The following is a 288358-nucleotide window of genomic DNA, read 5'->3' on the forward strand; positions in this document are numbered from 1 at the left end:
AACCTCACACTTGCTAAATAGGCACTCTACCACTTGAGCTATCCTGCCCAGCCCAAAACGGAGTTCTTACAGGATTTGGAGAAAGGCAGAATGGAAGTTAAACAAAGCAGTATGTTGATAGACTTAAGCAAACAGGATTATGTGTAAGAGACTAACTTCTGAGGTCTGGGTTTAGAAGTGGATCCAGGATCCTGTTTTCTTAGAAACTACAAATTTAAAATGAATATTAGATACTGTTTCTGAAAATACCTTACCTAAATCTCCATACTCAAGCTGTTCTCTGTGTCAAAGACTGTCCCATCCTCACTAGTATGGTTCACAATCTTTATGAAGGATTGTTATGGTAAGAGCAGCCCTGATGGAAGAGTTTAAGAGAAAAAGATGTTTCTGAAGCCTGCAGACATTATGTTCTCCAGGACTTTCCAACTCCAACTGTGATCCTAGGGCCATATCTCTGCAATTCCTCACACTGTGGTTCCTTCAGTCTCTGGGTTACTCTGTTTTCCCTTGTGAAAGTTGATGATACCAAGAGGGAGTCTTTGTTGTCAGACCCAGATCAAATTAGAGCTGGAAGTTATGGTGTGGGGTGGGGTTCTCAGTCCATCTGTCCCAGCTAAGCACCTTCTCAAGGTCCTTCTAAAGGTGCGGGAGAGATGTTTTTCTTGTTCTATGGCATCACATACTTTGCACAATTCCCATCTTTTTGCATAGATTTCTGTAACAAAATTTACCTTTGACATTCTGTAAAGCTACAACAAATCAGACTAGATACTCTGCACAAAACACTTGCCCAGCAGTGACACCTCCACCAATGAGCTGAGTGGGTCTCCAAGACCAAAAACTGCATCCAAGCACTTAGTACCATTCAATCTCTGTTTTTTTGTTTTTGTTTTTCAGAACTGGGGATCAAACCCAGGGCTGCACACATGCTAGGCAAGCGCTTGACCCCTTGAGGTACACCTCCAGCTCTATTTTGGTCTTTTAAATCCCCTTGGGCTGGAGGCATGGCTCAAGCTGTAGAGCACCTGTCTCAAAAGCAGAAAGCCCTGAGTTCAAACCCCAATATAGCCAAGAAAATTAAATAGAGAATAAATACGCTCTTCCCCTTGCATCAGCTTCCTTGATGATTTCCCAAGGCACAGAGCCCCTTTGTAATGCTCTGCTACTTTCAAATAAATGTTTGGCCATGCAAAACCAGAGAATCTCTTTCTGATTGTTATTTAGGTTGACAGTGTTAGGAAAACACTGCACACCACACACAAAGGAGGCTCACAAGAGGTATCTCATGTCCAAAAGTTTAATAAGCAGGCTGGATGGCTGAGAAAAAATGGTGCAGCAGCTTCTCTCGGTGGGTCTGGCCTTAAGTAGCATTTGAGAGAAAGCAAGGGCTAGGGACAGGCAAAGGGAGGTGGCAGGAGATAAGGGACAGTGGGGCTTTGTTCTGCAAGGGATGAGACCAGCTGCTGAAGCAAGGGCTAGGGGTGGGCAAAGGGAGGTAGCAGGAGATAAGGGACAATGGGCTTTGTTCTCCAAGGGATGAGACCAGCTGCAGCTAGGCTGCAGCAAGGGGCAGTTCTTATCATTCCCCCATTTTTTGTTTCTTAAAGAGAGAAGGAGAAGAAAAGGGTTGATCCTCTGAAGCCAGTTTGATCCTCTGGCTTCTTCCGGCTGGTGGGGGCGGCGCATGTTCTCAGGTGGGGGTCACCATTTTTACAATAGTCTCTACTTTGGCCATATTGGAAGCAGACAAAGGGGTTGTAAGTGGAGGATATAGACTGCAGGTCAACAGAAATAGTGATTGTAGAGGAACATCCCTGGATAGGGCAATTAGCGGTTCCTGCAACGTGAGAGATTGAGGCCTGGTTGTGTGTGTGCATTTCTCAGACCTTGAATCTCCAGAGATAACAGAGACAGGAACTGGCTGGAAGGATAGTAAAGATCCAGGTCATAAGAATGAGGAGAATATAGGGAGTAAGGCTCATAGGGCAAGGTACCTGAGGCAGAGAGCTATGCGATGGGGCCATCTCCATTCAGGGGGAGAAGTTGCCCATAGGCTGACACTCAGGAGAATGAGGATGAGGACAAGAATTACCCACAGGAAGGGATGGAGTGAAAGCATAGGTAGAGTGATTTACAGTAAGATGAAGAGTATGTTGGAAAATAAGTAGATTTCCTCAAGAGTAAAGTCTGAGAGTGTACTCTGGAGATGGAGATCAGATATCCAATTTATAAAATAAGAGTAGAGAAGGTATGAGAAGGGAAGAAGACTAATCATATTAGGAGGTGGGAAATCTAAGGTCTCAGAGTAGAGGGTATACAGGAAGGAGTAAAAGCATGGGCAGGCACTGACAGGAAAGAATGGGAGAGGAGAAATATAGAGAATAAGTAGGAGGGATATTAGATCCTTGGCATAGGGTTTTATTTTATTTTCCGGGCACCTCAGTGGGTTTGTCTCCATCTTCTGAGACATTAGGGAAGCAGGAGATCTTCACTTTTCTTGGTCCTGTAGGGAGAGATTGGTAGATCTTTTGTGGGGCTGCCAACTTCAGATTTTGAATGTGTACCCAGGAAGGGAATCCTGCTAGCTTAGCAGCCATGGGTGTGGTGAGGATGACCTTAAATGGGCCTCTCCACTTTTCCTGTAGGTGGCCAGATGTGGTTGTAATTTTTAAATAAACCAGATCTCCCATTTGGAGGAAGGGAGTTATTTTGGTGGTGTCAGGGGCTGTGGCAATTGATCATGAGCATGAAACCAAACGAGAGAGCAAAGAAAGGTAAGGAAAGGATTGAGGAGAGTGGGGGAAATGTTGGGGGGATTTGGCTGAACTGTGATAGGGAGGAGCAGATGGCCATAGAGGAGCTCGAAGGGGCTGAGCATGAGTGGTCTTTTTGGAAGGGCCCAGAGGCTTTGGGAAATAGAGGAAACAAATTTAGGCCCATCATCTGATTGCAGGGAGGCCGGGAGGCCAAACTGTGGGATATCTGTGACCAGAATTGTTACTGTGGAGGTCCTTTTGCTAGTTGTAGGGAAGGCTTTCACCCATCCTGTGAAGGTGTCTACCAGTACCAAGAGGTATTTAATTTTCTTTACTGGGGGCATATGGGTAAAGTCCACCTGCCAGCCCATGGCAGGGAGGCATCCTCTGGCTTGGTGGGTAGGAAAGGAAGGGGGTCTAACATTGGAGCTAGGGCTTGTGTGCTGGCAGAACGAGCAGGATTGGGTAATCTGTTTGAAGTATTGTGTGTCTCCTGGAAATAGGGAAAGGGATTGGTGGAGAAAGGTGTAAAGAGCATGAAGGTTAGGATGAAAAAGCATATGTAAATAGGAGAGAAGAGTTTTAACTTCAGAAGGGGGGAGAGAGATTAGTGAAGGGGGGAGGAAGCTGGGGTAAGAGAGTACATGGCCAAATGGAGTGCAGTTTGGAGGACTGTTTGTTTGGCCTCTGTATCTGCTCAGTCGTTTCCTCTGGTAATTATGGAAGAGTCAGTTTGGTGGGCTTTGCAATGAGTAATGCCCACCTGGGAAAGAAGGCATGAAGCCTCTAAGACCTGGGCTATTAAGGCAGCATTGTTAATGGGAGTTCCTCTTGTAGTTAGGAATCCCCTTTCCTTCCAGATTGCAGAGTGTGACAATAAAGTATGAAATGTATATTTAGAGTCAGTGTAAATGTTGACAGTTTTGTCTTTTGTCAGGGTTAGAACTCTGGCCAGAGCAGTCAATTCTGCCCTTTGGGAAGTAGTACCCAAAGGGAAAGGGCATGTCTCAATGATGGCAGAATCAGACAGGATGGCGTATCCAGCTCTTAGCTGTCCATTGTGAATGAAGGAGCTGCCATCAATGAACCAAGTGTAGTCAGCCTGAGAAAAGGTGCCTTCCTGAATGTGGTCTGCACAGGGGAGGAGCTCCTCAAGAATCTTGGGGCAGGAGTGAACTAGGGGTGTTGAAGAGAGAGGAAGAAGAGTGGCTGGATTAAGTTGAGAGACATGAGCTGAAAGTTAGGACTGTATCCTTGACCAAAGCCACCTGGAGGGATAAGATACTGGAGGGAGGCATAGAGTAAAGACCCTTACATGTGAGGAGTTCCAAGAAGCTATGGGGGGAGAAAACAGTAAGGGGGGACCCAAAGTTAAGCTTTTTACTTTCTTGAATTAGGAAAGAGGCAGCCACTAGGGCCTTAAGGCATGGGGCCCACCCTCTGATTGTGGAGTCTAACTTTTAGAGAGGTATGTTACTGGAGCAAAGGAGGGCCCTATGTTGTGTCCTAAAACTCCTAGGGCAAACACTTTGATGGGGCCCTTGGATGCCTCATATAGAGGTTTGGCCATTAGACTGAATTTGGGTATCCAGGCTCTGAGGTAGCCTGCCAGGTCGAGAAAGGAGAGAATTTTAGCCTTGGTGGTGGGGACAGGGAGAGAGGCTAACGAGGCCTTATGATCTAGGGTGATAGCCTTATGAGTAGGGGAGATAGATAGGCCCAGGTAAGTCACCTGGGTGAGAGACAGTTGAGCCTTGTTAGAGGACACCTGGTATCCCTTTTTTCCCAGAAAATTAAGCAGGAGGGCAGTGTGTTGTTGGCTATCCTCAAGTGAGGGGCTGCAGAGCAGGAGATCATCTACATACTGGAGGAGTTTACTTGGGGAGAGATGGATGGTAAGGAGGTCCCTAGCCAGAGCTTGGCCAAAGAGGTGGGGACTGTCCCGGAACCCCTGAGGCAAAACAGTCCAGGTCAATTGTTGGGAAGTATGAGAATCTGGATCAGTCCAGGTGAAGGCAAAGAAGTTTTGGGACCGTGGGTGGACTGGGATAGTGAAGAAAGCATCCTTTAGGTCCAGGACTGTGAAATGGGTGGTGGTACTGGGGATGAGAGACAGGAGAGTGTAGGGGTTGGGCATCATCAAGTGTATATGAGTCACCACTGCATTGATCAAGCAGAGATCCTGTACCAACCGGTAAGACCCATTGGGCTTTTTTACAGGTGGAATAGGAGTGTTGTAGGGAGAGTGTGTCGGGCGAAACAGGCCCTTAGCGAGAAGCTCCGACATAATAGGCTTTAGACCCTGTAGGTGGATTGGAGAGATGTGATGTTGAGATTGATTTGGGAAAGTAGAAGGATCTTTGAGAGTAATGACAACTGGCTCATGATGAGAAGCAACAGAGGGGTTTTTGAGATCCCGTACAATGGGGTCCACCAATGTTGCTGGTAAGGGCAAGGAGTTGGGAGAAGCTTGTGGAAGCAAGGCACTTATGATGGTGAGGAGGGACTGTGAGGATGGAGAGGAGGGGTTGATGGGTCGTGGCTTTTGTGGGGATGGATGTAAGGTGAGGGTGGCCTGAAACTTTGTTAAAATGTCTCTACCTAAGAGTGGAGTGGGACAATTAGGTAGCACTAGGAAGGAATGGGTAAAGAGGGTGTCTCCCAGTATGCAAGTTAAGGGAAAGGTCATTAAGGGCTGGGTAGGAGTTCCCTCCACCCCAACTATGGAGGTTGAAGAAGGCTTGGTAAGTCCCCAGAACTCTGGCAAGGCAGAAAAAGCAGTGCCGGTGTCTATGAGGAAACAGATAGGCCTACCATCAATGATGGCCATTACCCTGGGTTCCTGTGAAGTTATGGTCATTAGGCCTGGGAGTCCTGGGTTCTGTCAGTCTTCTGCCATGGTTGCCAGTCCTAGAAAATCAGTTAGGGAAGAGTAACATTGAGGGAGTCTAGAGCCCCCACCTTGAGAGGTGGAGGGGCAGTCCCTTGCCCAGTGGCCCTCCTGTTTGCACTTAGGACATGGTCCTGGTGGGCAGCGTATCTTAGGACAGGCACAGGACCAGTGTCCTTCAAGGCCTGGAGGTGTTCAGGATTTTTCCCTGGCCTTGTGAGTTGGTTGCTGAGGGGTTTTGTCGAAGGGCTTGGGCCAACATCTGGAATTTGGTCTTATCTCTCCTCTCCTTATCAGCCCTTTGCTGTTTCTCACAGTAACTATAAACCTTAAAAGCAACATTTAGAATTTCAGCATGTGGAGTCTGAGGACCATTTTCTAGTCATTTTAACTTTTTTCTTATATCTGGGGCTGACTGCGAGATAAAATGAGTCATAAGAATAATTGTCCCATCTTGTGTTTCAGGATCAACTTTGGTATTGTGTCGTAGCACCTCTGTGAGTCGGGACAAGAAACTGGCTGGATTTTCTTTTTCCTCTTGTTGAATTTCCCTGAGTTTATCGAAATTAACACCTTTTGGGCAGCCCTCTTTAACCCTGCCACTAGGCAGTTGACCATCTGGTCTCTGGAAGTTGTGTCATTAGTTTGATAGTACCAATGGGGTTCTGTCTCTGGAACCGCCAATGTTCCCACGGGGTGTGCAGGGGTGGTGCAGTGAATCTCATCTGCATGTGTCTTAGCTACATCCCAGACCCTTCGTCTCTCCTCTGGGAGGAGGGTTGAGGAGAAGATAATATAAATGTCATGCCAGGTGAGGCTATAAGATTGGGCCAAATATTGAAATTCTTTAATATAAGAGTCAGGGTTAGTGGTGAAGGAACCAAGGCGTTTTTCAATTTGAGACAGGTGTGTGAGAGAAAAGGGAACATGAACTCCCATGATACCCTCGGCGTCAGTCACCTCTTGGAGGGGGTAGAGGGAAACTGGTTGGCTGGGGGGGGGGGTCCATGAGAGCGAGTGTGTGGGGGACTCAGGGGATCTGGTGGTTCTGACTTGGTAGGAGGGCGGGGGCAAGGGGAAGCAGAGGGAGGAGTGGAGGATGGGGTGGGGGAGGGTCAGGGGAAGCGGCAGAAGGAGTGGTGGAAGGAGGGGCAGGGGCCAATGGTTGAACAATGGCAGCCCATGTCTGATAGGGCAGAGGCTCATCAGCAGGATCAAAAGAAGGGAAAGCATTGGAGTCAGGGAGGGTAGTTGGGGTCTTTGTAGCCAGAAGGACCTGAGCAGGGGGGCAAGGGGTACAGAGAGAAGGTTTAGAGTGGAAGTAAGAGAAAGCCTGGACATAGGGAATCTCCTTTCCCTTTCCAGTGCATTCACAGAAGTTATAGAGATCCCTGAGAATGTTAGGGCCATTAAGTGGCCATTTTGAGTCATTGTCCAATTGGTATTGTGGCCAAGTCTGACTGGAAAGAAAAATTAGTTTTTGGGCTTTGAGATCAGGTGAGAGTCATAAGGGCTTGAGGTTGGCCAGTAGACAGCCCAGAGGAGTGTCTGAGGGAATTTTGGAAGGTCCAGTCCCCATGGTGAGACCCGGTCTGAGGAAGAATACAGTGGGTGTTCCCAAGATATTGCTTTCCTGGATGAAACAGAGGAGTGGAGGACCTCAAGGGAACATCTTCACTGAGAGGATCATCCATGCCCCAGGAACCTGGTTCCTGGGGGAGTGAATTGGGACCTAGTACTAGGATTTTGACCAACTGAGATATATATATATATATATATATATATATATATATATATATATAGAGAGAGAGAGAGAGAGAGAGAGAGAGAGAGAGAGAGAACAACAACTCATGGTGTGGCAGTGCGAGGGAACTCATCAAGGGAGGACCGAGGAAATCAACCAGTGGTGGGTGAGTAATGGGAGCGTACTGGCCTGGAGGAGGTTCCCTGTGAGTGAGAGTGGCAATGGCAGCACTAGTCTGGGGTCAGGGGTCCCGGCAAAGCAGCTCAGATCCCAGTAAGTTTATCCAGGCTTAAGAAAGGCACCTCCCACCTACGTGGCTTTGGCAGGCTGGTATAATCCCCCGTTCAGGCACCCCTATATAGGGGATGTCTGCCTTGTGGCCAAAGTAGGCTTGGGAGTGCAGTGTATATCGGGAGGGCCTGAATTTACTGATTGGGAGAGCAAGATCAATGCCAGAAGCTCACCTGGTCCCGGGTTTCAGCACAAAAATGTTAGGAAAACGCCACACACCACACACAAAGGAGGCTCACGAGAGGTAGCTCATATCCAAAAGTTTAACAAGCAGACTGGCTGGCTGAGAAAAAAATTGTGCAGCAGCTTCCCTCAGCGGGTCTGGCCGTAAGTAGCATTTGGGAGGAAGCAAGGGCTAGGAACAGGCAAAGGGAGGTGGCAGGAGATAAGGGACAGTGGGACTTTGTTCTGCAAGGGATGAGACCAGCTGTGGCTCAGGCTGCAGAATGGTGGCAAGGGACAGTTCTTATCAGACAGACTTCTAGGCTCTCAGTTGTAAGTGGTGTTCACAACAGACAGACAAGCCAGGATTACCTGTGGTGGTGGCAGTATTGGTGTGGTTTGGCTCAGTGTCCATACATCTGTGGCTCTTTTGTTTGTTTTTTGTGGTACTAGGGTTTTAACTTGGGGCATACACCTTGAATCACTCCACCAGCCCTTTTTTTGTGAAGGTTTTTTTTTTTTTTTTTTTGAGATAGGGTCTCACAAATTATTTGCCCCAGACTGGCTTTGAACCGAGATCCTCCTGATCTCTGCCTCCTCAGAGCTAGGATTACAGGTGTGAGCCACCATGCCCGGCCATGGGTCTTATCATGAACGAATTGACACTGCATTGCAAAGAGGTGCTACAGAGACTTCACAGCCATCTGTTTTGGTGGAAAACAATCCATTTCCTCCAGGCTTCCGACTGTGTTGCTATGGGACTCGGCAGCCTAGCAGACTATGTGTAATGTAAAAAGGAAATTTAACTGGAAGAGAAAGTTTTGACAGGGGAAAGGAAGCCTCAGCCTGTTTGGGGATGATTTCCCCAAAACTGGAGTCCCAGGCAGCCACTGTACCCTGCATGCCTGGTCAGTCTGTTGCTGTGGTTAGTCCCTACCACTGTTAGAAATGCTGCTCCCCAACAGTGATAAAAAAAACACTCAGGAGTCATGCAGCAAGGCAAAAAGAAAAGTTTTACTTCTACAGAAGGGTGCAGCCACAGACTATAGTCTAATAGGCAGAACACACTGAGTGAGGAGTCAGCTCAGTTTTTATCTCTGCTCCTCCCCTAATGGACGGGCCTGGGTTCACAGTCTTCCTGATTGGCTAGCTTTCCAAAGCAGTGACATTTTTATAGCTCATGAGAAAATGATTTCTCAAGGTCCCCTGAAGATAGAGGATGGGAGGCTGACATTTTACTCATCAAGCAGTTCACAATTAGGAACCTCGCGATAACAGGAACTTACTCATTTAAGAAAAACAGCTCTTTAGCCAGGGTCCACACCTGTAATCCTAGCTACTCAAGAGGTAGAGATTAGGGGGATCATGGTTCAAAACCAGCTCGGGCAAATAGTTTGCAAGACACGCTCAAAAAAATTCCATCACACAAAAGGCCTGGTGGAGTGGCTCAAGGTGTAGGCCCTGAGTTTAAGCCCCAGTACAGCAAAAAAAAAGAAAGAGAGAAAAACAGCTCTTTGACCACAAGAACCTCGCAAGGTCAAGCAATGTTTCACAAAGCATGTAGGCAGCAGTTCAGGGAGGTTAGTTGGCATCTGCACAATGATAGTTTTACATTAACTCCTTTGACAGAAAAGACCTAACTTAAGTTGATTCTCACACCACCAACAGGGATCTGATGGACTGAGCCGAACACTGGTCATGGTTATTATGTCAGTAACTCTATAGCTTCACGAGGGAGTGACCACATGGCCCTTTCCCTGGATTGTATTACCTGTATTATTGAATTATCTGTGCATATTATCTGTCCCTCCTGTTTTTCAAAGGACTCTGCAGCTCCCTGCCAAAATGACCAGAATTTTCTCTGCCATGTCTGGTAACCATAGTCACTAGCCACTTTTGCTATATTTTTTTCTTTCTTTTTGCATGTTATCCTTGCACAGGCACAATGCAATCTTCTCCATACTGTTCCAGTTTTAGCATAAGTGCCACAAAAATGAACACATGTTTTGCTCACTTGAGATTTAGCTAGTGTGACTAGCCTGAATGTTTAATTTTATTTAGCTTTAATTAGTTGAAATTAAAAAGGTGACCCTTGATTCGGTTCCTGGAAAACTTCTGAGTATGTTTGGGAGCAACCTGGTATGTGAATCTAGTCCCCTGCTCCCACTGAGACTCAGATTATATCAGGCTGTATGAACTTGACCTCAGCTGTGTTCATTTAACATGTTCAATCTTCCCTCTGGCTTTCTGAACATATGCAATATATTTATAGTAGTCACTTTCATATTCTCGCTTCATTTGGGGGTCTGTTTCTACTGACTCAGTTTTCTCTTCATGATTGGTATGTTTTCCTATTTAATTTGCATGCTTGGTTTTTTTTTATTAGATTCCAGATATTGAAAATTTTCCCTTGTTTAGTGCTCCACCCCTCAGAGCCCCTTTTCTGTATTGCTTAAGTGTTTGGAGGGTTTTGTTTTGGATCAGTTAGGTCACAGGAAGCAGTTTGATCCTTTCATGATTCTGTGCTTTGTGAGGAGTGACCAGAACACCCTTCTTATTCTAGGGCTACTTCGCCCCCTACTACCAAGTTCCTACTACCCTTACTGAGTACATTCTAGTGTATGATGGGGTTTCTACACCCTGACTCTTATCAAGCCCTACCTGAGCTCCAGGAACAGTTTTGCCTGATCTTTTCTGGCAGCCATTCCCCAGCCTCAGGTAGTTTACTCGAATGCCTACGTTGACCAGTAAGCTAAAGGCCAGGGGAATCAGTGCAGCAGCAGACTTCTAGAATGCTCTGCTGTGCAGCTCTCTATTCTGGTCACTTATCCTGTGAATTCTAGCCTCCCTACAGTCTGTTACCTCCCTATGGTCTCCACACATGGGAAGTATTAGTGTCTAGCTGCTGGAGTGGCCAGCCTTCCGGATTTATGCAGGACTGAGGGGGTCCCAGGGCCAGCACTGTCAGTGCTAAAACTGTGAAGTCCCAAGTGCCCCACTCTGGGCTCCTGTTCCTAATCTGGAGGCTGCAAACTCCTTCCAGGCACCGTGCCATGGAGCCACTGGCTTGTCTTGTTTCCTTTCTGTCAGGGATCACTGCTCTGCACTTCCTGTTTTCCAGTGTTTGAAATCCATTGTTTCTTATGTTTTATCAGTTTTTGGTTGTTGTTGCCTGTGGTGGGAGGAAAAAATCTATCCTGTTACTCTATCATGGATGGAAGTCATACTGAGTGGAATTATTAATGTTTGTAGTGAATCTGCTATTTTATTATTTGATTTTTGTTACTTCCCTCTGATTTTTCTTCTTTTCTCCCTTTCCTACATTATCTTGGATTATTTAAATATTCTTCAAATTCTATTTCAATTTATCCATTGATTTTTTTTTGCATCATTTTAGTGGCTGTACTAGGGATTATAATCTTTTCTTCTTATAGTTTAAATTTAATATTGTATCACTTCATATAAAATATGGAAAGCTTATAACCTAATAAGATCATTTATACCTCCTTCTTGGATTTTGCTTGATAGTTAGCATATGGATTAACTCTCTCTGTGTATATAATGAGCATTTCAAGACAATATTATATTTTTGCTTTAAATAGTCACATGTAATTTTAAATAAAGTAAGATAAATAGTCCCATCCATGTATGGGACAACTTCTAAATGACCAAATGCAAAGACTGGAAATAGCAGTAAAACAAAAACTACGCAAGGGCTGGCAGAGTGGCTCAAGTGGTAGAGCGCCTGCCTAACAATGGTGAGATCTTGAGTTCAAACCCCAGTACCAACAAAAAAAGTGTTAAAAAAAAAAAACTATGCAAGAACCAAATGGAAGTCCTGGAAATGAAATATAAGCATCCGCAGTAGGGCACTGGTGACTCACACCCGTAATCCTAGGAGACTTGAGGTTTGTGAGTAGTTTGTGCAAGTAGTCTGTGAGACCCTATCTAGAAAAAAATCCATCACAAAAAGGGGCCGGTGGAGTGGCTCAAGGTGTGGGCCCTGAGTTCAAAACCTAGTACCACAAAAACAGTTTTTTAAAATAAAATAAAGAAATCTAAGTGTCTGCAATTAAAAAGGTTTCCAATAGGTTTAGACACAGAATGGAAATGACATAGGGAAGAGTCAGTGAATAAGTATAGATCAATTGAAATTATCTAATCAGAAGAAAATAAAAAGCAGAGCCTCGAGACCTGTAAGACACCACCAAAGTTCTAACGTGTATCCAAGTACCAAAAAGGAGACATGAGAAGATATGAGTCTTTTCATTCATCTCAAGTATCTTTTCCTTTCCCTCACTGAGCACATCTGCCACAGCCACTTTGAAATACTCATATGCCAATTTCAACATCTTATACATTTTATGGTTACTTTTTTTTTTTTGGCAGTACTATGGTTTGAACTCAGGGCCTCACATTTGCTAGGCAGGCACTTTACCACTTTGAGCCACTCCACCAGCCCTTTTTTGTGATGAATATTTTCTAGATAGGGTCTCACGAACTATTTGCTAGCCTGGCTTTGAACCGTGATGTTCCCGATCTGTGCTTGTGGAGTAGCTAGGATTATAGGTGTGAGCCAATGGCACCCAGAGGGTTGGTTACTTTTGACTGTATTATCTTAGGTGAGATGATCCTGGACTATATTGAGGACATTATTAATACATTTTTATATACCTTTAAAGACAGTTATTTTTTAGAAGACAATTCACTTAATATTTAAATTTTTGACAGTGGCTTAAATCTCTGCTCATTTCTTTTTTGTTCTAGTTTGGTTTTTGTTCCTCACATGTGGTTTGGTAGTCAGCTAGATATTTGGAGTCATACATGTACTAGAGCTCCCCGTCTCTGACTCTCTCCTCACTTTTCAGTGGCTTTGATTGTCCAATACTCTCTTCTCTGCATTCAGTCCAGAAAGACTGTGGGTTTTCTATCAGTTTCCACCTCTCTTTCTAGATTCTACCAAGTGTGACCTGTCCTCAGCCTATAACACATAAAAGCCAGGTTACTGCCTTTGTGCAGGTTCCCCCTTCCAAGGATCTTCTATCCCTAACTCTACCTGCTTTGGTTTTCTCTCCAAGGCCTACCAGTATTTGCTTTTGTATTATTTCCAGAATCTACAGCTGTTGTATGAGAGAGGATTGGCCTACAATGATTTTTTGGCCATCTTGGAAACATAATTTCATGTGTTTTTTGCTACTGTTTTTTGTTTTGTTTTGTTTTGTTTGCTTTTCTTGTCTTTTTTTTTTTAACTCTTTTTCTTCATGGGTGTTTTAAATTCTATTAAATTAGAAGAAAAACATTTTTGAAATAACAGATAAATATACAAAATAACAACTTTAGGCCGTATTAGTCCCATGGATGATAGGAGACAAATCCCCCATCATGTCACTTATTTTTAAACACTGGACTGGTGGAGTAGCTCAAACGGTAGCGTGCTTGTCTAGCAAACATGAGGCCCTGAGTTCAAACCCCAGTACCATGAAAAAAACCCACAAAAACTGGCCAACTCCTACCCATCCCTCTACACTTAAGTAAGGTACAGAAAATGTTTTTAGGTTGTGTCCACCATGACTGTCTGGGCAGTGTTGGAGCTGGAGGTATCTTAGAGCATCTTGATATTACCTGGGTTTTCCCCAAATTACTGCAATTTCACATCACTATGATTACCTGATGCCAAGGTTAAATACGTGGTTTCATGTGTCTCCAGAGTTCATGTGTAGGAAACTTAACCTCCAATGCAGCAGTGTGGGGAGGCGGGGTCTTTAAGAGGTGATTAGGTCTTGAGTGGTCTGCCCTCATGTGTGGGTTAATATTGAGATCATGATAGTGGGTTAATAATCTTGGATCGAATTCCTGATAAAATGATGAGTTCAACATCCTTTCTTTCTCTCTTTCTTTCATGCTTTCTTATCTTCCACCTTCTGCCTTCCTCCATGAGATGACTCAACTAGAGGGCCTCACCAGATGCAAGATCCTTGACATTGGACTTCCCAGCATCCAGAAAAATAAGAAATAAATCTGTTCTTTATAAATTATGCAGTCTCAGGTTTTTCTACTACTGCAGTCCGAAGTGAGCTAACACACCACAACATTATTGCTAATCCCATTACATTGTGGATTTTTTTTTTTTTTTTTGTAGTACTGGGGTTTGAATTTAGGGCTTTGAGCTTGCAAAGCAGGTGCTCAAAGGCAGGCATTCTACTGCTTGAGCCACGCTGCTAGTCCATTTTGCTCTGGTTATTTTGGAGATGGGGGTCTCTCAAACTATTTCCCCAGGCTGGCTTCAAACCTCCATCCTAGCTCACCCTCCAAACTAGCTAGGATTACAGGTGTGAGCCACTGGCACCTGGCTTATTGTGGGATTTTTGAAGTAGGAAACTGTCTTAATCATCTCAATATCCAGCAAGTGCCAGATCCATAATTGCTAATGTTCCTTGAACCCTTAGTAAAGAGCAGACACTTGCTAGGAGCTTCATATGGATTATCTCATTTGTCCCTTGCCACAACCCTTTAAAAAGCGCTGAGCTACTATTACTCCAATTTTAACAGATAAGTAAAAGGACTAAGAAGTTAGACAGTCTGCCCAAGGTTACACAGATTGTACATGATGGAGCCAGAACTGCAATTTCTCCTGACTTGATTTTTGGGTAGATGAATAGATGCATAAATGGAACTTTTGGGCCCCACCTGTTATTTTGCAGAAGAATGTGAATGTGTGACCTTGAACAAGTTTTGTTTCTATGGGGTTTTAGTTTCTTTCTTTCCTTCTTTTTCTGCAGTACTGGGGTTTGAACTCAGGGCCTACACCTTGGGCTGGCTTTGAACCTCGATCCTGTAAATCTCTACCTCCTGAGTAGCTAGAATTACAGGCCTGAGCCACCACAGAATTTTAGGGATTTTTTTTTTTTTGGCTAGGAAAGCACTCTTACCACTTGAGCCATTCCACCAGCACTTTTTAGGGATTTTTTTAAGTATAAAATAATGTATGATTAATTCTTGTAAGAAAAAAACACATTATAGGTTAAGCTAAATTTACTTCTCCCTTCATAGAATACAGTATTATTTTCCCATAAATGTCAGCATATTATATATAATTTTCTAATTTGTTTTACTTACTTGTGACTATTCACATTAATACTTGTCTCTTAGTCCATTTTCTTTTGCTAATAATGCCATACTAGAGCTTGGGTAAGCTATAAAGAAAAAAGGTTTATTTTGTCTCATATTTCTAAGGCCAAGGAACTAGATCTAGTGAAGGCCTTCCTGCTGGTGTTGCAGGAGGGCTCAGCCAGAGACTGAGAGGGCGCCAAAGCTTTTGGTTATTTTATTTTTGGCAGGACTGGGGTTTGAACTCAGGGCCTCACTCTTGCTGGGCAGGTACTCTACTACTTGAGCCACTCCACCAGCCCGCGCCAAAGCTTTTGGAAAGCAAGTTTATTAAGCAAGCCAACAGCAACTCAGGGGACTCATGTCCAAAGAGTGAGCCCCGAGAACAAAGGGGGCTTTCCTTATATACGATTTAGAGCAGGTTACAGAAATGGGAGGTACAGCTTGTCCCATACATAATCACGTGTCATTTCATTGGCCGCTCTAACCTCTGGGGCGAGGTGACCCTCCTCTGGTCTTCAGGTAACATTCCCCAACTCTGGTTTTCCTTTGTCTTACTGCAGCACTCATTAATCTCTCTTCCCTCTCCCTGCCTTCCTGCCACACTGGCAGAATCCTGAGATGACTCAAGGTATCACATAGTGAGAGACATAGAATCTGCCTATCTGTTCTGGTCTCCCTCCCTCTTCTTATAAAGCCACTGGTTCAGTCATGGGGACTCCACACTGCTAACCTCATCTAACCTTAACCATTTTTCACAGGCTTCACCTCTAAACACTATAATCAGATTAAGTTTCCACCCTCTTAATATCTCACAAGGGAAATTAAACTCCAATATAGTTTTTCTGGGAATGAACCATAACTGTTTGTTCTACTTACTGTTCGATTCTTTTTTCTTTTGGCAGTACTAGGGTTTGAACTCAGGGCCTCATGCTTGCTAGGCAGGCATTCTACTACTTGAGCCACTCCACCAGTCCTCTACTTGATTCTTGAATGGCTAGTCCATGGATTATTCAACCATTCTCTAATTAATCATCATTTAGGTTGGTCCCATTTTTTTTTCCCATTAGAAAAAATGCTGCATTCCACAGCACTGTGCATATTTCTGCTAGAGTTTGCTTCTCAAGGGTATATTCTGTAGTTTTGATTTTTTTAATAAGTAAAGCTGTTCTGATTACAGAGCATTTTAAGTCAATATTTGTTAATTCAAATAGAGAACATAGACATTATTTTTTTATGTGTGTGGGACCGGGGTTTGAACTCAGGGCTTCACACTTGCAATGCAGGCGCTCTACCACTTGAGCTACATCTCTAGTACATTTTGCTCTGGTTATTTTGGAAATGGGGTCTTGCAAACTATTTGTCCATTGTCCATTTGTCTATTGCCTTGAGATCCTGATGAGAGCATAGACATTCTTCTGGTTTAGATGACCTATTGACTAAAAAAATGCTACTGACCAATATTAGAATATGAATGTTAAGTACACATACTTAAGCCAAATCGTATTTGTAAGCCATTAATATCAGGGCTATGTAGCTCAGGCTCACTACTCTCAATCCTCCTGCCTTGGCTTCCTTAGTGCTGGGATTTCATGTAGGTACAACCATGCCTGGCCTCACACACAATATTTATAGAGTAGAGTAATATAATTTTTATTTTGTGTGTTGCTGGGGATCAAACCCAGGGCCTTGCACATGCTAGGTGAGCATTCAACCATTGAACTACATTCACATATAATTTTTAATTCCTGGTTTATTGACTATGGTGTGAAAATCAACTTAGGTTGGGTCTTTTCTGTCAAAGGATTTAATCAGTAATCACTGCTGTTACAAATGGTAGTCACACTTACTCGCTTTCCATATGGCCATTTTATGGACTCTGTTTAATGTGATAAAAGTTGCTATTAAGAACAAAGGGTTGTAATCCTCATCTGGGCCAGAGCAAGAATTCTACTAGGTGCCCTTGTTCCAGAGCTGATAACCAAAACGTGTTATTGCTTCTCTGAACTTTTAAACTTCTTTGTTCCCAAAGCCCCCTCCTAATGTGGCCCCTTTCTATGCCAACTGCATAGACTGTGAGCCCAAAACCTGCCCAATCCAGGGGCAGGAGAGGGACAGCATGGCATCAGATAAAACCCCTTTGGACTTCCCACCCGGTATGCACCCTTCTGCAGAAGTAAATTTTGCTTTGCCTATTGAGTAGTGTCTCCCAATATCTTAAAGATATTTCTAACATATGATTTCACTTTTTTTTTTTTTTTTGGCAGTACTGGGGTTTGAACTGAGGGCCTACCCCTTGAGCCTCTCCTCCAGCCTTTTTTTGTGATGGGTTTTTTCAAGATAGAGTCTCACAAACTATTTGCATGGGCTGGCTTTGAACTGTGGTCCTCCTGATCTCTGCTTCCTGAGTAGCTAGATGTGAGCCACCAGCACTCAGCTAATTTCATTTTTAGTAACCTGATAGTCCTTTCTCAAACACACCTTGCCTTAACCATATTTTATTCTAGGAATGGTCTGATTAGATTTTCCTATACACATGTGTTTGGTGTTAATTACCTAGTTAATTAATTCAGCAGGTACTTTTGAATACTTGTTGCCATTACTGTTCTGGGCCCTGGACTAATAGATAAAATACATAAATATCATTTTTATCATGGATTTTCTTTCATGCTAATGACAGAAGAGATAGAAAAAAAATAAACAAGTAAACATACACTATTTCAGATAGTGATAAACTCTTTGGAGAAAAATAAAGCAGGGTAAGGAGGTGGAGAATTATGGAACAGAGGTTGTCATTTTCAATAGGCTAGCAGGGGGAGGCCTTTCTAAAAAGGGGTTTCTGATAAAGTCTGGGAGGACGGTAGGAGCATATGCTGTGGGATACAGTGGTGCTGTGGAAGCACTTTAGGCAGAGGGGATTGCAAACCCAAAGGCTCTGAGTGCTTGGCAGTTTAACCTCAGCACAAATGCTTTTCCCTAACTTTTAATTTTTTTTGGTGGTACTGTAAGAATCAGCTTAGGTCAGGTCTTTTCTGTCAAAGAATTTAATCAGCAATAACCACCTTACTAACTTGCTTCCTATATACTCGTCTCATGGATTCAGCTTAATACGATAAAAGTTTCTATTCAGAACAAAGGGTTTTTATCCTCAGCTGGGCTGGGGCAAGAATTTTGCTAGATGCCCTGGTTCTGGAGCTGATAACCAAAAGCAGTTATTGCTTTTCTGAACTTTTAAACTTCTTTGTTCTCAAAGCCCCATCCCAACCTGGCCCCTTTCTAATTAGCCAACCACATAGACCGTGAGCCCAAAACCTGCCCAATCCAGGGCAGGAGAGGGACAGCATGGCATCAGAATAAAATCCTGCAGATTTTCTGCCCAGCATTCTTGCTTCCCAGACTTTCTGGTGTGCATCCTTCTGCAGAAGTAAACTTTGCCTTGCTTATTGACTTCTGAGTAGTGTTATCTTTTTCGTGACACCCCAATATTTTAAAGATATTTCTAATCGCATTGGGGTTTGAACTTAGGGCCTCATGCTTGCTAGGCAGGGGCTCTACCACTTGAGCCACTCTGCCAGCCCAACAAATGCTTTTTTCCAGTTTTCAACTCGTTAAATTATGTAGCTTTATGAACCATGGGATCACAGTCTTTATTTTTCAACTGGTGACAGCTCTGAACAGCACGTGCTATTTTCTCTGAACTGTGAGGAATGCCGTACCGTAGGTAGCAGCAGGATGAGTACAGATGAAAGGCACCACACCTCATCCAAGAAGCTCCCCCAGATATTTTAGTTCTCCAAGACAGTGCCTGCACTGGCTTTAAAGCTCTTTTCACAATATGCCCTGGTCAGTCATTTACAGAGTCATCCTTCAGTATCTAATGGGGATTGGTTCTAGAACCTCCCTCAGATACCAAAATTCTCAGCCTCTAATATAAAATGGTATAGTATTTGCATATCACCTGGGCTGGTCTTGTACCTGTGGGCTTGAGTGACCCTTCTGCCTCAGCCTCCCAAAGTTGCTGCAAGTACAGGCGCAGAACACCACTGACTCTTCTGTATATTTTAAATCATCTCTATGCTACTTGTATTACATAGTACAATGGAAAGATTATGTAGATAGCTGTAACACTGTACTGTTTAGGCAATAATGACAAGGAAGATTCTGTACATTTTCAGTACAGACACAATTTTTTTTTTTGCAAATATTTTCTTTCCTGGGTTGGTTGAATGCATAGATGCAATACCTCAGACAGGAGGGCTGACTGCATTAATTAGGTCTATGCTGTCTAACATAGTAGACACTTGAAACGTTGCTTGCTAGTACAAATTAGATGTGTCCTAAGTGCCAAATACCAGATGTCAAAGACTTAACGCAAAACTTGTAAAATATTTCATGAAAAACGATTTTTTTTCTTTTCTGGGGGATGAGAATGAGGTTTGAATTCAGGGCTTCAAGCTTGCAAAGCAGGCGCTCTACTGCTTGAACCACACCTCCAGTCCATTTTGCTCTGGCTGTTTTGGCGCTGGGGGTCTCCTGCATGAACTATTTGCCTCAGCTGGCCTCCAACCATAATCCTCCCAACCTCAGCTTTCCAAGCAGCTAGGATTACAGAAATGAATTACCAGTGCCCGGCTTCACTAACGATTTTACAATATTACATGTTTAAATGATATTCTGACTTTATTGAATGATAAGCTAGCTTATTAAAATGAATCTTCCCTTTTTGTTGTTTTACAAAAATGTAACTACTAAAAACTTAGAATTCGATATGCAGTTCTCATCCTTTTTCAACTGGATAGACAGGGTTGGACGTCAGTGGCCTGCAGGATCCGGGGTGGGGGGATCCCCAGACTGCGACTTTGAAGTAGCGTGGAGCAGGTGGCTGCCGGTTCCAATCCACAGTTACCGCACTATGGTAACCCACACCGGCTACGAGCATGGCAGAGCCCTGCAGAAAGGCCCAAATGAGGGACTCGGGTTGTCAACATTAACCAATGAATCAGACAAGCGGGACCCAGGCAGGAAAGCGCAGGCTCAGGAACCGCTCCTCCCCAGCCGAGGGCCCCGCCTCTTTGCGGCAGAGCTCAGGCCGGTGCAAACCAGTTCAGTGCCCTGACGGACACCCCACTTTACCCAATCCCCACCACGCCCCCGCCTCCTCAATTCTCTGTTGGAGACCCGTAAGGTCTATTAACTAACGTCCCTGGAGGCGGCTCTGAACCAGATGGACTGTACTATCAGCCCATGAAAACGACCTCAAGTTCCGCAGGCTGGAAGGCAACCAATAGCATAGACGCAGAGGCGGGCCTTTGTGGGCTCCACTCCCGCGAGCCTACCAGCACACTAGGAGGGGGACCTAGGGGGCGGGGCCTAGCACGGCCAGAGTCTGCGCACTGCGCTGTCGGCCAGGGGTGACGTAATCTCCGTCCGCTGCCACAGGGCCCCGCCCAGCGTCGCCCTCTGCGAACCGAGAGAGCGCAGCGCGAGCGGTCGACGACGGCCGCAGCTCGGAGGCGGTGCCTGCTTTGCCACCGCCTCCCTTGGCATTTGTAGTGCTGTCTTTGTCCTCCCGCGCCGCGGCTGCCGCGCTTTGTTCTCGGCGCCCGTGCCAGGGCCGGCCGGGCGCGCCGTCCGCACAGCTCCCGCCGCGCTGGCGTCGTCTTCGCCCCCCTCGCCGCCGGCCCCCGCGCGCGGCCGCGCCTTGCCCTCCATGGTCTCCCGGCCGGAGCCGGAGGGCGAGGCCATGGACGCCGAGCTGGCAGTGGCACCATCGGGCTGCTCGCACCTGGGCAGCTTCAAGGTGGACAACTGGAAGCAGAACTTGCGGGCCATCTACCAGTGCTTCGTGTGGAGCGGCACAGCCGAGGCCCGCAAGCGCAAGGTGCGGCCCACGCCAGCTCTGCGATCTGGCTTGCCCCAGGATATCCTTCTTCCGCAGCGTCGAGCCGTCCCGGGGGTCGGGGGCTGAGGGGGGAGGGGAGGACTGCAGGGGGAGGGTCATTCTTTCCCTTCCCCCCGCCGTCTCCTCCCCCTTGGGCTTTGGGCGCGGGGCGGGGTTTGGGAGGGCGAGTGCAAATGTAGGAGGTGGGGTTGAGTTAGAAACCTAGAACGGTAGGGCAGGGAGGGAGAGTGTCTCCGGCGTACCAGCGCGAGGCTCCTTCAGGGCTGGGGAAATGGGGCAACCGAGAAAAAAAGTCCATTGGAGGAAGACACTTCAGGGCCGGCGGTGGTCTACTCTGCCACGGTCTTGAGGCCCCCATTGCACCGGAGTGACCATCCGTGAAGGCCGGGGCGCGGTTCCCTGCAGAGAACACAATGCCTCCGCCCGGGTCTGGGGTCGTTAACGTGCCCAAGTGTTGCTGGGCAGAGTGTCCCCAGGGCCTGCAGGGAAAGTCACGGCGATGGCTGCCGGTTCCCCGGTTCAGATTTGCAATGGATCGAGGTGGGGCGGGGCGTGCAGGTGGAAGCCAGCGAGTCCAGTAGCAGTGGAGAGGTTCACCAACCACCACTGCGTGCTTGTGTTGTAGCTACTGAGGAGGCTGTTTAAAAGGAGAGGTTAGGCCAGTGGGAAGGTGGGGTTTGTGCCTTCTGCAGTGAGACTTTAGAAGGTAATACATCCGAAGCCGCTGCAGAAGTAACTCCGTGTATATGGCTTTCAGTTATTGGTAACGTCCCAGCAATTAGGCTTGTTAGTGATTTGGAAATTTAAAAATATTATTTCCTTTCATCTGGATCAGCTTTGTTTTTTACGATTTAACACGACTTTGCAGGTGAAGTCCGAAAATGGGAGTTGGTTGTTAGCAGTTTTCCACCTTTGAGGAGTGTTTCTTAGTGGGAAAACTATCATCCGGTTGGGTAGTAGGCCATGTTGTGCTAATTTTCTTTCTTTTCTTTTTTTTTTTTTTTATCAGTAATAATGCTAGGGATTGTTGTCTTTTAGGATGAACTGTAATCAGAGGAAACAAATACCTATTACGTTCAGAGTGAGTCTTGGTAATGGAATTGTGTATCCTTAAAAATTGCCAGATTTCGCCAGGCGCTGGTAGCTTACGCCTGTAATCCTAGCTACTCAGGAGGCAGAGATCAGGAGGATCGAGGTTCGAAGCCAGCAGGGGCATAATAGTTCTCGAGACCCTAGCCCAATAAAACCCATCACAAAAAAAAGGGCTGGTGGAGTGGCTCAAGGTATGTAGCCTGAATTCAAACCCCAGTACTGAAAAAAAAAGAAAAAGCCACATATGATCTTTTCGCTGCTTTGTTGTTTATTTCTGGATTGAGATGTGATGTGTGTAAGATTCATTTCCTCATGGGATTATGTGGTGAATCCCTTCCTTTCCCCTTTCTCTAAACTCCTCTACCCTGATCTCTGCCTCCTGAATAGCTAGGATTACAGGTGTGATCCACCGGTGCTGTCCCCTTCCTGATGATTTTTTAACAAAACAGGTTTTGACCATTCTCAACTTTGCCTAATCTTCTAAAGGAATCTGCCCCCCTCCCATTGCTATTATATTACTCAGGTTAATCTTCTAATTTCTGATTTCAGATTCTTAGTTTGAAAGCTGTTTAGCCACATCTTTATTATTCTCTAGCAAAAATTCAAGCAAGTGGTTATGATAAATATTTCTCTCCAATCTGTGCTGTCAGCTATTGCACTGTCTTTTGGAATATACTAATGATGAACTCTGAATCTGGTTTCCTCTACTTTGGGGGAGTCATTTTAGTCTATATCTTCATGTCCTTTGTAACTGCATTTGTAGCACACTCTGGTGGCCCAGGTAAGGAAGAGTTGGTTTGAAAATAGCTTAACTTTGGTGATTAATAGTGAATGATAAGTGTTTGTCACATTACATAGGACTCAGATCTATACTTTCAGGACATACTTGATTTTGCAGTAGGAATTAACATACTAAAACTTGAAGTTTTGTGTTTTTTTGGCTTCAAACCTCAATCCTCCTGATCTCTATCTCCTCAGTAGCTAGGATCATAGTTGTGAGCCACAGGTGCCCACCTAAATTGAAGGGATTTTTTGTGTGTGTGAGGGGGGTGTTGGGGATTGAACCCAGGGCCTCCTGAATACTAGGCAGTTGTTCAACCACTGAGCCACACCCCCAGCCTAAATTGTAATCTTTGTAAACAAGCAAAGGTACTTTTAAAGTTGACATCTCAGCTGACCTGGTAGGTCATCCCTGTCCATCCCAAGCTACTTGGGAGACTGAAACCTGAAGGATCACAGTTCTAGACCAGCCCTGGCAAAAACAGCTCTTGAGATCCCCATCTCAGTGGAGAAAAAGCTGGGTATGGTGGTATGTTCCTTTTATCCAGCCTGGGTATAAAGGGAGACCCTATCTGCAAAATAACCAGAGCAAGAAGAGCGGGGAGCTTGGCTCAAATGGTAGAGTGTAAAGCCCTCTAGACGTCTCAGCTACAATTTCACTACAGAAATATATTCTTGTGTGATCAAGAGTGACAAATTTTCTGATCTCAGGAGAGGTGGATTATGGCTTCATATCCAAATTTTTTTAACTCCAGGGCATCACTGAGCCACTCCCCCAGCCCTTTTTTGTGTTGGGTATTTTTGGCTGTATCCAACCTTTGATCCTCCTTTTTGATAGAGAATGAGAAAAATGATCAGATTTGATTACTTTCTCCCTAAATTGGACCTGAATTACAGTTAGACTCTTGTACTGCTGGATGTAAAAATGTTCTCAGGCATTACTACCTAGTATTAACACTGCACTTCTGGTGTGTCTTAAATGTAACAAATTTCTATTAATGCTTTTCTATGTAAAGATTGACAATTTGGGAAACAATTTTTTATTTTTATTTTTTTTGGCAGTACTGGGGTTTGAACTTGGGGCCTATGCCTTGAGCTACTCCACCAGCCCTTTTTTGTGATAGGTTTTTTTTTTTTTTTTTGTGATAGGTTTTTTTGAGATAGGGTCTCCTGAACTATTATGCCCCCGTGGTGGCTTCAAACCTCGATCCTCCTGATCTCTGCCTCCTTAGTAGCTAGGATTACAGGTGTGAGCCACCGATGCCTGGCAGTAATGTTTTTTTACATAATAATTTCTTTCTTTTTTGACACTTGAAGTTTTATGGAAGCTTGTCTTTATGTCTTTTTTTTTTTTTTTTTGGAAACTTGTCTTTAAAATACGCATCTCTTTCTGCAGCTGTAGTACATTAAATACTTTCAGCAAATACACTTGACCACAAGGGAAGAAGTATTGTCAAACACACTATTGGCAATTCTGGACTGTTGTCAAGTCTAGTTTAATTTGGGTGGTAACCTGAAGGAAGGTTTCCAAAGACCTAAATTAACCCTCAGTATAAAAATTCTTAGGTAAAGTGTTTGGTTTGAGAAAAGGGCTAGAGGGAGAAGAACTACCTGTGCAACATAGCTGAGAGGCTGAAGGGAAAATGATGCAGAATTCTTACCTTACTTAAGGTATGAATTTTTTACTGTTTCTGTGTTTGTAGTCTTTTAATACCTGTACTAAAGAAATGAGAGCCCGGTGCTGGTGGTTCATGTCTATAATCCTAGTTATTGGGAGGCAGAGATCAGGAGGATCACTGTTCAAAGACAGCCCGGACACATTGTTCAAAAGACCGTATCTTGAAAAAACCCAGCACAGAAACAGGACTAGAATAGTGGCTCAAGTGGCAGAGCACCTGCCTAGCAAGCATAAGGTCCTGAGTTCAAGCCCTAGTATACAAAAAAAAAAAAGGCTGCACACTCTTTGGAGAAGGGGGACTAGTGTCTTCTCCTGGGGGGACCTCCTGCTCTCTCTCAGTCCATTGTTACTCTGAACTACTTGAAGGAATTTACAGATTTCCCCTGAGTTTCAGCCTTGAGGACTTGACATTGAAATTGGCCATATAAAACAGAACTTAAACTGAACTTGATGATCAGGTTAAAGAAAGAAAAATTTTCAGTAAGACATCAAATGAGGTATATCTGGAGAGCACAGCTTCATGGGTAGGAACTATCAGAAGCTAAGGCAGGTGGCAAAACTCAAATATAAAGCATTAGAGTTTAAGATAGTTTGCTTAGCTTCCATTTGTGTCTTTACAGGTATGATAGTAGCTTTCAGCCTGTGGACACTGCTTGAGACAGTGGCAGTCAGGTGGGTTTTTTTTTTAGAGGTGTAGGATAGCCCTACCATTGTAGTGGGGAAAGGGAAATCATTTCAAGTGAAAAATGGTCTTGGGTGCTGGGAGTGGTGGTATATATCTGTAATCTCAGTTACTTGGGAGTAGAGAAAGAAGGAGATCATGGTTAGAGGCCAGGCCAGGCAAAAAGGTAGTAAGATCCTATCAAAAACAAACAGGGCATGGTGGCTCATTCCTGTATTCCCAGTTACTTGGGAGAAAGATGTAAGAGGATCACCTTTCAAGACCAGTCTGAACAAAAGCACAAGACCCTATCTGAAAACTAAAACCAAGAAGGACTGGGGACATGCCTTAAGTTGGTAGAGCATTTGCCTAGTCAGTCAGAGGTCCTGAGTTGAGTTCCCAGTACTGCAAAAAGAAAAAAAAAAGTCTTGGGTTATTAATCTTAAGTCATTGGTACTTTGCCAGATGTTTTAGAAAAAAATTTACACTCCATCCTCCTAATCTGCAGGTTTCACATTCAACCAGCCACAAGTTGAAACTATAAGAAAAAAAGATTGTGTCTGTACTGAGCATATACAGATTTTTTTCCTTGCCATTCCCTAAACAGCACACTACAATTCCTACTTCCATAGCCTTGGCATTGTATTAGGTACAAGTCATCTAGAGGTGATGGATTTGCCTTTTTTTAAATAAGAGACTTGAGCATCCTAGGAGTTTGCTATCTGAGTGGGGTCCTGGAACCAGTTCTCTGAAGATACCTAGAGATCACTAATTTTAGGTTTCTGGACCACTCATTCTTTATGGCCAGTTCTGTTTCCATTCTGAAGTCTGCCATCCTTTATTCAAAGATGAACGAATCTCTTGTATTTGAACTGTTGGCCAGAAATCATTTTGGGGGACTTAACAGTTCTGCTGTTACTGGGTTACGCAGATGAAATACTGGAGTGACTTGTAGCACACAGGATCTGAGACGTGAAGTCCACCTATGTCAATATTCCACTGGTGACTCAGTCTTCCTTGGCTCAACCAGAGGTTTGGATGGTGATGAAAACACTGCTGAGAGTACTCCTGTCTTTCATTAATTATCATTTTATTCTAGCTCATTTTTCCATGCCCTCTTTTAAGTGGGCCTTTTTCATTTTCAAACTTTGAGAAATTAATGTTTTGCTTTATTTATTTTTCAAATCATTGCAGCAAAACATTGGATAGGGCATTCCAAATAAAAGATTGAAAAATGTAACAACCCCCCCTTCCCTTTTCCTTTCATTTTTTTTTGTGAGAAAAGAAAAGGTCTCACAGTTTTGGCCTATGGCTGGTTTGGAATTACTGGGCTCAAGCGTTCTGCTTCAGTCTCCCAAGAGTTGAGATTACAGGTATGTGCCACCATGCCCAGCTCACTTTTCTTTTTTAATCGTAAATTATGCTGGTGTGACAAACAAGTGATCCCATATGTGTACTTTCTGCCAACTTCTCCCAGTGGTAACATCTTGCAGGACTGTTAACAAAATCACTACCAGGATACTGCCATTGATCCACTCCATCCTTAATGCAGCCTGCCCATCTTACTTATGTGTCTCCGGTTTTACTTACACTCATTTGTGTGCATTTACTTCTATGCAAGTTAACAAACTTTTAAAGGATGGTTTTAGATTTAAAGAAAAGCCACAAAGATAGTACAGAGTTGTCACCTACGTCTTCCAGTTTTTCCAGTTAACATCTTTAATTACAGTACATTTGACACAACTAACAACTGACATTGGTACATTATTGTGAACTACACTCCATTCTTTATTCAGACGAGATCGGGCGCGTTCAGGGTGGTATGGCCGTAGACATCCATTCTTTATTCAAATCTTGTTGGTTTTCACCTGATGTCCTTATTCAGCCCCAAGGTTCAGTTATACATATCCATGTCTTCTCGGGTTTCTCTAGACAGGGACAGTTTCTCAAAATCTGTTTTTGATATCCTTGGCAGTTTCGAGGAATAATGGTCAGACATTTGGTAGGATGTCCCTCAGTTTGGGTTTGTCTAATTTTTCTTGTGGTTCTACTGGAGTTGTGGGGTTGTGGTGTTTGAGGGAAGACCACAGGAGTCTAGTGCTCTTCTTGTTGCCTTATGTCAAGGATGATACTGTCACCATGTCTTACCACTGTGGGTGGTGAGGTTGGCCATGTGGCTAATGTTGCCTCTGTCAGGTTTCTTTGCTGCAGAGTGACTCACTTTTCCTGCGTACTGTCTTTGGAAGGTCACTCTGCACAGGTCGTGCTATGTGGGGCAGTAGTTCTGTGCCTCCCCTTGGGCAGAATAGCCACATAAATTGAAGATTTGCCCATTCTTACCAATTCCTGTATTTAGTCAGTCATACTGACCTGTAGGTGTTTGTTTTTTACTTTGGGTTATGATCCAGTACTATTTTACTTATTTTGCTGCTATAATTGTTTTAGCTTTATCCACTGGGAGCATTTACTTAGCTTCTGTGTTGTGTCCCTTTGACATATCCACATGGGTTTTGTTTGGGTTTTTTAATCCTTTTTTGTTGTTGTTTTTGTTTTTGAGACTGGGTCTTAGGGTTGGTGGAGTGACTCAGGTGGTAAAGCGCCTGCCTATCAAGCGTGAGGCTCTGAGTTCAAACCCCAGTACCGCAAAAAAAAAAAAAAAAGAGAGAGAGAGATTGGGTTTTGCTATGTTGCCCAAGCTAACCTTGAACTCCTGGGCTCAAGAGATCCTCCTGCCTTAGCCTCCAGAGTAGCTCCATATAGTTTTTGTTTGTTGTTTCTGAGCACTTGCTTACTTTGTGGTACTGCAAGATGTACAGGCTACATGCTTGTCTTGTATATTTTCTGCTCCAACCTTAGACTCTGCTGTTTCCTCAAAGATCCCTGATTCTTTTTTTTTGGAGACTAGAACTGGAAACCAAGAACTGAGCATTGATGTGCTCATGACTACTGGGTATTGTAGCTTCGTGTCCCTCTTTCTAGATGGAGCTAGCTAGGCCTGTGCATTCTAATCATGTATACATACATCTATAATTATTTCAGTATATATCCTTTTGTGATCATATTAAGTGACAACATATTGATGTCTCCAACTCTAACTTAGTACAGTCACTCTGCCTTCCTTGCTAATTTGTTACTTGTGGTTTTGACCAAGCACTGTCAAAATCAAATGAAAATATCAAAAGTTTTAAATAATGCTCATATGTATTACATAGCTTAGTGGATGTGGAGAAGCTCAGTCAGTCCTACGTTATTATTGGTTTTGTTTTAAGTTGTGTGATCTGCTCTTAATTTTGTAAAGATACACCTTCCGAAAAGCACATGGTACCCACAAGGCACTTTTGTTAATGTGCTTAATTTAAGTGATAAAGTGAAAATTTTAGATATGTGGAAAGAAAGCATGTCTTTAGTGGAGTTGGGCAGTGTTTTGGAAAAAAATGAATCGCTTGATTCATCTACAGTACAGTGCTGAATTCTATACATCCTGAGCATTTGTGGTTTTCCTCAATGCAGGGTCTCTGTACTACACTGGTCATTATAGCCTTCCCCCCCCTTATTATCTGTAACTTCAGTCCAACAGAGGGAAACATGGATCCCATCATACATAGTCCATTTACTTACTGTTCTGCCTCAAGGGGACCCTACTGGGCCATCCAGAGTGCAGTGCTTGGGCCTGGTTCCTTTGCTTTTAGTGTTCTACCTTCTCATTTCCAAGTTACTTAGGTGCCTCTCTCCCACCTCTTTCAGTGAGGTTGTGGCCTCTTGTCTATATAATACCAGATTCTTCTGTCATAACCTACATTCCATCCTCTGATCACGTCATCATTTACTTAAAATTTTCAGGCATGAAGGTTTGTTCTTTGTGCTGTATAGTGGATTTTTTTTTTCCAGTCTGTGAATGAACCCAGGGCCTTGAGCATGTGAGGCAATTACTCTTCCAGTGAGCAACACCCCCACCCCATGTTCAGTGAATTTTGAGATGCATTCACCCCTACAGTCCTATATAGAGCACTTTCACTACCATGAAAAAAATCCTCTATGGTTCACCTACTCAACCCTCCGTAAGCCCTGGCAACCACTGATCTGTTGACTGGCTTTGGATCTTTGGTTTTTCCTTTTCCAGAATGTCCTATAATTGGGTTCCTACAGTTAATCAGCTTTCTCATGTTACAACAAAACACCTGAGAAAAACAATCTAAAAGGAAAAAAGATTTATTTGGTCTAATAGTCACTTGGTTCGTTGTTTCTCTGGCTGGGGTGAAGCAGGGCACATGGTGGAGCAAAGCGTCTTACCTCATGTCGGCTAGGAAGCAGAGTACAAACTAGGGGCCAAGGACAAATTATACCCTTTGAAGGTATGCCCCCACTGGCCTACTTCCTCTCACTTAGGCCCCACCTGTTAAGAGTTTCTGTCACTTCCTGATAGCACCATCAAGTGGGGACCAAGCTTTCAACACAGAGTCTTTGGAGACATTCCAGATGCATATTCACAAATTCTAACATACAGTTGGTGGAGTAGGTCAAGTGGTAGATAGAGTTCCTGCCTAGCAAGCACAAGGCTTTGAGTTCAAACCCAGTACCACCAAAAAAAATAATAAATTTTAAAAATTCTAATATACAGTGTGTATCCTTTAGGCTGGCTACTTTTACTTAGCCATATGCATTGTGGGGATTGATAGGTCATTACTTTTTATCATTAGGTAGCATTCTATCCCTTGGCTGTATTGATGTCTTTTTTGGGGAATTGGTGGTGGTGGTTTGAGACTAAGTCTCACTGAGTAGCCCAGATTTGCTTCAAATTCACAATCCTCCTGCCTCCACCTCCTGAGTGTGCTGCCATGACCAGCCTGATGTCTTTTAAATCTCTTACTCTACAGGTTCTCTTCATCCCTTTCTTTTTCTTAGTGTTTCTTACAGTTTATCTGTTAAAGAACTTGGCATTTTGACTTGTTGACTTTCCCATCATCTGGGTTTTGCAGATTGCACACTCATAGTATAAGTTCAAAATACTTCTGACCTCTGTATTTCCTGTGAATTGGTTGTGAATTCCTTTAGCAAGATCTTCAATAGTGCTGGATCATCCTTCTACCATACTCCTATCTTTAGCACACAGATCCTGCCAGCTTGATACCAAGTCGACAAAAGCTTAGATAGGAAGTAGGTGAACTTAGTTTTCAGGACTAAAATTACCTGCCTGATGGATAGTTGAGTCTTTTCCTTCCCTTTTTGTTTTATGTTGGCCAGCATCTATAGTGGAGCATTAAAAAACAGAAATTAGAGTAGAATTTTGGTGTCAGTTGGGCTGGTCGAGTGGCTCAAGTGGTAGAGCACCTGCCTGACAAGCTTGAGGCCCTGAGTACAAACCCCAGTACTGCCAAAATAAATAAATAAAAATAAGTAAGAGGTGTCAGAACTTGGTAGCAACTCTGGTCAGACTCTAGGAACATGGATTAAATGAGGCTCTAAAATTGGGTCATTCTCTTTACACATGTAGTTGAGACTTGGGAATCACCTTCCACATTCAAAGGAAGCATGGCCTAAGACATTGGTTCTGAGGCTTTTGTTCCAGCCCTGTGTCTGCTTAGATGTGTGATCCTGGCCAGCTCCGAGCATCTCCAGGAGTTCATGGCAGAGGAAGCTGCTCACCTCATGTTGGCCAGGAAGCAAAGAGAAAGAAGAAGGGACTGGGGTCTGAAAAGCCCCTTCCATGACACACCACCAATGACTTAGCTTTCTCCCACCAGACTCCACCTCCTAAAAGTCCCACCTTCTTAAAGCACCACTAGCTGGTGATCAAGCCTTTAGTAACACATGGGTTTAGGGAATACATTAAGATCCAAGTCATAGCAGTTTCTTTTAGTGAGGTAAAAGTCACATAACATAAAGTGAATTGTTTAACCTGTGCACTTGAGCAGCATTTAGTGTATTCACATGCTGTGTGGTCACTACTCACTTCCACCAAGTTATAGCACGTTTACCTGCTTCCTGCCCTCCTTGTCTCTGTCCCCTGGAAATCTTGGTTCTACAGTATGGATTAATCTATTCTGAATATTTCACATAAGCAGAATTACTACAATATGTGACCTTATGTGTCTGTCACCTTTCACCTATGATTGTATTTTTATCATGTTATATTAGTGCTTCTTTCCTTTTCTGGGAGAATAACATAGTGTATGTACCACAGTTTGTCCATTCAGCTTTTTTTACCCAGTGGTTTTAGTATTCATTGATTCTTGCTTGAGTCAGTTATTACTATGACGAATTATGATTTATTACTAAAATGAAGAGTTTTGTATTTTTATCTTTCCACTGTAGTCAATAGATGATTCTCTTACAGAGAAGACTTTTAAGAGAAGGCTAGTGTGTGCCTGTGTTTGGTGTTAAATTCATATGGACTTGGGATTGTTTTTGGTTGATTGTTTTTGGTTTTTAATTTGTTTGTTTGAGACAGGATTTCAGTAAGTAACCCAGATTGGTTTGGAACTCACCAGATACCCCAGGCGGCCTTAAATTCATGATCCTCCTGCCTCAGCTTCCCAAATGCTGGGATTACAGGTGTGCATCCTCACCGCTGGCTGGGATTCTTTTTTTTAATTCAGTATAAATAATTCACTCTTGTTATTCATGATTATCCTTATTGTGCCAAGATGCCGGCCCCTCTTCACACGGTGCTGTAAAACAGCATGTTCTTGGGTAGTGTGGATGTATAGAATTGTTTATCATTTGAATTTTCTGCAGTTGAATTGTTAGGGTTCTGTGGTCTATTTCTTGGTTCTTGTGTACTGCTTTGATTCAAATCCTTTTTTTTTTTTTTTTACGGTCTTTGTTTTTTTTTTGCTTCTAAAGTTGCTGAGTTCTTGAAACCTGTATTTTCAAGCCTCAAATTGATACCTGGGTAAAGGTGGCTAGGTATGTTGCTCACCTGGAGTGGGGACAGCACTCTCTTGGGGCACCCGTCGGGACTGGGGAGAATGCAGTAAATATTTCAGTAGTTCACTGAGTTTTAGTTGAGCTAGTTTTGAACTAAATTACTTTTGAGGAGTTAAAGGATACATAGGGTGATCTTTTAGAATAATAAGAACTTGAAGAAATTCCCAATTCTTTCTCTTATCACTGTTTTTCCCTTTGAGAACTCCTCTTGAATCACACACTGCTTATCGATTCTCTTTGAATTTCAGGCGAAGTCCTGCGTTTGCCATGTCTGTGGCGTCCACCTGAACCGGCTCCACTCTTGCCTCTACTGCGTCTTCTTTGGCTGTTTCACAAAGAAACACATCCATGAACATGCGAAGTCAAAGCGGCACAACCTGGGTAAGGCACCTCCTGAGTCAGGACAGTCACTGCCCTCAGCTTGCAGTTCACACCTCCAAAAGTCCACTTTTATCTGAAATGATTTGGGTCCTTCTTGGAAAACTTTATAGGGAAAAAAAAGATAAAAGTGAGCTCAGGTGGGTTGTACCCAGTTTCCTTTATGGCTTTTTTTATATTGGTGTTAATATTTTATGTAACCTTAAGTGATAGCGGGCAGTGGCTTTCTGTGTTCCACTTACTTGCTTTGAAGTGTAGATAGGAAATTTTTAGTGCTTTCTCTGTTAATGAATATTAGATTCTCATCTTTCCATTTTGAAACACAGGACCTAGATTAGACAAAAATTTGCAAAGAATGATCTTAAATGCAGCCCTTCCTATCTGTAGGTTCAACCAACCTCAGATACAAAATATTCAGGAAAAATACTTGTTTGTTACTGAACATGTACAACATTGTTTTGTCGTTATTCCCTAACTAATACAATAGCAACTGTTACATAGCATTTGCATTGTGTTAAATAATCTAGAGATGGTTTAAAGTATACAGGAAGATGTGTGCAGGCTATATTCAAATACCATTTGTTTATTTGTTTGTTTGTTTATGTAAGGGGCTTGAGCATCTGCAGATACTGTTACCTGAGAGAGGTAGTTTTGTAACCAACCCTGTGCAGATACTGAGGCATGGCCATATTAGATTATTGGCATCAATGTGGAGTTCTATGTAATATGTGATCTGTTATTACTTCCAGCAATGGATTTTCATTGTTTCCAGTAATGCAGGCTCATGAAAAACCTAATTCAATATCATGTGGCATCAAGATAAATTTGCCTTTCATGTACTTAAAAAATTCAAACTTATCCTGCATTCTGGAAGTAACATAAAGCTCAATTTTACTCTTTTATTTTCTGACAGATGTCAGTTTTTCTTTCTGTCCTGCAAAATAATGTCTTAGGTTAAATGCTTGTGCGATTTTGTTTGGTGGGAGTGGGGGGAGTGTGTTTGAACTCAGGGCTTTGTGCTTGCAAAGGCAGCACTCAACAGATGAAGTCACACCTGCAGCCCTGCTTGTGAGCTCTTTAGGATATGCTTCAGAAAGTCAATTTGAAAGGATCCAAGCCAGAGCACCTGTTTTGGAAAATACTTCATGCAGGCCTAGCAATTATGTTAGGAAATATTTGTAGGCCTTTCCCCCTAAAATTCTGTAATCTCCTGCTCTCTGGAAATCGTTAAACTAAGAAGTTGTAATTAATGTGATGTAGTTTGTGAGGTTGTTGCATGAGTCTGTGTCCCTTAAAGCTCTCTGTAAGCAGTAAAGGATGGGTCCAGTGGTTTTACCCAATACCCACATGTAGAACCTGTTCTTCTGATTGTTTCTTTTAAAGATTTAAGACAGAACAGATCTCTGATGTGATATATTATATGAGTCAGCTGTTATTATGGACATGTTGAGTCGGTCACCTAATTTGTTTTTTGCAACAGCTATGATGTATAAAGGAAACATTTCTAGATGACGTTCTGGTTCATAATAAAGTATGAAAATTCACAAAACAAATCCATTCGTCACTTCTTTGTGTTACAGTTTCCCTCAAGTTTTGTAAGGGTTTTTTTTTTTTTTAGTAGTAGAGGTGAAATTACAGTAACTCATTTATCTCCTGTGGACCTATCTCATTTTTAACTAAAATTAACAGCAACTGTTTGCCAAAAGGGTGCTTGAAATTGGGGGGGTTCAGGTTAACGATGAGCTATCTGGCCTGTTTGGAAGGAGAACTAATGGACACAGAGCCTGTCATCAGCTGTAGACCCAAGGAAAGAGACCAGGCAGTTAATAATGATTTATTTAATTTTTGCAGTGCTAAGGATTGAACCCAGGGTCTCATGCTAGCTAAGTAGGTACTATATCACTGAGCTACATCTGCAACCCTCATGATGACTTTTTACATTGACTAAGGGAAAAGATGCTGATGAAGGCAGTGTGGCTATAGAAGTCTACCATTCCCACTTAACGTAGATGTTTGCTTTTTTTTTTTTCCCCCCTCAGTACTGGAGTTTGAACTCAGGGTCTCATGCTTTCTAGGCAGGTGCTCTATCACTTGAGCCCCTCCACCAGCCCTTTAGATACTTGCTTTAATATAAACGAAGAGTGTTCCCACCATATCTCATTCTCACATCAGTTTAGACTGCGAATTATTACACCTGGCTCTGATTGAGCGTTGCTAAAAGGATTATAGGAAATTGGAAAGATACTTGTGCTTAAAGTTTTCTGGAGAACCTTATCCAGCATCATCTACAGAAATCACCTTTAAAAATTGGTGGTGATAATTCATTTTTAGCAAACTGATGATTAAACTCTGCCCTTACTTAAGCTAGAATGAACGTTCTTACAAAGTTTGCTTTAAAAAAGAAACAAAACCATGGTATATAGAATGATCCAACTCTGCTGTGTTAGGAGTCCATGACTTTATTAAAAGTTTCATGTGCCTGTATTAAAACTAGAAATTAGTTTCATGTTCCTTTAAGACATGTTTTCTAAATAGAATTCTTAACAATGTCACGTCTTTGATTCTGTGCCTGCTCTTAAGGGCTTGTCCACCTGCAGTGGTTTTTTTTAAAGACACATTTATTCATTGTGATGATCAGACTATTACATTTAGCAATAAACAGCATGGGTGCCAAAAAAAAGTCTGCATTAAAATCCTTTTTTAGGAATGCTTTACACTTTCTGCAGAACAGACACAATTAGTCACAAATAACAGTCCTTAATACACATGACTATTGTCTAAAACATGTTGTGTTTGTGCCACCACTGTGTTTGGCTGAGTTCACAAATCTGTTGTAACCTGTAGTTTCTCTGTCACTTCTCTGGCCCTGTCCTGCTAAGGTTGATTTCCTGGAACCGCGGTAGCCACCTTGGTTTCATGGTTTAACAAGGTATTGGCCTCCATTACCATAATGGCTAGAGCTTTGGCCTCCAAAGTTTCCTCCCTTCCTGGGTCCAAAATTTGAAGATTGATGGTTGTAATTGCCAGAATCTTTGTAGCTTCCATCACCTCCAGATCCATCATCACCAAGCTCATTGTAGCCGTCTGCACTGCCACCATATCCAAGCACTACCATAGCTAACACCAAAGCCACCTCAACCACTGAAGTTTCCTCCCTGATCAAAATTGTCATTGCCACCAAAACCACTTCCACAACCACCACCAAAGTTTCCAGAACCACTTTGAATTGTGCTTTGTAGTAGGTTTTGAAATCAGGAAATGTGAGTCCTCAAACTCCATTCAAGATTATCTGGCTGTTTGGGTTCCTTGAGATTTCTTACCAATTTTAGATGGATTTTTCTCATGTATGAAAGTGGAAAAATGAGACCTGTTGACACTATTCCAAGAATGGGGGAAGGGAGGGGAATAAAGGATAATGATGGTGGGGGTGAATTCAACTATAATACATTGTAAGAACTTTGGTAAATGTCATAATGTACCTCCAGTACAACAATAAAAAAAATTTTTAGATGGATTTTTCTTTCTGTTCTTCTTTGGTTGGTACTAGGGTTTGAACTCAAGGCCTCCAGCTTGCCTTGAGTGGTAGGTGCTCTACCACTTGAGCCACACCCCCAACCCTTTTGCTTTAGTTATTTTGGGAATAGGGTCTTGCACTTTCGGATGCGATCCTCCTATTTATGCTTGCTGTTTAACTGGGGTAACAGGTACGCACCACCATGCCCAGCTTTGTTGGTTGAAAGGGAGTCTCACTAACTTTTTTTTGTTGGGGCTGGACTCAAACTGTGATCCTCCCAATCTCTGCCTCCAGGGTAGCTGGAATTATTCTGTTTCTAGAAAAAAAGAAATGTGTTTGGGTTTATTCTAGCCATTACATTGAATCTGTATATCCTTGAGTAGTGTTGACCTTTTGTTTTTGTTTTTGTTTTTGTTTTGTGGTACTGGGGCTTAAACTCGGGGCCTCCACCTTGAACCACTCCACCAGCCCTTTTTTATGAAGGGTTTATTATTTTTTTGAGATAGGGTCTCACGAACTATTTGCCCGGCTATCTTCAAACCCCGATCCTCTGATGTCTGCCTCCTGAGTAGCTAGGATTACATACATGAGCCACTGCACCGAGCAGAATAGTATACAATATTGTCTTCTAATCCATGAGTATGAAATGTCTTTCCATTTATTTAAATCTTATTAAATTTCTTTCAGCATATTAGTAATATAAGTCTTATTTTACCTCATTGGTTGAATTTATACCTGAGTGTTCTTTTTGATGCTATTATAAAAGGAATTGTTTTCTTAATTTCTTTTTCAGATTGTTCATTGCAATTGTATAGAAACCCAGTTGATGTTTGTGTGTTGGTTTTTGCATTCTGTGGCTTTGCTGATTTCTTTTATTATTGGGCTAATAAAAGCTAGAACTGGGAGGAAGAGCAGACTTTTGGGCTTTCTGTGTATAATATCAGGTTAATTTGCAAACAGATATGTTTACATCTTCTTTTCTAAGTTGGGTGCCTTTTATTTCCATTTCTTGCATGGTTGCTTTGGCTAGACTGTGCAGTATTGAGTCGATTAGAAGTGGTGTCCTTGTCTTGTTCCTGGCCTTAGAGGAAAGGCTTTCAGTCTTTCACCATTGATTGTTATGTTAGCCATGGGTTTTTAACATATGCCCTTTATCAGATTGAAGAAGGACCCTTCCATTACTAGTTTATCCACTGTTTTTCTTCTTTTTTTTGAGATGCTGGGGTTTGAACTCAGGGCTTCATGCTTGCTAGGCTTACTAGGCAGGAATTCTACCACTTAAGTCATTCTACCAGCCCTTATCCACTGGGTTTTTCTTTTTTAATCATGAAAAGATACTGAATTTTGTTACATGCTTTTCCTAAATCAGTGGAAATAGTTGTGTGAGATTATTCCCTGCATTCTGTAATGTATTAGGTGGGTTGATTGATTTTCATATGGTCAACCATCCAAGCATTCTAGGAATAAATCCAGCACAGCCATGGTATATAATCCTTTTAATTTGTTGCTGGATTTACTTTCCTAATATGTTGAAAATTTCTACATCTGTATTCATAAAGGATATTAGTCCGTTTACTTCTAGTGTGTTTATCTGGCTTTGGTATCACTGGGTATCAGGCCCTCTTAGAAGTAGTTAGGAAGTGTTTCCCTTGAGGAAGGTTGAGTCTCTCTCAATCTTTCTCAGTCTAGTCCTTGACATTTATTTTTTGGGGGATTGATTACTGATTCGATCTCCTTAATAATTATAGGTCTATTTTTCTTCATGTTTTGGTTTTGGTAGATTATGTATTTCTTGGAATTTATCTCTTTAATTTGATGACATATAATTGTTCATGTTATTTTCTTATAATCTTTCTTACTTTAGTAAGGTCAGTAGAAATATTCCCATTTTCATTTCTAATTATAATTATTTGTGTCTTCTCTCTTTTGTCATTGTAATAAATGTTGATCTTTTTAAAGAAGTTTTCGGCTTCATTGGTTTGGTTTTTTTTTTTTTTTTAATTCTTCATTTCACTTACTTCCCCTCTAATTTTTTTTATTTCCTCCCATCTACAAGTTTGTCTCCCTAGTTCCTTGAGTATCTGTCTGTCTTTCTCTCTCTCCTGCTCCTCTTTTTTTTTTTAGACAGGGTCTTGATCTGTAGTCCAGACTGGCCTTAAACTCGAGTTCTTCCTGCTTCTGCCTCCTGGTGCTGGGATTATAGATGCGTACCATCATGCCAGGCTTGAGTTCTTTTTTAATGGAGGCATTTGCATTATCATATCCTTGTTAGCACTGAGTTTACTGCCTCCCATAAGTTTTGGTGTCATGTTTTTATTTTCATTTGTCTCAAGTTATTTTTTAATTTCCCTGAGATTTTTTCTTTGATTCTTTGAGTTTATTTGTTCAGTTTACATGCATTTATAAATTTCCAGGTTTTTTTCCTGTTAATTATTTCTAATTTCATTCTGTTGTCAGAAAAAAACTTTTTTTTTTTTTTTTTGGCAGCACTGGGGTTTGAACTCGGGGCTTCATGCTTGCTAGGCAGGCGCTCTACCGCTTGAGTCACTCTGCCAGCTCAGGAAAAGACTCTCAAGATTTCAGTGGTGTAGGTGTTATGTAAAAGAGTTTGGAGCTCCTAAAAAAGCTAAGCATAGGATTTACCATGATCCGGCTCTTCCACTTCTAGTGATACATCAAAACTGAAAGTAGGCACCTATGAATAAAGTAAAAATTAAAAAAAAAAACTGAAAGTAGTGTTTTGAGCAGATAGTTTTATGTCAGTTTTCATTATTCACAATAGCCAGTTGAATGGACAAAAATATATATACATGCAATGAAGTATTATTCAACCATAAGTGGAAATGAATTTTTATGTATGTTAGAACATCGAACCTTAAAAACATTATGTTAAATAAGCCAGATATAAAAGCTGAATACAATATTAGTCCACTTGAGTGAGAATTGGCAAATTTATAAAAAGTATATTTACTCAGCTAATCAGGAGGCAGAGATGGGGAAGATCACCGTTTGAGGTTAATCTGAGTAAAAAAAGTTATCAAGGCCCCATTCAACAAATAAACTGGGTAGTGTGGTATATGCTTATAATCCCAGTTCTGCAAGAGGCATAGATAGGAGGATCATGGTTCAAGGGTGGATCATGGTTCAAGAGTATGAGAACCTATCTAAAAAATAACTAAAGCGAAGGAGGGGGGAGGGCATGTCTCACATGGTAGAGTACCTGCTTAGCAAGCATGAGGCCCTGAGTTGAAACTCCAGTACCATCACCACTACCAACAGTAATAATACACACTTTTGAGAAAAAGAAGTTATTATTTTGATGTAGTCAAATTTTTTGGCAATACCAGATAAGTGTATAAGAACAGAGCAAAGTAACCTGGAGCTAGCTGCTTGATGTCATGTGGGTTTTGTTTTATGTTGAATCACAAGGGCATTTGAATTTTGTCTGTTGAACCATGCTAAAAAAATCATATTCTTAGCTTTGTGCATCTTTGAAGTTATCTCATTTGGCCAAAAAGGAGTGAGTATGGGATAGAGTGAGTTGATGGCATTGCTTTCCTCCATCTCTGGCCATCTTGGAACCTGCCTGTGCACAGTGCCCGGTGTCAGTTGTCCATATATCCATGTGAGTGGACATGTTAGAGCAACAACAAATATCCCTCTGCCAGGTAGTGCAAGGGGTGTAGCTCCGTGTTTGTGGGGTATTGTTTCACTTCCATTTTAGGTAGCTAGATTCTTACATGTCAGTCTTTTGCCTTGGAGCAGTCAAGGCTTTGTTTTAGACTATGGAGTAATTTTCCAAAGAAACTACCTTGAGTGTCAGTGTTGCTTTGGATTTCTAATGTTTAATTTTATATTGAAGTAAGATTGATACAACATAAATTTTAAAGTGTACAATTCGGTAGCATTTTGTAACCTTACAGTGTTACGAACCCACCACCTCAGAACACCCCATATCCATTAATTAATCATTCCCCATGCTTCCCACCCCCAGCCCCTGGCAGTCTCCTTTCGGCTCACTGTGTCTATGGATTTGCCTGTCTTGAATGTTTCCCATTAATGGGCTTTGCACTTACAAGGCAGGCACTCTATGGCTTGAGCCATGCCTCCAGCCCTAGCCTTTTTACTCTGGTTATTTTGGATCTTGCTTTTTGCTCAGGCTGGCCTAGGTGGCAGTCTTCCCCATCTCAGCCTTCCAAATAGGTAGGATTATAGGCGTGAGCCACTGACACCTGGCTGTGTCAGCATATTTTCTAAGTTCATCTGAGTTGTGGTATGCATTAATGTTTCATTTCTTTGCATGGCTAACTAGCACTCTGTTTTGTACATTCTCTTTACAATTCATCCATGATGGGCAGGTGAACTGTTTCCGCCTTTTGGCTCTGAATGATGCCACTATGAGCATTTGTGTATCATTCTAGACAGGTACATGTTTTCATTTCTATGCAGTGTCTACCTAGCAGTGCAGTAGCTGGATCATGTGGAGATTTATGTCAACTTTTTTTTTTTTTTGGCAGGACTGGGTTTGAACTCAGGGCCTCCATGTTTGCTAGACAGGCACTCTATCACTTGAACCACTCTGTCAGCCCTTTTTTTGTGTTGAGTATTTTCGAGATAAGAGTTTGTATACTATTTGCCCGGGCTGGCCTCAAACCATGATCCTTCTGATCTCTGCCTCCAAAGTAGCTTAAGATTACAGGCGTGAGCCACCAATGCCTTGGCAACTTTTGCTGAACCCCTTAAACTTTCTATGGTGGCTGCACTATTTTACATTTCTACCAGCACTGTATAAGGGTTCTAGTTTCTCCACATCTTCACACACAATACTTTTTTTCCTCTTTCAGAAGCAACCATTTTAATAAGAAATGGGATCTCATTGGGACTTTGATTTGCTTCTTTAATTTTTTCTCTTTTTGCCATGCTGGGGATGAACCCAGGGCCTTGTGTATGCTATGCAAGCTCTGCCACTTGAGCCACACCTCTAGCTCTTTTTGCTTTTAGTTTATTTTTCACATAAGGTCTGATGCTTTATGATCCTCATACCTCTACCTCCCTTGTAACTGAAATGTCAGGAGCTCGCCACTATGCCTGGCTTATTGGTTGAGATGGGGGTCTCACTAACTTTTTGCCTGGGCTGACTGGCCTCGAACTACAGTCCACCTTCACCTCCCTCATAATTGGGAGTATAGGTGTGAGCCACCACACCCAACCTGATTTGCATTTCTTAATGACCAGTGATGGAGAACATTTTTTTCCTTGTGCTATTTAGGCCATATGTTTAGAGAAATGCCAATTTGAGTCCATTTGCCCATTTTTAAATAGGGTTGTTTGTCTTTTTGTCCCTTACATTGTATGTGTATATGTGTATGTGATTTGCAGATATTTTCTCTGTTTTCTAGGTTGCCAGCTGTATGCTTGGCATGTTGTTCATTGATTCCTCTGCTTTCTGTTAAATTCCACCATCCTATTGCAAACTTGTCTCTGACAAGACTTGTTTTTGATATCTACATGCCAGGATTCATGTCGCTAAAGCACATAAAGTGCCAAATGACAACTGGTTGAGCTCTTGCTGACAGCTCTGATGAGGATGTTAAGGGAGTTTATTGGGATTTTTGTCACATTTTTTTGTGAGAACAATAGGTAGTCATGGGATTCTTGAATTGCTGTTTTTGAGTTGTAATAAATCTGCTTTAGAGAATTTAAAGATGTACCAGAATATTAATCCAAATCACAGTAACTTAAGACATGAAATACAGTCAGCCCTCCTTATCTGCAGGTTTATATCTGTGACTTCAACCAATAGCAGATCAAAAGAAGCTTGGAGAAAAAAGTTGTGACTGTTACCAATCATGTACAGACTCTTTCCTCTTGTCATTCCCTATACAATAAAGTACAACAGATACTTAGACAGCATTGTATCAGTGTTATAAGTCACCTAGAGATATTATGCATAGGCTATATGCAAACACTATCCCTTATTTTATTCTTTTTGCTGGTTTGATTTTTTCACATCATCATTTTATATAGGGACTTGAGCATCTATGTAATTTGGTATTGCAGAGGTTCTTGGAACCAGTCACCTGTGGATACTCCATAATGAGTGTATAATAAAACTGTGAGGTTTTGTGGCAGGGGTGGGGGTGGTTGGTTTTGTTTTGTTTTCCTTTTTTTAAACACTACCATTATCGAATGCACTGAAGTTACATGTATTAAGTTAATTATCACCCAGACCTGAAACATTAGTACTTTTATTATCACCACTTACCTACTAAAGAGAAAATTGAGCCTCAGAAGGAGAGTAACTTATCAAAAGTTCATAACTAGCACATAACAGAGCTAGGACTGATGCTTGGTAAATTTAAGCCCCCAACTTTTTTTTTTTTTAATTGAGAGAGTGCTTTACTTTCAGATGCTCAAAAGAGTTTGTCTTATCTTTAAAGTAATTAAGAGACCAGGTACTGGTTCTGTTTTGTAGATGGTGCAATTGAAAAGTGCACAAGTTCTACCCTGATGGGAAGAAGCAGGCAGCTCTGGGCATGAAGTCAGGGTTGTGAGAAAAAACCGTTTTACCTCTGTCCTAGAGAAAGAGTAGCAGATAGCACAGACAACAAAAGAAATAGCATATATGATTACATTCTTTCTTGTGATCTTGTCAGGAATTATAGATGTGGTTCAACAAAGTTTTCCTCTGTATTCCCTACCTCTCCCTACTGGGGACAGAACCCAGGGCCTAGCACATGCTGGGCAGGTGCTCTACCGCTTGAGACACCCCTCCAGCCCCTTTTTATTTTGTTTTTGAGATAGGGTCTCACTAACTTTGCCCTGGCTTGCCTTGAACTCAAGATCCTCCTACCTCTGCCTCCTGAGTTGCTGGGATTACAGGTGTGTACCATAAGTTTTACTCTTATTTTAAATGTAAGTCCTTTGTAAAGCATGGATGTGTGCCTCCATTCATCACTCAGCTTCCTCAACCTTGTGGGAGCTTATAGAGCCAGCACATACACCTCAGGGTAGGAGAAGCTTTGGGGGCTCAGGTGCCTGCCATGACATGAGAGTAGGCAGGAGCCACAGTTAGCAGGTGTCTAGAATGCTCAACTTCTGTGATCAACCCATGGTGAAGCATGACCTACCTATGCAATTGAATTTTGTGTCTCCTCCCTGCTTTCTCTCCACAGCCATTGACTTGACATATGGAGGCATATACTGCTTCTTGTGTCAGGACTACATCTATGACAAAGACATGGAGATAATTGCCAAAGAAGAGCAGCGGAAGGCTTGGAAGATGCAAGGTTGGGTTCTGCCTAAACTTACCTACTTGCTTTGTCTCTTAAACCTGCGGTTATTCAGGTAGTAGAGACAAAACACCCAGGGTGCAAGTGGGAGTCATAGGTAGCACCATGTTGGGGGGTGGAGGGTAGATGAGACGACTCTCCAGTGGTTCTCTCCTTCCCTAAGGTTCACAGCGGTATTAACCTGTGCAGAGAGGGAAGTGGGATTGCAGCCACACAGGTGCTCCCCTTGCCCAGGTCCCCCATGTGCTGCAACTGCTGTGAGGGACTTTGCTGAGGTGGAGAAGAAAGATTGCACACATTGGCACTGTTCAGTTAAGGGTGCTTTTGTATACCCATATTAGCCCTGTCTAGCACCAGCAGAGCCATACCCTGTCTCATTTGGCTCATTTCAGGGGATGAATGACCCAGCACCAAGAAATCCCTGACAAGTAGTTCCTCCTCAGCTCTGTGGTACTCAGGAAAGTGTTCTTTCTGTGCAGTAACACTAAAAATAAACATAACGGTTCCTTCCAGGACGGTGAGCCACTTCACTGATTATATTCTTGTAGAATCTCTTTTAAAACTCTGAACTGTTTGGTGTTAAATCTGTGTCAGCAGAGTGGCATTGCAGGTGGAAAGTGGAACAGATCACCACAGAGCCCTCCTAACCTGCTCTCCTGGAAGGTGCTTTATGGCTCTGCTGCTGCTTGGGTTCCTTGCTTCCCTGTCCTCATGTGCACATTCTCGCAGCCACATAGCCAGAAGAGCAGCAGCATTGTAAAGCCCTGTTTTAGTATTTCTTCTTGAGTTCCCTGATGTTACTTTTCATTTCACACAGAGGCTCACAATGGTGTGCAGTAACTGCTGGGTATGGTGTGTCCCAGTTGACCAGTGAGCACCTCATCTCTCAGGCTGCAGGACCAGTGCTGTGTGCAAGGGGAGCATGTAAACCTGGCCCATTTTACATCTTCTTGCCTTGACTGCTCTGTGTTGGAAGCATTCTCATTTTTTTTTTTTTAAAGCAAAAGAATAGAAAAAGGTGCTCTTAGCGCTCAGAATTGTTTATGGTCAACAGGTTATTTCTAGAGAGCAATTTCTGTGACTTCTATTTTCTGCTGTTCCCCCTCAAAACTTAATACCGTTACCACTACTTGTGGGTATGTTACTGAATCATGCAGAAGTTTTTGCAGTGTGGACCAAGTGCCTCTTGAGTTAATAGAGTATGCATTAGGATGAAGGGTGGTGCTCGTTAGCATTTGCACCATCTGTGTCTTAGGTTTCAGTTTTCTGTAGTGCTCAAAGTCTGAAGCAGATGGATCAAAATGCATTTTCTTTTTTTTTTTTGCTATGTTGGGGATGGAACCCAGGGCCTCATGAATGCTAGGCGAGCATTCTATCACTGATCTACACCTCCAGCCTCAAAAGTACATTTTCTCTGTCAGTGGGAAAATCGTTTACTTCAGCTGCCAGATAGCTCCCATTGGAGCTGATGCTATAGTCTCTGTACCCAGAGATTGGAGGCATTTGATACAATAGCCATCTTGTATCAGTGTTAGGTGGTTTTGATGGGTGGTGTTACTTTCCTTATCTCAGAGAACATGCTGTGTTCATGGACATACATTGAGAGAAACTAGCCACGGGATGGTGTTAGAAAGCCCCAATGTTTGGGTGCCCCTCTAAAATACAGCTTGATAAATAGTGTATCACTACAGCTTTTATTTATAAACACAAACCATGAGAATTTAGCAAGCAGCACTTGAAGTGTCCTTCATCTGCTTAGGTGCTGGAGAGAAGTTTTCGACTTGGGAACCAACTAAACGGGAGCTGGAGCTGCTGAAACACAACCCGAAGAGAAGGAAGATCACCTCCAACTGTACCATAGGTGGGTAGAGGACGTGCATTGAGTGTTATCCATCTTTACTTGTTAGGCTCCCAGTGTAAAACTGGGTTTCATAACATCACGTGGTTCTGTTTGAGCCCTGTCTAACTACATACCCATCCAGGTTTTGAGCACCTGCTTTCTGCAGGGACTGTCTGCACATGTGTGGAAGGATAAATGGAGACTGTTCCTCCCATGTCTGCACATGTAAAGGGACTCAGGATACTCTGCCCAGGCTGATCCTTAGAAAGACACATGATGTGTCTGTGGATGTGAGGGTATTCACTAAGTGATTTAAGAATGGAGGAAATGCATTTTAGAACTTTTTTTTAAAAGCATTTTGGTTTGTTAGGTTCCATTCTGAACCAGCTGTTTTTATAGAAAATACATTTGGATGATTCTGACAAAACATGTAATAGACCAAGTGGGAAGGGGACAATGGTGGCATACATTCCTCAGTGTGATCCATATGAAAAATTAGAAAAATGTTACATTTCTTTTTGCTCTTCTCACTTCTTGAATGAATGAGTAAAAGAAAATCTGTTCATATAGTTGTGAAAGAAGCCACTGGGGACTGGCTTAGTGTGTCCATAGCCCAGTGCACAAGTAACTCTGCTCTCGGTGGCTGCCCTCCAGGCCTGCGTGGTTTGATCAACTTGGGCAACACGTGCTTCATGAACTGCATCGTGCAGGCTCTGACCCACACGCCACTCCTGCGGGACTTCTTCCTGTCCGACAGGCACCGCTGTGAGATGCAGAGCCCTAGCTCCTGCCTGGTCTGTGAGATGTCCTCACTCTTCCAAGAGGTAACTGCTGCCAATTTCTTGGTGAAATGGTTCTGTCACTTCTTGCTTTTCACCTTTAAAAAGAAAATAGGGCTGGGGTATGGCTCAAGTGTAGAGCTCCTGACTAGCAAGTGCAAGTTTCACCAAAAAAAAAAAAAAAAAAAAAGAATAGAGTTGACCATAATAAGGGAAGGCAAATTTCCAGAACCTCATATAGTGAGTAAATATTTAATATATGCTTATAATATTGTGGAAGACACAGTTTTTCCAGAGGGATTGCTGGAGAAGAAGCTATTGGCTTGGATTGTAGGTTGCTACCTAGGAGAAGAGCTTCCTTCCTAAGGGAACATGGCAGTCAACTGGTGAATGACATTTATCTCCTTAAACACTGGCAATTTCATACTTAAATCCTGTTGTCTGCCACACTACATCTGATAAAGGCCTGCAGAAATGCACTGACCCCTTTCCCCTTTTTTTTTTTTTTTTTTTTTTGCTGTACTGAGGTTTGAACTCAGAGCCTTGCTCTTGCTATGAAGGCACTCTACTGCCTGAGCCACTCCTTCAGCCTTCCCCTTTATTCTTAAGGAAAGTGGGTGCCCATCTGTCACCAGATCTTTCCAAATGTACTTCATTGTCTTTGTGAGCCTCCGCCCTGCACACTAGGCTTTCCTTGATCTGCTCATAGCTATGCTTCTGTCATATCTGCCCACTTCTAACCACACATCTGTCCCTAAAGGGTTGAGACCTACTTGGGCTGGGGCCTCAGGACCTGCTAACTCAGCAGCCTCAGACCAGATTCTCAGAGTTAAAATAGCTCAGTTACCCCAAATCCAAAGTGCTCTAAATTCCAAAAGTTTTGCACACTAGCATGACACCATAAGTAGAAAATTCCACCCCTCACCTATGATGGTTCGATGTACACAAACTTTCTTTCATATACAAAGTTATTTAAAATATATAAAATTACCTTCAGACTGTGTATAATTGAGTTTTGTGTTTAGACTTGGTTGCCATCCTCAGTATACCTCATTAGGTATATGCAGATACTCTAGAATCAGAGACATCTCTCGTCCTAAGCCTTCTGGATGCTTGGCCTTTATTGCTGGGTCTTGTGCTGGCTCATAGGCCAGGCTGTAAGACTGCTCTGTGGCATGGATCTGTGGCATGGATCTGTGGCGGCCTCTCAGTGCACATGCAGAGAGGTGTTCTTGCTGTGTTTGGGTAGAGATTTGGCTTTTTTGTTGGATTTCTAGGTATTTGTTTTATAGCTTGTAGGTGGGTATTGTTAGGTGTTTGTTTTATAATTTACATAATGAAAACTTTGAATATTTGCAACTTTCAAAAGTGAGTTCTGGTATGGCTAGGTGCTTGACTGTTGAAATACAGCATTCCTTGATCAGTGAGTTTAGAGTGCTTCAGTGCCTTCCTCATCCTGTCTGTTGACATTCACTCTTTTTTTTTCTTTTATTATTCGTATGTGCATACAAGGCTTGGTTCATTTCTCCCCCTTGCCCCCACCCCCTCCCTTACCACCCACTCCACCCCCTCCCTCTCCCCCCCACCCCCGCAATACCCAGCAGAAACTATTTTGCGACATTCACTCCTCCTTTTCTTTACCAGGTGACACACGACTTGAGTATCCCTCATCTGAAATGGTTGGGAGTCTCTTAACATGTCTGGAGTATTTTGGATTTTGGAATTTTTGTGTAGACTTCATTGGTTTACTAATCCAAAATACTCAAAATGTAACATGTGCTCAAAAAGTTTCATGTTATGGGGCATTTTTGGTTTTAGATTTTCAGACTAGGGATACTCAACTTCTGCTATGTCTCTTCCTTATAGCTGTTCGCTACCTCTCACCTTTTATTAACTTCCAAGTATAAATCCTAAGCTTGTTGAGGAAGAATTTGACATTTCTGCTTCCTTGCCCACCTCATGCTCTTGTTTGTAAATGTCTGCTGGTGGCTGTCAAGTGAACCAGTCTTAGTAGTAGAACCTGAAAGAAGAAAGCTAACTAACTTCATGACTAATGCTGTGGTCTCAAGCATGCTAGGCACACGCTCTATTGCTGAGCTGCACTCCAGCCTATGTGTTAATAGTATATTGGCTACTATGTCATTTTTTCCATGATTATTTTTAGGATTTGTAATTTAGAATTACAAGTCTGTTCTTAAGAAAGGCATGCTGTGTGTTTATTCTAAGGAAAGTTAATGCTGGCTCAGAAGGTAAAACCTGAACTGTTCAGTGTCATCTGGACTTCTGGGTTCCTGCTTTTGTGTCTGAACAAGCAAGAGTCCTCTGGGTTCTTACCTGGGTGGGAAGCTGTGGACTGGAGATGAAGTGCTAGGTCTGATGTCTCAGCATACAGGCTTGGTCTCCCTGAGTTGGCTGCGAACCTAGGCAGGAGACGAGTGGTATTGGAGTTCTGGAGTCCTAGAAGCACTCCTATAGCCAGTCCTAGTATGAATGTGCTACTGGACGTACCTGAGGTGGTTTGGCTGGGGCTTTATGCAGGCTAATGTTGGGTGGACTGAGTCACTTTGATTTGCTTTTGATTTTATGTTAGCAAATCATAATTCATTGCATAAGCTTATCTATAGAAAATAGGTTGTGGTGAGGAAGAAAATTCCACACAGACTCAGAAGGTCCAGTGAGTTCAAATAAAAACATGGCTTGCCAAAAAGAAAATAGTGAATAAGTTTTTGTCAAACTAGCCATTATCACCCTTAGGAGCTGTTTGTTGTTTTACTGTGTTTGCTGTATGCTCAAGTCTAACATATTCTCACAGTTTTCCCTTCTCTTTGAGCAGTTTTACTCTGGGCACCGATCACCTCACATTCCATACAAACTGCTGCACCTGGTATGGACCCATGCACGGCACCTGGCAGGTTATGAGCAGCAGGATGCACATGAATTCCTCATTGCAGCCCTGGATGTTCTCCATCGGCACTGCAAAGGTGAGTGGTGCTTGTGCCTGCCTGGGTTAGGGTGGGCGGTTTCCTTGAAGAGGGAGCAGGGTGACATTGTGTGCATACTCAGCAAATGGTGTCAGGACACATTTAATTTGTGTTGTATAGACCATATAATTATGTTCCAATAAGAGCAATACCGCATTTACCTCAATGAAGTTCTCTGTAGTTTATCTATTTATAATTGATTGATTGGTTGAGTCTGCTGTTTCAAGCTGGCCTTGAACTTAGAATCCTCCTGCCTCAGCCTCTCAGGTGCTGGAATTAAAGGTATGAGCCATCACATCCAACTCTCCATAGTTTATTTTTAGGGAAAAATAAATAGTTTCAGGTGTTGTCCTCACACCTTGCTGGGGGTGTAGCACGTGGTGGTGATGGTGTGTATGTGAGTGTGTGTGGGGTGGGGGTCCTTCATGATCATCATAGTGAACAGTGAAACCTTGCCAGGCCTTCCTGGAGGCCTCTGTCTGCTGCAAAGGCTCTGGGGTATCAGGTCCAAAGCTTCTGAATATTAATCATCCCCTCTTCCCTGGAAGTTTCCACTAGGACCAGTTGCTGCCCTAAAATAGCCAGAGAGCTGGAACAAACAGGAAGTGGACAGAGTCTTCCCTGACCCTAGTCAGGTTCTCTCTTGACTCTAACCAGAGCCTTTCATTTTGAAGTCTCCTGGGATCTTACTGGACCTTGCCTTCTACTGTAACATAGTCCAACAGTTTGGCCCCAGACAGAGGGTGGTACCCCTTCAGGGCTCGGGGTGGGGAGGAGCAGTTCTGGGTGCTAGAGGTGGAAGATTTGGACAAAATTACTTGAGCCCAGATGGTTCCCTCCTGCCCAGCTCACAGTAGAGTTCTCAATTCTGAGTATCTCAGATTTCAGCTAAGGGACAGTTCTCAAGTGTGGTTTTGAGTGGTTGGCTTGAGGGTTCTTTATAAACATTGTAGGTATTCAGTAGATCTGGGTGAAGATCAGAAGGTGCCATGCCTACTCAGGTTGCAGGTGATGGCTGAGGCCGCTGCTCAGATCTCACACCCCAGAACACCATGCCCTCGTAGTGAATTAATTGGCTCCTTCTGGGTCACCTGTGGCTGTGGGCTGCTACAGCTGGTTGTAAGTGGTGTCCTCCCAACTGGTCTTCTTTTTAATTGGTGCCTTTTAAAGAGCAAATCAGCTGGCTTTCTTGACACCTTTCCTGTGTCTTTCCAGCCATGCTGAGGGCTGTCAACCCATCTCACCAGTGCCCCCTGAAGCTGAAGCTTCAGCTCACAGATAGCCACACTTTGATGGCTTGTTTGTATCAGCTGTCATGCTTGGAGTTCTGTTTTGTTGATACTTTTTTTTTTTTCCCTGAAAACATACGTGATCCTTTTAATGCTTGCCCTAGGAATCAAATAAAAGTTTCTTAATAGCTTAAATAGGTTGAGTTTCCTGGTATGATGTTTAAAATAGAACAGAAAAGAGCTGCTGTGAAAGAGTAATTTTTCTTTATTTCTATTATTCCAGACACTTGATAAGAAAAGTTAAGTGCAGGATACTGGTGGCTCATGCCAGTAATTCTAGGTACTCAGGAGGCAGAGATCAGGAGAATTGAGATTCAAAGCCAGCCCCAGGCAAATAGTTCGAGAGACCCTGTGCAAAAAATCCATCACACAAAAAAATGGAGGGGTTGGTAGAGTGGCTCAAAGTGTAGGCCCTGAGTTCAAACCCTAGTACTGCAAAAAAAGAAAAGAAAAATTAAGAGCCTTTTGTAATCCATAGAAATCTGTTCTAAAAATCAGTTTTATAAAAATACATTGCTATAAAAATTTTCATATAACAAAAAAGATGAAACCATCATCATCTGCTTCTGATATAACTCTATTAAGTATCTGGAAAACACTGAGTTCTTCGATTTAGAAACTCAGTCATGGGCTGAGGGTGTACTTGGAGGTAGATGCCTGATTCAGGTGTGCAAGACTCTGGATTCCAACCCCAGCACACAAAAACAAAGAAGAGATATCAGAATTCTGCCCGAAGGTTGCTGGGCCCCACTGCAAGTGGTTGTGTGTAGTTTACAAGTTGTTACCTCTGGGGAATCTTCTTCCCATTCTCTCCTTGCATTTTCCTGTACCCAGTAATGATTTGTCCTGCATAATTGAGATCCTTCTGGGCAGTGTTTTCTCCCTAATCTTCAATATTCTGGGCAGCTGGTGTCAAGACTCAGTGGCCAGTCTTCATTCTTCTCTAGTTCTGTTTTTTTGATATGTGATCTTTATACATATGGCATGCTCAATATTCCCTTCTCTACTTGAATGAAATTTTTTTTTTCATTTTTTTATTATTCATATGTGCATACAAGGCTTGGTTCATTTCTCCCCCCTGCCCCCACCCACTCCCTTACTACCCACTCCGCCCCCTCCCTCTCCCCCTCCTCAATACCCAGCAGAAACTATTTTGCCCTTATTTCTAATTTTGTTGTAGAGAGAGTATAAGCAATAATAGGAAGGAACAAGGGTTTTTGCTGGTTGAGATAAGGATAGCTATACAGGGCATTGACTCACATTGATTTCCTGTGCGTGGGTGTTACCTTCTAGCTTAATTGTTTTTGATCTCACCTTTTCTCTAGTACCTGTTCCCCTTTTCTTATTGGCCTCAGTTGCTTTATGGTATCTGCTTTAGTTTCTCTGCGTTAAGGGCAACAAATGCTAGCTAGTTTTTTAGGTGTCTTACCTATCCTCACCCCTCCCTTGTGTGCTCTCGCTTTTATCATGTGCTCATAGTCCAATCCCCTTGTTGTGTTTGCCCTTGATCTAATGTCCACATATGAGGGAGAACATACGATTTTTGGTTTTTTGAGCCAGGCTAACCTCACTCAGAATGATGTTCTCCAATTCCATCCATTTACCAGCGAATGATAACATTTCATTCTTCTTCATGGCTGCAAAAAATTCCATTGTGTATAGATACCACATTTTCTTAATCCATTTGTCAGTGGTGGGGCATCTTGGCTGTTTCCATAACTTGGCTATTGTGAATAGTGCCGCAATAAACATGGATGTGCAGGTGCCTCTGGAGTAACAGTCTTTTGGGTATATCCCCAAGAGTGGTATTGCTGGATCAAATGGTAGATCGATGTCCAGCTTTTTAAGTAGCCTCCAAATTTTTTTCCAGAGTGGTTGTACTAGTCTACATTCCCACCAACAGTGTAAGAGGGTTCCGTTTTCCCCACATCCTCGCCAACACCTGTTGGTGGTGGTGTTGCTGATGATGGCTATTGTAACAGGGGTGAGGTGGAATCTTAGCGTGGTTTTCATTTGCATTTCCTTTATTGCTAGAGATGGTGAGCATTTTTTCATGTGTTTTCTGGCCATTTGAATTTCTTCTTTTGAGAAAGTTCTGTTTAGTTCACATGCCCATTTCTTTATTGGTTCATTAGTTTGGGGAGAATTTAGTTTTTTAAGTTCCCTGTATATTCTGGTTATCAGTCCTTTGATGTATAGTTGGCAAATATTTTCTCCCACTCTGTGGGTGTTCTCTTCAGTTTAGAGACCATTTCTTTTGATGAACAGAAGCTTTTTAGTTTTATGAGGTCCCATTTATCTATGCTATCTCTTAGTTGCTGTGCTGCTGGGGTTTCATTGAGAAAGTTCTTACCTATACCTACTAACTCCAGAGTATTTCCTACTCTTTCTTGTATCAACTTAAGAGTTTGGGGTCTGATATTAAGATCCTTGATCCATTTTGAGTTAATCTTGGTGTAGGGTGATATACTTGGATCTAGTTTTAGTTTTTTGCAGACTGCTAACCAGTTTTCCCAGCAGTTTTTGTTGAAGAGGCTACTATTTCTCCATCGTATATTTTTAGCTCCTTTGTCAAAGATAAGTTGCTTATAGTTGTGTGGCTTCATATCTGGATCCTCTATTCTGTTCCACTGGTCTTCATGTCTGTTTTTGTGCCAGTACCATGCTGTTTTTATTGTTATTGCTTTGTAATATAGTTTGAAGTCAGGTATTGTGATACCTCCTGCATTGTTCTTTTGACTGAGTATTGCCTTGGCTATTCGTGGCCTCTTGTGTTTCCATATAAATTTAACAGTAGATTTTTCAATCTCTTTAATGAATGTCATTGGAATTTTGATGGGAATTGCATTAAACATGTAGATTACTTTGGGGAGTATAGACATTTTTACTATGTTGATTCTACCAATTCATGAGCATGGGAGATCTCTCCACTTTCTATAGTCTTCCTCAATCTCTTTCTTCAGAAGTGTATAGTTTTCCTTGTAGAGGTCTTTCACATCTTTTGTTAGGTTTACACCTAGGTATTTGATTTTTTTTGAGGCTATTGTAAATGGAATTGTTTTCATACATTCTTTTTCCGTTTGCTCATTGTTAGTGTATAGAAATGCTAATGATTTTTCTATGTTGATTTTATATCCTGCTACCTTGCTATAGCTATTGATGATGTCTAGAAGCTTCTGAGTAGAGTTTTTTGGGTCTTTAAGGTATAGGATCATGTCGTCTGCAAATAGGGATATTTTGACAGTTTCTTTACCTATTTGTATTCCTTTTATTCCTTCTTCTTGCCTAATTGCTCTGGCTAGGAATTCCAGTACTATGTTGAACAGGAGTGGAGATAGTGGACATCCTTGTCTGGTTCCTGATTTTAGAGGGAATGGTTTTAATTTTTCTCCGTTAAGTATAATGCTGGCTGTAGGTTTGTCATATATAGCTTTTATAATGTTGAGGAACTTTCCTTCTATTCCTAGTTTTCTTAGAGCTTTTATCATGAAATGATGTTGGATCTTATCAAAGGCTTTTTGTGCATCTATTGAGATGATCAAGTGGTTTTTGTCTTTGCTTCTGTTAATGTTTTTTATTACATTTATTGATTTTCATATGTTAAACCACCCCTGCATCCCTGGGATGAAGCCTACTTGGTTGTGGTGAATAATCTTTTTGATGTGTTGCTAAATTCAGTTTGCCATTATTTTGTTGAGGATTTTTGCATCGATGTTCATTAAGGAGATTGGCCTGTAGTTCTCCTTTTTGGAGGTGTCTTTGCCTGGTTTGGGGATAAGTGTAATACTGGCTTCATAAAATGTGTTTGGCAGTTTTCCTTCCCTTTCTATTTCATGGAACAGTTTAAGGAGGATTGGTATCAGTTCTTCTTTAAAGGTCTGATAGAATTCAGCAGAGAATCCATCAGGTCCTGGACTTTTCTTTTTGGGGAGACTCTTGATTGCTGCTTCAATTTCATTTTGTGTTATAGGTCTATTCAGGTGATTAATTTCCTCTTGGTTCAGTTTTGGATGATCATATGTGTCTAGAAATCTGTCCATTTCTTTTAGATTTTCAAATTTATTTGAATATAGGTTCTCAAAGTAGTCTCTGATGATTTCCTGGACTTCCATGGTGTTTGTTGTTATCTCCCCTTTTGCATTCCTAATTCTACTAATTTGGGTTTTTTCTCTCCTCATTTTAGTCAGGTTTGCCAGGGATCTATCGATCTTGTTTATTTTTTCAAAGAACCAACTTTTTGTTTCATTAATTCTTTGTATGGTTTTTTTGGTTTCTATTTCGTTGATTTCAGCTCTTATTTTTATTATTTCTCTCCTTCTATTTGTTTTGGGATTTGCTTGTTCTTGTTTTTCTAGGAGTTTGAGATGTATCATTAGGTCATTAATTTGGGATCTTTCAATCTTTTTAATATATGCACTCATGGCTATAAACTTTCCTCTCAAGACTGCCTTAGCTGTGTCCCATAGTTTCCTGTAGGTTGTGTTTTCATTTTCATTGACTTCCAGGAACTTTTTAATTTCCTCTTTTATTGCATCGATGATCCATTCTTCATTAAGTAATGAGTTATTTAGTTTCCAGCTGTTTGCATGTTTTTTGTCTTTACTTTTGTTGTTGAGTTCTACTTTTACTGCATTGTGGTCAGGTAGTATGCACGGTATATTTCTATTTTCTTATATTTGCTGAGGCTTGCTTTGTGCCCTAGGATATGATCTATTTTGGAGAAGGTTCCATGGGCTACTGAGAAGAATGTATATTGTATAGAGGTTGGATGAAATGTTCTGTAGACATCTACTAGGTCCACTTGATCTATTGCATATTTTAGATCTTGGATTTCTTTATTGAGTTTTGTTTGGATGACCTATCTATTGATGATAATGGGGTGTTAAAGTCTCCCACAACCACTGTGTTGGCGTTTATATATGCTTTTAGGTCTTTCAGGGTATGTTTGATGAAATTGGGTGCATTGACATTGGGTGCGTACAGATTGTTGATTATTATTTCCTTTTGGTCTATTTCCCCTTTTATTAGTATGGAGTGTCCTTCTTTATCTCGTTTGATCAATGTAGGTTTGAAGTCTACTTTGTCAGAGATAAGTATTGCTACTCCTGCTTGTTTTCGGGGGCCATTGGCTTGGTAAATCTTCTTCCAGCCTTTCATCCTAAGCATATGCTTATTTCTGTCGGTGAGATGAGTCTCCTGTAAGCAACAAATTGTTGGATCTTCTTTTTTAATCCATTTTGTCAAATGGTGTCTTTTGATGGGTGAATTAAGTCCATTAACATTAAGCGTTAGTACTGATAGGTATGTGGTGATTCCTGCCATTTAGTTGTCTTAGTTGTTTGAAGGTTTGATTGTGTGTACCTAACTTGATGTTACTCTCTACTGTCTTGCTTTTTCTTATCCTGTGGTTTGGTGCTGCCTGCCTTTTCATGGTTAAGTTGGGTTTCACTTTCTGTGTGCAGGATCCCTTGCAGAATCTTTTGTAATGGTGGCTTTGTGGTCACATATTGTTTTAGTTTCTGCTTATCATGGAAGACTTTTATTGCTCCATCTATTTTGAATGATAGCTTTGCTGGGTAGAGTATCCTGGGGTTGAAGTTATTTTCATTCAGTGCCCAGAAGATCTCACCCCACGCTCTTCTTGCTTTTAATGTTACTGTTGAGAAGTCTGCTGTGATTTTGATGGGTTTACCTTTGTATGTTACTTGTTTTTCTCTCTTACAGCCTTCAATATTCTTTCCTTAGTTTCTGAACTTGTTGTTTTAATGATGATATGTCGTGGAGTAGTTCTATTTTGATCTGGTCTGTTTGGTGTCCTGGAGGCCTCTTGCATTTGTATGGGAATATCTTTCTCTAGATTTGGGAAATTTTCCGTTATTATTTTGTTGAATATATTACGCATTCCCTTCGCTTCCACCTCTTCTCCTTCTTCGATGCCCATGATTCTCAAGTTTGGTCTTTTGATGGAGTCAGTGAGTTCTTGCATTTTCTTTTCACAGGTCTTGAGTTGTTTAATTAATAGTTCTTTGGTTTTTCCTTTAATTACCATTTCATCTTCAAGTTCTAAGATTCTGTCTTCTGTTTGTTCTATTTTGCTGGATTGGCCTTCCGTTTTGTTTTGCAGTTCTGTTTCGTTCTTTTTTCTGAGGTTTTCCATATCCTGGCAGTTTTCTTCTTTATTGTTGTCTATTTTTGTCCTGAGTTCATTTATCCATTTATTCATTGTGTTCTCTCTTTCACTTTGGTGTTTATACAGTGCTTCTATGGTTTCCTTTATTTCTTCTTTTGCTTTTTCAAATTCTCTATTTTTATTGTCTTGGAATTTCTTGAGTGTCTCCTGTACATTTTGGTTGACCCTATCCAGTATCATCTCTATAAAATTCTCATTGAGTACTTGTAGTATGTCTTCTTTTAAATTATTCTTGTGGGCTTCATTGGGTCCTTTGGCATAGTTTATCTTCATTTTGTTGGAGTCTGGATCTGAGTTTCTGTTCTCTTCATTCCCCTCTGGTTCCTGTACTAATTTTTTGCTGTGGGGAAACTGGTTTCCCTGTTTTTTCTGTCTTCCCGTCATTGTCCTTGGTGTTGTTACTGTCCCTGTACTGTGTGTAATTAAGTATTTTCTAGCTTGTAATAATAACAATGGTAATATTTAAAATGGAAGAGTGAGCTGAGATGGAAAGCAAGAAGTTAAAGAAAAGGGGAAAACAAATACACAGACAAGAGGGAGAAAGCAGAACAAGGTATCAGACAAGAGAGTTTCAAAGGTATAAACAGGGAGTGTTAGTGTACTAATCAACAGTAAGCTGGTCAGCGTCTTCCCAAGCCGTATGGGCGCCGGCCACTGGCGGCCCCGGGGGCCCTCCTCGTTTCTCCGTTTAACGTGAAGTGGAGATTCTCTGCACCGGCTGGAGATGTGGAGGGGTCAAAGTTATGCCTTTTCTCGGTGATTATGCCTGCAAAGTGTGTCTCCAGCGTCTCTCCAAGCTTTCACTATAGGAGGGTCGCTTTCTGCTTCCTACCTCTAGCCGCCATCTTGGAATTCCCCCTTGAATGAAATTTTAGTAGCATATCTATGCCACATAATGAGTTACATTCTGCTACTTAAGTTTTGCATCTGCCTATCTACAAACACATGTGTAAGTAAAATGTCTATTGAATAGAGAGGGTAGGAGTGTAACATGTTGATGTAACTGACTGGCAGGTGCTGCTGGTTAGTTACCTGTGGTTCTAGAATGCCGGGGCCCATGAGGAAAGACCAGAGCAGAGGCGAGCTGCGTCGCATCCTGGAGGGAGGCCCCTATTGATCTAGTTGTGGGAAGAGGCTCTTCCTGGCATATGTGGCCCAGCACATATTGGGCTGTCTCACTGAAAAAATATTTGATTCTGTGTATGAAAAGGGAATCAATGACTACTCAGTTATTGGACATCAGATGCGCTTTGTTAAGTAGAAGCAAGGGAGATTTCTTAGGGAATGGAGCAAAAAGAGCATTGAAAATCCAGCTGCTCTGATCTCATGAACTGTCTGTTGAAATGACAAATGTCTTCATCTACCTTGTAGAGTGTCAGCACTCCTGGTTTCTTCCTGACTTTGCTGGTAGATGTGGAAACATACTGTTCACTGGCTTAGACACTAATCTATGCTCTGTCCCCAGGTGATGACAATGGAAAGAAAGCCAACAATCCCAACCACTGCAACTGCATCATCGATCAGATCTTCACAGGTGGGCTGCAATCTGATGTCACATGCCAAGTCTGCCAGTAAGTACCACCATCAGCTGGATGGACAGTCACTTGCACTGTCAGGACCTGTCTGGGCTACTCCCAGTTGACAGAAGTATGTGTTCTGGCAAGCATGTAAGATAGACTTGTGAGCCTAAAGCTTAGCACCTCTTTAGAGATTGATCTGTAGGTTGTGTGGTGCTACTTATGGTGGAGCGCCTATAAGATGAGCAGTTTTAGTTCAACAATCATGCTGTGAATGTTTGTTACATAAAATAGCTCTGATAGAGAAGTCACAAGAGAATTGAACAGATTGCCTGAGTGCTAAGGGCCATGGAGGCTTTTCCCCTTGGCAAAGGCCTGCAGGGCCAGGATCCCAGTGTTGAGATCCTCTTTGCTGTTGTCCACATTTAGCAGGGTGTTCCTGTGAAATTTCCCCCACATTTCTCTGCTTTCTTTATAGTCCTAGATGACAGGAAGCAAATAAAGTAGCCCTCTTCAGGAAGGGCTGGATCACAGAGGACAGACTTTTGGCTTCTGTGCTCCAAAGTGTGTTAGTTTTAGTTATGGTTTTCTCTTGGATTTGCCATAACATAGTGTCCTTAGTTCTTTCCAGGTGTAACCTCTGCTTAGCACTCAAGCTTAAGTGCCAGAGCGAGGATCTGTTGGTGTTGGGCTGGAGGAGCTCTTGTTTAGCCCCAGGGCACACTGCTGTTTTTATTACAGTTCAGTTTTTTAAGACCCTGGTTATGACCCACCACAGTCATTCAGAGCCCCTGATAGATTGCCACCTGCATTCCATGCAAGGTCTGGAACTGGGTTGCTGTCACTGACACGGATGCAGTTTTCTTTCAGTAACAAAACTTGGGGCTGGGTTCTGAGCAGTTTAGAACTCCTCACTAGTCCTTAACTACTGAATTCTACTAGCAGGAGATTGTCTCCGACTTACATTCTGTTTAAATATCTATAGTGAATTTCACATTCCGAGTTTTCTTTTTATTTATTTTATTTTTGAGTTTCCTTTTTTATAATATTATAAATTAAATCTCCAGGCAGGAATCAGCCTTGTTAAATGCAGCATTTCATGTTCCACCAGGCCTGCCGAGCTGGCCTGTGCGCACTGGGTGTGGTGTGGTGGGTGGGGGTGGAGTGGGGGTTCCATCATCACTCAGGAAGATATGCCCTGTTTCTGCGTAATCATGTTGCAGTTCCTACATGCAGTGAGATTCAGGGAATCAGAGCCTCAGGAATTTATACTTTGCTCACATTCCCTAAATGAAGGCAGTGGTGTCCCAGGTTGGAAACCATCATCTTGGGAACTTGGAATGTGTTGGTGTGAGAGTTCCTGCTATGTCTAGCCTCAGGTGCCCTTAGAACAAAAGAGCAGAGCAGGACAGAGGGTTGGCTCTGTAGGAACTGCCTCGGAGGCCACAGCAGACATCATTCCTCATATTTATCTTCTTTTCCTGCAGTGGAGTTTCTACCACCATAGACCCTTTCTGGGACATCAGTTTAGACTTGCCTGGCTCCTCCACCCCTTTCTGGCCACTGAGCCCAGGGAGCGAGGGCAGCGTGGTGAATGGGGAGAGCCACGTGTCAGGCACAACTACGCTCACAGACTGCCTGCGGAGGTGAGCACCCCAACACTGGTAGGGAAAGTAGCAGGTCAGCAGGACGCCCTGAATTCAGGGCATACACTGGAGTATTGTTTTTCATGTCCAACCAAACATTGAGAAGAGGTGCTGCAGTAGGTGCCCAGAGCTTGTACTAATCTGTCACTTTTTTTCTTTTTTACAAGATGATTAGAATTTCTGTCCATCAGCTTTGCATGGTAGCTTGTCTGTATCACAAGCCACTAATTCACCCCCAGCCACCCTTCACGTAGATGAGCCAGAGTGAAAACTACAATGGCCCCTCTCCTTGTGTATGTGGCCTTTCTGCGTGTGATTAAAACAATTGTGTTGTTCTGCACTTAGATCATTTTTAAAAATTTGTCCCTTTACTACTTTGTTGATATAGAAAACTAGGATTTAAGTTGCTTTTTCTTATACCAGTTAGAGTTGCTGCAGAAGAGTCCCTGCTAAGGGACACATTCTGTAGAAGAGACAGTGTTTTGGGGTGTACTTTGATGCATGGTCAGCAGGAATAGAGTTGCCTGCTTAGTCTTCTAAAATGCATTAACTTTGTTACACTAACAAGTCCAGATATTAAATGGGAGTCAAATTTTTAGCTTGAGAAACAAAGAAACATCCAAAAACATTTTCCAAGAGTCTTTACAATTAAATTTAGTCATAAATCTCAGTAAAATTAAACTTCGCACTTTATTAACAAAACTTTGCTGGCAGCTGTGGGCGGTTGGGAGAGTCAAGGGGCTGTAGTAGTCCTCCAGAAACTGAGGACAAGTGAATACATCCATCTACAACTTGTGTGAGAAGCAGCAGGTTGCCAAGTGTGGTGGTGCTTACTTATAATTCTAGCACTAGGGAGGCTGAGGCAGGACAAGGGAGAATTCCAGGTGCCCTTTGTCCAGTCCCCCCATAGTGACACCCACCAGCAGAAGTGCATGTCAGAGCAGAATGCTGAGACAGATACAAGTAGGAGTCAGCATCCCTGTCCCCATAACGTCCCTCCTGGCCCTCCCCCTGCCAACCCACCACCACCCTCCTCACCTTAGCATCCAATCTCTTGCTTCCTATAGATTTCACTTCTCAGGAATGTTTATGAACGGAGTCAAACAATGCTCACCTGTGAGAATGCTCTTTCCATTCCTCCTGACCCCAGTCCATCCCTACCCTGTGTCAGTAGGTCATTCCTTTTTATTGCTGACTGCCATCCTGTGAGATGGTGAAGCACAGTTTGATCTTCTGGGTTATTGCCATGTTGGGGCTTTTACACGTACAGCTGCTATCACCATTTGTAGCTTTTGTGTTTTTGTGTGACTGTATCTTCATTGTTCTGAGACAAATTCAATTACTGGTACATATGATAGTCAGAAAGTTAGCATCATTTCCCCAGATCTTTCATTTAAACAAAAAATATTTAGGATAAAATACTTTAAAAGAAGTAGAAAGGGAAGATGAAGAAAGAAAGTGTTGTTTTTTATTGTAAAATTATAAACCACCTTAAACTGTAGGCACATGGTTTTTTGCTTGTTTGTTTTTGTTTTTAATTTTTACAGTACTGAGGTTTGAACTCCAGGCTTTATGCTTGCCAGGCAGGTGTTCTACCACTTGAGCCACTCAACCATTCCTCGGCATGTGTTTTTAGTAGGGAAACTAACCTATCAAAAGTGGCAAAATACCCCGTTTCTCTTTTTTCCTCCTCTGTGTCTTACCTTTCCCCTCTTCTTTCCTAAAAAGCATGCTTTTTAAATACTTTGTAGATTTACCAGACCAGAGCACTTAGGAAGCAGTGCGAAGATCAAGTGCAGCGGTTGTCATAGCTACCAGGAGTCCACTAAGCAGCTCACCATGAAGAAGCTGCCCATTGTGGCCTGCTTTCATCTCAAAGTAAGTTTCCCTGTGATAACTAGCCACAGTGGCAAGCCCAGAGAATGGCCTACAGCATAGTCTAGAACCTGCTAGAATGGGCAGAGGACACTACACTGCCACTAATCAGAGTGTCAAAGAAGTGGGGAGGGAGAATTCCCATGCTTTCTTTTCCGCTGCTTTGTAGTGGCGCACATCTGTTACCCAAACCACTATGGGAAGCCTAAAATAGGAGTGACTTGGTCCAGACTAGCCTGGGCAAAAAGCGAGACCTTATCTCCAAAATAACCAGAGTAAAAAGGACTCTGAGGTATGGCTCAAGAGGTAGTACCACCAAAAATAAAAAATACAAATTTTTAAAAATTAGATAAAAGATGTGGTGGTGCACTTCTATAATCCCAGAACTCAGGAAGTTGAGGTGGGAGGATCATGAGTGTGAAGCCAGCCTGGCCCACATAGTGAGACCCTGTCTCAAAAATATAAATAAATTCTCAGAGAAGGACCCTGGAGGGAGTCTCTTCCAGTTTGCCAACTGACTGTCACTTAATCTTTTCTGTTTGTTCACTCCTTCCCTCCTTCCACAATTTCTGTAGCGATTTGAACACTCAGCCAAGCTGAGGCGGAAGATCACCACATATGTGTCCTTTCCCTTGGAATTGGACATGACGCCCTTCATGGCCTCCAGGTAGGAAAGAGTTAATTCCACTGATCTGGGGTGGGGCAGGTCATCCTGTGTGGATGGTCATCCAGCACCAGGCTTCTAGGTCAAGGTGATCATAGCAATTAATGTAAACCTTACCGTCCCAAAACTTAGTTATTTGTCCTGATCTGACCCAAGACACAGTTTAGTGAGTTATTTTTTTCCTCAGATAGGCAGTTTATGCTTTAGATTTTTCTTTAGCAATCTCTTGCCAACTTTTAAACTTAGAACTCATTCAGGTGAGCTCACAGTCAAGTATCAGTGTTTTAGTTGATGGGAACTGATTTTGAAATACAGATAAGCATGGTTGGCTTTGCAGTTATTATGGATTTCATTTTCCTTGTTTTTAAATCTATATCATAAAACCACTGTTAACTCTCCAAAAAGCCATGATGCTTGTGTTCTGTTACTTGCCATTCATAAATTTGGTGGATTAAAACAACAGAAATTTATTTTCTCTTAGTTCTAGAGGCCAGAAATGTGAAATCATGGTGTGGAGTAGGCCCACTTTGGAAGGGTCCAAGGGTTTCTTTCCTCACCTCTGGGTTCTTTCGTGACCACATCACTGCTCTGACTCCTGGTATCAGGGCCTCCCCTTGAGTATATCTCATCACCCTTGGCATCTCTCTCATAAAGACACTGAACATTAGGTTTAGGACCCAGATGATCCAGGAAGATCTCATGTAATTACATCTGTAAAGACCTTTTTTCAAATAAGGTTACATTCATGGTTCTGAGGGTCGATACATGAACATTACCTTTTCAGAGACCACAGTTGAACCCACTGCACCACTCAAGTAGGTTGCATATTGTTAGTTACCGGTGTCTTTCCTTGTGCTAGCCCTGCCCTAAGGGTCACAGGTGACAACCCCAAATAAAACGAGCCCATCAGAATTTCACCTCTGAAAATAAGACCGCTCAACTATGTGTTCACATATCCAGGGAGGTGGCAGCAGTGTTGCTGATGTGACAGTATCAAGGGTCTTAATGCTTTCTGCTAACCTCAGCACATTAAATGAGTTACTGCTCATTTCCAACACAGCCCTTCTTCCCATCATACCAGATGTGTTGGTGGTAGAATAAACAGTGGTGATCCTTGTGCTCTTTGAGGAGGCAATTGTCTGTGTTATAGAGTGGATTTAACTTACACTCTGTCTTAGGGAAGAGCAGTATGTTTGACATCTGTAACCTTAATGCAGGTTACAAACAAAAGTCTTTTCACAAAGCCTGCTTGGAAGCTCCTGAGGCAGAAAATGGCTGGGGTCCTGCTTAAGAGTAGACCCATCACAGAAGTACCAAGGAGGCTGTGAGGCCAGGGGGCTGTGGGCTGCTGTGCTCCAAGGCAGTTTGCCTCCCAGCTCAAGCCTCAGTGTCCTCACCACAGCACAGGGACAGTTGTGCTTACAGTGTAGTTACTGGAAGAACTAGAGAACCAGTTAACTCTACCCCTGCACAGCATTAGCACAGCAGGCCCTCAGATGATGCTGATAATATCATTAGAGCCTCATGCCTCTGGTGGTTTATTTTAAAAGGATACTGAGTTTTGCTGTTGTTGATTACAGCAAAGAGAGCAGGATGAACGGGCAGTACCAGCAGCCTACAGACAGTCTCAACAATGACAACAAGTATGTGGGGCTTTGGGGCACATGGGGATGAGTGGGCTTCCCAGACCACAGAGAGGGTCAGACTGCCTGCAGGAAGGAATGCACTTGGGAGCAGTGGGGGTAGAACTCCCGATTCTCATTGCCACTGACCTGCTTCTAGTGAGGCTCCTCCCAGCAGGAGACCTTTCCCTTCCTGGGGCCTCTGGTGTGTGGGAGGTTCTGCTGGAAGCTCAGCCTCTTCACCAGCATGACAAGCTTGTTTTCCTGTTACTGTTCCACCTGCCTCCAGTTCCTCTTGCCATTGGCATCAGAAAGATAGACCATTACTGCCACCACGTCTTCTAAGTGTGGTTGAAGGAATTAGCTGGACCGAGGCAAAAGCTGAGTGAGGCAGAGCTGATTCTCCCTTCTCTGCAGCTGTGTGCACGCTTTAGCTCTGAGGCCTTAGGGCAGGTCAGTGGGTTACCCACCCACCCTGAACTGTATGGTTTCCAACACGACATCATCTTCACTTGCTCTCTCCCCTTATTCACACCAGGTACTCCTTGTTTGCTGTTGTTAACCATCAAGGGACCTTGGAGAGTGGCCACTACACCAGCTTCATCCGGCAGCACAAAGACCAGTGGTTCAAATGTGATGATGCCATCATCACCAAGGCCAGCATCAAGGATGTGCTGGACAGTGAAGGGTGTGTTCAGCGTGTGGGGTTAGAGGGTCCCTGCAGTGACAATTCTGCCTCCCCTCATGTCCACCCAAAGCCACAGACTAGTCTGTGAATGTCATACTCAGGGTGTGCATCTTTAGTTGCTGAAGTGACCAGGGCTCCTCTGGGGTAGGATGCCACCTTGAGGTCATAAAAGAGGAAAGGATGTCCCTATCCGGAGGTGCAGTGAATGTTTCCTTCAGCTCAAGGAGTGTTGGAGTCTCCATTTGTCTTGGCCACAATGCACTGGGCATGTCTGTTCTTGATCCCCTTCTCCTCTTTACTGGTTTTGTCCCTTCATGGCACAGAAACCTGTGGGCCTGCAGGAACCAACAGGACCCCTTCACCATTCACCTTGAACTTACCTGGGTCCTTAGTCAGCAGAAAGATCAGCAAGATTTTCAACCCCAGGGACCAGGTGAAGCCAGCTGCTTTAAGGGTGTGCACATTTTACTCCGAGCACCAGGAGCCTCTAGCGAGGTTTCACAGAGGAGAATTTAGGTTAAGGGCAGCTTGCGGGGCAGTGAGATGGAAGGAAGCCCTTACCCGAGGGCAGTGAGATGGAAGGAAGCCCTTACCCGAGGGCAGTGATGATCATGGGCAGGATAAGTGATGGCAGAGAGGGCTGCAGGAGGTCCATGAAACCTTAGTGACTCACTGGCAAGAAGTAGGTAATCAGGCTGTCACCTTGGGGGCAGGGTAGGGCAAGACAGTATCCTTCAAGGGACTCTCTCCCAGGGGACTGAGAAACTAAACTACCCAACCAAGAAGTCAGACATGCAGAGGGCCCGTGCATGTGTTCTCACCTGGCACAGACTGCTTTGATTTTAATATTTAAGTCTGCTTCCCTTCTTCCTCCTCAGGTACCTGCTATTCTACCACAAACAGTTCCTGGAGTACGAGTAGCCCCCTCCACAGCTGGTCAGAAAAAAAGGAGAGCAAAAGTTGACATGCCTCCTGAGATGATCCCCTACTTCCCCAGTGACATGACCCTGCAACACCCTTCTGTGCAAATGTCCCACACGTATTGACCCTCTGCACCCAGGAGTTGTGGTGTTGGGGTGGACACAAGCTACAGGATCAGAATGGCCTTGTGCCCTGGGTGGGAAAGGAGCCATGGGCTCTGTTGTTAGTATCTTTTGTGTCGTCCAAACCCTGTGGGAGATTGGGGGTGGCCTCCTCATTGCACAGCAGCCTCTGCCTGGTGCTTCATTCAGTCATCCCGTGCGCACAGTTTAAAAAGGCACCCACTTAATTGAAAATTAATGGGTCCATTAAAGCTGTAAAGTAGACGGAGATGGTGTGCAAGGATAGGACTTGTGAGCACCTTTCTCTCAGTGGGGTATGGTATTTAATGCATGGAGTGTGGACTCTTAGCCTCCATTTTTTCTGCAGCTATAATGCAGCCCAGGAGCCCAAGGACCTGAGGCCGCTTACAAGCTCTAAGCACGTCCGTTCTGCAGATACCATAGCATTACCTGCATGTGGAAGCATCAGCCCAGATCTTCTCTTGGTTTTCTAGAAATAGGCATTTTCTTATCTGTCTCCCCTTTTCTCTTTTTTCACAATGGTGAATTTCATAAATGTAACAGTAGTAAAGTGAATGAGTATCGAGTTTATACTGAAATCTAGATCATTCCTCCTTCATTCTGAGAGTGTGTCTTGCTTTTTAATTGGTGCTGTTTTGTTGCTCCTTCCCCCTCCATACCTCCCTGTCCTTTGGTTAGCCACAGGCGGCAGAGGAGAACCGGGCTGTAGCTGGGAATGTCCCTGATAATCTTAATCTTTGGAGGAAATGGAATGTTCCCCAAACCTTGGTTCCATTGATCCCCTTCCCATTTTTCTTCCGAGTCTTTGGTCCCATGGCCTGTCTGGGGCTGCGTGGTGGCTGGTGCGCAAGATAAGAAGATGAGTGGACCCCAGTGGGGACTGCGTTGTGGCACCTTGCTCATGCCTCTGCTCTACATTTACTGTAATTTCAGTCTTAGCTGGAATAAAATGACTTTATGATAGAGTTTGTCAGCAGAACTGGTCAAGGATGTTTCTTATGAGATATCTTGCATGTTTCTATCTAGTCAAACCCAGATTTAAGATTATTTGCCCATTTCTGAGAAATTACAGCATGGTGACTTGGGGGCAGAAGCATTGTTTTGAACCACAGTGTCAGCTGTGTTGGCCATGAGAACCTTGCCCTGCCTGCAGCGGCCTATGGGGAAGTTGCTGTTGCCAGGTCAGCAAGCGTTTCTCCTAAGAGCCAGGTAGTGAGCATTTTAGGCTTTGTGCATTGTGCAGTATTTTGCCATAGATAACATGTGAACTGTGAGTGTGGCTATGTTCCGATGGTCTTTTACTTATGGTCCCTGAAGTTTAAATTATGTAGAATTTTCACAGTGTCAAGAAATTTTGCTTCTTTTAAAAAAACTGTTTGAAAATAAGATTTTTTCTTAGCTTACAGGCCACACAAGAGCAAGCAGGGTCCCTGACCTCACTCATTAGCTAGTTATGTTGGGGTGGAGGCAGTAATGGTAGGAGGCTGAGTAGCTTCTGCTCAGGATATAGGGAACAGCAGTCACACTGCAGAGCCATCAGGATGGCAAAAGCTTTACACAGTACACTTTTTAAAGCACTTGCCCTGTTCATTCTCAGTTGTATTTTTGCATTTAAAAACAAAGTTGAAGCATGCTTTAAAATAAGCATTACTGGAGCAATTTGGGTGGGCCCAGATTTTCAGGCATGGCTTCATGTAGCTTCTGTGTGTCTGTGTGATTCTGCAGTGAAGCTCTCCTCTAGGAAGAGACAGTCTTTTAATTGGGAATAAATCTATTGGAAAGGAGACTTGACCAAAGTCACCTCCAGAAGTCCAAGCCTGGAGCCCTCTGAAGGCCCATCCCCTCTGCACCCTGGCTTGATGGGTGTCCAGATGCAAGCAGGAAACAGGCAGGTGTACCAGCTGGGCCTGCTTCCTCCCTCCCCACACACCTAATCCCCTGTCCCCACTTGTGTTTAGGGGTGTCAGCCACTCCAAAAACATTACAACTAAGGAAAAGGACATTTGTCTTTGCAGGCATTCTATTAAACTTTTGTACCCAGATTAACACTTCTTCACTGGCTTTGGCATTCTGGGCACTTGGTTCTGCAGCTGCTAAGGGGAAGCCGGGGTTTGTGGGCACCGCATTCCTGCTCAATCTTGCCTTCTGCTGGGGTCCTCAGCATTACGTCCCGTGTTTGATATGCTTATGTGACTTTTCCTTGTGAGGAGCAACATTTTTACATGGTGGGTTTGGAAATCTCTTCCTTTAGCTCCTTACCTGACTGTTAAGTCAGGAAAATGGTTTCCTGGGAGTCATCCCAGGTAGGTGTTCAGAAGATTGCAAAGTACAGCTTGCCACTTAGGACTCACTATGTCACTCTGTCCCCCAAAACACATAAGAGTACTTTAAAAAAAAAACAAAACAAAACCTGTGTTTGGGGTTGCTAGCTCTCATGTCAGAGCTTCACAGTAGACAAGTAGACTTGTCCTCCGCTGATATCTAAAGTGGGTATCTTGAGCCCTTCTAAGTGCAGGAGGCATGGGGTGGCCTGAGGACAGAGCAGACAGCTTCCATCTGCCCAGAGGGCTCTGTGGCCTGCCATTGACCTGGAGCTGGGCCTGGGCTCTCTTGACAGGCTCTGGGATGGTCCCTGGACACCCCCTACCCCAAAGCTGTTCCCCTGCACCATGTATACCTGAGTGCTATTGTATCTTGGCTTGGTGTGTATGCTTCTCCTTGTGCAAACTAGCTGTTCTTTGGACAATTCAAGCAACTGTTTCGTTTATTATAACTTTGAAAACAAAAATTGTAAGAAAAAATTCCAATGATCGTGTTGTGGTTGAATATTTTATTACTAAGATGTTTACACCCACCTTTTTCCCTGTAATTTTGAGGGACTATTTGACTCTCTCCTCCTTGATGGCTTGTAGTTTTTCCTATGTCATAATAAAGCTACATTTTATTCTGAAACTGGCCTATTCTGTTACTAACACTAGTATCCAAAGGGAGGGTGGCAGAAAGCACCCTGGCTCCAGCAGGTCAGTAGCTTAGCTGCTCCTGGGACATGCTGGATCCAGACCTCTGGGCACAGTAAGGCCCCTTGCCTTACTGTCATCTGTGCCTTCAGGAGTCATCTGTGGACCTTGAAGTACAAGGTCTTGAAATACAAGGACCTTGAAGTACAAGCTCTGTGCCAGAGCATAATTGGGCCACCTGGCTGTGGCTCAGGAGCATGGGTTGTTAGCAAGCTCCTAAGGAATGAAAGAGCAGTGGGTGTAAGTGACAAAAGACGGTGCTTGTAGAGCCTATGGCTCTGTGACAGGCAGAGGACTGTGGTTAACGCTGACCCTCCCCTTACCCTCGCTCTCCAGGACTTCTCACCTGGTTGGCTTAGACCAATGAGGTCTGCAATGTTCTCTTCTTCTTTTGGATGCCTCTGTTGAAAACAGTTCTACTTCCCTTCTGTGGAAATGCCTAGAGGCACAGAGAACTCACCCAGGTTCCAGACTTGGTCTTTATCCCTACTGTGTGCAGACTGTCCAGATTGTGGAGACTGTGCGGACATGTCTCAGTCTCCATGAGATGTCTTCTGCAGAATTTCCTCCCCCTGCAGGGGGGGAGGGGGAGGATTAAGACCAAGGCAAAAAATACAAATATTCCAGGGCAAGAAAAGGAAAACCAGGTTGATAGGTATAATATTAGCCAGTTTTATATATCCCACCTCAGTGCTCAAATCCCTACGTGCCGGCCGCAGGGAGGTAGCACCATGTAATGGTTTCTAGTAAAACTTGAAATGCCCTGGCAAGACAACCTCATGGCTTCACCATAACAGGTCCCCATAAGCCCACCTGCAGCTGGGTGATGTGACAGGGACAGCAGCCTATTGCTGCCTATCTTCTGTTGGCACCGGGGGTCCTGATCAAAGTGCAGGGCTGGCAGGATGCTGAGATAGGGTGGAGCTGCTGATGGCCAGGGCAGGTGAACCCATGTCCGGGACATGGCTTTATTTCAGCGAAGGCAAGCCTCAGCCTCTATAGTGGAAGAGGCCAGCATAGTCAGGTGACAGACTGGTCCTCTGTGAAATTGCAGCACCCACCTGGGGATTAGCGGGCATCTGGTGGTAGATAGGGTATTGGAGTAGTGCCAGCCTGGGGGGGCCTTGGTAAGGGTAAGTGTTTGATGTTGAGTCTGTCAGCCTGGTTAACTGCCACTTTGTTCACAGGCCCACTGAGCAAGTGTAGGGCTTGGGGAAAGAATGGGCATGTCCTTGTATCTGCCTGAACATGGAAAGTGTCTTCTGTAGGGATTCTCTCTCCCTACCTCGGGAACAAAGAGAACAGATAATAGTCATCTTCATGTTGACAGGTCTTTCCCCACCCAGCTCTTGTTACCAACTATTCTATCCTTTTCCTCCAAGTCCTTGACCATCAACCCAGCTGTTTGGCAGCTCCCCATGCATGGATGTGGCTCAGTGCCAGGATCCCTATCATTCCAGCTGAGGTGGACTACTCCAAAATCCACTCTGTGGGAGGACATCCGTTCATCACCAAGTGGGTGTAGGGACCTCTACTGCTCTGCTTTCCATGTCCTGGCTGAAATTCATGGATGTCTTAACTGCTCTGACCAGCCAGCTGCAGGTTTTTCCCAGTGGGCTTGAGCCTAAGCTGGGGTCTCCAAGTCCTCTGATACCAAATCCATAGTGACACTAGAGAAAATGCCCTGGCCCTGAGCCAGATTCCTTAAAACCTCATGTAACCCCATACCCTGTCCCTGACTGCTGACATACCTAAGAACTGCTTAGGGACATACACTTCCCCTTGACATGCACCACAGCCCATTTAAGAAGTCTCCTGATTGATGCTTTGGATGACCATCCTGATGTGTAGTGTGCAGTCTTTGAAATCCCAACCACCTGGGGACAGTTTCAGGAACTCCCTTGTGGGAAGCCCCTTGCCTTCTTTGAGGCAGTTCCAGTCACAAGTTCAGCCAGATGAAACACTAGGGGATGCAAGAGTGCCCCAGTCCACTTCAGCTGGCACAAGGCAGCCCATTGTGGAGACACATCTGGAAAGCAGACATTGATACATGTTCTGGGTGAGGACTTAGAAAACCTGGTGGCTGAGAACTATGGCTTGGATGCTGATAAGGAATCACATCCTAGACTGTTAATGTCACAACTTGTGACATACCGCAGGGTCTTGCTGACCCACAGCCCCTGGAGCCCACATAAAAATAACAGACCCAGTTTGACCATTCAAGGCTAAAACCTGTCCCTGCCCACATGTGGAAGGAGTTAATGACCCAAAACTTAGTTTTCCAGGACTGACCAGGTCCACAGACTCCAATAAAAGCTTGAGGTCTTGGGACCTCCAGTGCAGCACTCCTGAGCCTTGCCCCTCAGGGCATTGTCCTGTCCAATGGTGTACAGGACATTTCTGCTTTGCTTTTGCCCTGCTTTGCATCTATAAAGCTTTTGCAGGGCAGGAGGCCCCTGTTCAGGAGCAAGTGACTTTTCTTCTCTGACTCTGGTAAGTCTACCTGATTCCTTATCCATTTGTGGGAGTCACCCTCTCAGTTTTACTCTCATTCTGGACTGTTACCTAACAAAACTTGTACAGCAGTGGAGATTTCCTCTCTCCTGTGTCTACAGAGGCCAAATAATCACTCTCAATTTGCCTTTTGTATCCTGAACTGTAACCACAGGGTAATTGTAAAGATTTTGGGCTCTCTATGTATTTTCTCTCCCTTCTGCCTTCTTGCTTGTACTAAGTTTTGCTATTCACAGTGTTAGGAAATTTTGTTAGCTAGTCCTGGCTGGAATTTAACATTCTGTTAACTCTTAGACTCATAAGACCAAAGGAAAAAATGTGTAAAGTCATCTTTTAGAGGCAACCAGGCACCAGTGGCTCACACCTGTAATCCTAGCTACTCAGGAGGCAGAGATCAGGAGGAATGAGGTTCAAGGCCAGCCTAGGCAAATAGTTTGCAAGACCCTATCTCAAAAAAACCCATCACAAAAAAGGGCTTGTGGAGTGGCTCAAGGTATAGGCCCTGAGTTCAGGCCCCTGTATCACAAAAAAAAAAAAAAAAGGCTGGCAGAGTGACTCAAGTGCTAGAGTGCCTGCCTAGCAAGCATGAGACCCTAAGTTCAAACACCAGTACTGCACCCCCCCTCTAAAAAAATGCTATCTTGAAAAACTTCTTAAAACCCGATAAAGCTGGGACACAAAAATGCATCATTGGTCTCCTCTCTGAGAGAACCCAAGCTACTCTATGAAAGCATATCCTTCTCTTAATAAACTTTGCTGTTAACTTTTCCTACATTTCACATCTTGCTTGAAATCTTCTCTGGATTTCAACTGATAGACAATCAGGAGACCATGCACCTGTGGAGAGGGAGCCCCTGCTCGGGCAATTCTGCCTTCCAGGCATACTGAGCCCCTCTCTAGTGCTGCTGATGATGCCAGCACTAAGTGCCCATTTCATTATGAGATGCTCAGACCGCACGGCCATCTGCCACCCATGACAAGGCATTCAGTCCCACTAATCCCAGGTAGCGAGCAGAAGCTGTTTCTAAAAAAGGAGAGTAAGTATCTGCAGAAGACGGCATTGCTTTGGAATCTGGAGGTCTGTTCTGTGATTGTCCTTGCTGGAGTCTCCAAAATGCATTCTTACTTGCTGCAAATCCTTTGAGAATCATGGGATCTTCTGAGTGATAAGCTTTAGGTGGGAGAACAGCAGAAATGACAGCCCAAACTTACTCAGGTTCCACTTGAAGCTGGCAGCCATGTAGATGTGTGCCTTTGTAGATGGGTTAGACACACTCAGTGCTGCCTCCAAACACAGCCAGGCCTTCATAGCAGGTGGGGCAAGGCCAAGCAACTTGTTTTCCGTTTTGAAACAAAGATCTTGATGGGCTCCACTGAGTCCTGGGAAACTTCATTGGTATATGGGTCCCTGAGTCTGGGGGAGTTGTTCTGTCACCTGTCACTTATATCTTATTAAAGTGCCTTTAGTATTTGCTACTTCCCATTCATCAATCCATCTGCACAATGTCATCAGTGTAAGAACCAGAGTATATTTTACGGACTGTCAAGTTGGTCAATATGTCTATAACACTCCTATGTTACAGTAGAAAGAAAGCACGAGAACTACCATAGCCCTAAGAATGCTAGCCAGTTGGGAAAGGCCAGTTGCTTTGGTGTGGAGAGAAAGGTGAGCACAGATGCATTCTTGGTGCCAGGGGCCATGTTGATTTAATTCAACAACAATTCCACATCTGTGACATTAACTGTATTTGGATAAGATTCACAGTGGTAAGGTCATCTTCCAAAGTCAGGCTTCCACACAGGTGCGTTACACAGGGACACCACAGCCCTCATCACTACAGTTGCTTTAAGTCTTTGATGGGGCCCTCTGGTCTTTGAAATCCCCCCAAGGAAGGCAGGATTGCTCCTGGCTTACCAGGAGGAAGTGTGGTAGCCCTCACCACCCAGTGGAGCCAAAGGTGGATGTGGGGATCCTGCCATTTGCCAAGATGCCAGTTACACATCCAGGAACTGAGGAAGGGGCCTCAATTTGAAAACTAAGAAATGTGTGTCTGGCTTCTGGGCAGGAGCTTGGAAGGCCAGGGCATGCTCCCTGGGCTGTCTTCCTCTCTACAACCACTGGCAGCATGGGTAGCCAGGCTCCACCAACCAGAACACCCAGGGCTACCATGGAGGAGACCCTCTCCCCAGGGACTTGATGGGCATTGTTATTGGTGAGTATGACATGCCACTTTCATTGTTTAAAAAAGAAAAAAAAACTTATCTTGGACTACATCCATAAAAGAGGGGCATCTAAACTAGGGAGGGGCTGGCTCTAGTCTTATCTTACCTCCACAGCACTTGACACTGCCTTACCCATAATACATTTTTTTTTAATACACAACTATCCTGCTTGATTCTGATAATCAAAAACGTCACACATGGCATACGCAGATGGCCTTCAACTTGCACTGAGGTTATGTCTTGATTAGCCCATTGTAAGTTGAAAATGTCTAAAAACGCATTGAACACACCTATTGAACATCACATCCTAGCACCAGCACACCGAGTATCCTGTGTTGACCCTCGTGGTCAATGGGACTGACTGGGAGCTGCCACTGTCCTGCATCACAGAGGACTGTCATCTCACTGGTCTGGGAAAAGACCAAAATTCAGAATTCCAAGTATGATTTCTTCCAAATGCACATCCCTTGCACCACTGTAAAGTAGAACAATTGTTAGCTGAACCATCTCTATTAGAAACCATCTGTAATGGTGCGCAAAAGGGAGATAGGCCCTCAAGAAATTTATAGATTAGGCAGGCACGGTGTGAGCACTTGTAATCCTAGCTAAATGGGAGGCAGGGATCAGGAAGATCAAGGTTTGAGGTCAACCTAGGAAAATGAGCTATGCATGGTGATTCAAGTCTGTAATCCCAGCTACCCGGGAGGCATGGGTAGAAGGATTGCAGTTTGAGGCCAATCCAGGCAAAAATATGAAACCTTTATCCAAAAAATAAAGCAAAAAAGGTCTGAGGCCTTTTTTGGCTCAAGTGGTAGAGCATCTGCCTAGCAGTTTAGAAGCCCTGAATTCAAATCCTAGTGCTACCAAAAACCAAAATATATTACAAATTATCAGGAAAGAGAGATAAATTGATACAGTATTCACAGTCTGTGAGAAATGTGGACTGGAAGGAAGTTTTCAGTGCTATGGTGACTTGATAGATCTAGGGAATCCAGTGAGGAGTGACACACAGCAGGTATGGAGCAGGGAAGGGCACCCAGGTAGAGAAGATAGCAAAAGCAAATGCCCTGAGGTAGCAGAGGTCCTGGTGAGTAAAGCCTTGCAGACTGTAACCTCAGTCACCTAGGAACAATGGAGGGACAGGAGCCTCAGACTCAAAAGGAGACCAGGTTATGAAGGATCAGTTTTCCCAAGAATAGAGTGAGGGTCTAGGCGCCTCTGAGAAGTAAAGGCTGTGGAAAGTTACAGAGGAGTAGAATCAATCTACAAAGAGATGTTCCCCTACTCTGTCCTTTCCAAGTTCAGGGGAAGGCAAAGGAACCAGGCAATGAGCTCTCAGGCTCCAATGAGATGAGTTGAATGTGGCCAGTTAGAAGACTGAGCTGTGAATGAGGGGGAAGGAGGTCTTCCAGGAGCCTCTCATGGTCAATATCACCGAGGGAGTGAGGGAAGGAGGGAAGGAAGGAGGGAGGGAAGGAGGGAGGGAGGGAGGCAAGTGGGGTTTGGCAGAGGGAAAGGTTGGGTGTAGCCCAATCAGAACAGAAGCTCCCCTGTATGGATGCCCTGCACTGTGTTGTGTGGGAGCATAGGGCTGGGACTGCCCTCACTTGGCTCAGTCCTGGATGCAGGTTTAGAAGGAGGCTTGGCCTGGGATGAGATGGCTTTGTTTATTAAAGGGTAATTCCTAGAGAAAGACTCAGCCGTGAGCCTCAATGGCAACCCTCCTCCAGCAGGAGTTCTGGAGGGAGAGCTGGTACCCCATGATGGCCACCATGCTAAATGACATCTCTCTGACTTCTGAGCTCTCAGATTCTTGCCTTTGCCCAGGCATGAAGTCGGATCCTGTAGCAGACAGATCTGGGGGTCCAATTCAGACCAGAGTTCACTTGAAACAGCAACCTGGATCAGTTCATGGGAGATACCACTCCCTTCCTGAGTTTGCACATGGTTCCCTGCCAACAGGGGAGAGAAAGAACTTTTCCAACAGGAAGAAATTCATCCAAATGAAATCTGATCCACTTTACTCCAGGGGATGAGCTCATTTAAGTTGGAGATAGTATTCTTCATATGACAAATTTGTGAAGACCAATACAGACGTGAGTCCCTCCCCAGTCTTGTCTCCCACAGAAAGCAGCTGATGTCATTGGGAAAGCATATCTCAAGAACTGGGAGTCCTGGCTGTGGCTTCATTGTCCCTGGCAGTGTGTCCTCTGTGCCTCCCCAGTCCCTCATCTCTAAAATGTGGAGAGCATGGTCCCGGCATCTGGTGCGGGGCCTTGGTACATGGTAAGACACAAGCAAGAGCTCATCTTGGTAACAGTAGCCACTGCTGTGATAACCCATTACCCATGAGTCCATGGACAGATCGACTATTCATGGAGGACAGAGCCCTGCTGGCCCAGTTCCCCCTCAGGCCATCCCCCTTACCCCTTCACATCAATGCATGGGGACCAACTTTCCAACACATAAACTTTGGGGGGATACATTCAAACCATAGGAAAGAGGAAGAGGGAATGTAAATAACTTGTATTTTTGTAGAATGTTAAAACTGAAAGTTCTAAAAGACTAGAAATGATCTGAATTTATTTACTCAATAGCCATCTGATGACAGGCATTGTTCCAGATACTGGAGAATGAAAAAGGATGGGAAACAGATGCCAGGTCATAAAAAATGCTGTGTAGAAAAATGAGACTGATGCAGCATCCATGGGCAGCTGTGACCAGAGAAGGCTTGCCAATATGGTGACCTTGGAGCGGAGTCCTAAAGTACACAAATGACATGGTGCTATCAGGGTAAAACAGTCTAGGTGAGAGACACCCTGCTTAAAGGTGGGGAATCGAAGACAGGCACTGGTGGGTCACACCTGTAATCCTAATTACTTGGAGGCTGACGTCAGGAGGATCTTGGGCAAACAGCTTGTGAGACACCATCACCAGAAAATAAACAGAGCAAAATGGACTGGAGGTGTGGCTCAAGCAGTACAGCACCTGCTTTCAAGGGTGAAGCCCTGAGTTCAAACCCCAGTCCCAACAAAAACAAAAGGCAGGGGGCAGGAATTGAGGCTAAAAGGGGCACCCTGGAAGTTCACCTTGGACTGTGGTTGAGTCATCTCTAGGCTGAGTGCTGACAGCTGCAGGTCACTTCCACCGCTGACCTGTCATGGACTGGGGCTCATTAGGAACCTATGGATGACTGCCTGGTCTCTCGCCAGAATTTGTCCTTCTTTCCATGCCAGTGAGGTTTCTCTGGCCCTATCTGGGCTTACCACTCATTGCATGTTCAAATGGAAATTTCTAGCCTCTCTATTAAAATTTTAACCTCTGTAGTGTGGTCCAAGTGACTAAGAGCCTAGAATATGGGGCTAGACGGCCTGAGCTCCAATCCTGGTGGCAGGTAGCTTTGGGCAAGCTGCTTAATTCTCCTAGTCTCAGTTTCATCTCTAAAATGGGGGAACTGTACAAATGGTAAGGCTGAGCATAGCTCAGCATGAGAATGGGGAGCTCCTGGGAGCTGCAGACAAGGCACACAAGTTCATTTTCTGTTGCTATTAACACAATACTACAGGGTGGTTGGGTTTTTTGAAAAAGAGCTTTATTAATCTCACAAGTCTGGAGGTTCCAGAGCTCGAATCTGGTGATGGTCTTCTTGCCGGCAGAGTCCCAAGGCAGCATCGGGCACCACGTGGCAAGAAACAGGAGCACATGTCTCTTCTGGTTTCTCCCCCTCTTACAAAGCCACCAGGATTCAGTCATGGGGCTCACCCCAATGACCTTATCCAACCCTATTCACCTCCTAAAGTTCCCATCTCTAAATACCGTAGTCGGATCAAGTTTTTGTCTCATCACAGGTTACTCCAGAGGCACCTGCACACCCATGTTTATTGCAGCACTATTCACATAGCCAAGTTATGGAAACAGCCAAGATGCCCCACTACTGATGAATGGATTAAGAAAATGTGGTATTTATACACAATGGAATTTTATGCAGCCATGAAGAAGAACGAAATGTTATCATTCGCTGGTAAATGGATGGAATTGGAGAACATCATTCTGAGTGAGGTTAGCCTGGCCCAAAAGACCAAAAATCATATGTTCTCCCACATATGTGGACATTAGATCAAGGGCAAACACAACAAGGGCATTGGACTTTGAGCACATGAAAAAAGCTTTAGCACACAAGGGAGGGGTGAGGATAGGTAAGACACCCCAAAAACTAGCTAGCACTTGTTGCCCTTAACGCAGAGAAACTAAAGCAGATACCTTAAAGCAACTGAGGCCAATAGGAAAAGGGGACCAGGAACTAGAGAAAAGGTTAGATCAAAAAGAATTAACCTAGAAGGTAACACACACGCACAGGAAATCAATGTGAGTCAACTCCCTGTATAGCTATCCTTATCTCAACCAGCAAAAACCCTTGTTCCTTCCTATTATGGCTTATACTCTTTCTACAAAAAATTAGAAATAAGGGCAAAATAGTTTCTGCTGGGTAGTGAGGGGGTGGGGGCAGAAGGAGGGGGGCGGAGTGGGTGGTAAGGGAGGGGGTGGGGGCAGGGGGGAGAAATGACCCAAGCCTTGTATGCACATATGAATAATAAAAAAAAAAGTTTTTGTCTCATAATACCTCCCAATAGAGACCAAATTTCAACATGTGAAGCCTTAAGGGACAAAAACCACATCCAAACCATAGCACCAGGGCGTACACACACCCACCTCAGGTTTTTCTCCACAGACCTTGACTGGTACACGCACACACATATACAAATATTGGGCACAGAGTGGGAGATCAGAGATACCTTCCTGCAGGGGCACAGGTGTGTGGGGGGGTGAAGGGAGGTGGCAGCCACTGTGGCAGGAAATGCACAAAGCTCACCCTGACTTCCCATCCCCCAAAGAAGGTAGAAGCTTCTAGAAAAAGGGCAGCAAACACTGTTGGTCTCAGGGTACAGGTAAAGACCTCTGAGGCGTGGAAGGAAAAGGAAGTACCTTCATTCCGTGGCTGTGGGGACAGGAGGTTGTCCCAGTGCCATGAGAGGGCTGCTCCTCCAGGAGAAGAGTGGATGGAAAAACCTCTGTCTCTGGGACCAAGAACACAGGGTCTGCCTCAGACTGAGACGGAGCAGGGTAATAGACCTCCAGGAGTTAACATTGAGGGGAGAAGGCCCTCTGCGGCAGAGGCTCATGGGAAAGGGGTAAAACAGGAACCTTGGACTCCAATTGTCACCCAAGAGCACAGTAGAACTAGAGGAATTTCAGGCCAGTGGTGCACTGAAGGTAAACAGGCAACAAACCCCAAATTTAACTCGATTCATAACTAAATGGACTGAACCCCTTGCACCAAAGGGCCAGCAGAGGGAAGATGTGCTCATTTTCAGATATAGAGTCTTTGCTGTTCCACACATGACTGGCATTCAATCAACAAAAAAAAGATACACCAAAAAACAAATAAAAACAACCCACTGTCAAGAGACAAATCAAAGAACCAGACTCTGGCAGACCACATGCATGGATAGATGAGGAATTTCAGCAGACATGGAAACTAGGAGAGTCGAATGGAAATGCTAGACACACAGCTGTGGTGAGAGAGAATATGTCTTTGGCGGACTCCTTAGTATACTCAACACAGCTCAAGAAGCAGTGGACTTGAATTGACAGGAATTTTCCAAACTGAATCACAAAGAGAAAATGGAGTCAAGACAAAACAACAGGGCTATGGGACAATGTCACACAGTTTGAAGATAGAATGGCCAGTTTGTTTAAATGAAAAATATCAAGCTTTGTAGATTTGAGAATTCTTGTAAATCTCAGAGAACCCCAAGAAGGACAAAAAACAAAACCAATCTAACTCTTAAACACATCACATTCAAACTGCTGAAAAGGTAGGATGAGTTTTAGAAAGGTACAAAGGTGCACATTACAGAGGGGCAAAGATAGGAATTGCAGCAGGGGTAGAGTTAAGTAATTGTTGAGCAGCTGCAGTGGACGAGCTGTGTGGTCAACAAAGCCTGAGATACTTACCACCTGGTCCTTTACAGAAAAAACCTTCTGAGCCCTGTGCTCGAGATGGAGGCAGAGAGGAGGAGACCGGGGTACAATGGCACAGTAATACAGGTGAGAAATGACAGAGAACACAAAGAGGCCATGACATGGCTAGAATCAGGATATATTCTGGGGGTAAAACCAATACAACATGAGTAAATTGGCAGTGTTTAAAGTTGCAGATTTTCTTTCTAGCAGAGGAAATTTTTTTTTTTTTTTTTTGGTGGTATGGTGTTTGAACTCAGGGCCTCACACGTGCTAGGCAGGGGCTCTACCACCTGAGCCATTCACCCAGTCCTTTTTTTTGTGCTGGGAATTTTTGAGATACAGTCTTGTGAACTATTTCCCCAGGTTTGTTTTGAACTGTGATCCTCCTGATCTCTGCCTCCCAAGTAGCTAGGATTAAAGGCATGATCCACAGGTGCCCAGCGAGCACCCGGTGTTTTTAGCACCTTAGTTCTAGTAGCATCCTACATCCAGAACCAAATTCAAAAACTACAGACCTAAAAGAATAGAACCACCCACATCTCCCAGATGAGCCTCAGCATCCAAGGATGCATCTCTAAGCACATGACTATGGTGTTCCTTGGCCAGCACCCAGCATGTCACCAGCAGGGACAGGGGTTTTCCTGCCAACCTTGTTCTGAGAAAGGAAGCTGCTCCCAGTAGGCGTGGTGGTGAGCAAACAGTGAGGCCGAGATGTAGGCTGGCTGGACACTCGGTGAGTGCCTCGGGCAGGTATTTTTTAGATGCCAACGTGTTGATAAGAGTCAGCCTCCTTTGTGCATTGGATTTGACTCCCAAAGCTTATTCTGAAGTCCTAACTCTCAGTGCTTCAGAATGTCGAAGGACAGAGTCATTATAGAGAAGTTACAATGATGTCATCAGGGTGAGTCCTAATCTAATATGATTGATGTTTTTATAAAAGGGACATTTGGACCCAGAGACACAGATAGAGGGAAGACAGGGTGAAGACATGAGGGAATGGTCACCAGCAAGCCAGGAGAGACCAAGGAAGTTTCCTGACTACACAACCTCAGAAAGAGCCAATTCTGCCAACACCTCGACCTCAGAGTTCTGCCTCAACACTGTGGATGGCAACTTTCTGTCACTGGAGCCACCCAGTTCCTGTGTGCAGCCTGTTGGCCCAGGGATGATGGGAAGAGGCACATTCAATGGAGCACCAAGCTCCTGTCTACACCTCCCAAAGTGTGCTGTGTGTCTTTTGGGATGGGTAATATTGCAAGGTGATCCCTGGTGGTACAGGATGAACAGTCTCAATGAATACAATTGTGGCTTACCTTGCTGTGCAAATCCTTCTAAGAACAACAGTTAAGTGCCTTAAGGTTTAAATGCTACTAAAAATGTAGTTTTAAATGCCAATAAAAATGGGTGCATTCAGACTGGGGCTGTGGCTCAAGTGGTAGAGCACCTGCCCAGCAAGCTCAAGGCCCTGAGTTCAAACCCCAGTACTGGAAAAAAAAAAAAAGGTGCAAATGAACATCATTCTTTCAGAAAGACTTCAGCTGGAGCTGCCCTCACCTTCCTGTTCACTCCACAACCACAACACACATACATATATATGTGTATACATGTGCCACATACACACGTGCTTCATGTCCTCCCCACCGTCCCACGGAAGGACATTTCTATTTGCCAGACAAGCAAAGACAACTCCACAAATACACACCCACCCTGGCCCACTTCTACCCTCTCTGCGACCATTCTTCCGTGTTTCTGTTTCTCCTTAAATGAAGAGGTTAGTGTGCACCCGGCTGTAGCTGACCCAGTCCAGGTTCACAAGCTCTCTGAGGAGAGGCCAGTGTGCAGGGCGACCCACATCTATGTTGAAGTCTGAGAAAAGGGAGGCCAGGTCCCCACCAGAGGGAAAACTCCAAGCCTGAAAAGGAACAAGTAGTTTATTCTGCAGGAGAAGGTGCTCTGGGCGCTGTGACCAGCAGGCACGGGCAACTTTACTGCATGTGTCTAAGTGCTCTACAGTTCGCACTGGGAATGAGATAGTGACCAGCTTCAGGCTGGGGCACCTCTCCTTGTCCCCTCTGTCCTCCCACTCTGCCTCACCTTCCTTCTCTCATCTCTCTTCCTCATCCCTCCTGTCTCTATCTCCCCGAGTCATCTCTCTCTTCTTTCTTACACTCTCTCCGCATCTCCCTCCTCTCATTTGGTGTCCCCATCCCTGGCTTTCACGCGCCAGGGCCAGCGTCCTGGGCGGGCGCGCACACGACTCTAAGGCCTTCGTCGGGGGCGCGCGCACATGGCTGTGGGCTTGTGCCGGTGAGGTCCGTGGTCTCGCCCGCACTCTCCTGGGTGGGTGGCCTGCGCTCCGGGAAGCAGAAGCTGCAAGTCTCCACTGGCTCGGGCAACGCGCCCGCAGCGCTGCCAGCTTCCATGGAGGAGTCTGCAGGGACAAGGGAGGGCGTTGGCACGTACCCTCCACCAGGCTGACCCCACCCACACTTCAGAAGTTTCTTGGATCCTGGTGACTTAGGATCACCCCGGACCACCCGCGCTGGAGCAGGCTTTCAAATCCGGGTTCTCGCATCTGCCCGCGCCCCCAAACCAGCCATCCCCCAACCCGCCCCAGGGTGACTGCCCCTCTCTGTCTTAGCCCCAAGAGCCCTGCGTTCTGGGAAGCTGAAGTCGGCCACCCTACACCCACCCTACCACACCTCTCCCGGGCAAAACGCTGTCCAGGTAGAAACAGGAGCGGTGGGGTTGGGAGTAGGAGTGGGGGGATGGCCCACGAATGTGTGACATGCAGTGAGGAGGATCCCGCACTCACCGTGGGAGGCTTTGGCTGGTGGTCTGCGCGGCCCTGTAGGGGGTTGACTGGAGAGCGGATCCCCCTTCCTCTTGAAGAAGCAGGCCACCGCCACCAGGAAGCAGCAGAGTATGGCACAGAGGCAGAGCCCCAGAGTGCTGTAGACCAGGACCAGCTGGTCAGCGCTCAACTTGGGTCCTAGAGGTGCTGCAAAACAGGTTAAGACCCCCGAATTCAGAAGGGGCACCCATTCTCCAGGTTTCTTCTCTCAAGTGTGTCCTCCTTTAGGCCAGCAGCCAGCCACCCCTACTCCCTCCATTCCAGGTACCCCCAGGTCCCCTCCCTGCCCTGATGGTCTTTCTTTTCCTGTCATTGGGGCCAGGCAATCCACAAGGAAGCTCAGTTTCCAGCCCCTGCCTGCTGCAGGCCTGCCTGGCTCCTGAGGAGGTGGCATACTTTCTGGATCGGGAGGAAACTGACCCATTTCTGCCCCATACTTGTAGCAATTTCTTTGAAACCTCAAAGCTGGATACCCCTGGAGCTGGCTCTCGGTGTGGTCTCCACTTGCTAGGGATGCAGACTGGGGCAATCACAGAGATGGATGGATGAGCATGTGGATAATAGCTCCATCTGTTCTAAACCCAGTGCCTCCGCCAAGGTGGGTGAGCTTATACTTTGAAAGCAGGGCCAGAGAGATGACTCAAGAGTCTGGGGGGCAGATGTGAACCAGGAGGACCCTGAGAAATGGGGCACAGGTCACTCTATAGCTCAAGACTTGATCTTTTGTTTGGATGCCAGGGGAAGACCCAGCCCAAGGCCAAAGACCTCCCCTTGACATTTCTCTTTATCCCACACTATTCCTGGTCCCTGGAAATGAGGTACCCCCTGGGGTAGAAGGACAGATAAGGCAGACTTATGTAAGATGCCTACAGTATGCTCACTGCTGATAGGGACCATTACCTGAGCCTGTTCTGGGTGCCAGGCATTTTCTGCAGAGCATCTTCCTTAATTCTCCAGCTACAATGGAGGATGCTTACGTCATTTATAAGTTGAGCCGTAACTGGTATATCGTCAAATCCCCCACACTAAAGTGCGGATTTTAGTGGCTCTTAGCCTATTCATGGGGCTACTGAACCATCTCCACTGTCTGATTTGAGACCATTTCTATCACCCACAAACAATCCCTCTGTCCCATTAGCAGTCACTGCCACCCCTCTTCCCTCAGCCTCTGATGACCACTCATCTGCTCTGTCTCTGTGGGTCAGCCTGCACTGGACATTTCATATAGTGGGATCTTGCACTATGGGACTGTCTAGGTCTGGCTTCTTTCACTCAGCATCATGTTTTTAAGGTTCAATCCAAACAGCGCCATGTACAGAACTTCGCTTCTTTGTATGGCTGACTAATATCCTGTTATGTTCTGTTTGTTTATATGCTGCTCAGTTGATGGGCCTTTGGGTTACCATCACCTTTTGGCCGTGTGAATAACACTGCTGGGAGCACACATTAAGCAAGTCTTTTTCAGCTCTCCTGGTTGTCTAAGAGAAGGGTTACTGGGACACAGGACAACTCTTCAGTATTTTAAGGATCTGCCTGACTACTTTCCACAGTGCCCCCACCATCTTACATTCCATGTAACAGATGACAAAACTAAGTTTCAAAGTCATACTGTTCCTAGTCTTACACCTGAAACTAGGAACAAGTCTGAGGGACTCCCAAAGGGTGCATGGGGCCAGCATGCCAGACAGATGGCACTGCCCTCATCCTTACATTCGCTCTTAGATTCAGGAGTTTACAAAATGATGGAGCTGGTGAGATTCTTAGTGGCCCTCCTGGTGTCACTCTGGCATTTAGAGAGGGGAGATGGGGTTTTGGGAGCTGATGTTGCACTGGGGCCTGTGATGTTATCCTTCACGTCCCATGCTCAAAGGTTAGAGAGTGAGGATGTGGAAGCAGAGCCCCCAGCGGGGCACACCCCCAAGTGTTAGCCTGGGGTTCTCAGGAGGTGGCGCTATGTGAACAGCCTGTCCCCCCCTCCATCCCCACTCCCACAGTCCTCTGGAATAAAACAAAGATGCCATTCTGGCTAGATCAATGGAGAAGTGGCCAGTAGCCTTTCCAGTGCAGATGGAATGCCAACTACAGACCATCACTGAGCAGGAATGGACTGCCAAGTTGATTCCAGGATGAAAACTAGACAGTCACAATTTCTGATGTTTTCAGCATGAGATTCAAACACCCACAACGACACTCTGACCACACTGTGATAAGAAGTTATCAGACGGTCCCCAAAAGATTGGCTACAGACACCATGTCCTGGTGGAATTCCTCTCCTTCAGTGCTGGGCTGGGACTCATTTGTCCAGGAAAACAACACAGTGGTTGTGTTAGGCTGGCTCTGACCCTATACCTGAAGGCCTGGCAACCTTGGCTTTTCCTGTTTTGGAATCCTGAGCAGCATGTGAAAAGTCCAGCTGGAAAGGCCACATGCACAGGGACAGCAGATGTAGGAGGGGTAAGGCACTGCCTCGCAGCATCAGAGTCAGGCCTCCGAAGGCTTCACACCAGCACCCCCTGCCTATGGCCTCTGAGACCCCAAGTGAGAACAACACAAAACCTGCCCAGTCCCCCTATACTGTGAGAGACAGTAAAACATCTGTGATTTTTAGAGCTTTAAGTTTTAGGTGGCTTGTGCATGCCACACTGGATGACCAACCCAGAGTCCCTCTGCTCTTGAGTGAAGGACTTCCCCTCACTTTTCTTCATTCTTCTCTGTCCAGACTTATGATTTGAGGTTTCCTGTGGGCAGTGGAGACCTACCAATAAGACATGCTTTCCAAAATCCCTGGACTAAGGAGAGAAATGCAAATTAAAGCTACAAAAAAACCAAAAAAAAAACCCATGTCATTTCTTCCTGCCACAAAAGGCTGTGGGAAAGCAGGCTCCTCACACATTGTTGGTGGGGTCACCCTTTGGAGGGCTACTTAGAACCACCCTCTGCTATTTAGAATGTGCCTTTCTGATTCCTGTTGACGTCATTGTCATGTCTATGTGTTCCCCACATATACACAGGTGTCATTGCAACACTCTCCACAATACCCAAAGTCTTGAGGCAACCTGGGCACATCAGTAGGCCTAAACTGTGTGGTATCCACAAGATGGAATAATACTACACAACCACTAAAGTGAATGAGGCGACCTATGTGTCCTGAGATGCAGCAATCACCAAGAGACGTGAAGTGACACAGTGAGGTGGACCCTCTGGGTGCCACTATGGGAGTAACCCAGGTGGGGAAATGTGAACATGCCTCATATAAGATTACATGTGGAAGGACCAAGAAGGAACTGGGAGGCCAAGAGCAGGTTGGAGATTCCCCCGCCCCCCAAAAAAAACCATTTAAAAATATTCTTGAAAAAAATGACATATATGTGTCATCTACTCAAAACAGAAGAATACCTATTGCTCTGGGTGTCCATACTTCTTTTTTTTTTTTTTTTTTTTTCTGTGCTGGGATGGAACCCAGAGCCTCATGAATGCTAGGCAGGTGGTGTACCACTGAGCCACAGTCCAGCCCCACACTTCTAAAAAGCCATGGTTAAGAGTGACAGGGAAGGATGGGGAGGCCACAGAGCAGGTGTTGCCAGCTGCTCTCAGGGCCACTAACAAAAAAGCTGCCTGTGTGGGCTCATTAGCTGTTCTGACAGCAGCAATGGCTGGGACTTTCCTTGGGGCAGGAGCAGTCTGCACTGACTCAGTGGGGATACACTTGTCACTTCTCTGCCCATTTATTCACAAAGGTCACTCTGTCCACAACCTGAAACCAAGCCTGGCCCCCACGCAATGGAAAATCTTTGCTCTGTGATTTGTACTTTGCTGATCCCCAGGGCAGAGGAGTTCAGTTACAAGCAAGCTGTCAGGAAAAAGGATGCAAGTTCTGTGTCTTTGTGTGAATAGCAAGTCCAGTGAAGATGGCCCCTGAGGGTGCAGTAGCCAGGTACAGCCACCAGGGGCATTGCACATAGCTTCTGAACTTGGGAACCAGCCAGGCACCAGGACAGAGTTTATTTCTAAGCCAATTATTTGTTTTTCTCTTTTTGTCTTTTCTGTTTTGTTTTTAAAAAACTGTTTTAAAGTTATCTCTCAGATAAAATTAGAATTCCCCCAACCCTGCCCAGCTCAGGGTCAGGCTGTACAGCTCAGCAACACTAAAATTTGCCATTTAGGGACTCTTTGTGGCCTCAGCAATCCTGGGCCAGTGAGATAATAGATGAAGATACACAGGAGGCTGTGAGGCCTGGGTGGAAACTTCCAGCAAGTCTCAAAATATCCCTGTGCCTCTAAGCTCACCTAGCAAGAGGAATTTGTTAATGAGAAGGGGTCTGGGAGAGAGAGGTGGCTGGAGGCTGCCAGGCAAAGCTGTGAGTGCCCAGCTTTGGGGCTTTGGGCTCCCCTCCCTCACAGAAGCCCACAGAAGCTATGATGGAGCTTCCCATCATGGGGTGCTCCACTCGGTATCCTTGTCTCTGTCCTGCCCTCAGCTCTTCTCTGCTTCCTCCATGTTCTACATGTATTGGGTGATGCTTGGCCGAATGTCTGCGATGACAAGGGTTACCATGTATGCTGACAGCCTCACTGTTAGGTCACAGGGCCTCCAAATGCACACCTCTGTGGGCCTGCCCCACAGAGAACCCCATGTCCTGTGTGTATGCGTGTGTTCAGGAACAGTGGGAGGTCTCACATGTGGTGTGTAGACTTTCCAGAATGGAACATCCCCTGTTCCCCCCACCTCCCTCACTGGGACCTGAAGTCCCCAAGTCTTTCTGGGGCACATTTCCTGAAAGTGAATCTTGGTCCTACTGGAGGGAAGGTAGTCACCATGTCAGGAGGGGACACATGGACTTCAGACAAGATGCCTGCCTGGTGAGCAGATAGGGTCCTTGGGGGCAGGTCTGTTCTGTTCCACATTTGTATCTGGTGGAATTAGGTTCACATAGACCAGAGGGACATTAGGGACTAGTCTGAGAGGGAAGGGCAGAGGAACGGTCCTGGCTTCTTGGCCTTGGGTATAATAAGAGAGAGCTTCCTGGCCTGCAAGGTGGGGAGCCCCCCTTACCCGGACCGGAGCTGCCAAGAACAACCTCATCCTGGGGCAAATGGCCTCCCTGTGGCCAGAGAGGGCATTTGTAGACATTTTATGGCCACCCTTTCTCTGTGGTGTTAACTCCCCCTTCTAGGACTTTTCACATCATCTGCCTTTGTGGACATACAGACCCTGCAGGGTCTCTGCTCCTTCAGTGCCTCAGTGGACCCTTCTTCCTATGCTGACTCCTTAAACGCAGTTCTCACACATGGCACTTCCTCCAGGGTCCCTGCGGTACCTTTGCCATTCCTGCGTCTTCCACTGCCACCTTCTAGGGGGACAGCAACCAGGGTCTCAGAGTGAGGTGGTCTCCAGCTCCAGACCCACACAGGGACCTGACCGTCCCCAAGACTGCCACACCCTCACTTGGGTCCTCCTTCAGAGCATATAGTGCCTCTGGGGTCTGTTCCCTAGGGTCAGTCCTAGGGAACCGAATGATGCCCCCACCCAAGATCTGTCACTCATAACCCACACATGTGACCTTGTTTGGAAGAAAGTCCTCGCAGATGTAACTAAGTTAAGGCCCTGGAGATGGGATGGTTCTGTAGTAGGGTGGGCCCAGATCCAATGACAAGCATCCTAATAGGAGAAGACAGAGAGGCTGCGCAAAGACTTAAGTGGAGACTGGAGTGGTGGGTCCACAAGCCACCAGATGCTAGAAGAGTTACAGCTTTTGCAGGGCGAATGGCCCCACAGGAACCTTGATGTCAGATGCCTACCCAGAGTGGGAGGAGATAAATGTGTATTATTGTAAGCCATTCAGCCTGTGGAACATTGTCACAGCAACCATAGGAAGCCACCACTGCCCACCATCACAAGCTGGGAGGACAGCTGACCCCTCCACATACAATACAAGGCACAGTCTACTCACTCAGTAAACCTGGAGTCATCTAGGGGAGCCCTGGGAGGTGGGTGCTGCTGTGATCAGTATGGGTGGGACAATTGAGCAGACATGAGCGGTCCTGAAACTCCCCCAGGTCACCCTGAGAGGCAGCGCTGGAATGCAGGTGCAGCACTGGCCTGGTTCCAAGGCCGCCTGCAGGGCTTATCTTGGGACCCTGGAGGCCAAGGGGAGAAGGTAAGGACTCTGTGACTGAATAAATAAAAAAGACAAATGTTTCTTTTCTCCAGTGGCTGGCTGAAATTTAGCCCCACTTCCACCTTATGTGGAGGCCCCACACATAGCCACATGGGCAGCACCTGTGAGCTTGTCCCCAACAGAACACAGGTAACACTTCCAAATCCCTTAGCATGGGTCAGAGAGCCAGGAAGCCACCTGTGCTTATAAATCCATGGCCGCCGTCCAGCCACCTGCAGGGCACCAACACAGGGGCTTCTGGGTTGGTTCTGACCTCGAAGTATCTCGATGTCAGCGGCTTCCTCGTCACCTCTCTATGCATTTTTATGAATTTAGGACTGTTATCCCAAAAGTGTTCGCTCCCCTCACTCCTGTGCCAAGGTGGCCAAGGCACCAAAAGGCTGAGTGGCTCCAAGCTGGCCAGACTCAAGGGCCTTTCCTCCCACACCCTAATTCACTCCTCTGTCCCCTTCCCAGGTCTTTGTCATCTGTGACCTCCAATATTGCCAGAAATTGCCAATCACAGGGCCCCTGCTGACTTTGTCACTATCCATATCCCCAGAGACAGCCAGGGAGCTCTCCCTACAGCCTATTCTGATCCCCTCAGCCCGAGGCTGTGCACTGCCTCCAGCAGCCTCCCGAGACTGGGGGACAGGGTCCCTGTCACTGGCATCTGACCCCTCCCAGCAGCATCTCTGGCCGCCCCACACTCTCACTGTTCCTGTCTCAGTCCCTCTGCAGCTTCTCAAGTTCTCCACCCACCCAGAGGGAGGTAGAGGCCCCTGCCCTGTGCCCCCACCCGCTGGTCAGGTGCTGCCTGCTGTGCATCTCCCTGGGGCTAAGGGTCTGACTCCATCTTCTGATGTTCAGAGTTTTCAAGGCTCCCAGTCGCCTCCCCCTCAGCCCCACATCCAGGCAGGCTGAGAAGAAAGCCCAGCCAGCCCTCCTTCCAAATAGACGGGGTATCCAGGCCCTCACGGGCACACTGACCACAAGGCACCTACAGCCTCCTCTCCTGCTGCCCCAGCCACTCTCAGACCATCGTGGAGGCCTGGCCCCCTGGCCCTGAGGGCCACAGCCTGTGAGCCACATGGCTTTCCACACCATACTGTAAAATGTGCAGAGCCATCAGTCTCAACATTTAAAATGAATTTGGGGTGAGGGGGGCCTGCTTCTGCCAAGTGGCCACTGTGCACCACCAGCCTGGGACCCGTGATGCAGGCATTTCATCTCCTCTCCTTAGATGGCTACCACAAGCACAGCTCTGCACAGCTCCTTGCAGCACCTGCTGCTCCCCCTGCCTGGAACACCCTGCTCCATCTCATCTCTGAAGCATGGGTCCTTTTAAATGACATCTACTACATGCCTTGAACTTCACTGACCTTACAAGCCTCACAACTCCATGGAGGTGTATGACCTTGATCTCACAGAACCAAGCTCAGAGAGGTTAAGTGACTTACCCAAGGCTGCACAGCTAATGAGGAATGGAACCAGGGGTATGTCTTCACCTTATCTGCCTTAAAGGCCCCTCTTTAGGGAGTTCCTTCCCAGTCTCACCACACCGAGATCAATTTCTCGTTCACATAAGTCTTGTCCACTGTCTGTCCCTCCATGAGCTTGTGAGTTCCCTGAGGTCAGGTACAGGGTCCACCCTGCTCTTACAGCCTCCCCCATTCCCAGCAAGCCCTCCATAGTCATGTGTCAGACTGGCAGCTGTGAAAACCTTAGAGTGGACTGAGGTGGGGCCTGGAAGGGTGGAGGGTAAGCAGGGGTGGCAAGGTTCAGGAAGCCCATGGAGGGACAGGGGACAGATCAGCCCTTCCACTATGTGCAATACCCTGTTCACATGGTGTCCTCTGCTCCTTGCCCTCAAACAGGTCCATACCTGAGTCCCTCTCCTATGCACATGGCCCAGACTTCCTATTTGTGGCCCCTTTGACCCCAGCTCTTGTCCCACTGGCACATACAGGTGTCAGAGGGGAGAGCCCAATGGATCAGAGCCTCACACCACTGGACAGACACATGGCAGGGGCCAGGCACAGCAAGAAAGACACCGAGCCACCTGGGAGCCTGTGGTGTCCCCTGAGCACAGTGTGGCCCGTGGGGTCAGCCAGTGCTGCACAGTGAGGCATAATGATGCTGACCCCAGAGCTCCCAACAGCTTAACTCGCACCCCCCAATTCTGGGGGTCCATCCTTAGAGCCAAGATGAGGCTCCAAGTTTCTTCCCCAGTACCCCAGGGAAGGTCTTAGCTGGTGCCCACAAACAGGAAGTGGTCAGCTCAGCTACAGGCAGCACATCACCCTGTAGATGCCACTCTGTGTCTGCAGGGTGGACAACTGTCAGGATGCACAGACTAGGATCAATCCCAACTCAGCCGCGCACTCTCCACATGGCTCTCAGAGGCACTCCAAATTCTAAGACTCAGTCTCTCCATCCGTTATGGGGGTACGATCGACCAGAAGGGGCATCTATGCATCGGAGGTGGGGAGGCCCCAGGTTGGTAGGAAGAACCAAGTGTATCACTCAATGTGGGGGAGGCGTGGTCACTAGACACTGGGCAGGTGGGGGGAGGCATGGCCACCCCCCTGAGGTTGGTGTGTCATTCCTATGTATCTACCCCTGCCACAGGAATCTGTAGGGCCTCTCCCAAGAGAGACTGTGCTAGATTAAAATTGGTCACAAAGGCCTGTGACTCACATCTGTAATCTTAGCAACTTGGGAGACTGTGATTGGAGGATCGAGTTTTGAGGCCAGACCAGGCAGTAGTTTGAGAGATCCCGTTTCCAAAATAACCAGAGCAAAATGGACTGCGGGAGTGGCTCAAATGGTAGATCTCTCCCCACCACAATAAAAAAAATTGGCCACAAACACCATGGCAATAAGTTGTTTGCTGCTCCTCCCACCAAGACGTGACATCTGTTTCTTTTTCCTTAAATCTGATGGTGCTGTGACTTTTTGAGTAGTAGAACACAGCAACGGTGACATAACCCAAGTTGCCAGCCTAGGCAGCAAAGGCGTGTGTTTCTGTCCCTTACACTCCTGCCATCACCATAGAAAGGACAGTCCTGTCCATCTGCTAGACTCAGGAAGATGAGAGACACACAGAGCAGCTGACATGGGCAATTCCACTCGTGAGGAACCCTGAGCCACTAAGCTGGGGACAGACAGCTTGTTTCACAGCAACGTGTTACCAACAGGACAGCAGGCAAGAGTTGAAGGTGACAGTCTGGCCAAGCAGAGTCTCCTTCATCAGGGCTCACAAGCCCCCACCCTTTGATAAGGAAATGAAGTCACCATGAGGAAAGTCACAGGAAAGAAAAGAAACCAATCAGCTCCCTGGGAACTTGGATGTGTCACTTCTCTGAGGATAGGCCAAGGGCAGCACAAGGTCATCTCGAGTGTTCATGGATCCCCATGCATCGCCCCCATCCCCTTCAACCTCAGCAAGCAGGTACGCCCAGGGATGTGGGCAGGAGGATAACCTGGATGGGCTCCACCCTGGCACTGAGTGGGTGCCCAGTTCAACAGGACCCTCTTCTCACGTCCAAAGTGCCATTGACCCTCTCAGTAATATCTTCCCTTGCTCTCAGGAATCCTCCGTTGCCTCTGACAGGAGCCTGGTTCTTGGTGGAGGCTTGGGGGAGGCTACCTGACATGTGACTCACATGCACCACCTGCTGTCTGGCTTCCAAAACTTGCTCAGGTGTAGAGGCTATCGGGAGATGGTGTGGGGAGAGGCTGGTCCCTGGGTACAAAGTCACAGTTAGACAGGGGCTGGAGGTGTGACTCAAGTAGTAGAGCATCTACATAGCAAGCTCAAAACCCTGAGTTCAAACTCTGGTCCCATCAAAAAAAAAAAGTCACAGTCAGACATAAGTGAGTTCTGGCGTTCTATAGCAAGTGGGGTGACTTTAGATGACAACGTGTTACACATTTCAAAATAGCTAGAAGAGGGCTGGGGGATGTGCCTCAGGGGTAGAACACTTGCCTAGCATCTTTGAAGCCTTGGGTCTCACCCCTCTAGTACTGTAAAAATAAAAAGAAATGAAAAAAAAAATACCTAAAAGAAAGGATTTTGAATATTTTTACGACAAAGAAATGATGTTTGAGATAGATCAGTTTATCCTAATTAGAACCTTATACAATGAATACATGTGTCAAAACATCACAGTACCCATATCTGTATGCAAATTTTTACATCAATTAAAATTAATAAAAATTTTAAAATTATAAGTAAGTAAAAGAAACTTGCTTGGTCTCAGCTGTCCCCTTTATAAGGCCTCCTCTCAGGGTCCTTTTCTTCTGCTTCCTTCTTCCCAGACTTCTGGAAATTTTGTCTAAATGGTTCTTCTATCTTGGGAGGAAGCCCACTGGCTTCTAGCTATTTGCCAGGACTTTGGGCTTCCTAACTTGTAGGCTCCTCTCAGCCAAGCCTGGTGCCTGGCCTCCCACCCAGTCTGGCCCTCAGACATCATGCAAACTGATGGGTAGCTTACCTGGACCTGCCTCCGAGCCTCTGTGCTCCAGTCCCTGGAACCTTCCCGAATTATCTGTCCTGGCTTCCACCTGACCCATCTGCTGTCTCCTGATCTCTGGGAGGAGATTCCCTCTGCTTCTGAGCTTGTTCTCACAGAAATATGCACATTGCTTAGGGTGCTGCCCACAGGTGGAGATGCAGCTGATGCAGTCTCTCAGGAGGTGGTCGTAGTACTTGCCTTGTTCCTTGCGGCAACTGAAGGACTCTGGGAGACAGAAAGGAGTGATGTTACTGGGTGACACAGGCCTACAGAGGCTCTGGGTCTGGCCTCAAAGTTCATCAAAGAAAAAAAAATTCACAGTCCAATTCTCAAAAGGCAATCCCAGGATGATCCAAATTCTTTTACAATTTGTAAGTTGGAGGCTATGCATTGTCCTCTAAGTACTATACTGGCTGCATTGCACACATTTTAGAAAGTAATATTTTCCCTGAATCTAGTTTGAAGTATTTTCACTTTTCACTATTATTTCTTCTTTGGCCTACAGAGTCTTTAAAAGTGCATTTCTTAGTTTCCAAGCATAAGAAGATTTTCTACTTATCTTTTAAAATTGATGTCTGGATTATTACATTGTCATATAAGATCTTTATTTGTAATTTTCGAACCTTATCAAGGAGAAACATTTCAAATTAACATAAGGAATGGAGAGGAAAAGGCAGAATCCTCTTTGGCAAGATGGGGAGGGGGCTGGTAGGAGATAGGAAAGCTCACAGTAACAGCACTTCTGTCACACAGCTCAAACAGGTGTCAGTGCCAAGGAGCAGAAGCTAAGTTCACTGCAGACCATGCTCACTTGCCATAGGGGAACACAGCACAGTCAACTATAGGTGCACAAAAGAAATGGATTTGAGGGTGGGGGTGTAGCGCAAGTGATAGAGCTTGCCTAGCATGTTTGGGACCCAGGGTTCATTCCCAAAACTTCAAAAAGAAAGATAGGAAGAAAGGAAGGAAAAAGGGAAGGAGGGAGGGGGGAGGGAGGGAGGAAGGAAGGAAGGAAGGAAGGAAGGAAGGAAGGAAGGAAGGAAGGAAGGAAGGAAGGAAGGAAGGAAGGAAGGAAGGGAATGACCATTTACTTTCTGGAAAGCCTCAGGGTGTTTTTACTTTCACAGGTTAAGTTTCCTTTGTCTTTAAAATGAGGTTCTATTTACATGAAAATGTAGGATCTAAGCGCACATTTCAGAGGCAGTGATTAACAACACAGCTACAAAGCCAAACAGATTTGGGGACATCCCTACACCACCACCCACAGGTCGTTGATCTTAATCGCTCCTTGCCTCAGTTTGCTCATTTCAAGAGAGGGATAGCAACCACTCTGACTTCTCAGAGTTGACTGGCAGAGCTGAAGCACCCAGCACAGTGCCTGACTCTCATAAGTGCTGTTAATGAAGGTCTGAATAGAATATTCATTTGAGCATCTTCATTGTGCAAACACACACACATTTATGTCCTTGATAGAGTGAAGGAAAGACCAGGGAGGTCATGGAATTGGGACCTCTGTGAAGATCAGGTGGCCCTGTGTGTGTATGCATGTACGTACATATGTGGAGTGAAACAATGAACGTTCTGATTCATTGATGAATAGTAATTCATAGCCATGGTTTTAGTGTCAGGTTTTGGGTTCAAATCCTGACATTTCCACTTTTAATCTGTGCAATCTTGGGCAAGTCACAGCCTCTCAGTAAGTATGGACAAAGTGCTCACTAGTGTTAGATTGTGCTAGGCTCAGGTCAGACTTGGTTCCTCCCCTCAGGGAGTTCAGTCTAGTGGCTGAGTCAGACTGAACTGTCTATCAAGGAAAACAACAAGCTATAATAAAAATGCAGTAAGCCACAGATAGTTGGGGTTTTTTTGTGTGCTTCTGGGATTTAAACTCAGGGCCTACACCTTGAGTCATTCAACCAGCCCTTTTTAGTGATGTGTTTTTTTGAGATAGGGTCCCATGAACTATTTGCCTGTGGCTGGCTTCGAACTGCTATCCTCCTGATCTCTGCCTCCCAAGTAGCTAGGATTACAGGTGTGAGCCACCAGTGCCCAGCTCAGCCACAGATAGTTTTGAAGACCAGTGAAGACAATTGACCATGAACTGAGTATTAGATTATCCAGGGAAATTACTGCAGCGTAATAAAATGTAAGCTCATGTCTTTGAGGCCCTTATGTGTCAGGTGACCTGACAGGAGCGCTCTGTTAGAGTTTGGTTATAAAATGTTTTCAGACTCATGTTGAAGGCTTGGTGCCCAGCTGCTGGTGCTATGGAGAGGCGATGGGATCATGGGGGCACAGAGATGAGTTCACACTAAATGGGCTGCTAGGAGGTGGGCCCAGCTGGAGAAAGTATGTCACTGGGGGCAAGATTTTGAAGGGTATATGTTGTTCTTGTCCCTGTCCCTCTCCCTGTCTCTCTCTCTTGCCCTCTCCTTCCTGGCGACCATGAGGTGAGTATGTCTACCCTGCCATAAACTCTCCACCATGATGTTCTAACTCACCATGGCCTAGAAACAAGGCAGCCAAGTGACCATGGACTGGAACCTCTAAATCTATGAGGCAAAATAAACCTTTCCTCCTTTGGGACTAATACAGTTTTAGGCCAGCCACAGTGGCTCAAGGTGGTAATCATAGCTACTCAGGAGATCTGAAGAATAGAAGTTTCGAGGCCAGCCCAGGCAAAAAGTTCACAAAATCCCATCTCGGCCAATAGAAGCTGGACCTGGCAGTGCACACCTGTCATTTCAGCTAGTTGGGAAGTATAAATAGGAGGATCAAGGTCCAGTCCAGTCCGGGCATAAAAGCAAGACCCTACATGAAAAATACCTAAAGCAAAAAGGGCTGGGGTGTGGCTCTCAAATGGTAGAGTGCCTGCCTAGCAAATGCAAAGTCCTAAGTTCAAACCCCAGTACCACAAAAAAGAAGACTGAGTTTTAAATTTGTTTTACAATACACAAGTTAAAAATGATTGGAAAATAAAAAGATAGAGCTTCAAGGATTTTTGAAACTGATAATGGGTACACAGAAATTTATTGTGCTATCTTCTCTATGTTTATGTATGTTTGATAATTTCTATAATAAAAATTTTTCAAAAGAAAGTAACAGAGAATGACAAAGAAGGGCTAACTTCTGCTGGGTAGTCAGAAGAGACCTCTGATACTTGGCTGGAGACCTGAAGGTTGGCTAGGAGGGAGATGAGAGAAAATGAATGTGGGAAATGCATTCCAGGCAGAGGAACAGCATGTGCAAAGGGCCTGAGGCAGGAAAGAAGGCAGCATGTTTAAGAAACTGAAAGGAGCCAATGCAGCCAGAGCAGAAAGCTTGAAGGCAAAGAGGCACTACACTGTACACCTCACTCCCCTTCTCGTACTTCTCCACTGCCTGACAGAGGAGGATCTGGGGAAAGTGTGGTGGGGGATGGTCCAGGCCCCTGGGCTCAGGCCCCATAACTCACTGCAGAAGGTTGTGCAGATGCGCTGGCTCCGAAGGCTGCAAGTCAACCTGCAGGAGACGCAGGTGGTCAGCAGGGGGTCCCAGTACTGCTCTTCAGGGCAGGATCCCATAGCCACCCCTGGCCACAGGCCCTGTGGAGCTGAGAGGTGGGAGAGTCAGGAAAGCTGGCAGTGGCCTGGAACCCATGTGGCTTCTCCATCCACATTCCTAGATGCATTCTCCGACTCAGCAGGCAGAGGCAGCCAGACAATACTGGCTTCCAACCCAGCTGCACTTACTGGGCAATCCGGGGTAGCCACCTCTCAGAGCCTCAGTTTCCCCATCTGTGAATCAGTTGTTCTGAGGCCCTTATCACATTAGCTGCAACCTGCTTGGGTCCCTTCTCTGCCCTCCCTGTGTGCCTGGCCTCTTCCTACCACAGGATCTTTGCACATGCTCTTCACTTCCTCCTCATCCTTGGGATCTCTGTTCAAACTGCATATCCTCAGGGAGACTTTCGGAGTGTCCCCCATACTGCTACTCTCTGACAATGCCCTTTGCTGCTCCCTGTGGTCACTTTCCTTCCATGCCTGTGCTTGTTTCACACTTTCTCCTACTCTAAAGCAAGCAGATGTGGCACAGCTGTTCCTCATTCTTTGTCCATTGCTGAGTCCTCAGGATCTGCAGTGCTTAGGATATAGTACGTGCTGGACATGGCGTTTTAGAAAGCAGACCCAGCCGTTGCCTAGCCTACAGCAGCCACTCGATAAATGTCAGCTTCCTTCCCTTTTTCTTGCTTCTTGAGGTGTGAGACACACATGACAGTGTAAAGGACTCAACGTCTTATGTATACAGTTTGGAAAATTTTTATCTCTATATATAACCATGTCACTACAACCCACATGGAGGCAGAGACCGTTTCTCGCACCCAAAGTGATTCCCAGATCAACTCTCATTCTACACTTACTCCAGGGGTAACTACTGTCCTGACTTTTTGTGCACTGTGGGCTGACTTTGTTGCTCTAGAACTTCTAAGCCCGGCTTGTTTGCTCTTGTGGTCTAAGCCCCGAGGAGTCTGTGGGCCTCTGTGTCACCTCTTCCTTCCATGGGGTCTGGCCTGATTTCAGACCCCTGCACCCCACTTCTCTTAAATGTTTTGCAAAGCCTTTGTTTATTCTAAGAAAGTAAGCTGAGAAAAGACCTGTGACTTCCTGTTCGCCCTGGCAGCCTAAACACATGCATTTGTTTTTCTTCCCTCCTGCAAACCCAGGAACCACAGCCAAGTCCAGTCGTCCCCAAGAGAAAGAGAACAGATGTGGCTACAGGAGGACAGATGGCAGTGACATTTTGGAAGATAAAAGGACTGGGGGGACTGATTCCATGTAAAGTGTCCCCACACTGATGCCCAGAGGGGGAAGGAGCTTTTTTAAGCCACAGGACTGCAGAGGTAGAGGTGCCAAATGCACCCAGCAGTAAATGGGTGGGAGGTGTGACGTAAGAAAGAGGTCAGTTTGGAAATTTAAATCAAAAGGGCTTGACCCCAACCACATCCCCATTCTTAGGCAGGTGACAACTTGTCAGTCACCGGAGCATAAGATTAGGGTTGTCCCCCAGGCACAGCTGGGGACAGCAGCAGTGTCCTTCCTGACAATAAAGTTCGTACAAAGTCCTTCTGTCTCACTCTTCAATCAACTGACATCTGCCTGAAGGAAAGACCTAGAGACACTGTTAGGGGGAGACTCAGAAAAATGGCCAACTTCCCTCTTGTCCCCAAGAGCAAAGCATTTACATCCCCAGCTCATTCAGCACCCAGCAGCCAGGGGTCACCTGATATTGGAGTTCTGTCCCCCTAGACACAAAAGAGAGAGCAAGCCAAGCAGGAGAAACGCTCAGAGCAACCACACCAGCAGCCAGTGACCTCAGGAATACAGAACGGTGCTGCAATCGGGAAGAACACTCGGGCACTATTTTTTAAAGAACATGCACAGAATGAATTCTTAGAAATTTTAAAAAACAGCCAGAATCAGGACATTAGTAGACGGGTCGCTGAAGAAATTTCTCCACTAGGAAGTGACGGACTGGTTCAGGAGGGCTGCAGGTTGGCTGGCGATTTGGAGGACCTTAGCTTCCAGACTGAGAGGCTCCACAGCTGTCCTGGGATGTGAGGGGGTGTTAGGGAAGACAGTGGCCCAGGAGGTGCCAGGAACCTGTCCCCTGGTTTGGACGTCTGGAGCTGCCCAGGAAAATGCAGTGATCAGGCTGTGGAGCTTCAGGAACCCAGGGGAGGCCATGGTGGGGACTGCCTACCCCTGCCCCGACCCCAGCCCCAGGAAGGCAGCACTGGGGGTGGCTGGCCCAGCCAGCAGGAGCCTGGATGGACAACATGGCCCTTGACCTTCAAATCTTGAGGCTGTGGACTCTGACTGCTGACCACTGCTTTGGATCAGTGAGGGTGCAACAGAGAGGCAGCCATGATTTCCACTCCCTAGGACTGATGTACCTTCTGGGGGATTTTAAAGAAAGAGTACCCTCCTCTTCTTTGGGGACATTTGAGGAAATCTTTGACAGGACACTGACTGACCGCAGAGATAGAAGACAGAATCATCAGTGACCACACACAAGGAACATGTACTATGAAAAAATTGTTTGAAAAAGACAAAAGCTTCAGCTCTTCACAAGCAGGATTCAGTCCCTGAGGAGTGGGGAAATCAGATTTAATAGAGTTACCACACATAATGCTCAAAACGTCCAGTTCTCAAAAAAATTACAAAACACACAAAGAAGCAGGAAAATAAGATGACATTAGCCATCCACAAGGAAGCCAGTACATTGGAACAAGTCAAGGATGATAAATCTGTGACCTTGAAGATGTTCAATGAGCCAAAGGAAGTCATGGACAAAAACTAAAGGAAAGCAGTGTGTGAGTAAAATGAGAATATGAATAAACTGCTAGTAATCATAAAAAGTCACCAAAACTTGGAAGAAACCATGTGGTACTTCAGTAAGCAAATATATAAAAGAAACTGTGATAGAAGAATTGTAGCTCAAGGTCAGCCCAAGCAAAAAGTTATTAGGACCCCCATCTCAAATAATCAGCCAGGGGTGGTGACACATATCTGTAATCTTGGATGTTCAAGAGGTGGAAGTAGGACAATCGCAATGGGAGGTCAACTCCAGGCACAGATAGGAGACCCTAACCGAAAAACAACTAAAAGTTTTTCTGGGCTAGGGTATGACTCAAGTGTTGGAAATTTGCCTAGCAAGCACAAGGCTCTTATACCATGTACCCCCATTTAATCCAGTACTGCCAAAAAAAAAAAAGAAAGAAAAGAAAATGTGATATAGCCAAATAGAATATTCTTCAGCATTAAAAATAACCTGTCAAGCCATGAAAAAACACAGAGTAACCTTAAATCCATATCACTAAGTGAGATAAACCACTTTCTAGATTGGAAAAGCCAGTTGTGCAGATGGGTGGTTGCCAGGGATTGGGGGAGAGAATGCAACTCTTCCTTATGACGCTATACAGGTGGATGTATGTTGGCATGTTTTTGTCCAAACCCACAGAATAGGCACCACCAAGAGTGAGCTCTTGTATAAACCATGGACTCTGGGTGACAGTAATTTGTCAGTGCTGGTTCATTGACTGCAACACACATACAACTTTGCCATAGTGTGCTGATAGCAGGGAGGCTGTATGTGTTGGCGGAGGCAGGAACTCTCTGTACCTTCTGCTCAGTTTTGCCATAAACACCTAAAACTGCCCTAAAAATAGCTGATTTTTTAAAAACAGGAACCAAACAGAAATTCTGGAACTGAAAAGTCCAGTAGCTGAAATGAAAAGCTCACTAGAAGGTTATCAGCAAATTTAAGCAGGATCAGTGAACTTGAAGATAAGTCAACAGGAACTGTTATCTGTAGAACAGAAATTTTGAAAGACTGTCCTTGGGGGGATGGCAAATCCTGACAGACCTGTGGGACTTCCCCTGCCCCCCGCCCCCCGCCAAACATATGCTTCTAGAAGTTGCAGAAGGAGAGACAAGAAGCAGAGAAAATATTTGCAAACATAGTGGCCCCAAAACACCAGGAAGCTGAATCCAACAGCACATCAACGTGATTATGCTCCATGTTCAAATGGGGTTCATTCCTGCCAGGTAAAGATGTATGCAATGTATGTAATGTGTCAGGCTAACAGAATGAAAGACAACAACCCTAGACACAGAAAAAGCAACTAATAAAATTTAATGTCCATTTATGACTTTGAAATCTCAATAAATTACGTATGGAAGGAAAGTACTTTGACACAATAAAGGTCATTCATGGCAAGCCTCACCAACATTATACTCAAAAAGGGAAAAGTTGAGAGATTTTCCTTTAAAATCTAGAACAAGGCAAAGATGTCCACTCTTGCCACTCTTGCTCACATAGCACTGGAAGTCCTAACCAGAATGACTAGGCAAAAGAAAGAAAGTCCATCTAAATTGGAAAGAAGGAAATGAAATAGTTCTTGTTTGCAGATGACAGGATCTTACATACAGGAAAACCTAAAGGCTCCACCAAAAATCCATTACAACTAATAGATGAAACGAACTTGTAGGATATAAAATAGTGCTGCTTTTATATGCCAATAGCAAAGTAGCTGAAGAAGAGATCAAGAAAGCAGGCTGGTGGAGTGGCTCAAGCAGTAAGAGCACCTGCCTAGCAAGCATGAGACCCTGAGTTCAAAGCTCAGTGCCACCCCCCAAAAAAAGAAAATAATCCTGTTTATAGTAGCTGCCAAAAAATAAATTAACTACCTAGGAATAACTCCAACCAAGGAGGTGAAGGACCTCCACTGTAAGACACTGATGGAAGAAATTCAAGGAGACACACACAGGTGGAAAGATAACCTGTGTCCAGTAAGTTCCCATGTACCCCATTTTAATCTTGTTAAAATTTCAATGCTACTCAAAGCAATGAACAAATTCAAAGCAATCTCCAACAAAGTACCAATAACACTCTTCATATAAATGGAAAAACATCCCAAAATTTGTATAGAACCACAAAAGACTCCAAAGAGTCAAAGTGATGTTGAACAAAAAGAACAAAGCTAGAGATATCACATTACCTGACTTCAAAATATACTACAAAGCAATAACTAAATAGCATGCAGCTGGCACAAAAACAGACACATAGACCAATGAACAGAACAGAGAATCCAGAAGGAAATCTGTGCATCTATAGCCAACTGACTTTCAATAAAGGTGCCAAGAGTACATGTTGGAGCAAGGAAGTCCTCTTCAATCAATTGTGCTAGGAAAACTGGATGTTTATATGCAGAAGAATTAACTAGACTCCTCTCTCTCACCAGTTATAAAAACCAAGTCAAAATGCATAAAAGACTAATATGTAAGACTCAAAGTATAAACCTACTAAATGTAAATGGGGGAAATGCTTCCGTACACTGGTCTGGGCAAGGATTTTTTCTATAGGAATTCAGAAGCATAGGCTACCAAAGCAAAAACAGGCAAGCAGATCACATGACACTGAAAAGCTTCTGCACAGCAAAGGGAAAAATCAACAGTGCTGAGGTAATCTACAGAACAGGGAACTCTGGCAAGGGTTAATATCCAGATTATAGTGACAACTCAAGCATCTCAATATTTAAAAAGCTCAAGTAATCCTATCAAATTTTTTTAGGTCTCTTTTTTATTGTTGTGCTGGGTGGACGGACATTGTGGCATTTACAAAAATTCTTACAATATATCAAATAATCTTATTAAAATATGCAAAAGATTGTGGTTTATCTAGAAATAATACAGAAAATGTTGCTATTATTTTTGGTGAAGAAAATAAATTTTGCTCATCTTATTTCAAAATAAATAAGATTAAAATTTTGTTTAAACATGCAAAGGACTTGAGTGACTATTTCTCAAAAGACATGCAAATAGCCAACATGTATATGAAAAGATGCTCAACACCAGTGACCATCAGGGAAATGCACAGAGAGTCATTGCCTCTCCCCCAGGAGAATGGCTGTTATCAGTGAGGGAAGTAACCAGTGCTGGCAACGCCGTGGAGCAGGAGGCTCTCATAATGTTAGTGGGAATGTGACTAGTGCATCTATTCTGGAAAACAGTATAGAGCTTCCTCAAAAAATCTAACAATAGACACCCATGACTCACGCCTGTAATCCTAGCTACTTGAGACACTGAGATTGGGAGGATCACAGTTTGAGGCCAGCCCAGGCAAACAGTTCCCCAGATCCCATCTCTAAAATAGCTACAGTAAAATGGACTATAGGTGTGGCTCAAGTGGTACAGCACCTGCTTTGCAAGTGCGAAGCCCTGAGTTCAAATTCCAGACCCACCAAAACAAACAAACAAATAATAGGATGAGCATATGGTGCAGCAATCTCACTACTGGGTATGTATCCAAAGGAAATGAAATTAGTATGTCAAAGAGATCTATATTTTCATGTAGCTCTATTCACAGTAGCCAAGACTTGGAAGTAACCTATATATACAACAGTGGATGAATGTACAAAAAAAAAAAATGTGGTATGAAATAGCCAGGCACTGTTAGTTTATGCCTGTAATCCTGGCTGCTTAGGAAGCTGAGATCAGGAGGATCACAGTTCAACACCAGCCTGGGCAAAGAGTTTGTGAAACTCCATCTCTACCAACGGTTTGGTTTGGTAGTTCATTCCTATATGCCTGTCATCCAAGCTACAGTGGGAAATGTAAAATTGGAGGGTTGCAGGTCAGGCCAGCCTGGGCAAAAAGTGAGACCCTATCTTTAAAATAACCAGAGCAAAAAGGACTGGGGACATGGTTCAAGTGGTAGAGCACCTGCCTAGCCAGAGCAGAGCCCTGAGTTTAAACCCTAGTACAGACAAAAAACAAAAACAAAAAAGAAACCATGGAGGCCAGAAAGTATAGCATGACATATTTAAAAACAGTAAAACTGTCAACAGCAAATCATATATTGGACAAAACTGTCTTTCAGTAATGAAGGAGAAATGAAGACATTTCCAGAAAAACACAGTCTGAAGGAGTACATTACCAATAGACAAGAAAGGCTAAGGAGAGTCCTTCATGCTGAAATGAAAGCCTACTAGCAGCACTTGGGACTGTACTAACAAATATGAAACACCAGCAAAGGTAGCTACATAGGTAAACGGAGAAGCCAGAAATATGGTGCTTCTGTTATGAGCCCTAACTCCTACAATATTTAACAGACAATGCATAGAGCGATGACTAATCTATATCGGTGGTCACGCAGTGTATAAAGAGGTAACATGTGACAATGACAATATGAAGCGGAAACAACAAAGACGTATGGAGCAGAGTTTTGTATATTGATGAAGTTAAGTTGATATTATTCAGATTAGGATATTATCAACTTAAGATGCTGTTGGTAATCTTCAAGGGAACCACTAAGAAAATAACTTAAAACATGCAGAAAAGGAAAGAAATGGCAATCAAAATGGTGACTACCAAAAAGAATCAACTAAACACAAAATGGAGGAATCGAGGCACAAAAACCATGCCAGATATACAGCAAACAAAAGGTAAATGGCAGAAGCAAATCTTTATCAATAGTCATTAAATGCAAATGAACTAAAAGTCTCTATCATGCAAAGGCAGAAACAAGCAAATTGATTTTTCAAACCCATAAGATTCATCTATACACTGTCTACAGAAGACTTACTTACTTACTTTAATTAATTAATTAATTTTGCACTGCAGGGGATCAAACCCAAGGCCTACTGCATGCTAGGCAAGCACTCTACCACTGAGTTACATTCCAGCCCAAAAGACTTACTCTGTTTCAAAGGACACAAGAAAATAATAGTAAAAATACGGATAAAGATATTTTGTACAAATAGTGATTGAGAATTGAGACAGCTATGTTATTGTCAGACAAAATATACTTTATAGTAAAGCCCAATAAATACAAGAAAAGAAATTTATAGACCAATACACTTTATAAACACAGATGCAAAATATCCTAACACAATGTTAGCAAATTAAATTCAACAGCTTAGTAAGAGGATTATTCACCATGACTAAGTGGGACTTATTCCTAGAATGAAATGATGATTCAATATACAAAAATCAATCAGTAGAATGCACATTAAAAGAATGAAGAAACTACATGATCATTTAAATTAATGCATTTGACAAAATCCAACACCTTTTCATGATTAGACAGTAAAAGCTCAGCTGGTGGAGTGGCTCAAGTGGTAGAGAGCCTGCCTAGCAAGCATGAAGCCCTGAGTTCAAACCCTGTACCACCATAAAAAAAAGTAAAAGTCCAATAAACCAGGGACAGAAAAAACTTTTTTGTGTGTGGGACTAGGGTTTGAATTCAGGCCTTCATGTTTGTGAAACAGGCATTCTACTGCTTGAGCCACACCTACAGTCCATTTTGCTCTGGTTATTTTGGAGATGCGGGCTTGCAAACTATTTGCCGGGGCTGACCTCGATTCATGATCCTCCAAATCTCAGCCTCCCAAATAGCTAGGATTACAGGCATGAGCCACCAGCACCTGGCAGAAAAAAGACTTTATTAACGTGAGAAAGCCCATGTATGAAAAACCCACATCTTATAACATACTTAATGATGAAAGACTGAAACCTTTTCTTGCTAAGATCAAGAATGAGCCAAAGAAAGAGAGCTGAGACTTTTGCCACTTCTACTGAACACAGCACTGGAAACACTAACCACAGCACTTAGCCAAGAAAAGGAAATAATTAGGCAGAAGTTAAATGACCTCTGCTCCCAGACAACATGATTTTATGTGTAGAAAGCCCTAAAATATCCATACACACTAAAAACAAATTAGAGCTAAACAATATTCTTCACCATATTAAAAAAATCAGATGAATTTTTGTAGACTTGTAATGAACAACCATAAAAAGGATAAGAAAATAATTCCACTTACAATGACAAAAAAAAAAAAGGAATTAAGTATCTAGGAGTAAACTTAACCCATGAGGTAAAAAAGTATACACTGAAAACTATGTAACATTGTGAAAGGAATCTAAAAAAACTAAATAAATCAGAAGGTGTCTTGTGTTCACGGATTGGAAGACTTAATATCAATGCTGTCAAAAACAATCTACAACAACAAAAAAATTACATAAATTGAATTATATTAAAAGCAAAAGCCTGTGTGCATCAAAGGATTCTATTCAGAGAGTGAAAAGACAATATTCACTGAATAGCAGCAAATATCTGAAAATTTTATATTTGACAATGGATTCCTATCCAGAATATGTAACAAACTCCTAAAACTCAACAACAAAACCCCAAACAACTCCTGGAAAAAGTGGGCAAAAGTCTTAAAAAGTCAACATTTTTCCAAATAAGATATACAAATGGTCAGTAAGCACAGAGAAAGGTACTTAAATCACTTCTCATCAGGAAAACACAAATCAAAGCCACACTGAAAAGCTAGTGCCAGCGGCTCACACCTGCAATCCTAGCTACTTGAGAGGCTGAAATCGAGAGGATCATGGTTTGAAGCCAGCCCAGAAAATAGTTTGTGAGACCCATCTCCAAAATAATCAGAGCAAAATGGACTGGAGGAGTGGTTCAAGTGGTAGAGCACCTGCTTTACAAGCGTGAAGTCCTGAGTTCAAATCCCAGTCCCACCCTCCCAAAAAAAACCTACAATGAAATAACATTCCATACCCATTGAGATGGCTATTGACAAAAAATAGAAAATGACTAGTGTTGGGGATGTGGATAAACTTGAAATCTTCACGCATGCTCATGAGTGTGCATTATGGCTCAGCTGCTATGGAAACACTTTGGCAATTCATCCAAAAGCTAAACGCAGAACTCCCATATGACCTGTGATTCACCCTGAGGGAGATCTACAACCAGGGACATAACAGATACCTGTGCACCAGCATTCAGAGAAATATTATTTGTAATAGCCAAGAGGTAGAAACAACCAATAGGCCACCAGAAGATGGATGGGTAAACAATGCCACTCGCGTACAGGGGAATATTATCCAGATCTCAAAATGTATGAAGCACTGGCTCATGCTCCAACATGGATGAATCTTAGGACATTATATTGCATGAAATAAGCTAGGTGAAAAGGGACAGACTATACAGTTCCACTTATGTGAGGGAACTAGAAAAGGCAAATTCCGAGAATTAGAAAGTGGAATAATACAGGAATGGTGGCGCATGCCTGTAATTCCAGCATTTAGGAAGCCGCGGCAGGAGGATCTTGGGTTTGAGGCCAACCTGGGCTACACAGAGTGGAGCATAACTGATTAATAGGCCCAGAACTTCAGCTGGGGGTGATGGAAATGTTTTGGATATAAGCAGTAGTGACTGCACACATGCTTAATGTCATCAAATACTTAAAATGATTAAAGTACATTTTGTTATATATATTTTACCATAAAAACCAAAATAGGAAGGAAGGAGAAAGTAGAACAACACCTTCCAATTCATAACAGAAAATTGTCTTCAGACTAGATCACTGGATGCTATCAATCATTTGTGGGTGAATACACCTGGTGTCAGATGTGCAAGGACTTGGCAATGCTGGAGGATAAGCTCTCTTATCCAGGGAGTTGGCAAAACTGTGACGGCTGGGGGAGAAAGACAGCAGCCCTCTCAGAAGAGAGGTGAAGAAGACAGGGAGGAAAGTCCCCCAATCAAACACTTAAAGGTGAGAAGATTTAAAATATAAAAGTTATAGGAAATAATTTGAGAATTTCTTTATAACCTTGGAGTATGAGAGGTCTTTCTAACTATGATCTGAAATCCAAAAATCCATAAAAGATTGATAGACTAGAGCACAAAACAAACAAGTAAATAACAAAAACTTGATGACAACAAACATCTTGCGGGAAGTGCAGACATAGGAGAGACAGGAACACTTGCACTGCATATATGAAGGGTGAACAGAAAGAGAAAGACCAGCCACCCACCAGAGAAATGGGGAAAGGCCCTAAGTAGACAGTTCGCAGACAGAAATATAGCATCAAGATGTGTGGGGTCACTCGTCAGGGACAGGCAAATTCAAACCACACTCACACCAACAGAGTGTTAAAAATCCAAATGTTTAAAACTTCCCCTATGTGCCAAGCCACGAGGAAAGTGGCCCTTTCTGTCGTTGTGGAAGGAGAGTAAATAGGGACACCTTTCATGGAGTGCATTTGGACATTTGTCAAAATTACAGATGACCCAGTGACTAAACTGTGAGATGTATCCTGCAGCACAAAATGAGAAACTCATTGCAGCAATGTTTGCAATAGGCAAAGACTGGAAGTCAATTCCTTTGGGAATTGACTGAGCAAATTACAGTGCACTTGTTCATAAGACTATTAAGACAAGTAATGAAGAAGCTCTTTATATATATTGTGATGGAGAGAATTTTAAGACATATTCATAACAACATGGTCCATAGGCTTTTATTTATATATATATATATATATATATATATATATATTTTTTTTTTTTGGCACTGGGGTTTGAACTCAGGGCCTCATGTTTGCTAGCCAGGTGCTCTTATCACTTGAACCACTCTGCCAGCCAGATTTTTCTTTCAAAAAGGGAGAAAGTTCTAATTTATTATTATAAGTGTTAGGATAAGCATAAAGAAAGTCTATTTAAAAAAATAATAAACCAAAAACAGTATTTTAAATAATACATTCTAAAAAAATTTTAAAAAGAAATTCAAGACTTGTACATAGAAAACTACGTGTTGTTGAAAGAAAACTTAAAGAAATAGAAAGACATCCAATGTTCATGAGTTGAAAGACTTAATACGTTAAGACACTTGCCAAAATGTTCTGTAGCTTTGATGGCATCCCAATAAAACTCCCAGCTGGCTTTTCTGCAGAATTTTTCAAGCTGATTCTAAAATTCATATAGAAATGTAAGAGAACCAGATGATGCAAAGAAATCTTGAAAAAGAAGAACAAAATTAAAGAACTCACACTTCCCCATTTCCAAACTTACTACAAAGCAACAGTAATTATGAGAATGTGGTTCTGGCTTAATGACAGACATAGCTCAATAGAGTAGAATTAGGCGTTCAAAAATAAAGCCTAGCAGTTATGGTTAATTAATTTCCAATAATGATACCAAGACAATTCAATGGCATAAAGAATGGTCTTGTACACAAATAGTGCTGGGACAACTGTACGTCCACACAGAAAAGAGTGGATTTACACCCCTACCTCACACCACTGACTCCAACTGGATCTCAGTGTAACAGCTAAAACTATACAGAAAAACTCTTAGAGCCAAGAACTAGTGGCTCACGCCTATAATCCCAGCTCCTCAGGAGGCAGTGATCAGGAGGATCACAGGTTGAAGCCAGCCCCAGTCAAATAGTTTGTTAGACCCTTTCTCAAAAATACTCAACACAGAAAAGGCTTGGTGGAGTGGCTCAAGTGGTAGAGTGCCTGCCTAACAAGCATGAGACCTTGAGTTCAAACCCCAGTACCGCCAAAAACTCAGAAGAAAGCACAGGGATAAATCTCCATGATTTGGCGTTTAACAATGACACCAAATGTACATGTGATAAAAGAGAATTGATTGACCAGTTGGACTTCATCAAAATTAAAACTTGTCTTCCAAAGAAACCACTAATAAGAAAACAATCCACAGACTGGGAAGAAATATTTGTGTATAATAAGGAACTTGTATCCAGAATATAAAAAGAACTCATAACTAAATAATAAAGCAACAGCCCAACTGTAAAATGGTATAGAGTTGAGTAGACATTTTCCAAAAAAATTATACGAACGACCAAAAAAGCACACGAAAGGCGCTCGGCACCATTATCATTAGGGGAAAAGCAAATCCAAACCACAGTGCGATCCCCTTCCCAGCCACTAGAATCGCTAGAATGAGAAAGATGCGCCCTGACAAGGGTTGGTGAGGACGTGGAGAAACCAGATCCCCTGTGCATTAAGTGGATGATAAAATGGCGCGGCCTCTTTGCCAAACAATCGGCAGTTCCTCAAAACATTAAACAGAATCTCCACATGACCCAGCAATTCCACTTCCGTCCAAGAGAAAGGGAAACATGTCCACCCCAAACTACTGCCCACCCTGTGCAGCAGCAGCTGAGAGGACAACAGGCACGGAGCAGAGCAACCTCCAAGAGGTTCCAAGACCCATTCATGGCTTGGGAGCCACCGAAGCTACTGGACCGGAAGGAGAAGAGGTGCCCAGTTGAGCACATGGTAGACACCCAACTGACCGGAAGGTGCTCTCCCTGCTCCTTCTTCCTCTACCACCACCTAGACCTATGTGAAACCCCAAAGCCACTCTCCAGCTCCAGAAAGGGGCAGGAAACTCCCAAAAGTGACACCAGCCAGGCAGAACTGCTTGAGAAAGCAGCTCTGCTGACAGAGAGGACGGGAAGAACTCCTCTTACAGCCAGGGCTTGGGACTGGGCTCACACCTCTGCATCAGAGGGTTCAGACCAGGACTGAGACTCCCCCGCACTCAGAAAGCAGTCAGGAGGGAAATTCTTAGAGGCCTGTGCCCTGGTCCTTCTGGCACGCATGGCTAGTTAACAGGTGTGGTACCAAGAAAGACCTCTGCGGCCTCGAGCTTCAAACACGCTGAGTTAAAGAAAGTCAAGGGCAAACAGAAAAGACCTGACATAGTTCAGGACCATGAGGTTGAGGAGCTGCTTGACGGAGTAACTTGCAATCATTCATTTACAGCAAGAACAATAGCAAATATCCAGCAAAAACACCTGTGTTCAAATCTAAAACTAAGTGTACTCCTGTGTAGCAAGTTTGACTATGTTCTGTTCTGATTACCTTGAAAGAGGAAGGAAAGACTTGAATCTCTCACTACCAGGTTATATAAGACTGTTTACATGACTAGCCTTCTCAATACTATTATTAAAGTAAAAACGAACAGTTTAAGGGACTGGAGAAGAGACTCGAGTAGTATAGGGCCTACCTGGCAAGAATGAAGCCCTGAGTTCAAACCCTAGTCCCATCAAAAAATAAAAAATAAAAAAAATTTAAAAAAAAAAACAGTTGAAGAACAGAATGAAATCTGAAGCCTCAGCTCTTTGTTAGTAAACCAAATACATGCAATTTATTTCTTTTATGCAAAACTTTTTCTATTTGAACAAACAGCACCATTAGCTACACTACATAAATTAAGGTGGTTAATTTGCATTTTATTTGTTTACATTTTTGTTTTTAATTTGTAAATGATTTAGCTTTTATTGTTATATGAGAACTGTAAGCAAAAAGATTATAACCCCATTTTGATGAAATGTTAAAATAATGTGTTAAGGTTTTTAGAAAAGTCAAGGCACTTTCTAAACTGCTCAGAGCCTTTGTGACTTCAAGAGATGTCTGACAGTTTTGAAACACTTTTCTCTTTCTTTCTTTTTTTTGCCGGTACTGGAGTTTGAACTCAGAGCCTTTTGCTAGGCAGGCACTCTACCACTTGAGTCACTCCAACAGTCCATATAAAACACTTTTGATTTAGGGGACCACTGAGGGGACAGCTGGTGGCAACTTTATAGGCAAGAAGAGGCTAGTCCAAGGTCAAGAGTGAGTCTATGAACAAGGGGAGCTAGAATGCCTTCTCCTGGCCAGGGCTGATTCCACAACACCGGCAGCCCTCCTGGGCACCAGGCCACAATTCTGGCTGCTTCCCGACTCCTGGTCCTGGGTCTCCCAGGAATCTTGTCCTGGGTCAAGGTGGCCTGTGGTCACTGCCTCTTCCAACACTCTAAGAAACCGTATGTACGTGAGCCCTTTGTATGCATCTGGGGACGTGGTCGCTGGACACAAATAAAAAGCAGAGCAAAGATGCACTGCGGTGTGGAGGCTGGAGGTAAGGGGAGCAGTTCAGACCCACCTGCAAAGTGAGGGACTGGTTTGAAACAAATGGCCGTGTTGGAGTCCTACTTTTTTTTTTTTTGGCAATGCTGAGGCTCAAACCCATGAATGTCAGGCAAGCGCTCTACCACTGAGCTACACCCCCAGCACCATGATGGAGTGCTGATGTGAACGTATCAACTGAGAAAGGCATGGACACTGCACCAGGTGGGTGAACCCCACCGACTGTGTGGTAACACTAGAGAGAAGTAGTAAGGCCTGATGGTTTGGGGGAGATTAGAGGTTTTAAGAGATGAATCCTGAGATATCTACAAATCCACCATGTAATGTTTGGGACCTGCTTTAAAATGATCCAGTGGAGGTGGAAGGGGAAAGATGGGATTGCCTCATCATAAAAGGAGCAATTCCTGCCCACTCCCAGCCTTGCATTACTCTCCTGGAAGTCGAGACCTGCACCCCCAAAGGGCCCAGTCTGGGGGCTCTCCATGTGCAGGACTGCCAGCCATCCTGGGGACTCCCCAAGCCTGTGCCTCTGTGTGGGCACCCATGGGACCCCACCAAACCCACAGGTGCTGGGGGCCTCGACCCTTCCCCAGTGCCCCCTGCCCGGCTACTCACACCACTCCTCGCGGCCCGCCTGGCTCCTGCCTCAGTGCCCACTCTGGCTCAGGCCTCTCATTACTCAGGGTGTTTATTATTAGCCTGAAATTTGATTAGTACCTGGGCCACACTTCCTGGGTTTTCCCCTCAAACTGGGGGATGTAAATCAGCTGCCCTTGCGCCTGCGCACTCAGCCCTAGGAACCAAGTGGGGCGGCTGGGGTGGGGCTGGAGAGTCTCATAGCGCTGTCCACTAGTGATACATAGGGGTAGGGGCCTGGCCTAGCCATGGGATGAGATGTCCATTCTGATATGGCTTGGGCGCTCCTAGACTTTCCCCAGCTCACCTGAAAGGTGCCTGTTCTCCCACCCCAGGGCACATACTGAGCCAAGCTCTCTGAACTAGTTCTCCGACTCCCAGCAGGCTCAGTTTTGGCTCCTCTGGGACAACCTTACCCTGTTTCCTTGCTTGACTCAGTTGAGATGTCACCTCCTCCAGAAAGTCATCCGTAACTGCCCCGACTTTCTATTTACTTAGGTATAACCTGTCAAAGTGATAAGCAGGCTGAACACTAGACCCAGGCCTGGGTCTAGTGTGAATCCTGACTCTGACACATACTGACTGGAGGCCTTGGTGGCAATTTCCGTACGTAATGTTTCTGTGCTTCCGTGTTCTCATCTGTAAATTAGGCCCAATAACATTACCTGTCTCATTTTTGAGAATGAGATGAGTTCACACAGTCACATGCTTAGAGCAAGTTCTTTGCACTCTGAGTTTCCAAAAATGACATGAAGGGTTACTACTTCAGCCCTTATTAGGAAGCCTGGCAGGCACACTCCCACGTCCACTGTAGCACTATTGGCAATAGCCCAGCTATGGAATCAACCTGTGTCCATTCATGGATGAATGGATAAAAAAAAAAATCTTAGTATATACACATAATGGAATACTATTCAGCCTTAAAGAAGAAGGAAATACTGTCATCAGTACCAACATGGATAGAACTGGAGGACATTATGTTAGGGAAAATAAGCCAGGCATGAGAAGACAAAAGCTGAATGTTCTCACTCATGTGGGTTCTAAAAAATTTAATCTCATAGAAGTTGAGCATAGAATGTGGTTACCAGAGACTGGGGAGAGAGGATGGAGAGAGGTCAGTCAGCAGGTACCAAATTATAGTTAGATAGGAGGAAGTTCTGGTGTCCTGTTGTGTGGTAGGATGACTATGGTTAACAATAGTATACTGCACAGCTAGAAGAGGGCAGGGATGTAGCTCAGTGGTAGAGCGCTTGCCTGGCATGCCCAAGGCCCTGGAAGCACTGCAAAAAAAAACTAGAGGAAAGGGGAGAGGACTTGGTAAAAGTTCAAGTTGACAGATATGCTAATTGCCCTGACTTGATCCTTACATCATGTATACATGAATGAAAGCATATCGTACCCACAAAAATATGTGATTATTATGTGTCGATAAAAAAGAAATAATAACTTAAAACTTTAAAACCAAAGGAAGCCCATGGCCATTAAGGAGAACAATTTTGAAGGAAGAGAAGGAGCCAGGCAGGTGGAGCAGGAGAGAGGCATTGGAGGCATTGGTGTATGTGTGAGAGGGGCTGGCGGGAAGGCAGGAAGCAGGCCAACCGGGATGATGGTGCTCAGAGCAGGGAAGGAAACACCGCGACTGGTAAACTTAAAATTGCTCAATCTCACCAGTCATCAGAAAAATACACTACAGAGAAACTGTAAGAAAAAGTACTCAGAAGGTGCAGGTAAGGTGGCTCGTGTCTGAAATCCTAGCTAATCATGAGGCAGAAATTGGGGGGATCAAGGTTTGAGGCCAGCCTGGGCAAAAAGTTAGCAAGGCCTCATCTCAACCAGTAAGCTGTGCATGGTGACGCACACCTGTCATCTCAGCTATGAGGGAGGTAAAAGTAGGAGGATTGTGTGTGTGAGGCCAGCCTTTTCTTCCAAAAAGGAAGAAAAGAAGGGAGGAAGGAAGGGAGGGAGTGAGGAAGAGAGGTAACTCAGTGGTAGAACACAAGGCCCTGGGTTCCCACTCCAGCACCACAAAAGAAAAACAAATTAAAAAATACAGTTTAAACAACAATGACAAATTAACTTTTATCCATTAAGTTGACAAAGTTTTAGTTTGACCCTATCTCTTGCTGGAAGTGATCTATGCAGATATGGACTTATATCCTCCTGGAAGGTCTGGGGGGGTGACAGCATTTGGGGGACAATCTGCCAGGGTCAATTAACATATAGAATATATACCTATCCCTGTTGGTGAACCTAGAAATTCCCCATCACTGAAGCCTTGTTAGTGACAGAAGGAGGCTGGAAACAAATTAGATGCCCATCCAATGGGGACAGTGGAACCCGATGAGCAATGTGGGTAGCATCTAAAGAGAGCGAGGCTGGTCAGGGCAGGCTCCCAAGGGGAGAAGCTAGTTTATAGCATGGTGGTTACCATACAATGCCTTTTCATAAAACACCAAAAGCCTCTCTCTCTCTCTGTCACACACACCACACACACACACACACACACACACACACACACACACGTGCATAGGAATGCCATGAGAAATCTGAAAGTGTGGATACGATGACAGTGCCTTCTCCAGGTGGGATACGAGTGGACCAGGACTTGGGTGATGTTCAAAGGGAACCTTAGTCCTCTGTGGGAGCTTTTCATTACTTGTGTCCATGAAAAGCAGCAAAAGCACAGCTGGGCCCTGAGGAGGTGACCCTGAGACCCTATTGCCGGGAACTTTCTGCCTGTCACAATGGGGCAAGCCCAGGGTCTCTACTAATGGCTGTATTTCATCTCCTCCTGCCTTCCATTTACACCCCCATCCCTGAGGGTAGCTCTGGCTGGCACAAAGCCCTTCCTGCTCTGTTGAGCAGACTGTGCCTTCCAGAAGCGGAGCTGGACCAGGCTAGACTGGGTCCTGCCAGTCTGATGCCACACGCATGTTGTCTTGGTCAACGAATAGCACTTTGGGGTTTCAAAGCCAGCAGGCGCTACGCATGAAATGAAAACCAAACAAATCCAGCCTGCCTTTAGGGGCAGCTGGGAATTGAAGGGAGGGTCCCTCTTGGTCACAGCTCATTAATGCTTTTGCAGAATAGTGATAGGGGTTTCCTTTGTTCTTTTTTCTTCTTCTTCTTCTTCTTTCTTGTTTTTGTGCTAGTGGTTTCTAAACCTCATTCTACACTTTCCAAACCTCATTCTGAAACTTGCTGTTTCTGAGCCATCACCCAGGAACATCACAGGGTTCTGATTGTAAGCTCCACAGTCAAGGTGACAGGAAGTTTTAGAAGCCTGAGTAAAGATACTTTGTGTACCTCAAGGTTTGAGAGCTGGTTCATTTACATATGTATAACCAAGTAGCTAAAACACACACATGGTAAAGGAAACTTCCAGAGTATAAAAAGGAATATAGTGAGAAGGCAATTCTCCCATCTGGATACCCTACACTCACCGTGCCAGCCTCTGGCAAAGCCCAGGCACTTGCTCACACACATCTATGTCACTGGGTGATCTGCTTCCCCTCCCCAACCTCTGTCTGCACAACACTGCCTTGTACAAATCAAGCACAGATTTCCATGTGACATTGTCATTTCATAAGTCCTGCCAATCAGGCCTGATTGTTTTTAAGCTCTCAAAGTGTTCTTTAGGAATAATCGCCTAGAGTTGATGCAGTGCTTACTCTGCTCCAGGTGCTGTTCTCAATGCTTTACATCTGTTCATTAATGCATATTTGATTTTCTTCATGTATCCTTGAAGGCTTGTGTTGCCTAAGTGGTTGCTTAAGTGGAATTGCTTAATTAAAGAGAACATTGTCACATTGATATGTTTCCCAGTGACATTGTCCCACACACATGGGCAACATCTTCCATGGTACCTTCACCCACAGACACACGGCCACACTGCCTGTCATGGACAACTTGTGCTGCCTCCTGTCTGCCACCCTCCTCTGGCCTTTTTGGTTGAGGCTATGCTATTAAATCTTCTCAGAGTCAGTTCTGGAGTTAAGTCAAACAAGCAAAAGTGTCCCCAAAAGGACATTTCTGAGAAATGCGGTGCAAGCCCTCATTTCATTATCACAATTTATTTAAATGACTCAGGTGCACTGAATTTCCTATGGGCTGGCAAAGTTGCTCAAGTGGTGGCGTGCTTGCCTAGCAAGCTCAAGGACCTGAGTTCAAGACCCAGTACCAAAAGTAAAACCAAAAAACAGCCTATGTGCTAATCAAAGCCAGCTGCTCCTTCCACCTGTACTAACTTCTCAGAAATGCGAGATATCATGATTTTGGCAAAACCCAATTTGAAGAAGTGAACGGTAGCTTCTTTATAACAGGACTCCCCAACCTCTTATGAGAAGACCTACTTGTTTCTTTTTATTTAAAAATTTTTCCCACATCGCTTTTTACTATGAAAAATCCAAAACTTAAAGCAAGGTGAAAAGGGAACATCATGAACACCCATGTATCTTCCTGTGAGTCCGTCAACTCTTCTCACTGGGGTCTATTGCCTGCCACTACATCACCACCTTCTTGCTAAGACATCTGAAGGCCATTTGCAGATGTAGTGACATTTCACTGGCAGATGCTACAGCTGATTGTCATTCCTGATGTCAACCACAGTTCCACGACATCGAGTCCTGCTTCTCTCTCTCTCTCTCTCTCTCTCTCTCTCTCTCTCTCTCTCTCTCTCTCTCAGCAGCACTGGGGTTTGAACTCAGGGCCTCATGCTTGCCAGGCAGGCACTCTTGCCACTTGAGCCACTCTGCAAGCAATGACTGCTTTTCTTGAATTAGGATCCTGACAGAGGTTACACATTGCTTTTTTTCTTTGGCTATTTTTTGTCTACAGTATTTCCCAACTCCCATTTGCTCTTTTTCTTTTATCTTCTTTTCCTTCTTTGGTTTCTGCTATATTTTGGAACTTGAATATCCTCCAAAGGCCCACATATTAAAGTTTGGTCCCCAATCTGTGGTGCTATTGGAAGGTGGTGGAACTTTTAGAAAGTGGTGCCTAGTGGGAAGAGGTTAGGTCACTGGAGCATGCTCTTGAAGGGACTATAAGATCCTAGCCCCTTCCTGACTCTTTTTGCTTCCTGGCCTTCATATTTTGCTCCACAACACACTCCCTGACGTGATGTTCTGCCTCACCACAGGCCCAAAAGCAATGGAGCCTTTGGGAACTGAAACCTCCAAAACCATGAGCCAAAATTAAGCTTTCCTTCTTTTAAGTAAATTAGCTCAGGTATTTTGTCACAGCAACAGAAAACTGACTGACACAGCTTGTTTGACCTCAGTTTGATAAAAAGGCTTGGCCATCATATTACAGAAGATTCTGTTTTGCTCTCTGAGTTTCCTCCTAATGTTGAACTTGTCCCTCTGATCCCTGAGAGTTCCGAGGTGCTCACTGTCGGCCTGTACCCCCTCCCCAGGGATGCTAAATCAGATCATTTATGCAGGTGGTAATACCAGGTGTTCCCATGGGAGGTAACTGTGCCTTTTGTGATTAGTGTCACCTGTGGGTGGTACTTTGGCACCTTGTGAACATCCTTGTCCCCAGTGAAAGGAAGAACTTTCTGTTGACAACTTTAGTGTCTGTTGATGGTCCTTGGCTAAAACAAATGTCACACTTCCAAGCTGGTGGCTTTCTAAACCTACCATCCCTTCCTTATTCTTGGCAGGTGTCATTCTGTGAAGGAGAGCTTTCTTTTTTGCTATGGTTTTTGATAAGTGCACCCCAAAGGCCCATGTGTTAAAAGCTTAGTTGCCAACCTGTAGAGTTATAGGGAGATAGGGCAATCTTTAGTAAGTGGAACCTTGTGGGAAGAAGTTAGGTTATTGGTAGTGGATCCTTGAAGAGGATATTGGGATCCCAGCACCCCCTCTCTTTCTGCTTCTCAGCTGCCATGAGGTGAATGGTCTTCTCCACCATATGCTTCTGCCATGATGTACTGAACCCCTAAAGTCCCAAAACAACAAGGCCAAGTGACCATGGATTGAAACCTCTGAAACCATGAACCAATATAAACCTTTCCTCTTTTTAAGTTGATTATCTCAGGTATTTTGTTCCAGTGATGGAAAGCTGACTAACACATTTTTATTCCTTTTGAAAAAAATGTACAGAAAATGACCTTAAATAACATTACAATCACTCATAATTTTAACACCCAGAATTATGCATTAAAATGTTGGCATGTTCACCTTTAACTTTTTGTTTTAAGAAAGATAAGAGGGCTGGTAGAGTGGCTCAAGTGATCAAGTGCCTGCCTAGCAAGCATAAGGCCTGGAGTTCAAACCCCAGTACAGCCAAAAAAAAAAAAAAAGATTACAGTCAAAACTCTGCACTGCCTCTAGCTTCCTACTCTATCTCTCCCCTCGTCAGGAGGAACCACCATCATAAATGTGGTTCTGGCTTCCAGGCCTGTTTTTATACTTTTAGAAGCATGTGTTCATCTCTGAAGGATATCACAGAGCATTATTTTGTATGAATTATTTTTTTTTAAAAATTTGTGATGCTAGGGATCAAGCCCAGGGCCTTGCATATGCTGGATAAGTGCTTTACCACTGAACTACACCCCAATTTTTATATAAATAATACTCCTCATAGACCACTATGCATCTTCCTTTTCTTACCCAACACTGTTGAGACCAGCTTATTTGGGGCCACACGTAGCCAGCTTGCTCCTTCAGCTGCTGTGGGATGCCACACGTTTTTAGATTGCTTATAGCCAGCGTGGGTAGGGAATGGAGCTACAGCACCAAAGACTCCAGAAACTTTTGGATCTTAAGTTAGGAGAAAAGGAATCTGTTTGTGTGTGCCTATCTCTCTTTGTCTCTCTCTATTCTCTTGCTCTTTCTAGTTAAAAGTCCCTATTGCACAGGTGATGTTTTCAGCCTTCTCCAGTGTCATCAGGACTCTGGAAGAGAAGTATCTTAGAGGTGGATGAACGTTGAGGACTTCAGTTCCCACCACCCATTTTACAGATGGGAAAGCTGAAGCCCTGACACCTGTGGAATACACTGAAGAATTTGCCTTGTACTCAGAACCCAGCAATGTGTTCAGCACACAACAAATTTCACCAATAGTTGCCGAATGAGTAAATGAATAGAAAGAAGGTTGGAAATTAAAAGCAAGTGAGTAAGTGGAAATTAAAACCAAGCTCTGATTCCTGTGGCTTCTACTGGTGGAGTTGACCGATTCGAGAAAGGAAAATCAATGAACTGGGTCTTTCGTGAGAAGAAGGGGCCAGGCCCCAAGGGAGGCTGTCGGGTGACTCAGCGAGCACTCACCGTGCACAGGCCATTGACTACAAATGTTCTGGGGGGGAAAAGCACAAAAGCCTAGAACAGCATGGGACTCTCCCTAACACCTGGCCCCAGCCCTTGCTCTCCTCTTGCATTCCCTGTGTCTGCTCCACTGTAGTCATCCCCAAGATGGTCCAGGGGACATCCTTGGGACACTCCCAACCCACTGCCTGTGCCCTGCTCTTCCCCCTCTGATAATACTTGGCCACCGGCTCTTTGCACGACTGAGTCTCAGTTCCAACATCACCTCCTCCTAGAGGTCTTCCTCACCACCCTGCCCAGAGTCGCCAACTTAGCCACTTCCTGCTGCTTCAAACTGGAGTAGTTCCTCCTGCATGTTAACTCCTGTTTAGATGGAGCTGTGTGGTCACATGATCACTGGTGGGCTTATAACAGTTTCCCAAAAACTGCCCTTGCTAAAGGCCCTGACTCCTTACCTGGGCCTACCGTGAACTGGAAGCAGCATAGAAAGCTCAGCCTCCCTGCCTCCATTATACATCTGTCTTTACCCTGAGCAGTCACTCACAGCTACCTTGAAATCCAGGAAGGCCAGGACTGATCGACAGCGTCTTGTGATAGGAGGCCAAGCTTCCCCCTCACCCCAGGCAGCAATGACTTTCTTATTGTAGCAAAGTCCTGCCTGACTAATTCTGAGACAATGAACAACTGGACTACATCTCTGACCACAGGACCACACCTGTGAGCATGACCGGACTGTTTAGTAATGGTGCACCCTCTCACCCCACCCCAACTCTTCCTCTGTTTAAGACTAAAGCTCACATCTGTACCCCGAAAATGGGTTGAGGTTCTTTCTTTGCCTCTCCCCATGGTGTGCCTGTGCTACACAAGAAACCTCTTTTCTCTGCCCTTCACTACTACTCATCTCTTTATTGGGGGTATTGGGCGAGTGTCCGGACCTGACATGTGGAACCCCTGAGGTTGGGCCTCTGCCTAGAACACCAGTGCTAGGCTATCTGCCACCCCAACTAAAATCGAAGATCTGGGAGGTCAGGGCCTTCCTCTTCACATTGCCTGGCCCCTGGCACCCAACAGACGATTGGCGCACAAGTGAGAGAAAGAAGAGGAGAAGGCTGTACAGAGGCCTCTGGCACCCCTGCAGTGGAGTGGGGGGGCAGCTGTAAAAGGGGACAGGGACCTCAGTGTGGGTGAGGCTGATGACCAGTGTTGAACGTATGTGAGAAGTAGGCTCAAGTTATGAGTGACCACAGTTAGCTGAACAGCTACTATGTGGTGGATATGAACTTAATTTTAAATCATGCCACCCTCAGAAGAAAGACAATGGTCCCACGGCCCCCTTTTACAGGTAAGAAAGTCAAGGTGAGAGAGCCTGGCCAAATGGCACACAGCCGAGGAGGTGGGGAGGCTCAGATTAGCTCTACAAATCTCTGACCCCACATCTTAGTAGGTGCTAGGACTCTGGGGCTGTCACCAATTGTCATCATGCTTCAAATAGGAGTACAAATTCCTGCTGACTGGGCTCTGCCCAGGGACCCCAGACCTCAGAGAGAACAGACGGGCTAAGAAGCAGTGCCATCACCCACAAAGCCCCCAAACAATTGAGTAACTACAGTATGCAGGGAGCCAGGGAGGCAGCAGGCCTCAGTCAGAGCTCCAGGCTGGTGGAACCCACAGTCAAAAAGGAAGAAAAGAGAGAAAGAAGAAGGGAGGGGAGGGAGGGAGGTGGGATGGAGGAGAGAGACAGCAAAGAAGGAGCAGATAGAGAGGGGTGACAGGACCAGCTGGGGTGTAGAGAGCCATCTTCAAAGGTGCAGACAAAGGTCCTCAGGCAGTCATGCGCTCAGGAGAGAGTGGATTTAGCTAGCATCTTAGTGGAACAGGAACAGAGTTCCATAGGGAGGGTATGGGCAGCAAAGAGCCTGAGTGAGTGAACGATTGAAATCTCCTGTGCCTGGCACAGAGCAGCCTCCCAGCAACTCTGAATTGGATCAAGTTGGATCAAGCCAAAGCCTGCTGGGAAAAACCACACCAGTCTTGGTGTAGCCCAGCCGACTCACAAAAGGATCTCCTCCAGGAGGACAGTGGCCTTGGTTTCCTGGTGGTTGACAAACTGAAACAACAGATGTAGACAGAGTGAAGTAGATCAGCCATTCTCAGGTTGCAGAAGTGGAATTTTAAAGTTTTAGGTAAAAGAGGAAAACACACTTAAGACCTTTTGTGTTGCAGGATTTGAGCTTAAGCACTGGCTCCTATTAAAGGGTAATCTCCACACACACCCCTTTCCAGAAAAAAGGGCTCTGGTACACAAGGCTAACCAAGCAAGCTCTGGGCCCCTAAGACCTGGCCTAGTTGTCTCAGCTCTGGATCCAAAGTGGCAATGGATGCAGGGTCCCTGGGAAGGATGGGTGAGATCCTACTCCTGCTGCCTGTCAAACCATGAACTTGACATTTCTTACTTCAGTATTGTGTTAGCTTTCCATTACTATAACAAAATGCCTGAGGTAATCAATGTAAGAAGATGAAAGGTTTATTTTGGCTCACAGTTTTGGAAGTTTCTGTTCATGATTGCTTGGCTCCATTGCTTTGGGTCTGTGGCAGGGCAATACAGTCATGCCAGGAGTGTGTGGCAAAGGAAGTTTGTTCATCTCATGGCAGCTGGGAAGTCAAGAGAAAGTGGAAGGTCCTGGGTCCCAATATCCCTGTCAAGGCCACACCTTCAAAGATGGGCACCACTTCACACCAGCACCACAGGCTGTGGACTAAGCCTTAAACACATGGGCCTTTTGGGAACATTCAAGATCCAAACCATAGCAGATGTCTATAACAGTAATGGTGACTGCAGTCCATTGAACTATTCTATAGACAGGCCTGGGGGATTCTATGCCTTGCTGAGCAAAAACAACCAAACATGGGTGAGGGATGTCCCAAGCAGCAGAGAGGCAACACCCAGCATTGGTCAGCTTCTCAGGATTTTATAAGATGTGCTCAGAGAGGTGCAAGACCATGACTGCTAAAGAGAAAGGGGGATCTGAAGACAGGGCAAAGGTAGACAAGTCCCGTTATAAAAGAGAAAGGAAAACCTAGATCCCTCTTAAAAGAGAGAGAAAGAAGAAGTTGAAGGATCCCCATGTACCCAAGAGGCCTCCTTCTGCTGCCCGCATGTCCTATTCTTAGTGGTGCCCCAAAGTAAAGGAGAAGAACCCAGCCTTCCCATTGGTGACGCTGCAATGAACCTGGGAGAGGGGTGGCAAGACACTGCCGCAGGTGACAAGCAGCCTCATGAACACGAGGTATCTGAGCTGAAGGACAAACAAAAAAGGATAGTGCTGCCTATCAAGCTACAGGAAAACCTACTGTAGTCAAAAATGGAGTTGTCAAGGCCAGAAAGAGTGAGAAAAAGAAGAAAGGATGAACAGGATGAGGAGGAGGAGGAGGAGGAGGAGGATTGAGGAATAATTTGGTCCTAGCATAGTTTTTTTCCTGTCTAGAAAGCATTTAACACCCCTCCCCTCACACAAAACTCACTCCTTTTAAAGAAAATGATGAGTTATAAGGCCTGTAAGATTTGTTTTAAAATCGCACAGTCCTTTTCTTATTTTTTATTTTTTTGCTAGTTTACACACTACCAAATGTGTCTTTAGACAGCCCTGTCCTGAGGGTATTTTCAGTAGTCCCTAAACTCACTAGGGACAGTGGGAGGTTGTAAGTGGGTGTGGAAGTTCAAAGCAGGTTCTTGTTGGTGAGCAGCACAAATTAGTTATATATGGGAACCATGGCTCTTTCATCTCCAATGGTCTCCGATGCAGCTCATATGAAACAATTACTGTAATTGGAAAAAATTGCAGTTGTTTTGTTGATATTCTAAATGCTCCTAAGTAAAAACAATTTTTATTAAGAAATGATAATGGATAACATTTAATCATCTTAATAAAGCTATATGTGGATGCAAGTATGACCTCACTCTAGAGATGAGGAAAATGTGACTCCAAGAATAAATCACCTACCAAACATGACATACCCCAAACTCCCTTCTCCAGTTATTCCCATCTCACTGCTGTAGCTCCTCCTCATTTGAGGTTTTGCTTTCCCTGCTTTCGGTTACCAAAAATCAACTGCGGCTTGAAAATACAAAATGGAAAATTCCAGAAAAGGACAGTTCAAAGTTTTAAATTGTGTGCCATTTTGAGTAGCTTGCTGAAATTTCACACCATCCCGCCTCACACTGCCAAGGGCATAAATCATTCTTTGTTCAGTGTATCCACACTGTATACACTACCTGCCCATTAGTCACTGTGTAGCCATCTCATTTTATCAGGTTCAGGATCACAGTACACAGTACTTGTGTTCAAGTAACTGTTACAGAGTAGCCTAATGCTATACCACAATGCCTGTAGACAAAGCTGAATGATGTACCCTTCACTTCACTTCAACTTATAGTATAGGCATTGTATCAACTCACATTATCACAAGAAAGGTAAGTACAGTGCAATAAAATATTTTGAGAGACTATATTCACATAACTTTCAGGTATGGTCTATTGTTATATTAATTTTATTATTAGTTTTTGCTATTCTCTTACTATGCCTAATTTATAAATTAAATGTTATCATGGGAACCAGGCATGGTAGAGAACACCTATAATCCCAGCACTCAGGAGGTTGGGGCAGGAGGATAGCAAGTCTGAGACCAGCATGGGCTACATAGTGAGACCTGTCACAAAATAAATAAATAAATAAATAAATCAATAAATAAAATTTTCTAGGGATGTAGCTCAGTGGTAGAGAGCTTGCCTAGCAAGTGCAAGGCACTGGGTTTGATTTCCAGGACTGCAAATGAATAAAACAAAACTTTGTTGTAGATATGTACGTATAGGAAAAAACAGTATATGTAGGGTACAGTGCTATCTGGGTTACCAGGAATCTGCTGGAGGTCTTGGAACATATTGCCCATGAAGAAGGGGGAATTCAATGTCACTACCATTTACTGAATTGCTCAAATGAGAAGACTGGGGATGATCCTTGATTCTTTCCTTTCCTCACCCCACATCTTACCAGCTGTCATTTGTTCTGAGTATGACACAGAACATACTCAGCACAGCTATTTCTTTCCCATCCCCACTGCTATCCCTGTCCCAAACCCACCATCACCTCACTGCAGAGCCACTTCCTACCACAGCCCCTTCTCCCACAGCAGGTGCAGGTGATCTCAAAACGTAACTCAGGTATAGTGTCAGCTAGCATGGAAAATGCAAGTAGTTTCTTATTGTTCCTTCTTTTTTCTTCTCTCTCTGCCTACTTCTAAGATTTTTCTTTTTGTCTTTGGTTTACAGTAATGTCTGTGTGGTGCTCTTATGGTTTGGATATGAAGTTCTCCCCAGAAGGTCCTGTATTCAAGGTTTGGTCCCCAGTGCAAGCAGCATCCAGAGGTGGGGCTTTGGGGAAGCGTTTGGATCATGAGGGCTCTGCCTTCATTGAGCCATTGATGGATTCAAAATTTGCATAGACTGTTGGGAGGTGGTAGAATACACTGTGGAAGGTGGGGCATGCCTTTGAAGGATGTATCTTCTCCCCTGCCCCTTCCGCTGGCTCTCCTCTCTGCTTCCTAACTGTCACGATGTGAGCTGCTTTGCTCTACCGTATTCCCTGCCATGGTATTGACTCTCACTTCAGGCCCATAGCAATGGAACCAGCTGGCCACTGACTGGAACCATGAGTCAAAATAAATCCTTCCCCTTTCCTCAGCACATCAGCCAGTGGTGTCATGGCCAGCCTCTCCTCTCTGGAGTCCAGCTACCCCAGGCCTTGGCCCCAAATTCCTCGAATTCCACCCTGCCTGATGCTTCTCTGGGACCTGCAAATGGATGCATTTGCTTCTCTTAAATTGTGTCCAGCTTTTGAAGTGTTCTCAGCAGGTGGGATGGTCTGAAGTAATCTAGCCTACCTGTGTCAGTAAGTCTTCTGTAACTGTAACAAACCCCTGAGGTAATCACCTCCTAAAAAAAAGGTTTATTTTTGGCTTCCAGTTTCAGAGGTTTTAATCTATGATCAGTTGGGCCCATTTTTTGTGGGGTGTGTGTGTGTGTGTGTGTATGTGTGTGTGTATGTGTATACATTTTTTGTTTTTTGTTTTGTTGTTGTTGTTATTGTTTGAAGCCTCAAACTCACAACCCTACTTCAGTCTCCTGTGTGCTGGGATCACAGGTGGTGCCACCATAGCAGTGACTCCATTGCTTTTGGGCCTGGGAGGCAACACATGGAGGAAGGAGCATGTGGTGGAGCAAAGCTACTGACCTCATGGCTAGGACACAAAAAAGAAAGAGGAAGAGACCAGGGTCCTATCTCCCAGTTTAGGTCACACCCCCAATAACCTAAAACCTCCCACTAGGCCCCACCTCTTAAAGGTTCTACCACCCCCCCAATAGCACTACTCTGAAGAACAGCCTTTAATGTCTGGGCCTCTGGAGGACAGTCCAGATCCTAACTACAGCACTACTGTGGCTGGAAGCCTTCCACTGTCTTCAGAGGAAAGTGAAAACTTCTTGTCCTGCTACCAGGCCATGGGTGATTTAGCTACTGCCTGGCCTTCCAGCCTCAAGGTGTCCACTGTGCCCTTTGCTCCCTGCACTGCAAGGAGGTATTGGGCTTTTCCCAATGGATGGGTAGTCTCAGAAGATCGGTTTCTGTGTCTCTCGAACAAAGAATTGGACAGAGACCCGGTTGCAAAGCAGTAGCAAAGTTTTATTGAAAGAGAAAGGAAAATATAGGCAGGAGGAAGCACTGAAAGAGAGAGCAGTGGGCTCTGGCCAGATGGTGTAGAAGTGCTGATCTTTTTGCCTAAAGGCTAATTTATAAGTTGTAAGGGCCAAGGGTGGGAAAAATCTGGGAGGTCTTTACAGGAGGGACCAGGATAATTGACAGGTGTGATTGACAAGGTCTTGTTATAGAACATGAGGCATTCTGCGCATATGCTTATGCTGATTACAGGTTTTAAATATGCAAGATATATGCCCAATATTCATAAGGCCTTTCATAGACAGGTCAGATTGAGGGCAGATTATCCATTAGGGAGCATGCACCATTTTCCGGTCTGAACCAGTCAAGAGACTCCTTTGCATTTTGGGGGAATTTACAACTGCAAAGAGGTTTACAACTGCAATCCTGACCATTAGAGAGGATATCCAAGGATGGGACTGGGAAGGGACAAGGAGAAGCTCAACATGGAGTGATCTTTTGCTGAGGTCAAGTCTCATGGTGGGCTTTTGTTTTTTATTTTTTCTCTTTCCCTGTTATTACAGGTTATTACTAGCCTGCCTCATCTTGAATATGCCACACTTCTTCATGCCCCAGGACTTGGGCAGATGTTCTCCCCTCTGTTCAGAATGTTCTTTCCTTTTTGTCATCCTCCTGCCTCTGTTTAAATGTCACTTCCTCTGATTGGACTTTCCTAACTGCTATACTTTGGCCATGAAGAGTCCCCCAAAGGCTCATGTGTTGAAGGCTCAGCCCCCAGTTATGTTCAGAGGTAATGGAGCCTTTAAGAGGTGGGGCCTGGTGGGAGGAAGTTAGGTTACTGGAGGCAAGCCCTTAAAGGGGACATTGGGACTTTGGTCCCTTTCTCCCTCTCCCTCTCTCTCTCTACTCTCTCCCTCTCTCCTTCTCTTCTCTCTCTTACCTCTCCTCTCCCTCTCTTCTCCCTCTCTTCATCTCTCTCTCTCTCTCTTTCTCTCTCTCTTCTCTCCCTCTCCCTCTCCCTCCCCCTCTCTCTCTCTCTCTCTCTCTCTCCCTGTCCCCTGACCACTATGAGGGGAACAGACTACAGAACTCCTCCACCACGTGATCCCACTGTGATACACCATGCCAGCACAGGCCCAAAGCAAGCATGGACTAAAACCTATGAAACCATGAGACAAAATATGCTTCTCCTCCTTCTAAGCGGCTTCATCTTAGGCATTTGTTGCAGTGATGGAAAGCTGACTAACATGTTGGCTTTGCACTCTGAACTTGGCTTAGCCCTCCCCTCACACATGTGACACAGAGACATGTGCACACTCCTCCCTGCCCCACCTCTCTCATGTCTGCTCTGTTTCCCATCTCACCCTCACCACACTTCGAACCCCAGACTGAGTATTCCTTATCTGTAATGCTTGGGTCCAGAAGGGTTTCAGACCCCAGGGCTTTTTGGATTTGGGAATAATATTTGCACAGACTTTACCAGTAGAACAAGTCTAATTTAAAAACCTGAAATCTGAAATGTTCCAAAATTCTGAAATACTTTGAGCACCATATTGGCACTTCAAAAGCCTCTGGTTAAGGTGGGTGTGGTGGTACATACCTGTAATCCCAATACTCAGGAGGATGAGGCAGGAGGATCATAAATTTGAGGCCAGCCTGAGCTACCTAGCAAGACTCTGTTTCAAAAATCAAAAAAAAAAAGTAGACTGGATGTGTGGCTCAAGTGATAGAGCACCTGCCTAGTGAGCACAAAGCCCTGGGTTCAAACCCCAGTAGCCCTCCCCCCCAAAAAAAATTAAAAAAGGTTTCTGATTGTAGGAGAGTTGGTTTTCTGGGCTTGACTTGACCGTTGCCATATTGAGGCAGGAGCCACCTCCAAGGTAACAGAACAGAGCCACATATCAGGCAGATAAAACCACCAAAGCTGGAACTGTTGACGTTCTCCTTGAAAACAGAACAAAGCTATTATAAACAACTGTCCCAAGAGACCATCATCCCTCCCCTGCCCGCTGCACATAAGCTAACATGCTGCTGGTTCTTAACCCAGGAAAAAAGGGAACATAAATAACTGGTGGGGGGCCAGCTTCCCAAGACCCCCAAGCTCTGTGAGCAACCCCAATAAATACTATTCTCCAAGCTGGACTTGTCCAAGCTGTCCTTTGGTCTGTCGGTGCCCTCTCAGTACAGAAGCAGACATTTCTTTTACACCTGGAGCATTCTCATAAAACTTTGGAGCATTTCAGATTTTGCATTTACGGAGTAAGGATGCTCAACCTGGTATATTTCTGCTTTGTTCTTTTGTGTCTGTCTCTCACTGGATGGAAGTCCTGCAGGAGCTTGGGCTGTGATAGAAATGAAGCACCCCTAAGCTAATTTGGAAACTGCAGCTCCGAGGATAGAGAAGTGGCTGGAGGAAGGAAAAGCCAAGAATGGGTTGGCACTTGTGCCAGTTATCATGGTGGCACATGGAGCTCAGCCCTATGTGGAAGCTGGACAAGGGTGCACATCTCCTGTCCAAGGGATGAGGGGCTGGCAGTTACACACCAATTCCTATCTGTCCTCTTAGTTCGGGTGTCTGAGCTCCTGGCACTTCTGCCCTTCACCCCAGGCAGCCCCAAGGTTCTGGAGAGAACCCACAGGCTCACAGCTACGGGCTCCTGATGGCTGGAAGCTTTTCTGGGACTGCGAAGACTGAGGAGGCAATCATGAGGGGTCCTGTTAGGATTGTGTTTGTTTTGACCATTTGTTCCCAGGCCCTAACATGGGGCCTGGCACATAGCAGGAAGTCCATAAATATTTATTGAGTACTTGAACTTTGAGAACTCGGTGTGAGGAGAACGACTTGATCTTTGAATGGATCCCTGTGTTAGCGAGGACAGTTAAAACTGTCTGCTGTCAACAAGACCCCATGGGGCAGGCGGGAGCTTTATGTAGTGGGGTGGTCAGAGGAGGGAGCCTAGGGCCTGCAGCCTGTCATACCCATCCCACGGAGGAGAGATGAGTGCAGCCCTGCATTCGGAAGGTCCCTTGTCCCATGGAGTCATCCTGCGTATACTCCATAAGGCAAGAAAGCCCCTGGGAGACAGATCTACTGCATCTGCCAGTGCCACTCCAAGGTTGTCCACTTGAAATTATGAGCTCCCCATCATGGCTCTTTTAGAAAAGATATTGAGAGGGAAACATGGTTTCTACCCACTCCCCCCAAAAAAAAAATCCATCCACAGTCTGGCTGAAAACACTCTACATACCACTCTGTACAGAGCTGGATAAAAGGACACATCTAAAAAAGACAAATCAAGACAAAAATACCCCAACCCAACTCTCAGTTGCTTGAGCTCACTGGGCCAGCAGATGAAGTGATTTTAGGCAACTGGGGTGATAAAGCATCAACCTGACTTTCCTCTTAGCCCAAGGTGCTATGTGTCATGCTCTGCTCTGCTCAGCCCAGGGTTTGAGGTGCTATTGTTTGAGGCCTTTGTCGAGTTTCAGGGTACTTGAAACTCTGTATGGAATCCCAACAAGCTCAGGAAGGAAGCTAAAGAAGCTGAGGTTATCCCGAGGGCCACACTTGGATCTCTGATATCCAGGGAGAGGCAGGTTTCTGCCCTCCACCTTCCCTTGCTGTGAGAGTTAGTTTGAAATGCCTCAGAAAAGGACTTGACACCCAGATGTGTGGCTAGTCGCCAGACTAGATGTCCCTGTGAAGGTGTTGAGATTAGCGTAACATTCAAATCAGTGACTTTTAGTAAAGCAAACTGCCCCCCGTGACACAGATGCGCTTCATCTAATCAGTGGAGGCCTTAGGAGGAAAAGACTGACGTCTCCAAGGAAGTGGGAATTAGGTTTCCAGAATGCCTTTGAGCTGCAACAGTAGCTCTTCCATGAGTCTCCAACCTGTCATTCTGCATGGCATATTTTACACTCGCCAGCCCCCTCAGCCACATGAGCCAAGTTCTTAAATCAATCTCTTGATAGATGGATGGATAGATAGATAGACAGACAGACAGATCTCTGGAGAACCCTGTCTAACACACCTGGCTTGTGTTCGGGGACAGCACCTAGATTCCTATCTGTAGCCCGGGCCTCTGACTTAACAGTATGTTTGGTTTTGGTTTTGCAGTGCTGGGGATGGAACCCAGGGTCTCCAGAATGCTAAGCAAATGCTGAACCACTGAGCTACTCCCAGGCCAATTTTCCACCTTTTAAATAAACTTTTAAGTTTGGAATGGTTTCTGATTCCTTGAAAACCTGAACAGATAAAACAAAATGGACCATTGACTGAAGGACTCCAGGCTTTACTGACTTTCACCACTGAATTCCTGACAATCTTGACCTGGTTCTGGACCCTGCCCAGGACCCCACCCACTGTAGTTAGTGACCTGGCTCCTTGTGTCTCCACCTGCCCCTGGACAGTTTGGAGGAGCTCTAGAGTTTAGTGACAGGCACAATCTCAGAGCTGGCTGAATGTTCACCAAGGTACCCAGGACTATAGTGCACCCCAGTTCTCAGGAGGAAGTGCCTGGCCCCTCACCTACTTCCTCCAGACGCCTCCCTGGGACCCTTGGAGAGCCACACCCTGGCCTTGACGGATTCCCAGGGACTGAGGGAGTCTGGACACGGGTACCTGCACCTGGCAGGGTTGACTGGAGCCTGGTGTGTCTGCCTGCCTGAGACCATCATCTTGTAAGAGGTCCTCAAACTGCTTTTGCTGAAAAGCGCTGACTCCTTACTTGGGCCCATGAATTAACTAAAAACAGGAGAAAAACCTGGCATCTCTGTCTCTATTTTGTACCTATTGTCCTTTGCTCTGAGCCATTTTCTCCTGCAGCCACCTTGGAATCAAGGAAGGACAGGAATGATCGGTAACATCTTCATGACAAGGGATTGAAACTTCCAATCCCTTGGAAGGGTGCAGGACAAACCACCCCTCCAAATGAGGACAACTACCTATGATGACGAGGTTTCACCTGGAGCAGGAGCAATTATCTCATGGGAACCAGATTGCTCCTCTTTTTTTTTTTTTTTGTTTTGTTTTGTTTTTCATAGCAAACAAATTATTTTTTTTTGCTTTAGTTATTTTTTTTTCTTTTATTATTCATATGTGCATACAAGGCTTGGGTCAATTCTCCCCCCTGCCCCCACCCCCTCCCTTACCACCCACTCCGCCCCCTCCCTCTCCCCCCCGCCCCCTCAATACCCAGCAGAAACTATTTTGCCCTTATTTCTAATTTTGTTGGAGAGAGAGTATAAGCAATAATAGGAAGGAACAAGGGGTTTTGCTGGTTGAGATAAGGACAGCTATACAGGGCATTGACTCACATTGATTTCCTGTGCATGGGTGTTACCTTCTAGGTTAATTCTTTTTGATCTAACCTTTTCTCTAGTTCCTGGTCCCCTTTTCCTATTGGCCTCAGTTGCTTTTAAGGTATCTGCTTTAGTTTCTCTGTGTTAAGGGCAACAAGTGCTAGCTAGTTTTTGGGGTGTCTTACCTATCCTCACCCCTCCCTTGTGTGCTCTCGCGTTTATCATGTGCTCATAGTCCAATCCCCTTGTTGTGTTTGCCCTTGATCTAATGTCCACATATGAGGGAGAACATACGATTTTTGGTCTTTTGGGCCAGGCTAACCTCACTCAGAATGATGTTCTCCAATTCCATCCATTTACCAGCGAATGATAACATTTCGTTCTTCTTCATGGCTGCATAAAATTCCATTGTGTATAGATACCACATTTTCTTAATCCATTCGTCAGTGCTGGGGCATCTTGGCTGTTTCCATAACTTGGCTATTGTGAATAGTGCCGCAATAAACATGGGTGTGCAGGTGCCTCTGGAGTAACCTGTGTCACAATCTTTTGGGTATATCCCCAAGAGTGGTATTGCTGGATCAAATGGTAGATCAATGTCTAGCTTTTTAAGTAGCCTCCAAATTTTTTTCCAGAGTGGTTGTACTAGTCTACATTCCCACCAACAGTGTAAGAGGGTTCCTTTTTCCCCGCATCCTCGCCAACACCTGTTGTTGGTGGTGTTGCTGATGATGGCTATTCTAACAGGGGTGAGGTGAAATCTTAGCGTGGTTTTAATTTGCATTTCCTTTATTGCTAGAGATGGTGAGCATTTTTTCATGTGTTTTTTTGCCATTTGAATTTCTTCTTTTGAGAAAGTTCTGTTTAGTTCACTTGCCCATTTCTTTATTGGTTCATTAGTTTGGGGAGAATTTAGTTTTTTAAGTTCCCTATATATTCTGGTTATCAGTCTTTTGTCTGATGTATAGCTGGCAAATATTTTCTCCCACTCTGTGGGTGTTCTCTTCAGTTTAGAGACCATTTCTTTTGATGAACAGAAGCTTTTTAGTTTTATGAGGTCCCATTTAGCTATGCTATCTCTTAGTTGCTGTGCTGCTGGGGTTTCATTGAGAAAGTTCTTACCTATACCTACTAACTCCAGAGTATTTCCTACTCTTTCCTATATCAACTTAAGAGTTTGGGGTCTGATATTAAGATCCTTGATCCATTTTGAGTTAATCTTGGTATAGGGTGATATACTTGGATCTAGTTTCAGTTTTTTGCAGACTGCTAACCAGTTTTCCCAGCAGTTTTTGTTGAAGAGGCTGCTATTTCTCCATCGTATATTTTTAGCTCCTTTGTCAAAGATAAGTTGCTTATAGTTGTGTGGCTTCATATCTGGGTCCTCTATTCTGTTCCACTGGTCTTCATGTCTGTTTTTGTGCCAGTACCATGCTGTTTTTATTGTTATTGCTTTGTAATATAGTTTGAAGTCAGGTATTGTGATACCTCCTGCATTGTTCTTTTGACTGAGTATTGCCTTGGCTATTTGTGGCCTCTTGTGTTTCCATATAAATGTAACAGTAGATTTTTCAATCTCTTTAATGAATGTCATTGGAATTTTGATGGGAATTGCATTAAACATGTAGATTACTTTTGGGAGTATCGAAATTTTTACTATGTTGATTCTACCAATCCATGCAGATTGCTCCTCTTAAGTGATGACAGTGAGAACAACATCTGTGGAACCCTCGAAGAACAAGGACTGAGATAATGGTCACCCAGGCCCCACTGGACCATTGGAACACACCTGTGATTGCACTGTTTAACTATGCATACCTTTTGTCTGTTAAACAGTTTTTGTCTGTTTAAATTTATTCCTCTGTCTGTACCCCAAAGATAGCTGGAGGTGGGCAGAGGGTTTACTCTGCCTTTTCCCATGGCATGCCCCAAATTGTGTAACAAACCTCCTTTCTCTTCCATTCACCATGCCTATTTATTTGGTATATTTGGCTAGACTTGGCATGTGGAAGTCCAGGAGTTTAGGCCTTGGGTCCAAAACTCATTTCAGCCTGATCCTCACCTGGGACCCCTGCCCAGAATACACCCACCACACATAGTGAGGAGAGAGGGGACACCACTGAAGTGCCATGAGGCTGGCTCTACATCCCTGTGATGGGCTTTCTGGGAAGTTCCAGGCTCCTCTGTGCTGGAGGCAGCTTCCCCCAGCCCTGTGGTCAGTTCCCCTTCCCCAGGTGAGTGCTCTGCAGATCTTGGGGGGAGCAGGGCAGTTTTCAAAGGGTGAGTTCTTCCCTAGGGCCTGGGATCCATTTTCCTATGACCTGTGTGGGCCCCTGTCCCACTAGGACAGCAGGACATTGAGGAGAACTGGTCTCTTTCTCTCTCACTGAGGGTAAATGGAAACGGAGGGCAGAGCACAGAGCTCTGAACACACCCTCCAGCCAAAGAAGGCTCATCCCCTGCCCCTCCCACAGGGAGCCTTTATCCCTGAGATCAGTCTTGCCTGACCGTGAACTTAACATAAAGGAATCACCCAGCATCTGTTCTTGTGGGTCCAGCTTCTTTCACTCAGTATTGCATCTGGGATTTACTTGTGCCGCATGTAGCCCTAATTCCTTCATTTTCATTGCTGTGCATTATTCCATTCAATAAATATCCAGAGTTCTTTATCCATTCTCCCGTTGATGGAGCTTTGGGGTTGTTCTAGTGTGGGGCTATTATAAATAGGACTGGTATGTGCTTTTTGTTTTTACCTAAATTATAGTGAAAATATTGACATGTGTGTTGGGTACATACCCAGAGTGAGATTGATCCTCATGGGAGGTGTGTGTTCAGCTTTTGTGAATACTAGCACATCATTTAACTATAAAGTTTTTGTGCTAGTCTGCCCTCCTACCAGCTTGGTCATCTCAAAAGACCTAGATTCAATACTTTTCAGCCACTTAGGAGCTATGACTCCTTGGGCAAACCACAGGGCTCCTCTGACCCTCGATGTCCCCATATGAATGGGATGACCATCTTTACCTCACAGGACTGCTATGAGGACTGAATGAGACAAGAGCTCTGACCTTGACTGACACCTCTTCTTCCTTCTCAGCATCACAGGAAGACACCTGCACTGCCCAACGTGGAGGACATTAGATCACAGGACTCACCTGTCCAGGAGGACAAGCCCTACACTTTGGTTTGAAGAGTTCCCCAGAAGTTCATGTCTTTGAAACTTCATCCTCAAGTTCATATATTAATGGTGTTTGGAGGCAGGACCTTTGGGAGGTAATTAGGATAGGGCACCCCATGATGGGATAAGTGGCTTTATTATTTATGTAGACAGGGTTTCCCTATACACCCCAGACTGACCTTGTACTCATGATGCTCCTGACTCCACCTCCCCGGTGCTGGGATTCAGGGATGTGCACCATGCCTGGCACATCAGTGGCTTTGTAAGAAGAGCTAGCATGTGGTGACTGCTTCCATGTTGGGATGGGCAGGAGGCCCCCCACCAGATGCCAGGTGATGCTGGCCCCATGCTGGTGGACCTCCCAGGCTCCAGAACCATGAGCCAGATAAACACCTATTCTTTATGAATGACCCAGTCTCAGATAGTTTGTTAGAGCAACAGTACATCTCAGATCTTTGCTTCCAGAAACAACCATCTCTGGGATCAGAATGGCTCTGGACTCTGCAAAGCTTGTGTCCCATTCATCATGAAGGCTTTTCCAGCAGTGGGGAAGGGACAATGACATGCCAGCCTCACTCTAGTCCACCATCTGCCCACCTGAGCTAGAGCCCAGCTAGGTTCCTACACAGAGCACTGGACATGGCCCCACAACCCATCCCCCCATCCCCTGGCCATTGATGGCACCACCCATCTCAGTAAAGAATTGAACCCCAGTAAAGAACTGGGGGCCAAGGTCAGTGTGTGGCTCTCCCTCACCTCCCAGCACATCTCTACCTGCAGACTCCAGTCAAGGCTTCACCCACACTCTCTATACCCTTGTCAATACCCCAAACGCGCAGCATATCTGCCTCAGAGCCCTCACGTGTGCTGCTCCTTCCACCCTCTCCCTCTCATCCTTGTCCCCATGTCCCCTCTCCTTTGTGCCACAGCTCTCAAGCCCCTGGGAGGCCTCTCCTGACCACCACCACTACAGCGCACCCCACTCACTTGCCATCCCTCAGAGCCCTTTTTGTCCCCTTCACAGCTCACAGCAACATCGTGTTTTCACCCCTTGCTTGTCATAGTCTCCACAAGGGAGGGAAGCAGAACCAGGGCTACACTTGCCACTGGTGTGTTCCCATGATCTGGAAGAGAGAAGCAGCTCTTCGTGCATTTGTCCAGGGACTGCATGCATGTCATAAGGCAGAAGACAGACTTGGAGGAGACAAGATTCCTACTAAGGTTAGATGAATTGTGACTATCAGCATTTCTATGACCACAGCTGGCATTTCTTGAGAACTTGCAGTAGGCCCAGTGATGAGTTGACCTCTGGACACAGGAAATCTGGAAACCCGGATGTGCTTGGCCATGGCACAGAGGCATGAGGCTGATTGCCTGCCAAGCTGGAATGGAACCCCATCTGCCTGGCTCTATACACTGCACATGGGGACCTTGGACTTGACCTGTCTGTTCCCTCCACACCCACCCCACCAGTCCATGATCAAATCACGTGAGTGTCACCTTTGTCAATGAGGACCACCCTCACTGTTCATCAGTGTGTGGCCCAACAAGAATATGAGGAAGAAAGAAGGGAGAGAAAGACAGAAGAAAGAATGGGAAAGGGAAGAAGGAATCCACATGGCCATTTTTACTCCTGGGAAATCAGGTTATGATGAGGACCCAAGAACAAGCCAGATGGTACAAAAGGAAACATGGCAGATGGCCAAAATGAATGAGTTAGGGGCCAAGCTACTCTACTTATTGGCTCTTATGCATATTTGGACCCTCCAGATGAGTGTGAGTCTCATGTCTGGGAAGCCCCTTCCCTGTCCCTTCCAACCACACTTTCCTTCCACCCTGCCAGGGTTGTGGACAACATGACAATGCTGCCACCCCCTGGCTCAGGACCCTGGGAAGGGCCAGGGTGGAAAGAGACACTTCATGTCCTCAGAATGATGCATCTCACTTTGCCTCCAGACTGGGGCCCTGCTGCCCCAAGGAGAGGAAGAGCACTGGAACGAGATGCCAGGTGCTGGCTCCAGTCCTGTGTATGTCCCAAGATCAGGGTATACTCTCAGATTAGGCATGTAGCCTCCCGAGCCTCGGTTTTCCCTCTTGTCAAAATCAGAGGTATGGGAAGCTGTCAAGCAATGGGCCCCTCTGTATCCTGAGTGTCTATAAATACAATGTACAGAATCACTTTGGCAAGGAGCCTGTGACCAGGACCAACCTGGCCTCCTGGGGAGTGTTTCACTCTGACACTGTGGCCTTGCACCTGGGCTGACTGTGCCTGACCCAGGACTGTGTCATCTGGCGCCCCCTTCCCACTGCTCTTTCCTCTCGGGAGGGACTGGGGTTTCACACAGAGCAGCTGAGCCCAGAAATAGCAGCTGGCCACTCACAGGCCAACTCACTCTGGCCCCAAAAAGGAAGTGAGAAAAAGGCGGGCTCATCTATCCTTCCTGCAGAAAGTACTGTTTCTGCAGTGACCCACCACAGACCTGGCTCCTACCTCACTCTTGCACCCCAGTGACAGATGGAAACAAACCCTGGGTGGAGGCTGGCCAGGGAAGGAGCTGCCTCCACCCAGGATCCTTTGTCCTACTTTGTGAACTGAAATTTGTTGATAAGGTCATGCTGACAAAACCTAAGGACATTGCTGTGTAAAGAAAGTACTTGGTGGCCCTGGGTGACTTGCGGGAGGGCTCAGACTAGACTCCCTCGGGAGATGCACTTAAAGATCAGTCACCCATCACTGCTTAGGCAAAGCTAGACTTGGGACATCACAGTGTTGAGGACAGCCTGGTCCTCAGCAGTCCCCTGCAGGGAATCTCAAAGGAGCTGCTACACATTGTAACAAGAGGATAGGAGCAAAGGCTTTCACAGAAGCATTGTCTGAATGCGCAGAAGCTCTGGAAACCGATGAGGGGTCGCTGTCCTTGGCTTTGCCCATGGCTTCCTTACCTCCAGGGCATAATCCGTTTCCTGTCCAGACAGTGCCAACTCCAGGTGCAGTAACAGAGAATGGATGATGAAACATGACACATTTCTCCTAGCAGAACATTTTATAGCAGCTCAAAGAGATGAGCTAGGCCTACAGCTTCTGGAAAATACGAGAGGCTGGGTGTAGTGGTACATGCCTGGAATCCCAGCCCTCAGAAGGCTGAGGCAGGAGGAGCTCTAGGTTAAGCCAGCCTGAGCCACAAAGACCCTGTCTCATAAAAAATAATAATAATAGCAATTCTAAGAAGGAAGACAGATGACAGTGTGGCTCTATTTATGTAAACTTAAACACAGACTCCAAACAGGACTAGATGTCATTAATCAACTCCAACCTATGTGGTGAAATACAAAAGGGAAGGGGCCTGGAAATGAACAGACCACATTCCCAGCACTGGGTGCCTCTGGGAGGGGAGAGGACTGGAGGGCTTGAATTTCATCTGCAATGCTTTATGCCTTAAAACACGGGCTGGGGTGGGCTCAGTGGTAGAGTGCTTGCCTAGGCCATATGAGCCCCTCACCTGCCCGGCACCACAAAAAAGGAGAAAAAGTGCTTTGTGTATGCTGTTTAATGTACTCTTTTAAAAAAAGAAAAGAAGCAGGGTACTGGTGGCTCACACTTGTAATCCTAGCTACACTGGAGGCAGAGATCAGGAGGATTGAGGTTTAAGGCCAGCCCGGGCAAATAGTTCTAGAGATCCTATCTTGAAAATACCCAACACACACAAAAAAAACGGCTGGCAGAGTGACTCAAGTTGCAGAGCACCTGTCTAACAAGTGTGAGACCCTGAGTTCAAACTCCAGTATGGCCCACAAAAAGAAAGGAAAGAGAGAAAGAAAGGGAGGGAGGAAGGGACAGAGGGAGGGAGGGATGAAGGAAGGACAAAGAGAAAGAAAGAAAGAGCAAATTTGCTCAATTGTAAATAAGGCTTATCAGGGTGTTTGTGAAATTATTTCTTGCACTGTTCTGAATATTAAATTTTTTTCTGAGTATGTTCAACTGTCGAGTTCATTCAGCACATAGTTTGCTGAGCCTCATAGACCAAGATGTGGAGAAAACAGAAATTTCCCTGGCCTCTTGGAGCAGTTACATAAATGAGTGAACCATGTCTTGGTCAGGTGTGATGAGGTCTGTGGGGGGAGACGGAAGCAGGGAAGGAAGTAGGAGGGTACAGGTGAGAGTGGGGGGCATCAGTTCTAAGTAAGGGAACACGCGACTTGCCATGACTGCCATGGTCTGTACCACAGACTTGGTGACTGAAAGCAATACATATTCGTTCTCATGGTTCTGTAGGTCAGAAGTTCAAAGTCACTTCCCCAGGGTAATGGTGGGGTGTCAGCAGGACTGATGCCCTGTGCTGGGCAACTTGGCCTCTTCCAGCTCCTGGAGTCACATTCCTTAGATGTGTGGCTCCTTCCTCCAGTCTCGAAGGCAGCAGAGCCATCCTGTGTCTTGTCCTTTGTATCCAGTCTCCTCTACCTCCCTCTGGTGAGCATCCTTGACATTGCATCTAGGATCACCTTGGCCACTCCTTAATCTTCCATCTCAATATCCTTAGCTTAATCAAAGTCCCTATTGTCACTTAAGGGAATCTTCACAGGTTCCAGGGATTAAGACCTGATCATTTCTGGGGCCATTGTTCAGCTGCCACATGTAGTAAAGAAGGCCAAAAGACAAAGTGACAGGTGAATAAAGATTGAACTAGGTGGGAGAGGGGGGGCGAGACTCTCTGCTGAAGCAGTCCTGGCTAATGGAGCCACCAGGCACAGGGAATGGGCTGGTGAGTTCCTAGGACGACATGGAGGCCAGTGAGTGAAGACAGGATGGAGGAAGACCAGCAGGCTGACAATTACTTCTGAGCACGTGGTGAATCCATGGCCATTTGAGAAAGTGGTTTTTCCTGAGTGAGAAGAGAATCATGGGAAGGAGTGAAGAACTTGGCTGACCCATCTCTAAAATGAAACACCTGGCACCAGGCACAGTTCTGGAGCACACCTTCCCCCAGGACACCCTCAATCCTTTTTTTTTTTTTTCAGTGCTGGGGATGGAGCTCAAGACCTTGCATATGCTAGGCTACCATGGGAGCTGCCCACTCAGTCCCTATCCCTTTTCTGAGATGGGGTGTTGCTATGTTTCCCAGGCTGAACTTGAACTCACTGTTGCTCAAGTGATCCTCCTGCCTCAGCCTCCTGAGTAGCTGGGACTACAGGTGTTCACCAACACACCAGCTTCCCCTCCTTTTAATTGCCAAGTAATACTCCATTGCATGGATATATCACAATTTGTTTATCCTTCTGCCTGTTAATCGACAGCTAGACTTCTCAGTTGTCCCCAGTTTTTGTTGATTATGGGTAAAGATAATCACAAAGATAATAATAAACATTTATACATGTGTTGGTGTGGACGCAGTCTTTCATTTCCCTTGAGGAAATGTCTGAGAGTAGAATTGTGGATCATACTGAAGGCATATGTTTAAAATTTCACAAGCAGCTGCACAGCCTACATTCTGACCAGCTGGGAAATGAGAGTTCTGGTTGCTCCACATCCTCACAGCTATTTGCTATGTTCGGTCTTTTTTTAATTATTTTTTTTGGCGGGGAGTGTGGAACCCACAGCCTTGCACCTGCTAGACAAGCAACTCTACCTCTGAGCTACATCCCAGCCCTGACTGGGCTCTTTGTTGTTGTTGTTGTTGTTGTTTGTTTTGGTGGGAGGGTGCTCTGTCAGTTGAGTCATGCCCCTAGTCCTTCTTGGTTTAGTTATTTTTCAGGTAGGATCTTGTCTTCGTGACCTGGCTGGCCTGAACTGCAATCCTTCTGTCTATGCTTCCCAAGTAGCTGGGATGACAGGTGTGCACCACCACACCCAGATTTTATTGGTTGAGATGGGGTCTCCTCAACTGTATGCTGGAACTGGCTTCTAACTAAACTTCTCCTGATCTCTGCCTCTCAAGTAGCTGGAATGACAGGTGTGAGCCACAACACCAAGCGTCTGATTGGCATTTTAATTGCAGCTGTTCTAGTTGGTGTGCAATGGCATTTCATTACTTCTTTTTTATAGTTCTCTAATGACTAATGACACTGACATATTTTCATGCTCTTATTTGCATATGTCTTCTTTGATGACGTGTCTCTTCAAATCTTTTAAAAATTCTTTAAAAATTCAGTTGTTTAGCCAGCGCCGGTGGCTCACGCCTATAATCCTAGCTACTTGGGAGGCTGAGAGCAGGAGGATTGCAATTCAAGGCCAGCCCTGGGCAGAAAGTTTGCAAGGCCCCATCTCAACAGAAAAAAATTGGACATGGTGGCACACTCTTGTTATCCCAGCACCGGTGCAAAGCTTAAAATTGGAGAATTGCAGTCCAGGCCAGCCTAGGCAAAAAGCAAGACCATCATCTCCAAAATAACCAGAGCATAAAAGGCTGGCCGTGTTGTTCAAGGAGTAGCGCACTGGCCTACCAAGCACAAAGTCCTGAGTTCAAACCTCAGTACCATAAAAAAAATGAATTGTTTTCTTATTGTTGGGTCTAAAGAGTTCTTTGCATGTTCTAGTCTTTTAACAAACACATGATTTACAAGAATTTCCCCTGGTCTGTGGCTTGTCTTTTCATTTTCTTAACAGCATCTATTGAAGAGCAGAGGTTTTGGGTTTTTTTGGTTTTGCTCTTTCAGTGGTCCTGGGGCTTGAACTCAGGGTCTTGCACTTGCTGGACAGGTGACATGACACTTGAGTCATGCCCCCAGCCCGTTTTGCTTTATTTTTCAAATAAGCTCTCACATTCGTGCAGGCATCCTGGAACACGATCCTCCTACATGAGCCTCCTGCCTAGCTAAGATGACAGGCACATGCTAATACACCCAGCCTTTTATTGGTTGAGATGGGGGGGTCTCGCTGTTTTCCTGGGCTGGCTTTGAACCTTGATCCTCCTGATCTCAGCCTCCTAAGTACTGTGACTACAGGTGTGAGCCAGCTACAAAGAGCAGAAGTTCTTTTTTTTTTTTTTTTCATTTTTCTTTTATTATTCATATGTGCATACAAGGCTTGGTTTATTTCTCCCCCCTGCCCCCACCCCCTCCCTTACCACCCACTCCACCCCCTCCCGCTCCCCCACTCAATACCCAGCAGAAACTATTTTGCCCTTATCTCTAATTTTGTTGTAGAGAGAGTATAAGCAATAATAGAAAGGAACAAGGGGTTTTGCTGGTTGAGATAAGGATAGCTATACAGGGCATTGACTCACATTGATTTCCTGTGCATGGGTGTTACCTTCTAGGTTAATTCTTTTTAATCTAACCTTTTCTCTAGTTCCTGGTCCCCTTTTCCTATTGGCCTCAGTTGCTTTAAGGTATCTGCTTTAGTTTCTCTGCATTAAGGGCAACAAATGCTAGCTAGTTTTTTAGGTGTCTTACCTATCCTCATCCCTCCCTTGTGTGCTCTCGCTTTTATCATGTGCTCATAGTCCAATCCCCTTGTTGTGTTTGCCCTTGATCTAATGTCCACATATGAGGGAGAACATACGATTTTTGGTCTTTTGAGCCAGGCTAACCTCACTCAGAATGATGTTCTCCAATTCCATCCATTTACCAGCGAATGATAACATTTCGTTCTTCTTCATGGCTGCATAAAATTCCATTGTGTATAGATACCACATTTTCTTAATCCATTCGTCAGTGCTGGGGCATCTTGGCTGTTTCCATAACTTGGCTATTGTGAATAGTGCCGCAATAAACATGGGTGTGCAGGTGCCTCTGGAGTAACAGTCTTTTGGGTATATCCCCAAGAGTGGTATTGCTGGATCAAATGGTAGATCGATGTCTAGCTTTTTAAGTAGCCTCCAAATTTTTTTCCAGAGTGGTTGTACTAGTCTACATTCCCACCAACAGTGTAAGAGGGTTCCTTTTTCCCCGCATCCTCGCCAACACCTGTTGTTGGTGGTGTTGCTGATGATGGCTATTCTAACAGGGGTGAGGTGGAATCTTAGTGTGGTTTTAATTTGCATTTCCTTTATTGCTAGAGATGGTGAGCATTTTTTCATGTGTTTTCTGGCCATTTGAATTTCTTCTTTTGAGAAAGTTCTGTTTAGTTCACTTGCCCATTTCTTTATTGGTTCATTAGTTTTGGGAGAATTTAGTTTTTTAAGTTCCCTGTATATTCTGGTTATCAGTCCTTTGTCTGATGTATAATTGGCAAATATTTTCTCCCACTCTGTGGGTGTTCTCTTCAGTTTAGAGACCATCTCTTTTGATGAACAGAAGCTTTTTAGTTTTATGAGGTCCCATTTATCTATGCTATCTCTTAGTTGCTGTGCTGCTGGGGTTTCATTGAGAAAGTTCTTACCTATACCTACTAACTCCAGAGTATTTCCTACTCTTTCTTGTATCAACTTAAGAGTTTGGGGTCTGATATTAAGATCCTTGATCCATTTTGAGTTAATCTTGGTATAGGGTGATATACATGGATCTAGTTTCAGTTTTTTGCAGACTGCTAACCAGTTTTCCCAGCAGTTTTTGTTGAAAAGGCTGCTATTTCTCCATCGTATATTTTTAGCTCCTTTGTCAAAGATAAGTTGCTTATAGTTGTGTGGCTCATATCTGGATCCTCTATTCTGTTCCACTGGTCTTCACGTCTGTTTTTGTGCCAGTACCATGCTGTTTTTATTATTATTGCTTTGTAATATAGTTTGAAGTCAGGTATTGTGATACCTCCTGCATTGTTCTTTTGACTGAGTATTGCCTTGGCTATTCGTGGCCTCTTGTGTTTCCATATAAATTTAACAGTAGATTTTTCAATCTCTTTGATGAATGTCATTGGAATTTTGATGGGAATTGCATTAAACATGTAGATTACTTTGGGGAGTATAGACATTTTTACTATGTTGATTCTACCAATCCATGAGCATGGGAGATCTCTCCACTTTCTATAGTCTTCCTCAATCTCTTTCTTCAGAAGTGTATAGTTTTCCTTGTAGAGGTCTTTCACATCTTTTGTTAGGTTTACACCTAGGTATTTGATTTTTTTTGAGGCTATTGTAAATGGAATTGTTTTCATACATTCTTTTTCCGTTTGCTCATTGTTAGTGTATAGAAATGCTAATGATTTTTCTATGTTGATTTTATATCCTGCTACCTTGCTATAGCTATTGATGATGTCTAGAAGCTTCTGAGTAGAGTTTTTTGGGTCTTTAAGGTATAGGATCATGTCGTCTGCAAATAGGGATATTTTGACAGTTTCTTTACCTATTTGTATTCCTTTTATTCCTTCTTCTTGCCTAATTGCTCTGGCTAGGAATTCCAGTACTATGTTGAATAGGAGTGGAGATAGTGGGCATCCTTGTCTGGTTCCTGATTTTAGAGGGAATGGTTTTAATTTTTCTCCGTTAAGTATAATGCTGGCTGTAGGTTTGTCATATATAGCTTTTATAATGTTGAGGAACTTTCCTTCTATTCCTAGTTTTCTTAGAGCTTTTATCATGAAATGATGTTGGATCTTATCAAAGGCTTTTTCTGCATCTATTGAGATGATCAAGTGGTTTTTGTCTTTGCTTCTGTTAATGTGGTTTATTACGTTTATTGATTTTCGTATGTTGAACCACCCCTGCATCCCTGGGATGAAGCCTACCTGGTTGTGGTGAATAATCTTTTTGATGTGTTGCTGAATTCGATTTGCCATTATTTTGTTGAGGATTTTTGCATCAATGTTCATTAAGGAGATTGGCCTATAGTTCTCCTTTTTGGAGGTGTCTTTGCCTGGTTTGGGGATAAGTGTAATAGTGGCTTCATAAAATGTGTTTGGCAGTTTTCCTTCCCTTTCTATTTCATGGAACAGTTTAAGGAGGGTTGGTATCAGTTCTTCTTTAAAGGTCTGATAGAATTCAGCAGAGAATCCATCAGGTCCTGGACTTTTCTTTTTGGGGAGACTCTTGATTGCTGCTTCAATTTCATTTTGTGTTATAGGTCTATTCAGGTGATTAATTTCCTCTTGGTTCAGTTTTGGATGATCATATGTATCTAGAAATCTGTCCATTTCTTTTAGATTTTCAAATTTATTTGAATATAGGTTCTCAAAGTAGTCTCTGATGATTTCCTGGACTTCCATGGTGTTTGTTGTTATCTCCCCTTTTGCATTCCTGATTCTACTAATTTGGGTTTTTTCTCTCCTCATTTTAGTCAGGTTTGCCAGGGGTCTATCGATCTTGTTTATTTTTTCAAAGAACCAACTTTTTGTTTCATTAATTCTTTGTATGGTTTTTTTGGTTTCTATTTCGTTGATTTCAGCTCTTATTTTTATTATTTCTCTCCTTCTATTTGTTTTGGGATTTGCTTGTTCTTGTTTTTCTAGGAGTTTGAGATGTATCATTAGGTCATTGATTTGGGATCTTTCAATCTTTTTAATATATGCACTCATGGCTATAAACTTTCCTCTCAAGACTGCCTTAGCTGTGTCCCATAGGTTCTGGTAGGTTGTGTTTTCATTTTCATTGACTTCTAGGAACTTTTTAATTTCCTCTTTTATTGCATCGATGATCCATTCTTCATTAAGTAATGAGTTATTTAGTTTCCAGCTGTTTGCATGTTTTTTGTCTTTACTTTTGTTGTTGAGTTCTACTTTTACTGCATTGTGGTCAGATAGTATGCATGGTATTATTTCTATTTTCTTATATTTGCTGAGGCTTGCTTTGTGCCCTAGGATATGATCTATTTTGGAGAAGGTTCCATGGGCTGCTGAGAAGAATGTATATTGTGTAGAGGTTGGATGAAATGTTCTGTAGACATCTACTAGGTCCACTTGATCTATTGCATATTTTAGATCTTGGATTTCTTTATTGAGTTTTTGTTTGGATGACCTATCTATTGATGATAATGGAGTGTTAAAGTCTCCCACAACCACTGTGTTGGCGTTTATATATGCTTTTAGGTCTTTCAGGGTATGTTTGATGAAATTGGGTGCGTTGACATTGGGTGCGTACAGATTGATGATTATTATTTCCTTTTGGTCTATTTCCCCTTTTATTAGTATGGAATGTCCTTCTTTATCTCGTTTGATCAATGTAGGTTTGAAGTCTACTTTGTCAGAGATAAGTATTGCTACTCCTGCTTGTTTTCGGGGGCCATTGGCTTGGTAAATCTTCTTCCAGCCTTTCATCCTAAGCATATGCTTATTTCTGTCAATGAGATGAGTCTCCTGTAAGCAACAAATTGTTGGATCTTCTTTTTTAATCCATTTTGTCAAACGGTGTCTTTTGATGGGTGAATTAAGTCCATTAACATTAAGTGTTAGTACTGATAGGTATGTGGTGATTCCTGCCATTTAGTTATCTTAGTTGTTTGAAGGTTTGATTGTGTGTACCTAACTTGATGTTACTCTCTACTGTCTTGCTTTTTCTTATCCTGTGGTTTGGTGCTGCCTGCCTTTTCATGGTTAAGTTGGGTGTCACTTTCTGTGTGCAGGATCCCTTGCAGAATCTTTTGTAATGGTGGCTTTGTGGTCACATATTGTTTTAGTTTCTGCTTATCATGGAAGACTTTTATTGCTCCATCTATTTTGAATGATAGCTTTGCTGGGTAGAGTATCCTGGGGTTGAAGTTATTTTCATTCAGTGCCCGGAAGATCTCACCCCACGCTCTTCTTGCTTTTAATGTTTCTGTTGAGAAGTCTGCTGTGATTTTGATGGGTTTACCTTTGTATGTTACTTGTTTTTTCTCTCTTGCAGCCTTCAATATTCTTTCCTTAGTTTCTGAACTTGTTGTTTTAATGATGATATGTCGTGGAGTAGTTCTATTTTGATCTGGTCTGTTTGGTGTCCTGGAGGCCTCTTGCATCTGTATGGGAATATGAGCAGAAGTTCTTAATTTGAATGAAGTCACTTTATCAAACTTTTCTTTTAAGGATCATGCTTTTGGTGTTGTATCTGAGAAGTCTTTGCCCAACCAAGTTTTTCTCATAAGTTTTCTTCTAGACTTTTATACTTTAAAGTTTTACATTTAGATCTGTGATTCATTTATGTTTATGATTCACTTGGGGTTAATTTTTTTTTTTCTGCAGTACTGAGGATTGAACTCAGGGCCTTGAACTTACAAGGCAAGCACTCTAATACTTAAGCTACTCCTCCAGCCCTGGGGTTAACTTTTTTAATATGTCATAGGGATGGACCCAAGTCCTCTTTTTAATTTTTTTCCTTAAGCAAAGATGGAGGCCAGATATATACAATGGCTCAGATCTTAGAAGATGGGATTGATTGAGAGAATCATGGTTTGAGGCCAGCCTGGGGCAAAAAGTTTGCAAGACCCCATCTCAACTAATAAGCCAGGGACGGTAGTGCTCATCTGTTGTTCCAACTATTTGGGAAGTGTAGGTAGGAGCATCGCAGTCTGAGGTTGACCTCAAAACTTGCAATGCTACCTCAAAAATAACTAGAGCAAAAATGACTGGGGCTGTGGCTCAGAGGTAGAGCATCTGCCTAGCAAGTGCAAGGCCCTAGGTTCAAACTCCAGTACTGAAAAAAAAAAAAAAAAAAGAGCAGAGATGAGTCATGTGTCCATTCCTGGGCCAATGACTGCTGTCAGAAGATACTGAAGTTTGATTGGGCAACCTCTCCCCAGGAGGGACTGAGAACAGGGAGAATGCTCCCAAATGGCAGTCAAGAGCTCTTTGAGGAGAGAAGTGCGAGATCAATGGCCTTCCTGCCTCCAGCCTCCCTTCCCCACTCTACTGTCTTCTGTTCCCCCTCAAACGCTCATTCTCTGCTCACTCCTCAGCTTGCCCCTCCTCTTGGAATACACCCCTGCCTGTACCTTCTCTGCCTTGTAAACAGTTGCCTTTGTTTGTTTTGAGACAGGCTCTCACCATGTTGCTCTCAAACTCCTGGACTCTAGCAATCCTCCTGCCTCATCCTCCCAAGGAGCTGGGACTACACATGAGCACAACTACACCCAGCTCCAAATGCTTGTTTCTCAAACCTAGCTTGTCTATGGCATTCTGGTCCTTTCCCTAATTCCTTTGCTCCCTGAACACAGGGCCCCAGTCCCTCAAGTGTACCTTGTCCACCTCCCTGTCGCATTAGCCCAGGGCTACCTGGGCCTTTTTGAAAGATGCCTCCAAAAGCCAGCCTCCTTCTCCCTTCTTGATTTCACAGTCCATTCTCCCTGCAGCAGGCAGAGAAATCTTTAGACAATTCTTTGATTTGATTATGCCGTTCTCCTGCTCAGAATTTTCCATCAGCAGCTGTAGGCTGAACAGCAACCACTAAAGATACTGCTTGATGGAAAAAGGGATTCTTGTGGAGTGATTAACTCAGGTGGGGCAATTGTCTTGGATTGTCCCTGGGAGCCTTAAAGGCAATCACACACATGCTCATAAGGGGAGGCAGAGGCCACTCATCAACGCAGGAAGAGTAAGTGAGAACAATGTGGCCATGAGGACAGAGACCAGAGCCCAGGAAAGCCTGCAGCTGCCTTCAGCAGGGGCGGGCTCTGTTGATACCTTGTGCTGATACCCAGTGAGATTGATTTAAGTCTTCTGACCTCCAGAACCATGAGACCGTGTTGTTTTAAGCCTCCATTTAGAGGAGTGTAGTACAGCAGCCCACATTAGGCAGAATAAATTGGTAACTCCAATAGGCCCTGCTCCTGCCCCGCCCCACCCCCATTCATGAGTGTCACACTGACTTCACCTTGAACACTTCCTGCCCCAGGGCCTTTCCACTTGCCATTCCCTCTGCCTAGAATGCCCTTCTCCTGGGTTATTTCATGGCTGTCACTTTCTTAAGCAACAAGTCAAATACCAGGAGAGGTCTTCCCTTCCCTTTCCTTTACAGTTTTCTTGCTTCTCTGTCCCTTGGTTCATTAGTTCTTTACATACACACGCCTCCACACATGCACACACACACACACCACACCACACCCATGAATGGCAGCCCCACACAAACAGAATGCAAGGATTTGCTTTCCCGTCTGCCAGTGCCTAGAATTGTGTACATCACACATACTTATCCACATTTATTGAATGAGTTAATAAACGTGTCTGTTTATCCATCACCACAACCTGGCACCCAGTAAACAATAAGAATCAACAAAGAATACAGACCTGAACCTCTCTCCAAACTGACTCCTGTTTATGGTTTGTACATCCACCGTCAAGGTTGTCTAAGGAAATGTTCACTTGTTAGGTATCTAAGTCTGCACCTTCACCTGCAAGAGAGGTGACTTTGGGGGTCTTAGACTTCTCCTTCCTCTTCTCATCCAAGTTCTCAACCAAGGTGATTCTGTCCCCACAGTCAGGGGACCTGTGGGACTGTCTGGAGACATTTCTGGTTGTGTCAATGGCAGTGGGGGAGGTGTCCTGCTGCTGACCTCTGGTGCGTATGTTCCCAAGAGGATCTGGTCACCTTCCTCCAAAGCTGGACAACACCCACCCAGATGATTGTGAGATTATGAGGCTTTGCAAACCCACGTGCAAACGGTGTTTGTTTTACAAGGAGCGCACAGGAGACCACAGCCATTGTAAGAAGTTTACATGTGGAAAGGTTTTGTTTTTGAAAATTGAAATCATAGAATAAATACCCAAGGGGGAAGGAGAAAGAACTTCACTATTTGTGCTTAAATTAGCACTGTGGGTATTCTTGGCTCCTGGTGGAAAAAGTCAGTGCTAATCTCAGACAAGCCCATCTGCTGTGGCCATGGGTTTTGTTCTGACATGCTCCTTTCCCACTCCTGTCTCAAGAGGAGCAGATGTTTGGTAGGTCACATGACTAGTGAGCAGGCCCAAGATTCATGTACAAAAGGAAAAGAACATTCTTAGTACGATGGAAAGACCTACTAACTGCTGACGCGGGATGAGACAAGGACAGCTGACTGTCCAGGTTCCAGGTGGTATAGCCCAAACAGCTGGCTCAGGTGTAGGGTACAGGTCAAGGCCAGGTCCTGTGTGGTTGGCAACCATGGAGTTCCACCTGGGTGGGGGCAGGAGGAGCAACCAGCTGGTGGGCTCTGTGCACGCCCCAGGCTCCCATTCTCCACTGTGGGGCCACTCATCTCTTGGGGCCGCTTAAATTTAAATTCAGTGAAATGAGAATTTCCATTTCTCAGTCACACAAGGATGTTCCAAGTGCTCTCAGAGCCCTTGTGGCCAGGGCTGCATCTGGACGCAGGCCATTTCCAGTCGTCACAGAAAGTCCCAGCCGACTGCGCTGCACTGCATCCATCATGCCTCGCCAACCCACCGAGGCCACTGTGAGGGCCTCCCCTCACCTGGCTTTTGCCTGCCTGCCAAGGGCTGCTTCCCAGGGAGGCTGAGTCTGCAGGGACCCTGCCTGGTCCCCAGCCTCCAGAGGCCCAGCCTCACCCTCTGTCTCCTGTGCATTCCCTCCCCCGAGCCCTGCCTTAAATCCTGGTTCTTCTAAGCTCATGTTAATCTTTCGTGTTGGTGGTGCAGTGCTCTAAAATGTGCATGAACCCTCAAGATAAAAGCTAGCATGCCTGCATTGGCCTTGCAGACCTGCTGACCCTGATCCCTGCCTCTCCATCCCAGCCCCTACCTGCCACCATCCCAACCCAGGGCTGTCCCGCTTCCTGAACACAGCAGGTGAGTCATGTTCTGGGGCCTTTGCAACTCTGTTCCCTCTCCTCAGAACGCTCCCACCTCAGGTCACCACCTAAATCTGGCCCCATTTGAAAGGCCTGGCTGACCATCATCTTCAATACAGCTCACGCACACATGCACTATGTGCCATACTCCCATCTACACCCACCCTTAAGCTGCTTTGGCTGAAAAGCGCTGACTCCTTACTTAAGCCCACGAATTAACTAAAAACAGGAGAAAAGACTGGCATCTCTGTCTCTATTTTGTACCTGTTGTCCTTTGCTCTGAGCCATTTTCTCCTGCAGCCACCTTGGAATCAAGGAAGGACAGGAATGATCGATAACTGACAAGGGATTAAAACTTCCAAGAAACAGCCCCTTGCAGGACAGACCACCCCTCCAAATGAGGACAATTACCTATGATGATAAGGTTTCACCTGGAGCAGGAGCAATTATCTCATGGGAACCAGATTGCTCCTCTTAAGTGATGACAGTGAGAACAACATCTGTGGAACTCTCGAAGAACAAGGGCTGAGATAATGGTCACCCAGGACCCACTTGCCCATATAAATTCTGTTTTGAGTTTTGTGGGTATAAACATCAATCAGGTACCTGCTGACATTGCCACACCATCTTGGGGGCCATCACACCCACACCAAATGTATGAGTACCCTAAGGTTAAGGGGAAACCAGGGGCAGTGGGGCACCAGCTCAGGCATGGCTTCCCAGAGCTGGTGGTGCTCAGCTGGGCACTGAGGGATCAAGTCCAGTGCAATGTGGTGCAGACCCTATCCAGGCCCACAGTGCACTGCTGGGGCTCAGAGGCCAGGAGATGGCCCAGGAGATGGGGTGGGCTGCCAGGAGGTGAAGCGTTGGAGCTGGGCCTGCAGAATTCATGTCCTCCCAGAACCTGTGGCCTTTGCAACTGTAATCAAGGTAGGATGAGGGTCAACCAGAGTAGGGGCCTAAGCCAATGAGCAGTGTCCTTGTAAGATGGAAGTTTAGACAGCGGTCTCATGAAGGTAGAGGCAGAGATCAGAGCTCTCCGGTCCGCAGCAGTCAGATCTACATGCCGGATCACCTGTGTCCAGCAGCAGCCAGGGAAGAGGCCAGGGAGGACAGCTGCTGTGCCCACCTTGATCTTGAACACTGGACTGCAGAACAATGAGACAACAAAATTCTCCACCCCATATACCTGGGGGTTATTTTTTACTTTTTCTGGTGTTGGGGATGAAACCCAGAGCCTGGCACACACTAGTGTGTGCACTGAGTGGCACCACAGACCTAGAATTCTGTTGTTTTAAGTTCCATTGTGGTGCTGTCATGGGAGCCACTGCAGCAGCCAAAGTGTCATAAATCACTTTGGTCCCTTTGCCCAGGTGACAGTGCTGGGCTGAACTTACTGCTGCCTGATGTCCTTCAACCAGCATGCTCCTCCTGGTGTCACCAGTAGATGGCACCCCGGCTTAGCCCCAGGACTCTCTCCAGGCTCTAATTCAGGCTGGTGTGACCGGCTGCTGGGCCTTCCTGGCCAGGCCTTGGGTGTGGGGCCAGCTGCCCCTACTCCACAGCAGACTTTGTCCCCAGGTATATGGGGTGGAATAAATTCCCTTTCTTCCCAGATGTCAGCTGCCAACAGTTTCTGCTGTGAGGTGTAAGGAGGTGGTCATGGAAAGCACTTCCCATGACACAGGACTCTGACCCAAGATCAGGACTCACTGTACCCCTCCTCCCAGTCGGGACACAGGAGCTGTCATAGGCCCCCTCCATCATCTGACAGCAGCCCCTGGTCCCCACTTGGGCAAACACCCCTAGGATGTGCCAGTGGCGTTTTTTAACAATGGGGCCCACCTGAACAGATCTACCTGGTGAGACCTTGCGGTGGTTGACTCCAGGAGCACCCCAAATCCATCTCCTGGTTCAGTGACAACCTGGGTTGGGGGCCCCCTGTGACCAGAGCGAGTCCACCCCACCCCCATCCCCCGTAGGTGCAGAGTAGCACACTGCACCTAAGGAATCTCTGGCCCAAGGATTTGTCCCATCCCAGCCACTTCCCAGGGCTCCAAAGGCTGTGCCTTGAAGGACAGTCCTGGGTGCTGGGTGGGGGAGGGTGCCGGGGAAGTGGAAATGTCAACATTTTATAGTTAAAAAGAGCAGAGATTTGGGAGAGACCCCAGTTGCCCACCACTCACCAGCGGTGTGGCCCTGCTTCTAGTAGCGCCTTGGTTTTTCCAACTATAATTGGGCCTAGTCCACCTGCCTCTGATGAAGGTATGTAAACTGACCCATGGCACCGGAGAAGGCTCTAGAGGAACCTCCCCCTCTGTGTTTGCCTTTCAGGTTTTATTTTGTTTTGTTTGTGATACTGGGGTTACCAGCCCAGACACCTACCACTCTCTTTTCTGACTATGATTTTGACTACTCTAGGGACCTAATAGGACTGGAATCACACAATATTTGTCTTCTGTGATGGCAATATATTTATCTGTGTTGGAGCCTGGATCAGAGTTGCTTTCCTTTTTATTGCTGAGTAAATTCCACTGTATGGCAAGACCCGACTTTGTTATCCATTCATCTGTTGGGTAGATGCTTGGGATGTTTCCAGCATTGGCTGATGTGAACAAAGATGTACAAATCTTTTGAGTCCCTGTTCTCAATTCTTTGGGGCATATATGCAGGAGAATTCTGACTCATAGAATAAATCTATTTTAAATTTTTGAGGAACCAGCATACAGTTTCCCATAGCAGCTTCGCCATTTTACATTTGTGCATCAACAGTGCACATGAACTGGGGGACTCTTCAAACCACAGTGCAGGGCTTATCCTCCTGGGACAAGTGAGTCCCATGGTCCAATGTCCTCCACTTGGTATTTTTCTGGTTTTTTCGGGAGTGTGTGGGGGTTTTGGCAGTACTAGGGTTTGAGGCAGGTGCTCTGCAGTTTGAGCCATGCCCCTCGCTCTTTCTGCTCTGGTTATGTTGGAGATCGAGTCCCACTGTTTGCCAGACCAATCTGGACACGATTCTCCTATTTATGCTCCCCGCAGTAGCTGGGATGACAGGCATGTGCCACCACACCCAACTACAGATTGAGATGAGGTCTTGTGAACTTTTTGCCTGGGCTGGCCTGCAACTGTGACCCTCCCAAATCTCAGCCTCCCAAGTAGCTAGGATTACAAGCATGAGTCACTGGAGCCCGGCTTTTTTCTGGTTTTTGTTCATTTGTTTGAGGGAGTTGATAGCCATTTTAAGGGGTGGGTGTGAAGATGTTTGAAGGACAGAGGATTTGATACAAGTGTTGAGTGACTGGAGGAGAGGCTCTGGCCTGAGACTATCCTGCCTCCAGAGAGCCCTGCACAGCCCGCCTGTGCAGGAAGCTGCCCCTTTCTCAGAGCCAGCAGGGGGCGCTCAGAGTACCACCGAAGCACACATCCACAGGTGCAGAAGTCTGCGATCAACCAGGGAGCATTTCCTGCCACAACCCGGACAGCTCAAGAGCAGACCCCAGGACAGCACTTTGCAAAATCCCACATGCAGTGCCCCAGCGCAAGGGTGGAACAGCCCAGTGCCGCACACAGGCTCCCTGCACCTGCCTTGAAACTGGAGTGTGCTTGCTGGGAGATCCTAACCACACGTGAAGCTGTCTGCAAGGAAGCCTGGCAAGTTTGCTTTCCAGCCTCTGCAGGTCAGGAAGGCACAGAAGGAAGTAGGAACACTCAGGAAGGCCTCAGCAGTTCTCAGAATGTAGCAGCTGTTGCTAATATCTCCTAGAAATATGGTACCAGGAAGCAGCTCCTCTCAGCAGATCGGCCTCAGTCCCCAGGCAGATTTCCTCCTGCCAAAGGACTTTGTGTATCACCATTCTCTACTTCTCGAATATTCTCTACTCACTCTGCCTCTGTGCATCAAGTTAACTTCTACTCACATTCCCATAGCAGCTTTATTCATAGTAGTTGAAAATTAGAACCCAAATATCCATCCACAGAGAACTCAGTACATGATAGGGTATTCATGGGATGGAGCAGTATACAGCAATGAAAAAGAATGGCCTACTACCACAAACAACATGAATGGATCTCACAGACCTAATTGTTGAGTGAAAAAGCCAGACACAAAAGAACACATTCCATATGCTTCCATTTGTGTGAAGTTCCAAAGGAAACCAAATTAATTGATGGCAAAAGGGCTGAGAAGAGAGGTTACTTTGGGAGGAAGTAGGTTGGTAGAGGGGACCAAGGAGTCTATGGGTTGGTGGGTGGGGGTGTGCCTGGGTGTACAAGTGGGTCAAAGTACATTAAACTATACAGTTGTTTTTGAGCCACAGGGTTTCACTGTATTGCCCAGACTGGCCTCAAACTCCTAGGTTCAAGCAATTCTCCTGCCTTAGCCTCCTGAGTAGCTGGGACTATAGGTGTGACCATTATAACTGGCATTACAATGCGTGCTCTTTATACAATTTTTTTTAAAGAAGAAAAGAAAAGAAGCTCCTTTCCCCAGCTAGAACAAAGTCCCCAAGATCCAGTGCCTGGCTCTGTACACAAGCTGCAGACCCCCTGCCCCACTGCACTGGCCCACTTTCTTGTGGGATGCACCTAGGGCCATCTCCTCCCCAGATCACCAGCTACATGCAGACAATCTCTCTGTTGCTCTGGCACCTGCATCCCTGGCATTGGTTCTCAGGCATCTAAGGTTCGCGTGGGTGAGCACCGCAGCAGGACCAGCCCACTCTCTGGCAACTGCAACGTGAGCCTGTGCTTGCAATGTGAGTTCTAAGCTCAGAGCCAGGCAAAGCCATCAGATGCAAATGCCATGAATCTGCTAGCAGTCCAGCTGAGCTGTGCAGCCGTGGAAGGCAGGGTTTCAAAACAGGACCACCTACACCTGTCACTCTTCTTCCCCCGAGTCCACGCTCAAATATCTTTTCTTCCCAAAAAAGACAAAGATTTCTTTCACCTTGAAACCTCAGCATTTAAGATCCTTAAAATCATCTTTATGTAACTGTGCTCATGTGACACATTCAATGCTCCAAGGCAGCCTGGAGCATGCGTGGGGGCAGGGAAAGCTTGTGTGTTGAGGGGGAGGAGCAGTGCAAAATCACTGTGCCTGTTCTATCTGGAGGCGCAGCCCAGGAGGAGCTGAAGGACAGTGACAGCTGAAGACTGACACTGCTGAGCCCCTGCTCTCACACTGATGGAAGCTTCAGCCTGACACAGAGGCGGACAGGGACTCAAGTGGTCTTGAGAGGTGGTGAGCCTCCTGTGCTTGGAGGAATGCAAGTAGAGATTACAAGGCACTTTGTGAAGGATGCTGCGAGACAGGCAGAGGATGGGAGCTGGAAGGGTGACTGCCAGAGGACCTCAGAGCCCCAGGCATCCTGTATCCATGTGCTTGTCAAACTGTCCATCCTTACCAAGGGAGACTTATTTCTTACAATTCTAGAGTCTGGGAAGTCAAGGTCAAGGGGCCACATCAGTGAGGGCCTTCTTGCCATGTCATAAATGGCAAGAGAGAGGGAAGTGGGCAGAACTCATTCTTTCCTCGGAAACCCACTCCAAGACAGCTGACCCCACCCCAGATAACTGCACAGTCCATTCCTGAGGCAGCCTCCAGGATGCAATCCTGTTAAGGGTCCCACCTCCCAACACTGTTGCATTGGGGATCAAGTTTTCAACCCATGGACTCTGGGGACACATTAGGCCATAGCCTAGAGAACATGCCTGGTATTGTATATTGTCATAAAAAGTGACAATATTGAACAGCAGTGGCAATTTGTGAGGTGCCTGCTTGGCTTCATAGCAAGGCGTCCACATCACATCTGCCATGCAGTTTCTGTATAGCTGTAGAAGGATGTCAATTCTGGAGTCTGACCAACCACCTGGCTCCAGCTTCAGGCTTTACCAGGTCTCAGTGGTGGGAAGAGGTCTTAGGTTAGCCCTCAGACAGGGTTCAAGGGCAAGTGCTAGTTAGGGAGATGCAGGAAGCACCCTCAGAAGGGTTAGTAACCCCCAGACTCTCAGCTGTTCCACCCACCTGCTTTTGCAGTTGGGAAAAAAATCCCTGAGGTGCAGTCACAGGTGTCCCTCTTTGATGCAAAGAGGTGAGTCCTGGGTGGGTAGTTGGGGGGACACCAGCCTGTGTTGGTAGCTGTGAAACCTCAGACGATTGCTAGACCTCACTGTGTCTCCATCTCCTCTGTTAGCAAGCCTACCTGAGCTCAATGAAGGTAGGGGCCTAGGGTTGTGTCTGATTGTGCTAAACAGGCAGGAATCCCAGGGCTCCATGAGGAAGTCTTGTACCATCCAACCTCACAGAGGAGGACACTGAGTCATGAACTCCACTCCACACAGCGCCAAGGGCAGAGATGGCCCCGGGGACCCCAGAGTCCACACTTGAAGTGCCCAGTGCTCTCGTTGGGTATAGAATAAGGCAGCTACTGACCCTGGGACAATATCCCTGTCTCTGCCTTCCCCTGCCCACTTAGAGCAGGCCACCCCATCAGGGACTTCAGCATACTTGGCCTCCATCCTTGCCAGGACCTCCTCAGGAGCCCTCTTACCAGCTTCTTGGGCACGAACACTTTGCTGGGCTGCCCCTTCAGGGCCCATGGGGCAGCCCAGGTCTAGGCCAAGTGGCCTCCAGTGGGCAGGAAGCAGCCAGAGGAGAAAGAGGCCTTTAGGGCGTCCCCACCCCCGTGAACCGGATGAACATTCCATCCACCCACCCAGCCCACCTTCTGCACCCCTTGCCCCACACATACCAGTGCACATGGGCTGCTCTTTGTCCCCTCGCTGGCTGGACACTGCTTGGGACCCTTGGAAGCAAAGTCCCAGGACAGCTTGACTTGGCAGGGATAAACTGAGGCTGCCTATGGGACAGAGCCTTTGCTCACATATGCGCTTGCTTGCTCCCACTCCTCCCTTTGGTGGACAGTCCTCTCTCAGCCGTGGCTGGGGTCTCAGCGCTGAAGCCTCTCAGCTTGTCGACTGAGCTCCCTGGGAGACCTGGAATACACAAGGGCCAGGAAAGAGGGCCCCTGGTGAGGGTGCTTTGTTCCATTTGAAGGTGGGAAGGAAACAAGTTCAGGAAGCAGTCTGAGAGTCCCAAGTCACACAGCAGACCCCTGAAGTGCTTTCTCCTGTACTCCCTCCCCATGGCAGCACGGGGCACACAGGGCCCTGTACGTCCCCTAGACCACTGAGCAGGGGAGAAGCAGAGCCATATGACAGATTTCCAGGCCTCGCAGCTTTCATTGTGCTGCAGGCTTTGGAGCAGAGCACAGCATTGCAGTGACTGCTGCCACCGGGGCTGGGCTGGGCTGTGATGACGGGATATCACAGTGGTGATGCCCACCTGGGTTGGGGTTGAGATGGAATGAGAAAATCCATGCAGCATGTTTCTCCTTAGGGTAGTGTCCAGCACAGTGAAAGCACCCAAGAAATTTAACTTTTGTTTTTGTCTTTCTTAACATGCAGGCAGGTCAAAGCTGTCTGCCACAAATATACTGGCATGGATGGATTGGTGGCTTGTAGAACAGGAGGGTGAAGCTCTGGGCACTCAGGACTCACATGGGGAGGTTTTCATGGAGACAATTTTGAGCTAAGCCAGGGCTGGGAAGGAAGGGCCCTCTGCCTGCAGACAGCCCTGCCAACCTCAAGCAATAACATCACTAACAGCACACATGAAGTAGAGTCCAGGGAGCCCTCATGGCCTCCCTGTGATGTCTGCTCCCACTTTACAGATGAAGAAACAGAGGCCCAAAGAGGTTCATTAACTTGCCCAAGGTTCCACAGCCAGGAAATGATGAAATCTCAGAAAGACTGATATTTGGGAGGCCTCTAAGCTCTGTGTGCCTGTACAAGGCCCATTGAGGCCCCACCTCTGCTGCAACAGGACCCACAAACTGCCCAAGTCCTCTCCCAAGGGCACTTCTCAAATTTCAGACTGTGTGAGTCAATGTGTCACCTGCCTTCCTCCCTTTCGAGGTTGCGATTGGTTACCAAGCCAGGGTCAGACAGTAGGTCCCTCCTCCCTCACCTACCTCCTCTTCCCGTGATCAGGCCACTTTGATCACATCTTCCACAGCCCATTTTTTGGTGATGTGCATAGAGGGGAAAATGACCCAATGGGTCTGAGGCTCCCAAGAGCTGAGAATGCTGGGGCACTTGGGTGGCCCCTCCCACCCAACCTGGGGCTTTGCCATTGTAAGCTTTCAGCAAATACCTGTCAGTCTATGGCATCACAAGGAAGGACAAGGATGAATGACAAGTTATTTTCCTTTCTTGGGCCCCAGTTTGCCCATCTGACCTCTTGGGGTGTCATGGGTATAAATGCAGTACAGAGATGCTCCTGTACTTACAATGCAGTTATGGTCTGACAAACCAAACCCTTCATACACTGAAAACATCCTACGCTGAAAATGCACTGAGTCTGCTGACCTTCAGGCCAGCCCACCTACGTGAGCTCAGATGTTCACATTAGCCCAAGGTGGGTAAAACCATCCCATTCAGAGCCTGTTTCATCCCTGAGTGTTGACTAGTTTTGTAATGTATGGAATCCTGCATTGAAAGTGAACCAGAGTGATTGTGTGGGTTGCTTTCACATCCCTTCCTAAGCTGAGGGCTGTCTTGCACCCCGTGCAGTGGGAGCTACTAATGCTACAGAGGGGGCACCTGGGAGCCCACCCCGCCCCTACTCCACCCCCACCAAGCCCCAGTGACCTCAACAAATCCTGACAGGGCCTGAGCCTGAGAGCCAAGGGACTCAGAGCTCCCTGAGGCTAAGAAATTACACCATGCCTCCCAGTCTCTCCCTTCCCATGACCTGGAACCTCCTGAGCAGGCCCTGAGACCACAGGGTGTGCTGGGGGTTTAGAACCCAAAGCCTTGTTCCCAGCCTGCTTCTAGCATCACCCTGAAGCTCCAGCATTGACCTCTACACTGCGTGCAGAGCTCGGGACCACCTGACATCATCAGGTATATAAACTGGCCGTATCTGGGAGGCACAAAGGCTAACAGGCTGCAACGTTTACTGAGCCAGACTCAGGAAGACAAGTATCACGTGTTTTCTTTACTTGCGGAATCTAAAAAGAAAAGACATTAAAATAGAAAGGGAACTTTTGGGAAAGAGGAAGGCGGAAGGGGAGAGGGGGAACAAGAGGGCAGTGAGGGGAGAGGGAATTCGATCATGTACCTCATATGCAAGCGTGAAATTAGCACAATGAAACCTGTTATTTTGTACAACTAACATGCACTAATAAATTTTTTAAAACAGACTGTGGAATGTGCACCTAGTGGAATTCTAAATAATGGTGCAATTTGAGTTGCCTGCCATGCACAGAAATGGCTCTCACAAGGTGACATCAGACAGGAGAAGTCAAACCCAAGCATATCTCTGTAAGACTCCATTTGCATAAAGCTCAGAACCAGGCAAAACTTGCTGTGCTGGGAATCGTCTCCCCTGGGCAAGGCAGCAGGTGGGAGCCACCGAAGGCTCCAGTGTGCCAGCAACATTCTGTCTCTTCTCTGTGCTATGGCCACACAAGTGTGCTCACAAGCGACACCTGAGCTGTATGATGAGGATTTGTGGGCATTTGTTTTTTTGTGTGTCCTAAACTTTGCTAAAATTTGCATCCAGAAGCACCAATGGTGATGGCACCCAGAGGAGGTGGCACCTCACTGCAGCAAGTCACAGAGGTGCTTCTGCATGATGGGGTCTCCCTCTGTGCTCTGGGATCAGTGTGGAAGGGTCAGTGATGAGGGCTGGTGCATTCTGGAGTCCAAGTCAGCTTTGAGATGGGCGCTTGACTCAAAAGAATGTTTATTGCTATAGGGTGTTGAGGTGCCACGGTAGGTGTGGGATGGAGGGGGACAAACATGGCATATGTCTAAAGGAACTCCCAAAACAACAAAAAAAGTGTTTACTGTGTATGTATAATTATAAAAGTGCTTCATGAATATTTTTTTCTTTTCTTTTTTTGGTTTTTTGTTTGTTTGAAGTACTGGGAATTGAACTAAGGTCCTCAAAAGGCTCCACCACTTGCTTCCAGGCCTTTACTTTTAGTTTGTTTTTCAGATAGGGCCTCAAGCCTAGGCTGGCCTTGAACCACAGTTCTCCTACCTCTACTTCCTAAGATGCTGGAATTATAGGAGTACATCACTGCACCTGGCTATATTTTTCTTGAAAAAAAATTCAAATGTTATTGAATACCTCTTTAATATCCCTAACTGCAACTCTTAGTCCTTCCCTCAGGACAGACAGCTGCCCAAAGAGCACCTTTTCAAGAATTAGAAAAAGGCTCCCCTCCTGGGCAGACTCAGTCCTGCAGGTACCTGACTTAGAGAAATAAGCACGGGCCAAACAGAGCCTACTCGCTCCTGTGCTGTGTCAACTTTGTGCAGGGCACACCCAACCGACTGTACATGGAAGCCCTGTTCCTCCTCTCTTCACTAGAAGTAACAGCTATCATCATTCTGACACCTTTTCCTAGACACTTACTTACCACTATAGTAATCCACAGAAAAGATAGAAGATTGCTTTCTGTTTTTAAATACATGACAAGGCATCATACGATCTGTTTTGTGTAGTTATAACAGAACACCCAAGGCTGGGTAATTTATCAAGAACAGAGATTCATTACTTGTAGTTCTGGAAGCTGTGGAATCCAAAATCAAGGGGCCATGTTTAGTGATACATCCATGGCAGAAAGTGGAGAGCAACAGAAGGTAGAGAGACCCAGAGAAGACAAATCACTTTTACAATGAACTCATTCTTGTGGTCACAGCACTAATTCATCTATGATGAGATGAAATCATCTCTTAAAGATGCCACCGTGAAATGCTGTTGCATACACATTCAAACCATCGCAACAGCCTACAAACCATTCTACAACTTGCCTGTTTCCATTCAAATGCCTCTTCCAAGGCCACCATAGAGCAGCCTTGTTTCTATCCGCTGTATAGTTTTCCATGTCATGAACATGCAATCGTTAATTATATTGTTTTGTTTTTTGCTGTTTGTTTGTTTTGCAGTGTTGGGAACTTGAACCATGCTCTTAATCCTTTTGTTTTTTAGTTTGTTTTTCAGATAGGGTCTCACTAACTTTGCCCCAGAGGCCTCCAAACTGCAATCCTGCCTCTGTCTTCCAAGTAGCTGGGATTATAATTGTTCACCACAACACCTGCAAGTTGTCCTCTTTTTGTTGTCAAATTTTCACTATCACACGAGGTGCTGAGCTGTGAAGTCTTACGTGTCTTCACACACCTGAGCAAATATTCCTGCAGGGAGAATTTCTCACAATGGGATTCTTGGATCAAAGCAAAAACACACGAGACTGTCCTATAAATTGATAGATATTGCCCAATCAGCGCCTTCCCCACAGGGCTCTTTCCCCACATCCTTGGCAGTACCAGATCTGTGCTTTGAATCTGTGCCGACCCAATGAGCAGAGAGACGTCTTATCCTTATGTTTCCTGTCACTTTGATCAGGATCCCAGGGATTGTAGATTTGACAGCTGTACATTTCTCCAGTACATCAGCTCTCGTGTTCTTTTCCAAATTGCTATTTGCTTCAGATTTTTGGTATTTATTTGTAGGGTGTTTTTATACAATGGATTTTAACTCCCTGTCTGCCATGGTCTCCAGGTGACATGTTTTGTTTTTTTTTTCTCAGCTAACAATTTTCCTTCTAGTCCTCGTTGATGGGGACTTGGTGTTTGTTTTGTTTTCTTATTTGGTGTCTGGAAGTCTTTCATATTCATTCATGGGATTTGTCATTCTTTTCCTTTGTCATTTCTGCTTTTGTGTTATGAATTTTCCCCTCTTGTCCTCCCTCTGCAGAGAGTCTGCTATTCTCTGTAGCTCTCATACTCCATCTCTCCCATTCTGGCAGGCCCTCCATGTTGAAGACAAGTGGTCATTCTCCTGCCTCAGGCCCCAAAACAGCAAGTTCCACACACTGCTGCTTTGTTTGTAACTCCATCCAGTACTCCCCCCAGTACTGTGCCCACCCATGCCTGAGCCCACAGGTCACTTTCCTCCCCTCAGGAGCCTCAGGGAGAGCCTGGTTGATACAGTTTGAAACTCATGTGTTGGAAATGTAATCCTCAGCCCAATGGTATTGAGAGGTAGGACCTTTAAGAGGTGATTAGGGCACGAATGGGTTAATGCCATAATAGTGAGAATCGGCTTGCTATCATGACAGTGGGTTTGATATAAAAGTGAATTCGGCCCTCTCTTGTCTTTCATCTTCCATGATGGGATGATGTAACAGCAAGAAGGCCCTTGTCAGATGTGGACTCCTTGACCTCAGATTTCCCAGCCTCCAGAACTGTAAGAAATACAATTCTGAGGACTGAGGTCATGGCTCAAGTGGTACAGTACTTCCCGAACTATCCCTCATACTGCCAAAAAAAGAAAGAAGAAAGAATACCAATATAGTTCTGATCTTTATAAGTTATCCAGTCTCAGGTATTCTGTTTCAGCAACATAAAATGGACCAAGAGAGATAATTAAGTTGTGGTAAAGTCACAAGAAGTGGGGCAAATTCCTGAACGTGTGGATAGGGCTTTGAGGGTGGAAGAATGAAGTTGCAGCTGGATTGCTGTGAAGACAGACTAAAAGCAGTCTGGGCTTCAGGGAGGGCCTAAATCTTCTTAGGAATTTCTGAAGTGGCCGAGATCAGAATGCTGGGAGGAAGATGAAGGGTAAAGGCCACTCTGATGGGCTCAGATGAAATGAGGGACAAGGTTTTGGAAGCCAGGTGAAAGCATGCTTGTTATGCAGTGGCAAACAACTTGGGGGAATTATGTCCATGTCCTAAGATTTTGTGGAAGGCCAGACTGAAGAGCGATGAACCAGGCAGAAGAAGGCGAAGAAGCAAAATATGGAAAGCACTAAGTCATACATAGTAAAATGCACAAGGAGAAAAGTGGGTGAAAGACAGAATTTATAATTAAAAGGGAAGCAGAATGGAAAGATTCTGAAAACTCTCATCCTGGCCTGGAAAGAATTAAAAAGCTTATTTGGGAAAGAACAGTTGTCTGTGAAAGAGATGAATACGGAGAAAAGAAAGCCAGGTTTCCGGGAGCCAGAGTGGGAGGAGGACCCTAAAGGTGGTTCAGAGAGCTTAGAGACACCCTGATCCCTGAGAGTATAGCTCCCTGAGAAGTGTGGGGTCCCCTCTGTTCCTGATTGAGCTCCTCAGCCCCCTGCTGGAGACCAAGCAGGCCCAGCTCCAGAGGGTACAAGCAGTCAGCCTGGGGGCATCCATGGGGTGCCAGCTCTACACTCATGCAGTGCACAAGCTGTGGGCCCTGGTGGCCTCCACCTAGATTTTGACATGTTGGACAATCTGCGACCCTTGTTATAGAGGGGGTGCGGCCTGAGGTGTTAGGCTTGTGACCCTTACTCCAGCATTCCCTGGAGGAAGCAGGTGGAGTGAAAGATGATTCTGGAATGTAAAGATTTCATATTGTCTGCCTGGTTGGGCTTTAGACTTGCTTGAGGCCTGATAAACCCCCTTTTTGTTGCCTATTTTAATATGGGAATGTCTATTCTGTGTCTGGCCCATCATAGCATTTGGGAAGTAGTTACCTTGCTTTGATTTCCTAGTCACACAGCTGCAGGGAATTTGCCTCAGGCCGAGTCGTGCCTTGAGTATCAGGTAAGACTGGACTTTGGAACTTTCAATGATGCTGAAATGAGTTAAGACTCCAGAGCTTATAGGGGTGGAGGGGGGTGTGTTTTGCATGAGAAAAAGTGATGAATTTGGGGGGCTGGGGTGGAATACTATGATTTGAATGTGTCCTCCAAAGTTCATGTGCTGGAAACTCAATTCCCAATGCCACAGTGTTAAGAGGTGGGACTTGTAAGAACTGAAGGATTAATGGACTCCTGTTGTCACAATGAAAGTGGGTTTTATATAAAAGCAAGTTCAGGCCCCTTTTGCTTTCTCTTGCACACTTGTACTTTCTTCTTCTTCTTCTTCTTCTTCTTCTTCTTCTTCTTCTTCTTCTTCGGTTTAAACTCAGGGCCTCACACTTGCTAGGCAGGTACTCTACCACTTAAGCCACTCTGCCAGCACAAGTACTGTCTTGCCCATCCACTTTCTACCATGAGATGACTCAACAAGAGGACCTCACCAAATGCTGGTCCCTCGACTTAGGACTTCCCAGCCTCCAGAACCAGAATCATAGGAAACAAATCTCCTTCTTTCTAAGTTACCCAGACTCAGTCATTCTGCCATTGCAGCATAGATCTGACTAAGACACTGACTATACTCTGACCTGACATGGATGTCCATCTCATGAGCAACCAACACACCTGCCTTTCACCACTCCTGGCCAGGCAAGGACACAGCATGGCCTAATTCCAGAGTCAACATCCAGGCCATTATTTCTATCAGAAAGAAATCATTGAGTCATCCAGATATTCTAGAATGATCCAGGCTCTCCCCCAGTTGAATCATCTATGGCTCTCCCCCAGTTCCGTTCCTATTGATATCTCCTTCCTGCTCTCTCACACCAAACTCCCTCTGGCCCATGCCTCTCACAACTCCTCCATGACCAACCCCCTGCTCCACACCATGCCTTCACAGTGAACAACACCTCAACCTGCAGGCCAAACTCATCACAGGCTGCCATAGGCCACAAGAGAGGCTCCGTTATGCCTTTGTAAATGAGCAAGCCATTAGGAGACCACAGTCTTTGGCTCTGGGTCAGCAGCAGGGGAAGTAAGGAGAATAAATGGCTCAAAAATATCTCTTCAGATGGAGGCGCTCACTGTAGGGGGAAAGGGTCACTGTCAACAAACCCCATCCAGCCCCATCAGTCTCCTGCCCAGGAAGCTGGGAAGGCATGAGCTACTCTAGCCAGTGTCACAGGGGCTTGGCCCTGGCAGCCTCCTTGTTATTCCTGGCTCTTGGGACTGGGACTCTCAGGGTACCCACGCCAGGGTCCTGCATGGCCTACAGCAGATATTTTCCTCTGTGTCCTCTGTGGGTTTGGGAAGACCCCACCCTGCAGGTGGCAGGAAGGGGCCCTAGTACTTGAGCTGGCCCATTTCTAACTTTTCATTCCTGTTTTCCTTGGCAAAGTACCCTACAAACATGACAGGGAAACTCCACTCTCAGATGAGCCTGGAATAGCTGCTGCCCAGCTGCTTTGCCACCTGCCCAGTTTGGCACATGTGTACTGAGCACCCACTGTATTTGTTAGCTCCCCTGGGAAACTTTGTTGAGCACCTACTAGGTGCTAGGCACTCTTGTGTACGTGTGGAGGGAATGGTCTTCAGCAAAAGTGTTAGTTTGGGAAGCTGATGAACTGAGGTTAGAAATACTAGAAATAGCCAGGCGTAGTGGTGTACGCCTGTAATCCCAGCTATGCAGGAGGTCAGGTAGGTTTAAGGTCTAAAGCCTGGCCTCGGGCAACAGCATGAGACCCTATTGGAAAAACAGGTAGAATGCCTGCCTTACAACACAAAGCCAAGTTTATACCCAAGAACTGCCCAAAAAAAGCATTAAGAGGAGGAGGTAAGAATGGGCAGGGGGAGCCCACCAGGATGGATGGCTGTGAAGACAGGGAACCGGTCCAGGGTCCAGGCAGGGAGGAAATGCTGCAGTGTGGGTGCTGTTCTGAAAAACACCATGAGGGCCTTAGAGGCTAGTAGTGGAGTGCCCAGTCTGGCAGGACTGTTCAAGTGTGAGAGAAGATCCCCACATAGCTGGAGGCTGTCAACAGACTGCACTTGGGGCAGCATCTCTCAGGAAGGGTGATCCGGGCAGTGTACCTCTTGAGCAGCCCCTCAGAGAGAGACTGCAGCTGATTTCCTGCTGAGGACACGGGGACACATAGCACACTGAACAGCAAATGCATCTCCTCCTAGGATAGGGGCCAGAAATGCTGGTGCATTAAAGGCCTTCTTCCCTCCTTTCTTCACCCTGTTGCTCAAGACAAGGATATGGTGATCACCTGTCTCAAGCCACAGGAACAAGAATGCTTGAGGAATGGCCCGGTGCAAGACCCTATTGGCATTAAGCACATCCATGTCGTTGTGACTGTCACTACCATCCAGAACTTTCTCCTTAGCCCAACTGAAGCTCTTTACTTGTTGAACTAACTATACCTCTCCCTGCTACCTCCTTAGCCTCTGGCATCCACCACTCTACTTTCTGTCTAAAATTTGACTCCTCTAGGGACTTCATGAGGATGGAATCATATACTCCTTTTGTCTTTTTGTGACTGGCTTATTTCATTGAACATAATTTCTTCAAGGTTCATCTGTGTAGGATATGTCAGAATCACTGTTGTGTGGATAGACCACATCTTAGTTGTCCACTCATCAGTGGATGGACACTTGGGTTGTTTCCATCATTTGGCTGCTGTGAGTAACTTTGCTTTGAGCATGGGTGTACAAATATCTTCTTAGAACCATGATTTCAATTCTTCCAGGTATATAACCGGAAATAGAATTGTAGGGTCAATTGTTAATTCTATGCAATAACTTTTTTAACACGGAATCTTGACAAATTGAAAAGACAATAGGGAAGTCCTGTTAGACCTAGGAAGAAGGCAGTTCTGTAGGTTGGATTCTAATATTTCTCAAAAGCCTTCGTGTTAAAGGTTTATTCCTCAGACTGGTGCAATTAGGTTGTAGTGGAACGTTTAACGGCAGTTTTAGGTCATTGGGAGCATGCCCTCCAAGGAGACTGTAGGTCCCCAGTCTTTCTCTCTCTTTTGCTTGCCAACCAGAGGGGAGAAGTTTCCTTCTACCATGTGCCCCTGCCTCAATGTGCCCAGAACATCAGGACCAACAGATCATGGACTACAGGACAAAATCAACCTTTCCTCTTTATAAGCTAATTATTTCAGGTACTTGTTACAGTGACAGAAAGAGGGCTGATATAGCAGGTCTTCTACATGAGCTCCAACAGGTACCGCCCCTTCTGGGTCCCGCCCCATTCCCACTTGCTCCCCACATTAGACTAGGCTGCCTATGCACCCCCCCACACTTCCCACAGGCTGCAGGGAAGGACTGGCACACTCCCTGAGCTGGTCTGACCTTCAGTGTCTCCACTCAGTGCACAAGGATGACTTTAACTGGTGCCCAACCTGTGAAATAAGCATCTGCTCCCATCCCCCCACCATGGACTGGGTTCCCCCACCCTATGCAGGTCATTTATGGGTAAATGACACCAGGTGTCTTTTGCTTCACTCTGGACATTTTGTTTGTTTGTTTTGCTTTTTCCATGCTGGAAATGGAACCCAGGGCCTCGTACATACTAGGCAAGCTATCCACCACTGAGCTACACTCCCAGCCCCACTCCCGATTTTGGAACGTAAACCCCCATTGGTGCGCATGACCATTTTTTTCAAAGGATCCATGACCTTCCTCCTATTTTCAAACTATCACTCAAAAGTAAACCCCTCAGCAGAAGGTGCCCTGTGCTCCTGAGGCCTGGACTGTTACCAATCTATCTCATTCTCAGCATCCTTGCTTTGGCTCACTCTGGCTTCTGCTCACATTTAGATATCGTTGGTCCAATCAAGGCACCTCCACCAGGAATTTACCTGGAACCTGCCCAGCACAGAGGGCTCCCTTGGCCTTCACTGCAGTGCCTATGCAGCCCAGCTTCCATCCTAAAGCAGGCCCCCTGGACTACCAGGGCCTCAACCCTCCTGACTCAGAACCCAGGATTCAGCCACAATCTGCACATGTGTAGCTCCCTGGAGGACTCCAGAGTCAAGGCTCTTAAGGCATCCAGGAATCAGCAGCAACAGATCTGAGCAGGCCTCCCTCCCTGTAGGTTCTTCTTTCTTTTAGTTTTTAATTTTTGTAACTTTTAAACCTTTTTTATTTTTTTAAGATGCTTATTATACTGTTCACTCTGGCCTGGAACTCCAGCCTCAGCCTCCTGAGTAGCTGGGACTATAGAGGTACTCCACAGCACTCAGCTTTTATTTTATCTTACTTAGGTTTTTGAGCCAGGGTTTCAGGCAGACTTGAGCTCACAATCCTCCTGCCTCAATCTCCAGAGTGCTTGCATTACAGTGCACCACCACCTCCACCTTTTCTTTTCTTTCTTAAATCAAGGTAATATTGACAGTACACAAACTCAGTTGTACAACTCAGTGTCTTTTTCCAAATGCATGCACCCCTGTAGCTACACTGCACATGAAGATAAAGAATATTTCTAGCACTTGGGAAAGCTCCCCATGTCTCCCCTCACTTATCAACCCCACCCTCCACCTGCACCCCAGGGAAACCAGAATACTGACCTCCATCTCCATGGACTAGTGTTTTATTTTGGGGGGAGATGGCACCGGGGTTTGAATTCAGGTGCTCTACCACTTGAGTTTCTCCATCAGCCCTTTTTTGTGATGGATTTTTTTTTTTTTTAGATTGGTTCTCTTGAACTATTTATCTGGGGTTGGCTTCAAACCATGATCCTCCTGATCTCTACCTCCCAAGTAGCTAGGATTACAGGTGTGAGCCACTGGCACCCAGCTCCATGGACTAGTTTTGCCTGGTTTTCATCTCCATGTAAATAGAATCATGCATATGTACTCTTATGTGTCTGGATTCTTTTGGGTAACTTTGTCCTCAAGATCCATTGAAGTTGTTGCATGTAGAAATAGTTACATCCTTTTTTTTTTTTTTGCTATATAGTATTTCACAGTGTGACTGTAACACAATTTATTGAGTCTATACTGGAGAACATTTGTTAGTTTCCAGGTGTTATAGAATGCTATAAGCTGAATATTAGCCCTTGTTTCTCTTGAATGTCTGACCCTTTCTCCTGCTCTCTGACACCAGCTTCTATGCTCCCCTGAGGAAAGAACTGCGTTTCAGCTCCATTCTGACTTGGCATACAGGCAACGCCTGTCAGCCCTGGCATTGATTTGGGAAGAAGTCCCAGAGGTGGCAGGCCCCTCCCAGCTGAGGGAGTTGTTCTTCTGGTTCAGCTAGGGGCCAATCTTGTCCACTGGAATCAAGCCAGGCCAGAGCTCTGGGCACTGGACTCCAAAGCCTCCAGATGTGTGGTTTTCCTCAGACTGAGGCTGATCACATTGCACTGACACCATCTCTGGGGTCTGGGGGCTTGGCTGTGGGGATCCTTTGTGCACAAAGCTATGGTTCGAGCAGTGCCTTTTCTGTGATGGTACAAGGATGACCATGGCAGTGGCTGTGGCCTCTTCCCCAGCACAGCTATTAAACATGGGAGGCTTCTAGAAGCCTCACAGCCGCTGATATTTGAAGCAGGGCAGCTGAGGACTGCGTGAAGCAGTGGGTGGAGCTGGGTAAACGTCAAGAGCAGGGTCACCCCTTGCCCGTAACCCCCATAGCAACCAGGAAGGCGTGGCCTCCCCCTGCTCCAAACTGGCCTCAGTTTTGAGGAGTGACTCAGTCCCTGGGGCTCTCCTGGCTCCCCTTGCTTCTCATTCCTCTGCAGAAACAGAGCAAGCCCTGCACCCAGGAATCCAGGCACGGGGGTGGGGAATGAGTTGAGAAGTCGGGGTGAGGCCGCCCCCCGACACACACACACACACACACACACACACTGTTGAGTCACAGGAAGGGAATGGAAACAGGGTGTGGGTTGAAGTCAAGTGACGCCCAGCCTCACCCTCTCCGACTTAACCTGCCTCTGAGGTGAGTCCCACCTGTGCCCCTATCCAGAGAAAAAGCCCTTGGAGAGCCCTCCTTGGGGATGCAGTCCCTGCCTCTGCTCCTGAGCTTGAGGAGGGTGGAGTAAGCTGGGTGCGCAGGAAGGAATGAGGTTAACTGTCAAGAAGGACTTCTTGGCCCAAGCTGGGTTACACCAGGAGGCATTTCTCAAAGGAAGTTGCAAAATCTTCCTTGGGACAAATGTAGAGTTTGGTCTGGGGCCAACTAGGCCTATCTTTATGGCTCTGAGAATGTTTGGAATGGCAGACATTCCCTGCTCGACATTGCTTAAAACATCACCATGTGCCAGGCACTGGTGACTTGAACGAGGTCCAAGAAGAGACCATCACTCACCTCAGCTCCTGCCCTATCTTGGGGGCAGCATCCCAGGTCAGGTTCACCATAATCCACTCTTGAATTCAGGAAGGAATCTGTCAGGAACTACTTGGACAAAGATCCATGTGACAGTAGTGTTTGTTGAATGCTTAGTCTTAAGTGCTGTCTAAGTACTTCACATGACCCGCCTGTCATGACCCGCCATGAGGTAGGTCCCTTCCTCAAAGGAGGAAACTGAGGTACAGGGACAGTACCCAGAATAGCAAAGGGGCCCAGCCAGCAAGCAGCAGAGTGGGGGTTCTGACCCAGGCAGTGGCACCTTGGTGAGGGGGCAGGCGCTGAGTGATTTTTCTACACGGCTCATATTAGCCATCACAACCCATTGATAAGAAAACCATAGTGACTGTCCTAGGGAATGGGCAAAGGATGTGAACTGACAATGCCCAGAAGGAAAAGAATGGTGTATCTGGAATCAGATGAGATCCATTGGGGCACCTTGACTCACTTTTTTAGAGGTACTGCCTCTAAAAATGAAGATGTCTTCATGATTTACACTGATACTAGGCTTGCAGCAGGGGGATTGGTGGGGTTGGGAGTTGATGGCAAGTTTGTTGGTGCCGTGTTTTGAGAATGTTAGAATGCAGCAGGACGGGACCTACCACATACCCTCAGAAGCCAGAGGGCATTGCCTTTTTCCTCCAGAGCCTCCAGAAGAGCAACATGGAGGAAGCTGCAAAGATGTCCATCACAGCCAGGAGGTAGTAGTCCCAATTTTTCAGGAGGCTGATACAGGAGGATCCTTGAGCTCAGGAGTTTGAGACAGGGCAGGATACAGCTGGGTGTGGTGGTATACTTGGGAAACTGAGGTAGGAGGATCACAAGTTCAAAGTCAGCTGGGCTATATGGTGAGTTTGAGGCCAGCCTGGGCTATACAGGGAGACCCTGTCTCCATGGGGGGAAAAAAAAAGCAGGATACAAAATGATGTGTATTTTGGGAAAGAGGATTGCAGGGTTGTCCATGAGACAGCAAACTAAGGCTGCTTCCAGTAGGTGGACTGAGTGACCTGGGTCAAAGTTAGGTTGAGAGATATGCTCCCTGCTCTCTCCCTGTGAACCACTGCAATCTTTCTGGTGTGTGCTGGGATTATTTTTACACTTTCTATTTAAAATTATTTCTATGCTGAAATAATTTCAAACCTACGGCAAATATGCAAGAATAAACAAAATGCCATACACCCTCCACCTAGATTCACCCATTTTTATCACCTCTCTTTTCTCGCCCACTCTTTATGATTATATATATATATATATATATATACAATATATTCTGTATCATTAATATGTATTGTATGTTATCATTATGTATAATAATATAACATACATGTCTATAAAATTTTTTCTCTGAACCATTTGGGAGTAAATTGCAGACCTTCACTCCTAATTACTTCTGTGTGAACTCCTAAGGTCAAGGGCATTCTTGTAACCACAGTACCATGAAGGAATTCAGAACATTAGCATAGATCCATCCAACATACAGTACATATGCAAATTTTGCCACATGTCCCAATAACATCCTTTTTCTGATCCATGATCCATGATCTCTCTCTTTTTTTTTTTTTTTTTTTTTGTGGTACATGGGTTTAAAGGCATCACACTTCCTAGGTAGGCACTCTACCACTTGAGTAATTCTACTAGCCCTTTTTTTGTGTTGAGTATTTTTGAGATAGTATTTCTTGAACAATTTGCCTGGGGCTGTTTTTGAACCATGATCCTCCCAATCTCAGTCTCCCAAGTAGCTAGGATTACAGGCATGAGTCACCAGTGCCTAGCAATGTATTACTTTTAATTAAAATAAAACTTCCTTTTAGAAAGGAAGCAATTTTTTCATTAGGCAAAGAAGGTGGGTGATAAAGGAAGCAAGATTAGTGCCTAAGTATTCATTATTCTATTTTCTCCCGCCCCCCCCCCTTTTTTTTTTGGTAGTACTGGGGCCTGAATTTAAGGCCTCACACTTGCTAGGCAGGTGCTCTGCCACTTGAGCCACTCCACTAGCCTTATTCTCTTCACTTTTGTACATCCGAACTTTTCCATCATAAAAGTTTTTTTAAACCAGGGGGCTAATGGTTCACACCTGTAATCCTAGTTATTTGAGAGGCTGAGATCAGGGCAGATCAAGATTTGAGGTCAGCCCAGACAAATAGTTTGAGAGCTCTCTGCCTCTCCAAAAATAACCAGCAAATGTTGTTCCCAACATTCTATGATGACAAATTTGTTTGAAATTTGTCATCATAAAATGTTTTGGAGAGCTCCCTCTCCAAAAATAACACCTCTGGGAAGAGAACTTGTCTTGCAAGCACAAAGCCCTAAGTTCAAATCACAGTCCCACCAAACAGAAAAAGGTTTTAAGCTATTATTTCACTCTAATTAATAATATTCATGATGAAGTGTTTGGAGAAGTGCACATTGATGCCTTAGCTTACTTTTTAAATTTGTGAAAAAAATAAGATAGAGGAGAGAGGGGATAGAGGAAGTTTGGATAACAGGTACCAAAATACATAAATTCTAATGTTCTACAGCACAGTAGGGCAACAATTCATAATTGTTCACAATTTATTATATATTTTATAAAGAACTAGACAGGTTCAAAGGCTCCCAGGACAGAGAAATGATATGTGTTTAAGGACATAGAACCCTAACTACTATCTGATCATTACACATTGTATATATGTATCAAATTATTACACTGTACCCCATAAATATGCATGATTATTTTATGTCAATAAAAAAGAGAAAAAGCTGGGTATTGGTGGCTCATGCCTGTAATCCTAGCTACTTGGGAAGCTGAGATTAGGACGATCACAGTTCCAGACCAACCTGGATAAATAGTTTGCAAGATCCCATCTCCAAAATAACCAGTGTAAAATGGACTAGAGATGTGGCTCAAGCAGTGAAGTGCCTGCTTTGCAAGTATGAATCCCTGAGTTCAAACCTCAGTCCCAACCAAAAACAAAAAAAGGAGAAAAATATGGTAAGTCAGTGAATGAAGAGTGTCCTGCATAGAGAGTGAACAGGCAGAGGAAAAGCAGGAAATTTGTACAGTCTAGGTGGTAGTACATGGAGTTTGTACAATTCTTTCAACTGTTCAGTATGTTTGAAATTTGTCATCATAAAATGTTGGGAACAAAGTGATTATTTCTAAGTGATGGGTTATTTTATCTTTCTGTTTTATCTTCTGTGTTTTTAAAACTTCTGTAAGGAACATACATTACTTTATTTCCTATTTCTATTCAATGCTCAGGATTTCAGAGGCTCTAAGAGATGGCTGTGAAAGAGATCTGGCCTACAGTGATGGGCAAGTAAGTGCCCTTTTGGTGACTCTGAGGACTGCCCTGGGTCTGGGGTAGGGCACTGAATGCTGGTATATTTGGAACTGGTATCTGTAGACATAAACATAGAAGACTGCTCAGAAACTGAGGGTAGGCACCCCTTTGAAGAGGACTGACTCCTTCCTTCCTCCATCAGTCCCTTCCCCAGATTCCCACATCACTTCTTGGCAGACAGAGACTCAAGTTTCAGGGAGCTGCTGTCCACATGGGGCCATGATTTGGGGCCCTCTATGTACCCATTACTCCAGGACACTCTTCTCTGAAAGGCTTCTTCTGTGCTTCACTTTCTGCTCCTGGAGAGGAGGTCAGTGAATGACAGTGGAACTCCCCAAAGAGAAAAGAACAAAAGGAAGGCAGAGGACCCTGTGCACACTTGAGTGTGGTGATCCTGGGGAGGGGAGGTGTCCAGCCTAGTCCAGTCCCACCTGCCACTTCCCAAAGCCAGAGGATGCAGCTCCCTTTTCCTACCTTTCCAGGAGGAGTGATGCGTTCCAGGTCACATCCCAACCTCACACTTCCTTGAGACCCTTTCTGAGCCTTTGTGCTATAGTCTGGATAAGTGTCCCCCAAAATTCCATTTGTTGATTACATGTGGTGCAATTGGGAGGTGATGGACCCTTTAAGAGGTGGAATCTAGGGGAAGGAAGTTAGGTTATTGGAGGTGGGCTCTAGAGGGGGTTGCTGGACCTTAGCCCCTTCCTCTTACTCTCTTTTATTCCTAGGCATGAGGTGAGTGGTTTTACTCCACTTTACATACCCTGCCCAAAAGCACTAGGTCAACTGACACTAAAATCTCCAACTATGTATGAGTTAAAATCTCTGGATGAGTTAATTGTCTCAGGTATTTGTTGCAGTAACAGAAGGCTGACTAATACACTTATAGCTCATCTGGAGAATGGAACCTTATGAGAGCTAACCCAGAAAAGCCTCACAAACAGCTCCACAATCACTCTCCTGCATCCTTTGAAGCAACCTTTACTGAGGGCCTGGCACCAGGTGCTCCATGGATGGGGGAGGCAGTGGGAAATACAGCATATTCCTTGCTCTTTTGTGACTTAGCATTCAGTGATATTTGTGGTCAGTAAATGTGGTCACATACCCTGACTTACTTGAAGGCTTTGGGGTCAGATATGTGCTTCTAGATGTTAATAAGCAGTGAAACAGGTGGCAAGTGTGACAGGCATCTTTTCAGATCCTACACGTGGCAGCAGCTCAGCTCACGTGAATTCAGGTATCACCTGAGGCTTATCATAGGGATACAGAAGACAGACTCCTCCCAGGAGCCAGCCACATAGCTGGCCAGGCCTTGAGGAGAAGGCAGAGGCAAAGTCCAGGGTGACCTGTCTCTCATCCCCTCAGGAACTGATGTACCCACAGGGCCCTCCAGGAAACACAACTATATTTCTCTTGCTTTCTCGGCCCCTCCCTTTACCCTCAGCTTCCTCTGAGGTGACCTTGGTTTTTCTACTCTGTCTTTGTAGCATCTCAAACTCCACCCTTGCCCTACAGAGAAAAGGGTATTGAGCAGTCAATCATCTATTGTGGAAGGCCCTCTCAGGCAGAACCCTCAGGCCAGGGCACCTCCGGGGATACTTGTCCTGTGAACAGACAGAAACTCCTGATTGGATCATCAGCATGGCCAAGTGGGAAGGGGGAGCCAGGGAGCAGTACTAGGGCTTGTGTAGAAGGAGCCCATGGCTCCTTCCTCAGCAGGGGCCATGGCCTTCAACCAAGCTTTCCCATTCAGAGGCAGGGGTATGGCTAAGCTGTCAGAGCGTAAGCCTCAGGGCCTCTATCAAGGAAGGCCCTGGGACAGCCGAGACCTCTAGCCATTGTTCCCATGGTGGTGCACTTGAGTGGAATTGTGCATGAGTGAGACATTTAGCCATGCTGGATTGAGACCTCTGCCACTTCCCAGCCTATCCTCCCTGCTGTCCTCTCCTCGTGTGGGGACATTGCAATGGCCACACACATTGGAGTTTCTGGGCTATGAGTCAGTGAGCTGGAGCTCACGTTCGGGCAGGCTGGCTGACAGGCACTTGCTTGTGTAGTGTGTTTCCAGCTACCCCAGTGTGGGACTGACTTCCAGGAATCTTCCTCCCACAGACTGATTCCCTTGCCTGGCATCAGGATACAAACTCAGGAGTGGAGTCCTGTGGTACAAGTGCCACATGGGGAGTGAAAGAGAACAGGATTGAAAGGCACAGTCTTGGGCTGGAGTTCTGACTCAAGTGGTAGAGTGCCTTGGCAAGCACAAAACCCTGAGTTCAAATTCCAGAACCACCACCCACCAAAAAAAAGGGGGGGGGGCGTAAAGAAAAGAGAAAAGAAAGGCACAGTCTCTCTAGTAGAGTTTGCAAACATGCCAGCAATCTACCCAACAGTTCTAACACCTGACGGAGATCCCGGTGTATGGGAAGAACAAAGCCGGCCACCTGGGAGTGCAGAGCCAGGTAGGCCTTTGCCATATAAGCAAAGAAGCAAAGCCAGCAGCAGGTTCCCTTCCCACTTTGCAAAGGTACTATTCCCAGAAGTTCTGCCTTCCTTTAAGCAGCCCCTTCTGGCCCTAAGATTTGCATCCACGTGTGTGTTTATGAAGGGAAGTCCACAAAAGAGAGAATCTTTTGGAAAAATAAATGATCTTTCCTACTTGGAGTTTTCCTACTCCATCCTATTTTCAATATAACAGCACCCAGGTTATATTCAATATAGCTGTGTCACCCAGAGCAAATCATTTAGCTACAGGAGCATCAGCTCCCTCGCCTACAGAATGGTTATATCCACGATACCTATGTTATGTCACACACTTTCATGAACTCTTATCCTGCAAGAGAAAGGAGCAGGATAAGAAAGGAGATGTCTTGTCCTTTCCTCCTCTACCCTGTCCTCACTTGGAGAGGGCGCAGTGTTTCTGCTCTCTTTGATGGTACAGAGTAGTCCAAGAGCTTGTTTGGGCTCCTGGCTTGGGGAATGTGGGTAGAGAGTCTCCCTTAAAATTATGACAGATTTGTATGACAGCAACCTATTAAGCATATGCAGATGAGGTAGCAGATGGGAAAGGGGTGAGGTCATGTGAAGCTGTGACAGGGGTTCCAATCTGTTCCCATTTGGGGGACTGAGAAAAGAACGTCACATCTCGTTATTCCAGCCTGAGCTAAGGATCCTGGGCTTTCATGATCTTCTACCTTTCAGTCATCAGTTAAGGGCCATTCTGGGGAAGAGTGACACTGCCCACCTCTGCAGGATGGAGTAAAGGGATTTCAAGAGCCTGAGCACAATCTTCCTCGGAAGTATCACTAGTGTGGACAGTTGCAAGCAAAAGCACATTCAGCCTGGAGGAGGGGGTGCATGCAAATGGTGTAAGGGACCCAATAGAACCTGGCCAAGCACAGACAGTAGCTACTACAAGACAAGGTAGTCTGAATTAAGAGACAAGAAGCTGGGTGCTGGTGGCTCACACCTGTAATCCTAGCTACTGTGAGGCTGAGATTGGGAGGGCAGCTGTTCCAGGCTAGCCCAGGCAAATAGTTCACAAGACCCCATCTCCAAATTACCAAAGCAAAATGGACTAAAGGTGTGGTTTAAACAATAGAGTGCCTGCTTTGCAAGCACAAATCAAAGCCCTGAGTTCAAACCCCAGTCCCACCAGAAAGAGAGAGAGAGAGAGAGAGAGAGAGAGAGAAAAAACAAACTGAGTCTTTAGCAAACATACATGCATATTGAATATTAAACCTTGCTCTTTTCCCTTAATCATTTCTCTAGATAATTCCAGGCTGGAGTTTCTCTTCCTCCTCTTCTTTTTTTAAACAACTGCCCTATTCATTTATTAGATACATTCTTATTGAGCTTATCAACTTCTACTGATGTGTATTTACATTGTTCCCAACTTGTTGCCATATAAAAAAAATGTGCAATAAATATCCTTGGACTCGTATGACATTGGTACCTAAGCAAGTGGCCATGTGGATAAATGTCTGGGAGGAACTTTTTAGGTCAAAAGGCATGTATATTAAAAAAAAATTTTGATAGCGGCTGTACCAGTTTACACTCCCATCGGTAATGTATGAGTGTACTGTCTCTCCCACACCCACGCCAACACAGTGTTATCACAGTTCTGGATCATTGCCAATCTGATAGGTGAAAATGGTCTTGGAGTAGTTTCGATTTGTACTTCTCCAATTATAAATAAGACTAAAAGTCTTTTTATATGTCTAAGAATCATTTATTTTTATTTCCTGTTTTGGAACTCTGTTTCATATTCTTCCCATTTTTCTTTTGACATTTTATCTGTCTTGTTGACTTGTAGGAACTCTTTATATATTAAGGAAATTTGAATCCTATATAGAGTGACTGGAGAATGAAAGCAGAGGAAATTCGTTCCTCTAACCAGTAATTTTGTATCCCTAATTACCTGAATCACAGGTTCAACCAGTCCTTTCCAACACATGTTCTTTATTCTTCTTCTTTTTTTTTTTTTTTTTTTGCAGTGCTAGAGATCAAACACAGGGCCTCATAGATTCTAGGCACGTTCTCTTCCACTGAGCTAAACCTCTAGTTCCTTCACTTAGTGCATTAACCTAGGTCTTTATAGTACGTTCTTTGCATGCTTGTTTTGTCTTGGCTGGACTCAGCCAGAGTTGATTTCAGTGGTTTAGGGAACCTGCATGCTTGTTCTGCCCCTCACCACATCAAGGTTCTGATGAGACGAGTTTGAGTTGGGGTCTTGTTCCTCCTCCAGCTGGGACTACCCGTTTTCTCTCAGGCTCTTCAGATTTTCAGGCCTAGGTGCCAGCTCAGAACAGGGCCTGTGCAGCCTCCTCTGCCCTGTCCTTGTGTCTACAGAGTTCTACCTTCCTCCCTGGGAAGGTGATTCCAAACAATGGTCTAAGCTCTTCCTTGGGCTCTGGGTCTCCCTTGAAACCATGATCGAGCCTCACAAGTCATAGCCCAGCAGGGCCCTGGGGAGCCTGGCACTGGGTTCTACTGTGGGTAGAGAGTAGCTGTGTGGGTCACACACTGATTCCATTCTGGATCACTGTTGAAGGCTTATTACTTCTTTTGGTGAACACTCCTCAGTGGTGGAATACTACTCTGTTCAGGCAGGGTCATTCAATGAATACTTAACTCCATGCACAAATATGACTATACTGTTCTACAGGAAGCCAGGAGGCCACAGGAAGAGGAACCAGCATGAAGGGCTGCTGGTCAGGGAGATTGTTCCCTGACCAAGACTATTTAGGCCAAAAATGCCAGCAACTGGACCAAGAACATTCTAGGTGGGACTATAGAAGGCCCTGCAGGTGTCCACAGCTTCAGCCTGTGCCATCTGCTTTCCTCTTTCCCTTCCCTGCTCACTCCCTGCTGCTTTCTGGATGCAAATGAGCCACTGGTCCTCTGGGTGTACCCCACTCTGTGCTCCAGTCCCTCCCCCATCCAGTCGCCTGCAGTCCTTACAGTAATAGCCTTCCACAAGACTGGGGGCCAGTCCCTCCTTCTTGCTGGGACCCTTGGCCACGTACAGCAGTCCTCTGATACCTGACGGGAGTAGTCCTGGGGATTAGAGTGCGATTCTCACAGAGAAGACCTATGAGACTCAGGCAGACCTCCTGGGCCTGAGCGGGCCTTACCCAAGTAACCTGGACACAGGTGTTAGGGAGGTCTCTAATGCTGTCCACAGCAATCCTGTCAAACCAGCTAGGGAACCTGTCCAGCAGGTGCTGAGCCACAGGGACCACAATCCTCACCCAGGGGCAGATGGTGTCAGGCAAGGGCCACCACAGATTTCCCAATCCAGGGTCCCGCCCTGGACAGGGTCCCTTTCAGATCTGCCTGGGGCCACACCCAGGGACAGAAACCTTGGCTCTTCTTGTAGGAACTCAGGTTGGATTCTAGAATCATGTTGTGGTTCCTGAATACTGTGGTGTGCCAGGTACCAGGCTACAGTGAGAACATAGGATACACAGGGGCTCCACTGCCTGATTTGAAGGAGCTTCTCATCTAGTGGAGGTGGGGGGAGTTAAAGAACAAGTGAACAAATAGGGAGATGGGTTGCAAGGTGCTAGAGTGCTGGGGAAGGGAATGGATGGGCAGTGATGTCAGCCAAGGACAGAAAGCAGGGAAGGTGGCTCTGAGGGCTGGCCTGTAAGCACACTAGCTTGGGCAGGGGGAATGACAAGTGCAAAGGCCCCAAGGCAGGAAAGTATGAGCATTTTAAGACTCCAAAAGGCCAGTAGTAGAGAAAGATGAGTCGAGAAAGAGAGGGAGAGAGACAGAGCTGGCTTGAGGCCATTTGGGGCAAGGATACCATTGGGAATAACTGAGTGTGGTTGGAGTATGTTGAGAAGCTAAGAGGGACAATATTAGTACAAAAAGTGACTAGACTGGGTTTGTATTTTGTTTCTCTTTTTAAAGAGACACTGACATTACACATATTTATGTGGTTCAGTGTAACATGTGTAATGATTGGAACAGGTTAAATGGCATATCATCAAATATTTATCATTACTTTGTGTTGGAGACATTCCAAATCCTCTCTACTAGTTATCTTGAAATACGCAATTTCAACACTGCGGTCACCCTGCAGTGTTATAGAACATTAGAAGTCATTCCTCCTATCCAACTGCACTCCTGCACCCATTAACTGTCCTCTCTCCGTCCCCATACCTGTGGCCTTCCCAAGCCTTAGTAACCACCATTCTTCCATTCTCCTACAAGATGAACCTTGCTAGCTTTCACATAACCGAGAGCATCAGCATCATTGTGTGCTCAGTTGCTCTCAGCGTGGTGTTGGATGTGTGGTTGAACAGATACCTGGGCCATCAGGGCTGGTTGTGAAACTAGGGGAAGGTGGACTAAGAGCCTGGCTCCAGTTGTTTACACAACAAGGAGCCTGGGGAGCGGACAGGCACAAGAGGGTCCCAACATGGTTTTCCATTGGTGATTTTGATCACCTTTCACTAATGTCCTCTCCCTCTTTACCCTTGAGGAAACTGAGGCTCAGAGAGGAGAGGGGGATGGCCAAGGTCACATGCTCTGGAAGTGCCTGGGCCCAGAATTGTCAGTAGATGGACACAGGTGGGTGGATCACCCTCACTGTCCCCCATTCCTCCCTGCCCCTGGTCTCTGGGGTAAGAAATATTGGGAGGTCTGGCTCCCATCTTGGCATACACCTGTAATACTCGCTATTCAGAAGGCAGAGATCAGGAATATTGTGGTTTAAAGCTAGCCAAGGCAAATAGTTTGAGAGACCCTATCTTGAAAATCCCCAACACAGAAAAATGCTGGCAGAGTGGCTCAAGTGGTAGAGTACCTGCCTACCAAGTGTGAGGCCCTGAGTTCAAACTCCAGTACAAAAGAAAGGAAGGAAGGAAGGAAAGAAGGAAGGAAGGAAGGAAAGATGGAAAGAAGGAAGGAAGAAAGGAAGGAAAGAGAAGGGAGGGAGGAAGGAAAGAAGGAAGGGAGGAAAGAAGGGAGGAAGGAAGGAAGAAAAGGGAGGAAGAAATATTGGGAGAAAAGAGAGATCAAGGAGCAGAATAGAGGCTAGGGAACAGAATAGAGGAGGACCCCGATAGCAGTGTTTCTGTGGCAGGTGTGAAGCCTTGGTGACCCAACTTCTCTAACTGTAGTCTCCAAGCTCATTCCCTGTTCAGGCACTAAGAGCAAGAATGATCTGACTCCCCTCTGAGGCCCTGTCCCTGCTCCAACCCTGTAGGTTCAGCTGGCCACATCATCAGGTTCCACATCCTCAATTCAACCAGCCTAAGAATGAAAATACTACCAAAAAAAAATTGTGTCTATAAGAAAAATGTGTTAACATTGTGGTTGTCATTATTCTCTATCCAATACATGGCACTTACATTGTATTAGGTATCACAAGTAATATAAGGGTGCTTTAAAGTATACACAGGGATGTGCCTGGGTTCTATGCAAATACTATACTATCTTATATAAGGGACGTAAGCGTCCTTGGATTTGGGTATCAGTGGGGACTCCTCAAATACCAAGGAATGACTGTGTTGGGACTTCCTGGAATTAACGAGCAAATGAAGGAGCAAGCTGAATTGAGCCCATCTCTGTTGACATCTTCTGATGGCCCCCACTCAAGCCCCAAGGCCCAGTGAGGTTTGACCTCTAAGCTGACACCCACCACTCTGACCTCATCTCCTCCTCCTCATTCCCGGCTCCCTTGGTGGCTGCCTGGACAGCTGGTTTAACTGCTCTAGGCTCCTAAACTGGAATGAGATGATCCTTGGAGTTCTTTCTGACAGGTCTGGGCAAGCAGAGGCCAAAGCCTGGTCTGCAACTCCCTGCCCAGTGCTCTGTCAACTCTAGCCTGTGACCCACTGCATCATGGCTGGCTGTGGGTGTTGGGGCTTCCCAGGCTTGGGGTGTAGTGTAAACCCTTTCCAAGGGACATGGTGAGAAGAAGTGTCCTGACCTGGTGGTCCTCAGCCTACATCTGGCCAACAGATGTGCTTAATCTGGCTGACATAATATATATGTGTAAATTTTTAATTCATCACAAACATTTGAAAATCTGTAGTTTTCCCATGGAAAGATAGATTTGTGGCTTCTCTGGGAAAATAGGAGATCCACTGCCTTGCAGGGCCTCAGTGTTAGACAGGGCTGAGGAGCACGGCCTGTGGACAAAGCCCTGCTCGCCAGGCCACTCCACCCCTTAATGTCACATGCCTGGCCTTCAGGCATCTGAATGATGGTCTAGAACTTTCCTCTCACATTGTCAAGTGCATCTGAAACAGAAAAGTCAAGCAGCTTACAAGTGAGGTCAAATTCACACTAACAAAATAGAACCTCAGGCAAGTCCCTGCCCCACTCTGAGCCTCAGTTTCCCCTTTCAGCAAGGAGGGGGATGAGGATTCTCTTCAGCTCTGACAGCTGGAGATTTGGGAAGACGAAGATGCATTCCCAGAATCCCCCGGAATCCTGAGAACGCCCACACCCTTTGTCCCAGCCACCCTGAGAAAGGCTATGCTGATAAGGCCGTGGGTGGCAGATGACAACATTCTTGGGACTCAGATGAGGTAGGAGGGGCCACACTCTCAGCAGCACATAGCTGAGGGCCATGAGGGGTGGGCAGTGGCTGCTGGGCCACAGGCGGCTGGGATGCCAGCTCTTCCTGGCATTTCAGTGATGCCACAAGTGCAGACTGCAACAGAGAGGCCACACAGTCTCATTATACAAGATTTCAAGGAAAGAATGCCAGTCTTGTAGGAGGGAAGCCTGGGTCTGCCCCCTATCTTGGCTCCTGATTTTCATTCCTGAGAAGCACTATTGTGCTCTTTCTCTAAAGGAGGGCCCCTACCACGCAGATGGGACCCGCTGACATGTTACTCAGCTCATCCAAGTTGGGCTGAAGTCGGCAGGGCACTGGGGAGAAAGGTCATTGGCTAGCATGACCCAGTTATTTAACAGGGCTGAGTAGGCCAGTTCCCCTCCCCCACCATAGCTAGCCCACGCAGGAGTCTGAAATGGCCTCTTCTCCAGGCCAGGGTTGTATTCCAGTCACAGCATCTAAAATGCCACCATCATGGCTCAATCCTTGCCAGAACTAAGGCATTGTCTTAGGTGACAAATATCAATTTCCCTACACATGTGAAGTTCACATGGGCTTGAAGAAGCATAGACACCTTTGTGCTGCTGTCCGACCACAAATGCCCCAAATAAGCTTCTATAAACAAAGAGCCCAATAGGACCAATTGGCCTGGCAGGTCTAGGAATGTATGGTCCAAAATAAGCCCTCCAGGCTACCCCTCTCTGTCAGAGTAGCAGGGCTCCATGGGGAGTATGGGAGTCCCTGGGCAAAGGCAAACCACACAGTCCCCAGCCTTCCATCTGGGCTAATCTGGAGGGTGTGAGCTACAGAATGAGCTAGGATCCTGGCTGTGGGCTTTTGCCAGTACCTTGTCTCTCTGAGTCCCACCTTTTGATATGGGTAATTCTAGTCCTCCTCTTGGAGCTGTGGGGAAGAGAGAACACATGTGAAGCCCTGAGCTGGTGCCAGCCACAGGTCCAAAGTGCACAAGCAGTGATGAGGGGCTAGACCATACCATGGCCCCCAAATATATTTGACCTCCCAACCCTTTTACCTTAGGGTATGGCACTCAAGTGGGAGGTGATCAAGCACCCATCCCTGTGGTCAGCTGTGGGATGATCACTTTGTGAGGGTGTGACTTCATAGATGCATGTGTCAGGGCACCAAAGTCAGGTTGGGATGATACTGCAGGTGGCTATAGTGGCTGGGGACCCAGGTAGGGCCAAGGAAGCATAGCCAGCCACTTCCAGCACTTTCACTGAGCACTGATCTTTAGCCAGGTTCTTCTGGGAATGTAGCAGAGGGTGCAGCAGACTGATGCAGCCTCACAGACTGAGGCTTAAGAAATGTCCCTCTCTCTGTGTCAGTGGTCTAGAGTTGGGAAAGAAGATGCTAGAATCTTCCTTAACACTGGACCCCTCTTTCCCTTTAGCATATCAGCAATTCATTATCTCCCTCCAATGGTTGCAGACTCACTCTCTGTCTCCTTCAATGCATATTTTAAATATGCATTTATTAATATTAAAAATATGAAATTTTAGATGGGTGTGGTGGCTCACACCTATAATCCTAGCTACTTGGGAGGTGGAGAACAAGAGGATCATGGTTCTAGGCCAAGCCCCATACAAATATTTTGTGAGAGCCCATCTCAACTAATAAAAAGTTGGGCATGGTGATACATGCCTGTCATCCCAGCTACCATAAATAGGAGGATTGTGGTCCAGACAGGCCTTGGAATAAACGTGAGACCCTATTAGAAAAATAACTAAAGTAAAAAAGGGCTGGGGATGTGACTCAAATGGTAGGGCACCTGCCTAGCAAGTGCAAGGCCCTGAGCTCAAACCCCAGTACAAAACTTAACAGACATCTATCTATGTTTTTATCACTTAGACTTAACAATGTGAACATTTGCTTCCAGTCCTCATTTTAAAACAAAACTATTTACACAGCAACTGATAAATGGATAAAAGAAAAATGAGGCCATTAAAAAGGAATGATATGCCAGGTGCTTGTAATCCTAGCTACTCAGGAGGCAGAGATCAGGAGGATCATGGTTCAAAACCAGCCTGGGCAAATAGCAAGACCCTATTTTGAAAAAACCCATCACAAAAATGGGCTGGTGGAGTGGTTCAAGTTGTAAACCCTGAGTTCAAGCCCTAGCACCACAAAAAAAAAAAAAAAAAAAAAAAAGATGTATTGACATGCTACCTTATGGATAAATCTTGAAAACAGGACACAAAAGGCCACATACTGTGTGACTCTGCTTATATTGCTTATATAAAATGTCCAGAACAGCCAGGCGCCAGTGACTCGTGCCTGTAATCCTAGCTACTCAAGAGGATCAAGATTCTAAGCCAGTCAGGGCAAATAGTTCGTGAGACCCTATCTCGAAAAAAAAGTTCATAAAAATGGGCTGGTGGAGTGGCTCAAGGTGTAGGCCCTGAGTTCAAACCCCAGTACTGAAAAAATAAAATAAAATAAAACATCCAGAATGGGCAAATCCATACAGTTAGAGAGCAAATGAATGGCACCAGGGGTTGGAGGGTGAAAAGAGGATGGAAGAGAACAATTAATGGGTACAGGATTCCACTTGGGGGAAGAAAATGTTCTAAACTTAGATCATGGTAACAGTGGCACAACTCTGAGTGGAATAAGAAAAATTGAATTATGTACAATTACTTGGGTGGATTTCGCGGGGAGGAGGTCAGTACTCAGCTCAGGGCTTTGCTTGCTATGCAGAGGCAGTCAGAAGGGACTACAGTCCTGAGGGAAGGGAACTGGAAATTTGGGGTGCTCATAACAATGGGGCAGCAGGAGCATCTGCGGCAAACTCTTCCCCAGGGTTGCCCTGGCCAAAGCCTGCCTAAGAACGCTCCATGCCCTGGGAGAGTAGGTCTCGTCTCCCTTCCTAGCCTCCTCCCTGAGGTGACTGTGGTCACCAGAGGGACTTGGGATTGGGGAGGGCAGCCAGGATATGGCCAGGCCACCAATGCCCCCTGCCACTGCAGCACCTTTCCTTGCAAGAGCAGGCTTCCTACTCAGCTGCCCTAGGAGGCCACGCCCCCATCCCCTCCACCATGCTTGGCCAGTGGCCAATTCTCTTAGATGAGAGGTTCCTCAAAGCAGACAATTAGGCAGGCTGGGGAAGGAGTTGTTTTGGGGGAGATAATCCTAGGAAGCCCCAGAGGGTGAGACGAAGTGATGAGGCAAGCAAACTACGTGCATTAGTGAGGGGTGGCCCTGTGTGTTGGAGCCCCGAGAAGGCAGCAGAGTGTACCTCAGTTCCCCACCTAGAGGTCCTCATATTATTTCCAGGACTTCCATCCTCCCTCTCTAGAGGTGACAGGCTCAGGGAGCCATGGGCTGCGCAGGGATTGCAGAGACACGCAGAACAGCATGAAGGGAAAGGCACAGGGCAGAGCAGCAAGAGCATCTGCTCTATCAGAAGAGAAGCCTGGCTTGGGTCCTAGTCTCAGTTACTTGGCACATCATGGTGAGCATTTGTTGACTGAGAAAAAGCTAGAAGGTCAACTCTGTGAAAAAAGAAGCCAGATCTGCCCTATCCACAGAGCTCGGCCCAGTGTCTGGCACAGGGAGTAATTAGTAAATATTTGTGGAATAAATGTCTGATGGTTTGCAATGTAAATCTTTCATTATTGATAACAGTAGCTAATACTGAGCACTTCCTGTGTGCAGCGCACTGTGGTAAGTGCTGGACACCTCACTTCTCCCCTCTACAATCCCAAATTTTGTTTGAGGGTTGGGAAGGTGTAGGTGATTTTGATGTAGTCTCTTGCATGCAAGGAATTTATAATCAAGGGGAGAGATGATCACACGCCATGCAAAATAGACCCTCAGGGCAAACAGCGCCTTTTGCTTGTGCACAGTACTTTACAGTTTACACCCAGGACTTGATTTTACTTCCTATTCATTAACAGCCTTCTGCAGCTGGGGTGGGTATCATTAGCCCTCCTTTGGCAGATGAAGAAACTGAAACCTACTGAGGCAAAGTGATTCATCCAAGGTCACAAGCAAGGGTAGAATAGAATTGGAGCTTGACCTCTATGCCCATGTTTCCCTGGCCCTTCCATGTGGTTCTGGAGTGAGAGCAGGTGTCCACCGTGACTGATGGCTGCTCAGTGCACTGCAAGAAGATGGCTGGGGTGAGAATGTTGGTTTCTGCCAACTGGTTTTGTGTATGTGGACAAGTTTCTCTGGCCCCAGTCTACCACTCTGTGTGATGTGGTTGATGATACTACTTCTCTGGCAGAGTCATTGTGAGAATGAAAAAAACTTAATGCTTAGATTTGTCCTGGGCTGGAAAGTGAGACAGAGGTTATTTTTAAAACATATACCTTTTTTTTCTAATGATAAAAGTTGCACATTGTGTGTGGTGGCAAGGTCAGATGGCAGTGGATCCTCTGGTCCTTCCTGGAGGAGCTGCTCAGCCTGCCACAGGGCAGTGAGGGGCAGCTGGTCTCCAGCTCCTAGCCAAAGCTTTGCTCTCAGCCTGGACTGACCCACCTCTGGGTGGGGCCAGTTAGGAAGGCAGGAATCCCAGCCAGGCAGCCTGGGCTAACAATGAGCTGCATTCTTCCTCAAGGCTGCCCAAGTCCACCCAGCTGATGTCAGCCCAGGGTGTGGCCAGAGTACCCAGGAGGGCAGGTCTGGTGGCCCAATGCTGGGTGAAGCCAAATGCATGCCCAGGGCAGGGCTCAGCTGATGCCATCACGCTACAGCTTCCAGCTGTCCCTCATTCATTCGTTTGCTTCGTGGGTCTGGGCTGCAGGGCCCACCACTGTGTGACACAGACAAGTGCCCAGGTGGTGCTTGGCAGGGGGTGCAGAGGCCTGTGCGTGGATGGAGAGCTGGTATACCAAAAGGTCCACAGGCCTGTGCCCGACCTTTGCCTCTCCTAAGGCCACTCCAGGCCAAGCCTGGCACATACTGCCTGTGCATTGCTGGAGAGTGACCTCACATCCCTGCCTCCGGGTCCTGATGCAGGGCCCCTTCCTCCAGGGCTGCTGTAGGGTGCCATGGGAGCACATGAGTAAGGCTACTGTGCTGTCACCTCTGTACAAGGGTAGCTGCCTTCTCACCCAACCCCAGTGCATTCCCCAAGCCTCGTGGAGCCTCTAGCAAGTACCAGGCATTGTTCAGACATGGGGGACAGAAGGACACAAGACAAATAACCACCCTGTCCTTGAGCTGACATTCTGTTGCAGGACCTAGATAAGATATTTCAGAGTGAGAGAGATGCTTAGGTCATCCCTGTCATCTTGGAGGAGGAGACTTTGGAGTGAGATGAGCAAGGAGTCATCTTTGGGGTCCTGAAGGGAAGAGCCTCCAGAGAGCATGGCAATGCAAATATCCTGAGGGGGATTGAGCCATGACAACCTGAGAAACAGACAGCAGGCCTCTGCAGCACCCACCCAGGGAGTGGGTGACCCATCCCATTCTTACAGACTTAGGGGATCTCCTCCACTGGTAATGCATGGCTGTGATAGCAGCTTGGTCTAGAATAAACTGGTTCCTTCTGTCTCCTCTTCACCAGCTCCCAGAAAACCATTATGGTGGGAAAAGTTAATGAAACACCAAATGGCCTGAGGGATCTTTCCACAATCCCAGGGCAACTAGGCAAGAGCGGGAAGAAGCAGGGTCCTGGCAAATATGCTGGATCCAGAGTCCTGAGAAAAGCCAGTGACCTACTCCTAGTACCACACACAGGGACTGGAGGACGGAGTCAGGGGCTTTCAGTTGACTTGTGAGAGAGGGAACAGACAGGTGGTTCTAAGGAAGGGGTGTTCAAGTCAGTGCCTATTCACCAAGAGAAGAGAGAAGGGAACATGGGGATCACGTCTGGCTCAGGCACAGTTTTATCCAGTACCCTATGTTTTGGGGTATAACTGATAGTTCCTGTTCCCACCATGTCACCCAAATTTCAGTCATGTCCCTCTGTGTGGTCCAGTAGCATCTTCATAGGTCTCTGTCCTTTCCCTTTTGCCTCCCCACATCCATTGTCTACATATGTTAAAAGCTATGCCACTCCCTGCTTCACCCTTCTCCCCTTGGATATTTTTTCTTCAAATAAAGCAGAAACTCTTTATCAAGGCCCTGAGCCCCCAGCCCCACTCTCTTCTCCCCTCTCCCTGAGTCTCTCTGCCATTGGAACACAAAGCACAGCTCATCCCTACCAAATAGCCTTTGGCTCCTGCCACGCCCTCCTCCTGGTGCATCCTCCTGCTGGCTCCTCAGCAGGACCACTCAGATGTTACCATCCTTGGTCATCCAACCCAGCTCTTGATGCACTGCAGACCAGCACTGTCCAGCAGGACAGTCCTTGGTAAACATACTTTCTTTGTGCTGTGTGACACAGTGCATGGGCTAATAAGAACCAGAGGAAGGACTGCTGCAGCTGCCGAACTGAACTGCTAACTTGCCTCAATTTTAGTTAACGGAAACTTAAACCAGCCACATGAGGCTAGTACTACCCTATTGACAGAGCAACCCTAAGGTACAACAGGGGCAATTTTATTTCTAGTCTTCAGCACCATTTGATGCGACCTATTTCTTTTTTATTGTCTCTCTCTGACTAGAGCACAAGCTCATGGGGAAAAAGTGTGTCTGTCTTGTTCCTTGCCCTATCCCTAGGGCTTAGATCTGAGCCTAGCATATAAAAGATTCCATTTGTTGAATGAGTGAATGACTCCTGTGGGCCATGATCTCTGGAGCTATTCAGCTCTCAACAAAACAATGTAGTTCCACTGGGGACCTTCTGTGTGTCCTCAAGTCAGTATTTTGCCCTCTCCGAGTTCAGTGTCCTCACCTGTGAAATAGGGCCTTGGACTAGAGAAGTTTCAAGGGCCTCTCTGCCCTAAGCCTCTGAGGCTTCCTGCTTCCTTACTATGTACAAATTATCTCCCTTTACCCATCTCTTTTTTTAAAACTTAAACTTTTCCTTTTTTGATATTTTTATTAGATACATTAATAGTTCAAGGGGGTTTCCTTGTGATAATTCCATAGATGCATACAGTGTACTTTGAACTAGTTTCCCCCTCCTTATCCATCTCTTTGATGCCCACCCTTTCAGCCTCCTCAGCTGCCTTGTAGGAAGGGTGGCCCAAAGGACTTTCTGTGCCTGGAGCCTGTGTTTGGGGAGCGATCAAAGCAGACTGGTCTATACTCGTCTCCTATAAACAAATGGCCTTTAGGAAGTGTTTGGGGGACATGATGAAGTGGTGGTGGGCTGTGGGCTGCGTCCCAAGTCAACAATCTCCAGCCGGCCTAGCCAAGGAGGGGTTCCAGGAACCAGGCCAAGGCAGGCTACAGCCACAGTGTGGGGTGTGTGTGTGTGTGTGTGTGTGTGTGTGTGTGTGTGTGCGCGTGCTCGCACGCACATGTGCATGCATCAGGCACCAGGCATCTCTGGGTCCTGTGAGCCTGGCCCTATAGCCACTCATTCTTCTCCTTCTCAGGTCTATGACTGGTGATAGGGAGGCAGCAGGGGGCACATGGGCCTATGTGCTTCACACGGGAACTTGTATGAACCCAGCAGAAGGGGTGGAGAAAGTGGTGCTGATCATCAGTGCCTCGAACCCTGTTTCCCCAGCATGTATACACATACTCACACAACACACAATCACATACCCACTCAGATACCACACACAGCTGCAGATGCTAACATACACTCACAAAGTGGCATGGACATAGACATATGACATACAGACACTCTTATATACAACAGACATGCAGAAAACGCAACTCAGCCAGGCAAAGCAGGCACAAACACAGGATGTACACACAGAAATCACAGTGAAGACCAACTGTGTGTGCTTTGAGGCCAGACAGTGTGGTTGCCACAAACACGTGACATGGTCCCACACATCATACAACAGATACATAAAGATGGATGCAGCGTACAACTCATGCATAAGCTTACATAGTCACTAAGGCAGGTGAGACTTGTAGATAACAGCACCAATATGCACGTAGCTGCAGAACATGGTTGTTCCTATAGATGCTGTCAGAGACAGCCAAACCCCTCCTGGATATGAAGACATGGATGCAAAGGAGATGCTGTATCCACAGCCCATAGATACATATGTGCACACACACATGTGCACACACAAATACGCACACAGCCACAATCCTGCCATGTGAAAAGGAGTGTTAGCCCTGGGCATGTGGCCTCTGAGTAAACCTCCATCCCCACCCTAGCCACATGCAGGCCTGCCAGAGGTCGGAAGAATATAGACTGGCCTGCTCTGGCCAGCTGGCTGTCCTCCAGGCTTGATACAGACAGCTGGGCCAAGGCAGGGACAGTCCAGCCGATTGATGGCCTATGTTGCCTGCCTCTTGAAGTCCTAGTCCCCTCTTACTTGACCATGTATTCCTAGAGGTTTCCCCTCTCCAAGTTCATTAAGCCCTGAAAATTTCTGTAACAATACGGATTTCCAGGTTCTTTTAGAAAATTGGAAGATCTATCAAGACTGGGTCCCAGTCCTGCAGGACAGAAACTGGTTGGGGCCACCAAACTGCTGCTGGATTGAGGAAGAATAATACTGGCTCATCAGAGGAGCTGCAGATCTCACTGTCTGGCACCTGAAGGTTTCTGGGTCTGCAGCCCCAGAAGTCCATGCTTCCAGATTTGTTTCCCTGCATATGAGGTGTACAGACATGTGTACCAATCCTGAGCAGCCTCCCCATCCCATGCTAGTAAATATCTACAAATGGCTTTGTTCAGCAAAAACAGCAGGAAACCATGCATACATATCCCTTTAATGTATCCTAAAGACCTTTTTATGCAAATCAATATCCGCATTCTGATTTTGTTTTTTTTGAGATAGGGTCTTGTTATGTAGCCCAGGCTGGACTCAAACTCGAAATTCTCCTACCTTAGCTTTCTAAGGCAGGGATTATAAGCATGTAACACCATGCTGGACTTGCATCCTGATATTTTTAAATATTTGTTTTGGTTTGGTTTGGTTTTGCGATGCTGGGGATCAAACCCAGGTCCTCGGCACATGCTAGGCAAGTGCTCTAGCACTGAACTGCATCCCAGCCCTAAATAAAATTTTTTGAGTGATTTTAGATTTAGAGCAAAGCTGCAAAAAGAACTCAGTATTCTGCTTCTTACTTTTCCCTAATGATGTTAGTCTAGCCTGTCCATGGTACATTTGTCAAATTGAAAAATCAGCATTAGTAAAATAGTATTAATTACACCAGAGAATTTATTAGGATTTCATCCAACCAATGACCCTTTTCTGTACCAGGGTCCCATCAGGGATCCTACCTGGTATTTAGTACAAGTGTCTCCTTCGGCTCCTCTGATCTCTGACACTTTTCAGAGGCCTTGCCTTGCTTTTCATGGCCTGGACAGTTTCAGGAGTACTAAGGTATTTTGAAGAACTATGTAGCATGCTCAGGAATTTTGTGGAGCATCCCACATTTAGTTCTATTTGATGTTTCTCTCATGACGAGACTGGGATTATGGGCTTGGGACAGAAGATCACAGAGATGAGGTATCCTTGTCATTGTATCATATGTGACTTGTCACCAGAGGTAGGAAGGGAATGTCTGCTCAACTTCTCGATTATAAAAAGGGTTCCCCTTTTGCAATCCTTTGGATGAAAATAAAAAACTGGGTGCACCCTATATTAGGATGAGGTGGAGATTGAGCTCCACTTCTTGGAAGGGTGGTATCTACTTGCATTATTAGAATCTGATTTTAAATGACACTATATTCCATTTTATAGCTCTGCCAGCATTTACTTTACTTTCAGTTTTTCCTTTTACAGACAAAGTTTCAACAACAGGGCTAGAACTCAACTTCAACAAATACTTTTCAAGCAACTGCTCTGTAACAGGCACCACACACTCTGCTGAACAATGTTTATCAACCTCTTTACCTTTTTTTTTTTAAATTTTTTTTTCTTCGTAGAAATTCACAGGTTGGAATTGCTGGCGCAAAAGATAAGCACATTTTGAAGGTTTTTGATAAACGTCATGAAACAAAGCCCAGGAAATTTGTACCAATCTACTCCCTGCACTGACAGATTTTCTTTTTCAATCTTTTTTCTTTTCTTTTCCTAGACAAAATAATTCATGTTTGTATGATATAACTGGAAATTACTTACTGGACATTTGATGATATCAAAGAATTATATTTTGGGTTTTTTTTTTAGGTGTGATAATAGTGTTATTATTGCTATTTTTTAAAAAGAGTCCTTATCTCTTACAGACAGGCATCGAAATATTTATGGAAGTAACTGTGTGACTTGGGGGCTAGCTTTAGTGAAATTTGGGAGGAGAGGTGTGTCCGGGGGCATGCCCCAAATATGACGTGTCACAGGCTGATGACACCAGATCTAGGTGATGGGATAACCACTCCATTATATGATTCTGTCTACATTAGCAAAACCACAAAGCCTTGTTTAAAATAATTTTTTAATGGCAGGGCATGGTAGTCATACCTGTACTCCCAGTTGCCTGGGAGGTAGAGATTGGAGGCTAGAGGTTTGAGGCTACCCCTGGCAAAAAGTTATTGAGGCCCCATCTCAAAAAATAGGTCTGGCATGGTAACACATGCCTGTGATCCCAGCTACTTGGGTATAGGTAGGAGGATTGCAATCCAAGGCTTGCCTGGGATAAAACATGAGACCCTATCTTAAAAATAACCTAACATAAAAAGGACTGTCCAGGTGGTTTAAGTAGTAAAGCACCTGCCTATGAAGCACAGGAGTTCAAACCCCAGTATTGCCAAAAAAAATTTGTGAACATGATATAAATCTAGGGCTGGAGGTGTGGCTCAAGTGGTAGAGTGTTTGCCTAGCAAGCAGAAAGCCCTGAATTCAAATTCCAGTACACCCCAAAATACAATGGTAAAATAAATGATATAAATCTATAGCACAGATGAGAGTATCCAGTCTTTTACTTTCTCAGGCTAATCAAATGAACGCTTTGGTGTATGCTCAGGTGTGTGTGCCCTTGACCTTCTCTATGCAAATTCTAACTGTATATTGCAAGCATACTTTTTATTTTGAGATAGAGGTCTCACTATGTTGCAAGGCTGGTCTCAGACTCCTGGGTTCAAGTGATTCTCCTGCTTCACCCTCCTGAGTGGATGGGATTACAGATATGCACCACCATGCCTGGCTTCCACTAGCTTTTTTTTTTTTTTTTTTTTTTTTGGTGAGACTGGCGGGGTTTGAACTCAAGGCTTTGTGCTTGCAAAACAGATACTCTGTGACCTGAGCCACACCTTTAGCCCATTTTGCTCTGGTTATTTTGGAGATGGGAGTCTCCTGGATTAGCCTCCAACCATGATTCTCTTGATCTCAGCTTCTTAGTTAGCTAGGATTATATGACATGAGCCATCAGCACCCGGCTCCACTAGCTTTGTAACTTCACAATATTTTGTAGGTTGTTGACCATTTTAAGACTACCTCTGTTTTTAATAGCCTTATGATTCTCCCCTGTATCAAAGAACCACCATTTATTTATCCAATTCTTTAATGGTGGATAACTGGTGAGACTCCAGTTTTCTATTATTAAGAACAATGAGGCCAGGCACTGGTTGCTCACACCTGTAATCCTAGCTACTCAGGAGGCAGAGATCAGGAGGATCACAATTTGAAGCCAGCCCTGGAAAATAGTTCAAAAGACCTTATCTCAAAAAGCCCTTCACAAAAAAGGGCTGGTAGAGTGGCTCAAGCAGTAAGAGCACCTGCCTAGCAAGCATGAGGCCCCGAGTTCAAACCCAAGAGCCGCCAAAAAAAAAAAAAAAGACTCATGCCTGTAATCCTAGCTACTCAGGAGGCAGAGATCAGGAGGATCATGGTACGAAGTCAGCTGGGGAAAATAATTGGCAAGACCCTATCAGGAAAAAACCTTCACAAAAAAGGGCTGGTGGAGTGGCTCAAGGTGTAGGCCCTGAGTTCAAACCCCAGTACCGCCAAAGAAAAAACAAAAATGAGGAAGCTGGGTGTGGCAGAACACACCTGTAATTTCAGCACTCTGGAGGTTGAAGCAGAAGGGTCACAAGTTTGAGGCCAGCCTGCTTGCATAGTGAGACTGTCTCAAAAAAAAGATCAAAAAACGAGGAAGTAAACATCCCTGTACATATATAATCTGTCTTCATGTACCAGTGTGAACAATTTTACAACCTGTCTTTCTAGAAGTGGAACCACTCTGTCAAAGGGGTGCATATTTAAAATTTTAATAAAATGTCTAACCTGCCCTTCTAATGGACTTTCTATGTCCATTCTCTCCTGGCACTATCTGAAGACTATTGTCATTTGGTGCCTGCTGTAGAAAAGCATCCCTGAATCCCAGCTGAAAGGAACCTCAAAGATCTTTTGGTTTCACTTCTGGAAGAGCAAACAGAACTTTGAGGAAGGGTGTCTCCCCCAAACCCCATCAGGGTGAGCCTATGGCTCCCTTGACTGAAAATCATGAAGAAGAATGCTTGTAAAGTCATTGCCCACCTCTGAATCCCAGTGCCACCCTTTACTGGTTATATAACCTTGATGAAAGTACTTGACCTCTCTGTGCCTCAGTTTCTTCACCTGTAAGATGGGAGGAGGAGAGAGAGTTTAATCCAGCCCACCACTTGATACCATAAATACTCTCATTCATGTAAGTCCTATCTATAAACACCTTCCCATGCAATGATGGAGTTGAGTAGTTGAGTATTTGCAACAGAGGCCATAAGGCTAAAAACCCTAATATATTTTTTATCTGGCCCTTTACAGAAAAAAATGTGCCACGCACACCCCTCCCCCACTCCGTGCAGAGGTTATTCATAATAAATGCTGATGCTGCTGAATCCTTCTAAACATGTCCCATCAATTAATTTAATTATCAAAAATGACTGCTATTTATGGTGGCTAGTGACCCCCATCACTTCATGGGATTCACACCCAGGGTAGCCATCCCTCCTGGAGTCTGGCTCAGCTGTGCCAAGGGCTGACCAACAGCATATGATACAGCACCAGGCTCATCTTTAAAGGACTATCAGCTTCTGCTCTCTGCCTTTGGGACACTTTGGGGACTGATGACATATGCAGAGCAGAGGGGAGGCCAGGGGGAAAGGAGAGACTCTGAGGTTGTGTATAGGGGCAGAGCCCAAGCCCACTGGTCTCAGTCCAGCCTCCAGAAGACCTAGTCCCAGCTGCGACTTAGCTGTGCTTCCCCAAAGACCCCCAGGTAAGACCAGTAGAACTGCTCTGCTGAGCCAGGTAGCAAGACAGAAACAAGAGTGACAATAAGTGGTGATTCAGTAATTCTGCTTGGTCAGGGTGGAGGTTAGTCTCATGGTCCCTGGTCTACTTGACCTGAGAGCCTTTTCCTCTCTCCCTTCCCTCACCCAGTGGTTGGAATATACCCTAAGACATTAGAATTACAGACACCAGCTAAATCACAGTATCTGGGAATGGGGGTCCAGAGTAGTAATGATTAAAAATCCCCAGGAAGCCAGGTACCAGTGGCTCACACCTATAATCCTAGCTACTAAGGAGGCAGAAATCAGGAGGATTGTGGTTCAAAGCCAGCCCTAGGCAAATAGTTCGTGAGATCCTATGTCGAAAATACCCAACACTAATCAGGGTTAGCAGAGTGATTTAAGTGATAGAGCATCTGCCTAGTAAGTGTGAGTCTCTGAGTTCAAACTCCAGTGCTGCCAAAAAATAAAAAATGCTATTCTTGAGCCATCTTGCTCAAGCCTGTCACTCTTTTACTGTGTACTTTCCTTTACTTTCAATAAAACTTTGCTACTGCTTTGCAGAAAAAAGAAAATAGAAATGCCAGAATCGCTTATTTAAAAACATGGATTCTTATATTCCAACAGATGAACGATTCCTTAGGGAGGTGATCTGCAGCATTAACCTGTCCCTGCCAATGGACCCTATGATGGCTTACTAGCAAAAGATGCGAGGACAGCTCAGATCTCAGGTGAGGAGAGCTGTGTGGCAGTTTCTCAGGGAGAAACTTACTAAACCACCTGGCCATCCCATCCTCCTTTTGGGTAATCCCACTGGAAATAACACATGTGCAAAGATGCTCATAGCAATTTTATTTATTGGGCTTCCAAATTGGGAACATCTTTAACAGCCATCCACAGAAACCTGGAGAGGTAAACTGTAAAATGTCCCACAGTGGACGACAGGGTAGCAATGAAAAAGAATGACATGCTGGTACCCATAGCAGCAGTGTGGACACATGAATCGCACATACATACTGTTAAATGAGAAAAACCAGACACAGAGAGCAGATTCTACTTATGTGAAGGTCACGGTCAGACAAGACTAATCTATGGTGATGGACATCAAAGTTGTGTGTGTGTGCGCGTGTGTGTGTGTGCGTGCGTGCACAATGGAAACTCTGCTCCCTCTGGATGCAGGGAAAGTTTCACAGAGTAGCAGTGAGAACCATATAGCAAGACTTACCTGCGGGTTGGGGGCCATCTGAGTGGCCTTTTGTTGATTGTTTATTATTATTTGCTTGTTGGAAATGTACATTACATATTGAGATATATACATACAGTGAACCAATCTTAAGGGTATAGACGAATGAATGTTTACATGTTAACACTGAGTGTTAAAGGGGCTGGGGTGTGGCTCAGTGGTAGTGTACTTGTCTAGTATGTGTAAAACTCTGGGTTAAATCCCCAGCACCACCACCAAAATAATAATAATAATAATAATAATAATAATAATAATAATGAATAACAACAACAACAATACTTTAAGTAGTGAATCTGATGGAAAGCACTATTCTAGGCCCCTGAAAAGGGAAGCCAAGGCTGTAAGACTCACACCTGTCTGTGTGGGTTTTATAACCTGATGGGGGAGATAATTCAATACCAGATGGAATCATATATATATTTTTTTCAGTGCTGGGGTTTGAACTCAGGGCCTGCACCTTGAGTCACTCTACCCTTTTTTGGGAAGGGTTTTTTCGAGATAGGGTCTCATGAACTATTTGCCCAGGCTGGCTTCAAATTGCAATCCTCCTGATCTCTGCCTCCTGAGTAGCTAGGATTACAGGTATGAGCCACCGGTGCCTGGTCGAATCATATGTTTTTAATCATTTACTCACCACTGGGTATTTACTGAGCTCCTACTCTACACCAAGCACTGAACACAGGTAATGCAATAGTAACCAACACCCATTCCTGCCTTGAGGATGCTCATAAACTAATCGAGTTTTGAACAATACACTACCTATTCCATTTGCTCAGTATTGTCCAAATTCATTTCCATCATCTCCTACTGCCCCTATTCTAGTTTGGGCCCCACCTTCTCTACTCTGGTATGTCTTGGTTGTTTCCTGATGGATTGCCTTTCCAGACTTCTGCTTCCCATTCATTCTCCAGATCAACAGCCCTTAAGTAAGTACTTGGTCAGAAGAACCCACAGTTGGGCTGGGGCATGTTCAGTGGTAGAGCACTTACCTAGCATGTTTGAGGCGCTGGTTTCTAACCCCAGCTCCAGAAAAAATAAAATCCAAAATTCTGACTCCATGTTGCCCAGGAAGCTCTGGTGGAAGTTTTGAATCCTCACTTAGGGGTTCATAATTGTGGCCAAAGGCAAGTTTATAGTATGTTCTGGGCCTTATGGGTGTCTCCCATCAAATGGACATGAAATAATAGTAACCACCATCAGCAACACACATGTCCCCCCAAAGAAGCTGAGTTTGCACCATCCATTTATCCTCTCCATCCTCCATCCCATGTTGTTCTGCAATGTCTCTGCACTAGCCAGTGATAGCCAGGTGCTGCTGTTCACTGACACATACTGGCCTCAAGGTCTTGAGCCTCTCCCCTTGGTGCTCATATCTGCAATGCCTTTCCTACCATCTTTTCCCTGCTGGGTCTTACTCAGTTGCAGACTGGGTCCAGGCACTGTCTCCCCCAGAAGCCTGCCATGAGGCTACCTATGGAGCTGAAGGTCCTTCAGCCAAGGCCCCCCAACTCCCCAAATGGAAGGTATCTATTTGCCTCCTGTTTCCATGTGTCCCCACTTGCTTGAGTGTGGGGTCATGCTGTGTAGGTATCCTCTAGATCCCTGAATCAAACTCTTCTTTTCACCCCAAGAAGTGTCCCCCTCCCCCACAGTCCATGGCAGACCCTGGATGCATCCACTGACCGGAGCAGAACATGCCTTTGCCTTGGCCTCAGGGCATTGAAAATTTTATTTTAAAACAAGTTGTACATCCACAAAATACCAAATCTAAGTGGAACAAAAGGGCTTACAAAGAAAATTAAAAGTAGGTCACCTCCCAACCACCCAGTTCTCCTCTCCAGAGGCCACCATTGGTATCACTTTCTGAGTACGCTGTGCAGGCAAGAATTGTCAGTCTCCTTTACCTGTCCCCCTTTTTAATTTTGCAAAAAATTAAACCAACAGGAAAGTTGGAAGAATAGTACAATAAACATCCATTGCCTAGAATCACCAATTAATATTTTGCCACACTGTGCAAAGTATTTTATAAGCATTGTAACACCTAATGCTTGTAACCCCATACGATCATGTTAGTTTTGTACAGGTGGTCCCTGAGACACCAGGCAGGGTAATGGACTTGCCCAAGGCCATAGAACTAAGGTGTGGAGAGGGGCTTTCTTCCCATCGGCTGCAGAAGGACTTTGATCTGCCTTCCTCAGATTCCCTTCGCAGGAAAGCATTTCTTAAAGTGGAAATCCACCTCCCTGGGATACTCACCAGATGATAAGTGGAAAAGTACACAGCTCTAGAAACACTTGCTACTTCTCTTCTAAAACCTTCCCATCCCCTAAGCAACAGCTGCTGTAACTGCTCATACCACATGCTCCAATGTCACCTCCACAGTGATGGCTGAATTAGCTCACCCCCAGTTAAAAATCTCACAATGACTCCTGACTGCCAGCAGACTCAGTCTGGAATCCAAGGTCCTAGAGTAATGCCTTCTTGCTTCTTCCTCGACCTCCTCCTCCAGCTGCACTGAACCTCTATCTGCTTAGATCCACCCCTCAGCTTCTGGAAGCTACTGTAATTGTCCTAAGGAACGCACTCTCCTCCCTCAGTCTCCCAATCCTGTACTCTTCTGCCTCTGCCTTCCACAGTCATCTCCAGTTTGTCTTTTGGCCAGGAGACTGAGCAGAGGAGGGCTGGAGTGACAGCTGGGCCCCTTCCTTGGCAAAGTGACCTTGCACAAATTACTCCGAGTTTCTGAGCCTTAATTTCCTCAAGCACATAATGAAGGTAAGAATGCCTAGCTCAGGACCTGGCGGAGAGTCAGTGTTCACTCATCTCCCATAATAGAACTGACAGCTCTTCAAGGCTGCTGACGTCTTCTCTTAGTCATCCCTGGAAACACTACCTCTTATTACCTAACTTCCTTGTGCCTTAGTTTACTCATATGTACAATGGGGATGATCACAGGAAGGTTGTGAAACTTTAATAAGCACATGGACCACTTGGAACAGTACCTAGCCCTTATTAACAATGCTAACCACGACCGCGACGATCGGGTCTGACACATAGTAGATGCTAAACTAATCTGTTCAGTCCGGGGGCGCAGGGTGGGCTCGGGAGATAAGGCCATACTGGAAGCAAGGGGCTTGAGGATAGTCTGCCTGCCGGAGGTCTGCTCCGCCCTTCCCCCTGCAGGCCTCCCGCCAGGTCCTGCAGCTGTCAGACTCCCGGCCTCGGCGCCAGTCCACCAAACCTGAACGTCCCATCCCGGAGCCCCCACCTTCCCCCGCCGGTACAAGTTACCTTGCGCCCGGCCATGCTCGGCCCCGCCCCCGATAGCCGTTGGCCCAGAGGTTTCTTTGTTAGCGACAGCGCGTGGCATCCATTGGTCAGCGGGGCTGCCGGTCGTGGACGCGGCCCCGCCCTCCCCCCGCCCCACGCCGCCCCGCCCCGAGTGCGCGCGGCGCGTAGCTCCCATTTGCAGCGGCCGCGGGCGCTCAGGGAAGCGGTGGCGGCGGTGAGACAAGCAGGCCGCGGGCGACCGGCGCCTGGGAGGCGGCCGCGGCGGAGGCAGCGGGCCGAGGCCGCGTCCATGGGCCCGCGGCGGCCGGGCGGAGGCGGCCGTGCGGGCGGGCGCGGAGCGGCGCGCTCTCTGTGAGGCCGAAGCGAGCAGGCGGCGCGCGGCGAGCCGGCGGAGAGGCCGGGCCGGGCCTGCGGCGGCCGGCTGGAGATGCGGCGGCGGCCGCGCTGAGCCCCGAGCCCCCGGGAGCGCGCCGGGCCGGGCCGCGCCGCCGCCGCCGCGCCGACGATGTCGGCGACTAAGGAGAATCCGTGCAGGAAATTCCAGGCCAACATCTTCAACAAGAGTAAGTGTCAGAACTGCTTCAAGCCCCGTGAGTCGCATCTGCTCAACGACGAAGACCTGACGCAGGTGAGCTGTTCGTCCGGCGCGCGGGGGAGCGGAGCCCGGAGACCCCCCGGCCTGCGGGTGACGGGCCTGGGGCGCCTCTGAGGGCCACGAGGAAAATAAAAATGGAGCAGGAAAAAAATGCGTGAGTGCTGGGGGATGGGGCTGGAGATGGGGGCGGGAAGAGTATTGATAGAGTCCGGACAAAGGGAAAATCCTCAAGTATGCCGAAAAATAACATCCTTTCGCGCGGTCCCATAGCCCTGCCGTGTGATTCATGCTTTTTGGGTTGACTCAAAAATGCCTGGTTTCTCTTGGTAGGAACAAAGCGCTTGGGGATTGCTTGCCGCTTGGCAGGACCCCCCTCAGACTCTGTTTTGGGACTGGACTTAAGACTTGTTCACCAGAGTGGCCCAGTGATTGGCTTGTCAGGGTGGGCCATGGACTTCCATCTTGTGGAACACAGCCTGCTTTCCTTCTAAGTCATTGCCACTATTAGGACAGAAGTAGAGGGTCTCCAAGTCTGAGAAGAGTCTTGCTCTTGAACTTAAGCCGAGGGCTTTTGTTGAGAGAGCTGGAGGTTGGTCTTGCCACCATGCCCTCCCAGTTCTCTGGTCGCTGGCCCAGGGGTTCAGGAGACCTGTCCGACCTGGCAAAAGTTGGTTCACTGCTCTTGGCCTTATCTGGTAGTTGAGCGTTTTTAACTAGGTTAGTAAGTAGCCCACCAATCTGCATCAGAGTCACAGACGTCAAAAATAGTGCTGGACCTCCACTCTGGAGTGGTTTAGGAGATGGGGAATTTGTGTTGGTACGAGGTCTCAGGGTTTGACTGCAGTTCCCACTGGCCCTGGTTTGGTCTTCCTACCCCACTCCTTGCCAGCCTCTGTCCTCAGAGCTTCCTCTCAGTTCTCTGTACAAGGCCACAGGAGCTCCCTTTACATTCCAGTCCAGTGTGACCTAGTTGTAGCCACTCCTTTTGGAAAAGAACCCCTTAGACAGAAAGCATTGCTTTGAAGTGTCCTGGCCTGGCTGTTTCTAATGCCACTGAAGTGCAAGCAGGGTTTGACTTGTTTACAGGGCGGACGAGAGTGGGGTGGTAGGGCAGGGGTTATGGCCTGGGACACAGTGCCTTTCTTTGAGGTCAGGTTTCCAACAGTCAGGAAGTTTAACCAAAGTCATAGATTGTGTGAACACCATGGGCCTTAGAGACAGGTCAGCTTGGGAAGGATAGAATACACCAGGTCTTCTGGTGGGTAGGGATGGGCTTTCAAAGGAGAAAGGTGTGATTCCCTTTTCTCACCTGAACATTTTGTCCTGGAAAGCAGTTTATGGACTGTATGGGAGTGGGGAGACTGTTTCTAGTCTTGGCTCTCCCTTTCAAAGGTGTGACCTTGAACAAGTCCCTGTACCTCAAACAAACCACCCACAGAATAGTCAACTTTAAGAAGTTTTTGAGCTTGGGAAGGGCTGTTTTGAGGGAGGTTTGTGAGTTTCCTGGTTATTCTAAGCAACTGTCAAAATTGGTAAATTAGGCATTTAAGCTACATAGGGGTTGTTTTCTAATTCTTAAACTTACATAGAGTAGAATTTGCATGTTTGAGTTGGAACTGTTAAAATTAAAAAAATAGTTGCTTATTAACTGAATTCAAGGGGAGAGGCAAATTTGAAATATTTGTACTCTTTCACTGTATTCAAAGTTGAATTGTGGGCTTTGAAACAGGCCTGAGACCTCCAGGGCACAGCTGGAATGGTAGTTTCTGAAATAATGAGTGGGGTTATTTGTACGGGGACAGATTAGCCCAGCCTTCTACCTCCTGGGATCTTTCAGGAAGAAACTGCTCTTGAAAGGAGAGGAGGGAGACTCAGGGTTCTTGCCAACAGCCTTCTCTGCTGCTCTCTGCATCCGGCCCTCCCCCAGCCTCTTGCTCTCATCCTTCTGGCTCCACTAGAAAACCTCAGCCAGTCCTTCCCATCAGTCTCCCCCCATTCCCCTGTTTCCTGCTGCCCCTCCCCATCCCAAGCTTATTTTAGACTGTCCAAACTGGAAGATACATCAGTGATCATCAAGGCCAGCCCTGTTTAATAGGCGAGGACACTGAGCCCAGGGAGGCGGGGATGGCTTTTGCTCCCGGGATGTCATCTTCCCAGGAGCAGACATTCCTCTGAGTGTTCTGATTTGAACCTTATTTCCTCAGCTGTGGGTTTTGTTTGTTTTTCCCCTAGAGAGGTACAGAAACCTCTTCCAGGGCCTGTATTGTGGCATCAGACTTGGAAAGAACTTGAGATCAGCTAATCTAACCACTTCCTTTTACCGGTGAGAAGACTCAAACCTGGAGAAGGGAAGTGGCTTGCCTAATGAGGCAGAGCCAGGATTCTTAAGCCCCCCCTTCTTTCACCAACTCCTGTTCAGGGTCCACAGTGGCCATCCTGTGAGCACGTTGGGAGGGTAGTAAGGTTAACAGAATGGTTGAGTTGTGGAAGATGCCTTGAGAATGCTGACTTGGGGCCGAGGAGTTTGCCACTGATAGAGTCAGTCCTGCAGTCCCAGGTCTCTGTTCCCAGGGTGGCATTTTCCTTCAGTCCTCTAGTGCATTTCTTTGCATTGGATTCAGATATCATTTAAACCCTTTTTTAACCTGAACTATGTGCATGTATTCACAGTGTATTTTTTCCCTGCCCAACAATATGTCTTAGATCTCTTTTCATGGTGTTGCATATAAAAATGCCAAAATGACTTGCACATTAGACCCTTAGGTATATGCTGTAATTTAACCCATTCCCCTTTTGGTGGACATCAAGGTTACTGATGAGTTTTGCTGTTATAGATAGTGAATGCGCCAGTGAATAGCTTTATAATACTTTTTGGGTGTGTGTGCATGTGTGCATGAATGCAAGTATTTCTGGGGGGCAGATACCTAAAAATAGAATGGCTGGATTGACATGAAGCCCATTAAACTTTTTTACAGATACCACCAAATTGTCTTCCAAAAAAGGCTGTGTTGTAACATTTCCAGGACTGGATATTATCAAATAATTTAATTCTTCAATAAGTTCCCTAATTACCAGGGAGGTTAAGCCTATCTTTATAATACTTACTGAATATTTTTATTTCTTTTGTGAATTGTGTGTTTATATTGTTTGCTCATTTTTCTCTTGGGTTATCCTCCAATTCCCATTGATTTGTAGAAACTTTCTGTGTATTCTTTGGGGCAGGGATCCACAAACTTTTTCTATACAAGGCCATATAGTTGGCTGGGTATTGTGGCTCATGCTTGTAATCTTCACTACCTGGAGGCGGAGATTGGAAGGAATGTGGTTGGAGGCCAGCTCAGGCAAAAAGTTAGACACCATCTCAACAAAAAAGCTGTCCATGGTGGTGCACGCCTGTCATCTCAGCTACTTGGGAAACTTCAGTAGGAAGATTGAGGTCCACTCTGTCCAGGGTATACATCTGAGACCTTTCTGGAAAAACACCTAAAGCAAAAAAGGGCTGGGGGCATGGCTCAAATGGTAAAGCACCTGCCTGGAAAGCTTAAGGCATTGAGTTCATACTTCAGTATGACCAAAAAAGAAACTAGATAGTAAATATTTTAGCTTTTGTGGGCCATATGGCCTCTGTGCAACTATGCAGCTTTGTTGTCATGTTGCAAAATGAGCTGTAGACAATATATAAACTAATGGTTATGGCTCTGTTCCAGTAAAACTTTATTTGTGAAAACAGGCAACTGAGCCAGGTGTAGTGGCTCATGCCTGTAATCCCAGCTACTCAGAAGGTAGAGATTGGGAGGATCATCATTCAAGACCAAACCAGCCAAAAAGTTAGTGAGACACTATCTCAGCCAGCAAGCTGAACATGGTGATGCAAGTCTGTGGTCTCAACTATGGGAAAGCATGGAGAGACATAGGTAGGAGGATTGTGGTTTAGGCCAGCCCCAGGCAAAAACATGAGCTGCTACCCAAAAAATAACTAAAAAAGCAAAAAGGGCTGGGAGCATGGCTCAAATGATACAGCGCCTGCCTAGCAAGTGCAAGGCCCTGAGTTTAAATCCCAGTACTACCAAAAAAAGAAAAAGAAAAACAGACAGTTGGAAGGATTGGGCCTGTGAGCCATGGTTTGCTTATCTTCCTTTAGATGGTAATCTGATACCTGTCATATATGGCAGGTATTTTTTTCCAAGTGTCACTTGTCTCTTTTTTTGGTGGCATTGGAGTTTGAACTCAGAGCCTCACGCTTGCAAGGCAGGTGCTCCTACTACTTGAGCCACTCCACCAGCCCTTTTTTGTGATGGTTTTTTTTGAAATAGGGTCTCTCAAAGTACTTGCCTGGCGGCTGGCTTTGAACCAAGATCCCCCTGATCTCTGCCTCCTGAGTAGCTAGGATTACAGGTGTGAGCCACTGGCGCCTAGCTCTTCATATGGCAGGTTTAAAAAGAATGCATTTTGGACTGGGTATGTAGCTCGGTGGTAGAATGTGTGCTTAGCATGCTCAAGGCCCTGTGTTCAGTCCCCAGAACCAAAATAATAAAATAAAATATAACAAATGCAGTTAAATCTCTGTTTTCCTTTGTAGTTTGTAGTTTTAATCTCATGTGTAAGGCCTTGTGGCCAAGCTTTATGAAATAGTCTAATTTTTGTTTTACTTCTTTTATAGTTATTTTTATGCTTAGCTTTTCAAACTTTGAATTCTCAGACTTATTTTCCATAAAAAAATCATTGTGGCTAAAGGCCGAAGATACTGGAAGTAGTCTGGATAGATTATTGGAAGGATCTTTTCTCCAGACCATTGCTGAGAAACACTAGGGCTAGGGTGTTGAAGATCGAGTAGAGGTGGTGTTGGGTTGGGTGGATAGAAGTAGAAGTACTGTTAGCAAAAGTTCATAATAACAAATTTGGGGTAGATTTAGGGAGCAGGGAGTGGTCAAAAGTACTGTAAGCTTGACCTTGTGGAAATGGATGTCATGTAGTTCTTAGGTGGAATTATCTACCTAAGGAAGTGGTAGTTAGGGCTCAGTGGAGGGGTGGGGGGGGCAGGGATTTCTTGTGTAGGGTATAGCTGAGGTCATGGGAGTGAGTGAGCAATAGGACAAGCAGAAGAGGGAAGCTGTTAGGGAAGCTGGGAGGTAAAATAGAGAGGGCTGGTAGTTTAGTGAAGAAGCAGGTCTGAGTGTAGGGTCTTCAGCCTTCTAGCCTCAGGGTGGGTCTCCAAGGTTTGCAGTGGGTGTTGACCTGATGGAGTGTCTCACTTCCTTGCTTTTCTGTGGAAGAAGTCACTGTGTTCTAACTTCATTCTAATCTCATGACTTCTGTTTTGTTGTGGGATCATGGTGGGATCATTTCCTTCCTCAGGCCTGCTTTGGTTTTCCCATCTGGAAACGAGGTTGATCTTGATCTCTCCTCAGCTCTCAGTCCTCCTGGTGTGATCGTGCCCTGACCAACCCCACTGCCAAAGTTGCTGGGGCCACAGGGTGGAATCCTGGACAGGAGTAGACTAGAACTAGGTCTCTGGAGCATTTCATCAGGGTTCCCTTTGTTCCTGTGATGTTCTTAGATGTTCTAAGGCACAGGAGCAATGGGGAAGTACCATTTCTATAAGATCTGTAGCTTATTTGTGAGTTGATGCATTGTTTGGCAGGGGATGTGTCAAAAATCCCAGACACACAAAGTCCCGTTAAAAATGGCCAACAAGGAGGTGAAAAGATGCTGAATGCTGTAACTCATCAGGAAAATGCAAATGAAAACCACAATCAGATACAACTTCATACTCATTAGGATGGCTGGAATTGTAAAAAGCAGAATTTAACAAGTGTGGGGTTCAAAGAAATCAGAACTCTCATGCATTGCTGGTGGGAACACAGTTCCACAGCCTCTGTGGAACATAGTTCAGGAATTCCTCAAGAAGTTAAACTGAAAATTATGGAGTGAGCCAGCAATTCCACTCTGAGGCAGATGCCCAAAAATGTTGGAAACATGTATAATTCAAACAAATACTTGAATGTGAATGTTCATGACAGTACTCTTCACAGTTGAGTCAAAAGGTGGCAACAGTCCAAACGTTCATCAGTAGATAGTGGACAAACAACTTGTGGAGTTACCCATACAGTGGAATACCCTTTGATCTAAAAAGGAACAAAATTCTGAGACATGCTACTGTGTGGCTGTACCTGGAGAACGTGATGCCAAGTGAAAGAATCACATACAAAAGGTCACGTAGTGTATGAGTCCATCCATGTGAAATGTCCAGAATGGGTAAATCAGTAGTAGCAGAAAGTAGAGTGGTGAGGAGTGATACTAATGGAATTGGGGTTCTGTTTTGAGGCTGATGAAATGTTTTGGAACTAGATGGGCGTATTGGTTGCATAACATTATGAAATGTACTAAATGCCACTGAATTGTTCATTTAGATTGGTTAATTTTATGTTCTGTGAATTTTACCTAAACAAAAAAGGAAAAAAAGAATATACAAGAATCTCCTTGTGTCATTTGGAGTGAATATCTGATTATATCTAGAATCTAGACCAGGGATTGGAAAACTTTTTTTCCTTAAAGGACCAGATAATAAATACTTTAGATTTTGCACACTAGCAGGCAAAATTGACTCATTATGTTGATACTTACATATCCATTTAAAAATGTAAAAGGGAGCTGGGTGTAGTGGTATACACCTGTAATCCCAGCAGAGGCAGGGCAGGAGGATTGAGAGTTCAAGGCCAGCCTCGGCTACAAATCAAGACTCTCTCTCTCTCTCTTTTTTTAACTGAGGTTTGAACTCAGTGCCTCTTGCTTGGTAGGCAGGTGCTCTACCACTTGAACCACATCTCAGCCTATGAGACATTTTCTCAAGAAATACAATAAAATAAAAACGGAAGAGCCACTTTTGGTTTCAAGTCTCAGAAACTGATGATTGTGGGCTGGATTTGGCATGTGGGACATAGCCTGCCACCCCCAGGTTTAGACCAGCCCTCTCTTGTTAGAGCTGTAATGGAAGCCACATATAACTTAAGATTTTGTAGTTACTCCATTAAAAAGTAAAAAAAGGTGAAATTCATTTTAATTATATTTTCTTTAACTGATGTATCAAAAAATACTGTCATTCCAGCATATGAAGAAGCTGTGTATTTTGCCTTATAGTCCTGATTCAGTTCAGATAGCCACCTTTCCAGTGCCATCGGCATGTGTGGCCACTGGTGTCTGCAGTTCTGGCCGCAGCTGGGCCCTCCAGACCCTGATGACTGGCAGGGGGAAAGACTTGCGGCATGCCTCTTCTCCCTCCCTGGTGGTGTCCTGCTGGTTCAGGTTGGAGGGTGAGGGTTTTCGCATTGCTGGTTCTCTTGTACTTGCTACTTTTGTTTGTGCTCCTCCTCTCTTGTTCTTACTATCCTTTTGCCAATTTTGGGGGGTTCTTTCTATGAATATCATATCTTCTTTTAATGTGGTTGGAAGCTCTCTTTAGGTGATCTCCACCTCTGTCCAAAGGCAGAATCTGGGAGCAGAAGACAGGAGGGTTCTGGTCAGGGTCCAGTGGCATTGTTTGTTTCCAAGAGTGTCCTGTGGGGAGTGAGTGAGAATTTGGGATACAGGCTGGGGCATATTATTGTTCTCAGTGCCTCCCTCCCCCAACATGTGACTGAATGTGCCTCATGAAGCTCTTAGCTTGCTATCTTTACTCAGTGTTTGGCAGTTGTGGGACTAGCCTATTACTGGACCTTTCCTTCAGAATTCTCTTTCCCTTGCCATATGAAGCCCCAGACCTATATTCTCTTCTGCACAGATATGCAGGATGACACAGGAAGGTTACTTAGGATCTCCTCCCTGTAAATTGGTCACCCTCCTTCTGTTCGCAGGATGTGGTGTGTTGGTGGAGCCATGGAGTCCTCAAAGCCTGCATGTGAGGATTAATATTCTAAGAAGCATGCTGGCAGTTTCTCCTGTGGGAAGGAGCCTTAACTTGGGCCATTTTGTGACTACTAGGACCCTGGTGCTGCTAGGCTGAAATCAAGAAGTTTGATTTGAATGCTTATTTTTTAAATTGTTTCCAATTTGCCATTTAGTGGGGGAGCATATCCCATTGCCTGCATCCCACCACTTCTGTGTGGCTGTGTGGGGGATGTGCCAGTGAGGTGCAGGAGTGCTGGATGTTAATTTAGAACATTCAACCTCAGCAAACAGGTCCTTTTATCCTGGGAAACTCCAGGCCACCCTTTCCCATGTGAATGACACATGGACTGGTTCAATAATTTTCAGTAAGTCCTGGAGCCTTTTACTCAGAAGAATCTTACTCAGAAATGCTATGTGTGATGCTGGAAGAGTGGCAGGGTTCTGATGATGGGGACCTCCCTGAGGATCAGAGGGGCATGTTTGAAAACTCTGCCACAGATTTTGTGCCTGCCTCTGTTTCAGCAGTTGAGGCAGCATCCCAGCTGCCCTGAGATGGAACTGTCATTGCTTTGCTCTTCTGCTCCCATAGTATTGTCACTGCCTTTGGAGCAAGAGAGCCTAGTTGGTTGATTCACTGGCATTTTGTCTGTGGAGGCTGGAACTGGAATCTTCCAAACTACTGACTGGTTTTCTCAGTCGAGGTCATCCTAGTTCACATGAAACCACAGCCTGGCTTTTGCCTGGAGCCTGTAACTCTTCTGGATCTGGCCTCTGGGCTCAGCTTGGGGGTTGCACGCTATGCTGAACAGTGGCTTAGAGCAGAGGTGGCTTGCAGTGAGGGTGCATGGATGGGCCTGTAGCATCCTTCTGAGCCTCCACATACTGAGTCAGTACTGAATCTGTGATCTCATAAAGATCTTGGCAGGCTGGAGGGCCAGCAGGGCTGGTGGTGGTATCATGATCCCTTGGCAGAGAAAGGGACATTGAATTTCAGAGGGTTGAGGAGTCTGCCCAAGGTCACCAAGCTGTTCCACAGTGGAGCTGTGAGACAGAGCTCTGTTCTATGAGGCTCCTCTACCAGCCTTTACCATGGCTCTGAATTTGTCTCCCTCCCCTTGACAGGGTCACTCTGACTTGTAGAGTTACTGTTTTTGTCTGGCTGGGACAGATCAGTGGCAGGGAGCAGGTGTAGTGCAGAATAAATCACAGGTGTTTTAGTAGACTTCTATGTCCTAGCCCTGGGAAAGGGGCCTGCTAGGACTGTCCACACCTGCGCTCATTCAGCAGGTGAGGAATTGTTTCTACTTAACAGAGCAGCTGAGACTGGAGAGGTTCAGTGACCTGCCTAGGTCATAGGAAGGCCAGCATGGGTTTTTCCAAAGTTCTGTTTGGTTTCCCTGTCCTGGATGTGTTAACCTTTGCTATCAGGAACAGGGCCTTGCCCTAACTTGGATTCCTTAGTCCTGGTGTGGGGTGGGGTGAGGTGGAATGGGGTGGGGTGTGTGTGGGGGGAGGGGGGGTGCAGGGCAGTGTGCAGACCCCAATCTCTCTTCAGCTGCAGGGAGCCCCATGTTCCCCAGACAGGCTTTTGGCTTATGGCAGTGACCACACCTTTGGCACAGCCCTGAGCAGGAAGCACTATTTTTTCCCCTCAAAGAGAAATTCAAAATCAGGAAATAGCCATGTCCTTGATCCCAGTAGGTTCTGAAGTGCTGGTTTTAACAGACTCACAAAGCTCTGTGGTACATACTCTGCACATAATTTCTTACCTCCTCCTGGTCCTTCCTGTAGCTGAAAGGGCCACGGGAAGTGGGAGCAGCTGCTGAGAGCCCCAACTGAGCCAGAGAATGGGGCCATATCTTCGGCATCCCCTGTTCCACACCCAGGGCCTCATTGTCAGGAGTGGGGGAGCCACTTGGGACATTGGAGCCTCAGGGCCCGGTGGAGTCAGGGTGCGCCTGGCTTCCACTTGGGGGTATGTTTTGACCTAGAAATCTGACAGTTCTACTTTTTATTTCATTGTTCTGTATAATAGTAGGGTTAAATAGTAGAGAGTAGGGGCTTTCAGCTCAGATTTGGGTTCACATCTAGCATTTTCCATGAGGATTGAGCAGGTTCCTTAGAGTGAAATTTCTGTGCCCTCATCTGAGAATGGGGTACTTTAGGGGCCACAGGAAGAGCTAAGCTTATAAATACCGGGTATATAGTGGGCACTCAGTACTGCTAAACACTGATTACTCAGTGTGGAACTCTTGTGGGATATGGGCCCTGTCCTTGGGACACACTCACTGAACATGCCAGCTTGTCTGCTTTTGTTTGTTTGTTTGTTTGCTTTTTGTCTTTTTTAAATTTTGGGCATTACTGGTGTTTGAATGCTGGGCCTCATACCAGGCCACTGTACCATTTGAGCCGTGTCTCCAGCCCTAACTTTTTTTTTCCTTGAGATGTGATCTCACTATGTTGCCCAGTCTGCCCTTGAACTCATGATCTTCCTGCCTCTGCCTCCTGAATACTGGGATTACAGCTGTGTACCATCATGTCTGGACTGTCTGTTCTTAAATGTTCACTATGGCCAGGCCCTAGGCCACCTGGGGCAGGTGCCATGCATGTCCTATCCCTTCTGGAGCTAAACAGAGGCTATGAGATTCAAACTAGAGGGACCAAAATTGAGTTCCAAATTGAAGCTACAGCTGAGAAAATGGGCCCAAAGAGGGACCTGCCACCATGATTTTGAGGGAGAAGTGGCCCTCAGATCCTTGTTCCTTTCTACCTCCAGCTCACCAAAGATGAATCCCTGAAGTCCAGGCTATTTCCTTCCTCTGTGCTTCTCTGAACCCATGGCATCATCCTCATGTGGCCCCTACAGGGATTGGCAGGGTGATAGTCTGCTTGAGTGGGTTTGGTTTTTAGAATACGTAAACATAATAATTAAATTGGTTTTTAAGCCTTTTTAGAGATTGGGAAGCAAAAGCGCCAGGAGCCATCATCTGGGATTTAACCTGAGACTGCCTCTGAGCCCCTTTTAGCCTTGAGAAGCAATAGCATAGGTCCTGTGAAAGGTGAAGGCCAGGCCCTACTTCAGAAAAGGCTCTGCAGGGAAGTGTGTTAAGTTGCCATTTGCAAGGTGTGGGAGGCGTATCAGGAACCAAGCTTATCCTGGTGGTGGTCCCTGGTGCAGCTCCCTTGCAGATGTCAGGAGTAAATAGCCGAGGGGGATAGAGGACAGCCTAGAGCCACAGCCAGTCCAGTCTTAAATTGCTGACTGGGCAGGTCTAGCCAAGGTGTGTCATGGCTCTCTGCTCCCCTCGTGGTTGAATTGGTCTCTCTCAGCTTGCAGATGCTCCTTCCATTGTTCCTCTCTTCTCGCACCTCTGCAATCTGCCAGTCTTAACAGGGACTGGTGACCCTTCTAGACACCTGGTCACACAGAAGCCATTCTTTCTAGAGCCTGCGAAGGGCTTTTCTCACAGGCACATGTCACCTGGGCAGACAGAGCCTGCTGCTTCCCAGTCCACATCTGCCTTCTTGCCTGGGAATCTGTGAGCTTAGGTGTCCTCTTTCTGGGGAGCTTGGCCAACTGGCAGCCACATGTCCTCCTGTGACATGGAGGTTTTCTGGACTGAAATCTAGGGGCAGTTGGCTTGCTCTGGGATTGCTTATTGTGCTGCTGGCAGTATTCATAGCTGTTAGAAATGGGCCTGTGTTGGGCCACTGTTAACTCCATTATGTTCACAGCAGCCTTGTAGGTGGAAGGATAGGTAGACTGGGTGGGGAGAGGTAGGGCAGTATGTCAGTAGGAAAGCTGAGCAGAAGCCCAGACTCATGAGATGACCTTACTCATGAAATTGGGGTCAGCTGGGCCTCCTGGCCATGTGCTGACTGCTGGGAGTGTGTGAATGTGCTTGGGAGGGTTGGGGCTGGAGACGGATCTGGACTGTCCTTATTTAGACTTCCTGTCTTCCTCCTTCCCTTCCTACTCTCCTGCCCTGCCTGTTTCTTAATGGGAAGGGCTTTTTTTTTTTTTTTTTTTTTTGTGGAAGCAGGCATGACTCTTCCCTGAGATGCTGTTGCCCCCCGTCCCCACTCATTCGCCAGCATTCTTCCCTTTGCCATGAATGGCGTCATATTCCAAAAATCCTGCAGCCATGTCAAGACCAAACAGGGAAGAGACTTTTAGAAGTGTGCTCCCCACCCGCCCAGCTGCTGGAGTCTGGGAAGGAGCCTGGCAGGGGTCAGGCTTGCAGGGCCTTTGTGTGGGTGGAGCAGAGGGGTGGAGGAGCATGGTCACAGCTGCTGGTGTCTGTGACGCACCAGGAGTGGCTGGGGGTGCAGGGAGCTGCTGTGGGGTTTATTTGTGTATATTTTTGCTGTTTTTGAGTTGAAATTCACATAACATAAAATTAACCATTTTAAAGCACAATTCAGTTGCATTTAGTGTATTCATGGTGTTGGGAAACCACTGCCACACTCTAACTGAAAACATTTTCTGTACCCCAAAAGAATACCTCATAACTATTAAGTGGTCACACTCCCTCCTCCCCATCCACAGGCTTCAGCTATTTTGAGTGTGCTTTCTATTTTTATGTATTTACCTACTCTGGAAACTTCATCAAAATGGAGTCATACAATATACAACCTTTTGTTTCACCCAGCGTAATGTTTTTAAGAGTTACCCGTCTCTTAGCATATATAGAATTCCATTCTTTTTTATGGCTGAATAATATTCCACGTACCACTTTTGTGTGTGTGTGTGTGTGTACTCATCCATTTCCCCATTTGATAGGTATCTGTTTTCACCTTTTGGCAAATATGAATAGTGTTGCTGTGAACATTTGTATACAGGTTTTTGATTGAACACCTACTTTTAGTTTTCAGAGTCCCAAGTGTGGAGAGTATCTGTGGCATTTCTGCCAGTGAGTACCTGAAGCTGGCTGCCAGCTTGAAGATCTTTGGGTGTTAGACCATGCACAAAGGTGCATAGGGCCCAGTGTTCCTCACTTGGTAGAGTCCGGGGCAGGACACTGGGTATCATATATGATACCTTCTTTTGTACATATGTGTACACACACATACATACATACACACACAATTAAAAATCTAGTATAAATCTAAATAATGAATGCTCATGAAAGAGAACATTGATGCCACTGCAGCATCCTTGATGTCATCCCAGATGGTGACCCTTACATCAGAAGTTACCTGAACTGATGGAGGTGGGAACTGAGGCTCAGGCCAGTGAGTCTAGCAACACCCTTCAAGGACATTTGACAGTTCCAGGGAACATGAGACAGGAGCACATTCCTCTGCTTCTGTCCTTCCTGACCCTCCCAAGGCTGGGACAGTGATTTGGTGGCACAGTTGAGCTGCTTTGCCCTTGCTTGTGGGGTTTTGGGTCTCTAGTTGGTGCCTGGAAGCAGATGTTACCTGTTTCTCAGTCCCTTCCCTGGCCTCCAAAGGCAGAGGCTGGTGTGATGGGGAGGGAGCATGTCCTGTTCACTGGTGTCTGGATGCCTGTTTCACTTCCAGTTGGACTGTAGGGAGCACAGCTGCCTGGAGCAAGTCTAGGGCGAGATGTCGCCTTTTAAGGCAGTGTTGGCAGTGCTGTTGGGTTGAAAGGACTCTGAGTAGAAGCCAAGAGGTGGTTGTAAAAGCACGTTTGGGTTGTGTTTGGACTGAGGGAAGGAACCAGAAGTGCAGTGAAAGAGGCACTCTGCTAGAGAGGGAGTGGCTGGCTAGGTCATTTCTCAAACTTTGGTCTTGGGATTCCTTTCCATTCTTGATTATTGAAGTCCCCACAGAACTTTTATTTATGTATGTCCATTGGTATTGGTGGTATTAGAAATTAAAACTGAGACATTTAAGGTACTTATAAAGTCATTTAAAAATAACAGTAAACCTGTCTGCATGGTTACATAAGTAACATGTAGTCTGAAAAATAACTCTTCTAAAACAAAAACAGTTTGCTGATAAGAGTCACATTATTTTAGCTTTTTGCAGATCACTTTCACATCTGTTATAATGCAATGTGTCCAGATTCTCAGACTTTCTGCAGTTATCCTATTGCCGTCTCCTGTCCTGCAACCCCTGACAGTTCCGCTCTTCACTTGTGAATAAAGGAGAGTGAAAAGGGCAAATGGTGCTTTAGTATTTTATTTATTTACTTTTTTTGTGGTCCTGGAGTTTGAACTCAAGGCCTTGGGCTTGTCAGGCAGGTGCTCTACTACTTGAGCCATGCCACCAGCCTATACCTTAGTATTTTTATAAAAATTGTTTTGGCTCATGAATCCTCAAAAGTATGTCAGGGACTCCCACACTTTGAGAACTGCTGGTCTAGCTCAACCTGGTCTGTTTGCTTGAAGATCTCATCTGCTTGAATGGAGATGACAGTGGGAATCCCCACCAAGATGGATCCAATGAGGGTACAGTGTGGGCAGAGACTGGGGCAGCACCTGAGGGAGGTGAGTGGCCACAGGGCTGGCAGATTGGTTTAGGGACACAAAGCAGTGATGACAGCACCTCTGTGGATAGGTGTCTGACCACTGGCAGGCTCCATACTGGCCCCCACTTCTCACCTGCTCCAGGGAATCCTGGGGAGTCAGTGAAGTGCAAGTGAGGTCCATGGCAATTAGGGAGGACTCCATGTGATAACAGAGAAAAGTCAGAGGCATGGGGAAGGAAGTGGCTTTGTTTTTACATTTAACCTGTGTACTCTGAGGCTGAAGGTTCGGTGGACTCAAAGATGTCTGGCATGTTTTCATATGGAGGCAGGAGCCAGAAGCAATCTGAGGACTCCAGGCTTTACTGCTTTTTGACTTTTCAGCCCAAAAGTTGGCTGATCTCCCTCTGTCCATCTCTTTATTCCTGAGGGGTGGAGAGAGTACTCTATGATTTCCAAGACCCCATCCCAGTTACGGGCCTGGAGCTTGCTGTTTGTGCACCAGATTGGGTATGGTGGATGGCTGGGTGCAGTGTCTGGGAACAGGTGAAGGGTAACTTGGATCAGAAATCAGAGTTGGATTATCGAATCCTGCACCCTCAAAACATGTGACCAGGGAGGGAATCAAAGGCTGTGTTGAGGCCCTGAGAGAACTTAACTCATGTGTCACAATTGGCATTTGTTGTTTTCTTGAAGAAGCTTGGATCAACCTTCAGAATCTGCCTCAGGAAAATTGCCTTTTCTCTGTGGGATTAAAATGTTCCTCAACCAGGTTCTGCCTCTTGGATTTGATGACTGGACAGGAATTTTGATGTCTTTAGTGCTAAATGAGTCCGTTATGATCTAGTTGTATCATACTTCATTTCCATCCTTCCTTCCCTTCTTCTATCCCTCCTTCCTTTCTTCCATGGTCTTGCTAAGTTGCCCAGGCTGGCCTCAATCTTTCATTCTTCCTGCCTTGGCCTCCAAGTGCTGGAGTTACGGGTGTGCATCATCATGCCCAGCATGATTATATTTTTAAAATGGGATCTGCTAGAGAAAATATTTTCCTTTCTCCATTCTTCTCCACTACCCACACCTCCTCTTTTGGAAAGTCTTGGAGGAAAGATCTGGGTAGGTTTCTTTGGAGAGGTTTGAGCCTGAGCTTGGTCTGTGAGGCTGAGCTGCCCAGTCTGTGTTGTTCACAGGGAGCCAGCCTCTCAGTGCACCCCCACCTCCCTTCTGTATCACCGTTCATCCATTTTCTGCTTTTGAGAACTTATTGTCTAGGCCTCACATAGATAGGTGGTGTTTATCTCTTTGGTCTCTCTTAAGAAGGCTTAGATACATGTTTACAAAAGGTTGAAACAACCTGACCTTGTCTAATAAACAAATTATTAGACAACCTAACCTTGTCTGATAAACAAAATGTGGCATGCCTGTGCAAAGGAATATTATTTGGCCATAAAAAGGAAGGAGTTTCTGATATATGCTACAATGTGGATGAACCTTGAAAACTTGATGCCAAGTATAAGAAGCCAGTCACAGACTGGCTTATGTGATTCTACTCATGTGAAATGTCTAGAATAGGCAAACCTATAGAGAAAACAAATAGATTAGCAGTTGCTGGGGCTGGGGTCAAAGAGATGACAGGTTTGGGGAGTGACAGCCAAGAACACAGGGTTCCTTTTAGAGGTTATGAAAATGTGATAAAATTGACTGTGACCATAGTTTGTACTACAAACCATTGAATTATACACCTTAAATGGGTGAATTGTATGCTATGTGAATTGTATCTGTAAAAACACCTGGGCCCATACCACATTTTGCCAAATCACTACAGATGACCCCTGACTTAGAACACTTCTCCTTACGGATTTTAAACTTTATGGTGGTGCAAAAGCAACCCAACACAACCACTGTGGTTCACTTTCGATGTAGGATTCCATACATTTACAAGACTGGTCAACACTCAGGGATGAAGTAGGCTCCAAATGGGATGGTTTTACCCACCTTGGGCTAATGTGAACATCTGAGCTCACGTAGGTGGGCTGGCCTGAAGGTCGGTGGACTCAGTGCATTTTCAACTTAGGATGTTTTCAGTGTATGAAGGGTTTGGTTTGTCAGAACATAACTGCATTGAAACTGCAGGAGCATCTCTATTTGATGCATTTTCATTCCCCATCCTCTTGACATCTTTTGTTTGATAATTGCAACCAATATGTAGCTAATGCCCTCTCCTCCCGCCTCTGTCACCTCAGGTTCCTAGGAGCACACTGTACAGTCAAGACGTTGGCTTGCCCTGCCACACCCAGTCATGTTTGCACATGTGTGCCCACACACACAGCCTGAGCTCAACTGTGTCAGATGGGTTCTTGTATGGCACACATCTGTGTGGGGGGCCAGCAGCTTTTAGACATCATTATCTCAAGCTCTCATTGGCTCATCGACTGCTGGGTCTTCTCCTCCACTCTGTGATGCTCCTGAGCTGGCAGGAGGGTGGGGCTGTCTGGAGTGGCTCTGGGCAGTGGGCCTTGTTGGATATGCCTGTTCCTTGACCCTCAGCCCCAGCATGGCCTGGAGGGATGGCTCTGTGCTGTGTGTATGCCAGCTCAGCTTTGTGTCAGCTTTCTTCAGGCTCATTGCTGAAGCCTGTCCTTTGTTCTTTCCTTGGGGAAGTCTCCTAAATGCCTCCTCTGCTCCTGGTTCCCAATTCTGACTTATGTTGGGTGTCTTCATCTGGTTGTCAGTACCTCAGTGGTTTGTGGTCATTCTGTCTAGGGACTTATGTCTTGGCCCTTGGCAGTGCATGTTGGTAACTATGCGAAAGGCAGAAAGAGCAGCTGCTCTGAGGAGGTAAGTAGCCTGCAATCTGTGGGATGGTCATGGGCACAGCAGTCTACTGAGTTCTGCCACCAGAGATCCTGGCATCCAGTTTGGGTGATAAACTACCTGGTGTCCTACATGTGAGGTTGTGAAGTTGACAGTGAGGCCCTGTCTCAAAAATAACCAACACGAAAAGGGCTGGCAAAGTGGCTGAAGTGGTAGAGTGTGTGTATAGCAAGCTGAGTTTAGACCCTAACAATAACAAAAGAGGCATATGAATATAAAGTACCTAGGGCAGTAGTAAAACAATGAGATGATGGTGAGGGCAGCAGTGCAGAGATGGCCAAGGAAGGCAACCATGGGCATTTTAAACAGTGTACCCACAGGCTCTCTTAAGAAAAGGTGTGTTCTGCCTGCTGCTGAACAGCTGCCTTTTTAAATTGAAACCTGGGCTTACTTTTGGTCACATGGCCCTGGGTCTTGAAGATGCTGAACCACTTGCAGAGGCTACAGGTTGATTCTAGTGTCTCTGTATGGCCTATCTTTCCCTGCTGCCTTTTGGAGGAAGGTAAGAGCTCCGTGCATATTACCATGCTGGCAGGTGGTGATCATGCTGAGGATTGTAGTTTGGGTCCAAAACTACATGGCTCTGAAGCAACAGGGCAGTATTCTCTGGGGCTCAAGGCCCTGTGGACAATACTCAGACAGGAGTTCCAGAACAGTTTGGTCCATGCAGCATTGTGGAGACAATTCTGTATCCTCTCAGGATCTCCAGTGATGTCCAGTGCTGGTCCTGACAAATTAGTTCTACCAGACAGGACTCCTGTGGGCACTGTCAGAAGTGTATGCTGACCCCACTGGCAGAGGCTGTGCCCACAGCTTTGCTGAGAATCTTCCCTCCACAGGTGCATGGGTTTAGAGCCACCTGTCCTTCGCCTACCTGTCTGAATGGCCGTAGGACATATCAAAGTCTTGGCAGGGTGAGGCCTGAGCGTGGACCTTGTGTGTTTATATCCCTCCCTGTCTTTCTGACTTGTGTCCCAGAAAAGACAGGCAACTTTGAAGGGGCCCATGATTTACAGGCTTATAAAAACGGCCAGATGTCAGCTACCCAGGCATCATTTCTCTTTGGAACTGAGGTGCAGAAAATACTAAACAGCCTGATGCTAGTACAGCAGTGCCTCCATAGAAGCTCTTTAGAAAAATGCAAAGAGCTGGCTTCCAGGCCTCAAAGGATACAACAGCTGCATTTTGCAGGGATCCTGTTCTTACTTCCTTCTGCAATACCTCGACCTGCCCTACCCCAGACTTACTCCAGAAGTCTTTGTCCCCAGGCTGTCCCTAGAGCTGGGGTGCTTGGCCCTACAGTTATGCGTCCCTCTTCAGGACTGTGTGGGGCTTTTCCTCTTAAAGAACCTTCATGGAGATGGTTACTCTGCTTGGAATCAAGGTACAGAGCTTTGAGTTTGTGAGTTTAGAATTGAGCTGTGAGGTCCCCTGATACTGACTAACACTGCTCAGGGGCTTCCCTGCCTGCCTCTGTTGTGGGGCTCCCTCCACAGAGACCCGGTTCAGCACCAGCTGTGTGCTGTGCACATGGATGTGCTGGGATGTATGCTCCTGACCTTGAGGCATCCTTGATTGCATTAACCTAGGGTTGTTTACGTTTGACATGATTTTGTTTTTTAAATGGTAGGGGAGGAATATGTGTATTTTTCTATTATTGTAGATGATGAAACTGAGACTCACAGGCTTGCCCTGGGCCACATATTGAGTAAGTAATGGAACCAGGACTTATCTTGGGCATCCTCAATCCCAGGCCAGGATCTTAACATTAAGCATCTAGAAGTGTTAGGTTATGTTGGCAAGAGCAGAAGGTAGGGGTTCCCTAACTTCATCTATGTGTTCTGCCAAGCCCTCCTCCCCTCTTTTGGAGCTATTTTGCCAGGATCACACCAGGCACCATGCATAAATGGTCAGGCAAACATCTTCTCCTGCCTTTACATAATATTTATATATTAATACCATAGTAAGTGCTATGTAGTAGCATCGCTTCACAAAGATAGTAAAAAACAAACAAGCAAAACAAAACATATCTCCCGGGAGTGCTCATGATCCCACCAGTCAGCACAATAGCTGTTTTCTCACTGTCTCCTGTGTTAGCTTTCTGTCACTGTAACAAAATACCCAGTGCACTTATAAAGAGAAGTGGTTTGTTTTGGCTCATAGTTTTGGAGGTTTTAGTCCTTAATTTGGCCTCTTTATTGCCTTTAGACCTGTGGTACAGCAGCACATCATGGGGGGAGTGCATGATGGAGCAAAATCACTCATCTCATGGCCATGAAGCAAAAAGCAGCAAGGAGGGTCCTGGTGTCCCATGGTCCCCTTTAAGGATACCTCCCCACTTTGACTTTAAGAACTCCTGCTAGGCCCCACCTCCTAAAAGTTCCTCTACCTCCCAGTAGCACCATCCCAGGAAGTATGCCTTTAACACTTGGACCTTAGGGGGATATTCAAGACCCCAACTATAGCAACTCCCAGTCATTATCCATCCTCATGTATCTTACAAATAGAGACTTTCACATCCTACGTGTCTGGTCTCCTTCACTAGATTGGCTATCCTTTGGAGGGGGGAATATGTGTGCTTCATGTTCATACCTCAGCTTCAGAGTGACTTGGGGAGATTTTACCAAACACTTCCAGAGGATGCCAGTCACCAAGATGCAGAGTGGATGAACTCATGGAGGGCTGTGCAGGAATGCTGGCCTGATGCAATGATATGGATTACTATAACAAAAGCTTTGTAGTGCTGTAGTATATCAGTATTTATGTAGGTGTCTCTGTTGGGCAGCAAGTGCTTCCTGCATCTGAGTGGAACTTTTTGCTTTACTCTGTGTTATTTCTTTAGGTTCAGCATGTGACCTTGGACTTACTATGTCAGGAGCACAGAACTATCATGGTTCCTGCTGTATGTGACCACACACTCGGAGAGTGCCAGCATTCCCCTCACTGGCCTGGTTTTTTTTTGTGGGGGGAGGGAGTAGTACTGGGGCTTGAACTCAGGACCTTGCACTTGCCCATTGACTTTGCCGGTGTAGTGTAAATAGTGGTCTGACTGGGGGTTACATTTAAAGGAGGGAGAATTACAAATTGAAGCTCAACTATCCAGTGTCAGCACACTGTTTTCTTGGCATTAGGCACTAACTAGTATCCTGCTGTGACCTGGGAGTTTCATGTGTGGAAGTTAGAGGTGCAGCTGCGCTTGCCAGGTCTTGGGAAGGCCTTATCAGCACTACTCTCAATACAATTGGACAGCAGTTATGTTCCCAACTCTGATAACCAGTAAGTGTGTCTTTGCAGTCATTTCAACTCTTGCTGCACATGGCTTTTCGGTTCATTTGTTTTTCAGTCCCTAGAGCCTGGCTTTGGACTGGGTACTTGGCTAGGTGAGGGCTGGCTTCTTGCCCCTGCAGCAAATGTGCTGTTGAAAGAGAAGGCCTGTAAGCACAGAGGCCTGAAGTGCTTGTGAAAGGAGCCTAGGTGGGGGTTGAGTGGGTGGGAGTGTCAGAAGAGTGGGGCTGTAGTTGCACAGTAACCCTAGCATGCACACTGGAAGCTGTTGGTTTTGGGTTATTGCCCAGGGGCTAGGGTCTTGAGGAGCATAAGATGTGTGGGTGTGGGTGTGTGTGGGTGTGTGCGCGTGCGCGCATGCACAGAGGTGAGGAACCAGAACTGTGGAGAGTTTTTGGGGTGGGAGGACACTATGGGGTGGGAAGGGTGAGATACACACTTGAGTATCATTTGTTTTGGCTGCTGTCCCAGCAGTGCCTCATAGTGCATAGTGCTGTGTCTTGACTGCCTCGATTCACACTCACATGCCCTCTGAGGGTGGGTGACTCCAAGGGATGGGAAACCTGGTTAGCCACCTATTAGTAATCCCATCATTGAGTGTTCCTTTCTTGCTCTGAGAGCCACAGGCCATGTGGAGCAAGAGTTGAGCCTGACACGTTCTGGATGCCTTGGGGTTGGTTGTGATGGGGTGCTGTTTCCAGTGTGTCATGTGGCAGCTTGACAGTGTTGTATGAAGCAGATCCAGGATGCTGCCCTACCCGTCTGGCCTGAGTTGAGACACAACCCAGATCTGCCCAGGGAAGGTGGAAAGGAACCTTGCTGTGGTCAAGTAGTCAGGTCTCAGGAAGGGGGTGTGTGTGTATGCACGTGCATGCACATGCCTTGCAGCTTAGAGCCATGCAAGCCAGCATTGCCTGCAGAAGGCACCAGGCTGTTGGTGGAGGATCCCTGAGGACTGACTGCAGTCAGAGTCTGTGGCCACAGCCTCGGCTGTGCAAGTCCCCTACCAGTGTTCTCTATACCTGTGTATAGGTGAGTTGGCAGGAGCTTTTAGGAAGTAGTAAGCTTGGGTTTTGTGTAGTTTTTTTAAAAAATATTTTACACTAAGATAATTACAGATTTTATGCAATTATAAAGTACACAGATCCCACGTGTACCCTTCACCTAGTCTCCCTCTGGTCACACCCAGCAGCACAGGTGCATGTCACAGCAGGATGCTGAGGCTGATGCAGGTGGGAGTCAGCATCTCTGCCCCCATAGTGTCCCTCTTGGCCCTGCCACTGCCCCTACCCATCCACTGCCACCTCCTCCTCACCTCAGCAATCAAACTCTCACTTCCTATAGATTTCACTTCTCAGGGATGTTTGTGAATGGAGTCACACAACACCCACCTGTGGGAATGCTGTTTTCACTCCTGACCCTTACGTATCCCTACCCTGTGTAGGTCATTCCTTTTTATTGCTGACTGCCATCCTGTGAGATGGTGAAGCACAGTTTGGTCATTGCCATATTAGGACTGTTACAAGTTCAGCTGCTGTCACCATTTGTATCCTTGTGTGATTGTGTATTTTCATTTCTCTGGAATAAATATTCAGGAGTACAGTTCTTGGTTAAGGTAGTTGCATGCCTAGTATGTATGTATGTATGTATGTATTTGGTAGGACTGGGGTTTGAACTCAGAGTTTAGTGCTTGCAAAGCAAGTGCTTTTCCATTTGAGCCATGGCTCCAGTCCATGTTGCTTTTTTTAAGTATTTGCCCAGGCTGGTCTCCAATCTCTCTTTCTCCAGTCTCAGCCTCCCAGGTAGCTAGGGTTACAGATGTGAGCCACCAGTGCCTGGCTTGCATGCTTAGTTTTTAAGAAATTGTCAAATTGATTCTTACCAGGGCTGTGTGAATGACACACTCTCTTTGCATCCTTGCCAGCATTTGCTGTTGTCACCATTTTTTATTTTAGCCATTCTAATAGGAGTATAGTAATATCCCATGTGGATTTAATTTGCATTTCCCTAATGGCTAATAATAAATGTCTTTTCATGAGCTTATTTGCTGCCTATAAATCTTCTGTGATTGTCTTGCCCATAGTCTATGTGAATTGTTTATTTTTTGTTTTTACTATTAAGAGGTCTTTATATATTTTAGATACTAGTCCTTTGTCAGGTAGTTAGCAAACATTTTGTCCTAAAGCCATGGTTTCTCTCCTCCTCCCCACCCCTTCCCCATACTTCTAACAGGGCCTTTTGCAAAGTAAAAGTTTTTCATTTTAATGAAGTTCAAGTTTATGTTCCATTTTGAGTTAAGCTTTGTATAAAGTTAATCTTTGTATTAGCTTGAAGGTTTTTTCAATTGTTGTTTGTTGTTTTGTTTTGCCCCTGTATGAACAATTGCTGCAGCACCATTTATTGAAAGGCAAATTGTTGAATTCTTCATTGAATTGCTTTTGCACCTTTGTCAGCAGTTAAATTGGGTTTATTTGTGTGGGTTTAATGCTGGGTTGTCTATGTTCTAATATTCTGTTACATGGATTCTCTTATTCTGTTACATCGATATGTCTCACTTTCCATTAATACCATTATCTTGATCACTTTGGGTAGGTCAGTGATTCCCTCGTCATACTTTTTTTTTTTGTGGTACTGGGATTTGAACTCAGAGTTTTGCGCTTGGTAGGCAGGTAGTCTCTTAATTGAGCCATGCCTTTAGCCCTCTTTATACTTTTTAAATTAAAAAATCCCTTCTAGTTTGTTTGCATTTCCATATAAATTTTAGAATAGGACTGGAGGAGCAGTAGAGCACCTGCTTTGCGAGCATGAAGCCCTCAGTTCAAATCCTAAGTTCCACTTTTAAAAAATATGGAATTTTTGAATAATCTTGTTTATATCTATAAAAAAATCTGGCTGGGATTTGATAAGAATTGTATTAAACCTATATGTCAACTGATGTGGTGGTCCATATCTGCAATCCTAGCACTTGGGAAACTGAAGCAGGAGGATCCTGAGCCTGGAAATAGTAAGACCCTACCTCAAAACAGTAACAATGACAAAACAAAACCAAAAACCAAATCAAGATTAAAAAAAAAAGCCTATGTATCAATTTGGGGAGAATTGACATCTTAGAATTTTCTGGGCCACAAACATAGTATGTCTCTCTCCATTTATTTAGGTCTTTTTTTTGGGGGGGGGGGTAGTGGGGTTTGAACTCAAGGCCTTCACCTTGAGCCCACTCCACCAGCCCTATTTTTGTGATTTTTTTTTTTTTTTTCCTCAAGATGAGGGTTTCATGAACTATATGCCCAGGCTGGCTTTGAACCATGATCCTCCTGATCTCTGCCTCCTGAGAAGCTAGGATTATAGATGTGAGCTATTGGCGCCCAACTTTATTTCTTTCTTTAGCATTGTATCATGTTCAGCATCTAAGTCTTGTGCATATTTTGTTAGATTTGTATATAAGTATTTCATTTAGGGAGGGATCAGTTGTAAATGGTGTTGTATTTTTTATTTTGTTGTCCACATATTCATCGGTAGTTTATTTAAATACAATTGATTTTTCATACATTGGTCTTATAACCTGTACCTTGTTGAGTTCTCTGAGCTTTCTAGTTCTGAGAGTTTTTTTGTAGATTCTATGGGGTTTTCTACATAGACAACTATGTCTGTTAATATTTTATGTCTTCCTTTATCAATCTATATTATTTTAAAATTTCTTTTTCTTGTGTTATTGCACTGGCTAAAAATTCTTATACTATTGAGTTAGAGCTGAGAATGGGTATCATTGCCTTGATATTGAAGGTAAAACATTCACTCTTTCATCATTAACTGGAGATTTTTCATAAATGTTCTGTATCAAGATGAGGAATCTCCCCTCTTAGGTTTCTAAGATGCTTTTAAAAAATCATGAGTGGATGCAGGATATTTTAATTTTTCTGCATCAGTTGATGTGACTATGTGGGCTTCACACTTGCAAAGCAGGTGCTATACCATTGAGCCACACCTCCAGTCCATTTTAGTCTGGCTGTTTTGGAGATGGGAGTCTCGTGAACTATTTGCTGGCCTTGAACTGCAGTCCTCCTAATCTCAGCCTCTCAAGTAGCTAGGATTACAGTTGCACACCACTAGTGCTCAACAGTCTCTTTTTCTTGGTCAGGCTTGCCAGAAGTCAGTTTTATCAATCTTTTCAAAGAACTAGCTCTGTAGTTCATTGATTTCATTGTTTTTGCAGTTTTGCTCATTTTTGCTTTTCATTTGTATTACTTCCTTTTTCTTAATTTGTGTGTACCTCGTACTTGTTTTCTAGATTCTTTTTCTGATGATACTGGGATTTAAACTCAGGGTCTTGAGTTTGCTAAGCAGGTGCTCTACTGCTTGAATCATACCCTTAGCCATTTTTCTAGATATTTGAGGTGGAGTTTAGATTACTTGAGGCCATTCCTCTTTAATGTAAACTTTTTTTTTTTTTTTTTGGTAGGTACTGGAGTTTGACCTCAGGGCCTCAGGCTTGCCAGGCAGGGACTCTACCACTTGAGCCATGCCTCCAGCCCTTCTAATGTAAATACTTTGGTGCATTATTATAAGGTTACCTCTCAGCATTGCTTTAGCTATGACTACAGATTTTTAATACATTATGTTTTTTAAAAAAAATTTCCCTTGAGGTTTCTTCTTCAATTCATGGATTAAATAAATGTATGTTGCTTAGTTTCTAAGTGTTTGGAGATTTTTTTCCTGTTATAGATGTCTAACTTGGTTTCATTGTGGTCAAAGAACACATTCTGTATTTTGGTGTTGTTTGGTAGACTATTCTTCAGTGTCACATTTTGTTGGTTGATAGTTACCTTAGTCCTACAATTATCCAAGACTGGCTAATTTATAACAGAAATTTAGTTTCTCATAATTCAGAGGCTTGGAAGATCAAGATCAAGGTACTTGGCACCGGCCTTCTTGCAACATCATCACATAGCAAAAAGTGAAAGTGCAGAAAGACAATAGGGAACCACAATTGCCCTTTTATAATGGCATTAAATCCCATTCATGATAATGGAGCTCTCATGGCCTGATCACCTCTCAAAGGTCTCATGTCTAATACTATTGCAACAGCAGTTAAATTTTAAAATGAGTTTGTAGGGCATAAACTAGTAACGATTCTGATTTTTTTTTTAATATATCCTTGCTGAGTTCAAGGATTGTTGAGAGATGTTGAAATTTTCATCTATAATTGTGGATTTGTTTATTTCTCCTTTCAGTTCTATCAGTTTTAGCTTCATGTTATTTTGCATCTCTATTGTTTGGGGCATACACATGTAGATTCACTATGTCTTGGTGAATTTATCCATTTATCATTATGTAGTATTTCCCTTTGCGTGTGGTACTTTCCTTTGTGCTAAAATATACTTTATCTGATATTAATCTAGCAACTCTGTGCTTCTTTGATTAATATTTACAAATTGTATCTGTTCTGAAAGGAAAACGTTCCTTGAGTACTACTTCTGCCTTACCTTCCTTTTTCCTTAAGAACTCTGATGATATGAGTGTAGAAGACTTTTATTATAGTCCCACAAGCCCCCAAAGCTTTGTTTGTTTATTTATATTTTCCCAGTCTTTTTGTTACCAAATGGAATAATTTCTACTGTTCTGCCCTTAGGTTCACTGATTGTTTCCTTGGTTCATCTGTTCTTGAACCCATCCCAATAGCTCTTTTCTTTCCTGATGGTACTTGATGGGTTTGAACACAGGGATTTGTGCTTGCAAGGCAGGTGCTCTATTACTTGAACCACACATTCAATCTATTCATTGAGCTTTTTATTTCAGTTATTGTCTTTTTCAGTTTCCATTTGGTCCTTATATTCTCTTTTTTTTTTTTCATTTATTTTAAGCATGCTCCTAATTTATTGTTGAAGCATTGTATCAACTACTGTCTTTGCTTATTCAGTTTGTGACCTTTCTGGTTTTGGGTTTGATGGTGATTTTGGGGGGGGGTTGGGACTGGGGTTTGAATCAGGGCTTCGTGCTTGCAAAGTAGGCACTCTACCACTTGAGCCACACCTCCAGTTCCTTTTGCTCTGGTTATTTTGGAGATGGAATCTCACAAACTATTTCCCCAGACTGGTCTCAAACCACAGTCCTCCTGATCTCAGCCTCAGAAGTAGCTAGGATTATATATAGGTGTGAGCCACCATCATCTAGCTCATGGTGATTTTTTTTTTTTTATTGAAATCTGGATTTTTTTGTATTTTGTTGAGTGACTTTGTGTCTCACTTGATCTTTGTCATTTAGTTGGTTTTTCTAACACTCTTCCAGTAGGGGAAAGGAGGTCAAGTACCCCATGTGGTCTCCTTTGACACTGAGGTAGGGAAGTTTCCTATTATTGTCAGGTGGGGTTGACTTTGTTATCACTGGGCAGTGGCAAAAATCCTGACTCTACTCTGCTTCCTCTGTCATGGTATGGGAGGGGTTCTCCTTATTGTACCCCACTTGGTGTCTTCTGCTACCAGCCCAGATAGGGCACCTTGTTTTTTTTTTTGTTGTTTTGTTTTGTTTCTTGGTTTACCCACCCCCCCCTTCCCTCCTCTTATCCTTGCTTCTTTTTGTCTTTTTCCTTTTATGTTGGTGCCTTGTGACAGCCTGAGCAAGGGTATATGACTGGCCTTTGCTTACTCGGGGTGGGGCTGCAGTCTTTCCCGGGGTGATCAACTGGAGGAGGATGGTTTTCATACAAACATTTTTTTGTCTTAGGCTGCGCTTTTCTGATCCTTTAGCCACAGTGCAACATTTGTTGGGTTTTGTTGGTGCCCATTGGTGTTTCCACATTGCCAGCTTCTCCAGTACCTAGTCTTGGATAATGAGACAAAAAGAAAGCCTAAAGAAGATGTACTTAGCCAGTATGTCTAAGTGTTTGAAAGTCACCATGTGTCACGTTACCATGTTTGAAAGGGCTTTGGGTTGAAGAGTATACCCAGATCCTCAGAAGCCCCTTCAGATACCAGCCTGAAGTGCCTCCTCTGGTTGTGCAGGTTGTAAGGGAAGGAAGTTGATCAAGTGTGTGGTGACCTTTCTGTGAAGTCTGGAAGGATGTGCCTCCTCTGCAGGGCTGTCTGAAACAGAACTTGGGCTTCCTCCTTTGGACCCTTGCAACCCAGATCAACCCCACCTTCAACAATAGACACCTACTTTTCCTGACTTGTCCAAAGCACTCAGGCAAAAAACAGCAAAACTAGCACAGCACTCAGAGTTGCCAACGTGCAATTCTTGGGCCAGCTTCCTTTTGGGCTGTCTCCTGCCACTGTTTGTGAGCTTCTGGTATTGGCCACTAATGGGCTTAGAAACACTGCCTCTGCTGTGGCAGTGAAGATGTGGTCTTTTTAGATAGTGAGAGAACAGCTCTTTCTGGCAGGCCTTTGCATGCTTTGGGGGTCAAGGACAGGGCAGCCAAATCTGGACCATAGGTTCTCCGAGGAAAAGGAAGCTCAGAGAGAGTGCACTATGCCCCCAGGACTGGGGGTAGACTGTAGTGGACTAGCTGCTGGCCTCTCCTCTTTCTTCTCTGCAGACCTGCCTCAGGATGGAGGACACAGCCAGGGATGGCTTGCCCCATCCCTGCCTTCCTGGAGCACAGGTTCTGGTTTGCGTGACAGGCAAGACATAACAGTGTAATTACATGGCAAAATGATAGGCATGTATTAGTTCTGAAATGTGTCATTGTTGTAATGATGGAGGTGAGTCAGTAGATGTTGACCAGAGAGGTCACGATGGGCTCTCGAGGAGGGGCCATGGATTCTTGAGGGATGGGTGGTTTTTTGCCAGGTAGAGGGTCAGGGTGGGAGAGCTGGGGAGACAGCAGCAGGGGAAAGCCACCAAGCTATGTGGGTGGGGTCCTGAACAGGCTACAGTCTGGATGTGCTTAGTGGGAGGCTCTGAAGAACTAAAGATGGCACCTAGTTATGACCTCACCAGACTCGTGTGTGTGTGTGTGTGTGTGTGTGTGTGTGTGTGTGTGTGTGTGTGTGTGTCTGCCTGCGTCTGTCTGTCTGTCTGTCTCCCCTCCTTCTTTACAGCCTTTGCTCACATGGTAGCCGTGAAGGGCGACCAAACAGAGTGGCCATGTCTATCCTGTCTCCAGTGACCTCATGCCTCATGTGTGGCACATTCCTGGTGTCGTCAGGAGCTGTTGTGTCACCCTACACCTCACACCTTGTGGGGCCTGCTCAGCCCCCGGGGCCCTCGTACTCCCTTTCCTGTCTGGCCTACTTTAGCTCTTTCCTACAAACCAATGGATCACTGTCCTTTGTGACATTGTCCCTGTCTCTCTGAAATTTCCCAAACCTGCCTGGGGCAGAGTCACTTGAAAACTTAGGTACTGCCCCCAGGCCCTTTATAAGCCTGGCTTCCTTTAGCAGGGGAGAAGAACTGAATTAGTTTATACCATTGCCTGCAGACAGTGTGAAGTAGGAGCAGTCTCCACTTCTCCACCACCCCACATAGGCCTTGGTAAATGATCTCAGCTTTACTGAGATAAAATTCATCCCATATAACTGATCTACTTAAAGTGTACAATTCAGTGGATTTTCAGATGAGCAGCCATCAGCAGTTGCTTTTAGAACATTTCATCATCCCCAAAAGAAATTCTGCACCCTTGGCTATCATCTCAGCCTGCCCAGCCTTAGCTGCCACCAACCTTGTTTCTTTCCCTCTGGATTGGCCTTTGTAAAGTGTTTCAGTGGGCAGCATGGGCTTCCCAGCCAACTCCTGCTGGAGCCCTTGTTTTTGTGCTGGGCCCTCTGATCACCCATCCTGCTGGCCTGGACCCCATTTCTGTGATCTGAATTAGGTTCTATATTCAGGTAGGTGCTGGCAGCACATGGCCTGGGCAGATGTTTATTGAATGAATAATAGTGCCAATGAGGATGTGGGTTAGGGTGAGATCATGGCCTAGGCTCTAAGGGAACTTGTACCAGTCACTCAAGTTTCCACTGTCCCTTTTGTGGAAGGTCAGGTAGATGGCTGATGATAGGGTGATGCCCAAAGTCTAACAGCCAGAGGCCAGGAAGGTAGCACACAGCCAGACTGGGCAGAGATGAAGAGCCTATTGTGAGGTATAGCCTGCTGACCTGATCTCACAGGTGGGGAATGTGGCAACCTTGCTGAGAGGCCATGTAGAGGTCGCTGGGTCCAGGGTACACACAGGGAGAGGTCTGGCTTTAGCTCTGACTTTCCTATGCTGTGGGTGGGTTTTAAGGGGGCCAGTTAGGGTACACACCCAGAGTGGTATGGGGAGAGACTGAGCATGCTTGTCCCCCTGGGGACTGGCTGGCACTCCTGTTTAATTAAAGCAAGGCTCTCTTCTTCCTGAAGCCTGCTGTACTGCTGGTCTCCCCTTTTATCACTCTGCTCCTGGGAAAAGTCAGTTCTCCCGGGGGACCTTGAGGACCCTGGGCAAAGAAGCCAAGAAAAGAGAGGGTTCATGACTCAGCCTAGAGGCTATGTGACCTCTAGCAGGCAGCCTGCCCTAAATGATGGATTCCACGACTAAATAAGGGTGGTATGAAGGATCCTCCCAGTTAGGAGAGTATTGAGTAAAAAGTATATTAAGAGGCCACCTGCAGCTTATCCAGAGTAGTCAGAGGATTTGGGTTTCCTTTGTGTTACTGCCTTCCAAAGAGTAGTGGCCCAGTTGTCCCTTTGCCAGCCCCTTCTCACCAGCTAGGTGTGGCTGCGAAGGAAGATGGAGCCAGAGTGTCTTGAGGGTCTTGGGAGTGGGGTGGGGTCCTTGGGACAGTAAAAATGTAACAGTGCCTCACATTTATTGTGATTTTATATGCCAGATGCTGTACTCAGTGGGTTTTTTTTTTTGCCTTACAGAGTTTTTAAAAATTGAGATACAATTCACATACCATAAAATCCACTCTTTTAAAATGTACAATTCAGTGGGTTTTAGCATATTCACAATGATGTGTAACCATTTCCAGTGTCTCATTCCAGAATTTTTTTATCCCCCCCCACCAAGAGAAACTTCATGCCCATTAGCTCACATTCCTTCCCTCCCCACTCAATTCTCTTCCCCTTGCCCCTGGGAACCATTAATCCACCTTCTGTTGTATGGGTTTGCCTGTTACAGATATTTCATATAAGTGGAATTCTATAGTATGTGGGCCTTTGTGCCTGGCAGCTTCCAAATCACATACTGCTTTCAAGGTTCATGAGCTGATACTATGCAGTAGTACCTCTTTCCTTGTCATGTTAAGCAGTATTCATTGTGTGGATAGCTTGCTCATCCATTTATCTGTTGATAGACATTTATGTTGTTAGCACCTTTGGGTAGTTGTGAGCTATGTTGTTAGGAACATCCTGGTACATGTTTTCATTTGCTTGTCTGTTTTCAGTTCTCTCAGGTGCATCTACCTAGAAGTCAAATTGCTGGGGCTTAACCTTTTGCACAATTGCCAGACTTTGCTCAAGTGGCCTTACCATCTTACCTTCCTGTGGTGGGCTTTGTTTGCATTATCTTACCACTTTTCACATAAACTTCATGAGGGATAGCTAAAACTGTTGACACATCCTTTTTACATTGAGAAACAACTGGATGGAGAGCTGAAGCTCAGGGGTTTCTTGCCTTTGGCTGCCCATTTGGTTGATGAATCTTTGACTGCTGCTGGCTTTGATCTCTTCTAGGCCCGGCTTTGCAGCATGAGGGTTTTGGTCTGTGTCATTAGCACTACATTCCTGGTGCCCAACATGTGCTGGAATTAACATATTTATTAAATAAAATGGCATTTTTTTCCTAGTCTTGGTGTGTTGATGAGGAACTTGGGGGAAGGTAGCCTGTGTCTCTTAGGTTTCTGTAGTTAATAAGTTTTCAGACTCAGGCAGGGTTCTGTGTTCCTCTCTTCACACCAGATGATGCAGAATTCCTTCAATCTCTTTTTTTTCCCCAATTTTTTAAAGATTTTCATTATAAAATTTTTTAATAAGGATTATACAGGGGAGGATTCATAGTGATAGTTCCGATTTAGGTTTATATTGTACATTGACTAGATCATCCCCATCCTCTTTTCCCCCTCTACCCACTCCCTGCCCCAACAGTCTCTTACTTACAAGTATCTACCTTGGACACTCAGCTTGTGGCTGGAGAGTGGGAGGTGACTTCCTGCTTGTCAACTTGACTTGCTCTTTCCTCTTCTGGTCCAATGCCACTGATGACCTGCTCTCTTTTTCTCTTCTAGGCAAAACCCATTTATGGTGGCTGGCTTCTCCTGGCTCCAGATGGGACTGACTTTGACAACCCCGTGCACCGGTCTCGGGTAAGGATACCAGAGCAAATTCTCAGGGCATGAGGAACCAGAGAAGGGGACACATCTGAGGGCATACTGGTGGAATGGGAGAGGTAGATAAAAATTGAACAGTGAATTCTGGGATGGCAGGGTCAGAAAGGACTTATTTGGCAAACTCAGAAAAAGTCTCAGTTACTTACACATAGCTATGCAGAGTCCTTTCTTCACAATGAGCAGCTCTAACCTGGACTCTTAAAACAATTCAAAAGAAAGGCAGAAGAGCACTTGAGTATATGTTGCATTGTGTTAATTTAGCTCCCAATTCCTTCAGTGCCAAGGCCCTGCCTCCAGCTGCTCCCTTCTGAGCTAGGGGCTAAGCACTAGTGAAGGGATGGGGCCTGAAAACCTGGTCTCCTCGCTCACTGTCTTGAAATTCCCCTATCTCTGGGAACCTTGGGACAGGTCTCTGCTGGAGCAGTGAGATTATTAAACCAGTGTTATGTTGACAGGTGGTTTGCTTCTCTGACAGGAAGCCCTTTTGGCTTTAGCTCCAATTAAAACAGTCTTTTCTTTATCTCACAGTTTTGCAGGTGTAAACTATTTCAGCTCTACCCTCTTCTCATCCCGAAGCTCCTCTCCCTTCCCCTTGGTCTGCTCACTGTGTATTGTGGCTCCACAGAACCGGCATTGTATCTCTGGTCTTTGGGCTTCCTTCTGGAGTGGGGTTTGATTTCAAAGATAACACATAGGAGCCTTGGAAATGTTTTTGAAAGACAGGTTCAGACAGCCTTTCCTTAAATATCCAGGCTGGAAGCAGTCCCTGCAAGTCCTGTTTGCAAGGCCCTGTGAGTCCCCGTTCCTGCCACTCAGGAGAGAGTGGGTCCAGTCTCTCCTGATGTTTTCAGGAGCAGGTGCCCTTCCTGGATTCTCTTAAAGTTGTACAGAATTGCCATTCCTAGTTCCTGAGAGAAAGTCACTATTATAGATGATACCATTCTGCTTCAAAGCAAAGAGACATAATCTTGAAGTTAATTCTGTGGCCTTACTGCCAGTGAAGATCTAAACACTGTTGAGCTTTTGAAATGCTAGGAATAGGTTCTGCATCCTGCTAATGATTTTGGGGTTCTGCATTTAGGCCCATAACCTCGTCTTGTAGATAAGGGCCTTGTCCATAGAGAAGGGGAAGATGTCCACCTTCACAGTTCTTTTTTTTCAGCCCTCAGTTGCATTTGACTGTTGGAGGCATCCCCAGTGACCTAGCCTTTGGGTAGACAGTGAGAGGAGGTACCCTTTGCCATTGGTCACACCTTAGACAATGGGGTTATTCTCTCTGGTCTCGTTCCTTCTCCCTTTTGATTTTTGTTAGCTCATTCCACCTCGGAATTCTGGAGCCTGACTGTCTTCTTCCTGCTGCCCAGTAGATCATCAGAGCAGTTTCCTGGAATTTTTCAGAAGTGTGAATCAGTGCCCTGGCAACCTCAGGTCATTCCAGATTGTGTCATATCATTCACCTAATCAGTAACAACACAAATCATGTGACAGCTCTACTAACTGCCATGAGGAATACAGAAAGGTGACCACACATGGTTTTTGTTTCTGAGGAGCTTCCAGATTTTAAAAAGAGACTTCTTGTTAAACTCTTCAGTAATTCATGTGGAACCACAAGTCACTTATGTGATTAGGTCCTTCTCCTAGCCCATCCTGGTTAATGAATCACGGTGTTTATGCCTCGGGTCCCTTTTCTTTTGCCATCTGCACTAGAAATGGAAGCACCAGGGCCAATGTTCCTTTGATACAGGTTTGTCAGATGTGTGGGTGGAGCTAGTCAAGACCTGGGGCCAGAACCCCTAACCACGGACTCTGTGCTCTATTGCAGAAATGGCAGCGACGGTTCTTTATCCTTTACGAGCACGGCCTCTTGCGTTATGCCCTGGATGAGATGGTAAGTGTCCTTGTCGCTTTGAATCCCCTCAGTTGTGGTGTCATTGTCAGCACCATGTGAATGCAGCTCTGCTTGAGTTTCTGGTTAGTAGTTTGGAATATTTTGAAGGACTCATGGTACCTGGTGGAGATGGCTTTGCAAATGTAGACCTTGAATTTGAGGTGTCTTCTTCAGTGGTCACGGGTGAGAGGAATAGTAAGGGAGGAAGTCACATCTATTTGAGGCTGATAGGAGTTTGGACTTGACATTAGGGAAAGTGAGGGCAAAGTTCAGGGTCTCAACGGAGACTTGCACAGGCTATGACCTTTAGGCATGGATGGTGACAGGTAGGTTCCTGAACTGTCATCCCAGGGCTGCCTCTCAGTTCTTGGCTGTGACTGATTTTGCTTTTCCTACTAGATCTTGAAAGAATTTTTTTTTTTTTGGTGGGGGTGGGGGGAGGCAGTACTGGGGTTTGAACTAAGGGCCTTGTGCTTCCTGGGTAGGTACTTTGCTACTTGAGCCATTCTAGTCTTTCCCACTAGATTTTGATGTGGATATTTTTAGCTGATGTCAGAGGCCTCCTGGTCCTGGGGTCAGTGTTCAAGAGGCACATGGGCTCCTTTGTGCTCTGCCACCTACCTGGTTTTTCATCTGCTTCTTGAGCTGGACAAATTTTTGCTGCTCTTGCTCCAGAGGCCAACCCCTCAACCCAGCCCTGTGGAATGTTTGGCTTTTCCTTTTCCACATGTTATCTTCTCCCTTTTTCTCTAAAGGTGATTCTTCTCCTCTAACTGAAGCATGATTGTATTTATAAAGGGTTAAAGATAGAAGCTTTGACTGACTCTTCTCTTGTACCATCTGAGTGAAACAGTATGTGTATATGAATGTGCATACCTGCGGGCAACCTTTGAAAATTAGGGCCATCCTGGGAAATCTACTCATGCTGTTTGAAATAAGTTGACCTCACCTGTCCCATGCAGAGGTTGTTTTTTCACTGCGATGGTAAGAAGCTTCTGGAGTATGAGTGGGATGACTAGATGATCCAAGGACCTTACAGAGCATTGGGACATTGGGATTTGGGGGTGATCATTACAGCTTTTGTGTGCAGAAGCCAGAGTGGGTTGGTTTCCTATTCTTTGTGATGTGGTACTTTTGCTACTTTTGTTCCTGGGACCAATGATAGTGTGATACCACACATATTATGCTAGCATATATATGTGTGTGAGTACGTACACACATATATATATGTATATATACATTTATAAGTATATATTCATTCTCCCCCTCACACTCTCATACACACACGCACACACATATATTTCTGTATTGACTGTCACCTCATTCTCATTGGTTGCTTTTTTTTTTTTTTTGCCACATGGAGGCTTGAACCCACGGCCTCCTAAATTCAAGTCAAGAGCTGTACTATTCGAGCCACACCCCTAGCCCTTTTGTTTGTGTGTGTGTGTTTTTTGTTTTTTTGTTTTTTTTGAGATGAGGTTTTGCTAACTTTGCTTAGGCTGACTCTGATCTCTTGATCCTCCTACCTCTGCCTCTCTAATAGCGGGGATTACAGGTGGGCACCACCATGCCTGGCCTCATTGGTTCCTTCTTAAAAAAGACTTTTCTCCTCATCACTCTTTCTGGTGAGTGTATTTGTACCCTGTGAATGGACTGCAGAAGGTTTTGCCATGGAGCTATCTGTGCTCCAGCGTAGTTTGAGGTGAGTGGATTGGAAGTGGGTGCTGACAGGTGATGACCTGGCTAGAGATAGGAGCAAGGAGATGATGCACGTGAACACACTTCTCCTGGGGCAGGAGGCAGGCCTCAAGGACAGACTCTACTTTGCCCTTGGCATCCTCTTGGCTTGGCTGTCACATGGACAGGAGTCCTGAGGTAGGGGCTGGGTAAGCTTTGAGGTTTACCTTGTCCTCCGTGTGCCTGATTGTCCTACAACTGGCTAACAGTGTAGAAAGAACCTCAAGAGGTCACTGGATTACACTCAAACTGTCTGGGACCATGAACCATCTCAGAAAACAACTCCCTGGAACTTCCTTGGTGACTGGTTATTGTAGTCAGAACCTCTTTCCTTAGGTTCAACTGAAGTCCAACAAAATCCGTTCTTCCCTTTGGCTCAGTTGTACCAGCACAAAGACTTATACCAGCACCACTGTGTTGGTGTAGCACAGAGCCTATGCTGTATCCCAAGAGCTGCTCCTCAATAACTAAGACCATCGAGCCAGGAGTGCTGACACCTCACAGTGCTCACTGGTCTCCCAGCAACCTGAGTGTGGGCTGGCTAGTATTTCATGTGGTGTGGGCAGAGGTGGCTCCATGCCAGGGACATTGGGAAAGAAAGAAGCCCCAGGAAAGACTTGGACTGAAAAGAGGACATTAGTAGGATGCCCAGGGCTAAAAGTTTTTGTGCTTAAGCCACTTTCTGGAAGATAATCTTGGAGCAGATGAACATTTGGTGCTGTTCTGCCAAAACTGGGCGGTGTATATATATGTAACACCTCCAAGAGTGAAGGGGCATTATTCCCACGAGTGAAAAACAGCAGTGGCAGTTGTGTTGAAATGTCTTTGAAGTGTCACTTTGAATGTGTAAGACCTTTTCCTTTTGTATCAGGAAATTCATATACAAGGAGGCCATCAGGATGGAAGCCAGGCAGGAGGAGGCAAGGGGGCTCTTCCACACCCAGTGGTCTGCATGGATAAGACAATCTAGAGCCCTTGAGCTCCAACTCTGCAGTCAGCCTTCTAGCAGCCAATACTCCTGATCTGCCCACTCCCATCCTGTTGGGGTTAGCAGGGTCTTCAGACCTGGAGCAGGAGAGGATTTTGGTGCAGCTGGACTCCCCAGCACAGGAGTCTCTTTGAGAGTGCATAAGAGAGTGGTGGTCCTTTGTGGGCTATATGTCAATATCTGCAGCCTTTTGTCACTATTAAAACAGGGATGCTCCTAGCATTTAGGGGGTGGAGGCCAGGATACTGCAATACTAGGATATACAAGACAGCCTCCACAAGAAAGAACTGCCAAATATCAGCAGTGCTCAGGATAAGAACCCCTGAGTGATTTGGTCAGTGGTTTACTTAGTTTTCTTTCTTTTTAAAAATTTTTAAATTTAAATTTTTAAGTTAAAAAAGAATCCCCCCCCATGGGGTTTTCTTAGGTGGTCATGGATAATTGTGCTGTATGATTCTTTTTATGGTACTGGGGTTTGAACTCAGGTCCTACACCTTGAGCCACTCTACCAGCCCTTTTTTTTTGTGATGGGTATTTTTAAGATAGGATCTTGTGAACTATTTGCCCAGGCTGGCTTCGAACACAATCCTCCTGATCGCTGCCTCCTGAGTAACTAAGATTACAGGCATGAACCACCAGTGCCCAGCAGTTTTATTTCTTAAAATTAAAATACACATTTGATTTGCTATTAGCTCTGTTCTTCAATAGCACCGGACTTGCCTGTTAGATTTCCTGGCTTGGAAGAGTGATGGGGTGTAGTTAGCCTGTAGCCATGTAGGAAATGGCAGTTGTAGAATAGGGGTAGATCTGTTCCTGTTCTGGAGGGGTTTGTGTGGTGTCCCCCTGCACGTCAGGCCACCCGAGGGCTGGCAGAACTGCCTGTGTTTATTTCTTACTCAAGGAGTACATACATGTCAGACCACCATGCCTCATCTGGGTGTTTGTCTCTCAGAGTAGCAGCTCTGAGCAGCCTGTGGCCACCACACCTCTGGTCCTACGAATCCTGTTAGGCCCAGCTCCAACCCTCCCTGGTTGATTTAAGCACTATTGAACTATAGCATTTTATGGTTGGTCTGTTCCCTTAACACTTAGTCATGATATGTTGGGAATTGTTATTTGACTTTTATACATATTACTATTTATTTTCATTTATTTAGATGTTATCTTACCAACTAGATGGTGGCATTTCCCTCCCATTGTTGGACCTCTGATAATTCTTGGTATCTCTCTGCATTGTCTGGCATGGACCAGATGCAGTAAATATTTGTGGTGTTGCACTCACCAACTTTGTGATTCATTTCTATAGAATTTCTATCCCAGCTTGGGAAGGGTCAGGGACAGGCAGGAAAAGAAAGAAGGTGGTACTAATAAGATTAGGCATGTGGTGACCCTTATCGATTACCACAGAGGAGAAACACCATCCAAAGAGTTTTGAAAACTGGTCCTCCTGAGCTGGGACCTTGTGAGGCAAGTGGGTGTCTGAGGGTTGCAGTGTGTTCTGAGGAGGGCGGTCATAGTCCTGGCTCTGTGAGGGCTGCTTGATGACCGCTGCTGGGGCAGCAGCTGGCAGGCCCAGTCCAGCTTCAGGAGCTGACTATTGCCTTTCCAGACAGTTCTGAGTTGGGACTAACTTTTGGGAGTCTCTTCTCCTTTTTCGGGAAATTCTTTCTCAATACACCCATGAACTGAATAACTAGTGGGTGTGCAGAAGAGGCAGATTTCCCAAAAAAGGAAAAGAAACTTCCCTAATGCAGGCTGAGGTGAGATGGGCTCAGGGTAGCCACGCTGACAATTAGGAAGCTGAGAGAAATCTGGTGGGGCCTCCTGCTTTTAAGGAGTGGATGGAACAAAGGATCTAGAAATACGAACTGCTGCCTATCTCCTCTGCTTTTTGCTCCCCCTGGAAAGGTTGCCCATGACTCTCCCAGGTTCTGCCACCTGTGGCTGAAGCTCTTGAGATTGGCATGTGGCTAAGGTGCTATCGTAAGCTGCTCAGAGGCTCTAGGGCTCTCAGGCCTGTTCTCTTCCTTTTCTGTGAGGCAGCAGACTATAATGTTTGTTTTTGTTTCTTACTGTGATAAAATACATACCAAATTTATCACCCCAGCCATGTTAAGTGCTCAGTTCATGGAGTTGGGCACACTCATACTGTTGTGCAGCCATCACCACTATTTATCTCAGAGATATGTCATCTTCCCAACTGAAATTCTGTCTCTGTTAAACCCCAACTTCCCATCCCCCTTCCCATTGCCACGGCAACCACTACTTTATTTCTATCTCTGAATTTAACTCCTCTAGGACCTTCTCTTACCAGAAATGCTTGGGCTAGGTAGTGTATGGATTTTTGGATTTTTTCCTATTTTTGGAATATTTGCAAGTCTAACTATGAAATTTACTTGTGTTTCACCTATACCTTATATACATAGCCTGAAGACATTTTTTTGTTTTTTCACTTTTAGCACACATTCATTTTGACTGACCTGTCACATGAGGTCAGGTAGGCATGGAATTTTCCACTTATGGTATCATGTCAGGACTCAAAAAATTATTGTTTGGAGCATTTCAGACCAGATTTTTAGATAAGGGATGCTCACCCTGTCTAAATCTGGCATATTTCACTTAATGTCATGTCTTCAAGATTCACCATGTTGAGCTGGGTGGTGTTGGCTCACAACTGTAATCCTGGTTACTCAGGAGGCAGATATACCCAACACACATATACACTCACACACTCACATACACTCTCACAAGGGGCTGGCGGAGTGGCTCAAATGTAGAGGGCCTGCCTAGTAAGCATGAAGCCCTGAGTTCAAACCTCAGTTTTGCCAGAAAAAGATTTACCATGTGTAGTATGGGTCTGAATGGCCTTCCTTTTTTTTTTTTTTTTTTTTTGGTGGTACCGAGGTTTGAACTCAGGGCTTTGCACTTACTAAGGAGGCTCTTTACCAGTTGAGCCACGCCTCCAGCCCTTTTTGATTATTTTTGAGAAAAAAGTCTCACTTTTTGCCCAGGAAAGACTGGACTGTTGTCCTCCTATTTTAGGCTTCTTGCCATAGCTGGGATGACAGGTGTGCACCACCATGCGCAGCTATTGGTTGAGACAGGGTAGGCTGGCCTGGAACTGCATCCTTCTGATCTCAAGTCTCTCAAGTAGGTAGCATTATAGGCATGAGTCACCAGTGCCTGTCTCCTTCCTATCTAACTGTGGTAGCTCTACTGCTTTTGAGCCGTGCTTGCTCTGAGATGTCCTATGCTTCTCTAGCTTGGAGGCCTTGGGATCTGTTAGGCCTAGCCCTGGAGCTAGTTGTGGTGCTAAGGGCTGAAACTTCTCTCCTTCTCACTCTTGAGAGTTCCTAAGAGAGTTGGGATTGATGAGAGCTGGAGAACTTGTCCAGATTGTTTTGGGCACTTTTAGCTTAATATACTTCCTGAGACAAAGTAGGGGAAGCCATTTTGGCTTTGGGGTACTTGCCTTTTTCAGGGACAGCTATGGGTTTGTCAGTCCCATAGGATGCCTAAGTCCAGCCAGAGAAGTTAACTGGCAACTTCTGTGTTCCTGTGTGTACAGTGCTGGGCCTGTCCTACAGTCCTCAGCAGACTTTGCTAACACTGGGTTCTGGCAGCTTTAAAGTTTGCTTCTTGTAGGAGAGTCCAGGAGGTCACATGTATCCCAGGACCCTTGTCCATGCTGTTTGTGGCAAATTTCTAACACTGTTGGATCAAAGCCATTGTACCAGTGTCCAAGGTGCCCAGACCCTAGCTGGGAAAGTCTGGGAGCAGGGCATCATTACTGGGATCTGCTGTCTTAGGAACTGAAACTTGAGGCTTTCACTACCTCCTCTGCAGTTGAGCTTCCTAGCCCCCAATTCTCCCTGAGCTGTCACTGCCCTGTGTCAAGAATCTCTGCCCTGTGGTTTTTAGGGAGCATTAGCATTTGAGAACACTGCTTTGAGCTCTAGCTTGCTTTTTCCCTGCTCAGAGATTTGCCAAGCAGGCCACTCAAGCAAGTGAGAGAACAACTTGTTCTTCCTTTGTTATGGGGCCCCTTGGCTTTGTTTTATTCTTTGGAGACCATATGGGTATGGGATCCATGATAAAGACCAGTACGGAAGGACACAGGGCCAAAAGAAGGTCCCTCTTACGAAGTTCAGGTCCATGGGGACTCACATGGACATGTGGAGATTGAACCAAGATGCAGACATTGCAAAAGGCAGTGGGTGGTTGGGGGAGGCAGAGAAGTCTTCTGGGAGGACAGAGGGGACTCTTGGCTACTACCTTCTTGCTCATCATTCATCGTGGAGGATCAGGAGAAGCAGTGTAGTGGCCTTGCCTGGATCCATCCAGAGGAGCAGTGAGAAGGGCCATTCTCCGTCTCTGTGTGAGCAAAGCATGTGGCTTCTCCCTTCTTTCCCAGGTTCTTAGCTGAGGAGTTCAGCCAGGGGTATGTGGGATGGGACCTGCCACTGTCAGGTGCAAGCTGTCACAGATAGAATAGAAGAAGGGGGCTATCAGGATCCTCCCTGATGGATGATGCTGTTGCTGCCTGAAGTTCCATCTCCTTGCCAGGGTGTCTGTTTTCAGAGTGAGGCAGCATCACATTGCCCACGTTGAACTGGAAAAAGCCAGCCATCCATAGATGAGGGTGACGGAGACAGGCTTGCCCAGGTCATGGTAGCTCAGGTCAGCTTGAGGGGTGAGGTCTTCAGTGAAAGATGCAGCAGCATTGTTGCTGAATGGCTTGTTGGCCCACAGGGAAGAAAGACCTGTTTTTGAGTCTGTCATCTTGGTGGTAAGCCTGGTCTTGTGTTTACTTCTCAGATATAAAGTACAGACCAAGCCCAGGACACCAGGATAAAGAAACAGGGATAGAGCAAGTGGAGGAGGGCAGAAACCCCAAATCCACTGCACCTTAAAGGACTTTGAGCAGTCCCAGCTGTGCCCCACCTCCAACTAACCTTACAAGACTGTTCTGTTGGGCAGAGAGTCTTAGAGGCATGATCCTCTGTCCTTCCTCAGGTGACCTTGGTTCTGGGCTTCCATCTATACCTCAAAATCTAAAATGAGCAGGCCATTCTCTTCCTGAGCCTACTGCCATCCTGTCAGTGGACTGAGGAATTGGTGACCAGTGAGGCCTGTGGTGCATGTGCTACAGCTGAAGACAGTGGTATCAGCTGTCTATCCACAGGGCATAGTGGCTGTCACTGGGACAGAAGCCCAGGATTCAACTCCTCTAGGTATTGCCTACATTGCTTGGACTAGCCTAGGTGATCAATGCAAAAGTGAAAAGAAGTAAGGCACCAACCACAGATAGCTTTTTTCACAGCCCCTGGAAACTTGCCCAAGTAACTTGCCCAAGGTCAAGATTTTTCCCAGGCAGAGTTGCCATTCTTGCCTGGAGCCATGGATTACAGGGTCATAGATTGAGACATGCTAGAGCCTGGTTAATGTTTAAAGAGGGCTGCTCTGCCAGGGTAACCTGGAGAACAAGCCTTGCACCTCTATGGCATGATAGACGCTGCTACTGTTGGGTGGCTGACACCTGTTGAGAGGATGAAGAGCCCATAGTGAGCTCATATGACAGGGAAACCACAGGGAAGCAGAGGACAAGGCTGCCTGTTAATTGTGTCTGCAAACTGCTCTGAGGCCAGCTGATGCTGATTTGAGCCTGGGTGTGGGGATGCATATGCCTGGCCTTGTCTTCCAGTTGCTTCTCAACAGGAGACATAACCTGCAGCAGCCTGTACTCTGGTCGCAGCAACATGGTAGGGGGGGCGGTGTGGGGGCTACTCTCACTGTAGCTGGAGGGACCATGGTAGATGCGTATGGTGTTGAGATGAAGGGAACTCACTTAACAGGAGAGGGAACTGAGACCTAGAGGGGTGGAGGAGTCTCCACAGCCACCTGCCTGTGAATTCTAGATGCAGATCCCACCTCTACTGGTGGTTTTCAGAGCTGGGTGTCCTTCATGAGCCAGTCCATTGAGATACTGAGGGACATACATACCTCATATTGTCCATCCAGTGGATCCCTGAGTGAGAAATAGGCACACAGTGATTGTGGGTGAGTAGAATGTGCCATTCAGGACTGCAGCTGGCATCTCTGGCCTTGTCCTTGGATGCTGGGTCCTCAGCCTTATGCCATACTGCACACAGTTCTCCCAGCTGCCTGGCTTCATAAGGCAGGGACTGCTGGAGCTCTTATCTCAGGGTCCACTGAGGGTGTGAGGATGTGAAGAAGAAAAGTAAGAGGCTGGGGTGGTGGGGTGACTGGGTTGTATGTGATGAGAATGCTTCCAGTTTCTTACCTTTTGGGGATCTCCATTCCAAGATGGAGGACGGAGAACAATTGATGCTCTGTACAATGAGGTGGGTGTGGTTCTTTATGAATGCTGGCGTTCAAGAGAATGAAGTATAGGTAGTCATTAGGAATGGAGTTTCACTGTATCAACAGTGATCGCATGGTGACCCTGTTGGGCAGGGGGTGCTAAGCCAAGTATCACATCAGAGCCCTTAACAGGAAATGATTCATGAATTTCTCTGGCCCTGCCTGGCTCTGTTTCAGTTGCTCCTGTCATCCCATCAGTTACATCTAGTATGTCCTCCAAAACCTCCTCCCCTCTGGAGGTAGGCAGTATAGCAGACACAGCACAATTTTCAACCAGACTCAAGTGGTCCCTGTGCCAGACCTTGACTTCTCTGCTTTGTATTCAAGACCTATGACACTCATGTGGAGAGCTCATATTAGATAGCTAGCAGTAGAGATTCAGAGAGGAGTGGCTGTGAGTAGGTCAGATACATCCTGGTTGGTCACATACTGGTCATGTGTCTGGGTACTGAATTGTGCAAAACACCATGGGGACAACAGCCACGTCCTTGAGGATCAGGTTGGAAAGGCAGAGATTTGTAATCTATCTTGCCAGTCGCCTTCCTGGAATGAGAATAGGGGATAGAGAGACCAGAACAGCATTGGTGGGAATTCTCTAAGGCTCCCGGGTACCTTTAATTTTTCTTCATTTGCTCCCCATGCATGTTCTCTTTCTTCTCTTGGACTCATTGGGTTAGCAGATCCCTGTGCTGGGCAGGAGAAGAGGAATAAATGTTTGCTGTTTAGGCCACTCATCGTTTTTCTGTCTTTCTTCAGGGGTCTTAATGGACCTTTTGTATAGGTGATGGTAATGGACACACAGTCTGTTTGCTTGGCTGCTCCCTAGTTCTGCTGTTATGGACCCAATGGGGTGAAGGCAGCAGAGCCAGCCAGACTAGGGTAGGCTGTCCTCACTGCTCTCTCACCTGCAGAAGAGACAAGAGGAGGATGTGTGCTGTATTCAGCTGGCTTGTTTCTCCATTCACAGCTACTTGGGAAGTCACAGGTGTATATGCTTAAAGATTGCCATGAGGCTGCCTATGCAGTGACTTAAAGGATGCTGTGTAGGACACACTTTTTGGGGTAGAATCACACATTGAATGCTGCATTAGCAGGTGGCAGTTTTGGCCTTCGTGGACTCTTCCTAACTGGGAGAAAAGTATTTGCCTAATTTTAGGACATGTTCAGTTATTTGGTTGAAAAGTTTTACTTCCCCCAAAGTCAAGTGTTTAAACTATGTAACAACCTTGGAGTTTGGAAGTGGCCATTCCCTAACTCTACGCAGCCGGAAGTGCCCCAAGGGAGAATGCTTCCAGTGAAGAGTATAATGCATGGACACACATGTAGAGAAGTGCAAGAAGTGCCCACTGCTGAATCTGGGCCCTTGGGAGCAGGAACCCAACTATTAGATTGTTGTTTTTATTTCTCATTGGCATGATAGTGGGGCAGGAGGTTTTTGGGAGAGAGGGGGATGTTATATAACAAGTAACCTTTTTTTTTTTTTCCCCTGTTGCTCAGTACTTACCCTTGAGTCTTACTCAGGGATACTTCTGACATATGTGTCCCATTTTTAGCTAGATGGGAATTCTAAAGGCTTTAAAGAGGCTTTTTTTTTTTTAAACAATATATGTACATAGTTTAAAAAGTCAGCTATGTAGAAGCAAGAATTACAACATCAGAGAGTGCCACCCTACCCTGGGCCTCCCTCTGCCTGAGTCTGGCTCGCAAGAAAGCCAACCCCTCTAGCCAGGGTATTCTAGTTCTTATCTCTGTGCTGTTCAGATAAAATTTGTTGTGTTTTGTTTGTCATGGTGCTAAGGATTAAACCCAGGGCCTCACATATACTAGGCAGACACTCTACCACAGCCCTCTAAGTTTGTAAGTAACATGTGTTTTACTGCTACTTCTTGAGTTTCAAAAGATACTGTGTATTGATTTTATGGATTTAGTTCTTTTCACCTGACTGGCCTGACCTCCCTTAAGTGCATGTTACACACAGATGTATAAGTACATGGGTGCAGTCACATCTCCTCACATCCTTCATCCTGTAGGATGGCTATATTGAGTTAAATATCGGGATGAAGTCAGTAGAGTTGCATTATAATGACATTGGCAGTGTAAAAAATAAGAGTGAACATTCAAGCCCTGTAGTAACAGGATTATATTCCCTTTTTTGGGGTGTAAGTGTGGGACTGGGGTTATAACTTAGGGCTCTGCACTTGCAAAACACCTGCTTTACTGCCTAAGTCACAACTCCAGTTCATTTTACTCGTTTTGTTGGAGATGGGGTCTTTTGAACTATTTGACTGGTCTGGCCTTGAATCTTGATCCTCCAGATCTCAGCCTCCCAAGTAGCTAGGATTGTAGGCATGAGCCACTGGCACTCAGCGACGGTTCCTTTCTTATATAGAATTTCGTTTTTCTTGCCATTAATAATCTTTCCCCACCTTCATTTGCTTTTTCTGCTTAACTATCCCTAATTGAACTGGAAACTTTCTGACAACTGAGTAAGTCCTCTCAGTATGGACAGATGCCTAGGCAGCTATTCTTTTTTGTTCTGATGATAGTGGTGACACTCCTCATGGGCCTTCATCCTGAGAATTCCCTTCTTCCTTCTCCTAGGTTTTGTAGGTCCGTCTCCTTTGTTCTGCTTTTCCTCTTCTCTTGGGCAGCCTCCTGAGAAAGGTAGGAGGGAAGAAAGGCCTTTGAGGCCCTGCCATCTGAGAGAGCCTCTCCCACCCACACTCTGGATCAGTGGTTGCACTGACTATAACATGAGGTTGGAAATCATTTTCCCATGGAATTCTAAAGGCATTGTTCTTCCACTGTGTCCACTGTTGTTATTGAGAAAAAGTTCTCACTGATCCTTTGTAAATGTACTGAACTTTTCCTCTGAGAACTTGGGAGCTTCTCTTTATCCCTGGAGCTCTAAAATTACATAAAGATGCCTTGGTGTGGATCTTCTTTCTTTCATCAAGGCCAGGAGTCTGTGCACCTGTTAGTATGGAAAGTCCTGTCCTTCTGGTGGAGAATGTCTGCTTGTGCTTATTTCCTCTGATTTCCTTTGCTTTGTTTTCCCTGGAGCAGTGATTGGGCTGCCGTGTTCCTGAACAGAGTCTCTAATTCTACTGTTTTTCTGCATGCTTCGTTGTACCTAAGATTGTGTGTAATCCCTGTCTTCTAGCCCTGTGCTCTTGTTCCAGTTCTCAGTTTTAGGCTCTTACAGCTCACTTTTGTGCTCCCTAGTCCTTTCATAGTGTCTTTTTTGTATTTCACTGATGTAATACTTTCTCTAATACAGTTATTTTGAAGTCGGACATTTACCATCCTAGCTCCTTTTCTGTCTGTGTTGGTCTTGGGCTTTCTCAAATGAGTGGTGACCTTTAGAATGAGATTGTGCATGTGTATGGGGTGCACATGGGGTAGGAGCTCACTGACAGACCCTGACTTAGAAGGACTGTCAGGCAGGGAACCGGCTCCTTTGGGACGACCCTTAATTACCCCCAGAGATAAACCCCCTCATCTCCATTCTTTGGCTAATGCCAGATTCAAGAGGTCTTTCTCTTGGGCAATTTAGTTTCCCCAAATATAAATCGTCTCTTCTCCAGTGTAGGGAGACCATTGGGCAGCAGAAGGATTTGGGGTGGAGCTTCGACTTTCAGGATGCAGACTATCTCCCAGGTGTGTGTGCTGATCCCAAGTCAGCCTTCTAGATAGTGACCCTTTGGTTGCTGCTGGCTGGTACACAGGGAATCTCTGGCTGGTACCCCCAGGTGCCGAGCCTTCTGGTGTTCCAGAGCAGTGTCAGTCTACTTCCTCCTGGCTACCCCCTGGAATCATCCTCTGCTCCATCTCCTCTTCCACATATCCAGTGGCTCCCTACTGCAAAATTTAACTGATACATCATGTGTTATTTTCTCCTGTAGCTTTTTGTCCTTGAGAGAGTTTACATCTTTCTTTTTTCCTTTATGGCATTTTTATTAGGGTTTCAGCAGGGAATTGAACATGCTACTGTATTTGGCCATGTGTTATGGGAACCCTCCGTATGTGTCAGGAGTGATCTACATGCTGATGGTATGTGCTGGTCTCCTCTGTGGGTGAGGCATCCCTGCCTTCCCCACTGTTTCAAACTGTGGTTCCCTGTTCTTGTTTGGTCCTGTGAAGGTCATGCACCCATCTATCTCTTCATGTGTACTTGGAAGTGTTTATGTGAGTGTGTATGAGTGCAAATGCACCATACCTGCCAGGTGATGCCTATGTGTTTGCATCCTGAATTAAATATACCTATCTATAATTTGGTTCAGTCCTTTTGATGAAAAAGAAATATTTTTATAAATGGTTGAAATTGCAAATTCTCCTTACTGGAAGCCCAAGAGTTAATGAAGGCTGCTGTTCTAGAAGAGTTGGAGTGAGGCAGTTTATCTAATCTCCTCTGGTGAATGTGCCCTTTACTAATGGGCCCAGTCACCTACTTGGGACCGACAATAAGACCCTTGTTGTCAGGGCCTGGACAGGTTCTGCCACCGAAACTGGCAGCTTTGAGAAATACCACCACAGAGACCTGGAGTTTAGGCCTGTCCTTATTCCAGTGCCATGGAGTGCTGATGTCTTTTCAAAGACTTCATTCCACATATCGTCCTGAGGGCTCTACCCGTGGCCTGGGAAAACCACAAGAAGAACTCATTTATTCTTGTGCTGCTGCTTTGCTGTGTGCCTTGAATGTGCTTGATGTTGGGAATATAAAGGTGGAAAAGGGTCTTTACCTTCCAGTATGTCATAGTCTAGCCAGAAAAACCAAGGGGTCTGCCATCATGGGAAGCATAAGCTTAAGAGAAACAGGCAAGACACACTTGCCCTGCCCATTCACAGGAACCAAAAGAGGAACTAGCTGTTGAGCCTTGCAGCTCCGTTGGGAAGAACAAATGAGGAATAATCTGGGGTATGAGAGATGGGGGGCTTCTAGGCAGAGAGAGTGTCCCATACATAAATCATGGCCAGAGCAGTGAAGCTGGAGAAATGGTGATTTCCCATCAGTGCCAGAAGTAAATAGGTTTATGGTGAGAATTTGAGGAAGCAGAAAACAAATTTGCCCAGGAAATCTTGCCACCTGGAGACAAAAATCAATTCTTATCATGGTTTATGTGTTCTTTAAGGTACATCATCATGTGAGACCAAAAAGCAAGATTTTTAAAATACATAATCCTGTTCTTTTTAATAGGAACATTCTATCTAGCAGTTTCCTGTGTCTTTCTTCAAAGCAGTCTTCTTTAACTACACATTAGGAACTACTATTCCATTAGGTAGCTCTATGTGATTCCTCAATTCAAAGTTGTTTTTAAATTTTTGCATTTTTTTTTTAATATTGTGTCTCAGAGATCATTCTTGCTAGTAGAGTTGCTAGGTGCAGCAGAAGTGGGAATTTTTGAGTCATGTTCCAGAAATGGTGTGTTCCCATCAGCACAGTAGGAGCTGGCATCTCTTCTTGACTTCTCCACTTTTCTCCATGTCCTACTCCTGGACCTGTGTAGTCCTTCTCCAGGCTGTAGAGATACTTTTTGAGTGAGGCACCCCACAGGTGTTTAACACTGTGTTTTTGGTCTTCCAGAACTGAGGTAGCCTGACTCATTGGAAGCAGATAATGGAAAAAAACCTTATTTTAAATCTCCTTTCACTCAAAGAACCAGCAGCATAGGAGCCAGGATGATGGGCTTTCATCCTCTTCCCTTTACTGCCTTCCTGTGCCCCTGAGGCTGAGAATGGGGGAAGCTGAGAGCAGGCATAGCAGGCTTGTCTTCCTTAGGGCTTAGTGCCCTCAGAGTGTGACAGTGGTTCTCGCCCCCTCCCTCCCCCCCACCCCCCCGCCAAGAAACACACTAGACCACAACACAAAGGGTGATAGTAAGGAGTTTGGCTTTGGCCTGGTTCTCCTTCCCCAGAATCTATCCTACCTTGCTCCCTGTGCTTCCAGCGCTTGACTCTCTACCACCCATTTGTCCTTTTGGAATTGGGATGGAAACAAAACTGTTGCCAGAAGTCCCTGCTTGCTCAATTCCCATGTCTCTAAAAATATCTGTGAGCCTCTGCCTGCCTAGTCCCCCATCCCCCGTCCCCCTCATCCCCCCTTCCCCCCACTCAAGACTTAGGGGAAGAAATCAGATCTTCCTCTCATTGCTCTTTCTAGGCTCAGAAAGGAATAAATAAGAATGCTGAGTTTCCAAAGTTGAAAGGGAAAAAACTGCCTTTGTTGGGCCTGGAGGACTGCCACAGCGCCTGGCCAGGCTAATGCCATCCCCATCCCGGGCAAGTCCACATGCTGCAGTCCCTGTTCCCTTTCTGGGAAGGGAATAGAGGGGGCAAGAATGAGGACTCCTTCCCTTCTCTGCATGCAGGGTGGCAGAGTTGCCAGACTGCCTGGAGGAGATAAGTGTGGGAATGGAGCAGCTCCCAGCCCCTGGCTGTGCCTGGTCAGCCCAGGCTGAGGGACTGTGGGAAGCCTCCAACCTCAAAGCTGCCTGTGGCCCTGGGAGCTTTCTCAGGCATTCCTGGATTGGGACAGAGCCTCAGACTCCTCCCCACCCATCCCCCCAACATTGGATGCCTGCCTAATTGAGACTATTTATCTCCATGTTTTCCCAGCTCTGTATAAAGAGACATGCAAGTGGGTGAGGCCTACAGATTTTCAGCACAGGGGAAAAGAAGGGTGTGAGGGGACAAAAGGGAGTAAGAGTACGTGAAGGTCTGTTTCCTTTCCCTCAGAGGGGCTGTGCAGGGAGGGGTGGGAGGGAGAGCCAGACCAAGGAGCTGCCCAGCAAGACAGCTACGCAAAGTGTTTCTCTTCACCCCACTCAGAAACCCAAAAATAGGCCTGTCAGAGTCACAGTATTGCATATGGGAGCTGAGAAGAGCCAGCTGAAAGCTGCTGGCTGCTCCTTCCTCCTTCCTGGATATGCTCCTTTTCCTTGCACCTCCTTTCCTGTTTTCCCTATGGGTTCAGCAGAGACTCCCAGGGGTAAACTAGTTACATCTAAAGGTCCTTAGTGCGCAAGGCCCTGGGTTCGATCCCAGCACCAAAAAAAAAATAATAATAAATAAATAAAGGTCCTTAGTAGGTGGCCATGTCCTTCTATGGAAACACTGGGGGAAATGTGAAAAGCTATTCTTGCCTTTGCTTTTCTTGCAACTTTGAATTTTTCTACTTAGATTTCTCAAAGTGAAGCAAACCTGTCTCTAAAATGTAGGTCATGAAAAAGACATAAAGATTGGGTTTGATTTGGAAGCCAAGAGTAGTGGTTGTATGCAAGAGAGCAAATGCCATAGAAATCATTTGCTATTCCTATTATTTTCTGTAATTATAAAGTTAACATTTATTGCATATATATAGTATATATAGTACACACACAGACACACACACATAAACAGGAAGGCACAAAGACATAACCAACTCTTCAGAAAAATCTCCTTATGTGAACATTTGGTGTTTATTTGGGTCCTTTTAGGTTCACTTGTTCAGAGTAAATCCTGGTAGGAAAATCGTTTTAGGTGTCACATGTCTGTCCCATACCAGTCTGTCCCAGGACTAGTTGTTAGAGTGGAGCTTGTTCTTGGGGTGGATCTGGGTTCTCTGGACAGATTCCACCTCTACACTGCAGGGTCCAGGACAGAGTGCTGAGTCAGTGTATAGGTATAGGGAGAACTTGGAAGTCTGCAGTTCTAATTCCAGAGGGATTCAGACTTGAGACCCAAATTGTCCAGAGTACCTTGCTGCTGTCTGAAGTCTGTGTGGCAGGAGAAAGAGCTTGGAGCACACACAGTCTTAGAGACCACAGCATGACTAGTAAGTCACTGAATGGGAGGCAAGGTCCATAGCTTACTCCAGGATAGGCTTTTCCCTCTTTTGGAATCAGCCAAAAAAACACAAACAAACAAACAAACAAAGTTGAATTAGTTTACCTCAGGCAATTGTCAGAAAATGCATGAATTGATGGATGTAGGTTGAATTCCAGTTCTTCCATCTGTTTAGCAGCCTGAATGCCTTTGTAACCTCACTAAACCTGAACTTTCTTCTCTGTACCATGTGGTTTGTGAGAACAGCTTTTTGGGTGTGGAGATAAATGCACAAGGCAGTAGAGTGTTTCCCAAACATCATTTGGAGCCAGGGAGAAGGCAGGGAAAGTAGAACCATGTCCTGCTTGCTGTGCTTACATGGCCCTCAGACCAAGGAAAAGGCTCTGTCCCTCACAGATGAAGACTGTTTCAGTGATGTTACATCTGGATTAAAAAAATACATTGTCCATGTTATTCAAAACATTCAGAAACATTTTGACAATAGTGTAGGCAACAGCAAGAATTGCACTTGTGGGCTGGGGATGTAGCTTAGTGGTAGGGTGCTTGCCTGGCTTGTGCACAGCCCTGAGTTTGATCCCCAGCAAAACTACAACAACAATAAAAGAATTTCAGTATTGCAGTTGTGCATATAGTTTCCTATTTTTTGGAATTAATTCTTGAGCATAGAGTTCTGGAGTAGGGTTTAAAAGGGAAAAGGCTGTGGATACTGCTTTTGGCTTCTGTTGTACATCATCAGACTACCCCGGGCAGTGACAGTTCGAATCCCTTTCTAGGCCATGGTACCCCATGGTTGGGTCTAGCTGCATAGGAGCCCCGTACCCACCATCAGCAATGCTAGGAAAGATGCTTAGGCTGGGGGTAGCCTCTGTTTTTAGTGAGCTGCCTAACTGGAGGCCTGGTAGAGCTTGCCCAGTTCACATTGAGCTTTGATCCTCTGCTTGGCCTTCTCTTTTTACATGGTAAGAGTTGAAGTTCATGCTCTGACCAAAGCAAATCTGTTTTTGCTGGAGACAAAGGCCTTTGTTGTTACAGCCCTGCCCCTCCTATAGCCCTGATCCCTTTAAGTGATTTCTAGTGGGCTGTCAGCCTTGATGTTGCTTCCTTCCTCATAGGATCCCTCCCCACCTGGGGAACCAGCTTCTCCCTCTTATCTGATGCATCAGGACATCAAAGAATAAAAAAAGTACTGGAAAAAAATGGAAGCTTAATACTCTGCAGGAAAACAGATTGATTTCCAATATGCTGGCCTTACATCCTGCCATAGACAATGGCCCTTTGCACATATTCTGACTTCTAATACCCTCATTTTATTTTAAGCAGGAAGAAGCATATATTCAAGTAAAGCTTTTTTGCCCCTTTTTAGCAATAGGACATATCTTAGGATGCGAGGCCAGGGGTGTTTTCTTGGGAATAGTCGTCTTTTCCCTGGAGGAAAGGAGTTCTGTATGTCTTTAGTGGTCCTGGGCATGGCCTGTAGAGTTTATTTGCACCTGAGCGAGAAGTCTCCTCCTATGACCTACCTTCCCAATGCTACCTGGAGTTGGAGTCAGGGCAGATGTTTCAGAAACAATTGAGGTTGTCCAAAAAATTCTCATAGTCTCTGGACTCACTGGAGACATCCTGGGACTAAAATTAATGAAAGACATTTAATTAGCTTTGAAGGAGAGATGGGTAGAATGAGTGAGGCTGGGGAAGAATACTAGGCTTGTGTGGTAGGAGGGTCCTTACAGTGTAGGAAGGATATCCATGGCAACAAGATAGGGATTAGCTACTCTGAACACCTTTAGGGATGTGGCATGTTCTGATTGCTGATTGAACAGACATTGCAGTCTGGGCAAAGACCAAGTCCCTGAACCTAGTTGGCAGGAAGGCCTGCTTCCCATAGGCCAGAGCTGCCATCTCTTCTACTACTGTGATCCTACCTACTTAAGGTGGCTTTTGTGTAGATTAAGTTTGAAAAGTGTTTGAAAGTGCCAGGCACAGAGATAGTAGGTCAGTGACAGCCATTACCAGTGGCTGTGTGGATGCAGCTCCTTGCTGGGCATGCTAGTGCTTGTGTTTGTCCTGACTGGGATCTGTCACTTCTCATTCCAGTTGTCCTGGGCTGTTGAGGAATCAGATGAATGTCCACTTATACCTGTTGGCCAACAGACCCATTATTCATCATGAGCATCTTTGTTCTAAGGGACATTTTTCTGAATGGTGGCACCCTCTAGCCATTCTGTCTGGTGCCTGCTTGACCAGTTCTGACTAGCATTCTATAATAGACTCTAGAGCTGAGCACTATAGGCCTTGACTTCTAGTGGATAGGAGGTTCCTTGCTGTTTGTTGTCTTATTAATTCATTTAGGGGTCTCTAGGCATCGACTGAGTTTCTGCTCTAGAGCAAGAACCTAGGACATAGAAAGGAAACTTCCTGTCTCTGGGGAGCTGGTGACCCTTTTGGGAGGCAGGACACCTATGGAGGGGAATGCTCAGAGCCAGTGCACAAGTACCAGGTGAGGACCCAGAGAAAACTGAAGTTGCTGGAGGAACTTGGGGTTCCTTGGGGGAATGATATGTGTGTGCGTGCGCGCGTGTGTGTATGTGTGGGGGGGGTGTAAATTGGACCTGGAGGAGACAAGGTCAGAGAGATATGAGAAAGTTGAAGACTCAGAAGAGATTCAGGGTCACTGGGTTTGTCAGGTGAATGAGGAGGTGGGAGCTACTTCCCACCACTGCCAGTCATTCCCCAGATGTGCTGGGGTTTGGTGGAGTGGGGTGTGTGTGTGTGTGTGTGTGTGTGTGTGCAAGAGAGAGAGAGAGAGATCTTCTCACACCTCCCTGGATGGGAACCAGGTGATAGGTGATACTTTTCCCAAGAAGGAAGTGGGTCTAGGATTTTACCTGTGGGAATCACTTTCTTGAGCCTTCAGGCTGGTATAAGATTGCATACCCCATTCAATCAGGATGGGGGATTCTGCTATTTATATACCCCACATACACATGACAGACATAACATTTTAAAAGTTTGTCTTAGGTATAGACTTTGTGAATTCTTATACATTCTGAATCACAGAAGTGAAGGCCAGCGTGTCCAGACACTGAGAAGTGAGACACCCAGGAGAGGCACAGGGCACCTGGCAAGTGGGCAGGGCTTTCACTGCCTGGCCTGCGTCAGTAACCTGTTCAGTTTGTGACTGAGTGGAAAGAAATGGTTTTGGGTAACAAGTTTTTTGAGATATAAGTAACATACCATGCAACTCACCCATTTAAAGTGGACCATTCAATGGTTGTTCTGTAACCATCACCACGTCCAACTTTAAAACATTTTCATCATCCCAAAGAGAAACTTTTGTATCCTTTAGTCTTCATTCCCGTTTTTCTCCTAACCTCCATAGCCTAGGCAACTTCATCTATGGATTTACCTGTTTTGGACATTTCATATAAATGTGATTATACAGTATGTGTTATACTGGATTATTTCATTTCCATAATGTCTTCATGGTTCATCCCTGTGTCACAATTTCCTTCTTTTGCTGGACGCTGGTGGCTCACGCCTGTAATCCTAGCTACTCAGGAGGCAGAGATCAGGAGGATCTTGGTTTGGAACCAGCCCAGACAAATAGTTCAAGAAACCCTATCTCAAAAAAAACTCATCACAAAGAAAAGAGGTAGAGGGGGCTGGTGGAGTGGCTCAGGGTGTAGGCCCTGAGTTCAAGGCCCAGTACCAAAAAAAAAAAAAAAGAATTTCCTTCTTTTATTTAAAGGCTGGAAAGTAGTTCATTGTATGGAGGGACCACGTTGTGTTCATCCATTCATCTGTTGGTGGACATCTGAGTTGTTTCTACCTTTGAGCTGCTGTGAATTGCACTGCCATGAATATTTATGTAAGTTTTTGGGTGAACATTTGTGTTTTCAGTTCTCTTGGATGTATATCTAGGAGTGTGGTTTCTGGGTCATGTGGTCACTGTGTTTAGCCTTTGGAGGAACCACCAAGTGGTTTCCCACACTGGCTGCCCCAGTTCACACTCTGACCAGCAGGGCAGGGCATGAGAGTCTGGTTTCTCCGTGTCCTTATGGCACATGTACAGTTAGTATCCGTCTTTATCATTATAGTTATCCTAGCGAGTACAAAAACGGGATCTGAGTGTAGTTTCCATTTGCATTTTCCTGATGTCTAAGCAAATGCTTTAATCTCTTTGAGTGTGTTTTCTCCTGAGCAAAACTAGGATGATATTGAAAACCATGTTATTTGTCAGATATTTATATAGCACTTGCTATATATGTGTTGACACATTGGTCTTTTAATTCATTTTTCCGAAATAGGCCTTATTATACCTCCATTTTATAGATGAGAGAAACTGAGGCCTAGAGAACTTAAGGATGGCTCCCATAGTCACACTGCTATACCATGTTTGCATTGTTATCTACCATGGTGTGGCATTTCATGGCATGTAGATGTGAGCAGCTGTTTCCTGGATACACATAGTGAAGTACATGAGATGTGGTACATGGGCCACATGTCCATAGGGCTTTGCTGCACTGAGCCTTTGGCCACAACAACTGGTTTGTTTTAAGGTGAAGTAACAGAATTTATTTTTTCTCTCCTTTGTCTGTTGGTGGAGGAGATGTACTGTGAAAGATGGCAGAATTGTCCTCTGTCAGCTATGTGGTATCCTTCCATTAAATAGTCCAGGCTTCATTCAAGTCTGGGTGAGGAAGCCACAAATGCAGAGCCGTTGCTCCATCCTTCCTCTGTCTCCATCACCTTATTTCCTGGCATTAGAGTACCTGTCCTGCAGAGACAGAGACTGGATTGTGTTCTTTTGGCTGCATCTTCTTAGAGTTGTGCCAGCTGGCTTGTTGCAAGGAACTGCCCTCCATTTTTGCCTCACATGAGAACTTAAAGCCCTTAGCACCATTCTTAAGTGTTTGCTGTGTCATTTCCCTGTGCCCAGCCTGGAGTCCACTGTGGTACTTGTTCACATTTTCCACCATGAGAGGGATCCTACTCTGTTGGGGTTGCTATTGGCCCTGTATGGGCTGGTGTGTTGAGTTCACCTGCAGATTGGTCCCACATTTCCACTGTATACACTTTTTGTGTTTTCTCCTGGGTTTCCTCTCAACAGTTTCCAACTTTGGGGTTGTATAAGCTGCACACAAAGTCTATAGACTTCTGTTGTTCATCCATAAGTTGGCATTGATTTGATTCTATGTAATCGAAAAATGGGCATCATTTGCTCCCCATGTCAGGTTGCTGCCTGCTGCCTCTGGTGCAATTTTATCAACTTCTGGTGTGAGCTGCTGAGTTGGGTTAGAATATTCTGTCCCATCACTTCATCCCCAGGGTTGCCAGGGTTGCCATTCCCTGGTCAGCATTCTCCTCAGAATCCAGGTTTGCCTGTTCCCACCATGATGGAGTAGCCCATTCTCTAGGCACACACTTGCCTGGTGGGCAGGGTTGGTCCTGAAACAGGGTGAAGGCCTTTCCACTGGGCAGGGCTGCCCTGCCTTGAGAACAGTATGAGAAGAGGTCTGCTCACCCTGGCGTGGAGTTCAGGTGGTGCAGACAGGAGGGTCCTGCCCTCCAGGCCTTTGCCTAAGCCAGAGCAATCTCTGGAAGGAGGGAAACTCCTGTTCTGTTCATCTTGAAGTTCTGTAATGAGGAAATGCTTTTGAATGAGGGCCTGTCCTCTGAAACAGTGCCACTCAGTCAAAGGGCCACAGAAATGGTCTGATTGAGTCCTACTACCAGCTCAGCTGTAATAAGCTCTATGGCCTGGGAAAGGCCTTCTTTTTAAAACATCTTAGTTTTAGATCTTTGAAATACGTGTTCCACCTCATATAGGTTGTCTTCTTCCAAAGGGAGATTTTTTATTTACTTATTTATGTATTTTTGGTGCTACTGGGGTTTGAACTTGGGGCCCTTGTACTTGGTAGGCAGGCACTCTATTACTTGAGTCACACCTCTGGCCCTAAAGGGAGGTTTTTGAAAAAGTTTTATTATTGATTGAGTGGTTGGTTACAGTAGTGTGGATGGAACCAAGGGCCTCAGGTTGATTAATTGATTAATCAACTGGTACTGGGGATCGAACCCAGGGCCACAAACACAAGTGCAAGTGTTCTACCACTGAGCCACATCCCAGATTCTTTTATTTTTACTTTGAGACAGGGTTTTACTAAGTTGTTCAGGCTAACCTTGAACTCTTGATCCTCCTGCCTCAGCCTCCTGAGTGCTGGATTTACAGGCATGTGCCCCCACACCCAGCTAGAAACATTTATTGAAATAAACCATACATAGAGAAAAAGTGGCACACATCACAAGGTAAAGTTGGGTAACATTTTATAGATTGAGCATACAGAGCAGCTAGCACTCAAGACAGGAAGTATACCTAAAGGGCTTGTGCTTGACTGGCAGCATCAAGAACATACCAAGCGAGTAGCAGTGAACAGAATTGTGATCTGGAAAGAGCTGGCAATGACCAATACTAAGGAGGGTGCTGTGCTACCCCTGGAGACTCTATGCTGCAGAAGGTTAGGAAGACCACCCCCAAGGGACATTGCTTCCCACTGGCAGGATCCCAGTAGCTTGCTTAGCTCATTGAAGGCTTGGCTAGGCCACTGAGAGGCTGGGGATGAGAGCTGGTGCCATAGGGAGGAAGGGGAAGCCCAGAGGTGGGTTTTGCTGAAGAGTGCAATAAAATGGCCACACATGCCAAAAACCAAACAAAAACAAAAGCTATTGCCAGGCCTTTAGAGTTGCTGACCTGTAGGCTTTCCCAACCTAGGAGTCAGGTTGTCAGAATGTGTCTAAAGCATCACTATTCAGAGCCTGCGGAGGAAGCTTGAACCCCCTGATAGGTGGAGAATTCCTAGGGGAAAGGTCCCTTATATGAGGGTCTCTCTTTCAAATGCCAGCCTTGATCTGGAGGTATGGCTCAAGTAGTGGAATGCTTCCCTAGGAAGGGAAGCCAGAGGCCCAGAATTCAAACCCTAGTACCATCAAGCAGGAAAAAAAAAATCAAATGCCAGCGTTCCTGTAATGCTGACAGGGGCCCCTGCTGTTAGTAACCCCATCACTGAGGTGGGAAGGCCTTGGAAGCAGAAAAGAATGTGGCATGAACCCCTTCTCACAGGAGGCTCCGCCTTAAGCTAACATCTGTCCCCACCTCTGGAAGCATAGCCCAGCGGCGGTGGTGGGGAGAGGGAGCAGGATTTAATGGGCTCTATCCCACCTGATTCCTAGAGTTATGGAATTGCTATTGGTGAGTTTTCTCTGTGAAATGAGGTCTGACTTGTGGCCAGGGGGTATAGTCTTTCTCAGTGATTAGCCCTCAGGGTCTTTAAAAGGAGCCTGAGCAGGACTGGGGTTTCAGGGCTACTGCTGGCTTTGGATAAGGATAGGGAGGAGATGCCAGACCATGGTGGCACACTGTCAGGTGACTCCTATGTCTGCCTTTGGGCATAGAGCCCATCCTCAGAGGATTTGGGGCTCTCAGTCCCAGGCTGATATGCTCTAGGAGCAAAGGAGGTCGGGTCCAGCAGGTACATCTGAGCCTGGGCTATGACAGCACAGCAGGCTTTCCTGGAGTGTGCTATCCCCAGGGCTAGTAGCAGTGCTAGAGGGCTGTGGCCTGGCCTGCATTCAGGTGGATGTGGTGCTCAGGCCCTGGCCATCCCCACGGGTTCCCTGCTGGAGGGTTCTCTGTACCCTCCCCTATCCCATTTGTGTCTGAGATCTGGACTGGACTGAAAGGCCATTTCTAATGCATTGTGAGCTCAGTGTTGAGATCCTCTCTCTAGCTGGTGTGGAATTTTGGACAAACATCATATTTCTTCCCAAAGGGTAATTAAAGTCCTTTCGGCTTCCATCTTATGTGGGTCTGGCCAAACCTGCCTTGTGGTGGTCCCAGCCCACTGATGTTGAGGCTCAGACTATGGCCCATGGTAGCAAGTGGTTGACAGGAAAGAGCTTGCTTGAGAGCCATGGGGTGCATCTGTGCCAGCAGCGATCCCACAAATGCTTTGCTCTATCCATGATGCATATAGTGAGCCCTATGGTTCAGTGCCTGGGCTGTGGGGACCTTCCTTATTACTGAGGGGGCCACCCAGGGTACAGTCTTCCTGGGCTTCATCCCCTCTCATCCACAGCTCTTTTCTCCACTGCTTCCTGTCACATGTCTCCAAAAGGGGCTGCAGTCCTGTACCTGGGGCGGTTGCCTAGAAGAGCCTCTACCTAGACCCTGTTCTGTAGTTCTCAGTGTCATGTTTGCTTCAGGAAAGACACCCTTCCCCGATTCCTCAGGCTAGCTGGGGGTTTCATTTTCTTTCATTGTGACTGGCAGGAACTTTTGGGGTGCTGGCCTAAGTTCCTTGTGAAATCCTTTCTCCATTGCCTCCACTCATAGCCTGCCAGCTTTTCACAGCTGTCTTCTGTCTCCACTCCCCTTCCATCTTTGCCTTCATCAGATCCTCTTGGTTCTAGCCAAGAGCTGTGAGTGACCTCATACAGCTGGATGGCCAGCCTAGGACAGACAGCTGGGATCAGGGCCTGCTGTCTCTTTTTGGGGCAGTGGCTCCCAATCTTGGTTGGATGCTACTGGAGGAGTTTTTCAAAATCCTGGTGCCCTACCCCTACCCCAGGAAATTTAAGTCAGAATCTCAGAGCATGGGACCTCTATTTTTAATTCTTCCCAGGTGATTGCATTATTCAGCAAATGTTGAGTGCCTTTGGGTTCAGTTCCGGTTTAAGACAGTTCCCTTCTTTAACCTTGGGGTGCTCTGGTACTCCCCCCATCAGACCCCAGTACTTGAGTTAAGCAGAATGGCCCACATGCCAGCCTACCAAGCCAGCCTTTGCCTACCTCCAGCGTGGCTCTCCCCGCACCTGCCCTAGCATGCAAACTTCTGAGACCACTAAGATGGATTGCCAACAGTATCCTAAATCTCTCCCTTTCCTTTTCCTCTTCTGTCTTCTTGTTATGGTTTGGGTCTAAAATCTCCCCCAAAGGCCATTTGTAAAGGTTTGGTTGCCAGCTTGGGCTATTGGAAGCAATTGGATCATGAAGGCTGTGACCTCATCAGGGGATTCATCCATTGATGGACTCGTGATTTGATGGTCTCTTTGCTGGTGATAGAAATTTAGGAGGTGGGATCTAGATGGGACCCACTATACAAAGGGTGGGAAGTATATCTTTTCATTGCCCTCTTCTCTTTCTCTTTGATTTCTGGCTGCCATGAAATGAGCCTTCTTCCTTATGTGCTTCTGCTACCATGATATTCTGTCTTACCTCAGGTTCAAAGTACTGGAGCCAGCCAAACACTGACTGAAATTGTGAGCCAAAATAAATCTTTCCTCCTTCAAGTTGATTTTCTCAGGTATTTTGTCACAGTGACAGAAATTTGACTAACACTGCTTCCTTTCAGTCTCCTGTTTTCTCCTCTTCTTCATTCCTGTTTTCTCCATCCAAGCATGCCTTGGAAAGATCTCAAAAACTCATGCTGAAGGTATAAAATTTTTAGCCAATGATATTCCACCCGCTGCTGAGCTCTTGGGTATACAGGGTCAGGGCAAATTCTTCTCCAGGAGTTCACCAAAAGACATACTGGGCAGTGATGTAAATGGAAGTGGAAATGAGTGGAGCCTGCAAGCCTGAAGGCAAAGGAGCTTATACATGAGCACTGTACTCAAAGGGCATGGTTCTTGCCCATGGGGGTGCTACTCTATACTCTGAAACCTCCATGTATGTGGACTGGGATTGAACAGCTAAGTAAATGAATAGTGGATAGTAGGAGGTGCTGTTGGAATGGGATAGCATAGTAAACAAGGGCAGAAGACTAGGTGCACACAGTAGTTGGTGTAGAGGTAGAGATCTCATTGTGTTTACCTGGATACTGTTGTTAGTAGAAATACAGAAGGGGGCTGGAGGTGTAGCAAGCATGAAGCCCTGAGTTCAAATCCCAGTACCATCAAGAAATAAAGTACATAAAGACGTGTGTGTGTGTGTGTGTGTGTGTGTGTGTGTGTGTGTGTGTGTAGAGAGAGAGAGAGAGAGTGTGTTACAGATAGATAATGTACCTAAGTTGTAATATACCTGCATTTCCTTGTTGGTAGGCTCAGAGGACCTAGAAGCTGACATACCTCAAGAGCAGTGAGCATGCCCACCACCAATCTTATTTCTAATGCTTCTTTCTAGTAAAGGAACCCTGACTCCTTGGGAGGTGGCTCATCTAAGTCTGGATGAGCTTGGAGCACCTTGACCTGCAGAGGGAGGAAGTGCTTTGAGACCACATATGTGCTTATGTAGCTGGGGGCCTCGGGTAGAGAAACACAGGAGCATCTGGAAAAGCTCCAGTGGCAAAGCTGGAATGATAGGAACAGTAAAATAAATACTGTAGTATGTGTTATAAATTCAGGTTAAAAAATAAATATTCACAAATCTATGCAGATATAAGTAAATGATTGAGTGAACAAGTAGGTAAATGGGGAGAAGAGACAAAATCTCCTTACAAAAGAATCTGAAATAATTCATGCGGATACTTCTCCCTTAAGGAGGGTGGAGTATTAGTCCCCATTCCTTATGAGTGGGCTATGCACAGTGACTTCTTCCATGGAGTATGGAAGGGTGTGGGGCAGCTCCACAGTGGAGACACTGACAGACATGACTGGGTGCCCAAGGTCAACACCAACAGCGAGGAACTGATATGATGGAGTGAGAAAGGGTACTTCACCTCCCTAAAACCCATAACCACAGTCTAGTCATGAGAAAAAACATCAGACACACCCAAATTGAGGGATATTCTACAAAACACCTGACTAGCACTCCTTTAAAACTGTAAAGGTCATCGTAAATAAGGAAAGTCTGAGAAACAGTCACAGCGAAGAGTAGCCTAAAGAGACATGACGAATTTGATGGGTTCTTGGAACAGAAAAAGAATGTTAGGGGAGAATTCAGGAGACCTGAACAAAATTTTGCTGAATTAGTATGGGCTTTAATTTAATTGGTTGGTGTTGGTTGATTACTTGTAACAAATGCACCACCTTGGTGTGAAATGTTGGTATAATAGGATAGATGGGTGAGGAGTGCCTGGGAATCTTAGTGTTATCTCCACAACTTTTCTGTAAATCTTAATCAATCCTGAAATTAAAAGTTTGTTTTAATAGTGAAACAAAGAAAAAAGAAATACATAGAGACTCAGGGAAAGAAGAAACTGTTCTCAATCTGGACTGCTAGGAGAGGCTAGGAGACAAGGTACCCTTAAAGGATGGGGTGGCCCCCTGATTGCTTGACTAGGAAGGCCTGGCAGGTATCCAGGGATAAGTCAGGCACTCAGGACATGGTGGAGGAAGCCAGGAAATGGGGGTTCAGGCTCAGGTGGAAACACTACCTGGGGCTTTCCCTCCTTTCCTTGTATGACCCAGGTTCTCACTGCACCACCCATGTGTCCAAGAGCCCCTTTTCTGCCTGGTAGTGGGTGGGAGAGCATGTGCTGGGCATGCTGGATGGGGCTTAAGATGGCATTCTTCTCAGAACTGTATTTTCTTTAGACTCAGACTGTCTCACCAAGGCAGCACAGGACAAGTGCAGAATTGAGGACAAATAGGCAGGTGGTTCTGTTGCACTTGGAGAACGATGGTTTCTGGCTGCCTCTGCCGAATGCCTCCCAGAGCTTGTGCATGGGCAGGACTGTCCCTGTAGTTGGTCACTCTCCCCCAGCATCTGCCACTCTCTTCATTATGCCTCTCCTACCTGCCCAGGAGGCTTGTCCACAGGCCCATATCCCCTGACTGCCCCTTCTTGTTGTGCACAATCTCTCTCAACTGCCTCTCCCTCTTGTGCATCATTCCTTTCTACTCACCACAGCCCTTCACCACTGACACAGAGTCTACCTACCTTTAGTGTGGTCAGCTGCAGGAGATCAAGCCTTTTGTCAGTTCCATTCACTGCTGTGTTCCCAGTGCATACTTATGATATGCCCAGTACCTGGGTCAGCCTTGGCCTGCTACTTTGCTCTTTGAGCAGTTTTCCAGTATTTGCAGTAGAAATGATGCCATCTCGCAGTTGTGGGGACAGAACATCCATTTATTGAGAAGCCCTTCATAAATGCACTTCTCATCCGTCCCTCTGCTCTTCTGTTCTTGGAGTCTATGACTTCTTGGAACTTCTCACAGGGCAAGTCCAGCCCTTATGCCACCAGCAGCCTGAAGACTCTTGATTTCTCTGTGCTTGGCCTCCTTACCCTGTGCTTCCCATGGTCATGTTCACATTATTGTCTTGATACTATCTCATGGGGCAGTGGTGGTTGTATACTCCCTCGCTGCCCCTCTGCGCTGTGGCTCCTGGTGTGGCTTTTAGTGGCTGCTGTGGAGTTAGTGATGTGGGGGCAGGCCACCAGCTGCTACTCCAGATGCCATTCAGATGGCCACTCCCATCCTCCAGATCTTCAGGGCCAGCACCTGAGGACTTGTGACAAGGGCCATTTGTGCAACCAGAGGAGGTTGATTGGGAAGGAGGTAGACCACCTTCAGGGCCAGGCCAAGGAAGTTGGTGTCCTGGCCCAGGGGAAAAGGCTACAGGCTGACCATCTCAGTCCTGGCTTAAGTGGAAGACTTGGGCCTCTGGCAGGGCACATTTTTGTGTGCTTTGTACCTGGGATTGCCACACTCCCAGGTTCTTAAGTCAGCCATTCTCACTGTCCTTGAGCTGAGGGTTGCAAATGGGGAGGGGCAGAAGGGCTGAAGTCATGCCCAGCTGTGGCCTCTATTCTGTACCCACTAGGAGGAACCTTGACATGACCATCAGAAATGAGACCATATTTGACTTGACTCCATGCTGTGAACATGGTATACAAATATCTGTTTAATTTCTTGTAGTATTGGTGAATGACATGGTTTAACTATGCTTAAATTTTTGAGGAACCTCTATATTGCTTTCCTCCAGCACCTGTACTGTTACACATTTCTGTAAGTGTTGCACAAGGGTTCCTGTTCTCTAAATCATTATCATTTGTTGTTTTCTTTTCTTTTTTTGGTTGTACTGGGGTTTGAACTCAGGGCCTCACACTTGCTAGGCAGGACTCTAGCACTTGAGCCACTCTGCCAGCCCTTTCTTGTGCTAGGTATTTTTGAAATAGTGTCTCATGAACTGTTTGCCTGGGCTGGCCATAAATGGTGATCCTCCTGATCTCTGCCTCCTGAGTAGCTAGGAGTATAGGTGTGAGCCACTTACACCTGGCTGTTTTGCGTTTTATTCTTGTAACCATAATGTGTGGTATCTCTCATTGTGATTTTTATTTGCATTTCCCTGGTGACTAATGATGTTGAGCATCTTTTCGTGGGTTTACCAGCCTTTTGTCTATCTTCTTTGGGGAAATGTCTACTCAAATCTTTGCCGCCCCCTTTTTTGGGGGGGAACAAGGGATTTGAGACAGGGTCTCACTGTGTAGCCCAGGCTAGCTCAGTCTCTTAAGTGCTGGGAATACAGGCATGTGCCACTATGCCCAGCTTTCATTTCTAAATTGTTAGGCTTTTGCTACTGATTTTTGGGTTTTTTTTATATATCCTGCATGATAGTTCTGTAGCAGATGTATGATTTGCAAGTGTTTTCTCACCTTCCATGGCTTATCTTTTCATTTTCCTGATAGTATCCTTAGATTCATAAAGGGTTTCAATTTGGATGAAATCCAGTTTATCTATTTTTTCTTCTTTTATTACCTGTGTTTTTACCTAGAAAGCATTACTAAATCCATTGTTACGGAGCTTTTGCTCTGGTCTGCTAAGAGTATGATAATTTTTTTTCTTACATGGTGGATTGCTGTCACAGTGTAGTGTCATAGTGGGCACTTGGTTTTCGTGGAGGCTGCCAGCCATCTCTTGAGGTTGGGTTGGTAAAGAGAGTGTGATTCCTCTGGCCCTGGCTTTATTAGGAAGGTGGGCCTTGGTTGGGTGGTGAGGGCTTTCCAAGGGAAGCTCCACTAGTAGAGGCCACCTGTTGGGGTCCACTCACCCCAGCTGGCAAGCTGGGCTAGCACAGCAGGTGTGAGAAGGAACTTAGGGAAAAGGATACTTGTTGTGTTCTTTTCTTCTTTACAAAAATAAGTTAAGCTAGCCTAATGATGCCTACACACTCCCCCTCCAAAGGCTGAATTGGTCATTTTAGCAGCATCCCACAGAGTTGTCTAGACCACTTCAGTGTGACCAGTGGTAGGCTTAGCCCATCTACTGCAGGCTGAGGCTGACACTGCACTAGCCATCCCATTTGCTGCTGCGATTAGCAGATGCTCCACATCTTGGAGAACCCTTTCTTTTAATCCACAGAAACCCCACATCCCTCAGAAAACCCACATTGTCTGTGGATGAGGCCAGGACAGGTCTTAAAATGGAACTTCCTAGGGATAGTTTAGCCAGTGTCATCCCCAGCAGGGGCCACCTCCCAGTGAAGTGTTTGGCCCAGTCTCTATAACGTCATATGTGGTTGGATCCCAATCGATTAGAAAGTTAGGACAGTGGGGGTTTTAGCTCAGCTGTTGGGTCTCTGCCTGTTCTGTGGCAGAAACCACATGTGGTAGAGTCCGCGGTCTCAGTTTCCATGTCTGGCACTCAGTGCAGGAGTACAGTACATAGTGCCTCCAGGCCTGGGCTGGAGGCTGTGAATGGTCAGTGTTCTTTCCTGTGGGAGCCTGAGAGCAGCCTCCCAAACCCTCAAAGGCTACCTGTCTGCTGGCTTCCCCACTCCTGTTTTTTTGTCTGTTATCTCTGTAGTTTTTTTTTTTTATGTGTACAAGTCATTGTCTGTTAGAATAGTTACAGAGTTATATAGCCATCACCACAGTGTTAGCACCTTTTCCATCACCCCAAGAGAAGTCCTGCACCTGTAGCTGTCACCCCAGTCCTTTTCCCTGCCCAGCTCCTAGCTACCCCTCAACTGTGTTCTGCCTCTGTCAGCTGACCTGTCCCAGATATTTCATGCAAATGTAGTAAGGCAGCACCACCACTCCACCACCTGCCTTTCTGCTTAATTATCTACTGGTTATGGTGGAGCCCCGGCCAAGGCTAGGCTGGTGGCTACAGACTAGACCTATGGCCTTGGTGGCTCAGGTGCTGAGGTGGAGAAGCTGTGGGCCCTGCAGGCAGTGTCCCTCCCTGGGCCTACCCTCGTCCCAGAGAGCGGTTCTATTCTATGCTCCACAGAGAGTGGGGGCTGCTCCTACCTGGTCATAGGGTTTGAGTTTTTATTTTGTAAATAAGACATTTTATTTGCACATGAAATGTGTATCACACATATAAATAACATGCTTATACCATGGACGTATAATGTAAATCTAGAGGATTTATATTACATTCTAAATATCATTTAGAAATATTTACTGAAGCACATTTTTGCAGGTAGCAACCTAGATGTATGGAATACAATTAATCTTCCCTTGGTGCAATGCATTGTATACTGAGGAGCAGGCGGGACCACTTGGGGTGCCAGCAGAGCCCCTCCTTAGTAGAACAGCATTCCTTCTAGTCTCATGGCAATGATAAAGGTGAAGGATTTTTTTGTATTGTGGTGAAATTCATGTAATATAAAATTCACCACTTCAGCTACCATAAAGTGATGATTTCAGTACGTTCATAGTGTTACTCATCATCACCCCTGTCTAATTCCAAAAGCTTTTCATCACCCCACACAGAAACTCCACCCACTTTAAGTCACTCCTCTTTCCCTGGTTTCCCTGTTATCCTTGATGACTGCTGATCTGCTTCCTAACTCTGTGTATTTCCCTGTTCTGGGTATTTCATCAAAGTGCAGTCATATAATAATTATCTCTTTGTAACTGGCTTCTTTCCCTCAGCATCATGTTTCTAGCTTTGCTCATTTTCAAGCACATGACAGTACTTTGTTCTTTTTATAGATGAATAATATTCCATTATATGGCTATCCCACATTTTTTATCCATTCATTTATGGACATTTGAATAGTTTTTACCTTTTTGGCTATTACAAGTAATGCTGCTGTAAACATTTGTTTTTGGTTTTTTTATTTGTTTTTGTGATACTGGGATTTGAACCCAGAGCCTCACTCTATCATTTGAGCCATGCCCCCTCAACCCATCATTTGTATATTTTTGTTAGAACACCTGTTTTTGAGCTTTTTTAGGGTATATATGTAGGAGAGGCCTTGCTAGATGTGTTGGTCAGCTTTCTGTTGTTATAATAAATTATCAGAGAATCAATTTTAAAAGAGGAAAGGTTTATTTTGGCTCATGGTTTCAGATATTTAGTCCATGCTCATAAGCTTTTGGGTCTCTGGTGAAGCAGTATATACCGGAGGCCAGGAAGCGAAGAGAGGGGGAAAGGAGAGTTTGAGTTTCTAATATCCTCTTCAAGGGAATGCATGGCCTCAATTACCAGCCTTCCTTCCACTAGGCCCTACCTCCCAAAGGTTTCGATAGCATTAAGCTGAGACCAAGCATTTAGCACATGGACCTTGTAGGATATTCCAGATCCAAGCTCTATCACTGGGTCATAATGATAACTCTATAACTTTTTAACTTTCTGAGTTAAACAGAGCAGAACTTTTCCATGACAGCTATACCATTTTTACAGTTATAACAAGGCATATTTTTACCCATATTTTACATTTGTGGAAACTGAGGCTACTAATTTGTGACTTTACCAGGTCAAAAGCTAGGATTTGACTCTTAAGAGTAGGCACTTGGCTTTTGGAGAGGCAGGGATCTAGGAGAGGGGTGGTTTGTGACATCAACCCTCCCTCTACTAGGGTGTCACTAGGGTGGACAGGAGCCCTAGTGAATGTGTCCCCCACCCATGCTGTACCTCCAGCTCAACAGACCTAGCCGACAAGGTCTTCTGGGGCAGCTGGGTCATGGCATGTGGACTCTTGAGGGTGGGTAGGGGTGTAGTGGAAACAGGCCTAGGGCCTGAGGATAAGCAGCAAGAAGTGTGGAAGGTGGTTGTGGACATCTCTGGTAGATGCCCTGGCTGTAGTGCCTTTTTTTCCCCTCTCCTGTGGGCCAGTAGGCAGTGGACAAGTGTGTGGGATGCTAAGCTCTTAGGGTGTGCTCCCCTCTTTGAAGAGAAGTTCTTGTCTTGCCTCCCCCTCCCACTTGCTCTCCCCCTGGTTAAATGACCTTCAGCCTGTAACAGCTCTGCTGTCCTAGGTGGCACAATGTGGAAAACAGAAGAAGACCAGAGGCTTCAGATGGCTGGAGGGCTGGGCAGGGACTTAAGCCTGTAACTGCCACATAGTAGTATTGGCTAGCTTACAGCCAACCATTTCTCCCCGCCCCCCATCTCTCTCTCTCTCTCTCAGGGGGACAAGCAAATCTAGGTGAAACTTAGCCTCTTAGGAGACCTGGCTTGCTAACCTCTGGAGGTGTGGAACTAGGACAGGAGCTTGTTGGAGCAGGCCTCTTGCTGACCCTATCAGAGGCAGCTTTTCCCTCTGCCTGAATTTGGGTTACAGCCTAGATATTTGCCCTTGCTCTCTTGAATGAATCTGCTGTAGCTTTTTGTGCAGGAGATATGGCAGAGTAGCTAAGGGCTAGCTGCAGAGCCAGGGGTTTGGGTTTGAATCCTGGGACTGCCACTTCCCAGCACAGTTACTTGCTAGCATTGTGAACTTGGATGAATTACTTAGCTTCTTGGTACTTTCTTCTCTGTCTGTGGAATGGGGATAATGGTGGTTGCCTGCCTTACAGGGTTGTGGGAGTGTTCAAGAAGATGCAAGGAAGGGCTTGGACCAGGGCCATGTTCAGGGTGAGCAGCACTGCTGATGCTTGCTCCCTTGAACAAGCACTGTTGAGATTTGTGAGGAGCTGTTTTCTTAAGCAGGTTGTTAGTGTGTACCTGGACCTGCTGTCCAAGAGCACTGTTGGAAGTGCAACATAGATAACAGTTTTAAAAGTTGATACCAGGTCTTTATACTGCTGGTGGGAATGTCAGATGCAGCCACTTTGGAAAATAGCCTGGCAGTTTCTCATAGAGTTAAACATACAGTTCCCATGGGATCCAGCAGTTCTGCTTCTTAGGAACCCACCCAAGAGCATGAGGGCATGTCTACAAACACTTGCTTGTTCCTAACAGCCTCATAGTGGAAACAACTTGGGTTGTTTCCACTGTCAGTAGGTGAGTTGATAAACAAAATATGGCACATCCACACAGTGGACTGTTACTCAACACTAAAAGGAATAAAATACTACCACAAGCTGCAGGGGGCTAAACCTTTATAGTGCACTGAAGGAGAAAAGAAGCCACCAGGCACAAAAAGTTGTATACCGTATGATTCCATTTATCTGAAGTATCCAGAAAAAGTAAGTCTTCAGAGGCATACAGCAGATTAATGGCTAGGGATGGATAGAAAGAAGTGATTGCTAATGGTCTGAATTTTTTAAGGGTGTGATGAGAATGTTTCGCAATTTCTGTATAACTGTGAGCATGCTAAAAGCCATTGAGTTGTACTCTGTAAATAGGTGAATTATATCTCAATAAAGCTGTTATTAAAAAGAAAAGCTAACAGTGGAGTTAACTAAAAATGAGACCATCTAATTTTGGAGCAGAGAATTTTTCTCCCACCTTTTTTGGAAGATCCATGAGTTGATTGGGCTTTGGAACCATAGTCTTTCCTTTATTCTGCAACATACTGTTTGTCATCTTTGCATGTGCTGTAAGATTGGGTAATGCCCACCTCAAACAATATTGAAGGGACCATTGGGCAGATTACATTTGTGAGATCTTGACATATAGGTCATAAATGAGCACTAATTTCCTTCAGTCCTGCCCTAGTGTATGTCTTTGCCTTTTATTGTCACTTTTGAAATCCTTTTTGGAAGGATTGCACACCCTCATTTCACACACAAGGAAACTAAGGCCCATATCGGTGAAGAGGTTGTGGGTCTTCCTTAGCTCTGAGTTAGTGAGGCTGAAACCATGACTATGTCCAGCTGCAATGCAGGGTCTTTGGCTGGTGGCTGAGTGCCCAGCAGAAACAACTGTGCAAGAGGGAAGAGCAGGCCTGCTGGGACAATGAACAGCTTGGTAATGCCAAACTATGGAATTTTCATCTCAAAGAGAACCCAGTGGATAGTCTTCCACCACTCCCCCCCTTTTTTTTTTTTTTTTTTTTTTTGGTGGGACTAGGGTTTGAACTCAGGGCTTTGTGCTTGGAAAGCAGGCACTCTACCACTTGAGCCATACCTCCTGTTCAGGTGATCCCTTGAGAAGAAAATACTAAGACTTTCTATTGATATATTATACATCCCCATTTAACTGTCTTTGTGTGCATAGTGTATGTGTTACATTTTATAATCTGTTGATACCATGGCACAGATCTATAACTTACCAAGGGCATGTGCCGTCAGCATTTTGAGACATTGGGCCCAAGGGTTGGGTAGAAATCGAGCAGCAGGAAAGAAGAGATTCCCTGAAAAATTCCCTCTATGATCACTCCTGATTCACTGCATGGGTTTATTTTGCTCAGTCCTCACAATGGCCATGGCATTAGTTTTTTCTTCTGCTTCAGAGAGGAGGTGTGCCCTGTCCAGGGACAGGCAGCATTTCCTCTTATGGTGGTGGAGGTCCAGCTCCAAGGGGACATTTTGGCCAAAGGGAGTTCAGAGGGGCACACTGGACAAAGCCCAGGATTAAGACTTCTATTGACTAGAATAAGGGATTGGAGCTGGGGAGAGGAGGCAGAAAGGGTTAAGTTTCCTGCCCTGGGCCTCCCTAGCCAGAAGGTGGTAGGGACTTGGATATAGGCAGGAAGGGGTCTGAGGTCACCATCTGTGCCCAAGGAGCCCCCTCTGCTTGGCTGTGGGACAGCCCCACCTGGCTCCCTTTCCCAGCTAGAGAAACACCTGTGGGCTGCTGCACTGATGAGAGCCAGGCTGGGCTTGACTAAGGCCTCTCCTGGACCAGCCTGAGGCAGGTACACTGTGAACATGGACCCCAAGGTGCATGCTTTTTGCCACAGAAGCAGAGGTTCCCTGTGAGTCCAGCCTTTGCCCTGCATTCTGAGCTGGGTGTGGTGTTAGATTAAGCTCGCAGGCCCACAAGGAAAGGGTCCTGGGAGCCTGGAAGACAGCTGGTGAGGGTCATGTGTGGGTGAGGACTCTGCCATCCTGGTGGCCTCCCCATCCTGTTTGTGCCTGTGGCAAGCATCAGGGATGTGGAGGCGGGTGGCAGGCAGGGTAGAGGAGCTCACAGGTTGGCCTGATGGTGGTAACAGGAAAATTACACTCAATTTGGTCAGAGGGGGTCTGGGGAAGTCCTGCCTAACCTGTGTTTTGGCAGATGAAGCAAGTAGAAGTGTGTGTATGTGGGTTGTTCTGAGTTCAGTGTAGGTTCAGGCCTGCCTTCTGCTTTCAAATGAAACCAGCAGGGAGCTGGGAGCTGGATGGTGGTAAGCATGGATGGACAGAGCTGTAGGAGGCAGGCCTACTGTCAGCTGCCCCAATTGCCACCATTTGCTTCTTTTCCAAATTTAAGCTTCATGCATTTGCTGCTTCACCAGGAATGAGGCCAATCAAGTGGTAGGCTCTCTGGTAGCTTGGTGAAGAAGCTGGGGCTGCCCCGTAGGGGGCAAATAAACTGGTGGCCTGCCCTTCCGTGGCCTTGAGGGCAGGTTCTGCTGCTGTTCTTTCTTGTGGGAACTGATAATTCTAGGGAAATGTGGTAGAGTCAGGTCCTGGCTCCTTGTTATGGTGGGAGTCACAGAGTCCTTGTCTGCCTACATGTTTGGAGGTGTGTATGAGGCAGTGTGAGGCTAGAGGACACAAAGGCTAACACATCATCTTTAGAAAGCCCTTTTCATCAAGCCCCTCACCTCAGTGTGACTTTCTTGAAGCCTTCCTTTCCTGTTTTTGGTTTTTTGTCTCTCATTTCAGTGTCTTAAGAGCTTTTGCTATTAAGGGAAAAAAAAGTTACTGCTTGTTGAGTCAGACCCAGCCAGGCATTCTCAGGCAGGTGTGGGTGGGTCCCTGGTTCCACACCCCCCAGCCCCACACAGAGTTCAAGGATGTGGATCTGGTCTAGCTTGCTCTTTACATCTCAAAACAAACAAACAGCATTGCTATTTTGAATCTACCTCCTTTGAGCCTTTTCTCGCAAACTATACTCTGGGAGCAGAATCTTGGCTGCCTCTGTCCACCTACCAGCTGTCCTTATTGAGCTGTCCCCTTCCTGTCCTCCCTCTCTGCTGCCCCTGTCCCTTCCTCTAGTGCAAGCTGGGATATTATTCTCCAAATAGGAAGTGAAGTCCAGCTGGGTGTTCACTGAAAAAATCCAACCTGCCCAGTCTTCCCTGGGAGAGTGGGCAGGAAGTAGAGCTTCGAGAGCAGAGGGTCTGGCATGGCCAGGGGCTGTGGGACCCAGCACCACCTCTTTCGGATTCTTTTCTCCTGTCTCTGAGTGACTGCCCATCTTGCTGTTACAGCCCACCACCCTTCCACAGGGCACCATCAACATGAACCAGTGCACAGACGTGGTGGATGGGGAGGGCCGCACCGGGCAGAAATTCTCCCTCTGTATTCTGACGCCTGAGAAGGAGCATTTCATCAGGGCAGAGACCAAGGAGATCATCAGCGGGTGAGTTGCCCAGAGTTGTAGGGGGTGCCATCAGTGGGGCCATGGGCCAGTTCAACTACATCATTGTCATTTACCTTCTCAAAGGGTTCTTCCTCTGAGCTCCCTGTCTCTTCAGCACTGCTGCATTCACACTTGCCAGGGCTCCATTCCTGTGCCTTACACTTACACCATCCACACGCTCGTTAAGCCCACCCCTGACAGACTCCAGGGCCCCCATGTCATCTTCAGGCCTCTTCATTGGTTTCCCCACCTCCACATATCCTCACACCACCCCTTTACCCGACTCTTGCCAAAACTCTCCATTCATGGGCAGGTCATAGTTGCTTAGACCCTATGAGGCCCTTCCCAGATCTGCAGCCCCCAAACTGCCCCATGCATCAGTGGTACTAAGCTTCACATGCTGCTCTTGACCTTCCCTCAGTCCTGAATGACCTCTGTTTCCTCCAGACTGTTCAGGGTGTGCCAGCCCTTCTGGGGAGCATGTCTCATACAGTGCTGAAAGCTCTGGATGATCCATATTCACGTGTGTTTTCCTCAGTGACAGCCCTTGAGCATGGAGGTGTCTGCCACATACACAAGCCATGCTGCTGCCATTGCAGGGGCTGGCTTATTTGTCCCAGGGAAAACACTGTCAATCCTCCTACTCACCCCATTTCCCTATGTAGTTTCAGGGGAAGCCCTGAGAAGTGGAGTGAAGTCCAGGTTATGAAACCTGGCAGTCCTGAGGGACATGAGCCCCATGCTCTGGAGCCTCAGAGAGCTCCCAGTCCAACAGCAGGGCATCTGTCACCAAGACTTCCCAATGTGAGGTACATGGTACGTGCCTTGAGCACGTATAGGTCTTGCTGGAGCTCTGGGAATGAATCTCAGAGACTCCCACTTGTCCTTTAAGGCTGGAAGGGGGCAGATGCGCTTGAGGCTTTGGAAGAAAGCAGATTTGGGGAGTTGAGGGGAACAGGCTGGTGTTTATAGAGCAGTAGAGGGAACTGGGGGAATGAAGCCCTTTGCTTGACAGATGCAGCATTGCCTAACTTTAACCTCTCAGCTGCAGTCCTGGCCAGGCTGTGAAGGAGGTTGGACAGGACCAGCACTGGCCAGGGGATGCCCCCTGCTGGGTGGCAATGAGGTAGTAATTAAATTGGAGGAGCACTTTGTGTCTTTCCTTGAGTTTAACCTAGAACCATGGGATCTAAGGGTATCCAGTGCTTTTAAAGAACCCTCACTATACAGCGAAGAGCTTAAAGGCCTAAAAGCAGTTGTTGCCAAGAGTACTCTCCAGGTGGGGATGACCATCTGCATTTCCTACTTGCATCTGCTGTCACTGCCTGTTTTAGCCATACATACTTGGCCTAAATGGATCCCCTAGGGAACCTTGCCCTCCTAGGCTGGGTCTCAGAGAAAGCTTGGATTATAACCTTGGATGAAAAGGGATCTGAGGTATCTGGGTAAATATCATGGGTCAGTGGTACCATGTGGTTTGGAGAGGGTGATGTGTAGTATTTGACCCATCTATCTGACTGTTAACTCCAGGGTCCTCTTGTTTTCCTCTGTTGTCTCTTCTCTTGGCATGTACAGGACCTGCTCTACATAGAGCTTGGGTAGACATAGTCAGTAGCAGACTAAGGGACCAGGCACATGTGGCCTTGGGATCCTGTGTGTGGGCTGGGTGCTTCATGGGGCTGAGGCTTGTATAGTGGCTTAGTGACATAGCCACAGCTGGATGTGACCAGCTGAGGTCTTCCCCTGGGCCTTGGAGCTTCTCTCCTGTCCCAAGCAGCAACTTCCTCACTTTCCCCACATGCTGGGACCCTCAGCCCCTATGGGAGTCAGACATGGCACATGTGTCCTGGGGACAGGTGCTGCTGCATCCATCTTCTCCATCTCCTTTGGTCCTTGTAGGTAGCTCCTTCCCTCAGTGCCCTCCACAACCGCCTCTGCTTGTCATGGTTCCTCATCTGTGGGCTCTGGTCACAACAAAGACTGATTCCTAAGGAGGTACAGACACTTCTGCCGGGCTAGCTGGGAGGGAGCAGGGTCATTGGGACCATCCCACTCAGCCTTCTTCCCTGGTTCTTCTCTGAGCGGTCTGAGATGGTGCATATCTCCCAGGGCTGAGTGGAGGAAGTGGGCAGGAGGGATTTCCAGGCCTCAGAGGCACATTCCACATAGCTCTTTAAGAGGAGATAGCATAGGATAAAGTAGGCAAGCAGGGCTCATCTGCTCTGCAGCCGGGCTGGAGGCTGGACTTCCATTCTCCCTACCTTGCTGTCAGCTCTGTCTGCTCCCCCATTCTTTCACCCAGCTCTGCCTTTTGGAGTTGGGCAGCCCTGGCACTCATCAATCCCATGCTCACATTCACCCCTACCCCTCTTCACTGGTTTGTTTTTATTAACATTTGTAACACATCTGGATAATAACATCAAAGACTTCCTCCTGGGCTTCCATGAGAAATCCACTTGCAGAAGACACATTCCATCACCTGTCCCTGACGCAATATCTCCGACACCAGTTACAATGGCACAACAAACACTTCCCTGCCACCCGTGGCTCCTCCCAAATCCCAGCCTAGTAGTGCTTGGCAACTCTGTTCAGTCAGTGGTGCTGCCTGCCCAGAGAGTCAGCCCTTTCCTTTTCCCTCAAGGCCCTGCCCTGCATGGCTCCATGGTGTTGTCAACAAGTGGCTCCTGCAGGGCTTAGGGTACCCAGAAGGTTTTGCAACATCTGCCAGGCTCCCCCACACATCTGGGGCCCTGGGGGAGTGGAGTAACCTTGGCCTAGGAATCTGGTAAAGTTGTAGGGGCGGCCCTCTGGAGGCCCAGATCTTCAGGCAGTAGAAACATCAGCCACCATGGACAGCTGGAAGGGAATCCCCACCAGCATTGTAAACTCTGAGAGCAACATCCTCTCTCAGTGGCCTCTGTTCCCAAGGAGTAAGCAGGAAAAGAAGGACTAGGGCTTAGAAGCTCACCTCTCTGCTGGCTTTACAGATACACTTGCACCCTTTTTTTCTTACTTTGGGGCCATGGAGATGTGACTGGCAGGACCAATGACACAGGCCTTTGTACCCTTAGCAAGTTGAGTATTACTGACCATGGGCTAAGCTGGGCTCAGGGTAGCCCTGGTTCAGTCACTAGGGCTCCCTGTACTAACTCTAGCTTCACCAACTACCAGCTGTCAACACCCTTGAGGCTGTACCAGAAAGCCACTGACTGCCCCATTCTCCCTCCCACAGCAACCTCAAATTAAAGAAGCACTTCAGGTACCCTTCATTTGCCCCAAGGAGCCTGCTGAGTGTAGTGATGCAGCCACCTCACCCCAGGCCTAGGCTCAGTAGGAAGCCTGGTGCTCCAGGAAGGTGTAGACCAGTGTGATTCCTTTCCTTCTGAGAGAGAACACTGGATATCTTGTCCACCTGCCAAGGGCTGGAGCTGGGCTCCAGAGGCAGGCCTCTCCTAGCCTCCACAGATCAGTCCCTTTGTCCTTATAAAATTCTGGGCAGTGGGAAAAGCAGTGTTCATGTCCTGGCCTGATCTAGGTCCTGATTTCAGAAATGAGGAGAGAGCAGCCTCAAGGGACTAAAAGCACTTGAGGCTTTGGCCAGAGGGTGACAGAACCAGATTTGGGATCCTGGTCTCTTGCCTGTAGTCCCCTCTTTCTCCATGGTCTCTGACCTGGCCCAGAGTATCCCTTCCAGTATTTAGGCCCTAGTAGGAGAGGGTCTCTCTGGGCAGCTCTGCCTGGTCATCCCCAAAGCTGGGTGTCCATTGCCCTCCCTGGGTAGTGGGTAGTTAACTGCTCACCCTTGAGGTGACCTATCATGGGGAACTTAGCTAGCACAACTCCTGGTTTTCTCTTTGGGGGGCCAGCATCTGTCTTGATAGCCCTAACTAGCTTCCAGTTACTGCCCATCTGTGCTTGCCAAATCTGCTCTGGGCAGGCAGTTTTAGAGTCAATTATGAGACAGTGATGTGTCCTCATGCCCCAAGGCCTGTGGTTAGGCCTGCCTCTTTGCCAGAGTGGAGCCTGTACCATGCCCTGAGTCTGTGGTGGCCATAGCAGAGTCATTGACTGGCCTGGTCCTGGCATAACCTGTGCCTCTCCTGGCCCGCTCTGTGGCATGGCCTGGCTCATCTGTGGTACCTTTCATCAGGAATAATGTTCTGCCCTGCTCAGTGCCTGGAGGTCTGGCCACTGGATGAGTATTTTCAGGCAGGAGGCATAGGACCTAGGACTTGGTACACCCCACCAAGATCATGGTTCCCAAGAGCCAGGGTCTTACCTGATGCTGTCTGCTTCCCTCTCCCCAGGTGGCTAGAGATGCTTATGGTCTATCCCAGGACCAATAAGCAGAACCAAAAGAAGAAACGGAAAGTGGAGCCACCCACCCCACAGGTAGGCATTCCTCCCAGTGGGGCTAGGGTCTGGGATGAAGTGAGGGCACCTTCAGGTTAGAGACTGAGGAAGGTGTCAGGCCAAAGTCAAGGCAGTCATGCCCTGCATACCTTCTCCTACCTGTCTACACTCTGGGGGCCACAGTGCACACCATCCTCTCTGACCTACTGGGTGACCTGCTGGCATGCCCTGGAGCTGTCTGAGGGAGGGTTTTGAACAGCAAGCAAGTGCCCAGCAATGGCATGTGTCCCCTTCCCTGGCCATTCTTTATATTGGCCTCTGTGGTAGACTACCTGTTGTATACTCCTTTGCTGCCATAGCCCCAGGCACCAGGCTGGGTGTCAGGGAAGAACTCAGGAGTATCCCTGCCCCGACTCTATCCCTGGCCAGAGTTGGTTGGCCAGGGTGTTTCTTCCAGGCCCAATTCTACCCCTCAGTCTCTGTCCTTCTGTCTCTGGTCAGCATGTGGGGACTCAGGGCAGGAAGAGCTCTGTCTTTCCATCCCTGCCATACTTTTCATATTCCTAGGCCCTAGGGGAGTGAGGAAACCTTTCAAGCTAATTTGCAACACAGTCCTGTTGATAACTAATTGCTAGGGTGCTTGTGGGTATTAAAGGAAACATTACGCCCATAATGGGGGCTCAGTGAATGTTAATCCTTTCCTCTCTGTGCTGCCTTCACTATGTACGTCTGCCTATGTTGAATCAAGCCTCCCAGCCCTCCTGAGAGTGAGGTGGAGGAGGTGGGGTCCTTTGGGCATAGCAAGGCCAGAGGCCTGAGGAAGTAAAGAGAGCCAGTCTGAGGCAGAATCCTGTGCCCTTGAGGTTATGCAGTTCTCGCAGGCTTCTCTGCCTCACTGTGTTGCAGAGGTGGGATAAGCAGCAAGTGGGCAAATTGTGCTGATCTGGGTCCTCTCCCCCATAGTTTTGGGCATCCATCCTTCTTCCCCTCCCTCCCTGAAGGGCGCCATGCCAAACTTCTGTGGACGGGAGATGTCCCTGGTTAGAAGTCAGCAAAACATGTAATCAGAGCTGTTCCTGGAGACCGAAAAACGGAGCACCCTGCTGGGGAGCAGCAGTTAATGTGCAAATTGCCAGAAGCTGTCTGGTTTGAGAGGAAACAGCATTTAGGGTTATGCCTCATTTCCATGATGATGCCTTGGAAACAGTTCAGTGCAGTGAGGAGCTTCTGCCTCCAAATAAGGTAACTCCATGTACAGGAGACATTCTGGGGCAGGTCAGGGAATTTGGCCATGTCCCCTCCCTTGTGACCTTCATCTTCCACCCCACACCTCTGCCCCTTAAATGGAGCTGCTTGTGACCAGGCTCCCACTTGTCAGTAAAAGATGCCATGTGGTCCCATGGCAGGGAGTATCTGTTAGAGCCCCACCTTCCTCCATCCCGTGCCCAGAAAGCTGGCCTGATAGGGTCTCTCACTTTTCTGCCACTTGATCCCCAGCATCCCTTTGGCTGCTCATTTCCAAAGTTTGTAATTTCCATCAGGGCCCACTTTCCCCAAATGGCATGTGGGGTATCCTGGGTCCTCTGCAGAGGAGGATGAAGACTGTTGGGTTGGGGTCTCTAGGGAGGACACCTGATGCCAAAGGCATTCAAGTGACCCAGAGTGGTCGGGTGCTAGTGGCTCACATCTGTAATCCTAGCTACTTAGGAGGCAGAAATCAGGATAGCGGTTCGAGGCCATGAAAAAGGTCTGATGGAGTGGCTCAAGTGGTAAAACACCTGCCTAGCATGTGTGAGGCCCTGAGTTCAAACCCCAGTACTGGGGGAAAAAAAAATAGTGACTCAGGGTGGGGCTGCAGAGTGACTTGAGGCCTTGGTCCCTTATAGAGGCTGGACCAGAGATCCCCATCTCTGGCTTTTTTCCCATGGCTCTGTGCAGACCCAGGAGAGTTTCACATTGGACCACTGAGGGCTGGGAATCTTGGTCTCTGCTGAGTCCATTTAGCCTCTGCTTAGCCCTGGAAGAACTCAGATGAAAGAGCCAATGGCCCAACTCTAGAAGGTGGGACAATAAATTGGACTGCAGGGCAAGCAGGCAGCCATTTGGTTGGGAAGGGGTTCCCCATAGGGCCTAGAGCAGAAGAGACAGACCCAGCCCTGCCAGTTCTACAACCTATAGCTGGAGTGGCATGGGCTCCAGGGAGCTGCTGCATACTTGGCCTTATGCAACTGAGGAGAGGCCCTAGAGCAGGGGGAAATTCTAGTCCACTCAGGTGTGGCCAGGGCAGAAGTCCCTTCCAGGCATGCAACCCAAGAGATCTGTTGGTCCAGTGGAGCCCCAGGAAGCTGCCTCTTCCTCTCTACCAGCTCCCAGGCTCTGGGCTCTTTGCAGAGACCAGTACAACAGATGGCCTGCCCTTGCTCATGCATATATTGAGAGGTACTTTTCCTTTCCTAGGAGTCTTCTGTTGGAAGACTCCCTACTCCAAGGCAGGGCCCTCCCTTCCCATGGGGTCCCATGTTGCATTTTCATTCCAGGGAAGTAGAGAGACAGGCCTTCTTTGACACCCTTTCAGAGAGGGAGCCCATTTCCTGTTTCCTCAGACTTTGAAAACCTTTTCTGAGCAGCTCTAATGAACAGTATTTCAGCCTTCATTTGGGGTCCTGGTCATCAGGGACCTGGCACGAAAACCTAGGCATTTTTGCTGCTTCTTGACCCAGGCTAGCACAAGCAGTGTGAGCCCTAGCTGCCTCCCACACTGTGGAGAGTGGAAGCGCCCCCAAAGCCTAGGCCTGGCCCTAGGCTCATACCTGCTCAAAAGAAAAGCATCTTTGCCCAAGGATGGGGACCCTTTCCTGTCCCCTGGAAGACTGTGGCTTTGCCTCTGTTGCCCCATTGTGTAGAGGCAGGAGAAAGATCTCCAAAGGAAAAAGAGCAGATCTTGGGTACACATCAGGATCTACTTTTCCTGGGATGAGGATGGGGAAACTCCTTCTCTATATCTATCTACCTTGTGGATTGTAGATGGCAGTGAACTTAGCCCAGAGGTATATCCTTTTCCCTCACCCTGTTCCAGCCCCCTGATTTGTGTCTAAAGTACCTGAGAGTCTAGGAACAGTAGACTTTGAGCCAGTTCCTGTGGGCTTGCCCTTGACGCCTGGACCACTCCACTATTCTGGGTGCCATCTGGCTATGTGGATAGGAGAGCTTGCCCATGTTTGGTTACAGGGCTCTGGCAGAAACATGGGCTCTTCCTCTGTGTATTTGCCAGGATGATCTAAGGCCCCTTGGATTTAGGCACTGTGGGACACAGGTGGAAAGGCCACAGAGCCAATGGGAAGTTGCTTCCCCTCTGTTCCAAGTATTTTATTCTGGGACTCCTCAGACCCCAATCTGTAGTTGACCTGATGCCTCCTGAATCTGGGCAGCCAGTACTTGTGAGCCAGCATAGGCTGGGTGTTCTTATGCCCCACTGTCTTTCCAGGAGCCCGGGCCTGCCAAGGTGACTGTTACAAGCAGTAGCAGCAGCAGCATCCCCAGTGCAGAGAAAGTCCCCACCACCAAGTCCACACTCTGGCAGGAAGAAATGAGGGCCAAGGACCAACCTGATGGGAGCAGCATGAGTCCTGCTCAGAGCCCCAACCAGAGTCAGCCTCCTGCTGCTACCTCCCTGCGGGAACCAGGGTTAGAGAGCAAAGAAGGTGAGTAGTGGCTGGTTGGCTTGAGTGCCCTGTCTTGCAATACTGGAATGGGCCTCCACCCCAGTGAATTGGAACTGATAATGGGGACCTGGTGCAGGGCCCACAGAGCCTCGTCATGGACTCTGGATCTCTCTCCCTTTGTGTATTAGCTCTAGACAGTACCCCACTTGGCATAGATTCAGATTCCTGGGCACTGGGTTCCCAGCCTTGTCCTTTTAGCTCTTACCTATCATTTGTGAAGGAGGAAGACGGCATCTGCTGTCAGCTCCAGGTGGTGTCAGGAGAATCAAAACCACTCTGATGTATGAGAAGGCCCCTGTCCTTGCACTGTGTGCAGACAGGTTTGCCTGCCTGCTTATTTGGCTGAGAGGGATCTGGGTTAGTGGGAGAGGTAAAGAAAAAATGTATGGGTAGACGTTTCTTTCCCACCCATGGTTCTTTCCCTCCAACTCTGCCCTGACAATCCTGACTAGATGCTGGAGTCGGAAGATGGAGAGATGGCCTCAGTTTGATTCTATATGAGCTTTTGAACCATCCTCATGGCAGAGTTAGTACCAGTCTGAGTGTGCCTCCTCCCCTTCTTTCTTCCAGAGGACAGCACCATGAGTGGTGACCGTCTGGACTGCAGCCGCAAGGTGCGGGTAGAGAGCGGTTACTTCTCCCTGGAGAAGGCCAAGCAGGACCTGAAAGTGGAGGAGCAGCTGCCTCTGCCGCTCTCCCCGCCCAGCCCCAGCACCCCTAACAGCAGGTATAGTTGCCCTGAGTCGCCTTTCCAGGAGCTCGGCCACCCCCTTCACTCCTCAGGTCCTCGAGCCCCCAGCCGAATGGTTTGCAGCATCTCCCTCAGCAGCTTGGGCGAGGCCATCCGGCCCACCACCCACGAAGATTCCAACAGTGCTGGGGGGCGGGGAACAGAGAGACTGGGGAGCGCCTTTGCCTTTAAAGCCAGCAGGCAGTATGCCGCCCTGGCCGACGTCCCTAAGGCCATCAGGATCAGCCACCGAGAAGCCTTCCAGATGGAGAGAAGGCGATTGGAGCGTAGGACTCGGGCCCGGAGCCCTGGCAGGGAAGAGGTGGCCCGTCTGTTTGGCAACGAGCGGAGGTAAGGAGGTTAGAGGGCTAAACATACCAAAGGTGGTGCACATATGGTACTCATGCATACACATTCACACACGTGCTTCCTCACTTCCTCTGGAGAGACACTTTGTGTTCAGAGTGTGGGCCACCTTCCCCTTTGGGCCCTGGACTGTAGCCTGGAAGCCAGCTGCTGTGGAGTACTGTCTCCTAGGACTGGGACTTTTAGTGCCCCTGGAGGTTCTCAGCTGCTTGGGGTTTGTGGGGCTGGATCTTGTCCTTCCTGACCCACTTCTGTTGTCTCAGGTGACCCTGGAGGCTGTAAGACTCCAGAGCTTCAGGTGGGGACAGCCTTCCTCACCCCAGCAGTCCCAGGGTGGGCAGAGAGCGCTGAGAAGTTGTCAGGGTAGATATCTGTACCCAGGAAGGTGGGGACAGCACAGGTCCCTCTCTTGAGGATGCACAAGGCAGCCTGTGAAGCTCCTGAATGCCTCATAGCATCCCTTTTGCTCTCTTGGCTTGGCTGAAATGGGGAGACAGAGCAGAGGCCCAGCTTCTTCTTTGGGAAGAGATGTGGTCTGGAAAGCCAGGCTGAAGGTAGAGAGATAGAACTCCCTGCTTGCTGTCTGAGAAGAGGAGGCTCTTGCCTGCCTGGCCTGAGCTTCCTAAGAACTGGAGAGGATTCCACCTGAGGCTGCCAAGCCCAGACCTGGTCAGACCCTTGAGTGCCCTTCTAAGGGACTCTGCCTGCATCTGTCAGCAGGGACTTTGCCTCAGGGCTCCTTGCCCTGCACTGGGACAGACTTCTAGAGGCCTGTGACCCTCCTCCAGGACAGTTAGAAATTATATAAGTACATTTTTCTGAGAAGAAAATTCATAGTTTTCATTGAGTTTCCAAAGAGGTTCACTGTCCAGAAAAGAGATTCAGTCTTAAATTCCACAAGTGTTACAGTGACCTCCCTGTCCCCAGCCCAGAGGTTTCCAGGGCAGGGGAAGGTGGCATGAATTCCTGTCCCTTAAAAGGATGAGTTAGAGGAGACATTTCTGCCTCCTGATCTTTTTGAATTCAGAGCCTCTTCTTGCCTAGGCAAGGTGCTCGATATTTTGAGCCACATCTCCAGTCCTTCTTTGCTTTTAATTTTTTGTTCAGATAGAGTTTCAAGCTCATTTTGCTTAGGCCTGCCTCAGACAGTGATCCTCCTGCCTCTGCCTCCTTAGTAGCTGGAATTACAGGCATATGCCACCAAGCCTGGCCTTCCTGTCCCCTTTTCTTAACCATGGTTAGCTGCCAGCCCACACACTTGTCAAGATGTCCCAGACAAAAGTTCTTATGCACCCTTAGGTCAATCTCCAGGATAAGGGAAGCTGCCCAGAGTAAGGTGCCCCATACTCTGTTGGTCTTGAGAAGAGAAGAGAGGAAATTGCTTATCTATTTTCTAGGGAGAGGCAGGAGATTTTGAGGGTTGCTGCCCACCAGGTGACCCTAGGCTCTTGGCTGTCCTCATGTTCCGTTAGTGGCTCAACAAGATCCCTGCCTGTTATTGCCACCCTCAATGTGATGTGAAAGCCAAGGATCAGAAATAGGGTGATCTCTTAGGATGAACAGCTGAGGGGCTCTTAATGACAAGTCCCTACTACCATTATGTGCCCCAGGACAAGGGCCAGAGCATTCTCTCAAGCATTTAAGTTTACAAATAAGTAAAGGTTTGTGCTAGCAATTGAGGAAGTTGGCAGAGCGAGCAGGGGAGGCTTTGCACTGGCTGGTGGGCAGGCTGTGTGTTGTGGTGGCTCCAGAATGGGATCAACTATGCCCTGGGTTAGTGGCAGACCACAGAATTAACATTTTGCACACTTGCTTGGCTTGGCCGCTTCTCTGACAGATTAATTTTGAATTTATTCTTGCCTACCTGCCTGGGATAGATGCAGTCTCTGGGGCTTTGCTCTTGCATGATCTTTGCCACCATGAGAATAGTTTCACTTGTATTGGCACCCTGAGACTCCCTTCTTCTGCCTACTAACCCTGTAACTGTTCCTTTTTCACTGATCCTAATCACCTCTGACTGGCTGCTGATGCTCTCTTAGGCCCACTCACCGGATCCCGAGTAGGCCACCCTTGCTGAACTGGATCCTGTCCCCTGGTAGGTTAGTGCAATCTCCTGAATGGCAGGAAATCAGCCACAGCTGCCTTGAGTGGTGGCCAGGCAGCTGGAACCATGGAGTCGGTTTCTTGACAAGCCTCAGCTAAACTAATAAGCTGCCCTGTCTGAGTACAACTGGCTCTGGGCTTGAGTGTCTGCTCTTCAGACTTCTACAGCCTTTGCACATGTTTCTTGGATAGCAAGTCATCTCTGGCTACTGAGTGTGGGGAAGCGATGGTCTGCTGGTGATTGATCACAAGGCTAGCCTCCCACTCAGTTCTTCTGTGGGGTCAGCACACTGGGAACTGGGTGTTGCAGCAGGCATATGTTTTCAGTGCCCCCTGAGTGATGTGCCTGCTGTCACACTTCCTACCCTACACAATGAACCGTACAGAGCTTGCCTAAGTCTGAGGTTTCAGTATCTCCTAGGGTCCATGTGGAGTAGCTGTAGCAGGTGCCTGCCTGTTTTCTGCTCTGACTCCTCTGCCTGGAGCCTTGGGAGGCCTGCAGCATGTGTTTCAGCCCAGCACAGTACTCACTGCTCTTCTGAGGCTTTCCAGGTCCCCAAGTCAGACAGAAGGGCTCTTAGGCCAAAAGGAAGCAGCAGTACTAAGGCCTGTCAGTGCCAGATCCTACAATGTCAGTTTGGCCATTCTGGGTGCCTCAGCTGCATTTATAAAGCTTTCCTTTGTGCCTGATAACCTGGCAGCTTCTTAGCTTCCTGCTCTCACAGTCTGCTTCCTGTCCTACTCCCCTTAGCACCACCTTCTCTGCAGGTGCAACAGGCTGGCCTAGCATGTTTCCCTTCCAAAGAAGATGCTGTGGGTGGAAGCAGAGGGCCCAAGTGCCATCTGAGCTCTGCCTGTGGCATTCTGCCTCTGTTGGAAGGGGCCTGTGTAGGTTGATATGCTAGTCCCTGAGGAAAGTCTCCCTGTTCCCTCCCTCTTCCTCTTCCTCTTCCTTTTCCTTGTATAATAGGTTTTAGACTTCTGGGTGGGGGAACCTGCATTGCTTCCCCTTAGCTCAAGCCACTTGTCCAGAACTCTGCATAAGGAGACAAGGTATTCCCAGAAGAATAAGCCCTGGGTCCAGTGAGAAGGGCACTGCTCTCCTGACAAGTTTTAAGTCCAGATTCCAAGCCCCCTGGTGGGCAGTCCTCAGCCTTCCTGCCTAACCCTACCGCGGTGACTCCTCAGGCTGGGATGATCATGGATTTTCTCCCTCTTTAGCAATCTTCTTGGGTTTTTGCTGCTTTAATTCTTTGAATAATTTTGATTTACCATTATTTGATTTTTAAAAGCAGTCCTTTTCTGTTCATTCATTTTCCAGCCTTGTTTTCTTTCAGGTCTTGCCCTCTCCGCCCTCTGCTGTGTCGCTGTGGCGTTCGCGCCTCCTCCACCCGCTTCGCTCCCATCTCAGCTCCGTCTCAGCGGCAGACCACCTGATGAGGCTACCGGCCCTTTCACATGAAATCAACCTGCTTTGTTTTTGTTTTAATTTATTTTTTGATTCCTTTTAACTGTTGGCAGAAACAATGTTAATTCATGGGCCTCTTTCTTGCTAAATTTTGGGTACCCTGGGGTGGGTACCCATGATTGTGGGAGGATGCAGTGTGTGCAGAGGTGGTAGTTGTCCTTTGATTGTGTCTGTGGTTGAGGGCAACTACCAGGTGCCAAGCTGTGTGAGTGCCATGTGGGTCAACATGAACGAACCTGCAGGACCTCCAGTGTGGGGGCTGGGCTAGGTATAGGCCTGGCAGGAGAAAACTGTGCCCTGAGCTCCTTTAGCCAACCAACTATGAAGGGTGCGCAGATGGAATTCATGTTGACTGAGTCTGTGCTCGAAGCCTGGTCAGTGCTGGGTGATGCTTCACACACCTGATGGAAGCTGGAGGAAGCTGGCACAGGGTCCCAGCTGGGTGGGCCAGGCATGGGGAGGCAGCTACAGGAACCACTGCTCAACTCAAAATCAAGTCCACATTGGGAACATGGGACTCTCAGACCTCAGCAGCTTCATATCCTCTCTTGTAGGAGGTCACAGGTAATTGAGAAATTCGAGGCCTTGGACATTGAGAAAGCAGAGCACATGGAGACCAACACATCGGCCATGCCTTCCCCATCAAGCGATACTCGCCAGGGCCGCAGTGAGAAGAGGGCCTTCCCTAGGAAGCGGGTGAGCTTCTGGGGTTGGAACACTAACGTTCAGATGGGGCACCAAGGGGTGGCTTGGGGTCTGGTCAGCACACTACCCCACAGGCTCCATGTTCCCCACACACAGGGACACACTTCTGCCAGGCCTCCACTCTGATCTCTTCCAGTTAGTGAGCCCTTTGAGGGACAGCTTGTCTTCTGCATCTTCCTTCTAGAACTTCATCCTTCTCTGCTAGAGGATGCTTAAATGAAGTTTAGATATCAGGACATAACTAGCATGTTCTCTTCCTCTCTGGGGCAGCCCAGCAACAAGGTTGAACATCACACCTTTCTTTCTTCATGTCTTTCAAGTGCAGCTGTACCCTCAGTTCTCTGCTCAGTTCATGAGTTCTACCAGCCTCAGCAGTCCTCCTCCTCCCCAGTATGCACCCACCCACCTACCTCTTCTGTGGACTGCTTGCTGTGCCTGAGTCCTTCTTCCCTGGCTTCTCTTATTCATGAGATGCCTGCTGACTCTTTTGTGACCCAAGAAGCTGGAGAATGGGGTGGGGTCAGAACAGTGATGGTGACTGGTCATCCAAAAGGAAAAGCTGCTCTATTGGCCAGGGTATTCCAGGACCTAAGTTGTCCTAGACAGAGTGCTGCCCCTCAGTGGGAGCAAGGCCCCTTCCTGCACTAGGAGGGATGGACGACCACCCGGCTGGCTAACCCTGCACCTGTCCAAGCTGCTCCAGGCTGTACTGATAGGCGGCTGCTCTCTGCCACAGGACTTCACCAGCGAAGCCCCCACAGTTGCTCTCTCAGATGCCTCGGCCTCCCCCCTGTCTCCACACCGAAGAGCCAAGTCACTGGACAGGAGGTCCACGGAGTCCTCCATGACGGTGAGCCCAGGCCATGCGCCAAGTTCTCTGGAGATCTGCTGCTGCTGCTGCTTCTGTCCACTCTGGGCCACTGTCTGTCTGTGTCCATGTGTGCACACTGGCCGTTCCCTGTGCACAGCCCTCGTGTCTGTGAGTGCCCAACCTGCTGGCCTGCAGTCCATCAGAAGCAGATCTTGTTTCTTCCCATCCTGGGCTCAGCAGAACTGGGGCTGCATGGAGCCCTGAGCACCCTGTGGAGGTCCCTACCCAGGAAGTCACTTTGGCCATGTCAGGGAACCCTGACTTTGGGAGTTAGGAACACAGCAGGACCCTCTGCTCTTCTGGTTTTGGGTGTTTGTTTTTGTGGCACTATGGAATAGGAGCCACATCCTGGGAATTTGTCCTATTCAAGGTTATGCCATGGGAGAAAGCAGGCCTTGCCCAGGTTCTCCCACTGGGCACGGAGCTGCAACGGAGGCAGTTTGGCAGGAGTGGGCAGAGCTAGGGGCATGGGTCACCTTGGCATGCTGGCCCGGCTCTTCTGCGCTCCATCTCCAGTCTCCTGAGGAGACTGCTCTCACTCTCCAGCTCTTACCTCCCAGGCAGAGCAGTTTATCTGTGAACTCAGCTGATAGCTACTGTCCCCAGCAGCCACCAGAGACCCAAGAGAAAAGACAAGCAGGAACCCACCTGTACCATTCCCTGGGGCAGGCTTGGCTGCAGTGATACAACCACTGCAGAAAGCTTTAAGAGTCTTTATTAGTGACAGATCCATAGCTTGGCAGGGTAGGCAGAGAAGCAGAAAGCAGCCCTTTGTCTCAGGTCTCTTGCAGCAACAACAGCTGTGTGCACCAAAGAGGAACTTCCTTTCTTTTAGGGTCTCTGGACTGAAGTGTTCTAATTTCTTTGTTACTTCCTACTGCCACTTCAAACAACTCTGGTGGAAGGGCAGTCTGTTTTGAAGTGGTGTTAAAGCAGGACTCCACAGAGTGACTTCTTATCCATTGTGGTCAGATTGGGTCAGGCCACTATGGTCTCTCCATGACAGAGCAGAAAGTCCAGAACCTCCATGTTGGTGTTGTCTTGCCTCTTCTCACCTGTTCTTCTAACTCCCTCCATGTCCTTGGAACACTAAAAAGCATCAAAACCAGTTTCTGATCAGGACAGCAGTAGAAAAGCAGAGTGTGCCTGGGGCTACAGAAAAGATGACTGGGGTCTGTGAAATCTGGCCACACAGGTGTCAGATGAGGGCCTCATCTGGGTGAGATGCAGGTATCTTAATGCAACAGGTTTTTAGGCTGTTCCTCAGCCCCAGGTATGTCTGAGTGGGACAGGTAGAAAGGGATAAACAGACAGCATCCCACTCCTTTCTGTCTGCTGTCCTGCTTCTCCTGGGGAATGGAGACTGAATTTCCTCCTGATGGAGGAGTGGTCTGCAGGTCTGGGCAGGACTATTACTGCTGCTTCCTCCACATCAGACACTGTCTCTGCTTCCAGGCTTCTGTGGCTTCAGTCTTCCTACAGCTCTTGCAAGA

At 46.0% G+C, this 288358-nt stretch overlaps 3 protein-coding genes and 1 non-coding gene across 16 annotated transcripts in view; 2 read left to right on the plus strand and 2 right to left on the minus strand.

Moving 5' to 3' along the window:
* Positions 1-9737: 9737 nt before the first annotated feature.
* On the minus strand, positions 9738-9844 carry LOC141414369 (U6 spliceosomal RNA). Its single transcript, XR_012439416.1, has one exon. It is a non-coding gene; the product is annotated as a U6 spliceosomal RNA (small nuclear RNA).
* Positions 9845-20562: 10718 nt separating this feature from the next.
* Usp22 (ubiquitin specific peptidase 22) lies at positions 20563-68281 on the plus strand. The gene is made up of 13 exons (XM_020172435.2): positions 20563-20831; positions 32239-32371; positions 43058-43171; positions 44934-45035; positions 45669-45838; positions 48627-48774; positions 57719-57824; positions 59258-59416; positions 61168-61294; positions 61867-61958; positions 63536-63598; positions 64116-64265; positions 65144-68281. The coding sequence occupies exons 1-13, from the start codon at positions 20661-20663 to the stop codon at positions 65184-65186; spliced, it is 1578 nt and encodes a 525-aa protein (XP_020028024.1). The 5' UTR covers positions 20563-20660; the 3' UTR covers positions 65187-68281.
* Positions 68282-78612: 10331 nt separating this feature from the next.
* On the minus strand, positions 78613-169653 carry Tnfrsf13b (TNF receptor superfamily member 13B). The gene is made up of 6 exons (XM_074044759.1): positions 169604-169653; positions 111533-111616; positions 96094-96140; positions 92619-92864; positions 81923-82108; positions 78613-81538 (listed from the first exon to the last, which is right to left on the minus strand). Exons 1-6 carry the CDS (start codon positions 169651-169653, stop codon positions 81324-81326), a joined length of 828 nt encoding a protein of 275 aa, XP_073900860.1. The 3' UTR covers positions 78613-81323.
* A 30576-nt stretch (positions 169654-200229) lies between these two features.
* Mprip (myosin phosphatase Rho interacting protein) overlaps positions 200230-288358 on the plus strand; it is a 130124-nt gene continuing 41995 nt past the window's right edge. For 3 of the 13 annotated variants that reach the window (XM_074046645.1, XM_074046644.1, XM_074046643.1), the window contains exons 1-9: positions 200230-200404; positions 232052-232129; positions 233976-234041; positions 272396-272547; positions 276855-276939; positions 280385-280601; positions 281193-281703; positions 285844-285985; positions 286731-286844. In XM_074046645.1, the coding sequence (XP_073902746.1) occupies positions 200282-200404; positions 232052-232129; positions 233976-234041; positions 272396-272547; positions 276855-276939; positions 280385-280601; positions 281193-281703; positions 285844-285985; positions 286731-286844 (1488 nt within the window). In that variant the 5' untranslated portion in view covers positions 200230-200281. Of the gene's footprint in view, positions 200405-200490; positions 200526-232051; positions 232130-233465; positions 233673-233975; positions 234042-272395; positions 272548-276854; positions 276940-280384; positions 280602-281192; positions 281704-285843; positions 285986-286730; positions 286845-288358 lie in introns of those variants that run through there. The other 10 variants (XM_020182632.2, XM_020182631.2, XM_074046648.1 and 7 more) reach the window with 9 other exon arrangements.

This window comes from Castor canadensis, chromosome 11 (assembly GCF_047511655.1).
Source record: "Castor canadensis chromosome 11, mCasCan1.hap1v2, whole genome shotgun sequence".
Classification (NCBI taxonomy): Eukaryota; Metazoa; Chordata; class Mammalia; order Rodentia; family Castoridae; genus Castor; species Castor canadensis.

Coding starts and splice junctions, on each gene's coding strand:
- Tnfrsf13b (XM_074044759.1), bottom strand. CDS start 169,653: ATGGTGAACCTGACCTGGGATGCTGCCCCCAAGATAGGGCAGGAGCTG. Junction 111,617..169,603: donor AAGATAGGGCAGGAGCTGAG/GTGAGTGATGGT, acceptor ATCAAATTTCAG/GCTAATAATAAACACCCTGA. Junction 92,865..96,093: donor CATCTGCACAACCTTCTGCA/GTGAGTTATGGG, acceptor TCTGTCTCCCAG/AGTCCTTCAGTTGCCGCAAG.
- Usp22 (XM_020172435.2), top strand. CDS start 20,661: ATGGTCTCCCGGCCGGAGCCGGAGGGCGAGGCCATGGACGCCGAGCTG. Junction 43,172..44,933: donor GAAGGCTTGGAAGATGCAAG/GTTGGGTTCTGC, acceptor TCATCTGCTTAG/GTGCTGGAGAGAAGTTTTCG. Junction 45,839..48,626: donor TGTCCTCACTCTTCCAAGAG/GTAACTGCTGCC, acceptor CTCTTTGAGCAG/TTTTACTCTGGGCACCGATC.